Raw genomic sequence first — 269,712 nt, 5'->3', positions numbered from 1 at the left:
TGAATGAATGAATGTCTGTCGAAAGTATTGGCCTGCCCTTCATGAATAAATAAGGAATTCCTAGAAAATAGGAGAAGGAAATAACAGATGTACTATCACAAGAAAAGTACGGTAAGTACACACCATGAAATGTTGTTCTTTTTTCTAACACATGGACAGATCAAGATTTGATCTTCATTTAAACTGCATCTAAATACCTGTATATAAGGTGATTTAACTTCATGCCACATTTAAATGTTGTTTTATCATGCAAGCGTGTTCCTGTTCTCCCCTTTACACTCTTGATTATCTATGTAGACCTTAACAAAATGTCTTTATTCCCGTACTTGCACCACACTCTCGGCACTGTAGTTCAGTGCTTCACCTTCCCTTTTTACATTCTAGAACACCAAGCAACTTTGTAAGAGTACCACAACAGGCAAGAGGAAGAGTTAATACTTTTAACTAGCCAACCCGCGGCGTACCATACGCCGCATAATCAGGCCAGTTTTTTAATGATTTTTAAGCACAGGGAGAAAATTAACATTCGAAAAATCGGTAATGTAATAAATCAGCAAGAAAAAGCAACATTGTAACAAAGCACGGAACGAACCAACACACAGCGCCGTAACCGAAAACTCAGTTTTTAAAGACTGCTTACTTCATTGTGTTTTAACCTCAGTTGTAAAGGATTGTTTTAAGGATCCCATGAGATACCCCTCATATGGCGATTCACTTCCGCGAGAAACATGCCTCTATGAACATTTAACGTAGCTGGGAGGTGCCAGGAGTTGATGGGCGTAGCTCCTTCCTGCGTGCGCCATAGGTGTCTTACTTGTCGGCGGCTTAGTGAATCCACGCCCCTTCCGGCGTGCTTTCCATGGTTGTCTAGCCTTAGTGAATTACATATATAGATTATTACGTATTATAGGTAATGCACCCCATATGTTAAAGTACAGATGTGAGTGTTGTCAAATCATACAACCTTACATTACTACCGTAGAGCTATAGTTTGAGGCGGCACACAAACCTGTAGTGTCATTGATTTCTTTATGGTCCGCTCTTTTCAGGTCATCATATTACAAAATGGCAAAATCAAATAGTGCCTTTCATATCTTATCTATCATCATATTGCAAAATGACAATATCAAATAGTGCTTCATATCTATATGTCTATCATCATATTGCAAAATGACAATATCATATAGTGCCTTTCATATCTATCTATCTCATCATATTGCAAAATGACAAAATCTATCGATTGTAGAAATTAACATATTAATTAAAGCCACTTTGAGTCCAAAATAAGGAAGGAGAAAATGTGTCCATTGCACCTTTAATCATCTCATCAGAAAAAGCTTGAAGAGGAAGCATTCGTCACAGCAGTCTGTTACAGAAAGGTCAGAATAATAAGGGCAGAGGTCTATTGGATAAACAACTAAACTTACATAACCATGCTGATTAATACACACATCATCTGACATTTACTCTGATTTGGCTTACACACCCAGATAACTCAGTAAAAGTCTGTTTTACCATACTTAAATTCTTCATAGCTTTTAGATTTATTTATCACCCTTGACGTCTCTCTGTATGTGCCAACTGTCCTATCGTGTTGTTTACAGGACATCTGATCTCCTGTTGTATTTTGTGTATTACACCAACCTTCCTCCCAGTACATTTATTTAACCATTTCAGTAGCTCTCATCATAACATTTAAAACAAGTGCTTATATATTTCAATGTGCTATGCAAACCGAAACACTTAATTACTGTTACCTCCAAATTATTCTATCTATCTCTCATATATTCTGTCTATTGGGCCAACAGCTCTTATGAATATGGCCACTGAGAGAGGGGTCTTCTTAGGGTGGAGAATGGAGAGAATACAGAGGCCAATAGATTTTAGGTACAGGCCTCCAGAGCTCCACTCCATTGAAGAGATTGTCGCCTTACATTATACGTCAATGATACCCCTGGTTACACTGTGCTTAAGATTAGGGTTCCGGAGGATTTGTGCCACTCCTTTGAACACTTTCTTTGCCCCGAGACGGCACAGTTATAAAATGCGCTGTTGATCCCTAGGACAGCAACAAAAGAGAGAAAATAACTAAATAATCGGGAGCACGAGTGACCGACACTACTTTCCAACTAACCCCACAACAAGGACAGAGTATACCAACAGATACAGGGTGATAACTATATTAATAAACTTATTATTATAAACAAATAAGTCAGTTTCTTATTCAATACCCACACTGCAGAGAGTCCCTCCCCACTGATGGAGCACAAAACAAGACACTCCAATGAAAAACATACACAAAGAACAATTCTCATGAAGGATTAACTGAATAGAAAAGAAAGTTCCTTGCCTGTCCTTCCATAGAAATAGTTATATTTGATATTGCGAGGGGTCACGTCAAGCCATACCTCAATGCAGGGAAATTTCTTCATACAGGCTTGTGAGGGCCTCTCCCATGTAAAACTTGAAGCAGAAAAACGATTGATGTGCTATCCATGCATGAACCCAAGTTCACCTGATCCCTGCAGTAAGAAACAGAGTTTTCCCTGCAGTTTCACGGTTTTCCTCTGGTGATGTTCCTTGACTTTTTTCTTCCCTCTTCCCTGCCACTGTACCTTCACCCTTTTTGGTACGGTGTGAGCCTCCCCTGTTAGATTTTATTGGCCATCTGAGTCTGGTGCTCCTAATACCTGTTCAGTTTTTGACCTTCTGCAATGATGGAGAATGTACAACTCGACGATGACATCACCCAAACATGACAATTGTTAACAAGTTCTCTGACTCAAGTCAAGTAAACCAGAAAACTGGAGGTCTGCAGCCGGACACATCTCAGAGAGGCTTCTACCAGTTCTTCTCACACATCATGGACCAATGACGTGTTAAGGTACAGAATGGCACTCCTGACACAACATCCAATCCTAATCACGACTCTCTACTTCATACCAGTTCTTGTTTCAGTAAGTCCTTTTCCATCCAATTGGACTGCCCTTACATGGCCTTTTTGGGGTGATGGCTCATAGAATGCAACAAGGCGCCCTTGCAAAACTGGTTACAAGTAAATGGATGAAAGCCCCCAATCCCCGAAAATTACACTCCCAAACTAGTACTTAATAAGATTCTTATCTGTGATCACATTCTTAAAACTTTGTAGCATTTACATGCACTTTAAAAACACAGAAACACGGGATTCTGGTTAGAGAAACTGGCGAGTCGGTCTCTGGTTAACCGGGTTGACACAAGTAGATTTTGCCGCCAGTCACCCAGTTATGTGGCCATGTAAACCCTTAACCAGGTTACACTAACAGATTTCATAGCCTGGGCAGGTCTGTTAACCCTTAACCAGGTTACACTAACAGATTTCATAGCCTGGGCAGGTCTGTTAGCTTCACACACACATCCAACAGCCAAGGGTAGAAAACGGTGGAAGCGTCCACAATCCTGAGGCAAGTGCTCGGGCAATGGCATCTTCTCCTTATTTGAAATAATCTGTCTCAATATTTCAGAAATCTGTACATTTATGTTGAGGAGCTGAATGTACAGTGCTAGAATGAGCAGCACAATCTTGCGGACAGTGGTTGTGGGTAATGCGTTAAAAGTAATGAATTACGTAGTCATAACACGTAACCTGATGCAATACTTGCAGTATTTTACTGACGTAAAAGTACCTGCATTGTTATTCTCCCAGCAGCATAAGAAGATAAGAAGCAAACATGGTGGATGCTATGCCACTTTTTTGAGGGGCTCAGTCGCACAACCAACCAGAAAAGAGTGAGCAGCGTGCAATCCGGTAACAGGAACATATTGATAAAGTGCTGGTTTAGTTTTCATCTGGTTATTTGAGCAGCTGTTCAAAGCTGATCCTCCGACTAGGACGCTGGATATCTCTGGGTCCATGGTTCTTCAGGCTGATCCTCCAATTAGCTGTGATCTTGACTTTACTGACGATGCTGGGATCTTCACAGAGTCCATGGAGGAGGCTCTGATTGGGGCTTTCGAGAGACTGAGCGAGGAGTGTCTGGGCTTGCGAGTGTCGAGAATAAAAACCAAGATCGAGGCCTTTAATGACCTCTTGGGTACGGCCATCAGCAGTGTGTCTGTCTGCGGAGACACCTTGTTGAGAGGTTTGCTTACCTCGGCAGTGACATTCATGTCTCTGGTGACTCTTCCTATGAAGTCAGTAGACGGATTGCGAGAGCATTGGGCGGTCATGAGGTCGCTGGAAAGGGGTGTGTGGTGCTCCCGATATCAATGCACAAGGATGAAGGTCCATGTCTTTTGAGTCCTTTTGCTTCCTGTCTTGCTGTATGGATGCGATACATGGCCGCTATCTGAGACGAAGACTGGACTCCTTCAATACTGTGTCTCTTCAGAAGAATCCTTGGGTACCGTTGGTTTGACTTTGTATTGAATGAGCCGGTTGCTCATAGAGTCCCGAATGAGGCACTTTACCTGCATTGTGAGGGAGCATCAGTTGCGGTACTACAGCCATGTGGAGCAATTCCCAGAGGGTGATCCGGCTCGTAAGATCCTCATTGTTGATGGCCCGAGTGACTGGACCAGGCCAAGCGGACACCCCCGTAATAGCTGGTCATTTCCAGAGGGTGCGACTGGAATATATGTCTGCCTGTGGGGTTGCCAACCAGGATCCCGAGCTGTTTCATCGTGTGGTGGGTGCAGCAACGTGCTGTGCCAGTGCCTGCTCCCTAACCTGACCTGACCTGGCTATTTGCTTTCGATACGCTGAACCAGTAATAGCAGGTGATGCAGTGGCCTGTGTTCATAGTGCAAACCTTCAGGGGGATCAGGGCGAGGATGTAAAAAAAGGGGATTGATTTTATAATATAAAAGTCCTTCATGTACTGATTAAATATATATATATTTATAAAATGCAAGAAAACAATCACGTTTGCTGTTTTTTCTTGTCGGTTTTATGACGGTTCATATACTGGCTTGGAATTTGGTAACAAAAACTGGCCAGTGAAATGTGCCGTTTTTTCATGCAAATGATTGTTTCAATTCCAGAAATGTTTTATAATCCCTGGGTCATTGCTAGCATTGCGAAAATCACTTCCTCTTTATTACATTCAACCTTCCAAATTGTTGGACACCTAAATGCGTTTTTTGCTTTTCAGTGAGTGAGTGAGTACAGCAAGAAGTTGGTTTTAAGAACCATGGTTTGGGTTAGGGGGTCACACATCACGTGGTCATCACGCCGCTGACAGTCCTAGTCTGAAAGCACATACAACCCCTGGCAAAAATGGTGGAATCGCCACACTTGGAGGAGGTTCTCCCAGATCTTTTACTTTATAGCAAGCAAACAAATCACAGATATAATGCCTAACAATTCTTCTGTAATAGCTGGGCATTCTGGCTTTGTGAAATATGCCTCAAACAATTGAAATGATTTGAATTAATGGCTTATTTTTTTCCAGGTCAAGCAGAGGAAAAGAAATTATGGAATACCTTGATGTTGTGGAAAAAATTATGGAGTTGCCTTGTAATTTGAGTTTCTAAAACAAATATAGGCCCAACTATGGGCAGTTAATGAACTTGTGGACTTGACTAATTGAAAGGAAACGAGGGAGCTAGCAAATCGAAACAGTGGAATTCCTTCAACAAGGAAATCCAACACTTTGAGTGTGGCAAAAGATCGAGCAGCCATAGCATCTGCACTTCAGAAGAGGTTATCTACATCAAGCTAACTAAGCATGTTCAGGCCCAGCCAGTATCTTGGATGGGAGACCATCTAAGAAAAGCTTGGGTTGTTGCTGAAAGAGGTGTTGGTGAGGCCAGCAGGGGCCGCTTAAACCCAGTGCGGTGACGGGGAAAAAATGGCGCAGTCCTTTAGATGAGATGCAAAACCGAAGTTCCTGACTCTTTGTGGTCATAAAGGATCCTCGGACATCCTTCAAAAAGAGCAGGATATATTCTGATGTCCTGGATAAATTGCCCACCTAGTCATTCTGACCCCCTAATCATTCCCTGTCCCTTATTGGTTATCTGTCTTACCACCTAACAGGCTGAGCATATTAGCACAAAAATGGCTGCTGTTGCATCATCCAGGTGGATGCTCCACATTAGTGATGGTTAAAGTGGCACCACCATTTACAGAAGCGCTTTGAGTAGTGAGAAAAGTGCTAGGTAAAGAATTATTGTTCTTAAAAAATGGAGGCTGTCCCAAGTCAGCTGTGTCTAAAAGTTGGTGCAGATAGAAACAAAATGGGAAAGTGATGAAAGGAAAACAGGCAGGCAGATCAAGTAAGACGTCAAAGCAATACAACCTGCAAATAGGAAATGCACAGCAAAACGAATGGGGGAAATGGGAGATGATGTGTGTGACAGAACTGTAATACATCGGCTGCATGAAATGGGATTTAAATGCAGAAAAGTCAAATGAAAACTGGAGCTAACACCTAAACAGAAGAAAATGAGGTTAGGGTCAGAAAAATTGAAGCAGTGGAGAGTCGATGATTGGATCCCAACCTGCATCCAGTGTTTGAATGTCAGCCCCCAGCGACCTTCAATTAAGTAGCTAGCCTAGAAAAGTTGATGGATAATAATAAAAATGCTGTCCGGTCAGCTCTCCAGGTCACTAACCACTAATCTTTTGTCATGGTCAGAAGTACTGGTACCCTTCCATTAATTACCGTATATACTTGTGGATAAGTCGGCACTTAATTTTACAGTATAATTTCTGGTATTTTATAATGTCAGTTGTATAAGTCGAATGAGGAAAAATCATGCTATTGGTCAAAGAGATTATGATATGCTAACGCCCATCTGAGAGAGTAACCATGGAGCACATGGCCTTTTTTTTTTCTATGTGGGTACGTCAATGCGCGGTATCAGCGTGTGCTCCTAACCTCTCACTCTCCCTCTCTCTCTCTCTCTATATTGTGCCTACATGACCACACGGTAATACCCGAATTATTCTGAAGCAACGTTTGCACTGATTTGTGTTTTTTGTATCTCATGCCCTCATACACCTTTATCATAAGAGCATCCCTTATCTACGATGGAGCGTTCGATCAGAAGAAAATATGAAGCTGATTTTAAATTGAACGTCGTCGAAGTAGTGAAAGAAATTGGTAACTGCGCTGCTGCAACAAAATTTGATGTGTCTGAGAAACTGGTGTGAGACTGGAGGAGGCAAGAAGATGTAAAAAAATAAATAATTAAGTGTCGCATTTTTGAACGGGCATATAAGTCAAGGTCTGATTTTATGATCGATTTTTCGGGTTTCAAGTTATACGCGAGTATATTTGGTACAGCAGAATCCCAATTTACTATTCAATAAATTGAAGGACGTTAGGTGGCCTCTTTCAAGATTTTCAATGGCAGGCATTGCTCTAAGAACTGACAGTGGCAACCACAGAAGGCAGAAGACCAACTCCTGTCACAACCCCCTAGTGGGCATGCTGGCATCTGGACCAGACGGGCTCTGGAGTATCGCAAGACCTCATTACGATGAAGCTAAGGGGAATGAGAGGTGATTGTTCAATCCACTTGGATAGCGGTGTGATATTCTGAGTTGGCTCCACGCTCCCATTTGCCTCTGGGGAGCCTGTTGCACCAGAGTCGTCGACACTGCAACAGAGATGAGCCGCCAGCCAGATGCAAAAGTGAGTGAGTGCTTAATTTTTAATCAGTCCAAAAAAAAATAAAGTGATCAGATCAGGGCGTCAACTCTTCAATAAATAAATAATCCATAAAGACATTATGATGGTTAAAAGCAGTAATAAATATATTCCATTAAAAACAATGAAGTTAAAACAAATCAGAGAGGACAGTTCCTTTAGAGCAGTCTTGAGCCCCAATTCTCCCTTCTCCTCAGCGTATCCCGTATGGCATCAGGCAAATGAGGAGATGCCCAACTGACAGGTGCAGTCAATCACAATATCCAGGCTCGGGTCCCCATTACCAGGCCCTAGGCAACTGGGGGGTGGGGGGCGGAGAGGGTGTAGCACAGAACTCAGGGCCCTATACATAAGCAGTCTCTGTGGGCCCCTTACCTTCGAAAACAAACTTTTCATTTCAGGCTTTGAGACAACCCCCAAAAGTGGGCCCTGTTTAAACATTACTCTTCCCCACCCGACTATGACGCCCATGTGCCAAGCCGCACGCATCACATCTCCCGCTGCCTGTCCCTCATGGTAGACCGCGCATGTTTGGATGCTCCAACACCCTGGTGATTGCTCAGTAGCAGCGCCCTTTCTTCAGCCTCAGGCTCCTGCAGCCATGAAGCTCACAACTGACCACCTGCCTCTCGCTCCTTGCTATATGGGTGGTCTCTCTCTCTCTCTCTCTCTCTCTCTCTCTTCTCTTGAATTTTGAATTGAACTTTATTAATCGATGCTCAACAAATCATTTACAATATCGAAAATAAAGTAAAAAAAGAAAACTCCCACCTCACCCCAAAAAGAAAACAATACTTAATTAATAAGTCGCATAAGAAAAATCAATTCATTATCTACGTAAAAGTTTACAAAGTGCCTCATGAACACACCATTTTTTCCTCAAAAGAATTCACATTTGCATTCATTCTGTAGAATTTATATTCCAAACCCACCTTGGCTTTTACAAGTCCATTGAAAATTCTTATATCCCAACGTTTATTTGATTCACTTTCCGTTTTTTGGATTTATAAATGGCCAGCCTAGCCTGTCCAATGAGGAAGTTACCAATCTGACGTTTGTCTCAATTATTTTTATTTCCATTCTTCTTCTTCTTTCGGCTGCTCCCGTTAGGGGTTGCCACAGTGGATCATCTTCTTCTATATCTTTCTGTCCTCTGCATTTTGTTCTGTTACACCCATCACCTGCATGTCCTGTCTCACCACATCCCTAAACCTTCCCTTAGGTCTTCCTCTTTTCCTCTTCATTGGCAGCTCTATCCTTAACATCCTTCTCCCAATTTACCCAGCATCTCTCCACTGCACACGTCCAAACCAACGTAATCTTGCCTCTCTGACTTTGTCTCCCAACCGCCCAACTTGAGCTGACCCTCTAATGTCCTTATTTTTTAATCCTGTCCATCCTCGTCACACCCAATTCAAATCTTAGCATCTTTAACTCTGCCACCTCCAGCTCTGTCTCCTGCTTTCTGGTCATTGCCGCCGTCACCAACTCATATAATATAGCTGGTCTCACTACCGACCTATAGATCTTTTACTCTTGTCAATACTCGTTTGTCACAAATCACTCCTGACACTCTTCTCCACCCACTCCACCCTGCCTGCACTCTCTTCTTCACATCTTTTCCACAATCCCCATTACTCTGTACTGTTGATCACAAGTATTTAAACTCATCCACCTTCACCAGCTCTACTCCCTACAGCCTCACTATTGCACTAACCTCCCTCTCATTTACACACATATATTCTGTCTTATTCCTACTGACCTTCATTCCTCTCTCCTCTAAAGCATATCTCCACCTCTCCAGGGTCTCCTCAACCTGCTCCCTACTCTCACTACAGATCTCAATGTCATCAGCAAACATCATAGTCCACAGGGACTCCTGTCTAATCTTCTCCGTCGACCTTTCCATTACCATTACAAATATGAAATGGTGCAGAGCCGATCCCTGATGTAATCCCACCTCCACCTTAAATGCATCCGTCACTCCTACCACAGACCTCACCATGGTCACACTTCCCTCGTATATATCCTATACAACTCTTACGTACTTCTCTGCCACTCCCGACTTCTTCATACAATACCACAGCTCCTCTCGAGGCAGCCTGTCATTTGCTTTCTCCAGGTCCACAAAGACGCAATGCAACTCCTTCTGGCCTTCTCTAAGCTTGTCCATCAACATCCTCAGAGCAACCAACCAACATCACATCTGTGGTGCTCTTTCTTGGCATGAAACCATACTGCTACTCACTAATCATCACCTCACCTCTTAACCGAGCTTCCACTACTGTTTCCCGTAACTTCATGCTGTGGCTCGTTAATTTTATTCCCCTGTAGTTACTGCAGTCCTGCACATCCCCCTTATTCTTAAATATCGGCACCAGTACCCTTCTTCTCCACTCCTCAGGCATCCTCTCACTTTCCAAGATTCCATTAAACAGTCTGGTTAAAAACTCCACTGCCATCTCTCCTAAACACCTCCATGCTTCCACAAGTATGTCATCTGGACCAACGGCCCTTCCATTTTTCATCTTCTTCATATTTGTCCTTACTTCCTCATTGCTAATCCATTGCACTTCCTGATTCACTATCTCCACATCATCCAACCTCTTCTCTCTCTCGTTCTCTTCATTCATCAGCCTCTCAAAGTACTCTTTCCATCTGCTTAACACACTCTCCTCGCTTGTAAGTATGTTTCCATCTTTATCCTTTATCACCCTAACCTGCAGCACATCTTTCCCAGCTCGGTCCCTCTGTCTAGGCCAGTGGTGGGCAAAGTCAGTCCTGGACGGCCGCAGTGGCTGCAGGTTTTTGTTTCAACCCAGTTGCTTAATTAGGATGCAATGCTTGCCAATAATTTCATTTCATGGCTTGTTACAGCTTTAACTCTGCTATGTCAGATATTTCTCATATCCTAGATTTTCTTCCTCTTTCTAAGGATATCATCCAAATGATTTGAAGGCTAAAATGGATATAGTAATTCTCAGTCCTTTACTTTTTTCTCTTCACTTTCCTTCCAAGCATTTTATTAAACCCAATAGTGCACGATAAATACACACAGGTGTAAATGGTAACAAGTTAAATGGAGGAAAGCTGGTTTCTTTTGCCATTTGCATGTTATTGCTACTAAGGAGCAATTAAAAATTGAGACTACAGCTGTTTAAACTGTATAGCGAGTGAGACAACTAAAGTGAAGCAGAAGTGTTATTTGAGCAATAAGTGCTTCTTATTAGGCAATTGGTTTGGAACAAAAACCTGCAGCCACTGCGGCCCTCCAGGAATGACTTTGCCCACCCCTGGTCTAGCCCACCGGTCCTTTTCTCTCTCCTTAGTGTCCAACCTCTCTTACAACTCATCATACGCCTTTTCTTTAGCCTATGACACCTCTCTCTTCACCTTGTGCCTTATCTCCTTGTACTTTTGTCTACTTTCTGCATCTCTGACTATCCCACTTCCTCTGTGTACTCTCCTGTACTTCCCCATTCCACCACCAGGTTTCCTTTTCCTCCTTCCTCTGTCCAGATGTCACGCCAAGCACCTTTTTTGCTGTCACCCTTACTACTTCTTCTGTCGTTTTCCAGCTGTCTGGTAACTCTTCACTACCACCCAGTGCCTTTCTCATCTTCTCCCCAAACTCAACCTTGCAGTCTTCCTTTTTCAACTTCCACCATTTGATCCTTGGCTCTCCCCTCACTCTCTTCCTCTTCTTGATCTCCAATGTTATCCTACAGATCACCATCCTATGCTGTTTAACTACACTTTCCCCTGCCACCACTTTGCAGTCTTCAATCTCCTTCAGATCAACTTTTCTGCATAGGATTTTGTGTGCATTTTCCTCCACTCTTGTACATAACCCAGTGTTCCTCCCACTTCTTAAAATATGTATTCACCACAGCCCTATCAATCCTTTTGGCAAAATCCACTATCCTCTGACCTTCTTCATTCCTCTCCTTGACACCATACCTACACATCACCTCCTCATCTCCTCTGTTCCTTTCACCAACATGTCCATTGGAATCCGCTCCAATCACCACTCTCTGTCCCTTGGGTACACTGTTCATCACTTCATCCAACTCACTTCAAAAATCTTCTTTCTCATCCATCACACACCCAACTTGTGGGGCATATGCACTAACAACATTCATCATCACACCTCCAATTTCCAGCTTCATAATCATTACTCTGTCTGACAGTCTTTTCACCTCCAAAACACTCTTGACATACTGTCCCTTCAGAATAACCCCTACTCCATTTCTCCTCCCATCCACACCATGATAGAACAATTTGAATCCACCTCTGATCCACCTGGCCTTACTCCCCTTCCATTTAGTCTCTTGCACGCACAATATACCAACCTTCCTTCTCTCCATCATATCTGCTAACTCACAACATTCAAAGTTCCTACCCTCAGTTCCACTCTCTTTACTTTCCTCCTCTCCTCCTGCCTCCGGACACGTCTCCCCCCTCTTCTTCTTCTCCTTCTTCTTCAGCCAACAGTAGCCCAATTTCTGCCAGCACCCTGTTGGCTAACAGTACCGGTGGTGGTCATTGTTAACCCGGGGCTTGCCTGATCCGGTATGAAAATTTGTATTGTTGTCCGCATATTGATTTGGCAAAATTTTACACCGGATGCCCTTCCTAATGTAACCCTGCCCATTTATCTGGGTTTGGGACTGGCACGAAGAAACACACTGGTTTGTGCATCCCCTGTGGCTGGGTTGATTATTCTTATTTCCATCCATCCATTATCCAACCCGGTATATCCTAACTACAGGGTCACAGGGGTCTGCTGGAGCCAATCGCAGCCAACACAGGGCCTAAGGCAGAACACAAACCCTGGGCAGGGTGCCAGCCCACAGCAGTTTTTTTTATTTTCATTAACCCCATAAATAAATGCACAATCCTTAAAAGGCAAGTGTTAGGAAAGTTAAAAAAGCAGAGGTAAGGACATCTAAAAGAGGCCGAAGTCTAAAACAGAAGAGAAAACAGTGAAAAAACGGTCACACTCTCTCTCCACAGAAAGGACATTTCTCTGTGACTGAAGGATCAAGCAGTGAGACATAGGAATTAACTGCGATGATGCCATGCAGCACATGCCATTTCCTTTTGTTCAATGGTGGTCTATATAAGCTCTGCCAAGCTGGCCCCGGTGTCTCTGCACCTCCAAGCCTGCTCTGCCAGGGTGTCTCTGGTGTTGTGCCAGCACACATACTCTGTAGAGCTCTTTCCCCACAGCACTGTCTAATGAAGTCAGTCTAAGCTGTAGATGATGTACATACGTGACTTCAAAATCCTCAGGGTCCAAACCCGCTGGTGCCACAGTCACACCAAGAAAAATGTTCACTTTATCTCTCTCCCCATTCTCTTTACTTACCCACCATAATGCCAGTCTATTTTCTTCTCCCTCTCTCCTGAGCCACTTCTTCACAACTGAGGCAAAACACTGCATGTGTATGTGGCACAATCGGCCAAATACCCTAAGTAGCCTAAACGTGCCTGCACACACCCGCACCCGAGTTTATTTGAATAAAACTGCCTGATACTGCGGACCGTCTCTCACAAGGGGGCTTAGACTGAGTAGGAAATAACCCGGACAGCATTTTTGAAGGCAGAGTCATTATGGATCAAGTTGTTGATTGGCATCCATCCTACTCCTTCAGAACACTTCTGTTGGGGTCTGGCAGATTCACCAACGTGACCACTGTGGCAGAAGAGAGTGTCCCTGAAGCATAGCCTAAGCCGTTGCCCATGGGCATTGGCAGGAGGAGGTATCGCTGACAACACGGCCATGTGTTAAGGGCAGATGCCATTTGTAGAGGAATCCACCACAGTGAGCAGCAACATCCAGCTAAGCAGGCCATTGCTTTTGTGTCTCGGTCACAGTACCCAACATCAAGAATAATCGAAAGAGTTGCGCTCAATCCCTTAAATGGTAAATTAAGATGACATGCACTTCAGGTAAAAGTTCCTTTAAAGTTTTAGAGCAAACATATACTGTAAATATGATTGAACTCTTCAGCTCTCTCATTAACTGGTGCAGGTAACCCGTTTGAGGCTCTCAAGGAGCAGATGGCGCCACAGACTGAGCAAGCATCATGGCGGTTTGAGTGAGAGAAGCGAGGAAGCTGCCGTGTTCCTGTGGTTTATGGCTTCAGCTCGGTAAGCAGTTCAAGTTGTGGTATTGGCTGACCCAGAAAAAAACAAAGTTAATCGCTGACATTATGCCAAGTCATTTAATTGGATGCATTGTCTATACATGTGAACATGCTTATTAATTCAACAGGTGGCCGCTGGAGATGACGCTTTAATGATGTTTGTTTAATGTGTCGTGGACGCCAACACACTTGAGAGTATGTAGCGTCCTGTCCATTTATTTGCCCTCCACAAGAACAGCACATTTACATTTATTCACTTAACAGACACTTTTATCAAAAGAGGTCAACGTAATCGAGTGAGCATCAGTCTGGGGGGGACTGTCTGGAAACACGTGTGACAGGACAAGGTCACTGCCAGTGCTGGATTAACCATATAAGCAAAGTAAGCACATGCTTAGGGCATGAAGGGTAAAGGGGGCACCACAAAAAATTGTCATGGTCGAATTTATCACATAAATTATTAAATTAATTACATTTATAGCCATTTTCAAAATTTTATGAAAAATGAATAATGCCTCCCTGTACCGTTACTGTTTGCAGATGGCGCCTTACACCTGGTGCCATCTACGACAGGGAATTCCCGTTTCATGGTGATTTCCTTAAACACCATGTTATGTCAAAATATTGTGAAAATAATTTGATTCAAAACAATATGTTTTTATATTTTTAAATAATAGTTAATAGTTGATTAAAAATTACTAGCCAACCCGCAACGTACCATACACCGCATAATCAGGCCGGTTTTTTAATGATTTTTAAGCACAGGGAGAAAATTAACATTTGAAAAATTGGTAATGTAATAAATCAGCAAGAAAAGCAACATTCTAACCATGCACGGAACAAACCAACACACAATCGTCCGTGACTGAAAACTGGCGGACCGCCATCGCTCATGTGCCCACCTCCAACTCGTCACTTGAGTCGTTGTCGTCTTTGCACAGTCCAGATGCATCTGTGACTCACGTAGACTTTCCGTGTTCCTGCGGGAGCATCTAAGAAGACGCATGTTTGTCGCGGACGCAAATTGCTGTATGTAGCGTGTAAAACATTTTGCTATGGTGCACGCGGTCGTGCGTCATAACCAAAAACTCGGTTTTTAAAGACTGCTTACTTCATTGTATTTTAACCTCAGTTGTAAAGGATTGTTTCAAGGATCCCATGGGATACCCCTCGCAAACCGTTTTACACGCCGCATATGGCGATTCACCTCTGCGAGAAACATGCCTCTATGAACAGTCAACGTGGCTCTGAGGTGCCAGGAGTTGGTGGGCGTGACTCCTTCCTGCGTGCGCCATAAGTGTCTTACATGTCGGCGGCTTAGTGAATTATATATAGATAGCAAAATACCCGCGCTTTGCAGTGGCGAAGTACTGCCTTAAAATTTTTATTAAGAAGAAAATTAAACCTTTTTAATCTGAGGGAAAATATACCAATAATTATTTGTTAAGGATCTCTTTGTATACCATATTGTTAGTTCAGCCCTCCGGTTGTAATATGACCAAGCTGTGTGCTGAGCTTACTCTTGAGCATGTAACTTACAGTTGGCCATGTGAACAGTAATCTTGTTTCAAATCTCACAGCTTGGATTGCTGCTGTCATAATCGGTTTGAGTTTCATGGTTTGTTTCAATTACGACAGTATTTGCAGGATTTGTTGTGTTGAAGAGATATTCGGCATCTGTCAAGCGTTGTAAGCATACAACCGGTTTCATCAATAACTTCGCATCCAGCTTTTGAGAGTTTAAACATTCATAAACATCAAAGTGTCCACTACTGAAATCGTCACCTGTGAATCTAAGATGTTTAAGAGGCATTGGCGGTTGTCAAAAGGTGTAAAATATTTGGCCATTTCGGTTCACTTGAAAGCGACAACCAAACAATTCTGAGGCAGCCATCAACTCACATGCAGATCCATAGGTGAAGGGCTTAAGCATTTCACTCTTCTAGTGCTCCTGTGTAGAATAATTATCTCCTGTACCGTCATCAGTCCACACCTTGAACCTGTCCCAGTCATTCAATACATAAGACACAATGTTCCTCCGGACATCAAGAGTGAGCCTGATATGGCCGTGCAATATGTAACAAAGAGAATGGAAAAGGTAGGTGCCATCTCTGGGCATGGAAACCACTCAGTAAGTGACAGTTCTTTGATCGATGGTGATCACCTCGATAGACATGTTAATGGGGGTACGGTTGGAATGATAAAGGACATGGGTACCTGAACAATGTAAAGTAAGTCTAAAATACCTACACAATAACTATAATCGTAATAAACGAACAATAAAACAGTGAAGAAGCTGTGGATTAAATAAAAAGACTGTAGTTATCAGCAGGGAGACCTGAATCCCGTGGCGAAGCAAGGAAGGGAATGAAGAGACTGAAGCGATGGACGGTCTTATATAGGCAGGCAGCCAACAACGTGGGAGGCGTGGGGATGGGGGACCCAACGCCACCTCACACGGTGACGGAGCTGCAGGCTATGGACATATATACTATGTACGTAAGTAGGATTCAGTTAACGTTGGGAACCCGCATACCAAATTTCTTGATGATGGGCCCATAAGTAACAAAGACCATTGAAAAGTTCAATATGGCGGCTGACAGTGGCATCATACCACTGAAATAAGTACGTACATCGGTTTCGGTTAGCACAGGGAAGCCGCCTACCAAATTTCGTGAAGATGGGGCCATAAATAAGAAAGTTCAACATGGCGGACGTTGTCGACCGTTATGACCGTTACGTGTAGAATTTTGAAATGAAACCTGCTTAACTTTTGTAAGTAAGCTGTAAGGAATGAGCCTGCCAAATTTCAGCCTTCTACCTACACGGGAAGTTGGAGAATTAGTGATGAGTGAGTGAGTCAGTCAGTGAGGGCTTTGCCTTTTATTAGTATAGATTATCACATAATTGTTGTGTTTCGTGAATTATCTGTTATTTAACTTAAAATAAATTTCTAGTGCGTAGAAAGTGTTATTTTCTGTTTTAAGCAAAAGCAATTTATATATTTTTAACATTAATGGTCACAAACTGCTCAGCTGAGCGCTCATTTTCTCGGTTGAAATATATTAAAAATCCCCTCAGAACAACTATGTACCAAGGCAGACTGGATGCCTTATATCTATTATGTTATGTAAGATTGATTATGAAGATCTAATCAAAGAGTTTGCAAGGAAAAAAAGTAGGAAAAAATTATTAAGATAAAAATAAAATGAAGCATACAAAAATAAATATTATTTTCCTTCTTACTATAAGTATGTTTTGTTTAATTTTGAATTTTCGATAATAAAATAAAATTTTATTTTCTAGTTTGTTATTGTTTTAATATTTTGAATTACTAGTGTAAGGGGGCACCAAAATGACTTTGTGCTTAGGGCATCTAAGGGTCCTAATCCGGCCCTGGTCACGGCACTGACAAGTGAGGAACTCGGAACAAAATGCAAGCGACTTAACAATTCGGAGTTAGACAGAAATTCACCACACAAGCAAAACTTCAAATGCTTCTTAAACACGTTGAGGGAGTCCAAATTTTGAATGGAGGTCGGCAGCTCGTCCCACCAGTTAGGGTTACACCTACGCGGAGGTGACATCACCAGACCTGAGTGGTCAAGAAACAGCACAAGACCTCATTTTTTGAGGTTTAATAATCAAGCATCAAGGTCCGAAGCCCACGTTATACGATACGACACGAACAACGCCCAGAAATGGCGATGTGTTTAATCTGCATACATAAAAACGAGGAGCAGCTCCATAACAGTGGACTGCGTGTTGACAGTCTTCAATTAACATCCTGAACATCCATCCATTATCCACCCCGCTATATCCTAACTACAGGGCCACGGGGGTCTGCTGGAGCCAATCCCAGACAATACAGGGCGCAAGGTAGGGAACAAAACCCAGGCAGGGCGCCAGCCCACTGTAAACACCCTGAACAAAGGAAGTGATACTGGGTTTATTTGTTAAACTTTTTTTTTCTGATGAAATAACAACAATTATGAAATTATTTAGGGATCTTCGCCCATATGAAAAATTGTGCAATTGTTACTTAAAATGAGCTCACATTTCCACGAAAAACCTTATCTAGTCTCAGTCATCCTGCAGCAACTCTAACCGATTTTACAACGACAAGCGTTTGCCACATAATCAAGTCCATACTTCTGTAAATATGGAGGCAGAGGGTTAGGGTTACGGTTAGGGTTTGGGCTGCTTGCTGGAGGTGGTCTCTAAATGGAGGGACACACTGGTTGGCACTGCTGCCTCACAGCCACCCGGGTTCAAATCCCACTGGGTGTGTAGATTTTCCTACTAAATCCCTGGCTACTTACAGCACTTGGTGAATGTAAACTGGACTGATATCAGTTTCCATGTGTACAAAAGTATACCCCGGTGACCCTGTAGTTAGGATATAGCGGGTTGGATAATGGATGGATGGACAACAGTATACTTTGTTATGGACTGGCACGCTGATGGGCTTTGGACCCTGAACTGAATTTGGTGGGTGTGAAAATGAAAGATTCTGAAATGAATTACAGGCTGATGTGCTATGTGAGAGGATAGTAAAGGCTCGTTTAAATCCAGTGTTAGGAGGTACTGTGGACAACAGTAAAAGAAAAATTATCGAACACTTAACTGTAGCTGTGTTTACCCAAAGTTACCAATGTTCAGCAGCTCTAGTTTGCCAATGGGATTCGGCAAAGGCGTGATGAGATGAGATGAAATGATTCCACAGACAAAATATCCATCCATTATCCAACCCGCTATATCCTAACTACAGGGTCACGGGGGTCCACTGGAGCCAATCCCAGCCAGCACAGGGCGCAAGGCAGGAAACAAATGCCGGGCAAGGTGCCAGCCCACCGCAGGGCACAGACACTCGCACACCAAGCACACACCAGGGACAATTTTGGATCGCCAATGCACCTAACCTGCATGTCTCTGGACTGTTGGAGGAAACCTACGCAGACACAGGGAGAACATGCAAACTCCACGCAGGGAGGACCCGGAAAGCAAAACCGGGGACAAAATATCTTAGTTTTTAAAAGCTTTTGTAAAAATTCAAAAACAGTTCAGTTTCGATTTAAGTTCTCATTTCAGAAAAGTTCTGTTTAAAGCTTAAAATTCGTGTTTCATTTCTTTAAGTTTGCTTATACAGTTGAACCATTTCTAAACGTTATAAAATCATTTCTAAACAGTCAGAAAACTTTATGCTATCCCACTTCTATGCTGTAAATGGCTTTTTCAGTCCTGGCTCTAAAGAACAACTGACTCAATTAACACACTGGATCTTAGTTATAGCAAGAACGTTCTACCTCTTATTAATTTACAGGGGGTAAAAAGGCTCTACCATTGTCTATGACTATGAAAGAAAATGATCTCTCCGTTATACAAAAAAACCCTGCGACGAGACGAGACTTTTTCAAGAGATTTGTTCAAATCCTGCCCTCCTCTCAAGCGTATTCAAACCACGCCCAGGGCCCTCTCACCTCTCATTCGTGTGAATGCTTTTGACAGACACACTTCCTGCTCTCTCAGTTCTTAAATTATTTTACGTTTTCCTCATTTTAAGTTCCCAATTAAAGAAGACATATTATGTCCAAATCTTATTGAAGAATTTCATCCCAAAGGGTTATCAACAGAAGAAATGAATACACGGGCAATCCTAGCACCGAGAAACGATGAAGTCAAACGGATTAACGTGAAAATTGTCAATTGGTTACATGGCAAATTGGTTAAATGCGTTATCAATAGACTCTGCTGAAACAGTTGGTGGCGATTGTGTGGAAGATGAAAAAATCAACTTACAATATCATGAAGAATATCTACAACCGTTAACACCGTCAGGTCTTCCACCGCCCGAATTACTGTAGAAAGAAGGACGTATCCGAGAAAGGTAATGTAGTACATCTTCAGGGGGTAACATTAGACACCAAAGGAGATCTTGATATGCCATTCGTAATAAAACTTTTACAGTTTCTCGTTAAAATAGCTTTTGTAAAGACAATTAACAAATCACAGGGACAAACATTCGAAAAAGTCATTTTATTTATTAGAGAGGAAGAAACAAAATTCAATCACAGACAGTTATACGTTGTGTTGTCACGATGAAAGTCCAAACACAGAATCAAAATTCAATGCGATATTGACGAAAATTGAATTCCAAATATTGTTTTGACTGAAGTTTTACAGTAAAAGTGTAAGTTTAAAAAGTATTTGCGCATTAATTTCAAAGCCAAACCAAATGGAATTGTATTACGCAACAAATAACTCGAACGCAACATGAAACATAATTTTCTTTCAAATTATTATATTTTACTATGGTTAATTACTCACTGTGATGTAAAATAGTTAATTTTATTATGCATATGTAACAATTCCCATGAAAATAACAATCTGTTTAAATTCCCATACAGAACTGCAAAGTAGCTAGCGAGTAGCACAGGCACAGCAGGGGGGGGCAAAGCCCCTTAGTATTCTATTCAAATTAAACAAACATGAGTTTAACTTAAAGTATTAACTTTATAGGATTGGCTCTTGCACTTACAATTGTGTATACTCTTCCAAAAAAAGGAAGGGAACACTTAAATCACACATCAGATCTCAATGAACGAAATATTCACGTGGAAACTACTGAGTAATACCGTGTAACTCATCCATCCATCCATTATCCAACCCACTATATCCTAACTACAGGGTCATGGGGGTCTGCTGGTGCCAATCTCAGCCAACACAGGGTGCAAGGCAGGAAACAAACCCCGAGCAGGGCGCCAGCCCACCACAGGACACACACACACACACCAAGCACAATTTAGGATCGCCAGTGCACCCAACCTGTATGTCTTTGGACTGTGGGAGGAAACCCACGCAGACAAGGGGAGAACATGCAAACTCCACACAGGGAGGACCCGAGAAGCCAACCTGGGTCTCCTAACTGCGAGGCAGCAGGGCTACCACGGTGCTGCCCCCCATGTAATTCACTGAGAACAAAATGATGTAACAACGGTCAATGGAAACCAAAATCACCAACCCACTGAGGGCTGATTCAACATCACACTGAAAATCAAGGTCAAAACATCCCAGAGTTTCTCAGTTGGATTCAAGTTTGGGGAACATGTGGGCCAGTCAATGGTGTCAGTGTCTTTGTCATCCAGGACCTGCCTACCCACTCTGGCCACATGAGACTAGGTATTGTCCTTCACTAGGAGGAACCCAGGGCCCACTGCACCAGCATAAGGTCTGACAATGGCTCTGAGGATTTCAACAGCAGCCAGGGTACCATAGCCTAGCATAAGGAGGTCTTTGCAACCCTCCAAAGATATGCCTCACCAGACCATCACTGATGATGTGGCAGGCTGATAACGTTCACCATGGTGTCTACAAATTCATATCTGCCACATGTTCTCAGTGTGAACCTGCCCCAATACCAATAGTGGTATTCTCTGGAGAATGCCAATCGAGCTGTATGGTGTACAGATCCCACTAGAGAACATGGGGCCCTCCTGCCATGCTCATGAAGTCTGTTTGTGACAGTTTGGCCAGAAACATGCACACCAGTAGCCAACTGGAGGTCATTTTGTAGGGATCTGGCAGTGTTCCTTTTCCTCCTCATACAAAGGAGCAGATACCAGTCCTAATGCTGGGTTGATGTCCTTCCACGGCCCAATGCAGCTCTCCTCGTGGAATGGCCCATCTCCTGGTATCTCCTCCATGCACAGTAAAAACCTTCTTGCGACGGCACATATGGATGTGCCATCCTGGAGGAGCTGGACTACCTGTGCAAACTAAATTGGGTGAAGGTACCACCTCATGCTACCACGACACTAACGAAACACAAAACTAGAGAAGAACCAGTCAGGAAGGATAAGCCGAGAACAACTGTCTGTGGCCACCTTTCCCTTTGTGGTGTTGTCTTACTGTTGTCACTTTAATTGACACCAAAGCAGGTGAAGTTGATTCACAATCACTTATGTTTCCTAAATGAATATCCCTGAAGCTTCCTTGACTTTGTGTTAGACTGGGATGATTTTGTGTTTCCTTCATTTTTTAGAGCAATGTGCTTGACAGACAGGCAGACATTACTACCGAGATATGACTTGCATAGCATAAACATCCATCCCACTACATCCTAACTACAGGGTCACAGGGGTCTGCTGGAGCCAATCCCAGCCAACACAGGGTGCAAGGCAGCAAACAAACCCCGGGCAGGGCGCCAGCCCACCACAGATAGCATAAAGATATCAGTGACAATTTCATAACATGATAAATCATTTTACAAACATGTGAGTTTGTTTAATGGCAGATTCCAAATCTGACCTGTATGATCAGGGTTGAGAACGTTAACGGACACTTTCCTTTTATGTAAAATCTGTGACTGTATAATTTGTGGATTCTCTCATGAAGTTTAATGTTTAATCTTTGGTTTCTCGTGTAGATATGCAGAAAACACCATCCAGTCACATGAGTACCTTCCTGAACTCTTATCACCTCCATTCATTGTATGACTACAGAGCCATCGCCTACAGGACGTCCAGCCTCTGTCTGGCTAGGGATCAAAGCGAGCCGAGGGTCTTTCTTGGTACAACTGGTAAAAGGTTAGGAATCGACCCAAGACGGGCCACCATTGCACTGCAAGGCACGTTTTACACGCTCACTCTGTCAAAACCTCTCAAGGGACATGAAAGAGCAAACACTGTCAATAGTCTTCAGGACGTTTTTAGCAGATGTGGAAGGGCTGAAATTCCCTTCTTGACACAATAATGCAATGATGGGGATGAACTGAGCTGGACCACTCTTTGTTATTCACTAACTTGCCATTTTTTGTTCTGTATTAACCAGCACATTTCACACTTTGAGGTGAACAAAGGTAAAGTCATGTAGATAAGTTTGGTTTCAGCTAAGTGAGGTTTTATCATTTCCTTTCAATCAAACTTCCTTCACAACAATCTTTTAAGTCCTTCCTCCTTAACTCTGCTCAGGGAGGAGAGCAGCGGTTGAAAACTTTTACTCCAATTTCTGGTTTTACTTGGACCCCAATCTAAGTTACGCAGGGGGATTTCAGCCACGGGCAGCACGGTGGCGCAGTGGGTAGCGCTGCTGCCTGACAAATGGGAGACCCAGGTTCGCTTCCCGGGTCCTCCCTGCGTGGAGTTTGCATGTTCTCCCCGTGTCTGCGTTGGTTTCCTTCCACAGTCCAAAGACATGCAGTTTAGGTGCATTGGAGGTCCTAAATTGTGCTTGGTGTGTGTGCCCTGTTTGTTTCCTGCCTTGCACCCTGTGTTGGCTGGGATTGGCTCCAGCAGACCCCCGTGACCCTGTAGTTAGGATATAGTGGGTTGGATAATGGATGGATGGATTTCAGCCATACTGTTTGAATAAGAATACACTCCCGAGTATTTTCTGCATCCATCTAGTACAGGAGGGTGGCACGGTGGCACAGTGGTAGCACTGCTGCCTCACAGTTAGGAGACCCAGGTTGGCTTCTCGGATCCTCCCTGCGTGGAGTTTGCATGTTCTCCCCGTGTCTGCGTGGGTTTCCTCCGGGTACTCCAGTTTCCTCCAACAGTCCAAAGACATCCAGGTTGAGTGCATTGGTGATCCTAAATTGTCCCTGGTGTGTGTGCCCTGCGGTGGGCTGGTGCCCTGCCTGGGGTTTGTTTCCTGCCTTGCGCCCTGTGTTGGCTGGGATTGGTTCCAGCAACCACCCGAGACTCTGTAGTTAGGATATAGCGTGTTGGATAATGGATGGATCTAACACAGGGGGTCGCAACCTCTGGCCCTGGAGGAGCACCGTGGCTGTAGGTTTTCATTCTAACCCTTTTTTAATGAGTGCCCTGTTTGGGCTGCTAATTAACTTCGTGTGAATTCACTTAAATTGAATTGCTTTTTTTTTACCACACTTATTTTAACTTCACCTGCTTATTGTCTGGTACAAATCTTGTAATTGATATTTAACCCACTTCCTGTTGTCCAAATGACCTAACGATTTTTCACACTTACTCACTTCCGATGACAATACATGAATCAATAATCAGTTTCACTATTTGATCAATTAATCCATGTTAATTAAGAAATGAAATTTTCATATGAAGAATAGTTCAAGATTTCACCAATAGATGGTGCTAGTAACGGGAAGAAATATTTAAGGAAGTGTTAAAATATCCATCCATTATCCAACCCGCTATATCCTAACTACAGGGGTCTGCTAGAGCCAAGCCCAGCCAACACAGGACGTAAGGCAGGAAACAAACCTTGGGCAGGGCGCCAGCTTACTGCATGGCAAACACCAGGGACAATTTAGGATCACCAATGCACTCAACCTGGATGTCTTTGGACTGTGGGAGGAAACCCACGAAGACACAGGGAGAACATGCAAAATCCACGCAGGGAGGACCCGGAAAGCCAACCTGGGTCTCCTAATTGCGAGGCAGCAGCGCTACCCACTGCGCCACCGCCCAGTGTTAAAATATTGATTATAAATTTATACTAAAACAAACTCACTTTCTATGACATTTGTGCCAGATTAAGAAATTGCATCATTGGGGTTATTGTTAAATTTGAATAAACAGCAAAAAGTTGAAGTTACCTGAAGAATCTACAGCTATTTAGACCATTGTCGGACAACCGGTGCGCGCCGTGGAATTTTCTAGGGGCGCCGCGAAAACTTTTCTAAAATATTTAAAATTGCTAGTGTTTTTGAACTTTTGGTTGATTAAAAAGATATTTAAAAAATATATTTTATGTTGGAAAAACAGATAACGGAACACTTACGGAAATGAAGTCCAAGAAACGCGAGAGACTTCAAATAATCGACAAGGAAATGCGCGTCTGACTTTCGAAAACTGATCCTCGCGTCAATCTCATATGTGCAGAAAAACAATCTCAGCGTTCACATTAGTTAAATTTAAGTAAAATATCCTTTGATTCCTTTATTAATAAAATGTCTTTCAAACTTGTAAAATTAACTGTTTTTATTGGCGATTGTCCATAGATTGTGTCGTCACGACTTTATTTATGGGCAGTCCCTCAGGTGCGCCGCGAAAGAAAATTTTTGGACTTAGTGCGCCGCAACTCGAAAAAGGTTGCCTTTCACTGATTTAGACCTTCCGGTACAAATACTGAGGACCCCACTAATGAGGGCAAAAATACACTCGCTTCAATTGCACATGATGTATGCAAACACAACTGTTATTCGTAACACCACACTATTAGTTATATGGTGGTCACCTTCATCCAAGGCAACTTACAGCCATGTGAGATGATCCAATTTGCCTTTTTCCGCTCAGGTGAAGTGACTGCTCACCGTCAAACTGCTTCAGTTAGGCCTGAAGCCCAACGCCTTTAACTCTCCTCCACAAACTTGTTTCAGTCATACTCATGAAACATCCACTGCTGCCGCCCTTAATCATTCTTACCAAGAGGATGCAAATCTTAACACTTTATTAAAAACAAATGTCTGTGCTGTATTTTAATGTTAACCCTTGGCTGCTCTTTGGGCAGTTTTATAAATGAAGGAAGAGAAGGGTGATACCAGTCAGTCATTGTCCAACCTGCTATATCCTAACTATATGGTCACTTGGGGTCTGCTGGAGCCAATCCCAGGCAACACAGGGCGCAAGGCAGGAACAAACCCCAGACAGGGCGCACAGACACCAAGCACACACCAGGGACAATTTAGGATCGCCAATGCACCTAACCTGCATGTCTTTGGATGGGGAGAACAACATGCAAACTCCACGCAGGGATGACCTGAGAAGCGAACCCGTGTCTCCTAACTGCGAGGCAGCAGCGCTACCCACTGTGCCACCCTGTAGGGGTGATCAGATCATCAGATCATCTTGAAAGTTAGGGACAAATAAGGTACATCTATATTTCAAGCACATGATCTCACATTAAAATGGTACTTGTGTACTAAACGGACGGCCTGACAAAGGAAAACAGGAGTGTTTCGACAAATTCATAAAATATTTACTGGGATAAAAAAAAATACATAGAAATTTACAGAAATTGGAATATTTTATAAATTCATACATTCAATTGGAACTTATTATTAACATAACAGCACCAAATAGAAGAGAGGCGGCTGCCTAAGGTTTCTCCTACCCATTCTAGTGTCGGGCTCCGTGAGGGAGGTTTCAGTGCCGTCCGTTTAGTACACAAGTACCAAATGGATTTCCATTCAATTCTTTAATTGTCAATTGATACTATAAAAAAAAAATAATAAAAGCTTATGGATAGCAAAACTCCATTCTGGGGCTTCCCTCGTGTGGGGATTTCCACAGCCGTTAGTATTCATTCCTGCCACAATAATAATCGGAAGTTAAATTGTAGCTACTCTCTTTAACCTCAAGTTGCTGAAATCTAACTCATAAAGCAGTCCCCATGAATGTTTTACTAGTAAAGTCTACATTGTTAAGTCTTTATCAGCAATGACACCATATTGATCACTTGGTAATGTACAATCTGAAGGGCACAGCTTATGAATGACTGAGCAAAGTGGGGTAGGATCTTTACTCCCGACTGTGTATGCTAACACGATCAATACATCATTGACGGGTAAGCCTAGACTATTAAAACACGAACTTCACTGATCACTTGTCCACTTACTGGAACCAAGTATTCAGATGGACCACAAAAGCAGGGATTGCCAAACTCGGTCCTGGGGACCCTCTATGGTTGCAGGTTTTTGTTCCAACCAGTTTCTGTTTTTAATTGGGCTAATTAACCCTTTTCGCTGATGTTGACTTTTGTCAAAAGGAGGAGCAGACGACGGTAATCAACTGTAAACGGTGACAAAACCAGACATTATGATTTTAGTTGGACTCTCGTTGCGAGAAGGAAAGTTAGCATAGTTAGATAGAATAGCTTTATTGGTTTGACCGAGATTTGCTGCACTCGTGCGAGTAGCAAGGCGCAAACAACGTCAAATATGGCACTGACATCTCGCGAGAGACCAAAGCGGATGCGTAAAGCAAAATACTCGGTGGACGATGAACTGTGATTTTCATACAAGTGATCGAAAACGAATGTGAGGTTCCAGCTTCAGCTGATTGGTCCCCAGCTAGTGGTGGTATTGAAAATGTTTGCCAGCGAGGACTGCCACTTAACGATAAGAGGTAGAAACCAGATTATAATGCACTGCGACTGTGACCGCTGCTGCTGCCCCCCCAGCCACACGAAGACAGCCTGGCAGCAAGCCTGCCACACATTTTTGGCAAACTAGCAGCCACAGCATGCAGGAACATATGTGTTATGTTAATTTCTATGTGAAACCATTACTTTTCAGAAACTGTTTTTTGAAGAAAATATTCACCCGTCAAAGAGTTAAGTGAGCTGTTATTTCCCAAGTTCTGTGAACAATATAGAACTTAGAAAACAAGTTTGGTGTAAAAAAATAAAATGTACTAAGCAGTTGTATGGGGATAATGTACTTTGGTACTTGTGTACTAAAGAGTAACCCATTCTAATGGTGGGCTCCATGGAGAAGGCGCCCCGGTTGCTTAATTTTTAGATTTTAAATTATTAGACTAGCCTGCCCCAACTACAAATACTAACCTTGTAGTAGGGGTGGAGGGTAGTTACCTATAGGTTCCTAATGTTAATGTCCGAACGTTAAAAACAAAAGTCCGATTTGCGTCGCGATAATAGTAAAGGGTGCTGGCCATGCCTGATCTGTTTTTCTTTAACTATATTTTCATTCTCTTTTCAGACATTCTAATAGTTGAATCCATCTTACTATATAAAAGCGTTTAGGATTGTCCTTCCATCCCGTGCGTGGAAAGCGTAGCGGTATTCCACTTATCACAGACTTACTACTTGCAGCTTGCGGTAAGAAGCGACATGATGTGAGCAGAGTTCTGGTGCTCCCATCGTTCCCTTGCTTTTGTGCGCGATGCGCTGGGAAAATAGACAAAATTATATCTCTGGAAATAATGTTGATGGAGTACAAATGCCTCATCGCGTAGTAAATATCAGGGGGGTTCAAAAGGGCGACCTCAATATGGAAAAAACGTTTAAATTTCATCACAAAAATAACAGAAACTACGAGTATTAAAGTAATACCGCTCAAATGCAATATAACCAAATTGAGTTTGTATAAAATATCAAATTGATCGACATATTGAATTGCCTTAAGAAGTGGTCAACTTAAAAGACGGGTCAGCCTAGTTATTTACTAATTAGTGGGTCCAATGCTAAAATAGTTGCAGCCTTTCACGATTCAGTGTTTGCCTGGGGGTCTGCTCTGCTCGCTTTTAATTGTCATTATTGGGATACAATGAAAAGGGGGGAAACTGCACAGAGAGAGGGGAAAATATAATGAAAGCAACAAAAGTTAAGCATTTAAATCTATAGCAAAAATGGAAATATTTCTAAATGTCTTATGTATAAATCATGCTGCCATGCTTGCTTAATGTAGAAGAGAAAAAAACACCAGCTAATTCAGCGAGATCAGCGTGTTATCAGTTGTTGTCACCGATTATGAATCTGGTTAGAGCAAAAACCTGCAGCCACATTGGGTCCCCAGGACCGAGTTTAGGAATCCCTGCTCTCCCTCCCCCCTCCCCTCTTTAATTGTGATATGTTTTGTTAATCCCCCCCCCAGTAGAAACAGTCTTTCCACATTACCTAAGCCAATGTATGACTTAAACACACCAGTTATGACTTGGACTACTATGATCATACATAAAATTTACAGAGATCACAAAAATGAATTTTTTTTTTTTTTTAATCTGGACCTTGGGAAAACACATTGCTGGTCTTTGTCAAGATTATTCCCAACAAATAAGTTGAGTAAATTTATGTGCACTTTAATAACCCAGTTATTCACAGAAACCCGGTTTTAAAAATAAAATGCCTGCTAAACCCTTATTCCAGTTAGAGAAACTGGGATTTGCTCCCTGAGAAACCTGGTCAGCACACAAGAGAGTTCTCTGCAAGTAACCCTGTGACGTGGCCTTGTAAACTCTGAACACGTTGCCGTGAAGGACTGTGTAGTGTTTTGTGTGTAGGCTGCAGTGCGTCACCGGGCACATGCGTTTGCCTCACACCGACATCAAAATGCCATGGGTTCAAAAACAAATGTCCACAACGAGAAGTAATTAAAACACTTGCCTCATCTTTAAATGTTAACTTTCCTTTATCATATACTTTTTAATTCTCCTTTTACTGTGTAGTTTACTCCCTGAATTGTATCCAAATACTAAAGATTAGTGATGGAGCAGTACAGACCCTGGTGCTCATGACACTGAATACTAAACAGAAGGGGCTGCTTAAGTATAAAATGCATTGTTTCTTCTCCTGACAGAAACAACATGTCTGAATATTTCAGAAATTGCTAAATTTATGTAGATGAGCTGAATGTACAAGTGCTAAGCTTAGCAACATGCACTCAGGAGACAGAGGTTTCCAAATTTATGGCCATTCATGTTGAAGCCGTTTTAACACATTTATGCCTATCAGAGGAGAACTCCACCACAAAAAGTCTTGTGTACCTCAAAGGAGACTTTTAAGAAACCAGGTTTCTGGCTTAACTGAGTTAGTCACCTTTACATAGTTGTGTGTATCTAAATGCACTGTGCGTGATTCGGGCGACACTCTTTTCCTAAAAGACAAATCCATTCAATAACTACCAAAATGCACACTTATGCCATTTTTTTTTCTTTAAACATGCATATAGGAATGCAAATAAGCAGATGGCCAGTTTGAACCCCAGAATTGGCCGAAGTGACTCTTACACCATTGGAACTTTGAGCAAGACCCTTAACCTGTCATACCCAGGACAAAGCAATTACATTAACCTGCATCCAGTCTTGCATCCAGGTTCAACTTACTGGGAAAACGGGGGGGGGGTGATGGCAGGATTAGCACTCCGTCTTAAGTGTCACCCGCTGCACCCAGATCCCAATCCAAACGGTTGACAGTGTGGTGGGAGCGGCAAAGCGCCACATGCGCCCAAACTCTTTAATATGCAGATTATCGGTTAGGTTAATACTATCTCGCCTCCTATTAGCTGTGCCACAGTACAGCTACCAAACCAAGTTTGTAACTTGCCTTTACAAGAGTACCATAGCTGTAATTCTAAGGCACCCCAGTTAGAACAAGTTCGTTAATTTTGCACCACTGCTTGGCCCTAAAAATCCACAGCAGGAGTCAAGGGTTCAAAGGCAGTGCCAAAAAAAAAAAAAAAGTCATACATGTAAAGAATGAGACAGAGAGCAGTGTTTAACAAAAAAAACTTTTATTTCATGTCAAATTTTACCACCACGATTATTTGAACTTATTATACAAACCTGAAGGATGCGTCTAGCCAATTTCCAATAAAATAAGTAAAACAAAACACATGCCGGTCTCTCTTCTAATCGAGACTCACTCACGATTGGCCCAGACTGCGTGCGCCTGAAAGAGAGCACAGACGCCGTCATTCACCACTGAAGCCAAGACACTTATTTAAAATAAAAAAATGGAAAAAAAAAACAAAAAAAACGGATACGTACCCTCGTGGCTTTCAACTCTGCAATCAAGCCTACTTTCAGAGGCCAGCCTGAAAAAAAAAAAACGAAATCAGCAAGGCAGGATTAAAAAAAAAAAGATGACTCCGACACCACGAGGCAGCAAAGATTTGTCAGGCCATCAGAAGAAAATTGAACTTCAGCTTTTAATTCAGAAGTCTAACACGTTTTAACTTCATCACTTGCTGCTCAAACAATCCATACGTGAGCCACCAGGAATTAAAAAATAAAAAAATAAAAAAAAACTTACATTATGAGTTGTGCTTTACGTGTCTGGAATGCAGTCAGTAGGCCTCATGTCTGCTCAAATACACGCGTCCTCTGAAAAATAAAAAGTGTTGATGAGATGTCACGCTTTGAAATAATACAAAGACACTCTACTCGATATTATACCACTAGAGATCTATTAGTGTGTGTGTGTGTGTGTGTATATATATATACACACACATATATATATATATATATATATATATATATATATATATACACATACACTCACACACACACAGTATATGCCAAAACCCTAAGGACATCAAGGAGTCCACATGGTTGTACGATAGGCCACACAAATCAAACCCTGATAACATTCTAAATAAATATGAGCAATAAAACAAAAACTCACGTAAAATACAAGAAAAAACAGTTCATAATCAAACGAACCGAAAAAGTTACAGATTGCTGAGTCAAATCGTGAACAACACAATTCATCCACATGTACCGCACAGCCCAACACGCATACTGACTGGCCGTACAAGAGACCGTACAGCAGCAGGAGGGTTACCGTGACGTACTTCCGGAAAGGCGGAGCGCTCCGTCACCTCGCTTCCTCTCGTCTTATTGGAAGATTTGAAATATCCTCGCTTCGTTGTTTTTATTATTTATGAAAATATATACCGTACGATCCAATGAATGATTCTAACTTTAAATGTTCATTATAATTCATTTTGATGTTACTTTGCGTATTGTCATACTGTATAATCTAGCAAGCGATACTTTTCATAGTGTTTACTGCTGTGTGAGTCACAACGGACAAATTTACTGTGGAGAATCAAACTAAGAGCTGGAGAACTTAAAACTTAAGATGGGAAGAATGTAAGGGTATCCATCTGCGATCCTGAAGGACAGCACTGGCTGTAGGTTTTTAGTCTAACCCTTTTCTTAATTAGTGACCAGTTTGTGCTGCTAATTAACTTCTTTTGCATCCATTTTAATGGACTTGCAATTTCAGACTCGGACCCCTTAATTGTTTCTTTTTCCTTAATTAACAGCCAAACGATAATGACATACATAATAAGCCCAAACATGATCAGCAAACTGTGTCCATCATACAATAGCTGAAATAAAGAAAGATGAAGGTCTCAGGAATGTTGATCTGCTCGGGTCCCCAAAGCATTTTGACGATGTTCTTAGAAAAGAGAAAATCAAAAGTTTTGGAAATGTCTGCTGTGTGAGAATGAGAGCAGCAACAAGTTATGGAATTAAATAACGGGTTTATTTAACCACAAGAAGTGGCTTCTAACAAGGGAACTGGTTGGAGTGAAATGGGTCGAGTTTGACGCCCCAATTTAGCTGGTCATCTGTCAGCTCATGAACTGTTTGGATGACATTTAAAGCACAAAACACAATTCAAAGGAATGAGTCTTGAAAAACAAGGCAATTAAAATGAAGGGAAAAAAGTCAATTAACAGCGGAAATTTGTCACTGACTGAGAAAGTCACAGGAATGAAAACCTGCAGCCAATGTGGTCTTCTAGGATCAAAGTTGGACACCCTGTGCTATACTATGAAATTAAGAAAAATCAAATCTTAAAATAATGAAGTACAGGTGCTAGCGGGGTTTAAAAGGATCTTGGTTTAACTTTTTTTATTTTAAATTGAGCAGGAAAATATTTATTTTTGGATGTGTTTGCAGAAAGTTCTTCTGGTATCCTCTTGAACCTTTCTTTAAGATGACTACTGGTGTTAATATTTCATTAAAGGATAAAGAGTTTGTTCTTTTCTGACAGGAATGTGGAATTTAAGAAAAAAATATATAATAATAATAAATTATATAAATATAATATAAAACAATAATAAATATATATATTTTATACATATATATATATATATATAAAATATGTCTTCTTCTTCATCTTTTCCCACTTCTATGTGGAGTCGATGTTGTATACATTTAAGTTGGTATACCCTAAACGTTTTTATTATTTAAGGAAAATTTCACACTCAAAATTGTAAAAAGTCCAGTGGTTCAAGAAGATGCCTAACATTACATAATTTAAAGTTAAATTTGCACAATATGTTAAGTACATTAGAAGGAGTGAAGATGCTGAAAAAATAACAAAAACTATACACTATTGTAAAGCATTGAATCTCAATTTATTATAGCCTATGATACTAGGCTGACCCGCCTTTTAAGTTGACCACTTCTTAAGGCAATTCAATATGTCGATCAATTTCATATTTTATACAAACTCATTAATTTGGTTATATTGCATTTGAGCGGTATTACTTTAATACTCGTAGTTTCTATTATTTTTGTGATGAAATTTAAACGTTTTTTCTATATTGAGGTCGCCCTTTTGACCCCCCTGATATTTACTACGCGATGAGGCATTTGTACTCCATCAACATTAATTATTTCCAGAGACATAATTTTGTCTATTTTTCCAGCGCATCGCGCACAAAAGCAAGTGAACGATGGGAGCACCAGAACTCTGCTCACATCATGTCGCTTCTTACCGCAAGCTGCAAGTAGTAAGTCTGTGATAAGCCGAATACCGCTACGCTTTCCACTCACGGGACGGAAGGACAATCCTTAACGCTTTTATATAGTAAGAAAGAAGAAGATATAGCACAGTCAGAAGTAGAAAATCATCTTTTACCTGGAAAAACGAAACTACAAATCCCATCGTGCATTGCAAAATGGACGGGAGTATGTGAAACTCCGCGCCTGCGTAGCACTCACGGGACGGAAGGACAATCCCGACCGCTTTTATAAAGAAGGATACTATATTATATAATTTAATTTATTTTAAAATATTTGTGCATAACCTTTACAAAACACCCCTATGAGTAAATGTATACATGTTTGTTTTGTATTTCATGTATTAATGGGATTCTACAGACAATGTATGTTGGAATATATTATATCCGTAAAGATTTCGTTTAAAAAAAAAGGATAGATGAATTACTTCCAACTATCCAATAATGAGATGCCCAGAAGTACATCAGTGCCACATTGTTCTAGATGCACAAGGACTATTGATTTTTTTAAATAAATCTTTATTGATGTATTATACTGCCAATAAAGGTAATCTGTCAATATAATCAAACATCTTAATCATAATATTAAGAATCAAGTGTCACGTCCATAAAACTAGAACTAAGAACAAAGTCTGAATTAGTGCAAGTTGTCCTAATTTGAACGGTTCCTAAGAAATATAATGATTTACTTGTTGTGGTAGAAGTACATGACACATAAGAATAGTTTTATCAGATATTTGCCATATCAAAATATATGCTTCAGTTTAAATGTTTTAAAGTCTAAATAATCTTATTTGTAATAGAAATGTGTCATTTTTAACCCTCTGATAGAGGTGTGATCCCTAGTAAAGGACTGAAAATCAGAAATAACATCATATTTCTAATCACTGACCTTGAAGTAGTCTAAAACAACACTCCTCATGCTTGTGTGTGAAGTTTGCCGGTTACCTTCTAGGAGTGGTTCTTTAAGGGCTTGGACCACCAGTAAACAATCAAATATAAAAAAAAATGCACCCCTGCAAGAGAACCACCTCTGTCAACCCTCACAAACATATGCAGTTTTTAATATCTGGAAAAAATTTGGGATTAACTTGCTTAGAGATCTTTATATAGACAACGTCTTTGCATCCTATGAACAATAACATTCCAAATTTAACATTCCAGCTACATATTTCTTTCACTATCTTCAAATCAGGAACTTTGTTAAACAGAACCTTCCAGATTTTCCTCATCTTGCACCCTCATCCATGCTGGAAAAAATATTGCTCAATCTCAAGGATTTAGACTCCATCTCTACAATATATAAAATCATTTTACAATCCCTCCTTTTCAAAGATCCAAGAGGACACTGGGAAAATTAATATATCAGAAAAGGAGTGGAAAGTAGCAATGCAGATAATTCACTCGAGCTCCATATGTGCAAAGCATACAATTATACAACTTAAAATTATATATCGAGCACATCTGTCTCGACTAAAACTCTCCAAAATGCGACCTGTGAACGTTGCAACCAAGTCCCAGCCTCACTAGGTCACATGTTCTGGTCCTTCACCAAATTAACATCATTCTGGACAAAAATTTTTAAATTACCTTTCAGACAGTCTTGGACTCACAATCCCTCCTAACCCATTAACAGCTGTGTTTGGGGTTCTTCCAGAGGGTCTTAAGGTGGAGAAAGACAAACAAACTGTGATTGCATTCACTACACTGTTGGCACGCAGACTTATTCTGATAAACTGGAAGAACCCAAACTCTCCTCTTTTAAGTCAGTGGGAAACCGATGTGTTATATTATTTGAAATTGGAAAAAATCAAATACTCAGTTAGAGGATCTGTGCAGACTTTTCTCAAAACATGGCAGGATCTAATCAGCAATATTTTAAAATAAGTTTATAAAGCACATGAATTTATTAATTTAGGTATGTTTACAAGCCTTAAATTTTACGCCGTTTGGCTTGCTCTCTCTCTCAGGGGTGGGGATCGATCTGTTCTTAGCATGATTCTTTTTTTTGTAAAATCTTGATTGCTATGTATTGATTGTAATAAAATTAATAAAAATAATAAAAAAAATGTAATATTCATGATTAGCCACCTCAAAACAGCATCAAACGACGCTCTACATCTATATTACCGATCCCCATTTTTCTGAGAAACTTTGACCCCACACATTTCGATTAGGGGGTAAACCCCTGGGCTCAGTTGATGTGTCATGCACAGCTTCAAGTCCTTCTGATCATTTTTGCTGATCACATCTATTGTTTTACTTTTTATCATTAGGGTATCATTTCCTGCAAAAAATGTAAAACTAGAGAGTTTTTTAGGTCTAGATGACCAACAATAGGGCGAACGACTAAAAGCTCAACATGTGGCATAACTAGATATCAACATGACTCAAACAGTTTTTTATATGTTGTGAGCTTTCTTGTTCTGGACAGTCAGGAGATGGTGCTATCAGCAAATGATTTCAAAGCATTTATGAGTGCATTAAGGAAACTGAATTAAATTACAAAAACTTAGACATAAAATATAAATAAATTATATATTACACTACAATACAACTTCAGTGAATGCAGGCACAGAGTGCTGTAAACAAACTCTCAGGTAAAACAAAAGAATAGATTACACAAATTACTAAATACAGAATTAGTACACAAAGATAAAGATTTGTTAAAACACACAGAAAACAAAATACAAACTGATTAACATGAATGGAAACCAACAACATTGTTCATTTAATAAATGTATAGGGTTAAAAGAGCTGTTAAATATCCACTAAACCCATTTACTAACTAAAGTTGTAGAGCTGCGTCAGTTACACTTGTTCATCCCACTTTAAATCTTTCCCACCCCTTCATAAATTTTTCGTCGAGTCCGGCTGTTTTCACTTCTCTACCGAGCCAACATCCTTCAGTGAATTTCAACAGGTTTCACTCCCTCTGGCCAAAGAAACCTCACTATGGCACATCGTTCAACAGTGGAGCAAACCTGCAGTGGAGCCTCCATATTCCTTTGACTTTGGCTTCAGCTTGACTAACGGGAAAATAGTGCGCTGTGCATGTTCGAGTTACCCACAAGCCATCGGGAATGTGTTGTATTGGGTAAGCTTCTATCCATTGTAGTTACTATGTATTTTTTAAGTTGCCTTTAATTTTTGATTTACCCTCGTAGTTTATTTTACACATCCTCAAACAATTAAATTCAATCATTCAAATGCAGGGTTTTTATCCAGTTAATGATTTTTTTTTTATTTACCCTATATTAAAGCCTAAAATCCAATAAAATGGATCATGCTAAATTACAAAATTAAATAACTGACATTATGAAGCACTATATGCACGCTGTATAAAAGGCACATATGCTTGAACAAAGCAGCAGTTTTACGAAATGGTGCCTCCAGGCTTTTATGAAATAATTACTAGTACATATCCTGTAAATGCCTGAAAGCATTGATTCGCAAACCAGTGGCTGCTTGAAAGCTTCTATAATAAAAAGACTGAGTGGCTCTTAGGATAAAAATAAATAGCAACAGATCAATTTTCTCTAATCTGTTTAGTTTCTGGCCCCGGTCTCTGTTGAAAAGGTGCAATACTTACGTTAACAATCAGACAATTTTATGACAGCCAATCTGTGTTGGGAGTATGAATTACAGACCGAGTTTCAAATTACTTTTTCACTTTAATGTCTCTTTCAGCTCCAAAAAATCACAAGATTTTGGAAATTTTGGCCTGGTTTTCCAAGCTGGTCACATCACACAAACAACATTAATCAATGCTGTGCTTTATATTTTAACTGGCAAAATACCTGAGCTTCGCAACGGAGAAGTAGTGTGTTAAAGAAGTTATGAATAAGAAAAGGAAACATTTTAAAGATAACGTAACATGATTGTCAATGTAATTGTCATTGGCTTATTTTAGCATTGAGAGTGAATTTGATGATTGTAAAGAGTTTAATTTATGATTGTAAATGCTGTGTATGAGAAATGCACAGTTTTAGGATGTAAGGATCTCTTTGTAGACGACGTTAGCAGTTCTGCTGTCAGGCTGTAAAATGACCAAGCTGTCTGCTGAGCTTACTCTTGAGCATGCAACTTACAGTTGGCCATGTGAGAAGTAATCTTGTGTCAAGCCAATGCCGATCTTTTTTAGAGTCTGGCCCTGAGACTTATTTATTGTCATAACAAAGCTGACTCTTCCTGGAAATTGGAGGCGTTTGAATTGGAATTGAAGTTCAGAGGGAATGAGAGGGATGAAAGGAATAAATACAGTGTCCCCTGAGCCAGTTCCAGTGAAGACAGTTGCCTCAATGAGGTTCTTGTGCAGAGAACTGATCTGAAGCCTGGTGCCATTACAAAGTTTTGGCGGTTGTAAGTTTCGTAGTAAAGTGGTGGAGTAAACGATAAGGCAGGAGTCATCAGCAGGAAGACGTGAAGCAAGGCCAACAATAACAGACTTGAAGCGGTGGAGTAAAGAAGAAGGGAGCAGTGAGTACGACGAACAACTGAGGAAAGTAAAGAAGCGAGTGAAGAGGCACATGAGCGCTGGATTTCGTTAATGTATATAGGCAGGGGGCCAGCTACGTGGTAGGTGCGCGGACAGCAACCGTGTGGGGAAAAAGGAAGGGAGACCGCAGGTGGCCCTTGCTGGTCTCTGCTGTGAAATAAATCCTCTGTTCACAGAAATAAGGAATGAAACCACCAAAAGGAGAGGTCAGTTCTGAAAGTTCCTTATGGCAAAATGGTGAGAACTGCCAAAAAGAAGACGCTATTTTCAAAAGTTAGTTACGGGGCACGGTGCAAAATTAAACATACTTAATGTGTGTAAGTACAGTGTAAAGGATGAGCATGGGAAATCTGGGCTTCCTACATATATTAGAAGTCGAAGAAATAGTGAGGAGGGGTTTCCCCTATTTATATATAGAGTTTAGGGGGTACACCCGTTCCCCCCCCCCTTGGGTGTTGCAATAGGACATGAAACATACCTAACTTTTATAAATACACTGCAAGGAATGAGCAGGTGAAATTTCAGCTTCCCACCTATATGGAAAATGGGAGAATTAGTGATGAGTCAGTGGGGGCTTTGCCTTTTATATGTATAGATGTTTACTGATGGCAGAATGTGGATTGACTTCCAGATGTTGGGCTGTCTACTCTTATAGTGCTAAGTATTGGTGTATCACAGCTATAGGAACCAGCGTTTGATACCTCGCCTGGTCACTTCACCACTGTAGTCAACTTCTTTCTCCTAAAATTGACAGATATCCCTTTGCTTATTACAACGAGTGGGTTAGTCCTGAGTGCCAGATGGGAGAATGTGACGATTGTCATTGGATGGGCTGATCACGTGATGATGTCACTTGCATCATGTCCAGGAATAGCGTTGATCAGCTAAATTCACAGCAAATATGCTGTATTCTCCAGTCAACCTGTTTGGCAAGTATTTTCCTGTAAAGTCACCCTGCAGCCAGCTTAAACATTTCTTTTTTTTCCCCCATGATGCTTTGCAAGGTCAAAGTGACGTCACAGAGCTGTAGCAGCTGAGCACAGAACCTACACGTGTGTATACTGTCTTTTATAAATCCCGACATTTGTGTGGAAAATTGTGTACGTAAGATTTATAAATGAGGTCCCAGGACTGTGACTGTGTCTGACCTGGTCTGTTATAGCTGACTGCGCTACTCTTAACTCATTTACTATTATGCAACAAGACCTTAACAAACACTTCTTTGGGTCTTTGTAACACTTAAAGAGAATCACTAAAGTGTTTATTCATCTCTGCAGTGTGACCACCTAATAAAAATTCACTTTGGAGTGGTCTGAGATGCATTTCTCACGTTATTACATATTTAGTGGAAGACCTGTGAATCCTTTGTATTAACAAGTCATTTTACCAGCATGTCAATACTCCACACTGCACAGACATGAATAACCTACAGTATCTGCTAATGTTTGATAACTGTTATGAAGAAAAAAAGAAGCCTTTTTTAAAAGTCTTCCTACATACAAGTAAATGAGTAATAGATGCATTTTTGCAGTACATGAACTAAAGTGTTACCGAAAATGATAATACTCCAGAGTAATGTTTAATAGGCTCCTGCTCTCCTGGTTTCGACTTTAGCTTGCTTTCCTAACTTTGCTTTATCTGCTGATTCCAATATTAAAAACAACTACGGCCACCCAAGTGGGTCCATGGTCCTTAATATCGGCCATAAACTGTGCGATTTTTAGAAATAGTGGTCAAGTGTCTACTCTCACAGCATTATCAAGTCATATTTGCGTTCAAACTATGCAAGCCTGTTCTGTCCAATCGACATGCCATGGCATTGGCGCACAGGCTATAAGTGTCGCAAGTGCTGTGGAGGACAGACAGACATTCCCCAGCTATGTGACAAAATGACTTCTTCTGTAGGAATATATGGAATGGACCAGCAGAAGCTGGAGGCCAGGAGCAGTTCCAACCCCATACAACAGGTGGCAGTGGTCCCATTTTGGGCACCTGCAAGAGTACACAGGAGTCTATAAGTGTAGACCGTTAAAGGGTGTTGTTAAGGGAGGACCTCCCCAGTTACCACCTGACTCAGAAGTGCTAATATGCTATTCCCGGGTCTGGCTTAACAGGGGCCTGTCATCATAACTCAAGGAGTCAGAGTCAGGAGGCAGTGGGCGACACTCAACAGGTGGAGCAGAAAGAGAGAACGAAGATTCACTCATTTTTTAATTGTGGTTTTGTTGATTGGGCACTCTTGGTGAACTGTTGATTTAGTAAAATCCTTTATTTGAATCCGGGATTGTGTTAGTTGATATTGTGTCTGAGGTTTGGGGCTCAGTGGCACACCTTGTGGTTACAATTTACATGGCCCCGATGGATAGTTTTACCCATTCAAAAAAGCATGAAGGCCACAGGCTTCTCAAAATTACATTAACCACACTGTTCTCTGGAAGTACAGAGAAAAGCAAAAGGTGTAATTTGACACGTTGTAACGACCGACCCCTTACCCAAACCAGCCACTACACTACCAAGACTATTTCTTCGGACTATCCTGAAGACTCTCGAGATGATAACAAGCCGCACACCTTACAGATTGTTCTATTTTCCCAACACGATGAAATAACAAGCAAATAGTAGACAGATGTGTAAAACCAAATACGGATATATTGACAATGATAAATATAAATACACACGAAGATGGACGAATATTCAATAATATGTGCACACAAACCACCACTATCCCAATGACACCAGTGAATAAAGGTTCACCGACAAAAGCGCGATAGACATATGCGCCCCGACAAAACCGCGACGGACAAACGAGTGCCGACAAACCCGCTGACTGGTTTTCGACAAATGCGCGCCGACAAAATCACGAGAGAGGCCAAGAGAGTGGGACGCCCTTGCTGCAATTCTTCCTACATATGCAGGGCGTGATCTTAAGGACTATCTGCGTGCCGTGCTGATGTCATGCCGCGTCTCATAATATTGACTTCTAAAATAAACATTATTATATATGCTTTAAACTAGCAATTCATATTTAATGAAACTTTCGCGATTTTGTCGGCGCGTTTTAATCGGCGCTCTTTTGTCGCCGCTCATATGTCTATTGTGCAAATGTCGGGTCACAGTGAACAAATTATTAATTATACGAAAACGTAAATATTTACAAAACCCTCCCTTGCCCCAAAATAATAATTTCTCGGTGGCAGTCGTGATAATGATCCGGATCCTTAAGAAGCAAGTAATGGATTTGTACGATGAACGGAAATGAGTTGAAATATGGATGCGTAAATGATTATTTTTCTTCTTTTTTTCCCCTCTCTCCTCCTCCTCCTCTCTCTCTCTCTCTCCTCTCCTCTCCTCTCCTCTCTTTTGCCTTTCGCTCCTCTTGTTTTAAATACAGGATTTCCCGGATGTAACTGGTGGATTCAACAGGTAATTTCCGTCTTGGGGTTGCGGTCTCCCTTCATCATCCTTCCCCTTTTAACTTACGGGGACAGCATTTACTGATACACACATATAGTATAGCAAACGGGACAATGAAAACAAAAACGCACTCAGCACAGACAAAAAACAAATACTTATTATTATGTAGCCCCTCAACAATGTAGACAGTTGAGGTGCTGACAAATATCAGAGAGAGAATTGGAGGTACATAGTCTATGCAATTTACCGCTGTGTGTGTTTATTTTGGGTTCTTCCAGTAAAGGTTTCCCAAGATGCTTTCGTCATTGGCCCTTTAGTTGTATGTACAGTATGTTGCTATAAGATATTTAGATATTTGAAATCAAAAATGTGAAAATGAACATGAACGGCAATACCAAATTTACAATATTCTGTGGCCTATGCACACTGAAATCTGATGGTGACATCATTAAATCGGCTCATTAGAACACTCACACTGAAATTACTGACATGACAGCCCAGTCATAAGATGCAATCGGGCATCACATCCCCTCTCAAGCAGCAAGTGAAACAATGGGCGATGAAGCTGAAAAACAGGCCCACAGTCAGTGACTGCAAATCAGACTTAAAATCCTGACAGAATCCTGCACAAGGAAACAAAAAAGGGAACTTCTGTTTGATCTTCATCTGTTGCCCATAATGCAGAGAAAAATCCAAGTTTGTTTATCTGTTGGTTACTGAATGGTGGCATGGCAGTGAAGTGGTTAGCACTGCTGCCTTATGGATCTGACGTTCTGAGTTTGAATCCCACACCCATTTGTTATCTGCGTGGAATTTGCACCTTCTGCTCCTAACTGCATGGATTCTCCTCCCACATTCTCAAACACATTCAGGCAGCTCTGGATTGGGCCACACTTAGGTGAACCTTGTGATGGACTGACATCTTCTCCTTGTGCAAGGTGCTGCTGGGCATAGCTGTGGCCTCCCACAACCCTGAATTGGGTTATTGGGCTTGAGAGTGTTTTGTGTTTTGATCGGTTAGTTGCAACTAAAGTCATGTTGGCCTTGTCACACATGTGCATCAGTGGGATTACCTTCCGGGCTTGTCCGAGGTAAGCACTACCACCCCAGGACACCAGGGGGCACAATCACAGACTCTTCTGCCTCTTTTCTCAGCCACTACTCCCAGAAGACACCCATTGAGGGCTACTGCCCCTGCCCCATCTGACCCATAAGCTATAAAAGCATGGCGGCATCTACTTTGGGAGATGAGCCACCCCGCACTACTAAGCTCTTACCTTGAAGCCTGACCGCTCTCCAGAGCCTTTAAGCCACAGCCTTTGATTACATTTTGCTTTTATTTATTTACTGTGCCATCGAGCATTTGTTTGTTTGGGTCAATTTATTATTTTGAGTAAATGGGACAGGCCGGTTGGCACTCCAACATTTCATCTTACCCTTGACCGACAGTAGCTTTTAATATCAATATTTTTAAACATATTCTTCATGTGTATAAATGCTTTCTGGGTAGATTTAACAGTTTGTAAGATTAAATATGGTTTTACATAAAACAAAAATAAAAGATTTTACACCAAAATAATTTATTTAATATCACGCAAAAGCTTTTTGAATCTTTAAGGCCTGGTGGCCACTGTCAACAATAAGCCTCTGTCGTTCATAGCATTTTGAAAAGCCAAAGGATCGTTCAGACGAATCTGCTGGTGACCCTGTGAGCCGCCACCAGTCACCCCACTTAGTCCCAAAATTCTGGTAAGGTGGAATGGCATGTGCTGTAAGTATACAGTAAGATCATCTTTTTAAGGCGGAATGGCATGTAAGTATAAGATCATCTTTTTGGGAGCAGTTTGTTGACAGCTTTGCTGGCTTTCATTGAGATGTCTTTGCTGATTGTTTTGGCACGGCGGTGGGTAAGCTGGGATCAGTCTAAGGTTACAAGAGGCGTAGGTGCAAAAACATTGTACTGTATTTAGCACAACCACAGGGGTGGCTTCATCCACACTGGCAGCTCAGTGTGCTTAGTAATTTTCTTGCTTTATTGACACATGAATTGCTTACGGTACGCTGCATAACTTCCCCAAATGTGATAAATATACCTTCCGAGGAGCAGACGAGACACTGCAGCTGCTTACTGATGATTATCTTGACTGTGAGCAAAACAAAAAAGGAAGGGAGACTATTCTTAAAGGCCTCAGGATTTAAGATGGGCTTAGTAACACTAGTGGACCAGAGAAATCATTTAACATTTGCATGGGACACTAAATGTCTTTAGCACAGGCACTATAGAAGTTGATTTTTACATTTAAATGGCAATACTCAGTTGAAGTGGATAGCGGGTAATAGTTAGTGCTGTAGTTCCCAGCACCTTGAGATAACGCCCTGTGCCAGGTCACTGTCTGTATTGAGTAAGTGTGTCCAGCCCATGCCTGTCTGGGCTCTTCTCCATGTGCTGTGCCTTTTTACACCCACATGCTAAGGACATGTAGATCAGGTTAATTGGATGTGGGTGTGTGTAAGCGGTCCCTGTGATATTTTCAGGCGTAAATGTCATGAAGGACGGACATGGAGGGTCATTTCTTGCTTGGCCAGGATGCCATGATGGAAGAACGGCAGGAGTGGAGATGTAACCTGGCCAAAATACTTTACAATCTACATCCCAGTGGGGACTGGATAAGCATGATGTTGTAGGCAGTATGTTACCCAGTGTTCATTTCCTCCAGACTGGATCCAGTTAGAACTCCTGCAGGGTTGCATGAGACTTAGAGTACAGAGGAGCAGCCCTGACGGGGTCTTTGGATGATGCAAGAGGGAAGGACTGTCCTGGCTTCCGTATGGCCCAAATGTGCTCCAGATGACCACTGGTGGAATACCGGAAGCATTTACAGGTCCAGCTTAAAAGAAGCCAGGGCACAGTGGGCAAAACTCACTTGGAGGAAAGAAGGAGAGAAGAATTTGTTATTTGTATATATATGTGTGGGCGGCACGGTGGCGCAGTGGTAGCACTGCTGCCTCGCAGTTAGGAGACCCGGGTTCGCTTCCCGGGTCCTCCCTGCGTGGAGTTTGCATGTTCTCCCGTGTCTGCGTGGGTTTCCTCCGGGCACTCCGGTTTCCTCCCACAATCCAAAGACATGCGGGTTAGGTGGATTGGCGATTCTAAATTGGCCCTAGTGTGTGCTTGGTGTGTGGGTGTGCTTGTGTGTGTCCTGCGGTGGGTTGGCACCCTGCCCAGGATTGGTTCCTGCCTTGTGCCCTATGTTGGCTGGGATTGGCTCCGGCAGACCCCCGTGACCCTGTATTCGGATTCAGCGGGTTAGAAAATGGATGGATGGATATATATGTGTGTTGATTTGGTTGGTGCTCAATTGGAAAGGTGCTTATTGAGAAATAAAGTCCGTTGTTTAAGATTGGGGTTGTGCTGGATGCTATTGTGCATGTAGTTTGGGACTCAGTGGTGCCCCCTTGTGGTTACACATGGTAGGCTCTGAGTCTCTTAAAAATCTGAATTAGATTAGGCAGGATTGAGAATCTTATTTTATATTAATCCGTCAAACACTCAGGACTCGTACCATAAGTGGACTTCTCACTGAAGACTGCCAGCAAGACGAATGTCTGTGTGGAGTCTGCACATTTCCCGATGTCTGCATGTGTTTTCGCTCTCGTATCCTAAAGACATGCACGCTAGATTAATTGATGGCTCTAAACTGGTGAATGTTCATGGCGATAGACTTCCATCTGGTCCAGGGACTGCTCCTGCCTTCTAACCAAAGCTGCAAGGATAGATTAAGACTCCCTGAGATCCACCAATTCAGATACGGGGGAATGTTCAATGTACACTTAGGCTGTTTTGAGCTTGGCTGTGTATCTCATCCTGTGGCCCAAGGGTTAGAAATGCAGTTTCAGACTACTAGCCCCATGGCTATAGCATATTTTGTAGGCCCCAGCAAACATGCATGTCACTTTCTTGCTGCATGCAGATGTTACTTTCATCTTCACTGAAACACAATAACAGTTTCATTTATTTATTTTTTTTTCTCTGCTTCACACCTTTGAGAAACAGCAATTTGTCATGGAAAATCTCAACCTAGATTGCATCATGTCATTTCTTTGCAACCAGTCCACAAAATTTCCCAAACCTATAATAAACCTGAAAATACTATAATATAAGTTCTACAGAATACACTAACACATAAAGAACAAAACAGAAAACTAGCCAAGGGAATCAGTGTCCTTTACTGTTTTCCCGCCTCATTCATTACAGCTTTTTGATTGTGTAAAGGTGCTCATGAATGGTGCTTTAGCAAGGAAGGATCCAACAACACTGAAACACTGCAGTAAGAAAGCATATTAGATATAACTGCTGAAATCCCTCGTGTAACTGTGCTTCCATTCTTATGAACGCTCCACCACATCACACACTCCAATGACTGAGCTGTAACTTTGATGTTTTCCTAATACGGTATATACTCGCGTTTAAGTTCTACCGTGGATAATGTGGGACTTGATATTGCCATATAATTTCTGGCATTTTATAATGTCGATCATATAAGTCGAATGCGGAAAACTCATTCTATTGGTCCAGGAGATTATGATATGCTAACACACACCTGAGAGAGTAACCATGGAGCACACTGCTTTTTTTTTCTTCTCTGTTGTGCCTACATGACCACACGGTAATACCCGAACTATTCCAAAGCGACGTTTGCATTGTTTTGTGTTTTTTGTATCTCACACCCTCATACACCTTTATCATAAGAGTATCCCTTACATACGATGGAGCGTTCAATCAGAAGAAAATATGAAGCTGGTTTTCAATTAAACGTTGTTGAAACAGCGAAAGAAACTGGTAACTGCGCTGCTAGAAGAAATTTCAATGCATCTGTGAACCTGATGGGAAATTGGAAGAGGCAAGAAGATGTAAAAAAAAATAAAACAAAAATTAAGTGTCGCATTTTTGAACAGGCGTATAAGTCAGGGTCTGATTTTATGATCGATTTTTCGGGTTTCAAGACCTGACTTATACGTGAGTATATAAGGTCATTTAGAAATCTTCTCTTAAAAAAAAAATCAGCCTGCCGACTACGCCAAGTGTTTTATTGAGTAAAAATGTTCACGAAAGGTACTTTAACCTTTAAGGATATAGGAATCCAAGAAGGAGGTTCTTCTGACTTCTTCTGTTAGATTCCTTGTGCAGCCCTTGCAAAGGTAGCAATCTGGGGGGCCCAGAGATATAGGCATCCTGGCAGGAGTGCAGCTCTTGAAGTGGCTCTTGGCCTTTGCTAAGGCAGTTTGAAAATGTTAGCGATTCAGGTGTAAAGGACACAGGCGTCTCGACAAGAGTGTGGCTTGTGAATGGTGTCACTTCTGGACCTTGCTAAGTTATGGTAGCTGTCAGGGACGCCAGGGGCAACGACCCAGTTGGGACGCCTTGAGGGACTGGAGGAGGGTCTACGTGCGCCCTGGATCATGAGGGGGCCGCCTTCCTGGTTGATTTGGGGGCCACGGGCACAGAGCTTTGAAGCTCCACCCTGTAGGGGCCCGTGGTTGCCGCCAGGGGGTGTTCCCGTGCCTTGGGAGCCCTGGACCTCAGCACTTCCGCCACACCAGGAAGTGCTGGGGAAGAAGAGCAGGGACACCCGGAGTGCTTCCAGGGATGCAGCCGGCACTTCCGCCACACAGAGGCGTGTCGGCGGGTGATTGCCGGTACCCACCTGGAGCACATCCGGGTGATAATAAAAGGGGCCGCCTCCCTTCATTCAGCGTGAGAGTCGGGAACGGAGTGGACTGAGCCTACTGGAGGAGGCAAGGAGGCGGCCTGAAGTGCAGAAGGCATTGTTGTGGCCAGGACTTTGGGGACTTTTGGGGGTTTTGTGGTGCACTAAATACTATTGTAAATAAACGTGTTGTGGGTGACATGAACGTGTGTGTCCGCCTGTCTGTGTCCGGACCAGTTTCCACATAGCCTAACCTCAGTCATACTGAGCTATTATAGCTAAGGTAGCCAGCCTCGGCCATTTCTCTCTGTAATGAGAATGCGTGCTGACTGAATGCCAAGTAGGTAAGTATTGTGGGGTGTTACGTGTGAATTAAGGCTAATAATGTAGGCATTTCCAGTATAAATGTGTTCACCAGTGTAAAAATGAACTTTAGAGGTTGAAGTACCTTTTGTGAACCTTTTACACAAGAAAACCAGACTGCTTGGTTTTGAGTTTTAAAATGTACTCCTTTAAATATTTTAAACTATGTTGCTGTGTTTGGGTATTAAGCAATAACTCTTTTCTACAGTAAACTGGGCAGGATGTTGGGTAAAGAATGAGTGCTGCTGCTCCACAGCATCAGACTCTTGGCTACAAATCACAGCCCAATCATTCTTTGTGTGGCATTTTTTACATGTCCTCTGTCTGCATGAGTTTTTAGTTAAGGATTTCCATTTTCCTCCCACATCCCAAAGCCGCCCTATTTAAGTTAACTGCCACCTCTAAATTTGCCCTCTGTAGGGGTGTACATGAATGTGCCCCCTGTGATGGACTGGCACTCATAAAAGTTAGATCTACAGTAATATTGTGCCCAAACCTGCCTGGGATGACAATACACATTTAAAAATAAAAGTGGCTTAAATTAATGATAAAACACAAAATAATCAATGGCATAAATATTCATCCCCTTTAATATGACTCACCTGAAGCATCACCAGCCATCCAATCTATTTAAGAAGCCCCATAATTATTTAGTTACACAAATAGTTAATTAATAAATATGCATTTCAAATATAGGTGTAAAATGATTTTAATTTTTTTTTTTAATGCTGTAGAAATTAGAAAAGTTGATTTCCTTTGGACGGGCACCTACAGTAGTTGCTGAAGAAGAACTATAGCATGAACAATACCTATCAAAATACACTCACCGGCCACTTTATTAGGTACACCTGTTCAACTGCTTGTTAATGCGAAAATCTAATCAGCCAATCACAGGGCAGCAACTCAATACATTTCCTCCTGCAGACATTGTCAAAACGACCTGCTGAAGTTTATATCATCAGAATGGAACAGAAAAGTGACTTTGAACGAGGCATGGTTGTTGGTGCCAGACAGGCTGGTCTAAGTATTATAGAAACTGCTGATCTACTGGGATTTTCACACACAAACTTCTCTAGAGTTTACAGAGAATGGTCAGAGAAAGGGAAAATATCCAGTGAGCGACAGTTCTCTAGGCAAAAATGCCTTGTTGATGCCAGAGATCAGAGGAAAATGGCCAGACTGGTTCAGGCCGATAAGGAGTAAACAGTAACTCAAGTGACCACTCATTACAAACGAGGTATGTAGAAGAGCATCTCTGAACACACAACATATCGAACGTTGAGGCAGATGGGCTACAGCAACAGGAGACCACAAACAGTGCCACTCCTGTCAGCTAAGAACAGGCAACTGAGGCTACAATTCACATGGGATCACCAGAATTGGACAACAGAAGATTGGAATAAATGTTGCCTCGATTTCTGCTGCGACATTCGGATGGTAGGGTCAGAATTTGGCATCAACAACATGAAAGCATGGATCTATCTTGCCTTGTATTAATGGCTCAGGCTGGTGGTGGTGGTGTAATGGTGTGGGGGATATTTTCTTGGAACACTTTGGGCCCCTTAATACCAGCTGAGCATTGTTTAAATGCCACAGCCTACCTGAGTATTGTTGCTGACCATGTCCATCCTTTTATGACTGCAGTGTACTCATCTTCTGATGGTTCCTTCCAGCTTTATAATGTGTAATGTAACAAAGCTCAAATCATCTCAATCTGGTTTCTTGAACAAGACAATGAGCTCACTGGACTCAAATGGCCTCCACAGTCACCAGATCTCAATCCACAATGGATGTACAAACAACAAAACTGCAGTAACTGTGTGATGGTATCATGTCAATATGGACCAAAATCCATGAGGAATGTTGCCAGCACCTTGTTGAATCTGTGCCATGAAAAATGACAGCAGTTCTGAAGGTAAAAGGGTGTCCAGCCCAGTACTAGCGAGGTGTACCTAATAAAGTGGCCAGTAAGTAAGTGTAGAGGGCCAAAATTTCTCTAAAGCACAAAATAAATTTTTAGCCTATTTTCTGCCAGCCATAAATTTGCAAATATGCAACTGTGGACCGACTGTTTTAGATGCTGAAGACAACTAATACTAAATAACAGTCAATTTCATACATCTAGCATTAACAGTTCAAAAGTTATAAGTTATGGAACGTTGTTGTATTTCAGTAGCACTCACTTTTACAGTAAAATCAGGGCCACATCCCATTTTTAACAACAATATTTATTTATATTGCACGTTTTCATACAAATGGATGTATGGATACATTTAAAAGCCTCCATATCTCAGAAAAGAATGAAGATGAAAGATTAAAATTTTGCACACTACTTATAGAGTACAATGACATTTTATTTCAGTAGTTCTCTCTGAAGAAAATAGGAAATGGTCAGTTGTGATGATTTTCTAAAATCTATTTGATTTGACACGGGTTGTTTGTATATTGGCGGCATGGTGGTGCAGTGGGTAGCACTGCTGCCTCACAGATAGGAGACCTGGGTTCACTTCCCGGGTTCTTCCTGTGTCTGCGTGGGTTTCCTCCCACAGTCCAAAGACATGAAGGTTAGGTGCATTGGTGATTCTAAATTGTCCCGTGTGTGTGTGCCCTGTAGTGGGCTGGCGCCCTGCCTGGGGTTTGTTTCCTGCCTTGCGCCCTGTGTTGGCTGGGATTGGCTCCAGCAGATCCCTGTGACCCTGTAGTTAGGATATAGTGGGTTGGATAATGGATGGATGGATGTATATTAAACAAACAATTTTCTTAACTATGGGTTTCACCTGTTCTTTAACCAAGTCAACTTCTATCCCCCTCTCCATTTTTTAGCACTTCATTTGCAATTGTATCAGCTTGTTCATTTCCACATTCTTCACATGAGATGAGACCCAGCGAGACTGAATCTCTATTCCCAACATTACAAACTCATACAGAACAGAGTGTACTCCTATCAGTCAATCCTGCCAACAAGATCGAAATTATTTCAAGCTTTTTAACACCACTATAGAATCTGATCATACTATAACTGCCTTTTTTTAAAAGAAAAAATTACTTTGTTAACCCATTTAGTTCAATAATTATTAGAACCAATTCAGACGAATAAACTAGTAATCCTTCTAACAGTCTCTTTCCAAGGCTTACATTACAAGAAGGAACAAAGACTGCTGAACATACATGATTAGTTAATAGGTCCTTTGACCGCTCTGCATATATTTGCAAAAATGAATTATAATTTTGCCAAAAATACAGTACTCCAACACCCCTCATGAATATATACCCTTCCACCATATGTTTTCCTGCCATGTAGAAGTTGAAGATTAACAACCGGTTCGTGAAATTTCCATGATAGAGTTTCTGACCGTTAACAATTTTCTTCAATAGATTTAAATTTAAGGGGTGCTTGATTCCATGTGTTAACGATGAACACAACTCGTCGAAGCGGCCTAAAAGATTCGAACGCGTGGCGCACGCGCTGTGGCGTTGGAGGGAGGAGGTAACGTCAGGTATGACGTCAGATAATGAAACAGGAAGTTGTGGCGGCGAACCTTCCACACGGATGGAAGAAACGAGTGAAGTAGCGGATGGCGCTGGCGTCGTGTGAGAATCTGGGGTTGCGTTCCTAAACGCTTCCCAAACTGCACAGACAGGAGACATGGGCAGCAAGGGATGTATTATCTGGCGACTCCTTCTTGCAGTATGCTGCTGTGGCCTGCTTCGCATGGTGAGTAACCAGCTTGGCCGAACTGTAAACGTGTGCCGTCTTTTACACAATCTCCACGAGCGCCGGATGCCTTATGTTGGTTTTGTTTTCACCGTGTTCATTTTTTTTTTTTTTGCATCACTCGCTGTAAATAGGATTCCTTGAAAGCAGATATAGGAATCGTTATCACTCCGATCGGCGAGAGTAATGTCAAAGAGAAAGGGGATACCCTGGAAAAACACAGGGTTCAAAGAGCGAGTAGTAACTATGTAAATACTGAACAGTGTAATCAGTAGGCGCAGAAGAAGCACATGCTGGTCTCTCTTCCGGAAACTTGTCAAGTCGTGTGTTTGACTCTACTGCTGCCGAGACCTGATGAAATGCACAATCAGGTAAATAAACGGAAATGTTAAGCTTTCCTGGAGTGCGGAGTAGGGTGAGTTGTTTCTACAGTAAGCAAATTCTGAAGGGACTTAACTTCAAGAACTGCGGGACCTCACCTCTGTGAGAATCTGCTTTTTCGCGAGACCCTTCTTCTCTCCTGACACTTCATTATTGCGTTGCTTTATGGAGTTTGCTGTTTTTAAATACGACGACCCCCGTATGGTCATGTTATTAAGTTAATTATAAAGTAATGGATTTTGTGTAAAACTTGATTTAATTTATTATGCAAGTTTTAGCTTGGAGCTTTGATGCTTGATCAAGTAAACGGTACAGATCGTTTCAACCTTAATAATGTATATAGTGCCCATCCCCACAGCGTTTTGGCTCGTGGTGGTCCGTTTTGCCAGCTCAGATCTCCTCTCCTCCGTTTCCACACTGACCATCATGCTACTTAAGTGTGTATGTGTATCGTTTTAATTTTGCTCTTGGGTCACAGTAGGAAAGACAGCCGAGAGCTCTCTACCTGTTCGTTGTAACAAAGGCTTAATTCATTCCCATATTTTAGACCAGTGCGTCTCTAACTGTGTTTGATTTGAAACTTCTAGCAGCTGACAGTGATAGTTTGGCAGGATATGAGGACCTTGAGTTATTAGAAGGCTACAACCTGCTACCCTATAATCTCCTTTCTTTGTGGTGTCCCCTGTTTTCCACTCTGAGGTTCCCTCACCTTTTCCTGTAGGAAAGCACCCTTTAGTTTTTCTTTTTGCTAAGACCTGAGGTTAGTCTCTATACAAAAGTAAATCGATGCGTTTAAAGCCCTATTTGGAATGGGTTTAGCTTTACACCAGGGGGTACACAAGGCTGATTGCCACTCCCAAAGAATTTTTATGATAATTTTGTTTTCCTTTAATCTATTGGGAGGGGAAAGGGAGCTGTGAGCTTCTTTGTTTTGACTTAGGGGGGCTTGCAAGAAAATAGTTGGAGAAGTGCTGTTTTAGACAATGGGCAAACATAAGGATAAGTTTTGAGCTGACGAGAACCCATCCCAAGATTTGACAATCAGTCATCCCGAGAGGTGTAAGGTTTTGTGGAGAGTGAAATCTGCTTAAGACTATCTGGTGTCCCGTCCTTGAAATGTGAGGAGGGAGTGGACCGTTGATAAAGGGTTACTGCCAGATTTCTGCCCAATGTACTTTGTTTCTTCTGTCTCCTTAGAAGAGGTCTCCAGAAATGAAGTTGTAAGTAGGGGAGAGTGGAACAAATCGGACAACCTAAGAGGACAGTTTTCACCAGCTTTGGTGATCCCGTGTTAACCTTGATCCATGTTGAGCACATGTCCTTGAAAATTAAGGGATAAGTACGTCAGCTAATCTGTCCAAGGGATTCTGGGCATACAGTGGATTTAGCGCCACTTAAATGCATTTTCCCTGTTGTTCATTTTGAATATCTGTGAGGTACTTTGAATATGGGAAAAGCTCTCAAAACATAAAATGCATTATTATTGAATTGAAAGACTTGATTGTCATTGTAAAATAATTCCAACAAAATTACAAGATTATTATTATTATTATTAGTAGTAGTAGAAGTAGTATTAACACATTTCTGAAATGGAGAAGGTGATTTTACAGTTGTCTATCAATCCTTTCTAACTCCTGCTATTCATTTGAGGAGAGGTGGTACTCACTCAAGACTCAAACAGTTATGTTTGTTGGGTTATAATGTGGATGTAACACTCTGGTTAAAAGTAGATGTGAGGACAACATGGTTTAAAGGTAATATCAAGTAAAACTGTGGAACGTTTTGTATTGGATAAGTTGCTTTGGTTTTAGTCTTGGCTAAATCAAAGTTTGTAACATAGTACAAGAGAATAAAAGACTTGAATTGTAATGCAATTAGCTGAATGTAAGAGGTGTGCTGCTTGTGTCAGCTGAGGTGAGAATGTGCACATTTTGCCCTGTCGTATGGTGTGTTTGCCATCGTTACAAAGAAAGCCGAGTTCCTGCACTCCTGTATCCTGGTAACAACTTGAGTTTTTATCAGTGATGGTTTGCTATTTGTCAACCATCCATCCATCCATTTTCTAACCTGCTGAATCCGAACACAGGGTCACGGGGGACTGCTGGAGCCAATCCCAGCCAACACAGGAACCAATCCTGGGCAGGGTGCCAACCCACCGCAGGACACACACAAACACACCCACGGGCCAATTTAGAATCGCCAATCCACCTAACCTGCATGTCTTTGGATTGTGGGAGGAAACCGGAGTGCCCGGAGGAAACCCACGCAGACACGGGGAGAACATGCAAACTCCACGCAGGGAGGACCCGGGAAGCGAACCCGGGTCTCCTAACTGCGAGGCAGCAGCGCTACCACTGCGCCACTGTGCCGCCCTTATTTGTCAACCATCTTTTTTAAAATGCTATTTGAGAAATGTACATTTTCATTTCAGGTGTTTGACATTTTGATACTGTGGAGGTAAATGTATCAGAAATGTAAGGATGATCACACAAAAAGGAATGTAGATTCATAAGAACTGCTTTGAATTACTCAGATCTTGAAGAGTGCAGTATGAACTTTCCGATGTTTGCTATTTCATGCGATATCCTCACTGTTAATTCTGGCTTTGGAAGTTGTGAGGAATGCATTGTTTGTTTTTGGGATCAATCTTTTCATTTCTTTATCACTGAAATAAAACCTTTTGGCCTAAAAATGGTTGACTGAGCATTTGTTGGTATTCTTTATTATAATTTTACACTATCACCAAGTGGTTTACATTCTCTGATTTAGAACAAATTTATCTTTTTAATACTAGGGAGCTTTGCTTGTGACCCCGCCTGCGCTACGTGCCAGCCACTTTGTGTCTCTGCTGCTCGCGTATGTGGATTTCACTTTCACCAAACAACAAATCTATTAATTCTTGCGGATAGGCCTCTTCATTGGGAAGAAAGACTACTTTTCCCTCATGGCAACACGAATTAGATGATCTACAAGTCTCTGACTTAAAGTTTAAAGCCAAACAATATATTCGATCTCTCTTCGCTGTTCTGTCATTTCACCGAGTAATAATTTCCGTTTGTTTGTGCTAATGCGATCTTTACTATCAGTTTTTTGAGACTTTCAAATTTTAGTACTTTCATTATCTCTAACCAGCTCTGTATGTGTATCGCGTCAACGTTTTTGAATTCTTTACAACGTTCTCATTTGTCATCTATTCTTTGTCTTTTATTTCTGGCCTCGGGGTGGTTAAATCTCTTGGCACAAAGGCTCATCTCGCAGGATGTGAAAGTCTGTCTCTGAAAAAGTCACATCTCGTCCCAGGCTAAAAAGTCGCATCTCGTCCCAGGCTAAAAAGTCGCATCTCATCCCAGGATTTTTTTTTTTTTATGTAATAGAGAGAGATTTTTGTTATTTAATGTACTTTGTTAATCCTTGAAGTGAAATTGTCATTTTCACATGACCATTGGAGGTCAGAGTGCAGGGTCAGCCATGGCCCAGCATCCTGGAGCAATTTTCAGGTTAAGGGCCTGGCTCAAGAGCCCAACAGAGCAGGATCCTTTCTGGTAGTAATGGGATTGGAACCAGCAGCCTTCCAGATACCAGCAGAGGTGACAGTTAACTAACCTAATAGTAATCAAAATAAGTTGTCATCTCTAAAAACAAAAGCATCACCGCCTCCATATACCAAACATGTGACATGACAACAGACTGGCACCTCTTTACAAACGGGCAAGCTCCAGGAAAACCAAGAAAATAATCGCAAGCTCCCCAAAAATAAAAAGCACTGCTGACATTCTTCAGCTTGAGCAAATTAAATAAAAGATTTTATTACTAACAAAAAAGAAGAATCACTAATTTGGTTTCAAATGCAAACACTTGCAAGCCTTACCAACAAAAGCAGAACTGAAGGAACACTTTGGCTCACAATAGCAACTGCCTGGCGCCACCTTGGAAATAAAGAAGCACTATGGATATGCACTTCAGGTAAAAGACAAAAATACCATTAAGAGAGGAATAAGTAAAATAAAAAACAGTAAATTCAAATGTACACGTAATGAAAAGGACTGCTTGTTGTGTACGGGGGGTACAATGTCATTGCCTTTCTCCTCACTCAGTATCTATGCTTCTCTTCTGGAAGAAATGTATTGCAGAAATCTAAGAAATATTTTCAGAGAAAAGCCAAGCTTGCCTGAAGAAGGGGCCTGAGTTGCCTCGAAAGCTTGCATATTGTAATCTTTTTAGTTAGCCAATAAAAGGTGTCATTTTGCTTGGCTTTTCTCTCCATTCATAATGGCTAACACGGTACAACACCTTAGTACTACAGAAATTTTTTCCAAATTCTAAAAATTGCCAGCAAGAGATTTGTTATGTCAGTCACAGAAATACACAAAATGGTCAGAAAATTCACCACAGGTGCTGACCAAACATCATCTTTTCCAAACCGGCAGCCTGTTTCCCAGTGGCACAAATTTGAATGCGGCTAACTGAGAGATGTTAGTTTACATCAGAAACAAAATAAACAGACGTCTTCTTCTTCTTCAGAAATACCGAGGAATACACTTGAAACCCAAAAGGTAAACCCTTCAAAGCAAACAAAGACTTTTTCAAATAGGAAAATGTAGTCTTAAGTCAGAATAGAATTACAAAAAGTCACTCGGCAAGAAAACCCTATTCAGTCACCTGAGCCAAAGTACTAAGACGTAAACACGGTTTATACCAAGAGTTAGAGTCAAAACCAGAGTGTCGAACAGTAAAGTTTCTAGTTTCAAGCACTAGTTCACTGGGTAAATCTGTAGCCTGGAGAAAGGAGCTCGTAGTTGGTAGGCATACCCAAGCAACCGGGCAAGATCCTATAATAATTATGTTACCAGCAGCGACTTTCAAAATATTAATGTGATGCCAACCAAATTTAAAACAAGCAAAAAAAAAAATTCTCAAGCAAGGACATGAAATTGAAACTTGTACTATGAAAATAAAGCCTCAAAATGTTCAGTTTTCATGAAATAATTATTCAAAGCATAGCATTTTTTTTTTTAACTGACAGAAACAGATTTTTGCAGTTTTCAACAGAGGTCACTTTCTGCAAGAAAAAGGATCGTCCAGTTGTGAGAGCAGCAGACGCTTCTACGTGATTATGCGCCGTACTGGGATCGGCTATGGCAGATCACGACCTGTCCTCTCACAAAGTTTAACGTATGATCTCTGATCAGCAAATTTTGTCACCATTCAGAGTATGGAAATGTGATTGAAAGTGCTGTGAAGAAGATGAGATGCACACTCTTTAACATTTAAGACAAGAAATATTGTTGTAAATTACCAGTTTGTCTACTTTTATGAGAAAAATGAAGCAACATCTTAACAATTCAAACAGTAGCACCTTTGGTTTTGTTGGTAAATTAATAGGAAGATACAGACTATGCCTGCGGTGGGTTGGCACCCTTTCCCGGGATTGGTTCCTGCCTTGTGCCCTGTGTTGGCTGGGATTGGCTCCAGCAGACCCCCGTGACCCTGTATTCGGATTCAGCGGGTTAGAAAATGGATGGATGGATGGATACAGACTATGCATCCTTTTTTATTATAAATTGCTGTAGGTCACATTGCCAACATAACGTGCTGATTTGTCTGCACCTTAGTCTGACATGCAAGTAATATGTAACAATAAACGTATTCTTCTGAATGTAATTCATGTCATTGTCCTATTGATCAGCCCATACGAAAGCAGAATTTGATACATCCTACTTATTTGAGTAAGCTCAAGAGGAGTTATTTGAATTATATTACCTGCTGTTTCTCAAGGTTGGAAAAATATAAACACTAGGAGATTTCCAGCCGTAAGTCAAAGGGGAACGAGTTTCGGTATGGGATTGCTTGAGAGGTGTCCACATGTTTGTAGTTCCAATATGAATGCTATCTTTTATTTCCCTCCCCCTCAGCTTTCTGCGGATGCCAACTCGGTTACCCTGCCAGAAACTCTACTCTTCGTGTCCACGCTTGATGGCAGTCTGCATGCTGTTAGCAAGAGAACAGGATCAATTAATTGGACTTTGAAAGAAGGTGAGAAAAACTGAGCCCTCTGGGTCACACTTGCTGTTGCTGGAAAAGAGTCTGCTAAGTGCTATAACAAATCAGCAAACACGTGTGCATTTTGAGGAAGCGGTCTCGCTCTGCACCATACTGAAATACACATGTAGTGAAACTGAAATGGCCTCTCAGATAGCAGATGTTTATCTTAGTAGTTCAGAAGTGCTTTATCGGTATACTCAGGTTTGTATTCTTACCCCATTCTGTGTGCTCACGGAGACCAACACTAACACCGGCAGTAACCTTGAGACTTTATTTTTGTGAAATGTTCACTCTTAATAAAAACAGCATTGGCCCCTCTGATCTGTGAAATGACCTCTGGTTAATATGCATTAGTCAGTTAATGTCAAGATCAGCTGGCCAGTTTCCAATATAATGTACTTGATTGTAGCAGGGACATTGTGTACAGTTGTAGGAGTTCCTGAACACTTTTAAAGTTGTGGTGTGGTAAATGAGAACAAAGGAGGAGAGATGACATTTTTCATGCTTCACTTCCTTCTCTCTCTCTCTCTCTCTCTCTGTCTTCAATTTCAGATCCTGTCCTTCAAGTTCTAATGCACATGGCAGAGTAAGTGTTGTTTTGTTTTTATGTTTTCCTTTTGTTGGTTCATCTTTTTAATACAAAGTGGCTTCGTTTTTTTTTTGGTTGCTACTTGGTTGGAAGGAATCTTTTGTGTGTGTGTGCTAAGGGATATCTGGCTTTCCAGTGGAACATTTTCAATAAATGTTTTACCAGATTGTAGCTCCCCGTGGGAGAATTCAAACATGGCTTTGTTATCTAAATTTAATAGATTGTGTCTTGATCTTTAACCTTTTTTAAGTCTGACTACAAAAATGTTTGGTTATCATTCAAGTAGTGTTTTTTTTTTGTTGCATTATGTTTGTAGCAGTACAGTATTTGTAGAAGAACTCTTTAATGTGCTACTAATTTTCACAAAAAAATGAAAGCAGGTCAAGTCACAAATGAACAGTGATCTTGTGTTTCTCCCAAGATGCAATTGAACGGAACAAACTGGGAAGGGTTGTTGTGAGCTGGTAACTCCTACATGCTCAGTTTGGTTCATGGGCAGTTCTTTGGTAGATGAGATGTGGTGCCGAAGCAGAGGACATTTGGATAATTAGCAGTTGTGGGAGTGGATATGTGGTTCTGTGCTCAATTTTGTCATGTCTGGTTTCATAGTCCTACTGTTTTTTTCTCTGCCTTACCCATCTTATGGTACATTGTGTTTTCTCTTGTTTTTCATATTATAGACCAGCGTTTCTCCCTGACCCTCATGATGGCAGCCTTTACTCATTGGGAGGCAAGGATGATGAAGGACTGATGGTAATATGCTTGTGGGATCTGTTTCACTGTCATGCTCGCTCACCCCTGCAGCCTTATTTAGTTTATAGGGTCATTTTTCAATCTTAGCTACTTAATTTATTTCTATTCCATTTTATGCTGTTTACTCTAATCATTACCTCAGTACAGTCAATAAGTTTGTTGTATTCCTCTCCCATCTAGAAACTTCCTTTCACAATTCCTGAGTTGGTTCAGGCTTCACCGTGTAGGAGCTCTGATGGGATCTTGTATATGGGTGAGTGACTGTTACTCCCATTGGGTTGTGGAAATGTATAATTCAAACTTATTCATGGTTCCTCATGATTTTCTTCAGGAAAGAAACAAGACCTTTGGTACGTTGTGGATCTTCTGACTGGAGTGAAGCAGCACACGTTAACTTCTTCATCAGCTGAATCTTTGCATCCTTCCTCTTCTCTCCTATATCTTGGCCGAACAGGTAATTCAAATTTTTGTCCCAACAATATTTTCTTACTTTTTTGAGATCCTTTGGCTTGTATGAAATGTGGTGGACATTTTTTTTTTCTTCTTCTTTAGAATACACCATTACTATGTATGACACAAAGAGCAAAGAGCTACGTTGGAATGCCACATATTTTAATTATGCTTCCACAGTGCCAGACAAGGACAGCCAATACAGTAAGAGCTTGCAGCCTAACTATTTCAAGGTGCCATGATTTGGCTTCCACTCATGTTTCAACTCTCTCCCATTAGAAATGTCTCACTTTGTGTCAAACGAAGATGGCTTAGTAGTTACGGTTGACAGTGAGTCTGGTGATGTCCTGTGGATTCAGAACTATAATTCTCCGGTGGTGGCAATGTACATATGGCAACGAGAGGCACTAAGGAAAGTAAGCCACACCAATGTGGCTGTCGAGACCCTGCGGTACTTAAGCTTCCTCTCTGGCGATGCTGGACGCATCACTAAATGGAAATACCCTTTTCCAAAAGAGACTAAAGCTAAAAACAAGCTTATGTAGGTTTTACCATCTTTACCCATATGCATGTTTTAGACTGCTTGGTCAATTGTGCATACACTAATCTGTAAGAGACCACCTAAATCAAATTTTTTATATTCCAGGCCAACACTTTATGTAGGTAAATATTCAACAAGCCTCTATGCCTCCCCCTCCCTGGTTCATGATGGCATGACTGTAGTGGTAAGTAACAAAACATTGAATGCCCAGTTAATGTAGCTGGTGTGTAGAATAATTTTATATTTATTTGGCTTTGCAGCCTAGAGGTAGTGCTTTCCCACTACTTGAAGGACCAAAGACTGAAGGTGTGACGATAGGGGGCAGTGAGGAATGTTTTATTACCCCAAGTACTGATGTCAAGTATTCCCCCGCTGGTCTGAAGGAGAAAAGCAGGATTAACTACCTGAGGAACCACTGGCTGTTGATCGGTAAGAACCAAGATTTTTGTCTTGGCAAAATGAGGTGTGTTTTTGTACATGGTTTGGGCAGAAGGTGGAAACTATTTTGGTATTAGTTTATAACTTAGAATCGGGTTATTTTTCCTGACAGGTCACCATGAAACTCCTCCAGCTGCCAACAGTCAGATTCTTGATAAATTTCCAAACAGCATTCCAAGACACCCATTGAACATTATTCCAAGTAGCGCCGAGGTGTCATCAGACGAGGTAGGAAGCCTCATGGCCCATTTATCATGGGGAAGAAGGATGTGCTATCAACATTGTTGTTCTGAATAACTTATTTGTGACTTTTTTAAAGAGGCAAAAGAGTAATGAATGTCAGTGTTTTGTTGTTTTTTTGTTTGTTTGTTTTTTTTAAGCTTGCTTTAGTCTTTCCCCTCTTTCAAAGTTTCCCATTTCATTCATTAAAAGGAATCTGTAGGTTTTATAAGTAAGTGATGTCCTTTTTATTATTAAATTAAAAGATGATGACCGTATGGTGTGTACCATATGTACAAATAACATCATCACAGACTAAAGAATTTAGTGATAAAAGAAAATAAAGTGCTGGTATCAGAGGAAGTCATTAAAATAATACAATGCTTGTTCATTTATTTTCTAAATGTGCTTACAGGGTATCAGTGCTTATTTATTTATCTCTCTCTATCTATATCTATATCTATATCTATATATATAAGAACATTAGAACCATCTAGACGAGAACAGGCCATTCAGCCCAACAAAGCTCGCCAGTCCTATCCACTTATTTCTTCCAAGAAAACATCAAGTCGCGTTTTGAAAGTCCCTAACGTCTTACTGTCTACCACACTACTTGGTAGCTTATTCCATATATATATATATATATATATATATATATACATACACACACACACACGCTTGTCATTTCCTGGATCAGCCGAATCGCGCTGTGCTTTTGGATAAACACAAATATCAACTCTGTCTTTGATATCTCAGTCTTTCGAAACTATTATCGCTGACAGTGCATTGCATGTTGGTTTGTTATATACTAGCCAACCCGCGGCGTACCATATGCCGCATAATCAGGCCGGATTTTTAATGATTTTTAAGCACAGGGAGAAAATTAACATTTGAAAAATCGGTAATGTAATAAATCAGCAAGAAAAGCAACATTGTAACCATGCACGGAACGAACCAACACACAATCGTCCGTGACTGAAAACTGGCAGACCGCAATCGTGCCCTCTCTTGCCAGACGGAGGAATGGGGGTGCACGGCGCGGAGTGTGGAACGGGAGGAGAGGAGGAGGACGTCCATTCAGCTCCCTCCGTCATGCTAGTCTGCTGAATTCTCGTTCAGTATGTACTGCCCGCTCATGTGCCCACCTCCAACTCGTCACTTGAGTCGTTGGCTGCTTTTCTATATGTAATCCACCAAGACACCCGACCACGGTATTAGCAAGGTGGGAGGGGGGTGTGCACAAAGGGTAAGGACGTAACCAGTGGGAGCGTATGAGTCGCACTTAGTGGGAATTCCACGGTTTGCAGCCCGAATGGAGTTCAACGGCTTACCCACGCCTCTCTGCGCCGGGTCGACACACCCTCAATGTCATGCATAACTATTCATTGAATGCTAAACACTTCTGGAAAGACACGGTTGTCTAAAACGGGTTGGTGTGAGAATACAACAGCAAGCGAATGAAAAGATGGAACTCATGAGATAGCAAAATACAACACAATAGTGAACCCGCGGCATAACAAACGCAGCATAATTATTTATTGATGGTTCAACACTTCTGGAAAGACACAGTTGCCTAAAAAGGGAGGATTTGAGGATACAACAGAAAGTGAATGAAAAGATGGAACTCTGGAGAGAGCAACATATAATTGTCCGTGAGTGAAGAAGACGCATGTTTGTCGCGGATGCAAATTGCTGTATGTAGCGTGTAAAACAGTTTGCAATGGTGCACGCGGTCGTGCGTCGTAACCGAAAACTCGGTTTTTAAAGACTGCTTACTTCATTGTGTTTTAACCTCAGTTGTAAAGGATTGCTTTAAGGATGCCATGGGATACCCCTCGCAAACCGTTTTACACGCTACATATGGCGACTCACCTCCGTGAGAAACATGCCTCTATGAAAAGTCAAGGTGGCTCTGAGGTACATGAGGCCTCTACGACAGACGAATATAAACGACGCCGTTCTTTCTGTGTCGCTGTGCCTGAGTTGGTGGGCGTGGCTCTGCGAGTTGTCATTGTATACAATGGTCTTGGAGTTGGTGGCCGTGGCTCCTCCCTGCGTGCGCCATAGGTATCTTACTTGTCGACAGCTTAGTGAATCCACACCCATTTCGGCGTGCTTTCTATGGGTGTCTTGCCTTAGTGAATTATATATATAGATGCGAGTGTGATCTTTCAGATTCTTATAGAAATCTAAGAAAACTTGGATGGCAACATAAATTAGACAATCTACAAGTCTCCGACTTAAACTTTAAAGTCGAACATATCACCTATGTCCCATATATTTGATCTCTTTTCGCTGTTCTGTTATTTCACTGAGTAATAATTTTCATTTGTTTGTGCGAATGTGATCTTTACTATCAGTTTTTTGAGACTTTCGAATTTTAGTACTTTCGTTATCTCTAACCTGCTCTGCATGTGTATCACACCACCGTTTTTGAACCTCTTTACGACGTTCTACTTTGGCTTCTTTATGGTTAAATCTCTTGGCACAAAGTCTCGTCTTGCAGGACTTGAAATTATCTCTGAAAAAGTCTTGTTTCGTCCCAGGCTAAAATGTCTTGTCTCGTCCCAGAAATTTTTTATATAATATATATAAAAAAATATATGTGTGTGTGTGTGCAAACCATGGTCCGGGCCAAGGTGAGTGTGCTATTGTAAGGCACACACGCTTTAACAGGCCCATAATTAGAGTTGTAAGTTAACCTAACCTGGGCCTCTTTAGAAGAATTCCTGAGAATGTGCAGACTTCACACAGACAATAACTGGGTGTGATAAATTAAACTCTGGATGCTGGGACTGAGGGGGCAGTGGTGCTTTCTTTATGTAATGTAGGCAGTCATTAAATTAAGAACATTTCTTCAAAGCATTTTTGACAAATTTAGTTCTGTCCTTTAGAGCCACAAACTGTTTTTCAAAATATGTTTCTGATACTTCTCTTGTTCTAATAATACAACTAAAAGGTTTTTTTGTTTTTTTTTGTTTTTTTTAAACTGTAAGTTGTGTCTAGAATACACAGAATAAAAACTATCAGATGACAAACTCTTTTATTCTCCATGGAGCTCACTTTTCTGGTGTTACATTTTGGCCCCATGTAGCACTTGGTTAAAATGTTATTTAATCAGAATCTTACCCAAAAAGACTGAGTGCAGTAATCCAATCAAAAGTATTTGTTTAGGGGGTGTACACACTAGTGCAACCAGATTTTTTTCTATATTATTAACCTTTTATTCACTAAACAGTTTATGATTTGTTTTTACCCTCTTTGTATAGATTGCAATTTTGCAATAAAGGTGGAATAAGTTCTGACAGGATTTAGTCAGTCATTGTCCAACCCACTATATTCTAACTACAGGGTCACAGGGGTCTGCTGGAGCCAATCCCAGCCAACACAGGGCACAAGGCAGGAACCAATCCCACTAGGGGCAATTTTGGATCGTCAATGCACCTAACCTGTATGTCTTTGGACTGTGGGAGGAAACCCACGCAGACACGGGGAGAACATGCTAACTCCACGCAGGGAGGACCTGGGAATTATCTTTGTTTAATTTTTAAATTACACAAAAAATGATTTTTTTAGCAGGAGTGTGTGAACTTTTTATATCCACTGTATATCTTAAATCTGCAACACCATTCAATACAAACTTTAAAATAACAACAGATTTACTCCTCCCAAGAGATTCAAAAGAGCTTGCTTTCTGTTAATATACAAGTTGAAACTAAAGATGAAAAAAGAACCAGAAGTGAAAAACATACCCTTTTGCACCATGATGGTGAGATGTTGCTTTTTAATTGTCAGGAAATGCACAACAGTGCATGCAGTGATTATTTAATTTAATTAATCTGATTCAATCATACTAGTTATAGATTGACTACAGTTTGTTCTTTGAAGCCCAATGCAAATTGGAAATGATCAAATACTTGCCTCCTGTTACTACACTTCACCAGTAAGATGAAGACGGTAGTGGGGCTTAGTGTGTCTGTATTCATTGAGAAAGTATTGGCTGAAAAAATTACATCCTGCACATGAAATGAAGTGCTTTTGTGAATTTTATTAAAAAAATAAAAACTTTACTGCTCATTTTGCTTAGAAACTAAATATATATTACTGTAAAAATAAACCTTCCATCTATTCAACACAAGTAAGAATTGTGAAGATCCTTCATTGGTTTCAAAGAGGACAGACATGGTGACAAAAAGCCAGTTGTTCAAGGTTTAAGGGCTTTCGTACGCTGTGCAATTTTAGCCCAACCTGTGCTTCTGAGTGGTTTGTGAAATTGACAACCGTAAAGTCGTTAAATGGTCATATTGTCGCTAATCGTAAGGTATAAGATATTGACCTGCTCCAAGTGGATTATAGGCTCCTGATGGCTTTTTAACTTGTTAAAAAATTTTGGCCACTGTCTGTCAGGGAAGATCACGTGTGAAGGATCTTGCACGATGATTCTTTGGTTCAGTTCCCATTGTCCAAATTTGAAAGTGTGTTTAGAATTTAGTCTTACAGAGTTAGATGCGAAATGTTTGTAGATGTGTCAGAAGGAGTACAAATTGATCAAGCTGCGTCAGGAGAGCCATTCATTGTTCAAAGAAATAGTACTGTGGTATAGTGAAAAGCATCTGCATATTCCAGAAGGTACTGCATGTATGTACTCTTCTGCTACTTCTTCATCTGAATCCATTCCTGACAGTATTGGATAATCTTGAGTACTGTAAAGGTTTGCTATACAGTGTTGTGAGTTGGTCGAAAAGGCCTCCAAACATTTGTGATCCCACATACACTATGTGCTTTCTGTCTGCTTTCAAATGGCTATCTGTACAGATGTGTTGATAGTGGGAGAGGGCACCAAACTTACAATATTCCCATAGTGTGCACCTCCCCTAACATAAATAACAATGCCCTAGAAAATTCTTTGGTAATCAAGAAAGACAGAAGTCTGTTCGTTTAACTCTTGCCTGATGAATTTACAGCTCCTCTTCATTTGTAGACCCTTGAAAGAAATTACTGTACAGTCCCTGACAAAAGTCTTTTCGCTTCTCTATTTTGTAGAAACTCCTGCTATTAACCTGACTTTTAATTAATCAACTGGTGTTAGAAATAGCTCATATGAAAAGCTAAAGCCCTCCCAAATGATGTTTAATGCACTGAAATAAATTAGTTTCACTGAAAAAAGATTTATCATTTAATCAAGACAGAAAGGTCAAATTTGGGCAAGACAAAAGTTTTGTCGCCTATACAGAAAATGAACAACTTTACTGCAAATCCAAAAATATGTCAGCAAATTAAGTAGTGGTGCTGTGAGATCCAAATTTAATATCTTGTATGACTTCCATGAGCTTGAAGGACAGCATCCATGCGGTTTGGCAAGGATTCATACAATTTATTGATGAAGTCATCAGGAATAGCAAAGAAAACAGTCTTGCATGCCTCCCAGAGTTCATCAATATTCTTTGGTTTCGTCTTCCATGCTTCCTCTTTCATCCTACCCCACATATGCTCAATGATGTTCATGTCTGGTGACTGGGCTGGCCAATCCTGGAGCATCTTGATCTTCTTCGCTTTAAGGAACTTTGATGTGGAGATGGAAGTATGCGATGGAGCACCATCCTGCTGCAGAATTTGGCCTTTTTTATGGTTGGGAATATAAGAGGTAGCTAAGATTTCTTGGTATTTTAGACTATTGATGTTGCCTTCCACCCTGCAGATCCCTCGCATACCCCCATACTGGATGTAACCCCAGACCATGATTTTGCCTCCACCAAACTTCACTGTTTTCTGGGTAAATCTCAGCTCCATGCGGGTTCCAGTAGGTCTCCTGCAATATTTGCGGTGACTGTGGTGTAATTCAACAGAAGATTCATCTGAAAAATCCACCTTCTGCCACTTTTCCAGCGTCCATCCTTTTAGCAGGCTGTGGGCCTTGGCAAATGCCACACGGTTTTCAATTGTCTTTTGTTTAGTGCTGGCTTATGGGCACTGATTCGACCATGGAGGCCATTTCGAGACAGAATCCGACAAACTGTTCTGGTTGACACAGGGACTTCAGGTGACCAGGTCTCGTGGAGCTCTGCTGCAGTGGAAAATGGGCTGGCCTTGGATTTTCGAGCCAACAAACGGTCCTCTCAAGCAGTTGTCTTGCGGGGTCTTCCTGACCTGGGCTTGTCAAAAACGTCTCCAGTCTCTTCAAATCTTTTTTTTTATCCTCTGAACTTGACGCTGAGACACATTGAAGGTGTTTGCCACATCAGCAGTGGATTTGGTCTTCAGCCTCTTGATAATCAACACTTTAGTCTCAGGGTGAATCTTAGGCATGTTTGCAGAGGTCTAGTTGCAGTTGATGTGAAGGTCTAGTGTACTGGGGTTCTTTTTATACACACCTGAGACCTAATTGATCCATTATTAGTGACAGGTGAAGCTCATATGACAAGGCGACAACACTTATGTCTTGCCAAAAATTGACTCAATGGGCTTTACCAAGCTGTGAATATTAGAATACTTTTTGTCAGTTTCGTTTTGCACTGATGTACTAATGTTGAAAACTGGCACCTTATACTTCTCTGAAGTTAAATATTTTCAGGATGCTAACAAAGGGTCTAAACAGTTTGGAGAATTACTGTGTATATACACACATTTTAAGAGGAAGCATTCAGTAACCCATCTTCGCCAGCATTTCATTAGGCTAACATCTGTTGTGAAAGAAACAATGTTTAAATACTAAAGCATCAAAAGTCACCCTTTGTCAGAAAATATTTCAAGCTAGTGTGTTAAGTAGTATATTTATTTTAATTTAGCAGATTGTATATGAAGCAGACTGGCATGCACGATAGACATCAACTCTGGAGCATTGTGCTCCTTAATACTTTGTGTAGTTGGTTGTTTTCTATTTTTTCTGTATTGATGATTGTGAGTGTCTGGCTATGTATTTGTCTGAAGTGTCTGCACATAAATCAAATCTGGAGTTCTGTCAGTGTTTTGGAAACCAACCAACACACACACTTGATTTCACTGACTTTTGCGAAGCATAGCAATGAATATGTTCTTTGGGTAATGTGAAAGTATACTGAAAATTCTAATAAGCAATGGCTTTGCTCGCTACATATTTGTTATGTTATATAACTTTACGCTGTCTGTCTATTACCTGTCTGCAGCACAAGCAGAAAATGATGCTTGTTGTTTCCAAAGATACAGTGCTTATTTCAAATTGATTTGCAGATATTACACATCTGGATCATGTGCAAAGAGTGAAGAGGAATCAGATGAGGCCTATAGCTCTGTAAAGCCAAGAAAGTCTATGGGGATCAGAATGTAATGATGGAGTTAATGTAGCAGTCACTTTGAAGCACCCTTATGCTGTTGGCCCTGAGCCATGACAATACCTTGGAGGATAGCTGCTCTGTGTAAATGGCTCTATCTTTAGGAGTCTGAATCTGCTGTTTCTTTTTTATTACTACACACTGTATATTATTTATTTTTTTTTTTTTCAAAAACATTTTTACTCAGTAGTCCCAAAAATTAGAACTGTTAAGAGACTAGTGTATTTGTTGTATTGGTCAGATTGTGAGTTAGATTATAGTGTGTATCTGTCACGCTGTTCTCTGAACTGTGAAAATCTTCTTGCACACCAACAGTGTCCATTGCAGCCTGTGTATGCCAAGCACTGATGAATTCCTCCTTTTGTGCTTATGCCTATAAAGACATGCACTGTATTTATATATTTACGGTAAAAAAATCCTAGTCCACTTTGAGTTTAGTTTATGTGAATCCAACTTTGGCTCACTTTTTGTCAATCATGCCAAGCAAATGAGTTTTTGCAATTCTGATAATTTTTTTCATAAATGTTGTATGCAATAGCAGTGAAATATTTATTCCACTCATCATTAACCTGGGCGGCACGGTGGCGCAGTGGTAGCACTGCTGCCTCGCAGTTAGGAGACCCAGGTTCACTTCCTGGGTCCTCCCTGCGTGGAGTTTGCATGTTCTCCCCGTGTCTGCGTGGGTTTCCTCCGGGCGCTCCGGTTTCCTCCCACAATCCAAAGACATGCAGGTTAGGTGGATTGGCGATTCTACATTGTCCCTAGTGTGTGCTTGGTGTGTGGGTGTGTTTGTGTGTGTCCTGCGGTGGGTTGGCACCCTGCCCAGGATTGGTTCCTGCCTTGTGCCCTGTGTTGGCTGGGATTGGCTCCAGCAGACCCCCGTGACCCTATTCGGATTCAGCAGGTTAGAAAATGGATGGATGGATCATTAACCTGTAAACTTTAGCCAAAAATTGTGTAATTTAAGATCAGTAAGCCAAATGCCCATTGTCTTCAGTAATTCCCCATGAAGTCTAATTTGGACAAATACAAGACATTTTAACATACTTGCTTCATAGTGAAGGTACAGCGAATTTGAAAGTCAGCTTGGTAATGTCCAGCATGTAACAAAGCTATTATTTCTTTACTCCCCAAAACTCAACTCCTTCACTTTATTAAAACTGTGGCGTATCTAGAATTTTTTACAATATTAATGCAATGCTGTTTCATTCTAGTAGTTTTCTATATCTGCACACATTTCAATGAGCTTAGTCTATTTGAAAAATATAAGTTACGCATGTTGTAATGCATTGAGTGGCTTTTCCAGTATTGTCTGTGACTTACGTTACATTCTATAGTAGCCTTAGTGTTATGCTTACCCACCCAGAAAAACAAGGCAAAAACTCTTCCAACAGAAACGTGTAAAACCGTCAACCTAAATACAGCAGAAAAGGAATGTCTAGTGTGTCCTGCTGTACTGATGCAGATTTAGCACATGTCCTTTGTGTCACCAATGCACATCCTGACATTGCAGTCATTACAGTAGGAGTGTGTTTTATTTGCATACTTTTTCTTTTTGTTTTTCTGTTGTGTACACATGAGAAGGGTAGGATACCAGTGCCTTATCACTGCATTATCAAAGTGCCCCTTTTGTTATTGCAGGCTACCTCCGTGCAAGACATTTTTCCTGACGTGAACATTGACATTGCTAAATTGAGAACAGTGCTTAGGGGGCTAACGTCTTGTATGTCCTTGCATTTTATCGTAATTATATTGCCTTTTTGTCCCACAGCTACTGTTGTACCATGGTGAAGCTTTACAGCACCAGTCATATGGTGCTGTATAATGCATTACTGTCACTTTTCATGTTGACATCTGATGACCAATTGACATCATCATTGCTATCGCTTAATTTGCGCAACGGTTCAATTTCACTTCATTCTAAAATTGCCTTTATGGCTTTTTGGTTGCTATTTTTGGAGGCTCCACCCCACTCATGAATATTGATGAGATACCAAGAAGTGGCAGAAAGGTTTTTATTGCAGTATGTTATTTCATCCACTAGATGGCAGCAGAATACTGTCAACAATATAAAGCAGATCATTACACATCACCCTGAGCCCTACTCTGGTTTAACCGTAATTTTATAGAATTCTGGGGACAAATCACACTCAGGGTTACCACCAAGGAGGTTAAAAACATTTTGTACTGCTACATTGTAAAGCTTGTTGTTGTTCAGCATACCACAGTGACAATGTCATTTTTAATCATGTAGATATGTAATGCAATACTGCAACATATTTCTTCACGTGTTCAGACTATGTTTGTAGCAGTCACACAGTAATGATATTGAATAGAACTTCTTTTTAATAATTACCCAAGCAAATAGATAAATAAATATAATAGGCTGAGAAATAATTTCCTTTAGAACATTGCATTAAAAAACAAAAGTCATGCAGGTGGCTATTGAGGACCTTGTGTCAGATTAAAGAAAAGCTGTTGGATTGTTTAAATGGAATTCTTTCTCTTCCTCCTGCTTGCAGAGTCTCACAGATGTTGACCCAGAGGAAGATACCAATATTCCCACTGTACCTTACGTTGAAAAGCCTAGTCATCAGTATCAGAGACAGGAGGCACCAGTGGACTCCATGTTGAAGGACATGGCTACCATAATCTTCTGCACCTTTCTTCTGGCAGGCTGGGTGGCCTTTGTGGTCACATACCCAAAGGTAGAACTGCTGAGGAGAGCGCTGATGCATACTGCTTTATGTGCATTGGTAATCTTGAGCTATAGTGTATCTAATATGGCATGAAGCTTCTCACTTCTGCAGAATTTGTTGGAAGCATATGTCTAGAATGAAAGTTGACTTTAAGTATACTCCTTGTTTCCCTGAATAGAATATGCGTAGACAGCAGATAGAACACCAACAGTTCCAGAAACAGATGGAAGAGAAGATGCAGCTTCTGCAGAAACAGCAGCTACTTTTTCAGCCTTCCTTGGAGTTGCAGCAGGATGTAGAATTTATAGATGGTGGTCAGGTTCGCAGTGAAGGCTCGACTAATAGCAGTCCAGCTCCATCTCCCAGAGCATCCAATCACTCAAATCTATCTGTGTCAGAATTTGGCAGCTCTGCTACAGAGCAAGATGAAGCAGGTGAGCTAGCACTTCAGGCCTGACTATACCTTGATTGTCACTAGAAACACATGATGGAGTTCCTTCCATACTATTTTTCAGTTACAGTGCAATGCAACTTATTTTTTTAAAATGCTCTTCACGGAGGACCGATGCAGAATTCACATCAAACCTATTGCAAAAAGGCTTCCTTCGGGGATATAAAAATATATACCCCAAAGGTTTTTTCATTCCACCTTTACTTACCAATTCGTATTTACTTAGTGAGTCCATAATATGTACCACTTCTGTACAAACTGGTTTCTTGTACCTATAATTCTGTGTGTGTGTGTGTGTGTATGTTTTAAATACTGACTTGCATGGTGCAACACTAAGGCATAATCCAAATGTGTTTTTGTGTGCTTTTGAATTATGTCAAGTTAATAAGGAGGCCAAAATGTTTTTTGCTTGTGAAGTACTCATCACAATTTTCAGTATAAAACGGAGCTTAAGCCCCAGTTTTTTGTGGGATCCAACTTTTGTCATCTTAATTTTACTGTATACATTTTTTAAAAACGTTAAGCTAATTGATTTATCTTGTTTATAATTTGCTTTTAATCTTCCTGGTTGTAGCCTATTAATTCCTTTCTAATAAAATACCCCATCAAAATGTTTGCAGACTAAGGCTCAACAGAGAATATCACACAGTCTGATCCTAACAAAATGCTTTGCTGATTTTACTAATCATTTCTTGTTTCTTTTAAAAACTGGAACTACCCCTTTATTATACTTTTACTGTTTTTTTTTTTCTTCATCTTCTCTTTTATAGCCACTTTGATTGTTCTGTCTGTAATATTTCATGTTGCTTACATTTCTACACAGATGATGAGACGAGACTGGTTCGAGTAGGCAATCTCACATTTTGTCCAAAAAATGTTTTAGGCCATGGAGCCGAGGGAACCATTGTCTACCGGTAAACCAAACAAAACCTGACTTTTATCAATTAGAGGATCTAAAAACCCCTACCAACTACTACTTTCAAATCCTCTGTCAATTTTCAATCCACAGGGGCCGATTTGACAACAGAGCAGTTGCAGTGAAGAGGATTTTGCCTGAATGTTTTAGTTTTGCAGATCGGGAGGTGCAACTCCTCCGAGAATCAGATGAGCATCCAAATGTTATACGCTACTTCTGTACGGAGCGAGATCGTCAGTTCCAATATATTGCTATAGAGCTCTGCAGTGCCACTCTGCAGGAGGTAAGACCACCACTTAATGAAATTAAAATATATCTAGGAAGTATATTGCTGCTAAAAGAGTAGTTAAGGGCTAATTTAATAAACTGAGGACTTAAATATGAGGAGGGACCCAAAAAGTATTGGAATTGTTTTAAATAAAAAAAAATATAAAAACCCATTGTACAACTTACAGCATTTCAAATTTAGTCACCCCTTGAGATGCAATATACTTGTCTCAGTGTAAGTACTGGAAATGTTTCCATGAACGGATGAAGCACTTTATAACTGTGTTTAGTGACAGACCTCTGTAAATGTAGTACATTCTTAATTTACCAATTCATTGGTGTATTTTATTAAATATTATCTTTTTAAATGCTTTCAAAATTATTTTTAAATATTTGAACATCTCTACTATTAAAAAAGTCTTGTGTTTAATGGAATATTTTTAACACTACCTTATTGCCATATACATTTTAGAAATACATAAGCTATGAGTAAAATCTAGAAACGCATTTTGTAATGAACAAACACGTTTTATATCCACAGTGAGCTCTATTACAAGTTACTTTACCAGACAAACTAATAAATTACAAAGCAACACAAGATAACAGATTATTCCATATTTTTAAGTATTATGAACTCAAACTAAACTTTCACACCTTCTGTAATTCTGTTCAGGTTGTCTGTTTTTTTTCATTATTTGTATATGAAATCAGCAAATTTTGTAACTATTTTTAACATATAGCACATCAGCAGCACTGCAGCAGTGTGCAAACAATGGTTTGTAATTTGTGTGGCTTGTTTTTATTGTAAAGAGCAACAACAAAGGGTGAACACCAGAACATGGAGATTTGACTTTAAAAGTAAAATGTTTGTTAAGTTTAAACAAAAGAGAAAAAATAATTTTTAAACCTCTAAATAATTCATTGTTAAGTCACTGTAGAAATCTGGGGCAGTCCTTCCTCATGGAGAACAAAAAAGCACGTTCACCACTCTTCTCAGTGCTTTCATGTAAAGTCCCCTCCAAAGGTATTGGAGCAGCAAGGCCAATTAATGATCCAAAACACACTGCCACCTCAACTAAGGACATCTTTGGGTGGGTAGTGAAGAGGAATGTAAAGTTTTAGACTGGCCAAGTCAATCACCTGATCCTAACCCCATTGAACATGCATTTCACCCCCTGAAGAGAAGACTGAAAGAAGAAACCCCACAAAACAGACAACAACTAAAAGATGCTGTGGTAAAAGCCTGGAAAGGCAATGAAGAAACCAGAAATCTGGTGAAGTCTGTGGGTCGTAAGCTTGATGCAGTTATTGCGAGCAAGGGATATGCAGCCAAATATTAAGTACGTTTGACTGTAATTTTGTTGAAAACATTCTGTTTCCATACTTTTGCTCACTTTAAAAACTGGGTGGTTTGATACAAAATGTTCTATGTTCTGTGTTGTTTAACATATCTACATGCAAATGCCACGCTGAAACTTTGATCTCTCTTTTCATATTCAACTTTTGATCTCGCATACATATGTCTTCATTGCACAGCAAAAACAAATTAATTGGCCTTGCTATTCCAGTACTTTTGGGGGTGACTGTACATGGACCAAAGACATGATTAAATAGTCTGCTTCTCAAAAAATTTGATTCTTATATTTTACACTAGGGGGGCAAGCTCCCCCTGGCGCCTTTGGCACCCAACTCCCAGTTGCGGCTAGAATATTAGTAAAATCTGTAAATGTACAAAAGAAAAATGATTATTTATTGGAGTCAAAAATCACAAAATTCTTTAAATATGTAAAAGAAAAATTAATTTATTATTTAATGGAGTAAAAATCATGAAATGAGATTAAAATATTTACTCTCTTACCGATTGGAGTATTCCTGTTAAACTGAGGTCCACTTTGCTCGATGAGTATTTATAAGAGACTAAATAAACGATCCATTCATTTTAACTGACATTCTTATAGATAAAAAAAACATTTTTTAAAAAATGACTCATTTAGATAACAACAAAACCCTGTGACCCTGTAGTTAGGATATAGCGGGTTGGATAATGGATGGATGGATGGATGATCTATTGATTTGACACGGATTGTTTGTATATTGGTGGCGCAGTGTCTGCATGGGTTTCCTCCAACAGTCCAAAGACATGCAGGTTAGGTGCATTGGCGATTCTAAATTGTCCCTAGTGGGTGTGGGGGTGTGTGTGTGCACGCCCTGTGGTGAGCTGGCGCCCTGCCCAGAGTTTGTTTCCTGCCTTGCACCCTGTGTTGGCTGGGATTGGCTCCAGCAGATCCCCGTGAACCTGTAGTTAGGATATAGCGGGTTGGATAATGGATGGATGGATAGATAACTGGAAAAATCATGTGAAGACTAAAGTGGTATGTAATGAGTCATCGTAACTTGACCTTCAGCTACCTAAATCACCTTATGAATAGATAATTTTTTTTAAATAGTTTGTTCCTGTGAAAGAAAGTTTACTCGATCAAAAATAAAAACCACGACTTTCTTGACATTTTAGTTTATAATTTAAAAACGGAATAAGAATCTGAAAATCTAACAACATTACATTAAAGTTCAATAAATTCTGAAAAGAATGATACCAAACATATATATATATATATGTAGGTTTTAAAATAAGCCCGATTTAAAGGGTGACAAAAAAGTCACATAAAATCGTTGCACTTTTAGGTTTAGGATTTTATATATAGAGAGTAGATTTCAAAAATGAAAATAAATTAGATTAACACAGGTAGACACTTAATGTATAATATTTAATGCAAATTATAATACAATTGATAACACAAAACAAAATTCTCAAACTACATCTCCCATCATGCTGTACTAACTCTTACTGTTCTGCCACAAGTCAGTGAAACTAAAGAAATGAAAAACAGGAAACAACAAAAACAAATGTAATAAAACTGATAGTATAATGTAATAATGCTGGATTATGTGAATTTCCCCTTGGGATTAATAAAGTATCTATCTATCTATCTATCTATCTATCTATCTATCTATCTATCTATCACAAAAGTATATAGCTAATGTTTACTTTGAATTATAAAAGGGAATTCTTTATACAGAGAAACGAAACTTAAACACTGAAATTCAGTACATTTACACACCCTTGTCTTTCTATACTAAATGTCACTCTATATAAACATATTTATTGTACAGTGTTCCTGAAAGTATACGCATAAAAGTTCTGCTTTGTGAAGAGACTTGATTCTCAATCACATATTTACATGTTTCATGTCACAATAAAATATACCCATGAGAAACAACTTTAATAAAGTATAAAATAATCATAAGCTATTGAATTGAAAAATGGACCCCACAACATTTAAACTGTACTCTGTTTAAAAAAGGCCCCATTAAGGTAGAGCCACGTGGCGTGATACTCAGATAATTCCTGTAGGTTGTTTCCTTGTTACATCAATGACTACCACTAGAGGGCCACGTCTTCACAGAAAGGTAATAGAGAGAGAGGTTTGCTGTTGAATGCTTGCACTGCAGCTGTACCACACTAGGACTGACAGGTTAATACAGTTTTCCATCCATCCATCCATTTTCTAACCCGCTGAATCCGAATACAGGGTCACGGGGGGTCTGCTGGAGCCAATCCCAGCCAACACAGGGCACAAGGCAGGAACCAGTCCTGGGCAGGGTGCCAACCCACCGCAGGACACACACTTCAGTTGTACAAATGATTCATTGACTTTAATACAGAAACTGATTAATTGGTCATCTTAAAGTTAGGTGGTAGGCCTCCCATACTGAACTACATTTTGGTAGTATGTCTGTGAGAGTGTGTTAAATCTATTGCCCCTTCAAGAAAGAACTGGAGGGGCTAGAGTAGACGCAGAGGAGAATTTTGTGACAGGCCATTACAATATCTACATCAGCCTTGTCAATGCTTTACAAGGACATGGTACCCTCCACTGACAGCTGGATAAACTTTGGATCTTAGGCAGTCAGTTTGTAGAGGTGGGACTTCATTCACCATACAACCATCATGATGTCTGTAGTTCATCAGTAAGCATTGTTGAATGCCTCTTAAAAGGTGTTAGGCTTGACTAGTCTGGACTGCCCAATCTAGGACAGTCAAATAGAGCTTGCGTGAGGGGTGTGTGTGACTCCAAGGTAAGAAACCTAGCTGTGATGTTAATAACAATAGGGTTGTTACTTGTCTCCATTTGTAGACCCATTATTGCCCAATAAAGGTTTCTGCACTTTGGTTTTGAAATTTTCTGGGAACAACTGCTGAGAGTGTATGTTTGTTGTACCTTTTGGAATCGATACATTAAAGATTACATTTATGTAATTCTCAATATCTAGCCCCATATTTTTAAATGATATTTATCATCTTGTTTGTTTTCCCCAGAGTGGCCTTTTGTAGTCTCTTCAAGTGCTTGCTTTTAATCGATTGACCTATATTGGCAGCTTGTCACATATTTCAGCAATTTTTTTTTCACACTGGCAGTATGTGGAACAGCAGGAGTTTGATCGGTGTGGTTTGGAACCTATCGCTTTACTCCAGCAGACCACATCTGGACTGGCCTATTTACATTCACTTAATATTGGTAAGTATCATATATTTGCCAGGATATGTGAAGTGTTACCAACTGAGTTCTTAGGCACAAGTTGATTGTTTAGCTTTATTAAATAGCTGTTTTTCTTTTGATGACTTTAGAGCTTACCTCAGAATATCTTTTGCAGGTCTCAGGAATGACTCCCATTCCATTAAATCAGTGTTTTTCAACCTCTGTGCCGTGGCGCAGTTATGCACTGTGAGAGCTACCCAGGTGTGCCATGAAAATAAAAGTGTAGTACATCTGGGTGTGAACCTGAGATGAACAAGCTCCTTGGGTGGTCTAGACTTGTTTGAGAAGAACAGGGCTACGTAAAGAAGCTGGCATAAAAGCAGCTACATGATTGCCATGTTGCAGATGCAGCACTTAGAGCACTTCAGACGTGTCTCAATGCTGCTAGAGTCTATCTACCTGGGTGTGTGGTCGGCCAGCGAGTCTCACTCTGTGGCAGACGAGTAGAGCAGGCAGAGGGACAGAGCAGCTGCGAAATACCACCAGAGTGCCCACTAAGTGCCGAGTTTTCCTTTCTATCAGCTTCTCTGATAGTGCACACTTTTGGATAGTTGAGCAAGTGTTTGAGATATAATGTGTTTCTGGTTAGTAGAACAGTGGTGTGCCTTGGGATGTTTTTGGTTACAAAAAGTGTGCCACCCCAGAAAAAAAGGTTGGGAAACACTGCATTAAGTATTTTTACCTGTGAACAGTGGTAATGAATGTCTCCCCTTTAGTCCACAGAGACCTAAAGCCTCACAACATCCTCATTTCTATGCCTAATGCTCATGGTCGTGTGAAAGCCATGATCTCAGACTTTGGTCTTTGTAAGAAGTTGGCAGTGGGCAGACACAGTTTTAGCCGGCGATCTGGTGTTCCAGGTACAGAGGGCTGGATTGCACCAGAGGTATTAAGTGATGACTACAAAGAAAACCCGGTAAAGAGCACATCTTTATTAGCTTGTTCTCAGCTGTTTATTTTTATGTGCTAAAGATTTACTAATAGATTGCCATGTACTTGTTTTAGACCTGTGCAGTTGATATCTTTTCGGCTGGCTGTGTCTTCTACTATGTCATATCCAATGGAAGTCATCCATTTGGAAAATCCCTGCAGCGGCAAGCTAATATCCTACTAGGTGCATATAATCTAGAGTTCCTGAATTCCGAGAAGCATGGTGAGTGAACCGCTGTCACATAAGATGTTCCCACAAGTACAAGCTAGACACTCCAACTAATCATTTATTGTTTAATATCTGTTAGAGGATATCATTGCTGCTGATCTCATTCAAAAGATGATTAGCATGGACCCTCAGGAGCGACCAACTGCCCATGGCATTCTTTCTCATCCCTTTTTTTGGAGTTTGGAGAAACAGCTCCAGTTTTTCCAGGTTGGTGTTTTGAGTATATAATCGTTCATAGTTTTTACTTTGCCACAATTATTAAGAAACTTGCAAAACATTGTGTCAGACCACTGCTGCTCTGAAGTTATTTTTTATTTATTATTTAGGATGTGAGTGACCGCATTGAAAAAGAACCCCTAGATGGTTTGATAGTGAGGCAGCTGGAGAATGGAGGTCGAAAGGTGGTTAAACAGGACTGGAGAGCACAAATTACTGTGCCACTGCAGACAGGTGAGCTTTGAAATTCAGACAAAGTAAAAACGCCCAAGGGTAGTGACTACAGCCCTTTAAAAGGGTCCATGGTAAGCAGACCAGGGTTGGGATTCCAGGATAAATAGGAGAATAAAGGCTGTTAAGGGAAGGAATGAGCATGGCAAAAGCAGTGCGACGATTGGCTGGAAAAATTTTATGAACAACTAATATTTGGATAGGTTTATTTAGTTATAATTGAAGAAGTGAATAATATAATCCACTTAATCCAATTTGAGGTGGTGGCGACTACTACCAGTTCCAGAAGTGTTGGGCTGCAAAGCAAGGAACAGCCCTGCACGGAGCCTCAGTCTATCGCAGGGCCCATTCACACACTCGGATGGATGCAAATTAGAATTGTCACCTACCCCATAGACGTGCATGTCAGGATATGTAGAATGGAAACTAATGCAGACACCAAGAGAATGAGTAGTCTCCATACAGACTGAGCATGCAGTTTGAACCAAGTGTGGAAGATCAGCTTCAACACAGATAGACACAAGACAGACGGAAGTCCAAAAGCACACGTTTATTGTATTCATAGTCCCTTGCACAACACACATTGCCCAAACCAGCAACAATGCTCTGTCCTTTTCCTTTCTTTCTTCTCTTTTACTGCCGCCTCAACTCCTATCTCGCAAGCTGTGTCCTCTGCCTCCCAACTCCGGCTCCCTGAATGGAGTGAGGTGGCCTCTTTTATACTGCACCCAGAAGTGCTTCAGGTGCTCTCTGATCATCTTCTGGCAGCACTTCCAGGTGTGTTGGAAGTGGTGTAGACCAAGGCTCCAGAGCTCTCCACTCGCCCCCTGTCGGTGGCCCCAGCAGGTTTGAGCTTCCAAGCCGCAAACCAGGGGGGCTGCCCTCTCGTGTCCCAGGGGAGGGAGATACTGCTGTTGACATGTCCTCTCCTCAGAAGGGCGTCCCAACAGGGCAAGGACCCTGGCCTTATGTCACACAAGGATGCTACATTTGTGAAGCATTGAAAGAAGAGTATCATTCTTAAATATAATAATTTGGTCATTAATGGTCATTAACTGTTTTGTACAAAGTTTTTGAAATCCAGACAACAATCTATATGGTTGATTGTGAATCTCTTAGCTATTAATGTTTTGTTCTTGGAGGTACTTGTAACTAAGGAAAGAATAAATATAAGTAGTCTTGCATTATTCTGTTTGGTTTAATGCACTTCATCTGTGGTGGTCAATTTTGTCCCCTTATCCTGCAATACTTGTGTCAAAACAGTCCCCCAAACTGATGTTTGGTTGGTTGACAGCTTTTAAAGTGTCTTACAAAAGAGAAGTGAATAAATCTAAAAATAAATTTAGCTTCTTTTTTTTTTTCCTTCCCAGATCTTCGGAAGTTCAGATCTTATAAAGGGGGGTCAGTTCGAGATCTGCTGCGTGCCATGAGGAACAAGGTAGATATCTGCATAGCTTTGGATCTTTACTCTGCTGTAAAATTTCTCAATGATTATTTTGCTGATCCTTTCATGTGCTGTGCCATCTTTTACAGAGGCACCATTACAGAGAACTTCCTGTGGAGGTGCAAGAGTCCTTGGGCTCCATTCCAGACAACTTTGTCCGCTATTTCACATCACGGTTTCCTAACCTTTTACTGCACACTTACTGCGCTCTTCAGACATGCAGCCAGGAGCGCCTATTCCGACCCTACTATCCTGCTTCCAAGTGGCAGGAGTCAGACATCAGGGACTCTGTGTGAGTGGCCATTGCGCATCGCAATATCTAAGTGCCTTTCTGAAGGGCTGAAGTGGGTCTGGGACATTGCATCCCAATGTTTGTCCTGACTGTAGGAGGTAGCTGTGACAAGTTGTCACCATTTTTCATCCTCTACATGTATAACTACTCCGTCCAGCAGAGGACTTCAGGGAGTAAGCTGCCCAGGATGATGTATGATCAGAGACAATTAAGTGACTGATCTTTTATGCATTAAGTTGAAAATGTCCTTTTTAAACTTGCTCACCTCCTGGTACGTCACCACCTACGATTTTGGCATCTAGCATTAACTGATGGAGAGGTAGGTGTTGGGGTTCACTTAGGACATAAACGGTTTACTGGACTTGAACAGCTGTGTTTGTTTTTTCCCCCATTCTTTGTCATTATCAGCCTTTCTAAGCTTTTATTATTGGTGATGATCCAGAAACAAGTGGACCCTAATATGGTTTGGACTCGAGGCCACTGGTTGCCAACTTTGGAATTCTGTCACATTTCTGTGTTACTCTTGAGTGTTACTGCTGTATTTTCTCGTGACTTTCACAAGATTGCTCCAATCAAGCAATCCGCAAGCTTGGAAACAGCATTCAAATGTCTTGTGGGTACTGCAGAGCACCACTGGATTTTGTCTTTCTCCCTCCACATCTGTTGTCTTATGGATCTCCGTTACAAATGCTGTTTTGAGGCTCAGGTCTCCTGATAATGTACTCTGAATAGCCGAGATTGACATTGGCTGCCATGTCAGCCTTATGAAACTGGAGAGCAGCACAGCATTTGTCAAGGTTTTTTGTATGATTTCATTTGTGTTTAACTTATTTATTTAAGGTGAGATATCAAAAAGCCAGCTTTCCATTGTTAATTTTTTTTTTTAAATGGACAGGGTTACTTTTTAGACTTTTGTTTGAATTTGATTTCTTTCTCTATTGTGCAATCTGTACCATAAAATGCAAATGCCAAATGACTTTATAATGAAAATTGTTAGTTTGGTCTGCCTTCTGATCTTTGTGTCTCAATGTGGAAACTTTATTTTAATAATCATAATAACAGAATTATTTTCTATTTGCACTAATTATTGAAATCTTTAGAAAATGCATACTGCAATAAATTGTGTTCAATTAGTAATGCCTTTACTGTTAATCAGATAATATAGCTTCTCTTCTGAGAAAATGGTGTAGCCATATTACCTTCAGTATTATATTATAGATCAGCTCATGCACTTATTCAAACACTAATGTTGGCAAGTCAGAATGACCGTGAGTCAGATTGTGGGGTTATGAAATAAAAGTCGGGGGGACTTCAAGTTGGTGATAGAAATATTCTTTTCCACTTGATCAGCTCATAAGATTAGTGACACATGCAAGTGGTTAATGAAAGGAACTGTTAGGTCAGCAGTGTGAATGTCACAGTGCGCCGATTTATAGGTGTGCCATGGAAGTCGACGATAAGCAGTTGACCACATTGCAGGTGAAGAACTGGCAACATTTCGGTTTTTATCAGTTTTCGCTTTTATCCTAATCATGTTCAGAGAAGAATGAGGTAATTATTTCAGGGCTTTAGATCGAGTCTGTAGAGTGTTAGTAGTCTATAGATAAATAAATGAAATAAGGTCATCTACATTTCTGACAAGAATCCATCCCCAGGTGTCTGGCGCCACTCTCTGCGATGCATCCTGTGCTTTGCCCTCGGTATTCCTTACCTGTAAGACGCTGAAGATGACTGATGGAGATTTTAAAATACAAGGAAATGCAGCGGACACGCAGTAAATGACGGATGTTGAAATCGAACAGAGCCGCAGAGCAGCAGCCAGTCAGCCACGCTGTACTGCGCTGTCACCGCCTGTGCTTTTTTCAAATCGTCCTTGTCTCGCGAGATTCTAGAGCGGCCGGTTACTGCGACAACCTCTCCACTTGGCGTCCCCGGATTTTTTTGAACCGACCAATAACGTTGTATCTATATTTTCAGCGAACCAATGTGCTTCGAGTGGTGGTGGGCTTTAAAGCATTGGAGGCTTTGCGCCTCCTGTAGCAGACCGGCATTTCACTGCGAAGGCTTCACGTGCTATTGGTGAGGGCTGAATATGGCTTAAATGGAAAGGGAAGCTGGGATAAAATCAGAGGTGTCTCACGTTCGGCTCATTTTTTTTTTCTTTCAGTTGTAGGTTTGCTGGTGACTTTCTGTACGAACAATGTCTGCTGCCAACGAGAACAACTTTCGTCTGGGCCAATTCAAAAACAAAGGCAAAGACGCATCGGTGAGGCCTACATCTTTCACGTTTATGATTTATTAAAAAGAACAATGTGTGTGATAGTTGTTTGGGTTCGAGAGGATCACTGTGTGTGTAACTACCTTGAAATCTTCCGAAAAGGTTTTGAGTTAATTATCGTAAATGAGTTTTACCTTGGTAGACGGTCAGGGAGGGGTTCAGTGTAGGAAAACATGGCCGCGTTGAACCCTTGTTTTAAAAGGAAGAGAAGTGTCATGGTGCTCGATCCCAGAAAGATTATTACCTTCCACGTTATTCCAGATAGATCGTAATGAATTGTTAATCCAAGTATCTTGCTTTGTGAATTTCATAAAATGACAGCGGCGGTTGAGGGTAACATTGGATAAAAGGCACTTTCGTTTTCAAAAAACTTCACAGCTTGGTTTAAAAAAATCGAAACCGATTGATGTCTCGCATATTCTTATCTAAGGCTTTCAGGTAGCTTTTGATGAATTGGCTTCATGGAGTTTAAATGTACAGTACGAAGGTCATCGTGCCGCTTTCTGTAGAATATACACTTTAGACTGAACATTTCAGTGTTGATATCGGTGGCATCTTAAGTGCTGGTTGAGTCCTGAATGTTGCCTCTTGGCAGTGCGGCTCGTTTACGTCTATGACAATCGTGACAGATTTTGTGTATTGCACTGCAAGAAATACTAAAATTAAAAATTTGACGGGGCACGTTATTGTGAGGGAGTTTTCTGCGTTGTCTACCCCACGCAAGTCTAACGTTCATTTGTATATATCTTGAGTTCAGACATGTTTGCCTCTCCATGTTTACTATTTCCAAAAAAAAGGAAGGCTGAGAAATATTGAAACGGGTTCGGCACAATTTTCGGAATGTTATGACGGGCGAGTGAAAAGAGTAGGGGTACACATATACAGTATGTTGTATGCGGCCGTGAACGGCGCCTCCTTGCGTGGCATACACTGATTGTAAATCTGTAACTGAGGTGCGAAGATTTTGCATGAAGTTGAATGTCGTCTTGTGAACCCAGTTTTTAAAAGGTTACGGTGTACTGGTAGTGTGAATGACAGGATCATTGAGAGCTGTAAGAACATCAGAACATATCTGTAGACATTCGGCATGATGTCACTCGGTGCCATTAAACATTTCAAACTGGACCGTTAGCCGAGTTATTCATCAAGATTTACCCTGTCACTGTATAAAATACCTATAGTGCAAAAAGTTTTGAATAAGTAAGCTACGTTTCCTCTGACAGTTGATGAACATTGGGTTAGGTTGAATCATTTAAACTATTATGCTGTTAGTTGGTGAAATTTGAAAAATTGTATTTAAAAAATTATTTTAAGACAATTAAGTTCAACTGTTCTTTGTGTAGTGCCATGAATTAAGTGATTTCATACTATCTTTTCAAAGATTATATCCATGCAGACCACAAAAATTGATATTCTCCGCTTTACTAAAGCTTGCACCAGGCACTTGTGTATGCCTCAAAGGAAACAAACCCGTTACCAGTTTATTATATGGCTATTGTTTATGGATCTGATGCCTTTATTAAAATTTTCTTGGGTCCCAGTATGCTAACAATTTTCTTATTTGTGTGCTTGGTGTTTGTGTGCCTTGCGGTGGACTGGCACCCTGCCCAGGGTTTGTTTCCTGCCTTGCGCCCTGTGTTGGCTGGGATTGGCTCCAGCAGACCCCCCGCGACCCTGTAGTTGGGATATAGCGGGTTGGATAATTGATGGATGAAGCCCTCGGATTAAGATGTTTTAAGAACCTGTGCTGTAAGCAGTTGAAAAGTTGTAAAATGTTGCAGTATATGTATAAAGAAAATGCAACTTGCAGTTTTATTTTAAGCCATCCTGTATGCAGTGCCTAAAAGGTTGGAAAATTATTAGAGCTGTGGGAACAATTTTATTTTTTTGGTAAGGGTTGCTGCAGACTATAGCATGGTCCACATTGGCCTACATGCATGAGAGATGTTTTATGTTCTGTCAGTTTGTAGACTCTCTCTTGTCAAATGTCCAATAAAATTTTTCATTCCTGGTGTAGAGATAGTGACACTTCAGTAACTGCATGATGGTTTTTATCGTATCGTTGTCAAATGACCCTTTCAAATCATAAATGATTTAACAGTATAGTATGTAGACTTTTTAGTTTAGTTTTTTTCTTTAATACCGTGCAAGTAATGGGTAACAAAATGCAAACGCCTAACGAGTAAGCAAAATAGTCTTTCAGTCATAATCTTCCTGTCCGTAAGACATTGCAGATGATGATTTTTGTTGGCCAGTGCGTCTCAGCCTTCTGAATTCTATACACTGTGTACAAAGAGAGCCTGCAGCTAGTGATGACATCAGAGCACATGAGCAACCTGGACTTCGAGTGTGTGCCCTTCATATAAATGGGACCTGGTGTAAGCAAGACCAAGTCCCTAAAGAACTGCGCCTGCCAACAAGCTAGCGTACTCAACGGAATAGGAAAATGTATAGGACTGTGCTGATTTTGATTCTTACCAGGTTACTTATTTATTAAAAAAAAAAAATCAATAAAAGTGGGTTTATCTTGGAACTTGATTCATCAAAAAAAAAAATTTGGTAGACCTGGAATGGACTAAATCTGGTCTAGAGGCTACCGGCTCTCATGAGGAGGTTGATTTGTAAAGCTATGGACGGGGCAGTGCATATTATTTCTGTGCACATTCAAAATGGGTGTTCTCACCCTCGTATGCTTTACTACCAACTGAAATCTGGAATCTGCTGGCCATTTGTAAAGAACTGAAATCCCTCCCTCCCCTTTTTTCTTTCTCTCTCTCTCCCCCCCTTTTTTTTCCTCTCTTCCCCCCCTTTTTTTTCCTCTCTCCCATCTCGCAGATTCCCCCACCCCCCCTCCACTTTCCTCTTGTCTCCCGCCTCTCGTGCTTCCTGTTCAGTATTCTGCCTGTCCTGTTGCCACAGACCCATGTCAAGAGCAGTCGGGGAATGCTCTGTGTGTGCAACCTAGCAGTGGATGAGTGATATCATGGGTGATTAGTAATTAGGTTAAAGAGAAAAATTCCGCCTGCCATCAAGCAAATCCACACGTGGAGCAACTAGAAAATTTTGTATAGGAATATACTGAATTTGGTACTTTTTAGGTTACTAGTTAATACTAGTATTAGTGGTGTAAAGGCAGGAATATTTCTGTGAAAAATGCACCACCCAAAACAATTAATAAATTGAGTCCCCTGTAGGCCACAATGTTTTGAGCTAACCTGGACTTCACGCCATACTAACACTTTTGTTATCATCCCAGCAATGGAGCGCTTGTACTAGAGGTATGTTTCCAGTGGCCTGGAAATAAGTGTCCATTAATTCACAGGTCCTTTTTTTGGATCGTTTTAAATAATTGTCAAAAATGGACGTAACACAACTTGGACTGGTTGTTTTATACTTGAGGTATTTGTTTACTTTTGTTGTAATTGGCCCTTAGAAATTTCAGTTAATTTTTATATGAGAACAATGCAGCTTAAATAACTATAATATGTTGGGCAACTTTAAATTCTGCAGCAAGTGAAATATTTTCAGTGGCCCACCTAGAGAGGGTGTTTTTAATATAGACCCCCTAGAAATGCACAAGTTTTCTTCCTTTTTTTTGTCTGACCGTATTCTGCTTGATGCATCTCCTCACATCTAGTCTATTTAACCTTAGTTGAAAAGCTTATATAAACTTCAGCTTTTGTGAGTGTGCAGCATTTTTGCTTCACGTCTTGTTTACTGACGTATCATTTTTTCTTGTAGTTTTTAACCACAGAAAATTTGTGTGAAATGTTTCAATTGGGTAGCACAGTGTTGTTCACTCGCAGCTCCAGATTTGCTTAAAAATCTCGGCCTGAGTCACTAAGGAGTTTGGTAAAATCCACACGGACATAGCAAGAATGTTTAGAGTAGTCAGGTTTTGACCTGCATCCTAAAAGTTGGTCCTTTTGAGTTCTTGCATATAAATTGCACTTCAGCAGGAAATCTCTCAATGGATGATATTTCAAAAAGTTAACATTCTTGATTGTACAATCAGTTGTGTTGCAATATGTGCACAATTGCAGAGTACAATGAGCAGAAGATGCAATCAATTGGACAAGTTTAATTTATTTGAAACTAAATCTATTGGGTCAAATGAAGTAAAGTTAACTGGAGATTGTAATTTGGCCTTTTGTGCATTTTTGGGTGTGCAATGGACTGCCACCCTCACCAGGGCTGGCTCCTGGTTGTGGTGGGGTTTTCCCCCCATCCCCTTCACCCAATGCTACCAGAATAGTGTCTGGTCTGTCTCTCCCTAACCCCAGGCCTAATTTGATCTAAGCAAGTCCTGCTGATTTTGAGCATCACCCTAAGTACGCATCGTGTCGCCACCTTTTGTCAACTAGTGGTGTATCGCTCTAGCTGGGTGGTCCGTGTGTGTGTGTGTGTGTGTGTGTGTGTAATATATAAATATTGCAAAATTTTTAATTGTGGTATTAGCCTACTATTCTATGCAGACAACATTTATTGGTAATCTACATTTCTCGAATGTTTTGATATCCAATAACTTGGTTCTAGTTCTGGTGTTTACCAACATTGGTCACTGTGCAGGAAAATAGCATTTATCAGAAGAGTACTGTAGAAAGAAGAGACTTGAGGCATGGCAAGGTTTGGGGCTGCCACCCGTTTTAATCCGGTTTCCCAACTGCAAACGAAATTGATTCATTCAGAGTCAAGTTTACTCAACAGAGTCCAAAACAGAACTGCCTGCCAGAGCAAAGGCAGGAGGCTTTATAGGACGGAGGGCGGAAGTGAGGTCGTCCTCGGGGCCGGGACCGGAAATGATGTGTCCCGTTTCGAGGTGTCCGCTCCTGGTGGGATTTCCCGGGAGAGACCTGTAGAGAACTCCGAGTGTTGGCGTACCCGCACCCCACCAGGGGGCAGATGTATCATCAGTCCTCTCTAAGCCCTTCAGCTGCCTCCCATGCACACGTGTGTGACAGTACAAATCCGTGGGGAGGTTAGATCCCCTTATTGCTGATAAAGTCAATTCCAAACTGGGCAAAGTGGCAACACAATAGCTTGAAGAGAAAAAGAGGCTTAGCACTGCTAAACTTAAACCAATCCCTACAGCAAAAGAGCAATGCAGTGGCTCTTCCAAGAGTTAAGAAATGCTACAACCGCAAACCTGGAGCACTGACCAGTTTATTTTAATATCTGTATGTGAGGTTATTCCAGAATTGTAGTGCCCTATAGCTGAAGGTTCTACCTTCTAAAATACTTTTATCCTGTTCAAGCAGGCCAGCATCCTGACCACAATATATACTCTCTTGAGGATTTATAAACGCCTACTGTATATACTGAAGTTGACTGGGAATGAAACCATTCAGTTTTTATATGAGAAGGTGAAATGCATGATTGGTTTTAGCTCCTTTTATTTTCCTCTCTTAAAAAAAAAAAAAAAACTCCAACAAAAATGAAGGTTATGTGATAGTAATTTAATTACAAAATGCAGCAGTCATGACTAACTGTACAATGATTAATTTAGTTGTCAGTTATAATCCTCAAAATTAAAAGAAATAAACATTTGAAATACATCAGTCTGTGTATAATGAATGAATCTAATATACAAGTTTCACTTTTTGAATAGAATTACTGAAATAAATCAACTTTGTCATGATATTGTAATTTTACGACCAGCACCTGTAAATAAGAAACTGGTTAGGTATGTGGGTCAGCATGAGCTGCTGATGTTAAATTTGGCCTGCATTGCATGATCCTGTCGGAATTCTCTTTTAAACTTCAACAAATACAATTTATAATGCCTTATAACATGGCTCTACATAAAGACATTGCACTTTATTTTTTTCTTTAATGTCCAATTCATTTTATATAGCTTCTTTTGAAACCGCTGTTTTTCATTGTTGTAAAGCAATGTGTTTAAGCAAAGAAAAAGGAGTATCAAAAAAATCATGTACTACATGAGTAACATCCCCAGGCTCTTTAAAGCCACCAAGCTATGACCTGTTTATTTCTGGCAGTGCTTGTGTGTAGCGTTTCAGTTGAATATGTTAAAAATTGTACCAATTCCTGTGTAAATCTGATCAAGTCACTTAACCTGCAGGGGTAAGGTAACTGGACATAGAACTGGTCCATTTGTACAGTAAACTAGAGAAAGGTGACTAAATGCACATGCAGTAACTCAACATTGAATTAGAATTAGAACAATCTAGACGAGAACAGGCCATTCAGCCCAACAAAGCTAGGCTAAAGCATATTAAGTCCAATACCTTTTGGGTTCAAGGCTGTGAGGTCGACTGACGTTCATCAACAGGATCGTGAGCAATTAACCCTTTGGAAAATGAAGTGTCCCCATTTTATATACTGCAATTTGTGCATTAGTTTAATACCTCCACAAACTTCTAGAACAATTTTCCAAAAAAAAAAAAAAATCAATGCAGGATGAACTATGTAAGGTACAGTTTGACATGAATCGCCGGTTAGGTTTAGTACCTGTGGTGGGTTTTTTTTGTTTTAAATAAGCAAAGCACAAACCTTGGTGGCTGTGTTTTGCCAGAATGGGGGGTATACGTGTGATTTCATAAATTATTTGTATGGCTTAGTATTTACATTTTTAGGCTTTATTACCTTGTGTTTTATGTATTTAGGAGCTGAGAAGGAGGAGAATTGAAACAAATGTAGAACTGAGGAAAGCAAAGAAAGAGGAGCAGATATTCAAAAGGAGGAATGTGAGCAGCTTTGTGGATGCAACGTCCCCACTGCAAGAGAAGAATCAGAACCGTCCGGTACCGTTTACTTTTTAAAAATTGCATTAAGCCTAACCATTTAGATAAAAGGTGTAGAATGTTTTTTTTACCAAAAATGAAGCATTTTATAAAAATTCTTGGCTTTAAAGTGATGCACTTAAGTTTTTCACTGTCCTTATTTTGAGTATTCACAATGCACACCAAAGTTTGCTTGGTCCTCTAAGGCTGTGTACTTTACAGGGTGCAGGACACTGGACCGTGGAGGAGATTGTGAGTGGAGTAAATAGCAACAATTTAGAACTGCAGCTGCAGGCCACACAGGCTGCCAGGTATTTGCTCATACTTGCTGCCATTTCTGTAAAAACTGTGTTGTACTGCTCCTGTAATTGAGTGTTATGTGCTTGCAGGAAGCTGTTATCCCGAGAAAAACACCCCCCAATTGACAGCATCATCAATGTTGGCCTCATCCCCAAGTTCGTCTCCTTCTTGGGCCTATTTGACTGCAGTCCCATTCAGTTTGAGGCAGCCTGGGCTCTTACTAACATTGCATCGGGCAGCTCTGACCAGACTAGAGCAGTGGTGGACGGCGGTGCTATCCCAGCTTTCATTAGCCTGCTGTCTTCCCCTCAGGCCCACATTAGTGAGCAGGCTGTCTGGGCCTTGGGTAACATTGCAGGTGAGAAGGGAGCCATCCACCTTTTGGTCTGTAATCTCTTCATTTCTGCATTTTTATCCACAGCAATGTTGAAAATAAGGTGTATACAATTGATTGCTTTCAATTCAATTTCAGGAGATGGATCTTCTTACAGAGACCGAGTCATCAAACATGGTGCCATTGAGCCTCTCCTTGCTTTATTAGCTGTCCCAGAACTATCAGCCTTGTCGGTAGGTTCCTGCTAGTTCCAAAGTGGTCTATAGCAGGGTTTTTTTCCTCTCGCCCCCCGCCCCCCCACTTTTTCCGTAAATAAAAACATCATAGCTGTCCTGCTAAGCCCCGTTTTTCTTTCTACAGTCTGGTTATCTACGAAATATCACGTGGACACTCTCCAATTTGTGCCGCAATAAGAACCCTTCACCACCCCTGTCAGCAGTGCAACAGATCATTCCCACCTTGGTCCGCCTCCTACACCATGATGATCGTGAAGTTCTTGCAGACACTTGTTGGGCCATCTCTTACCTTACTGATGGCCCTAATGATCGGATTGATGTGGTTGTCCAGACTGGGGTTGTACCTCGCCTGGTGCAGCTGATGGGTTCTAGAGAGCTCTCCATAGTGGTAAGTGTTGGTGGTGAAACTCTTTGAGAACTAAAAATTCCAGTGGTGTGTTTTTTTTTTTGTTTTTTTTTTTTTAAACCCTATTTATCCTCTTCCACTTCCCTAGACTCCTTCACTAAGGTCTATTGGTAATATAGTCACTGGAACAGATGAGCAGACGCAGAGTGTGCTGGATGCAGGAGCTCTAGCTGTTTTTGCAACTCTGCTTCGCCATCCAAAAAGTAATATTCAAAAAGAGTCGGCATGGACTCTGTCCAATATTACAGCTGGAAATAGCATCCAGATTCAGGAGGTGATCAACAATGGCTTGGTGCCCCATCTTGTGGAAGTCCTCCAAAAGGTAATGTACCTTGGATAAGGTTTCTATTCATAAAACTGAATCTTTTGACTTGCACTACCTGTGTGACCGTACTGCTACTACAAGATTGTGTTTAATGGCTACCCATAAGTTCACAAACTCTCATATCAACTTTGTAATCTTCCTGGATATCTTGTTTAAATCGCTATCTCTCCTATTTAGAGTGACTACAAGACTCAGAAGGAGGCAGTATGGGCTGTAACTAATTACACCAGTGGTGGAACTGTGGAGCAGGTGGTGTATCTTGTGCAGGCTGGAGCTGTGGAGCCACTCTTGAGCCTTTTGTCCACAAAAGACAGCAAAACAATTTTGGTCATTTTGGATGCAATCTCCAATATCTTTTTGGTATGTAACGTGATGTGAAAGGTGTGGATATGTCATTTAATGTGACTAGACTAAGTTTCAATTCTGCTTAACAGGCTGCTGAGAAGATTGGTTGTGTGGACAAACTGTGCATCATGATTGAAGAGTGTGGTGGATTGGACAAGATTGAAGCTCTCCAGTCACATGACAATGAAGTAGTTTACAATGCTGCATTTAATATTATTGAGAAGTACTTCTCTGCAGAGGTAGGTAGTGGAATATCTCTATCTGTCCACCCAGCTGATAAATGCTTGATGCCTAAAAATGTAATGTCTTGAGTGCAACAGCATGTTTGATTTATTTTGGTAAAACAGTTTGGAGCGTGTTGCCCATTGCAGGTATTTTAACATGCAGGCAGTTGATTCCCCGCCTGTGTGAGAAACCATAAGCATGGTACTTGTGTAGTGGTCCAGTTATTAAATATATAATGGATCTTTCTGATGAGTGATTTTTTTTAGCAAACATGCTTCTACTATTTAATCTTCAGTTTAATTAAATGCTGTTTTATCCTGATTTTTCTTTCATAGGAAGAGGAGGACCAAAATGTGGTGCCAGACAGCACTGGAGACAGTTACGCCTTTCAGACAGCAGATGTTCCAGGCACTTTCAACTTCTAGTGGAGTCTGCTGTAATATCCTCTTGCAGTCCTGTCAGTCTTCATGTTTTGTCTGTCTTCATGTTTTGTTGGTCTTATTTTTCACTGTTGTATATAAAAAAAAAAATAATAAAGTATTTGGTGGTTTTGTTTTTTTGGATGAATATTTGACTTCTTCCCAAGAAACTAAAGGGGATCTTGAACACGGTGATACTGTTGGTGCAGTGAGTGTTCCAGAAAATCTGAATTAAGTTGTGACTGACCTGTTTTCTAGGCAGGGCCCTTAACCTCCATTTCATTATTTTTCACACTTCACCATCCTCATGGGTTGTTTTAACATTGTTGCTTTAGCTGCAGCAAGCGGTTGGCTGCCTTATACGATAAGTGAGTTTTTCTTTGATATTTGGGCTGCTGGATACTTAAGACCAAGTTCTAGTCTCTTTGCAGCTACTGTCCCATGCTTTTCAAGGTTAGATATATTTTTTTAATGTATTAGATTACTTGATTAGAATGAAATAATGGAGATTTTGAGGCAGCTGGGGTTCTGGAGGGTTGACAGAAGGTAAGAAGGTTGTTGACTTGCATTTCATAGGTCTAGTCCACTTTTGTGGTGGACAAAATGAGGATTTTTACTTGTAGGCACAGGACCAAAAGTTATGGAGACTGAGGCACTAATTTTCTAAATATTGGGAAAGTGCTGCTTGTTTCCTGTAGATATGGAATTTTATGTGGTAGGCTGGAAGGAATTAAGGTTAGGCTACAGCATATTGAGTTACTGCATGTGCATTTAGTCACCTTTCTCTAGTTTACTGTACAAATGGACCAGTTCTATGCCCAGTTACCTTACCCCTAAAAGGATGTACTGTATATGGCATAGAATATTAAAAAAAAAAAATTACTATAATCTCCTGAGCAGAAGTAGCCAGTTGAATTATGGGGAACGGTGATGGAAGCGATTCGCTTGGGGTAGATAGTCAGGGCTTCACTTACAGGAACTAAAATTGGCTTTCCTTCCAAAAAAAAAAAAAAAAGCTACAACGGCAAAGTAAAGCAGAAGTCCTGTAGGTGTTACTTTTTGTGCAGGGAGGAAATCTGGCTTTTTACAGAAGCAAAATTGTTATAACTTGGCAGTTCTATTCACAGTGAAGCATCATGCAAGTGGATTTCTGTTGTGATAAAGGAGCCTGTGTCAAGTTCTATTGAGTAATTTGTTAGTTGAAAGTTCTCTGTGTTAGTGTATCACAGAGAGAATGTGCAGCATTGTTCATAAAGGCACTCTTGTCTTCATTCTCTTCCCCCTCCAGGGGGGCAAATGTGTGCCTCGTGACTGAGCTGCTGCTGCGGTAGTTATCTGGCATCATAATGTGGGTCTTTTGATTGCCAGTCCCTCTACAATAGTCTGTCCTCCTCCTCTTCATTTCTTGGTATGATTTACTATCTTTTATGTACTAGAACATGGTATTCCCCTTGATTTCTTTCCCTTTTTTTCTATCCGTTTACCCCCCCAGCACAATTCTCATCAATTTGCCTCCTCTCAGTCCACATCCCATCCACTTCTCACTGTTTCAAGTGTTCTGCTTTTCACCAATCCTTTCCAGGACTTTTTCATTGGGTAATTTATCCTTCTTAGTAGCCATAGTTTAAATTCTTCTGTCCTGGTGCTTCCTGTCATTGCTATATGGTCGTGAGATGTAGATGCTAAGCAATGACCTGAAGACTGGACTACTTCAGTACTGTGTCTCTTCAGAGAATCATTGTGTACCACTGGTTTGACTTTGTGTCCTGAATGAGGCACATTACCTGTATTAAGGGGGCATAGGATACACCACTATATGGCCTTGTGGTGCGATTTCCACCAGTCTAGTTCTGCACGCAGGATCCTTATTGTTGATGACCAGGCCAAGGGACGTCCACATAAACCCTGCCTGTGGTACATAGATGGTCATTTCCGGAGGGTGTGACTGGGGTGATGAGGGTTTGCGCTGCTGAGATCCTGAGCTGCTTCATGGTATGGTGGTGTGGCAATGCACTGTACCAGCACATCTTCCCAAACCTGCCCTTTTAAATAGTTTGATATGGTTGGGCCTCTTGTGAATTGATGTTACCAGTCCAGTACACTATAGTGTTTAAAAAAACAAAAAAATAAGCTGGCCAACGCAGTGTTATACAAGATGGGAATGATTTCATTTCCTACATTAAAGGAACACAGTCTCGTAAAAGCCTGCTTTTATTTTTCTTCTGTTGTTCCTGTGTGTTATGAGACCAGTTGAGCCTGTTGTTGACGTGGACCCCCATGAATCTGTAGCAATGCACCACTTCCTCTCCTTTAATAGTGACTGGGTGTGGAGGCTCTTTGGTACAGTGAACGTCAATAACTAATGCTGTGTTTCATTTGAAGCGAGAAGTTAAAATTTTCAACCAGAACGTCCTCTTATGTCGGATTTCCAACACTGAAACTCTGGGCTGGTCTAGCAAGTCTAAGTTTGTTCATGTGATGGAGCAAGCAGATCAAAGATTTTCTTGGACACGTCTATATTGATTTTACTGGAATGTGATCCACTCAGGTGTGACGTTCCCAGGTCCAACATCTAAGGTAAACTGACTGCAGCACAAATCCTTGGTTTTACTGATACGTTTAGTTGCAGACAATTCCTTCTGCACCAATTATCAAAGTTCTCCACCTGACTCATATATTATAGATGCACCACATAAGTGCAGAATCATCAAGAGAATTTCTTCAAGTGTCATGAACTGGTGTAGTTATAGTCTGAGGTGTAAAGAGAAAAGGTGACAGGATTGTTCTTGGTCTCACAAACTCTGGTCTGTTCAAATTATCCAGGCAACTGGCAATCGAGTTCAATGTCCAATAAGGTATTCCAACAGCATATCTCTGAGCTTACCCCTAACAGGGATGGTATTGAAGGCACTAGAGAATTCAGAAAAACATACTTGTCACAGTGCTGCCAGCCTTGTCCAGCAGAGAATAAACCTCGTGGAGCCGATAGATTACTTAGATAATTGCACCCTCCTCTCCAATCTTGGTCCAGGTGGTCTACCATAAGTGGACTCGTATAATCCTTGACCAGCCTCTCAAAGGTCCTCATGATCTGAGACGTCAGTGCCACTGGTCTATAGTCATCAGGTGAAGAGGCGCCTGCCTTCTTTGGAACAGGAACAATGCAGGGAATTTCCAGCGCTTTTTGCACCCCTAGTGACAGACTGAGCAGAAACCAGACAATGCCACAATGCGGGTCAGCACTAGCCTTAAAAACTCGAAGACTGACACCATCTGATCCTGCAGCTTTTCCTGTGTGTAGTGTCCTCAGTTGTCTCCTCACTTTGTCATTAGTTATGGACTGCCCATGCTGCTGATCAGAATTGGACTCATCACTGGCCATTCCAGGTGTTGGGATGGTGGGAATCAATTAAATATTGCAGGGCGTTAGATTGTCCATATCCACTTCTAGTATTTGAGCCCTGGATCATTTGATTCCAGTAATTATGCCCAATCCATTGCCGACATCTTTCATGTTGTTCTAACCGAGTTTTTTTATTTTTTTTATTTTAGTTTTATGCACTTCCTTTACTTCACTCCATAGCAGAACCTAAGGGACCAACGTATCATAAAAAAGTATAAATGAAAAGTACGGAATATATTGCAATGAGTGAGTGACAAAGCTAATTAAAACAAAACGTAGCACGAACCTGCTGTCCAAAGTTGTGTTATTTCGTGTACTTTAAAGTTGCCGTCGAAACTGAGGCGCGTCCGTGATGCGAACTAGGATTAGACGTGCGCGTTCGCGCTTGATGACGGCAACAACGCGCCGGCCGAGTGGAGCCGAGAGTATTCGGGGAGTCACAAGAAAGCTGCAGTCCAGTGGAGAGTACAGAAGAGCAGCAGGCCCACTTCGATCCAGCTGTGGAGATTTAGCGAGTACTTCTCGATCGCAGTGGGATTGCTCGGGTCGTGTAAGCGCGCAGAGCGTCATGGTAATGCTATGCACATCCGGGCCACAGCGCGCTGACTCCATTATTGTTCAGCGACAGTGAAACTGGAGAGAGAGAGCTCGAGTGCGGGGGGCGGGGAGCGTCGCGCAGCCAAACAGGAGGACACTTTCGGAGGGCCGCCGCGAGCTGGACAGCCTCAAGGACATGTCTAACCCTGGTGTACGGAGAAATGGACCCGTGAAGCTGCGCTTGACAGGTAAACGTTACCGGGGAACTAGGGGTACGGAGTTAAACCGTCACCGCACGACCCCTTTGTGCCTAAAAGTGCTCTTGCTTGCTTGCCTGCCTGCTTAGCGTCCGGCGGCCCTACGTGCACGGGCGGGCACGCGCGCGCGCACACCTCAGTTTCGGACTGTTTGCGCAAGTGTGTGCGTGAGACGCTTCGAGTTTTTAGTCTGTGTGAGACTTTGAGCCAGTTTTGTGTAGGAGTCCTATTTGGAAGTGTTTCGGGGTATTTGGTGTGATTTGTGGTGTATACTAGTAACTTTGAAGAGTTATGATTAAGGGGTGGGGATCTGGTGTAGGTCGGTGTTTTTTTTTCCACATTTAGGGGACAGCTGTCTTGTATGCTTGTGACTTTCGGGAGTTTACGCGGATATTCGGTGTGTGCGGTTCAGATGACTCGAAAGTGTTTAAGTAGGCGAAAATCTGTACGTGTCCGTCAAAGTTCAAGGGGCTTGATATGATGGGGGCTATTTCGGGAGTGCGTGGCATGTTGGATGGTCTCCGTGTATACGTGTGGGAAAGGTGGCAGCTCTGTGACTTTTGTACATTTCCCGGAGTGTCCATTAGTGGTCTTGGTGTGCTTAATGGTTGCTGGGGACGCCTTGATCCCTCCCTCAGAATTCAGGTGTGAGGTGTGTTTCGTTCGGTATGTGTACCCCAAATGGTGGTCTTTTTGCCATAGTTATTTTTGGTGGTTTTTTTTGTGTGTATGAGCCGCATGGTGTTTAGATTAGAAAGATCATCCAGAGTTCAATATTTAGTCGAGCACTTTATTAAATCTGACGACTTTTGAAAAACATTCTTGTCATGTCAATTGCTCCCTTGTTAGAGGGGAGCTCTGTTTTGTAGTTCAGCCCTTCAGCTCACCAGACTACATACAATCAGAGTATTTGAAATTTCACTTCTCCCCCATCATGCCCTCTTCCCAAGTATTATTTGCCACCAGCCAGACATGTAGATTTTTCCATCCATCTGCTTGTGTGTTCTCTTTCAGCCTCTTTGTTTGTATGAACCCTAAGGAGAGTAGCTCAGTCACCCTATATGTTTCCACCCACACATGCTCATGAAGTTCCAGTGGACTTTGTGTGCTGCTAAGTGACCCGAGATGAGAGTCGCTGGAACACTGCCTCCATCTTTTTTAATTTTTAAATTGAAATACTTATTTCAAGGGGCGTAGAGTTGCCTGCTTGTAAGAGGTGAGCTGGCGAAATTTTTGGCATGCCTCTACACTTTGTGGTTTATTGAAGTCTGGCCTTTATGTTGTGGCGGAAACAGCTGGGTTGTAGCCGCCCTGGCGAGTTCAGACGAAGACAATTTCAAGAGGCTGACTTCTGCCTGACGTGAAAACCGTGGTCTGGTGTGGACAGTTTTCGGTTTTAGAAGAGTCACTTGTCCAGAACTTTTAACTTTTTAAGTTGAGAAGGGTTTTGGGGGGTGGTTTTGCTCTCCACTAGACCGGAAGGATGCAATTAGCTGCTGATATGAAGAAGAGTTTGACACACTGCATCCTGGATATTACAGGCTTTTGTGGTTCCTGTTGGCAGACACTTTTAGGACTTGTATACAAAGAAACATAAGTGAAGGGATTTTGATGGCTGGTGTGAATGCTGAAAAGCGGTGGATTAATTGTATGCTCGTTAAATCAGAGTTCTAGTCAGTGAATGATTAGTTACTGACACCACGAGAGGAGATTCTGTGGGTGGTGTTTGCAGTTTGTATCCATGAATACACTGTGTAATTAAAAATGATCCGCATTCTTACTGGTTTCCTTCACATACAATAATATGTTTTATTTATATAGTGCCTTTTCCATGCACTTCACAGAGTTTCACAAAGAAACGGCAGGTTTGTGTAACATGGTGTACAGATATTTTCTGAATAGAGCATTAAAACCGATAGATACAAGATATACAAAAGCATTAAACAGAATTAAAGACAATAAACCGGAGTAAATTGCTAAAAGAAAGCCTAGCAAACAATGCTGTGTGATATAACTCACACACACACACAAATTCTACTGTGCCTATGGACAGAGAGGAAGACTGAAAAGAGAAGGCAGAATGTCAGGTTAAGTTAGACACCTTCCTGAATGGAGGAGTTTTAAGCTGTTTAATAAAACAGTGAATGGAATCCGCCGATCTCATTAATTTCAGAAGGTCATTCTACAGTCTGGGCACTATATAGCTGAAGGTCCTGTCAGAGTGCAGGTTAGTGTGGGGCACAACAAGATGGTCAGAATCGGAGGACTTTAGTGGGCGAACAGGAGCAAAGTGATGGTGAGGGCCACTGATGTAGTCCTGTGTAAGGACATTTAAAGCTTTGTATGATGCTAGAATTTTATATTCAATCCTGGAGAACACAGGTAGCCAGTGGAAGAGAATTAGGATGTCCGTTATGCGTTCGCTGTTGCTGGTCCACGTTAGAACTCTTGCAGCAGATATGACCGCCACCCCTGCTCTTTACGCTCACATAGTTTCTGAAACCTCCTCTCTGTGGAGCTGAGTGACAAAATAGAAACGTAGTGGAAGTGTAATGAGGTGGGAAAGGAGATGTGTAGTTTAGTCACTTTGAGGGCTTAGCAGAAAACAGAGCTGGTGTTGGATTTGAATCTTGCTAATTTCTCTGGAATTCCGTGTCCTAGCAGGACTATCTAACCGTCTATGTGAGGAATGAGAAGTGAAACAAAATGACCCCTTTTATTGGCTAACTAGATTATAATATGCAAGCTTTCGGGGCGGCTCGGGCCCCTTACTCCAGGAAAGTTGGACTACCACTTGCCTGAAGGAGGTCTTGAGTTGCCTCGAAAGCTTACATATTGTATAATCTGTTAATTTCGTCAATAAAAGTTGTCATTTTGCTTCACTTCTCATTGCATCCATAATGGCTAACACGGTACATCACCCTACTACTACCGACTGTGTGGGAAATGCTTTTCTACACCTGATTCTCAGGGATTAGTGATGTTTGCAAAGAGGATTTGGGTTGCTGTGGTTTGGTTAAGATGTAAAATCCTACCAGTAAAACATATGGTGTGTTTTTCTTTGATTTTTTTTTTTTTTTAAGTGTGTTTAAATGCGATGAATAGTCCCAAGTAGATAGATACTTTATTAATCCCAAGGGGAAATTCACATACTCCAGCAGCAGCATACGGATACAAAACAATATTAAATTAAAGAGTGATAACAATGAAGGTATAACAGACAATAACTTTGTATAATGTTAACGTTAACCCCCCCCCGGGTGGAATTGAAGAGTCGCATAGTGTGGGGTCTCCTCAGTCTGTCAGCGGAGCAGGATGGTGACAGCAGTCTGTCTGTCGCTGAAGCTGCTCTTCTGTCTGGAGATGATACTGTTTACTGGATAAAGTGGATTCTCCATGACTGACAGAAGCCTGCTCAGCGCCCGTCGCTCTGCCACGGATGTCAAACTGTCCAGCTTTATTCCTACAATAGAGCCTGCCTTCCTCACAAGTTTGTCCAGGCGTGAGAAATCCTTCTTCTTTATGCTGCCTCCCCAGCACACCACCGCGTAGAAGAGGGCGCTCATCACAACCGTCTGGTAGAACATCCAAGACATAGCAAGAGTACATTCCAGTGTAATCCAGGTCCCTGATAATCAAGGCAATTATGGGGGGTATCCTTGTTTTGCTGCTTGCTGTTCCCCAGGCAGCTTGGTAGATTAAGGTGAGTTCTGAAATCCAAAACCTGACACCCCAGCGGATGACTATTGCTGTGCAGTGAGTGGCTCGGCTCTCTTGACAGTGGGCTTCTCTGTGAAGCTCAGTTTACATGAAGTTACTGTGATGACCAAGTGAGTTTCTCTCTGTATTTGGGGAAAGAAAACTACCTCTCCTACTGTTTGTTTATTTATTTTTATTTTATTAATTTTATTGTAATCATTCCATACAATTTGATCGATTTTTACAAAAAATAGGATTGAAAACAAGTTGACCCCCACCCCTAAGAGAGAGAGAGAGCATGGCCAACGGGGTAAAACTTAAGGCTTGTAAACATACCTAAATTGATGAGTTTAATAGGCCAATAGAGATGAATGGAGAAGAAAAAGAAATGCGGAGATAAAGCTTATTCTAAAATATTATTGATTAGATCCTGCTAGGTTTTGAAAAAATTCTGTACAGATCCTCTAACTGAATATTTGATTTTTTTTCCAATTTCAAATAGTATATAACATCAGTTACCCACTGACTTAAAAGAGGAGAGTTAGCATTCTTTCAGTTTAGGAGAATACGTCTGCGTGCCAATAGTGTAGTAAAGGAAATTACAGTCTGTTTGTCCTTCTCCACTGTAAGCCCATCTGGAAGAACACCACACACAGCTGTTAATGGGTTAGGAGGGATTGGGACTCCAATGCTGTCTGAAAAGCACTTTGGTCCAGTTTGGTCCAGAATGACGTTAATTTAGTGCAGGCCCAAAACATGTGACCCAGTGAGGCTGGAGCTTGATTGCAGCGTTTGCAGGTTGGATCTTGCCCTGGAAACATTTTGGACATTTTTAAGAGAGACAGATGTGCTCGATATATCATTTAGAGTTGTATAATTGTATGCTTTGTGCATATGGAGCGCAAGTGAATTCTCTGCATTGCTACCTTCCACTCCTTTTCTGATAGGTTGAGTGAGAGATCTTTTTCCCAGTGTCCTCTTGGATCTTTGAAAGGGAGGGATTGTAAAATAATTTTATATATTGCAGAGATGGTGTCTAAGTCCTTGAAACTTTTTCCAGCATGGACGAGGGTGCGAGATGAGGGAAAATCGGGCAGGTTCTGTTTAACAAAGTTCCTAATTTGAAAATAGTGAAAGAAATGTGTAGCTGGAAAGTTAAATTCTGAATGTAATCGGATGCAAAGATGTTGTCTGTGCAGTGAGTGGCTCGGCTCTCTTGACAGTGGGCTTCTCTTTGAAGCTCAGTTTACAAGAAGTTACTGTGATGACCAAATGAGTTAGTCTCTAGATTTGGGGGAAAAAAACGGCCTCTCCTACTGTTTAATGCAATTATTACATCTCTTCCCAAAGCATGCCTGATTGGACAAATGGGTCAACTCCTTTCTCTTGGAAACAACTGGGAATAAAATGCTGTTAACGAGCCTGTGCTGTACATGCATTGTCTCATTAAGAGGTGAATCCAAATGGTCATTTAGTAATGTAAAGGTCATTTTTTTAACTAATTTAAATTCTAATTTTAAGACGAATAGGGTCAGTGCAGTTGAAGGTAACGATGGTAAAGACGGGCCTGTCAGGCAGACATGATGGCGATACAGTTATGACTAACTATACAGAAAGAAAAATGTGCCAAAAGTGAGCAGCCGCTAAATATGGCCCATGAGCCTTTTGACAACCATCAACCCTTGGCAATGTGGGGGAGAGTGTGATGCAGAATTTGTCTCGTCAGAGTGGCTCATTCTGCAAGTCAGAATACTGAAAGAGGCTCCAGTAGGCTGCCTGCCTCGTCTAGGACGTGGCATTCTGTGTAGCCTTTTATATATGTGTGTGTGTGTGTGCGCTTGTTTCTTGAGTTTTCTTTTTGCTCGTACGCCTGTCTCCATCTATTTTTAACAGCTGTTTCCTGAGGAGGACAACATAGTGTTTGAAAGCAGACAAGCAGGTAATGAGAAATTATTGAGCTTAGCCACATGCCCAACTGAAATGCCACAGTGTAAAGTCGCAGTGTCCTCCACCCCATTGGGTTGAAAGAAGTATTTTCAGAGGGCCCTGTGTGTATTTGTACACCATGTGAATGGGGCGGGGGTATGGCGGCAGTTGAATAGGCGACACTTTTCGTGACATAAGAGAAATGGGATGTATGTATGTGGGTGAGGTGACTGCTGCGCCTGTCCATTTCCCGCAGATGAGTGGTCTGTTTACATTTCTGTAATATCAAATTTCTAGCAGGTTTCCTTGAACATGAAAAATATCAGTACTTCCTTTAAAGGAAATTTCTTGCCAGCAGAAAAGTCTGGAGGGGTGGGCAGTCCTGGAAGGCTTTGTTTGTTTGTTACTTCTAAAACTCTCCTCCCTGTTTGACCCTTCCCCTGTCGCTCCTGGCCCTGAATCAGGTACATTTGAGAAGCCCCTTGTGTGTGCATCTGTCGTTTTGGGCAGACAAGTGGACGACTAGGGCTTCCTCTGCTGATTCAGAAAGCATATTACTCTGTGCCCCCCTCCCACCACCGCCACCAGTGTTGCTGTCTGGACTGTCTGCTGTGGCGTCGCTCTGTGCTGCCGGCCAAGTCTGGAGCGCCTATGCCAGAGAAAGCGAAACTGTCGAGACCTGTTTACATTCCTGGAAGCGAAAGAGACCTCCTCACATATTGGATCTTCTTTAGTAAGAGCAGGGGTCTTCCCCAGAGTGTTGGGCAAGATTTGGAGTATTTTGTTTAGCTCTAATAGTTTGTGGCATTGCTTTGGAAAGGCAATTTATGGAAAGGAGTTGTAAATATGTCAGTTAGTGGCTGTTTGTTTTATGTACATTTAAGGATGTCCTGTGAAGTGAGCCCACTTTGTCAGGCCACGGCAAAAAAACAAAAAATGGTGTTCTTCAGGTGACTGATCCCTGCAAAATCAGTGTCCTGGCAGCTGCCGCCAGATAGGAAATGATTCATCGTCTTTGAATGGAATGAGATCTGTACTGGGATGATTTTAAAAATTCAAGTAGTTCTCTGTGTTGTAGAGTCTCTGAGGGCTGATCTTCCTTCTCTTTCTTACTAATCAGTCAACCGCTTTTTTCATTTATTAGCATAATTGTTATGGTGTTTTATAGGAACCAAAATATTCTCCACCTTTTTTCTTCTTTAAGCTTGACACAGACAATGTAAACTGCGTCCGTTATGTCAGAGGTGTTGTGAAGGGCATGTCCAAAGATGTTACAGCATAATGACCGCGTAATGGTTAAGCTGCTTATCCTGTGTATGCCTAAGGGACACCTGAAATTAGCCAGAGGTAAACAGGAACCTTAATTAAGCCATTTATTATTTATTAATCACATAAGCGTAATACAAACAAGTATATTGTATTCGGGTCAATGTTCTAATGTTCTAACAGATACCTTGACATTATAAATTCTGAATTTCCAGTGTAAACTCATGTATAGATAAAGCAAGCACAATGACTTTACATATAATTTGGCACATTTACTTTAATACTTTGTTGTTTTATAATTGTAAAACAGACTTTTGGATGAGCCAAAGATTAGCCTTGCCAGGTAACCCAAAATATTTTTTGGGTTTGATTCAAGTTCACCACTTAGTGCAGGTGAATAGCCTGCAAAAGTCCTTTGATTTCATATTGTGCATTAAAACTCCATCTGGCTTTATTTATGGTAGTTCATGCAGACCTGTGTAATAATATGCAACGGTCTTGGGCTACCAAACAACATCACTTTCTGTATAGTGCTGCCATTAGAATAAAAAGTAACGAGCATGTTTATCACAAGTGGGGCTCCCTTTGAATGTAAACCTGAAGATTTTCATCTTTGGTATACTGCTCTGTGTGTGTGTGTTAATATATATAGTAGTCCTGTGACTAATTCTTCCAAGCATTGTTTTTCCCAAGAGCTTTTAAACTTTTATTTTGACTCTGAAATTGCTTTTTTGCTCTTTACCCTCTTCAAATAATCCCACACCGCTTCCGTTGTATTCAAAGCTCTGAGGTGTTCTGTCTGCAGACTCCACTCCAAGTAAATATTGTGCTTGCAGTGTATGGGGTGAGGAGGGGGGTCATGATTGTCCTGAAGGTGTACAGTGTGATCAATCAAAATCTTTTTCTGTTCCTTAGTGGTCATCATTCCATCTATTTTGAGCAGATCCCCTAAAACAATTAACCCTCAGACCATGAGCTTCCACCAGATTGCTGCAGAAAGTCATCCGTGTCATTCACATCCACTCTTCTTCTGACATACCTGTGTATTTGTGAATCAAAAATGGCAAGTTTGTACTCCTCACTGCATTAGATGTTACTCCACTGGATGTCACTCCGTGCTTTGAGTTTTCTTGTATTGCAGTCTCTTCTTCTTCTTGCCTTTCTGCAAAAATGGCTTCTTTGCTGCAACACACCCTACAAGACAATTTCTTTTTTGATTTCTTTGTATGGACAGTGCAGTTTCCTTCTGTCCCATAGGTCAAGGTACCTTTTATGTACTGTGTATCAGGGGTGGGCAGCTTTTTAGATTTTCCTCAGCACATGGAGCTATCTGCTTGTCCTATGTCTTCACTTTCCTTTATGACAGCTTGAACGCTGCAACTTGACAATCTGGTTTGGTGTATTATTGCCTGTATGAAACTATATTTTTTGTTCATTTTAGATATCCCTTTAAGGCACAACAGTTATTTGTGGTTGCCATAAATGTACACATTTTTTTGATGCATTCATGTTTAAAGAGAAAAGCACCTACTGTGGATGCCATGTCTGTCTTTTAGTCTACAGTAGATTAAACAACTCAACTCCCGGTTGGCTAGTATTGTTGAAATTTGGCATGCATATCCTCCAAGGAAATATGTCCAGAAAAGCTCTGCTTTTGTTTATTAAATCTCGGAAAACATTGAGCTGTGCAAAGTTTGAAAGTTCAGAACTTCCCATTGAGATGAGTTTGTAAAATCGGCAATGCTTTTCAGAGAGTGAGAGAGAGAGGTCACTTCAAATTGTATATTTTGTATATTTTATTAATTTAGTTGTCCAACAGCTGTGAAACAGATCCCCAATAAAAGTCAATTGCAGGGAGAAGCAAGCATAAGCCACTTGTACATCATCTTTATTCTCTTGCTGTCTGAGGTAAGGTAAGAAAATTAAAATGCAAAGAATCGCTTATCTAGAAATTAATGTAAGAAGAAATTCACTTTTTGAGGGCTGAATATTTTTCTCCAAAAAACTGTTTTCTGAAAAGCGCACAAAGCAATAGTTTCACACCTAAATCAACCTAAAATGTATGTTGCTGCATGCTGTGGCTGCTGTTGGCGCCTGTTTGGTGTCTCTGGCAGCAGCGGCTGCACTGGGTCAGCTCAATGGTCAGCAGGAATGCGTACCAGGCTGGCTGTCTTCGCACATCCGGTAGTAGTCGTAGTGCGACACATTCTGGTTTGTACTTCTTGTCATCGTAAGTGGCGGTCCTCCCAAGAGAACTTTGTCAATAGGAACATCAGCTATACAAATGCGTTCAGCGCTACAATCGGTTGGTGACCAATCAGATGATGCCAGTACCTCTTTCATTTTCGATCTCCATCTCCAGATCGCTTGCATCAAAAATCGGAGTGTGACGCATCAGAGTCCTATTCAGCAGTGATATGCAAAATGTTATCCACAGAGTAATTTGCTTTGTATATTCACTTTGGTCTCTTGCTAGATGTCGATGCCATTTTAGAGGTTGTTTGCTTTTTGCTACTCATGAACACACAGGGAGTTGAGGTCAACAAAGCTAGCTTTCATTCTAGCAAAGAGAGTCGAACTAAATGTAATGTTGGGTTTTGTCACAGTTTACAGCTGATTACAGTCCACTACTCCTGAATTTCAGCTAAAGTCGACATCTGACCTGAAAGAGTTAATTATGTAAGAGTTGCTGTGTAAGTATAGCAAGAACAAATCTGTCCTCAGTATTTACCTTGCACTTAAAAAGAATCTCATAACTGCACATCATAATAATTCAGTGTTTGTCTAACACTGATCAGACTGCTGTCTATTGTATTCTGTAGTGCCAGCAATTTTACCTTCAGGCCCTTCATTCAAAAAGGTTACATTTAAGAAATGTACACAGACGCTCCATAGCCAACAGCCAATAGGACACTGATCTGGGACTTTGTACGTCATTATTTCTGCCACCACAAGTCTGTTTGGCCCACAGCTTTACCTATGTGATATTTTAAATGACTAAAATGGGGGCAAGTATTTAATGTAGTCTACTAATGCACATATTTGCATTCTGTTGTCACTGGTTTTTGTACAACATTCACAGCTACAAAAATATTTAATAATAATTTTGATAACTGACATTTCGAAGGAGCAAAATAAAAAATTTAAGGCTACTCCAACTTTTAAATCTGTTAACTAAAGCAGGCATCACCATACAGGACTTCTAGTCGGAGGGGATGTCAAACTTGATGGTTGCAGTTGCTGATCTCATTGCGTGAGATTGTCCGATTACATGACTGTGAATCACAAGGGATACCAAACTATACAACTCAATGATGACTTTCCATCAAAGGAACACAATTGCCAAGTATTGTGAGCAGACCCTTTTTCTAAGCACCAACAATATGCACCGTGGTTGCGCTGGTGCTGTATACAACTACTTTCCAGGTATAAGGTATGAGTTCAAATGGATTTTTTTTTTTTTTTCTTCTATTGTCATGGTATGTTAAACATCAGACATACAAAGGCTCTGTTCTGTTCGTGAGGTCCAAAACGTATGCTTGTCTGTTTTCTTTTCATTGCACTTTAAGCTGAGCATTACTTGTCTTGCATGTTGCATTAAGCACACACATGATAGCGAACAAGGATCTTTTCTATAGCAAACAGCATCCAAAATTCCTTACAGGTACATTTGGTGGCTGTGTTACAACTGTTTATAGATAGAGATATATAATTATTATTATTATTATTATTATTATTTTTATACAGTTGGAACTCCGACAGGTTAAATGACTCACTCACACAGAACTAACAGTTGGTAGAGACTAAACCAGTCACCTTGGAGTTTAGCCATACTGCACTCTCTAAACACCCAGCGGTTGGTACCTGGTATTGCTGTTATCTGCCGGCAGTGTAAAATTACAGCTGGAATCATAACTACATGCTTTGCAGCTAATATTGCAGTTGCCTGTTCAGTGTGTCAACATTCACCCCTCAATCAGAATTCCCTACTTCTAAATCAGTGTTGCCTATCTTCTAATTTATTTATAATTTAATGTTTATTTTACTTGAAAGCATTAATGAGTCCCCGTGTACATTAGATTGCATGTTTGCCAACTTTGAAACATTTTGTTTTTCTGTCTCTTACATATTTGCTTTATGCTCTGATTGTTTTGATTAAATGCTGCTGTAGAAGTGGTCATTTTCTAACTTTCTTAATCCAGACTAGGGTTTAGCTAGTGGTGATGGTTTGGAGCTTATCCCAGCCATCATAGGGTGCAAGGCAGGGATGAAGGAACAAATCCTGGACAGGGTTGCCAGTCTGTTGCAGGGAGAACACACACTCACACACAAATCACACATTAGGACCAATTTAGCATCACCAGTTAATTTAACCTGATGCCTTTGGGTGTCTTCAGGATACAGTATATATATATAATTCACTAAGGCAAGACACCCATGGAAAGCATGCCGGAAGGGGTGTGGATTCACTTAGCCGCCGACAGACACCTATGGCGCACTCAGGAAGGAGCCATGCCCACCAACTCCAAGACCATTGGATACGACGACAACTCGCAGAGCCACGCCCACCAACTTGGACGCGACAACACAGAAAAAACGGTGTCATTTTTCGTGTGTCGTAGAGGCCTCATGTACCTCCGAGCCACCTTGACTGTTCATAGAGGCATGTTTCTCGCAGAGGTGAGTCGCCATATGCAGCGTGTAAAACGGTTTGTGAGGGGTATCTCAAGGGATCCTTAAAACATTCCTTTACAACTGAGGTTAAAACACAATGAAGTGAGCAGTCTTTCAAAACCGAGTTTTCGGTTACGACGCACAACTGTGTGCACCATAGCAAACTGTTTTACACGCTACATACAGCGATTCGCTTCCGCGACAAACATGCGTCTTCTTAAATACTCCTGCACTTTGTACACACCCCCCTCCCACCCCGCTACAACCGTGGTCGGGTGTCTTGGTGGATTATGTATAGAAAGGCAGCCAAAACCGCACAGAGCAATGAAAAGTCTACGTGAGTCACAGGTGCATCTGGACTGTACAAAGACGACAATGACAACTCGCGTGACGAGTTGGAGGTGGGCACATGAGCAGGCAGTGCATACTGAACGAGAAATCAGCAGAATAGCTTGACGGAGGGAGCAGAATGGACGTCCTTCTCCTCTCCTCCTGTTCCACCCTGAGCGCCGCATGGACGATTGTGTGTTGGTTCGTTCCGTGCTTTGTTACAATGTTGCTTTTCTTGCTGATTTATTACATTACCGATTTTTCAAATGTTAATTTTCTCCCTGTGCTTAAAAATCATTAAAAAACCGGCCTGATTATGCGGCGTATGGTACGTCGCGGGTTGGCTAGTACTATATATTTGCATGGTGTATTAGCTAATTTGAAGCAGTCTCCCAGTTACAATTAAATAGACTACAGGTAATGCTAGTCTAGTTCATTTTCTAATTCCAGGTTATTAAACAAGTTCTGGTCTCCTTACTGCGAGGTAGTTGCGCTACCACTGCTCCACCATGCTGCCCTTGTACAGAGATACACGTGCTTTTCTTAAAATACTAGTAAGTTACTTAAAGCATTAGTTCTAGTCCATGATCATAGCTTTGCTAAGTCAGCCAGCCACTCTGTTGCACTATATGCTTCCAACAGTTCACCATGTTATACACAAGCAATGAACATTGTTGTGGAGTGCAAAAAATGTCTGGCAATTAATCCATCCATAACGACATCACATGTGGTCTGAGGACCTGTTCTAAGAATGGGATGTGTTGAACGAGGGAGTACATTTCTCACAGAGGAAGTATTGGGGTGTCATCTGGGTCTTCTCTTTTAATGTTTAAACAGTCCTTAACTGAAACAGAAGCTCAATGGCATGTTCAGTAAAGCTAATATTTATAAAAAAAAAAAACAAACAGGTTTACCAAAATTAAATTAAGTTTTGTTGATCTTTTTCTGTGGTACTTCCAACTTCGGGTAGGAGCTCCAGTCATCATTCCTGTCTCTCCTGAGTGAGACATGCCATGCCTGGAGCATTCCTCTCTTTTATAATGGAGGAACCGCAGTGGGCGGAGTCAGTTCCCTTCTCTGGGCAGTTTCTCAGCACTGTGGGAAAAAGTGAGATTGTTACCATCGGCGACCACTCCTCTCGTATCCCGCTTACTTCAGATGAGCCTGCAAGGCATACCTCAGACACACATGCGTGACACGGGGTAACTTGATCAAAATGGAATTCATGCCAGTGCCACCTCTGAACATAGAAAAGAGGAGAGACTTTGGAAGGGCCAGTTTAATGGCTGCTATGTTTATCAGAATGTAACATAATAAGTCCAAACCGCAGCTCCAGTGAGAATATGCCATAATAATGAGTCTTCTACTGTCATTTAAATACTGGGAATGGTGGAGCCTCTAATATTGGTAGGTAGACCATTTCATAATTAGGGCCCTGCAGCTATAGTAGTGTTATTTATCCTTTGAATTTTGAGCAGGGTTGTAACTTGAGCTTACAATGTATGTTTTAGAATATGGGCATTAATAAGCTTTGTAAGGTAAAGGTTGGGCTCTAAGCAATTTACAAATTTAAAGTCAAAAGGAAGGCTATAAAATTTACTTTAAGGTGATCTAGTGGAAAATGTGGTGATTTAACAATAGGAGTAATGTAGTCATACTGTTTAAGTACCATTGCTGCTTTGCTTTAAATTAACTGCATGGTAGTAGCTAAAGAGCCTAAATATAACGAACTACAAGTCAGTTTCTGATTGATATACATGAATGAACTAGTCTTTTGTAGATTGGTTTTTTAATGTTGCTGTATTTAGCTGGACTGGTGGTTCTAAATTGGCCCTAGTGTGTGCTTGGTGTGTGTGTGTGTGTGTGTGTGTGTGTGTGTGTGTGTTTGTGTGTGTCCTGCGGTGGGTTGGCACCCTGCCCAGGATTGGTTCCTGCTTTGTGCCCTGTGTTGACTGGGATTGGCTCCAGCAGACCCCCGTGACCCTGTGTTCGGATTCAGCGGGTTGGAAAATAGATGGATGGATGTATGCTGGAGACAAGTGTCAAAGTAAGAGGAATTGAGGCTAAATCAGTCAAACAGTAACATAAAAAACAACTTTTCACTAAAGCTCAGTAACATTATATCTCTGCAACATAATTTAAAAAGCAGTTTGGTGCCGGTTATATTCTTGGCCTTTTCTTTTTTGGCTAAAGGCAGTAAATACTGTGCTACAGACTTGAGATGCCATGATACCAAAGATTTTGTAGTCAATACCAATGAACTTTCCTGATATTTCATACGTATTCAACACCACAGCAAAAAAATCATTTTCATTTGAATGAAAGTACCTCCATTATTCAAGTGAACAATTGTGCACCTTTTCTGTAATACAATATAAAATGTATCCATTTTGATCTTAACAGAAAATTCAAAATACTGGTATGGTAGTACTGTAGTTACTCTGCTATCATTTTAAGGAAAACTAGTATTGACATTGATAAATATGAAATTACAATGCAAACCTTGAATTTAATGTTGAATTCCCTCTGAGCAACAAGTTTCTGTGTGTTATTACTGTTGGGGAAATTTCCGCACAGGATTTATGAACAAATCAAATCGTCATAGACAGCTTGATTTATCTTACCATGTACAATTTTATTCTGATATTCTCTCTCCAAAATACTGTCAATACTAAAAATTGAAAAAAAAAATGTATTGAATTGGTGAATTCCAAGATAATTCAGGATAGTTTCATTTAAACAAACTCTTTAAAGCCGTTTTAATAGGTTGGGAGTATGGACCCAAGTGTAGCCATGTAACGGGTGACACCTCAGCACCATAAATAATTTGAGTGGATAGAACAGTGTGAGGTTTTCCTGCCATCAACCCCCAATTTATTTTTCCCCTGTAAGTTGGAGGTCCTGCTTACAGGGCTGGATGGATGCAAGTTAACGTCACAGCCAAGACAGAGCAATTGTAGGTTAAGGGCTTTGCTCGAGGGCCCAGAGGAGTGGAATCGCTTGTGGCATTGCTGGCACAGATCCCTAGCCTCGGAGCCACCACACCGTTTTAGTAACATCATACATTTAAAATCTGGTTTGTCAGAAAATTCCTGTTAGGCTTCCAACGTGCTATTTTAAGATTTATATATGTATCATTAGCTGGATGTTAAAAATGACTAAACAATAATATTTAATGAATAAATTCAAATTTCACAAGTTCCTGCTGCTTTAATAGTCCAAAACTGTCCCTTTGATACATTTGTCTCAACTTTAAGGCTTCCTGTGTAAAAGTCATTCTTGTCCGTTTTACGTGAATCCATTATTCAAGAACTCTTTGTTGTTCTGTTTTCGGAGTGTCGTATATGAACGATCAGACTTGCTTAATAATCTGGAATTAGAAAATGAACTGGACTGGTATTACCTGTAGTCTGTTTAATTGTAACTTGGAGTCTGCTTTAAATTAGCTAATGCACCATTCAAATATATGGTATACTGTATATGCTTTCTCTGAGTTTATCACATTTTAGGGATTATAATAATAAAAATGAATTTGCTTTCAAATACTAAATGACTGATGCACATTTTGCATTTTCAGATTTGTATTATGTCTTTTTTTTGTCTGTATTGCTATAACTGTGTATCTCTGCAATATGTTTTGGTGCACTTTAAAGCACTAAATTAATTTTATTTTGATATTAACAAATTAAACGGCTCATTTAATTTTTGGTGCAGATAAGCCAAGTAGCTGCTTCATTTAAAGCTTAGCCTTGACCTTTACTTGCTACAACTGTCGTTAGCCCTGCCGGTGGTTCCATCTCCTCCCACAGTCCTATATGCGTAGTTATGTATGCGTGCTGAGTTTTCCCCTGCAACCTTGAAATCTATATGCTGGTTAGAAAATGAATGGACACTCAGATGGATATCTGTAGACGTACAATCATTGAATGAATGCAAAGCCTCATTCTTTATCTGGATTGTGTGGAATATGTTATTAAAAGGCGGTTATCAGTTCTTGTGACATCCCTATTACAAACTAGTTCACCTGTAAAGTATTGGTGTGATTTTTTTTTTTTTATAAAGAAAATTAAGTATGCATATGACGTTTTACTAAGCAAGACATTTATTAAGTATGCCTAACTGTTTTCAACCTATAATGTAATTGTTTCATTGTTAGTGGTTGTGTGTTACTTATTTGGTAATAAGTTTATTGTTATGTATATGGCCAAATTGATATCAGAATGAGGTTTTGTGTATATTGTGTTAAAGCATGGTTAATTTTTCATGTACAATACTTTTGTTATAGCACATAATTCATCATTATTATTTTTAGCTACTACTGATATTGTCAGAATTTTCAATTATACAATGATATTGCTTTCCAACTAATCCTAGTTGATCATCTTCAGAGGCAATGCACATGCCTGTTATTTGGTTGTATTTCCATGTGCTCTCTGATTACTGTAGATGTCTGAAATATTTTATAACTAGCGACTGGGAGGCCGAACAAATCGGGCTACAAATTCAATGTTTGTGAAATCCATACTTTCTGTGCAAAGAATTCTTTGTTTTTCTAAGTCCTTGAAATGATTTTGTTATCACAGCACTGATTTGTGCTTAACATAGACCTTTTCGGCCGGCGTAATGAAGAGCTTCCTGTTTAAACGGGGCTGCGAGACGCACCTCATTTGATTTTTTCCGGCAAACAAATTTTCAAAACAAACTGTATTTTACGACTCTAATCAGAGTCGGATTAATAATTATGTTGGCGTGGTAATTTTTAGATCTGAGATCGGCTAAAATTTAAACAATAATCGTTGTTAATACCCAGCCGTCATTACTCAGTTTGTCAATAGATGTCAGAAGGACGGATGTTAAAACCGAACTGCTCAAAGATAGATTTTGACATACCAAGCAAATGGAGATACGTTCTAAATTACTTACGGTTCCGGAGCTGTCAAAGGGTTTAAGTCAGTCGACGATGTTAGTCCTGGAAAGTACGCCCCACCAAAGCAACGTTCCAAAATCTAACCAAACTTACTGTTTTCTGCTCGAACCAACACCGACTTACTATACTCAGCCATCCAGCAGCGTCACTGAAGCATTCGAACATTCTTAGCCAATCCTGCAATACTGCGTCCGCGTTTGCCACGTTATGTTCTAACAGAGGCAGAGTTCCATTGCATGGTTCTAACTTGTATTGAGTCGAGGTATTGACGCGAACACCATACATATGGATAGTATCAAATTATATATAAGGATACCTGGACCACACAAATCATCCACTTGGCAAGAGGGGCAGTTACTTGGATACACAGAAAATGCTGCTGAACTTCATATGTGTATTATAGGAGGCAGCACCTGTAGCGGTATCCTCAAATATTTCTACCTTATTCTCAACAACAGCAACTTGGCATGTGATATAAAAAATGGCACATAGTTTGTGGCATTTTATTCTTTATTCATGGTTTAGTAGTTAAAAAGACATTATTTTGTAAATATTAAAGTGTGGTGTTTTACTTATGGACATGAAAATATTTTAAACATCTGACCAGAAAATGTTAATCAAACTTTAAATTTTATCCATCCATCCATTTTCCCACTGAATCCGAACACAGGCTCACGGGGGTCTGCGCTGCTGCCTCGCAGTTAGGAGACCCGGGTTCGCTTCCTGGGTCCTCCCTGCGTGGAGTTTGCATGTTCTCCCCGTGTCTGCGTGGGTTTCCTCCCACAGTCCAAAGACATGTAGGTTAGGTGGATTGGTGATTCTAAATTGGCCCTAGTGTGTGCTTGGTGTGTGTGTGTGTGTTTGTGTGTGTCCTGCGGTGGGTTGGTTTCCTGCCTTGTGCCCTGTGTTGAAAACTTTAAATTTTAATTAGGGCGTAATATAATCGAGATAGTAGGCTTCTACCTCAACAAAAATACTGCTGTCAAATTAGGAACATAAAAGAACTTGAGACAACTGAAGCCTTCATAACTTTTAAAAGCTAGATGAGATAACTCAAATAGTCAGACCCACATTCCTGCTGGTAGCCATTTATCAGTCTATGCATTCTTAGTCTAAAAAAACAAGAATGTTGACTTTCTCTGTTTTCAAACCTGAACGTTGAGAAGTAACAATCTGCCCTGCTATACTGAAGGTAGCTGGACAAATGCACAGATACTTTCATGCTAGTTTGGCCATCAGAGGGAATTGTCTTGCATTGTTTCACCACCAAATAAGAGGGTCCTCTTTGCAACAAATTACTAATTTTGTGCATAGTGACTCATTGTGCCTTTAATTCTTTCATCTGCTGTTAGTGATGCCCAATGAAACCGGTTCCTTTAATTTTCAAGGAAGACTGCCAAGAGATTTTTGTTTTTCTGTGGAGGTATGCTGGTTTATGTTTGTCTTCATTTTCGACACTGGTCCTCTGTCTGCTGACTTCTGCTCTATTTTATCCTGAGCTTCTTGGAATTTGTTTTTGGTCGCCACAGTAGTGGAGATCCAAAAATGTGTCAATGCACATGATGTTGTTGTCTCACATTGGCTTAAGTCTTGTTAAGAACACCAGCTTTAATGTCTTGGGTTAATGTGGTGTTCCCCCACTTTGGCAGCAGGAATGTCATCTTTAAGTAGCTGCAGCATGGCTACTAAGAAAGAAACAATTACACAAACATCGGTTAACTCGTCAACGAGCTTCCACAGATTCGAATTCACGAATATCTTGCCATGTGAGAGCAACTGCCCTCCTATCATCAGTTAAGACGCTTGATAGCAGGTGCCCGTTCTCAGATATGCTCCACCATCTTGTTTCAAGCCCATCGAGTAACACAATCCTGCATCAGAGACGCCTAGTCTCTAGATTAATATAATTTTCTTTAAGTGTAGGCAGAATACATAACAACTTCAGTCTTACCCAAATAAAATTGTAGAAACTTTTTCAGCCAGCAGAATGTAGAATTGAATATTATACTGTATGTATAAAAGCACACCTTAATTAAGTAAAAATGTGTATTACAAAGTTAACCGTAGCTTTAGGCTAAGTATCCTATTTAAGTAGGGACTAATGTTGCAGTGCCCTTTAACAGGTGAGAAATATAAAACCATACTGACTCTTAACGTTGTAAATTTACTGGTGAAACCCTAACATTTTTTAACAGCAGTAATCAAAAACTATTTACAAGCCGCCTGTTATAACCATGGAAGACATCTTAGCTTAGTTGTCTTTGCTCATAAATTTGTCACCATTACTCCACCAAAACTGAACAGCCGTGTGCCGATTTCCAGCTTGGCGTTCCTTTCTCTCCATCAGCCTTGTTCTCCACCACATGTCACTCGGAGGGTTCCTTGTTTGGCGACACTTTGACTGCAGCTTCCAATTGAGGTCTATGACATGAGCGATGATCGACATGAACACTGGAGCATGTGTCCATCGTTGGAGAAACAAATTTCACCTTCCTGTTAACTGCTTCCACCTCTGAATGAAGTACTTGCTTCTTGAAATGTCATAATGTTGACCAATTGTATTACGCATATCCTTAAAAGAGGCTTTCTCCACTGTGTGCAAACAAACCATTTCTTTTGAAATGTACCTTCTTATTGCACTTGTGCATGCTTTCCATCTTTAATTCGCACAGTTTGTATTTGGTGCTTTTTGCAAATGCATCAGTAGTAATTTGTTGTAACTGTGTCTGAGTTTTAAACCGCTCGGTGAAACTTCTGAACATAGGGCACGCACCCCATGTTAGCCTGCCTTTGTGGATTCAGCTGGATGATGTACTCTGAGATGGAGGTGCAGATTTGTTGTGTTGCTAGGTTTTATTGTTGATTCTTTTTGGCAAGTGCAACAAGTGACTTTGTTTAAATTTGCTGCCTCTATTTTTTTTGTCTGGCTTAACATTAAAAAAAATAAAAACTGCCAAATAGCTGCACTACTTTCATTCTTTGCAAACAAATCAGCCATCTTTCAATTGGTGGCTAGTGGTGGCTTGTTCCTAGTGAGCCTCATTCATGTTACCTAGATCTGGAAACTCCCCATACCCCCCAATCTGTGCAAATAAAATATTTTTCCTTTCAGGTGATGACTGGAAAAATGCTGGAGTGTAAGGTTGGAAATATAATGATGATATTGCCATATTTGCAAGTCTACCATTCACATGAGCACATGCTGCAGAAAGCGTGTAATCCAGGGAGTTGACTGATATTGTAAAATTAGAAATGGCATACAGATAGATGATGGTTTTAGACTCTTTCAAAAATATAAAGATTTGTATTGATAAAAAGTGCAAGGTAGTGATCAGTTCAGATTTATTGTCGTGTACAGAGTCCAGTGAAATTCTTATTTACATACTTGACCAATAACTCAGTTCACCATCACTCTCTGGCGGTGCGAATCTGTCTCTCTGTAGGTTATGTAAGATATAACAACTCAGAATATAATGTAAAAAAGTCCCTGCTTCCATGGTCCATGTTCTAATGTATAGGCTAAATTGAATATTGGGTGTTGCGATTTGGAAGTCACATTATGTAGTAGGTTGGGAGCATGTGCTGATATAGCGGAAATCAACTAATTGTACAACCGTAGTCGCAGTCTATGTGGAACTGGCACTTTTTTGCATCTCTTATGATTAAATGATATGAATACATGAACATAAGCGTGTCCTGCATGAGATTAACTCTCCATCCAGTGTAGGTTTCTGCTTTGTGTCGTATCCTGTCAAGATAGGCCCTGATTGTTTTTCATGAGGCCTGATTCACAACCTGACTGAGCACAGAGACTTGCGTTAACACGGGTGCTTTGATTGAATTATGCATGTTGATGTGCATTTAACACACGTGAAATGAACTTGGGTTCATGTGTGTTTGTGTGTTTGTTCTGCATTTGGCTAGCTTTCATTGATGCAAACGGCGGCCAAACCAGTAGTTCTGTCTGTGTTGCAGCATTTTTTTTTTTTTTCTTCTTTCTTTTCTTTACTTATAGCGTTGAGTTTCTTAACTTTTTTTTTTGTCTACTATGTGTGCAGTTCTTTTAAGTATATATACTATGGATGGAGATCTTACAATGCAAGTGAGCAGCACGAAGTATACTTCAGTTTCCCTCGGGATCAATAAAGTACCTGCCTACGTACTGTGGAGATGTTTTCTGTCCTAGGCAGACATTTTAGTGATCCATGAAAATGTGTGGTGTTGTGTACTGTTTTCATAGTGGAAAAATGGTTAATGGGGGGCACTTCGGCTTCTAAGGTTATTTTTATCTTGGTGGATAAGGTAATAATAGAAGCTTGTATACATTATTAGCCTTTATTTACATGTGTATTCTGTAATACATCTGCTTAACATTCACCTATCACAGACAATGTGCACTGCACGTCATGCTAGATAGCACTTTATTCTTACAGAGAGGTCTCATAACACATAACAATGGCCAAAGCTGGCTAATTCTGCTTCTGTACCAGGCTAAACTTCAGAATACCTTAGCAAAGGCCAAAAGCTGCCTCAAGGGCTGGTCTCCTTTTGGGGCTCACCGATATGGTGCTCTGCATCCAGAAAACTACCTTTTGAAAGGGCTGCACAGATATTCTAATGGAAGCAAAGGGTTATGGGTATGGCTGTCCACACTCCGATTGCTCACCCTGAACAAATGTAACCTAAATGAATACAGTTGGTTATATTAACACTTACCAGTAATGTCAGTAAACCAACAAGACAACTTCAACTAATACTTCCTGGCATTGAAGATAACTTTTTGTAAAAATGCTTTTTAAAGTTCTTTCCTTTTATAAGGTGCCTTTGACAATATAGAAGATGTTGCATCACTTGGACAACTTGTACAACTTTTTTTAAACCGTGAAACATGTTAACCTTAAAGTGTTAGTAATGATACTTTTCTTGCATTTTCTTTTACATCTGCATATTCCCCCAGAACTCTTAAAACACTTGTTGTCCCATGATTTACTGCTCTTGGGTCTCATTTGAATCATTGGCTGTTGTGCTCTAATAGAACAATTAATACTGTAAAAACAAAAAATATAAACAAACCTGCTTACTGAGAGAGTTATTAAAAATAAAGTAAGCAGAAACCAAAACAAGTTTCTATATATTTACAAAGTAATGAAAATAAAAGAAAAAGATGTATAATTCAACTCTGAATTTTAATAATACAACAACAATTTTTATGGAAAAACAATTTTTATAGGAAAAAAGTATTATGCATAAGATAACTTCTCAAACCCATTCAAATAGGATATCTTTTGGCTTCTCCCGTTTCGAGTTGCTACAGCGGATCATCTTTTTCCATATTTTCCTATTCTCTGCATCTTGCTCTGTTACACCCATCACCTGCAAAAAAAGAAGTGCACAATATTCAATCGACATCTGTTGATTCCCAAAAGCTAGGTATGTGCCCACTATAAATATCCCCTGCATAATAAAACAAAAATTGCACACTCAGAGAATTGAAGTTTTGCAACTGCCAGTGGATCATAACAAAAATACAAAGTGAATCTGTGAAAACTGAACAAGATTGAACATTAAGATCTATACAAAGTCAGTACAACCAAGAACAAACAATAGAGAAAGTGGAAAAAATAGAAAACTTAAAAACACAGAAAATTAGAAAACTATGTGAGTCAACTGAATATAACATGCACCCTAGATAGGCATTGCACGAGAAGAAACTGAACAAAGTGTCACTGGATTCATCACTTATGTATATGATGTGAGATGTAAATCAGGCCGACTCAGTAAACTGGTGTGTTTATTTTTCACTTTTACATTTGGAATTGTTCTATTCTGATTCTGCTTGTGCTGTGTATTGTACCTATAGTCATGTCTTTAGAATGGAAAAATGCCTTTAGTTATTCTAGGGGGCTTAGCCTCCTGCACACTTCACTCACCAGCCCCACCAAATCCCCAAACCCCCAGCCTGCGCTACGCACCAGCCACTTCGCATCTCTGTTGCTTACGTATGTGGATTTCACTTTCACCAAACAACAAATCTTTTAATTTTCATGGATACGCCTTTTTATTAGGAAGAAACACTACCTTTCCCTGATGGCAACAGAGACAATCTACAAGTCTTCGACTTAAAGTTTAAATCTGAACAATATATTTGATCTCTTTTCACTGTTCCGTTATTTCACCGAGTAATAATTTGTTTGCGCTAATGCGATCTTTGCTATCATTTTTTTTGAGACTTTCGAATTTTAGTACTTTCGTTATCTCTAACCTTCTCTGCATGTGTATCACGCCAACGTTTTTGAATTCTTTACGATGTTCTACTTTGTCATCTACTCTTTGTCTTTTATTTCTGGTCCCTGGGCGTGGTTAAATCTCGTCTCGTGGGATGTGAAAGTATCTCTCTGAAAAAGTCACGCCTCGTCCCAGGCTAAAAAGTCTCGCCTTGTCCCACGGTTTATTATAATAGAGAGCCATTACGTCAAATTAAATAAATATTGGGAAGTGACCCTTAGAGTCTGACGACGTGGCATCCAGAAGTATAATAATTCTAAGCTTGATGAGTATTCTAAACAATTATGTCTATTGAAGTTAATAGTTTTTTTTTCCCTCCCCCCCAGACCCCCCTCCCACCAAGATTATTGTATCAATCAATGTATCCCTATCCTGTATTCAAAAAGGGCCCACTCTTTTGAAGGATAACTCTGAAATTTTATCTCGGTGGTGCTCTGTACTTAATAAATGACTTAATGTTGTTATTAATTGAAACTTTAAATAATGACATGTCCAATTTACAAATCAATTTACGAGTCAAATTGATGGTTTACCCCAAGAATATTCGAATGCCTTAAACAGTTGTATATATAGTATAATTCAGTATTGGAAGATTGCAAGAAATGTGTTGTCTCTCTTGAATCTGATCTTACAAACAAAAAAAATGTAATATAGCTACATGGGGTTATGCTGAGGGTTTTGTGAATAAATGGCTTGCTCTGGCTACACTTCAACAGCATTGTCAGTCTAGAAAATATTTGTATTCTTCACCTGATTATTCTGCTTCTTTTTCATCTTCTTCGCTTTCTGCTACTGAATATAATGTAGATCACACAATAATGGGCTCTTTTTTTAGACCAATGTACCTTCAGGTCATGCAGACCTTATCGAGCGCCGACCATTCATCACTTTGAAAGTCACACGAGGAAGAAACAGGTCAGATTCCGATAATTAACATCTCTTCTAAGACTGTTACCAAGTGTCAGATTTCAATTTTGTCTAAGTGTCTCTCGTTTGTACTTTTAAATATCTACCATTTAATACTTGTGTTGAATTGTTTAAGCTATTTAGGAAAATCTGCCTTTTTTTATTATAAAAGATTACGGTACTATGCAATATATTGGACCTTCCTTAAAATCTACAATTATGTCTCCTTGTCCTGTGAATTCAGAAATTGATACATTTTACTGTTTTGTTATTAGAGATGTAGATAATATGGAAAGTATCAAACACAAACCATTTACTAATATCTCCAGAGATGAATGGAATGCACAAAATTAATTGAAAAATTATTCCAGTATCATGATATTGCCAGCTGACAAGGGGGGCTGCAATTGTTGTTAAGGATACAACCCACTATGTACAGGCGGGTCTTGGACAATTAAATGATACCTCATGTTACCAGCTACTTAAGAGAAATCCTACTTCTCATATTGCCTTTCTGATTAATTTCTGTGATTAATCAATTCATGTTGTCGAGTACAATTACAGAGAAAGATGCAAAATTTATATCCTTGTGTCCCCGTTTTTTTTTTTTTTTTTAAATCTGTTTATAAAAATACATAATCCGCCAGATCACCCGATAGTTTCTGCCGTAAATTCTCTTTTACAACTGTTAACTCAGTTCATTGACTTTTTATATTTCACTCTTTGTACCAAAGTAATGTTTCTGTATCAGAGATTCTGCATATTTCATGTGGCTTCTAGAGGACACTGAGAATGAGGATGGCCTAATTATGGCCACTTATGGCATTACTTTATACTAATATTCTCCAGGATGATGCTCTACACATGATTCAAACTACTTTATTACAATTTGTATTTGATTAATTTTCATTGTACAACTTTCGCATATTGCTTTAGGTTGGAGTATTTTTGCATTTAATAATCATTTTTATCGTCCACACAAAAGAGTTGCTATTGGGGCTGCCTTTACCTCTAGTACAGCTAATCAATATGTCGCAGCCTTTAAAAAAAAAAAAAAATTCATTTATTCTTTGAAAAATCTTCTCATTGATCATTTAATAATTTGGCTTTGTTACATTGATAGTTTTTTTATGTTTCTTTAACTATATTAACAACTTTAATGCACTTAATTACCGTGTTACATGTGTGTCAGAAAGTTCTTTGTCAGGTTGTATTGCGACTTCTAATGCCAGAATATTAGAAACACTTGTAGAACTTTTCTTGCATGTTTCCGGGTAAAAGTTCAGGCTTTGCACATCATCCGTTCCTTTGTTTACTTGCTGCACGTTGTGAGAATAGTTTGTCCTTTTCTCCTGTCACTTGAGCCATTAATGCTGTGCATCCTTGTGGAAATTAAGTATTATAGATAATTTGATATAAAGAGGTTAAAATGTTTGTTAAACTTACACGTGCACAGTATTTAAAATGTGTACTTGTACGGAACGTTGTGACTTAGTGTATGTATTTAATTTTGTTTACAGACCACAGCAACAGGAATTAAAGTACTTTGAGTTCAGATTGCGTTTGAAATGAATCCTTACCTCGATATTTGGAAATGGGAGTTTTCAAGCAGTTGTACCACTGTGGAGTTAATAGCGGCACCTCCCGTGGCCAGACATCTGATCGTGTCTACTGTCGTTTGGACTTTATCTCGCCTGCATTTCTTACACCAGCCTGTCGTACTGAGGCCAGCTCTCGTTTTTAATGTGTATTATTTTTAGATATGAATATATATTTCTCAAAAAATTAAAGGAACACTTGTTAATCAGAGTATAGCATTAAGTCAGTGAAACTTCTGGGCTATTGATCTGGCCAGTTAAGTAGCAGAGGGGGTTGTTAACCAGTTTCGGCTGCTTTGGTGCCCTAGAAGGGCAACAATGAGATGACCCCCAAAACAGGAATGGTTTAACAGGAGGAAGCCACTGAGATTTTACCCTCCATCTTTTTTTTTTTTTTTTTTAAACTAGTTTTTTATTTAGCTATAGTCCGTGTCACTACTGGTAGCTTGAGGCGATACCTGGACCCTACAGAGGTTGTACAAATAGTCCAACTTCTCCAGGATGGCACATCAATACGTGCCATTGCCAGAACGTTTGCTGTGTCTCCCCAGCACAGTCTCAAGGGCATGGAGGAGATTCCAGGAGACAGACCGTTACTCTAGGAGTGCTGGACAGGGCTGTAGAAGGTCCTTATCCCATCAGTAGGACCACTATCTGCTCCTTTGGGCAAGGAGGAACAGGATGAGCACTGCCAGAGCCCTACAAAATGACATCCAGCAGGCTGGCCACTGGTGTGACTGTCTCTGACTAAACAATCAGGAACAGACTTCATGAGGGTGGCCTGAGGGCCAACGTCCTCTAGTGGGCCCTGTGCTCTCTGCCCGGTACCGTGTCACTTGATTGGCATTTACAATCGATTACCAGAATTAGCAGGTAATTAGATTTGGAAAATTGATGACCACTAGTTTCCTACGTTGAAAGTTTTGATTTTGTATGCTGATTAAATGTCACAAATCTGATTTAAAAGATTTAAAATTAAAAGAAAAATGTGACAAAGTTTTAAAATCTGATTTGAAAAGTGTGTTGTTACAAAGGCTACTTCAAAGAGCTTTTGTAAATGAGATGTTATAATCTGAAAGAATTCTGAATAATCATAATATTTACTAATATGGTACTAATTTCATAACGTTAGAATTTTGATTTTATCACTAATTTTTTTTTTTTTTTTTTTTTGGTTACCAAGCAGAAAATATTGGTGAATAAATTGGGTACATGCACATGGGAAGATAATTCAGGAAGACCATGATAATTATTATCCTTCTCTTCATAAAATTCCCCTTCAGTACTTAAGAGAGAAAATACCCAGCCTCAGCCCCTAATACACACTGTGTAAATAGAACAGCTTCTGGGAAATGTGTCTGTTATTTTCCGCAATATAAAGCTTGGCATCTATTTTCTTTAACAGTTTTTATTGATCAAAGAGGCTGAGTTACAATTATGAAATGTGGTCAAAATTCTCATTTCTAGTGTTGACCTACAATGTTATGGTGGAATTTTAATCTTCAGCAGATCTGGCCTATTTAGCTTTGTTGTTAAATTCCCTGGGCTTTCACAGTTAGGAATTCTGATATCCTAAACTATGTAATTGTCTGCTATTAACATTTTATTTTCTACATCAATAGACTTTCTGTTAAGTATTAAGCACCTATTTTGTGTCTGAGATGGATGCCAGAGTGAAAGTTTCTTGTTAGTAGCAGCATTATCATGTCTATAGAATACAGTGAAATTCTTTCATGCATGTCCAACCAACATGCAACATGTTGATACTCTTTGGCACCATTATAAATAAAAATGTATTAAAATGCATAATGTGATGTTATTTAATACTCTTCTGGTGTACACCTTTTTCTTGTTTTTTATAGCACTAGGGTGTTGTACCATGTTAGCCGGTTTTATACTAATTGTTCAGTTATGCTCCGAGTTCAAGTAAACCTGCTTTGAGTTGGGTGAACATGAATGCCTTTTAGACCCTGTATGACTGCAGCTCACTCCCTATATGACAAAAACTGATGGTGCTGGTGATTTTGGTCACACTTTAATTACAAGGTGGCTACAAAGGCTTGAGGGTGAATCTGAAATACGCACAAGTCTGCCAGTCCAGGTTTCTGTTTGTCCTGACGCTATCTGATCCTCAATGCTTGCATATCTTCCCCCAACTCTTAGTGTGGCATGAAAAATAGTCTGTAATGCAAGTAAATGAAATATGGTTAAAAGTATTGTCACAAGACATAAATAAAATGCACACACATTTGGAAAGTCACGCCATGTCATTTCTGTTTACTTTTAAATTTATAATCCATACTGCATCCCAAAATGGGCATCCGTCACGTAAAAGGCATCAAAACTACACATTCTACAGAAAAGCTGACTTGCTGAAAGATGGAACTCCCTCCAGAAATGCTTTTGTTTTGCTGATCCTAACACGAAGACGCAGACGTCTGCTGATGAAGTGATGATCTGTCGATATGGATGCAGAGCTCGGAACTGCACGCATAAAAACCCTTCAAGCATAAGAAGTCATGGCTTGCTTAGTGAGTGCAAGTCTTAAAAAAAAAAGGCAGAGGGAGCCCAAACTAAAAACACTGTGCTGCTACAGGTCTAATGCTGATGATTATTCAGATTTTAGGTTACTACCAAGGTCTGAACTTCATCTCTGTTGAGTGATCTTAATTTTGAAAATGGATCGCTATTCTCAAACGCCATGATGCCAACTTTGCACTTGTCAGGACTGACATCTGTACACACAGTAGTCAACTCAGTGTGCTTTTTTTAGTCAATACTTTGTGCAAAGCAGCCCACATAAAATAATGCCAACATACAGTAGCATTATACTGTATTTCAACCCACTTCATTCAGTTGCTTACTATGGCTTTCGTGCCCATCCTGGAAACATCAGGCACCTTTCAGCAACTAGTCTGGACGAGGTGTGAATCCATTGTAGTGACTACACACCAAAACGGTCCCACAGAGAGAGAAAGAGAGAGGTTAGGAGCAGGCGCTGATACAGTGCATTGCCGCACCTACCACACGACAAACCAACTGAGGATCCAGATTAGGACCCGAGTGCAGCCATGCAACAGGTGACACCTCAGCACCACACTTAGAATTGACAATTAACCTAATTTGAGTACCTTTGGGGGATGTCAAATCAGTTATTGTCAGGTATACTCAGTACATTGAAATTCCTACTTTCATATGTCCTCGGAACAGGTTACAATAAAACAGTATCAGCAATAGACAAACAAACAAACAAACACAAATACCCTGCATGTTCTATATAACTGTCCCTAAATCCATTGGAGTTTAGTGCCAATGGTACTTAAAAATTGTCAAAAGGTGAAGGTGAGGAAAACATCTGGGTAGGATGGCTGATGTCTTTGACTGTTTGCCATTCTAAAGCAGTGAATGTTCTGGGAGGTAAACTGAAATATTTTGGTAGATATTAAATTTGGGGTGTGGTTTTTTTTTTTTTGTTTTTTTTTTAAACGCACAAACACATATACTGTTAATATAATGCCTTTAACATGAAAAATTCTAGGATTACATACAGGACGCAATTTCCTGTGATCAGTAGCACATACCGCCTATTTATGGAGGAATATTTCGGACAAAATTAAATAAATGCGTAAATTAATAAAAGTACTGTGAAATGTGAGCATAAATAAATATGTCATGAAATGAGAGCATAAATAAATAAATGTGTCACGAAATATGTTTTTCGTTGCTTATTTATTTTATTTTGTCCGTAACATTCCTGCAAACCGTCATGAAATACGACTTGAAATAAAACTGTCACTTTCACTCGTCAGAGTTGAGAGGGTGGGCTCTAACACGCCCTCTAGTTACTGATTGGTGAATCGATAGCACAAGAATTAATTAGAAAAATGCTTACTACTGCCGATGAAATGGATTCTGCCGAAGATATTACGTATTTCAGAGAGAGAATTGAAGATTTATCGGAAGAAATTACAATGTTGGCGGCCCTTTTAGACTTCGATATAGATGAAACTGTTTTTGAAATTATTGAAGAGCAGGTGGAACGGACTCTACTACACTCCAGTTCAGGTGACACAGTTCCCTGCTCTGGACGTCCATCCTTTGACATTCCAGCTGAGTCAATAGAACACCTTCTGTTATGCGGTTTAAAAGTACAACAGATTGCAGATCTGTATGGTGTATCGGAGAAGACGATCACAAGGCGAATGAGCCAGTTTGATATACGGTAAGCTACAACGGCTGTATTAGTTTAGGTACTTTGACATGGAATGCCCAAAGCAGCGTCAACTAATATTTTGAACTGAGTATTTGACCCTTGTTTTACGAGTATAAGGTCAGGTGCATATTCGCCGCTACTTTTTCAAACAACTCTTCAGCTCTGATCAGTGGCAAAGTTGTTTGAAAATTCGTCTGTAATTTCTTCCGATAAATCTTCAATTCTCTCTCTGAAATACGTAATATCTTCGGCAGAATCCATTTCATCGGCAGTAGTAAGTATTTTTCTAATTAATTCTTGTGCTATCGATTCACCAATCAGTAATTAGAGGGCGTGTTAGAGCCCACCCTCTCAACTTTGACGAGTGAAAGTGACAGTTTTATTTCAAGTCGTATTTTATGACGGTTTGCAGGAATGTTACGGACAAAATGAAATAAAAAAATAAGCAACAAAAAACATATTTCGTGACACATTTATTTATTTATGCTCTCATTTCATGACATTTATTTAGGCTCTCATTTCATGACACATTTATTTATTAATGCTCACATTTCACAGTACTTTAATTTTGTCCGAAATATTCCTCCATACATATTATGCAAGAGGGCAGCAAAAAATGCCAATTTTTAATAATTTGCATGCAAACATAGTTTTAAATAACCTCAAAGCAGGGTTTAAATATTTTACATATTACTACTGTAATTTAGTGCATACTTAATGAAGACAGTAGCAAACTGGTACTACCTGCCCCCCCTTTTTTGTTTTTCGGAGTAAAATGAAGACAATGCCTTCAGTCCACCTAACCCAAAACCTGGTAGCGTTTAACATTTGAAAAAGACAATTCATTAATCATGTCCTATTCCTAAACACTTGTGGCTGTCCCAGATCTTCATATTTTGCATTTTTCTCTTCTTGGAGACCAGGGTTAATCCTAGACTCCATAGAATGTCGCATGGGTCAAGAGAGCAGCAGCAAAGCAGTATTGCTTTAAATGAACTACTGCTCAGCTCCGTAAAGCAGCTATACAGACCGAACATGCATACAGTGCTTTGAAATGTATGTCAGAAATTCAGAAAATGTGAGTAGGGCAGCTGGAGGATGTTGTTTTTTCCTTCTAAACTTCCCAAGCTGTTCCAGTCACGTGACAATCTTCCATTGCGGACAAGCGCTCAACTGCCTCAGTGAGGCCCTGTTTTGGACTTCAGCCAAGGAGAGTGACTGCTGTGAAATGGGAGGCAGACTAGCTGTGACAAGAGGGACGCAATAAAGCTAGAAATGGCAAAAGTTGACGCACCATAGGGAGGCTGATGAATTGCTTTCTGATCCTGGCCTTGCAACTGTACTCCTGCTTCCTTCATTTCCCTCTGCCTCTCCCTCCATTTTCAGTGCTGTACAGATATGCCAAACGACCCCAAACATACGTAAATACTGGAAATTGTTGAGCCATATGATTTAGTTTTTATGTATTTACAGATGGAACGCAGGATTTGACAAATGCCTCTGGCAGTTTTTTTCTGTTATAGGAAAATATGTATTCTGTGATAGATGGCACAAGAAATCGGTAAAGATCATGATAGAGCAAATTACTTTCACATTAGTAAAGACTCTGGAGGTGACTTGGCAGAAGGCATTACTAATTTATACAGTACTTGGGCATTTTCTTTCATTCTATGGCTTGTTTATTACTGACTCCTCCACACAATGTCTAGATTTCTAATCCCCAGAAATATCTAGAGAAGCCCCCTAGTGGTATTCAGTAACACTGTCAATTATTCTTTTTTTTCTTTTTTTTTTCCCCCCATCAACCATGTTTCAGAAGCTGTGAGTATCACTAAACAGGTGGTATGATGGGGTAAGAGGGGTGCATCTAGTAAGCTGTGCTGTGTTTTCTATAAAATCTGCATTTCAATACATTCTTGGTTATCACAACACTGGAAAGTGGAGACTTGTTGCATATTGGACAGACACACAAATGCAGTAAAAACTGTGTTGTTGTCCTTACACATGAAAACACTGCTATTACAGAAAATACATTTTGCCAAAAAATTCAGCTTTACCTAGCATTTTACTTTCATCATGCTGTGATCGCTCAGAAGTGTTTTTCTGTATCGCTGTGCTTTCTTTTTAAAGCGCATGCATGTAGCAGTCAGTGACTGACTGTTCTGTTGATTACTCTGAGAATTTCCACACAAATTGTAAAAGTGATCAAAGCATGTAAATATGCAGTAGTAACTCTGCCTTGTAAAATGACAAAAAATATATACTGAAAGTGTTGTTTGGAAAACGGTGGTGTGTGTAGTTTAAACGCCGTACACCATATATACGCAATAAAGTAAGAAACCACTGGAGAAGGGGGTAGAAAAGAAGGGAAAGAGGATGGCAGAATACGTGACGCAGCTGTAACAAGGGATCATTTGTAATCTTGGAATACAATGTAGAAAGGCCACGTGTTTTATTTCTAAAGTTTGAACCTCACAGCAGGCGATTGTGTGGTATTGTGGGATCATTGCAGTTTTCTTTTTTTTTCCCCCAGTAGTTTGAATAAACCATAAAATGTTGTTGGCCCCACTAAATTTAAAATTTGGTTGCATTTCTTTAGCTGCCATTTTATAAACTGGTCAGAGGATGAGCTAATGACGACAGTTCCTCTCTAGCAATTTCGGTTGTATTGCAACATGACTACACCTTTTAACTGTTGTTGGTTAACTGATGATATCTGAGAAGTCTAATTTTTGTTTTAATTGCAGTGTTTTAGTTTAGAAATGTTAAACCTTATGTTTTACTTTCAGAAATGTACCTGAGAAATCTTGATATTTTAACAAAGATGGTCATTTTATGTGCTTAATTGTTTGTGTTTTAAATTTTAATGAACAAACACAGATGCAGCAAGCATTGACTTACCTTAAAGTTTAGTGTTTATATTCTTGTAAGCTTCTACAAAACATTTTTTCAGTCAAGGTGGTTGCACCTTTGGCCGTCAAATAGATTTGTTAATTTGGGTCAGTTATAGGCTGTTAAATTCAGGAAAAATGACTCCATTTTCATACTTTGTTTTATACCTATCTAATCGTGTGTTCTACAATGCTGTTCTATACATTCAAGGAATTTAATTGTTTAGAAAGATGAATGGTGAGTCAAGACAAAGAATTAGTGTGGGGAAATAGGTGGTGTACTTGACGAGAAGCAGACTAAGGGCGGGTTTACACTTCACACACAAAACGAGCACACATGATGGCTGCCACACGTTCCAAGTGGTCATTTGACGTGTCCTCTGAGCACATCCTCAGACATTAACGCAACGCGTGCAGGAGTTGCAGTACCAGCAAAAAATCGGGGGGCACAATGTGTTCTCTGCTTACTATCAATATATGACAGCAAGCCGCTTTACAGATCCTTCAGGGTCAGTGTGTGTGCATCGATGTTTGGTGAATGGTTCAATATGGTGAAGCAAGTCATCAAACTTAAACGCTGACATCCAGATGTATTTGTATTGGTTTTCTTAGTCTGTTTCTCACATAGGCAATAGAAGCACCACATATTACCCATTGTAATGACACAATACATTTTAAAGGTTTCACCTACCGTCGTCTTTTTGGCACGATCACAACAGTGTCAGAATGTATTTGAGCCACAGAGAAAAACAAATCGGGACACAAAGAAAGGAAAATTTCAACCTGCCATTAAAGCAGAACGTCATTAGCGTCGTATTAAAACTGACTCGGTTGTTAATCACCACATGCTTCTGAGGCTTCCTCCTGCTCTGAAAGCCACACATTAAATTTATGATATTCCAGCTCTCGTTGAGAATCCTTATATTTTATACTTGATATCACTTTTATGATGAAATGTGATGTTACATTTTACAGAAGTCATTAACTTCATTTAAATAATTAATACTGTTAATTACACATGTGGGGGCGGCATGTTGGAGGAGTGGTAGCGCTGCTGCCTCGCAGTTGGGAGTCATGTCCATGGTGTTCCCTACCTGGAGTTTGCATGTTTTCCTGGTGGGCTTCCACAGTGTCCTCCAGTTTCCTTCCAAGGACTTGCAGGTTTGAGGATTTGGCAATGCTAAAATGTCACTGTGTGTATGTGTGTGCTTGTATTCATCTTGCGATGAGCTGATGCCCCTTCCAGGGATTGCTGCTACCTCACGCCTGATGCTTTCTGTAATGGGCAAGTCCCTGGATTGCTGGATGTAATCATTAAAAATCCGTCCTTTTCTGAGAAAATGTGGCAAGGTGTCCTAGGAATTTAATGGATATTTCGGGCAATTCACAACACAGCGAAGCCGACCGTTGTCTTTTCACTGTGATGATACTCACACTGCCACGTGATGGAATCCTCCAGATGTACATAAATTACACTCGCAAGTATAGCAGTGTCTGTAGGTGTCGTGTAAAGTATACACCCGGTCTAAGGTGGTATGGGCTTGTGGACTGTAATGCAGAGGATGAGTGGGTTAAATGGTGCACTGAGGTGGAGGAGTTGAGACCAAAGAACGTATGGTTGGAGGTGACATATGAAGGATGTTCAGGACCATGGAGAGTGGAAGAAAAAAGTGTGTGTCAATCAAATCTTGATAATCCTGGAAAATGTCTTCAGTGAAGATGATGATCATTGACGGCCCTTTTCAGCCTGAAGACATTGCCACTGTCTAAGAGCAAATATTTATTTGCTTATATTGCAATGAAGGCCAGGTTCATACTTGGTACTTTCTGCTGGACACCCACCCTAACCTGAGTCTGAACCCTTATTATTGATTTTCCAGTATTACATTTTACCAAGAATATATCCCATGTAAATTATTGAGCTAAAGAGAATTTATAGCCCAGTCAAAGGGCGTCGTTGTCTGTCGTAGAGACTACACGACTTCTCAGTGCTTAGTTACAGCGTGTTGTTTGTACCGCAATTGCCAGGAAAGCAAACTAGTGGGCTTCTAATAAACAAACAAAGTATCATCCGAACAGTATATGGTAATGCAGCCCTGAAAGTCCTCTCAAAATAACACACATTCTCCTTCTCAACCCAAAATACAACTTGGCTGGTTTAGTTAACATACTTGTGAGGTTCAGCTGTGAGTTCTGGAGCTTGTTCCCAAGCATGGTATCTCACATGCAGTAAATACACACAAGCTGAATGGGCACTTTATATGAGAGTTTATGTGAGTGTGTGTGTGTATAAAAATGTTTTGTGGTACAAGAGTGTCCACGAAAGGCACTTTAACCTCTAAGGTTCTTGTCATATTGGTGGACAAGGCAATACTAGAAATGCCTAAACTGTCAGCCTTGATCCGGCAATATTTTTATTTTAGCTTTTACTCCTCACAGAAGATTTTAATTACAGAAATGTCAGTTTTCCCATATGAGGTCTGTGCCAACAGGTTAAGAGCCATTATCTAAATAAATCTAAAAAACACACTACAATAAAATATACAAAGTTATATTTAGCATACTGTAAAATCGCAATTTCTAACAGGATTATAATGTAATCTAATATACATATAATAATTGTATATGAAATGTGCCCAAATCTGAAAAACCTTGAAACTGCCAAAACAATTTTCTAGTCATGAGAAACTCCTGGAAATATTTTAATAAAAATGAAGAAAACAAAACAAATGAAGCACCTGGTATACCAGATACAAAAAAATAAATGCATAAAAGCTATCTGTTTCTATAAAGGGTATCCTTCTCTTGACTGACAGCTACCGTGCTACCTAAAAGTGCCAGTGAATGTGTGGGTATTTTTCAGGTAGGGGGAGTTTTTGGCCTGTCTTCCTTTGTTTGGTCATTCTGTCGGGTTGTGACAGACACATCGGACGGGGAAGCCTCTCTTCTGTTTGTACGGTTCAAAAACCTCTGCTTTCCTTCTTGCCTTGTGTCCACATTGCATGCATTGTATTTCCCGCCGAGCACTGATTATTTGACAACTGTCTCTCTCACACACACACACACACACACACACACACACACACACACACACGAGTCTACTTCTAGTCCTACTCCTACTCCTGACTAGTGACAAAATGTCTTGGCGAGTAGTTGAGTACTGAGACTGAATTGCTAAGGATGTCGCCCTCTGTGAGTAGTGGTCATGGTTATGCTCTGTGACTGTCCATTACACGCTAAGGTACTGCAAATGAACACTTCAACTGAATATCGCTGGAAATATCATGTAGTGTAATGCGGGCTTTAGGCAGATTTGTGTTTCTGAAAAAAGGCCCCAGTGTGAACGCGAGTGTGCCCAGTGCTACCAGGATAGGCTGCACTACTCCACTGCCCTTTGGATTAGACGTGTTGTGGGATGTCATGCTATTTAGAACATTAGAACACTCTAGACGAGAACAGGCCATTCAGCCCAACAAAGCTCGCCAGTCCTATCCACTTGTTTCCTCCAAGAAAACATCAAGTCGAGTTTTGAAAGTCCCTAAGTGTCTACCACACTACTTAGTAGCTTATTCCAAGTGTCTATTGTTCTTTGTGTAAAGAAAAACTTCCTAATGTTTGTGCGAAATTTGCTCTTAACATGTTTCCAACTGTGTCCCCGTGTTCTTGATGAGCTCATTTTAAAATACAAGTCTCGATCCACTGTACTAATTCCCTTCATAATTTTAAACACTTCAGTCATGTCACCTCTTAATCTTCTTTTGCTTATTGTCTATTCTTTTAACTCGATCTAATTTTAAAAAAAATATCATCAAATGTACATTTTGATTATTGATTGGAATTAAATTAGAGATACGAGGGGCAGTCAAAAAGTTCCTGGAATTTCATACTTTTTTATTGCAGTCATCAGGTGTGAAAGGTATTACACTGCCACCTCACTCCACGAAACTCTACCCATTTATAGGGTAAACTGATTAATGTAAGGACCTCTAATTCTTTGGTTTTCCATCAGCTTGATTTTATGTCGGCCCTGCCAATTGATAATTGAACTAGGCCCTTTACTGTCAGAGTGAAGTTGTAGGCAGATGGTTTGCAAAGATACTGTATTTATATGGTGATGAAAAATAATTTCTCAGAATCTCTGTGTATCACAGCTGTTGATGTCTACAGTATAAGCCTTTTGTTTCTTTGCTCAGAGGACCCAGTAAACCACAGTCAGTTGTAAAGTGGTGACTTTTGGGACAGGAGGCGGTCTTTTCAGGGGTGGCCATCCTGATAAAGTCTTTTCAAGAACAAAATGTAAAATTTTCTATGCAGTCTTAAATATTCCTGGATATCTGTAAGGCTCTCCCTCATGCCTCAGCTAACCTCAGAAACACACTGGGTGGAATTCGGAAGCATGGCAGAGCTGCAGTGCAGAAAACGCTGCTCGGGTCTGACAAAGTGTGTTTAAATAATTGTGAAAACTGTGAAACTTTTTAAAGAGTTGGAACCCCATCACATCCAGGGAAAAGCTAATGCCACAATCAACACATCATACCAGTGGTTAAGCATGTTGTTGGTACTGTCATATTTTGGAAATGCCTTTTAATATGATGTAGCAAGACCTGAAATAAACAGTGTGACATGTGAGTCAGTGTCTTGCATCCCAAAGATGAGATGGAATCTCAGTACTTTAGCAAAACCTGCTTTATTGAGCTTGAAACAGGAACAGCATGGTCATTTATTGGGAGTTAGATAGGAAAACATACAAACTGAAGGATTTAACTCGGGGTCACACTGCAAGCTTCATTATAGCTTTGGTTGTTGCTGTCTGTTTACTTAGACCCTTTTATTGATGCTTAGGAGCGGAGGAGCAGCCTGTAGGTGGAAACGTCTGACTGAGTTGTCTTCTCTTTGGCAGTTGTTTCTTTCTGTCCTCCTAGTCTTGGCAGTCATGATGTCTCTCTGGCAGTGCCTTTTAAAATCCTTTGAATTTATAGGGTCTTGCTGACTTCCTTGTGTAAGGTATTGCATCAGTCTAAGATTGGGACAAATAAGTTTGTGGCCTGGTTGATTAAGTTACTTTTGGCTAGACATGAAACATGTTAATCTTAAAACCCCAAATCCTCCATTTCAGATATTCTTGTAAGCATACGCACACTGCTCAATGTATCTAAGCTTAAATCCATACATTATAATAAACAATGACATTTTTTAAGAACTTATACTTTTTTCCCTGAATTCCTGTCTTGTCTGTTTTGCATGCACCCAAGAATTGTATCTACTTCCAAAATTTGACAGTCTTGGAAAGTGACCTCATGAATATTAATGAGCTCATTTGTACCTGCCTGCCCTTTCAATTACAGAATATTTCCCACATGAGCTCTGAGCCTGCAACTTAAGTCATTATGTAAATAATTCGAAGATTAAAACAGACTGAAGTTAAACATACCGATTTAAATGTTGCAAGTCATATTTAGCATACTGTAAAAGCACAATTTTCCAACAGCATTACATATTTTCAAAAGTGCTTCTCTTCAGAAAGCGTAGAGATCCTGACCTGAAAATACTACACCGCAACAAGATTTCAGATGCTAATTGAAATTTCAGGATTTTTTTTTTAACCAAACTCTGAAATTACTCTCCATTCAGTCAATTGAAGCAAAGGTGGTGTCAAACACCATAAAGCCATTTTATCTCTTGTTAGGCTTAAGCCTGGACAAACTTGTTAAGAAGGCAGGTTCTATTGTAGGAGTAAAGCTGGACAGTTTAACATCTGTGGCAGAGCGACGGGCACTAAGCAAACTCCTGTCAGTCATGAAGAATCCACTGCATCCACTGAACAGCGTCATCTCCAGACAGAGGAGCAGCTTCAGTGACAGACTTTTGTCACCGTCCTGCTCCCTGACAGACTGAGGAGATCGTTTCTACCCCACACTATGCGACTCTTCAATTCCACCCAGGGGAGTAAATGCTAACATCACTCAAAGTTATTGTCTGCTTTTACATGCATTTTTATTACTCTTTAATTTAATATTGTTTTTTTTTTTTGTATCCATATACTGCTGCTGGATTATGTGAATTTCCCCTTGGGATTAATAAAGTATTCTATCTATCTAGACTTGTAGGCAGAGCGGTCTTTGCCCAGTTCTTCTCAAGATATGGTTGAATCAGTTGTTTGTATGAAGCAGTCCAGATGCATTATGATGTCAGTATAGCATTACCGGTAGATAACATTCTTCAGCTCCCTTAATCCAGTTCATGGTTAGAGGTGTGGTGGAGCCTGTCCCAGTAACATCTGGTGTCTTCTTACAGGAATCATTTTATTGTTAGGGCCCACTCATTTTAAAGTGCCTTTTAAGCTATAATATCCAGAGTACCTGAAGAAAGCCACATGCAGATGTGGACAAAACATGCAAATCCCACACAGGTAACAGTCCGGGAGATTGGAGTGTGAGGCAGGAAGTCTGACTACTGTGCAGCTCCAGCATCACCACACTGTTTAATTAGGGCTAGTTTGATGTTCTCCCGCCCGGCTTAAGAGGCAGAATTAAGCCGATGTTGCATTACTTCTACTCATAGGGAATTTCAAACTTGTCTCCATCAAGAATATTATATTAAACAACTGGAAACTCTGAAGATGTCAACTTACATGACTTTATGATGATTTTCCAACGGATTCTTTTGCAGCTGAACTAGATTCTTTTTGTGACGCCCAAAATCACGTTGCCTGACAGAGCCGGTGCTGTGTGAATACTTTTCAGGTATGGCAACTTCAGCCATAACCTTGGCCCTTTTTACCTTTCTGCTGTGGTACAAAAGACATGAGACGGATGACCTGTGTTCCTTATTGTTCATAACTCCATTTTATGTAAGCACTCACTGGTTGTCAGCACTCACTTTGACACAAGCCCACTCCTATGACTTAAGACCGAAATGATTTGCAGTGGATGTTAAATTACACTACTAGCCATCACAAGAATGTGCTAATAATTCATTACATTTATATAGCGCTTTCCTCGGTACTCAAAGCGCTATCCACACAGGGAGGAACTGGGAAGCGACCCCACAATCTTCCACAGTCTCCAATACTGCAAAACAGCAGCACTACCACTGCGTCACCTGTGCTATGACTGCCCTCAATGAGCTAAGATTGTGTGAAAGAAGTCCATGGCTAAAAATCACTGGAAAAGTTGTGTAACAATGCTTGGCATTTAGTCTGCTCATGAGTTTATAAATGCATGCATGGTAACTTTAGAAATGTGCCCGGAAAAAAACCATGGATGACATTATTTGGCAGTGGTCAAAAACTAGTGGTGTGTGGACTTTCACTTTGGATTTCTTGTGTTTATACACAGATGTAAACAGGGCTGTTAATCCCTGAGGTCCTTTTGGCTGTGATTTGCAGCGTGTAGAGTCTGGAATATACGAGGTGTGGCAGAAAAGTAATGAGACTGATTTTTTATTTACCAAAGTTTTTATTTTTTTCAAACATCAATGTTATCCCTTCAGAGTAGTTCCTTGGGCAGCTACACACGATGGAGACGCGTTCCCACTGTTGGTAGCAGCTGGAAGTCTTCAACGGTATGGTCTTCAGCATGTCCGTTACACTCTTTTGGATGTTTTCTAAAGTCTCGAAATGACGTCCTTTGAGGACATCTTTCAGTTTAGGAAAAAGGAAAAAGTCACACGGACTGCGGTCAGGTGAATAAGGGGGCTGGGGAACCACAGGAATGCCTTTTGAGGTCAAAAATTCTGTTATGGAGAGGGCAGTTTTTCGGCACCATTTTGGCACAGACCTTTCGCATGTGCAAATGTTCAGTCAAAATTTGATGAACGGTAAATCTGTTCAAATTTAATTGTTCACTCAACATTCTTAATGTTAAACGACGGTCTGATCTCACAAGAGTGTTCACACATTCGATGTTTTCATTGGTTTTCGAAGTTGAAGGCCTCCCTGAACGGTGTTCATCTTCAACGTGTTTTCTGCCTTCCAAAAATGATTTGTGCCAGCGAAAAACTTGAGCTCGGGATAAAGAATGTTCCCCATAGGCCCGTTTTAACTTTTCAAACGTCACACTTGCCGTTTAATGGCACAACGTTGCTCCAAATTCCGCTGTTCCATTTTGCCTGACGCACAACCAAAACACAACTTTGCTAATAGCAGTCACAAAAATCACGTAGTTAACTGAAGGAGTTGAAACTCGCACTGAGCTATGGGAGGGTACTGATACACGTGCTCTATCAAGGACAACAGCGCAGCGTTGCCAGATCGCTTGCAGTGTTGCCAGTCTCATTACTTTTCTGCCACACCTCGTAAATGGTAATGTTAGCACTGGGCGTTCGGAGTATTGGGAATCTTGCCTGTTTGCATGGTTCCTTCAAGACACTGTACGTGAACTTGGCATTTCTATAATCCAGAGCATCATTTTGGCTTTTCTCAGACTGGCTAAAGTAAACCTCCATGTGATGCACACATTAAATGCTGTCGCCTTGGTGCATATTCTGTTACTTCACATTTCATTTCTGTTTGGGTACCATTTAAGGAAAGAAATAAAGCAATTCAAGGGAACACATCTTTAAAAAACAAGTCAACTAAAATTAATTTAAAAGAATTTAATTAGCAGCAAAAACATGTCACTAATTAAGATAAGTTTTAGAATGAAAACCTGTAGCTACTGCGGCCCTCCAGAACCAGAGGTGGGGGACCCCTGCTGGACTGATTTGTATAAAATTGAAATAATATCAAGGAAAATGAAAAAATGGGTAAGGATAAACGTTTAGCATTTAGAGAAGGACAAACCAGTGTCCCTCCTTTTCCAAACTTGTGTCCCTATGTCAGCTTTCTGTTGTTTTTGCGGCAGTCATCAGTTCATCTCCAAGTGAATGTGCTGTGGTGCAAACAGCTCATGCATTTGAGTCCGTGGAGTGGACTGTCCTGTGGAGCTTGGCTCCATTGTATTTCGCTTGAACAGTCAAGAGAAGACCATTGTTTAAAGTGGAAGCACACAATGGCTTGCTTCTGTGGCTCATCAGCAGTGAGATGTTTAAGTCGGACCTGCCGAGTTTTGCACGAAAAGGAGTCGAGACTGTCAGTAAGCAAATAAGAGACACCGGGGAACTCTGTAATGCTGTGCTGAACCAGAGACCTGCTGTATCTGCATGAAGAAGACCGAGCCCCAGTTGGAGGAGCCTGGCATTGCCAGCTGAACGTGACTTGTAGTTTGGATACTATGGTGTGATTTTATTTACCAGAAGAAACTGACAGATTCTTTTTTATGAGTAAAAATAAAATACCTAAAACATAAAACTTCAGCATGTTGAGGCAAAACACAGAAAACGAAAATGGAAAACCTTTTAAAGTAAATTTCCTTTGTAAACCTTTCTGTCCTGCCCGTTTCATTCTAGGTATTTTGCAAGCCAGGTCCATGATGCTACATCATAAAGACAATCCTAACAAAATACCGTGTTTTCTGTGCAGAAAAATTCACGTGCAACAGTGGCAAAGACTCGCATCAGCGGGAGAAATTATAACGATGGAAATCGCTCTTGACCTTCAACAGTTCAGAGAAATGGATTCCAGCCGCAAGCCTGCGTGTTTTCAAAGAATTTGCTGCTTCTGCTTAGGATGAGGAGCTCGCATCTGTTAAACGCAAAGTGGAGACACCCTAGCATAGCCATTCTGATGCTCCAGTATGTGGGGGGCCTCGAGGTGCTGAATGTGCTGCCTAATGCCGCTTATGCTGTGCATTAAAGTGAATTCTTTGTGCAGGTTTTTCTTGTTAATTGGTGGTATCCCAGTGTTTCTTGTTTCTGTCATAATTAATACTTAGCAATTTAAAATCTATTGATTTTGAAGATTGTAAATTTATGTGGATTTTAATCTCAAACGAGACTGTAATGTTGGTTTTGTAGAAAAGGCCATATACAGTGCATGATCTGTGTTCGGCTGATAATCTCGTGTCTGTAATTTTTAAATGGTCACATCTATATCCAAATATATATATATTTAAATGTTATTGATTTTACTGAAATCTCACAACGTTCCATACACACAGATCAATTTTACAAGAATAGGATTGAAAACAAATCAACTCCCACCCCTGAGAAAGAGAGCATGAGCAGCAGAATAAAATTTAAACCTAGTAAAAATAAGTAAATAGATAAATTAATAAGTGAATATAGATGATTGGAGAAGAAAAAAAGGAATAGGGAGAGAATCTGCTTCCTCAGTGCTTTAAAAGCTTAATCTAAAATGTTATTGATTAGATCCTGCCAGGTTTTGAAAAATTTCTGCGCAGATCCTCTAAGTGAGAATTTGATTTTTTCCAATTTCAAATAATATAAAACATCAGTTACCTACTGACTTAAAAGATGAGAGTTAGGATTCTTCCAGTTGAGCGAAATAAGTCTACGTGCCAATAGTGTAGTGAAGGCAATCACAGTTTGTTTTTCCATCTCCACTTTAAGCCCCTCTGTGAACCCACCAAACACAGCTGTTAGTGGATTAGGAGGGATTGTGACACCAAGGCTGTCTGAAAGACATTTAAAGATTTTGGTCCAGAATGATGTTCATTTGGTGCAGGCCCAAAACATGTGGCGCAGTGAGGCTGGGACTTGATTGCAGCGCTCGCAGGTTGAATCTCACCCTGACAACATTTTGGACAATTTTAAGTGAGACAGATGTGCTCAATATATAATTTTTGAATTGAATAATTGTATGTTTTGTGCATATGGAGCTCGAGTGAATTCTCTGCATTGCTACCCTCCACTCCTTTTTCGGAGGTGCTGAGTGAGAGATCCTTTTTCCAGTGTCCTCTTGAATCTTTGAAAGTAAGGGACTGTAAAATGGTTCTATATATTGCAGAGATGCTGTCTAAGTCCTTGAAACTGATCAATATTTTTTCCAGCATAGAGGGAGTTGAGGAAAATCGGGCAGGTTCTGTTTAACAAAGTTTCTAATTTGAAGATAGTGAAAGAAATGTGTTGCTGGAAAGTAAAATTTAGAATATAATTGTTCGTAGGATACAAAGACATTGTCTATACAGGGGGTCCTCGGGTTACAACGTTTCGACATACAACGTTTTGAGTTTACAACGCTCACTCCCATCAAAACTTAAAAAAATTGAGAAATGAGAAGGAATAAAGGTAAGGATTTTTTTACACTAATTTTTTCTGTTACTACAGTACAGTGTACAGTACAGTATATTTATGTCCTTTTTCTGAGGCTTAGATTTTGTGTTTTTATGTTCTAGATTATGATTTTGCAAATGTGTTAGGATAGGTAAGTTACTTAGGGTAGAGTGTTTCGACTTACACCAAAATTCGGGTTACATCACTGTTGTAGGAATGGAACTGTGTCGTAACCCAAGGACCCCCTGTATAAAGATCTCTAAGTGATTTAATCCCAAATGTTTTCCAGATATTAAACTGCATATGTTTACGAGGGTTGAAAAAGGTGGTTCTCGTGCAGAATTGCCACAGATTAAAGATTCTTCATCTTAAAATGCATCCTACATTGGTTCCATATTCTGAGTGAGTGAAGCACAATTGGGTTGTTAGTATATTGGCGATAATTTGCATTTATTGGGGCGTAAAGCAAGGAATGTAAAGAGGAACTGCGGGATTTTATTTCTATTGTCGACCAAGCCTGTGTATGTTCATCTATTTGTGTTGTATGTTTTGCTGCCCATTAGTAAAACTGAAAGTTAGGTAGGGCCATGCCACCTTCTGCCTTAGGTCTTTGTAGGGTCGCACTTTGGATATGTGGATGTTTTGAATTCCAAATAAATGTGCTTATGGTTGAATCTAATTTCTTATATATCCAAATATTAAATGCATTTATTACAGTTTTATCTTTAAATTTTATAAAATTCCACACAGCCTTACATTACTCTGGACCCTTACAGGATTAAACTTGCCGCCTTTATTTAAGCGTGATCGCATTTAAGTTTCAGAAAAGACTTCTTAGTATTTTTGTTTGACAGCATCTGTTGCTCACAATGAAACAGACACTTTTCTGTGAGGTAGAGCAGCTGTACCTGCTTTATAGGCTCTGGGGCTGCAGCTAATGTGATGAGGCAGTGGCCTTTGTACGGCTGGATGTGCAGTTCAGATGAAAGCAGAGTTTATAGGGCCAACAAGGAGCTGTGCATTGATGAGCAAGAAGTCTCCATGTTTCTCATGCGGTGACCTCCATTTGAATCGAGTCGGCACATGCTGTAATAAGCAGCGCATGGACACAAAATGTCTATTTACACTGCAGGTATCTGGTGTGTTCAGTTACACTTACTTATTGCCTTGTTGAATCGTAGCTACAAAGTGAAATAAGCAGTTAGGACTGTATACAGGGTTGTTGATCAATCGTGAACAAGGTTATTTGGGGGTGCCATACACCCACTAACATTTGGCCGTTCACAAATATGAAACATCTGTATCTCAATTATTGGTTATAGATGAAGATCTATCGTTTGTTTTGTTTAGAAAAATCCAGAGATTGAATCCTCACCAAGTCTGTCTGGTTTGAGCAGTGCGTCTTAAACTATGGATTACAGATATGTCTGTGATGGGTCGCCACATGATTGTGTAGTAAAACTAGCAGAGTTCATCCAAGTGTGAATTCTGTATTGAATGATATGCCATCCACTATTTAGCGTACTATTTAATATAACGGTATGTGAAACAATGCTCTTGGCACATCACTGAGACCTTTTGTTTCCGTGGTGTTTCTCGCCTCCCATCTCACAAACCTACTCAACAATCTGACAATCTGACAGCAAAACTTCGTATAAGAAAAAGAGGGAGAAGGGAAGGATAATCTTGTGAGGTGAAAGGACCACGGCACTAGTTTGAAATGTCAAAATGAAAATAATCGAAGAAGCATGAGGGTGTGACAGCTTTCAGGGTGTTATGAAGGGCAAGTGTGTGTTTATTTAGAGTGTTGAGAGTGGCCATGAACAGCTTACTCTGTGCTTCATCCCGCGTTCACAGCCATCGAATGCCAGTCTGGATCAGAGGTGTGCTGAAGATTTTACAATAAGTTTAATGGGCCTCAGCCAGGATCAGTTCTTTCTCATCGTCACACTAGTTAAATGTGGTCTGATAAATGTCCATCAACTGGTAATGTGAGGGGTGTGTTGATTGGGCCAGTAAACTGTAAGAACACGAGAAAATATGAAAAGGCTGAGATGAGCAATAGGCATTTGGCATGACGTCAGTTGGTAGAGTTCAACATTTCAAACTGAACTGTTCCACGAATTATTCTGCAAGATTTATGCTTCACCTGCATAAAATACCAATAGTGCATACATTTTTTAGGAATCTTTTATTCCATTCTGGTAAGTGTTAAATGAAAACTGGGGCATGTTAAAGTGTCTGCGAACTAACTTAGGAAAATGTATTCTTAAAGGCAGAGCTCATTTGAGAAATGTTATCTCTCTATTACTAAAAAAAAAAAAAAATCCTAAAGAGAAACAGTAGGGCGATGATACGTGATCTTCACGTTAAGATCATGGAAGACGCTTAAAAGACCCGCGAGACTAGAGAGATTGACCCAGGTCCGTCTCGCAATGACGTAAAACATGAGATTCTTGCAAGACACACCCTACTTACAAATGAATAAGAGCACGGGCAGCAACACACTCAGTCGGGTTTTGGCGTTGGGCACACACAGATCCAGGGCTCTCAGCGCATATAAAGCGTATAAGTACAATACGTTATAAATGAAACGTAGACGGCAAAGCGGAGAAGAGAGACTCAAAAGCGTTGGAGAGAAAAAAGAAAGAATAATCTAGGTGCAAATTCACAAAATAAGGAAAGTAATTATCAGCCCGGAACAAGTAGAATTGGGGAAAAAAAAAAGCACATCCAATCCGGACGTTGGCGCTATACACATGCAGAGCAGGTTAGAGATTATGAAAGCAGTGGAATTCGAAAGGCTCAAAAAAAAAAAAAACGGTGTGATACACATGTGGAGAAAGTTAAAGAATATGAAAGTAGGAAAATTAGAAAGTATAAAAAAAAAAGAAAGTAAAGATCGCAGTAGCGCAAACGAACAGAAATTATTACCCAGTGTCATTGAGAAAAAAAAGCAGGATAAAGCGAGGTCAGAAATAAAAGACAAAGTAGAAAACGTCATAAAAACGTTCAAAAAACAAAGGGGCCAAACACATGCAGAGCAGGTTAGAGATAATGAAAACTGGAATTCAAAATACTCCAAAAAAAAAAAAAGTAGGCACGAAACGCATACCGAGCAAGATACAGAATACGAAAGCAGAAAAAAAACGACAGTATCAAAACAAAGAAAGTAAACAGAAATTATTACACAGAGATATAACGAAAAGGCGAATAGAGATTGAATATAGACATACGTGATGTGTCAGAAATATGTAAATATATTTAAGGCTTTGAAGTTTAAGTCAAGAGAATTTCAAACACGTGGTTTACCTCACATGCATTTATTGGATACTTTGGGGTTTTTGATTAACCGTTGATGATGTCGATCGTTCTGTCTGTGCTGAAATTCCAAACCAAGAAACCAATCCTGAATGATGGTACAGAGTCATTAAACACGTCTCACTGGCCTCATTTAAAAGATTCAGCACGTTGGGACTCCAAAGATTCCAAATATTGTTTTTACAGAAGTTCTGAAATAAAAGTGAAACTAATGAAATAGCAACAATTCAAAGAAAAAAAATCTTAAAAGTGTGTCTCTGGAAAACCAAAGACGTGGGGTGGTAAGAAAAGCCCCCTAGTTTTTTATATAAAAAAAAAAAACAACAGTAATTTAAGATGTGGTAAGTAAAGCGGTATTGATTATGTCATTTTTAACTACTTCATTCCGTAACTAGCAGCATGAGTCAGGCAATTTATGTTTTCAAAAATCCTCATAAGCACCATTAGCATAGGAAAGGTGCTGTATAAGTCAAATGTATTATTATATGCTGATTCTACACCTAGAATATCAACTTCTTGGCTTTACCGAATCGTAGTAATTTAGTGACAGCAGTGGTATACCTCAGCAGTGTCTTTCTGTTGTAATAACTGTTTGAGGTTCAAGTCCATGGTGCTCACTGTGTGATCTTTGCATGCTCTCCCCATGTGTGCGTGGGCTCCGCCCACAGTTCAGAAACATGCTGTCTGATTGGACTGGTGATGTCAAATTGGCGCTCGTGTGTGCGTCTGTGTGTTCACCCTGTGACGGGCTGCTGACCAGCCCAGGTGGTGTTCCTGTCTTGCTTCCTGGGATTGGCTTGTGCTGCCCAATGACCCAGCTCAGGATAAGTGGGTTTTGAAAATGGATGTGTTTTGTTTCCCACTTTTCTGTTTTAGTAATTCATGTGAAAAAATTTGTGACTGAAAACCAAACCATTTATTTCCTTTTTCACTTTTACTATATGGTCCCTGTTACTTTTCTATGTACAACTCCACTGTCATTTTGATTATTATATTACTCTTGGGGGTCCCAGTACAGTACAGTACAGTACAGTACAGTACAGTACCAGTTTTCTATTTTGGTTTCTTAGATTACAAAGTTTAAGAATTCCTGGTTTTGGAGTATTTTATAAAAACCTCACACATCACCTTTGAATTGGTGCATTTTCATGATATCTTGTGTTTTGTTTTTTTTTTTCTTGTTAACTTTAGTGAATGATGGCAGAGAAAAAACATCACAGATACATACAGTGATGTGTTATGAATATAATGAAATTTTAATTTTTTTGAGTAAATTTTTGTATTCTGAATTAATTATATTGAATGACCCAAACTGAAAAATGAAGCTTTGTGCAGTACGATAATATGCTTATTTCTGCTTGACAAACATCACAGCTTGAATATTTTTACATTTTCTATAATATGCTAATATTGGTCATCAAGTTTTGTAATGTTGGATATTTTTGGGGAGACCCAAGTCATCCTCTAAGGCTGTGCTTTGTCAGCCCTGGCCTTGGCAGACGTAAGTGGATGGTGGTCCAAATGTTGAAATCTCAGACTTCTTCTCATCTATCTAATAGGTTTCTTTTTTCAGTACATAAATGGAGAAATTATGTGGTGTTTCGCAAGTTTTTTGTTTTTTTTTTAATCTTCAGGAGTTTTGTACTTTCTTTTTATTTTTTGGCCAGCTTCCTTCAATACTTTTTGCTTGTCATGTCCAGCACTTTTAAATTCCATTATCTCTTCTCTTGCAGTTCTCTGTGCAAAAAACCTTGTGAAGAAAGACTTTTTTCGTAAGTATGAATCATTCACAGAATTACTTTTTGAAAAAAAAAATAAAGTGCATAGCTTTGGTCTGTTAATGGAAGTGCACACGTGACTATCTGTCCGCCTCGTTTGTCTCGTTTTCCCACAGGCCTCCCTGACCCCTTTGCTAAAGTGGTAGTTGACGGCTCAGGACAATGCCATTCGACGGACACTGTCAGGAATACGCTTGATCCCAAGTGGAACCAGCATTACGACTTGTGAGATTATGCTGCTTTTGTTGCATATCTGGGACATAGACAACAATATCCTGAACATGTAGCGCAGCAGATCAGGAATATGAGAATCATGAGTGCATGATTTTGTAAGGTTAATGGTTGGGTTACATCATAGAACAAATACCTTTAGGCGCTCTGTTCTGTACAGGACTGCTCTCAGACATTTCTAAAGTCTCTCCAAACTACCTGTTAGATGAACCTCTAGATGTAATGTTAGAAAGGGAAAAGAAAAATCTCAGAGTGAATCATGAATGTAAAAAAAGTTCTTGTTATTCCATTTTGCATTAGCAGAGAAATACTTTTCTGGCCTTGTTACAGTCCTATATTCATTTGTTCACTATTTTTTGCCAGTAGTGAGTCAGTTAACATCCACCATGTTTCTTTGGTTTTTCCCCCCTCCAGGTACATAGGAAAGTCTGATTCAATAACAATAAGTGTCTGGAATCACAAAAAGATCCACAAGAAGCAAGGGGCTGGCTTCCTAGGCTGTGTGCGGCTACTGTCTAATGCCATTAACCGCCTAAAGGACACTGGCTGTAAGTGTATTCAGAGTGTATTCCCTGGTGGTGGGCTTCCTGCCATCTTTGGCAATAGTAGCAGGCATTTGATGTCTCGTTGCTTTTGCTTAACCGTACTGGCTGAAGCGCATTCTTCATAGCAGATGTCCTCTGTAATGCCCTTCCATTACAGCACAGCATCTTCTAGCTGCCTTTATTTGCTTTTCTTCCATGATTGTAAACATTTCGGTTTTTTCAAACCACAATCTTTTATGTGGAATAGCTGACTGTTTGTTGTTTTTTTTTTTTTTCCCTCCCAGACCAAAGGCTTGACCTAAACAAACTAGGTCCAAATGACAATGACACAGTTAGGGGACAGATTGTAGGTAAGTGCACAACTGGTATGTTGCTGTTTATGTCCTCTTGTTGCACAGTGGATCACCTACCTGTTTATTTTATGTGAACCTCTAGTGAGTCTTCAGTCACGGGACAGGATTGGTACTGGTGGTCCTGTAGTTGATTGCAGTCGTCTCTTTGACAACGATCTTCCTGATGGGTAAGGCAACGAAAGATATAAATGACTGGCCAGTGCATTACAGAGTGATCTGTGAAATATGTATTTGTGCACATGTGTAATATTTCTTCTTTTTTAGCGAGTGATATTAGATTAGCATGCAAGATTCTTGGGGAAACGTGGCACAAAAATAAATGGTTTTATTTTTACAAAATGTAAAAAGAAAAAGGTGTGTTTTATACTATCTATTGCTACCTAAAAATCTACATCACATTTACGGTACCCTGATAATACCTGGGACAAAGACACATTTTTCCTTGATTTCCACCTCTGCTCTACAGTTTAAAATTATAAATCAAACAATTCAGAGAAGATTAAAGTGCACATTGCAGACTTTCACATTTCAGTCACAGCAAGTAGAAGTGACAACACTTTGTCTACACGGTCCTCCCATTTCAAGACACCATAATGTTTAAGGACAATTGGCATTAGTGATGGGTCGTTCTTGAACGATTTGTTCGTTTTGAACGAATCTTTAATGTGACTCAGGAAAAACGAGTCGTCTCGTGGGAGTGATTCGTTCAGTCGCGCATGCGCAACTTCCTATAGTTTCTGTGTTGTAATTATTGATTCACCTGTTTCGAGTCTTCGGGTTTTTCAAGTCGTTCATTCATCACGTGACAGCCCCATAAGCTTAACCTATGCAGTCTGAGCCGGAAAGAGAATTGATTAGTTCATCTCTCGAGTCTTCGGGTTTGAGTCGTTCGTTCATCACGTGACAGCCCCATAAGCTTAACCAACTCAGTCTGAGCCGGAAAGAGAATTGATTGGTTCATCTCTCGAGTCTTTGGGTTCAAGTCGTTCGTTCATCACGTGACAGCCCCATAAGCTTAACCTATGCAGTCTGAGCCGGAAAGAGAATTGATTAGTTCATTCCTCGAGTCTTTCGAGTCATTCGTTCTTTTGTCACGTGACCACTTACCGGTGTTCTGACGATTTGTCCTACTTTTTCCAAAGTATCCTACCGTAGTTGATTGTAAGTCGTAACATTAAACTTATAACGTTATACCTTGTCATCATTTAACATGTTGTATTTAGAAGTCGTCTATCAAATTTATGGAAATGTTAACATTTCTCAATTTATATTATATTTGCATCATTTAATGCCCGAAAGAGAGACAGCCTGATGCAAAGATTTCACAAGACGGTCATTACTCGTGCATGGATACAATGGCCTGTACAAGATTAAAAGTCACACATGCAAAATATACAACTTATAAAATGTTGACAATAAATACCTATGCAGTAAACTGTAATAAATGCATTAATGTAGTAAGGCTAAGTTGCGTAATTTTGGTCTGCGCATGCGTAGTATCAGTGAGTAGATCATTTCGATGGGTAGGATGTTTCGTTAGAACACCGGCTCAGTACCTCAGTCAAATACTAACGTAAAATTCCATTTGTTATATGTTGGATCATATTTAGAAATTATCATAAAATTACATAAGAGGCAAGGTGAGCGAATCATAGACTAAAGACCCAAGTAAACAATGAATTAATATTTTCTGTTTCTTATAGCATTATAGTTTTGTCTTGTTTGTAGTGTGATCAACATTTGTGTAAGCAGTAGATGTGTTAGGGAGGTAACAGGTAACATTATAATTATATTTTGCTAAAATGAACGAAATGACTCGAAAAAAGATTCGTTAGTTTTGCTGAACGAGACTCGAAGTCCGAGTCGGTAAAATGATCGGAACTTCCCATCACTAATTGGCATGACAGGTATTTGTGATTCCTCAGGTGGGCTTCAATGCTTCATAAGAGACCTCAAGTTGCTTCTGCCCTTTGGAATCTGTAGTTGCCATTGTTCAACATGAAGACGAGCTGTGCCAATTAAAGTCAAAAGTCATTATTAGGCTGAAAAACATGAATAAAACCATTGAAGACATCAGTAAAACCTTAGGATGAACTAAATCAACTGTCTGGAATGTCGTTAAAAGAAGGAACACACTGGTGAGCTCAGTAATCACAAAGGGTCTGTTAGGCCAAGGAAGACCTCCACTGCTGGTGACAGATGAATCCTCGCTACAGTAAAGAAAAATCCCAAACGCATGTCAGACAGATCAGTCACAGTCTTCAGGGGGCCGATGTGGACGTGTCAGAGACGACTATCGGCTGAAGACTTCATGAACAGAAACACAGAGGCCGCACTGAAAAACGCAAACCATTAGCTAGCCACAAAAATGGGATGGCCAGATTACAGTTTGTAAAAAAACAACTTAAAAGAATTCTGGGAAGAGGTCTTGTGGACAGATGAGACAAAGATGAACCTGCATCAGAGTCATGGCAGGTGCAAAGTGTGGAGACGAGAAGGAACTGCCAAAGATCCAAAGCAAACCACCTCATCTGTTAAATATGATGGTGGGGGCATTATGGCTTGGGCATGCCACAGTGACTGGCAAACTTCTCTTCATTGATGGTGGAACTGCTGACGGCAGTAGCATACTCAGTTCTGAGATGTGTAGAAACATCTGATTTGCTCAGGTTCCAGTAAATGCCTACAAATCCTTGAATGACACGTCATCCGAGAAAAAGATAATGAACCAAACACACTGCTGTCGAGCGAAAAAATGGAAAATTCTTGAATGGCCAACCCAGTCAGCCAATTTCAATCTAATTGAGCAGGCCTTCCATATGCTGAAGGGAACACTTAAGGGGGAAAAAGACCCCGAAACAAGAAGCTGAAGATGGCTGCATCAGGGGCTTGGCAGAGCATCACCAGAGAAGACCCTCAGCACCTGGTGGTGTCTGTGAATTGCAGACTTCAAACAGTCATTGCACACGAGGGATATGCGACAAAGTCCTAAATATGATGGCTTTAACAGAGACCTACCATTGCTGGGTCCTTAATATTGTGGTGCCCTGAAATGGGGGGACCATTTGTGTGACCAAGATATATGCAAATCCTCTTAAGTGAAAGTGTGCAATGCGCACTTTATCATGTCCGAATGGTTTGAATTGTACATTTTAAACTGTAGAGCAGAGGGCTAAATCAAGGACAAACATCTCTTTGTCCCAAACATTATGGAGAGCACCGTATATCATCAAGAAAGGCTTACCTTGATTTATTTCAAGCACACTAAGACAAACTGCTTTGTGTTGTCTTTGTAATCTCCGGAGTTTCATCAGAATGATTCTGATACCTGAAAATTGCCACTTTAGCTTTGTAGATTATTCCAATAGTCATAAAATCAAAACACGAGGACCAAGTAAAGCTTAATTTAAGACAAGTTTTTGGCTGTTTCATTTAAACTGCGCATCCTTTTCTGTTTCACGTGTGGCCGCATTGCAGTTGGGAGGAGCGCAGAACAGCTTCGGGACGAATCCAATACCTGAACCACATTACCAGGACAACTCAGTGGGAGAGACCAACGCGGTAAGTTCAGGATTTTTGAGACTGAAAGTAGCAGTCTAACACCTAACCTCTGCTGAACTGGACGTGCTTCGTTCATGTGGGTAGGAATGAGCCCTGTGTTGGTGCCTCATCAGGGGTTGGCTGCTGCCAGGACAGGCTGTGGCTCTGATAACGAATGGATTTTTTTTCTCCCCGTCTTCTGTTTTAAAGGATTGTTTCGACTTTTTGGCAGTTCCAGATTTGAACTATCTGGGTGCTATGAGGTCAGCCATTGCTTAGAATGTATTCTGCTCAATCATACGTTGACATCTTCCTCTGATCCTTTGTAGACCAGCATCTGAATATTCCAGTCCCGTGCGACCACTGAGCTGCATAGTGGATGAGAACACACCAATAATGGGGACAAATGGTGCTACAAGTGGACAGAGCAGTGACCCCCGTATCCAGGAAAGAAGAGTCCGCTCTCAGAGGCACAGGAACTACATGAGCAGAACACACCTGCACACGCCACCAGATCTTCCTGAAGGCTATGGTGAGTGGGGAGGATGGTCTTGGCTCAGTCCGTGCCACCATCTTGGCCTGTTTTCTTGACTCACCCTTCCTAACTTTTACAGAGCAAAGAACGACACAGCAAGGACAAGTCTACTTCCTTCACACGCAGACCGGTGTGAGCACATGGCACGATCCCCGTGTTCCAAGGTAACTGTTTCACCTTTTTGGTTTCACGTGTGCCCACTTTCCAGTTGGGAGGAGCACACAGCGTCTCCAGGGTGAATCCAATACCTAAAACATTACCAGGACAACTCAGTGGGTGAGACCACTGTAGGGCTGTGATGTATTGAAATAGAATAATGTGCATATTCTGTGCCATTTAGTCCTTATGTTTTTTATTATTATTATTATGAAATATCTGGCAACTGTCTCCCTTTGTGCTTTTCCTCAGGGATCTTAGCAACGTAAACTGTGAGGAGCTTGGTCCTCTTCCTCCAGGGTGGGAGATCCGTAACACAGCCACTGGACGAGTCTACTTTGTGGATCACAACAACCGGACCACACAGTTCACAGACCCCCGACTCTCTGCAAATTTGCATTTGGTTCTGAAGTAAGTTGGAGATGTGAAGGGTATGAACCTGACATTCACGTGCCCTTCTGTTAAGACTTCTGTTGTTCTTTGAATAACATTTAAGAGTTCAGTACATCCAAAGTTTTCCAGTTTTGGAAAGTCCCTCTCGGCCTGAGAGAAACATCACCCGTCTGTCTGTTTTTCTTTCTCATTAAGGTGTAGTAGCCAAATGAAACTTTGAAATATTTGTTTCTCTTTCGGGTCATCACTGCTGATGGACTTTTCTTAGGTTTTGCTTAGAAAATGTTGTCAGTAAAAACTTCCTAAGAAGATGAGATGGGTTTATTTGGGTGACTGACTGTTATTGACCAAATACTTCTACCTCAGATATACTCATCAAATGTCTTCCTGTTTTGTGATTTAGTCGGCAGAACCAGTTAAAGGACCAGCAGCACCCTCACCAGCTTGTAGTATCTCCTAGTGAGTTGCCTGAGGAGGCCGAGTGCTTAACTGTGCCCAAATACAAGAGAGATCTTGTACAGAAGCTCAAGATCCTTCGTCAGGAGCTTTCCCAGCAACAGCCGCAAGCAGGGCATTGTCGTATCGAGGTGTCACGAGAAGAGATCTTTGAGGTAAATGCCACAGGAGAGGGTTCATTTATTGAACAGTACAATGAACGCTAATAATGCAGGAGTAGTAAGAGCTTCTGTAAACAGCCAAATTCCCCACCTGGGGATAAATAAAGTTCCATCTATATATCTATCTGTCTAATATAGTGCCTTTCACCTCCATCCATCCATCTATATTCACCAATACAGAATCCTAAAAGCGTGGATCCCATCCCAGAATGGGATGCCAATCCATATCAGTGCATCAATGGGTATAGAACACAATCTTGTCCATGACAAGTTTTTAATTTTAATATTATACAACTTTAAGTTAATATGCTGTATAATAATCTTTTACAATTTATTAAAAGTGTAATATATATGAAGCCATAACAGAGTGAATTATTAAACATAAGGGAAAGTATTGAGTGTAACTCAAGGGTTAACTAAATGCATCTTAAAGCTGAAAGCACTTGAAGTCTCGCCTCATCTTAGAGAAGCTACTGATGCAAGTTTACAAGGTTAAAATGAGGTAAATGAGTAACAAGCACCCCTCCAGAAAGTGGGGATAAACTGATGATAGAGGTGATAATGTTCTACATATTAAGGGCCAAGTTATACTTCACGTTCAGAACATGTACGCATATGGCTGCCACACATTCCCAATGTTCTTTTCATGCATCCTCTGAGCTCGTTGTCAGAAATTTAACGTGACGAGTGCGTGAGCTGCAGTAGCTGCAGAAATTTGGTTGGTGTTTGGTATGTGATGTCAGCACCTTTATTTACTATCAACATGTGACCGCAAGTCACATTACAGTTGCAACAGAATCAATGTGCGTGCTTTGATGTTTGATGGGTGGTTCAATACGGTGAAGCAAATCATCATCAAACTTAAATGCTGATATGTGAATGTCATTACGGTGCTTTTCTTCATCCATTTCTTGCATAGGCATTACAAGCGTCTTATATTCCCAATCATAATGACGCAATACATTTAAAGGTCTCACTTACCGTCTTCGGTGTCGCTGTTGACGTCTTTTTTTTTTTTTATTGTACAGTTTCAGAATACAAAGGATTTTTATGTTTAACGTTTTCTTCCCTCAATTCACGACACAGCAAAACTGGACGTTGTCTTCTCACTGTGATGATTTATGTGCAAGTATAGCCGATACCCTGCTTGCGTAACAGTAGCGGCCACAAGCACACGCATCGTGTAGCGTTAAGTACATCTCCGGCCTAACAGATGGTGTGATGTGATTAGAAGAAAGTATAAAAGCAGATGAATTGTTGAACCCATTGCTCACTCTGTGGACTGAGACATTTGTGCATAACTCTGTGCAAATAAAGAAATGTTCGTTATTCCCATCTGGGCTTCGTGACTGCCTTCTTTGAAGATGGAGAAAAGTTTTTTTTTTGTTTTCCACAACTGTGAGGAAGGTCTCTACGTGAATATGGGGAGAGAAAACAAACTCCACAGAAAAGGCATCCCACCCAGAAATGTAACTATGCGGTGGTCGTTGTATTATCGTGGAGTTAGTGGAACTTACCAAGTTTATGGGTTGGCCTACTTTTACACCCTAAGCTCAATGCACACACAGACTGTATCTATTTAAAGGAGCACTCAACCCAAAAATGTATTTTAATTCTACTGTGACCCCTTGTAGCTTTAGTGATAAGTAAAATGTACGATGTTAAGTGCTCACAGAGAATGGAAAAACTCTTTGATACAATGGCTGTCTATGGAGACCCAACACTGGACCATATAGTCAGTCAGTCAGTCAGTCAGTGTCCAACTCGCTATATCTGAACACAGGGTCACGGTGGGGTCTGCTAGAGCCAATCCCAGCCAGCACAGGGCACAAAGCAAGAACAAATCCCAGGCAGGGTGCCAGCCCACCACAGCTGGACCATAGTAAACCATATTAAAAGGTTCATCTCGCAGTAACATAATCTACACGTCAAGTCCTTCAGTCGTATTCTCACAATGGCAAAACGCATACATTTTTTTTTTTTTTTGCCCAAATATTGTTACGTAAATACTTTTGTAAAATCAGAAAAGTGCATAATCAGAAAGCACATTCGTATGGGAACAAACTTTTGAATGTCCCTCTGACGTCTTCTGTTAATCCCTCCAGGAGTCGTACAGGCAGGTAATGAAAATGAGGCCCAAGGACTTGTGGAAGCGGTTAATGGTCAAGTTCCGTGGAGAGGAAGGCCTTGATTATGGAGGGGTAGCCAGGTAAGAAGAGCGATGTGCTGCACTTTGGGGTCTTGTATCGGACTGTGCCATCTCCTAACCTACTCATTTCTTTTTTTCTTTTCCCCCTCTTGCCTCAGAGAGTGGCTCTATCTGCTGTCCCATGAGATGCTCAACCCCTATTACGGACTGTTCCAGTATTCCCGGGATGACATCTACACCCTGCAGATCAATCCCGACTCGGCTGTTAACCCAGTAAGCTGCCTAGCAGTTGTTTGACCCCCACAACCCCCCCAATGATCACATGCAGACTTTGAATTCACTCCTGCTTTTTCTCCCTCACTACAGGAACATCTGTCCTACTTCCATTTTGTGGGTCGGATTATGGGCATGGCAGTGTTTCATGGACACTACATTGATGGCGGTTTTACGCTTCCTTTCTATAAGCAGTTACTGGGGAAACCAATCACACTGGACGACATGGAGTCTGTTGATCCTGACCTGCATAACAGCCTTGTCTGGATCTTGTATGTATATTCAAATAAACGAGGCTGATCACGTGAGAAGCAAGTGGCCGCTTGGCTGCCCTTGAAAGCTTCTAATGCGCTTGACATGTATGTTTGTGATGTGCTCTAAGATTTACTGCTCAGGTCACCCTAATGACAGTTTGCTGTTCTTTTTGTCAGAGACAATGACATCACAGGCGTCCTGGATCACACCTTCTGTGTGGAACACAATGCTTACGGGGAAATTGTCCAGCACGAGCTTAAACCAAGTGGCAAGAGCATCCCAGTCAGCGAGGACAATAAGAAGGAATATGTCCGGTGAGGCCCTTCTTTCAATGTGTTCACATCACTGAGCTGAGCCAAAGGCTCTCGTACTTAACTTGGGTCTTCTGGTTGTCCGGTAGGTTATATGTGAACTGGAGGTTCCTGCGGGGGATTGAGGCCCAATTCTTAGCGCTGCAGAAGGGCTTCAATGAAGTCATTCCTCAGCACCTTTTGAAGTCCTTTGACGAGAAGGAGTTAGAGGTGAGTATTGTGGCAGTGTCTGCCCGACGGCATCTCTGTACCCTTCAAGCTTCACATCCATGCCCTTTTTTTGTGTTTAGCTCATCATCTGTGGTCTTGGGAAGATTGACATCAATGACTGGAAGTCAAACACACGCTTGAAGCACTGCACCCCAGACAGCAATATCGTCAAGTGGTTCTGGAAGGCGGTGGAGACCTATGATGAGGAGAGGAGGGCACGTCTGCTGCAGTTTGTGACCGGGTCATCCAGGGTGCCTCTGCAGGGTTTCAAGGCACTACAGGGTGGGTTTCCTTGTTGTCCAATTCATCACACATGCCTGTGGTCACTGGGAGCTAGAGAGGCTGTTTCTCAACTAGTGTTTTATGTTCCTCTTTGCTTAGGTGCTGCAGGCCCAAGACTGTTTACAATTCATCAAATTGATGCCAGCAGCAATAATCTGCCCAAGGCCCATACCTGGTAAGGTTTTTTTTTGGTTCTTTATTTTGCCTTATACAATTTCTCGTATTAGGAATTTGTTCGTTTTCGCATACCCCTTGGGGTCAGAGCGCAGGGTCATTGTTTCCTTTAGGGGGCGATATAGCTCCCTAATTGGAATAAATTCTTTTATAATTGCGGCGTCTTAAGTAACCGAAAAATATAGAGATAAGGCGATACCTCTCCCATAGTGATACGGCGGTAAAAATCACATAAGAGAAATTAACTTCGCTTTCTTTACTGACGATTTACGTGGCATTACAAACGGAGGAAGCCATAGCATGACAATACCAAGGTGGGGGCTTGATGTATACAGTCTGCCATTTTCCGTTGCTGCGCTGAAAGGATTTTCGGGACGAATGACGATATCACTCATTTGTCCATCGGCTTCGAGGTGCTTGGCTGCTGTCCAAGTATTGATATACTGTCTTCTCCACATGAAGGCCCTTCCTTGGTTTCCAAACAAGGAAAGGAAAGGATTCCATTTCATCTCTAACATACAGGAATAGTACAATGCCTATTTTCGCAGTTGTCCCCTTTACTGCTGACTAGCAGTTCCTAAATGCTGACAGCCCCTGTGTGCTAACTTTGGCCTGCACATGTGAGTGAATTTATAAAATAATTTCTTGTACAGAGCACAGTGACATTAAACTTACATTCTTGTTACAGTCCGCCATTGTACAGCAACCCTGGAGCAATTGAAGGTTAAGGGCTTTGCTCAAGGGCCCAGCAGAGTAGGATCTCTTTTCGCAGTGATGGGAATTCGAACCGGCAACCTTCTGGATACCAGCACAGATCCTTAGCTTCAGAGCCACCACTCCGCCTCCGTCATGGCACTATAATAAAGAAATGTTGTGGTGCTAAGTAGGAGCAACAGTAATAGTCATTTTGTGTAGGTTTACCAGGTTGGTAGATGGCAGACTAAGGGTCCTGCGTCGGTCCAGTTTTCAAGGATCGCATCCAATTTATTAAACCACATTTGAATTCGGAGTTCATTGAAATGGCAGCCACCAGTTTTAAGAACTGCGACTCAAACTGCACCTGCAACAGTTCAGGGTTATGAATGTGCCCAGCATTGGACATTTGTACATTTGTAATGTATTTAGGTACAAAGCAGCAGACGCTGCCAATCATCCTGATTCTGCAAACCCTCTAAACTCTGAATTTGTCAAAGCTACATGTCAAAAAATGACATTTTAGACTGTTCAGTAATGTTCAGTATGTCATTATCTAACCCACTTATTCCTGCCTAGGGTTGTGGGGGGTGTTGGAGCCCATCCCAGCTAGCCAGTCCATTGCAGGGCAAATACACCCACCCAACCCAACCACACACCTTGGGGCCAATCTAGCATCACCAGTTCAGTTAACCTGCCTGCCTTTGGACTGTGAGAGGAAACCTGCTCAGACACAAGGAGAACATGCAAACTCCACGCAGGAAGGACCCGGGACACGACCCCTGGTCCCCTTACCGCGAGGCAGCAGTCATACCACTGCTCCACCGTGCTACTCGTTCAGTAATGTGACATGGGCATAACATGTAAGTAACGAGGTATGTAACACAAACACGCATGTGCAAGGCCATAAACCTATAATTGCGATTGTATAGAGACAATTCTAATAGAAGTGCTTTGGGCTTGAGAAAGGCACTATAGAAGTCCATCCATCCTCTTCCGCTTATCCGAGGTCGGGTCGCAGGGGCAGCAGCTTGAGCAGGGATGCCCAGACTTCTCTCTCCCCGCCCACTTCTTCTAGCTCTTCCAGGGGAATCCGAGGCGTTCCCAGTTGAAACACACCCTCCGGTCCCCCTTCTTAAAGAGGGGGGACCACCTCCCCAGTCTGCCAATCCAGAGGCACTGTCCCCGATGTCCATGCGATGTTGCAGAGGCGTGTCAACCAAGACAGTCCTACAACATCCAGAGCCTTGAGGAACTCCAGGCGTATCTCATCCACCCCCAGGGCTCTGCCACCAAGGAGTTTTTTGACCACCTCGGTGACCTCAGTCCCAGAGATGGGGGAGCCCACCTCCGAGTCCCCAGCCTGTGCTTCCTCATTGGATGGCATGTTAGTGGGATTGAGGAGGTCTTCAAAGTACTCCCCCCACCGACCCACAATGTCCCAAGTTGAGGTCCGCGGCGCACTATCCCCACCTTATACGGTGCTGACACTGCACTGCTTCCCCCTCCTGAGACGCTGGACGGTGGACCAGAATCTCCCCGAAGCCGTCCGAAAGTCGTTCTCCATGGCCTCCCCAAACTCCTCCCGTGCCCGAAGTTTTGCTTCAGCAAACACCGAAGCTGCATTCTACTTGGCCTGCCAGTACCTATTAGCTGCCTCCAGAGTCCCACAGGACAAAAGGGTCCAGTAGGACTCCTCCTTCAGCTAGACGGCATCCCTCACCGCTGGTGTCCACCAACGAGTTCGGGGATTGCTGCCACGACAGGCACCGACGACCTTACAGGTCCGGTCAGCCGCCTCAACAATAGAGGCATGGAGCATGACCCATTCGGACTCCCACCTCCCTCAGCACGTGAAGTTCTGCTGGAGGTGTGAGTTGAAACTACTTCTGACGGGATTCTGCCAGACGTTCCCAGCAGACCCTCTCAACACGTTTGGGCCAACCAAGCCTGACTGGCATCCTCCCCCACCATCAAAGCCTACTCACTACCAGGTGGTGATCAGTTGACAGCTCTGCCCCTCTCTTCACCCAAGTGTCTAAGACATGTGGCCGCAAGTCCGACGACCCGACCATAAAGTCGATCATCGAACTGAGGCTTAGGGTGTCCTGGTGCCAAGTGCACATATGAGCACCCCTGTGCTTGAAGATGGTGTTCGTTATGAACAATCCGTGGCGAACACAGAAGTCCAATAAGAAAACACTGCTCGGGTTCAGATCGGGAGACCATTTCTCCCAATCCACGCCCTTCCAGGTTTCACGGTCATTGCCCAAGTGAGCATTGAAGTCTCCCAGCAGTACGAGGGAGTCCCCAGAAGGTACATTCTCTAGCACCCCCTTCAGGGACTCCAAAAAGGGTGGGTACTCCAAACTGCTGTTCGGCGCATACGCACAAACAACAGTTAGGAACCTGAAGGCGAAGGTAGGCTACCCTCTCATCCACTGGGGTAAACCCCCAGTGAACAGGCTCCAAGTCGGGGGGCAATAAGTATGCCCACACCTGCTCGGCGCCTCTCACCGGGGACAACTCCAGAGTGGTAGAGAGTCCAGTCCCTCTCAAGGAGATTGGTTCCAGAGTCCAAGCTTTGCGTCAAGATGAGTCCGACTGTATCTAGCCTGATCCTCTCGACCTCGCGCACTAGCTCAGGCTCCTTCCCCTTTAGAGAGGTGACATTTCAAGTCCCAAGATCCAGCTTCTGTAGCTGAGGATCGGACTGCCAAGGTCCCCGCCATCGGCCACCACCCAACTCACACTGCACCCGACCTCCTTGGCCCCTCCTATGGGTGGTAAGTAAATATATATAATCATTACTAATATATGGCCCTCCATATTGTTTATCCTTGGTTAATGTCACAAGCCTAGGTGTTGCTGTAAAGGCTGATTTTTACTTCAGCACATCGCCCATGTTACGCGGTCGAATGCAGTTTATACTTCTGCATCCAGTCGCTCTGCAGGCACCTGCTTGAATCCTGGCCGGCAATGTTTGCAGCACACAAGAAACGTGCATGACCCACTACCATGCAGGCAGTTTGTACCCTCCAAGATCAGTGCTCCTCTTGCTGCACATTTTTTCCACTTTTTCATACATTCGCCGACTTCCAAACCGATGCTAGCTGATGCCACCATCTGATTGTCATTGTTGTGTTCTCATGAGGTATCGTATGAATGTGTAGATTTTTTTAACTTCTTCAAGAATGTTTACTTTAAAATAGCTGAAGGGCGAATGGAAACACACTTCATGAATTACGTAGTTACCAACCTGGTGTCGTAGGAGTCTCTGCCGGGTTAGGATTAGGGTTAGTGGGAGCTCTGAGGCTAAGGATTGGCGCCAGTATCCAGAAGGTTGTCGGTTTGAATCCCTGTTACTGCTGAAAGAGATCCTACTCTGCTGGGCCCTCAACCTGCAAGTGCACCAGGGGTGCTGTACAATGGATGACCCCAAGGGGTATGCGAATACTAATTCCTAATACAAGAAATTGTATAAGGTGAAATAAAGAACAAAACAAGACCTCGTGCTATACCATACAGTAGCAATGGCGTAGGCTCGACACAGAAGCGTTGATCAGTCTTCATGCATAGAAGCCAAATGGTGGACAAGTGCCCTCTTGACTTACTGTTACATATGCTGAACTCCCTCCACCCCAACTGCACTCTCCAGACTGTGCTTTACCCGCAACTTGGTTCCTCTGTGAAGCCTCCGTACGCTCTGGAGAATTCTCACTCCAAATGAGTGACGTCAGCCCTTCTCTTACACTTCATGACCGACCTGTCACTACTGTATATGAACTCCATTACCACCCAAATTGTTTTTTTTATTTAACCTTCCCACCCCATTCAGACTTTACTTAAGTTTTCCTAGTTTTTACTTTCTCGTATACGAAGTATAGGGAAATTATTGGAATCGTCCAAAAATTCAGTTTTGATGAATCCCGACGTTTTAGACCTCCCTAAATCCAAAAATACCATTTTTGGAATTGCATCTGTGTCTGTGTGTGTAAACACGATAACTTGAGTACGCTTTCACTTAGCTCAGCCAAATTTTGTATACAAGTACTAAGCACAAAACGTAGACTTCTATCAAGTTTTGGGCTTTTCCACTAACCGGACGTGGTACTTTACCTTTTATTCATGCAGCTGCAGAGTCCGAGTTATTCAACTTGGATTTTCATAATAATTGTTCAATATATTATTAATTTGATTTGTTGTTGATGGTTCTTTAATTCACATAATATAAAAATCTAATCTTTATCTTGCGATTTACTCCTCAAATATCCATCCCAATATCTGAGTGTACAAGAAAGTCGAGGGGAGAGCACTCCCGATTGTTATCTTGTCCTTCAGGTTCCAAAGTTATTAGTCGTTTGGTTTGAGATTCTTTTGGTGAGTTACATGATCACTGACATCAGACCAGATAATGCGTTACAAGTTGTAGTCTATGCTTTTATTAGTTTATCCGTATCTAAACCCTGCTTATCCAGACAGCAGTGAGTCAAAGACGACCACCAAGTTTGGAATGTGCGCCAAATTATGGTAGGCAGTAAGAAAATATATAAAAGCTTGATGCGTCTGTCATCAGTTTTATTGCTGCTGAAACTTTGTGTTTCAATCTGTTTTGGGGTGGCACGGTGGTCACCGCTGCCGCTTTACAGATCCAGTGGACCGGTGTGCAAATTGGTCCTGATGTGGTCTACGTGGAGTTTACGCTGTCCGCCTGGACACACCGGTTTTTAACTCTGCCATCTCCTGACGTTCAGTTGTAAATGTACTCCTTGTCGTTGATCGTGTCGCCCGAGAGCGTCGACATACTGCACGTCAAGTTAGAATTCCACCCGACTATTAGGACGCTACTGTAAACCTGAACTTTGAGCCCAGTGTTGGGTCCTTGTCCTCTTTTTTGTGTGCCACTTTTAAATTCACCCAGGTGTCTATTATGTGGCTGTCACAAACCTGGATACTTTGGCACTTTTTGCACGCAAATGTCATTTTAGAATTTTGTTTTCTCTATGAATAATGACACAGAATATCAGTATATAAATATATCCAACTTATAGTGACTCCTATATCAAAGGAATTCCCCACCAAGTATTTTTTGTAACTTACCCTGTGTAGTTTGTAATGATTTCATGCAGAATGCAAATAAAAAAAAGTTTCTGAAACAATACAAGTCAATGGTGGCCAGCGTTGGACAAAAGCAAAAAAATTCAAATTGTCCATACAAACAAATTGTGCTGCGTAATCCACACATCAAATCATCCAGTCGTACGCTCACAAAGTCCTAAACTCCTGTTCATTTTAATATTTGAGTAAAATTACTACTTTTGGAAAACACTTGTGAAAGACCGTGAAGCGCCCGCAGACACAAAAAAGTCTCCCTTTGCTTGTGTCATATAATCCTGCAAAACACACACGTTTATTAATATTTTAACAAAAAACACCAGCCTTTTGCACGCTGAGTAACGTGATTTTTTTTTTTAAATATTGTTTGCAGTTGTCTCTATTAAAACATATCTTTGGTAGCTCTGTTCTGCATTAAAACACAAGATTACAATTTTTTCTTTAATGTTATCTAATATTCTCCTGTTAAGGCAGAAGGCGCCAGGAGCAGTGACTGACTGACTGGCCTTCCTATTGGGTGGTAGGGTGCAGGAGTCGTGTGTGGCTCCACCCAGAATTGGCCCCGCTCTGCTTGCTTTCCTATTGGGAGGCAGGGTGCAGGAGTCGTGTGTGGCTCCGCCCAGAATTGACCCCCACTTTAGTGTTGGAGAGACGGGAGAAACCCAGCATCTCCCATCATTTCATTAGATGGTTTTGACCCAAATTGATTCTAAAATTACCCCAAAATGTCCACTTTTCCCAAGCTGACGCAGGACTCTATGGCAGACTTGCCAATCCTTTAGTGTGTGAAGTTCACCCTTATGCCATCTACCTCCACTTTTATTACAGTGCCTGCTTGTTTTTCTAGCACTTTTCCTTAATTGTTTTTTCCTTTTCTTTTCCAGCTTTAATCGTATCGACATTCCTCCCTATGAGAGTTATGAGAAGTTATATGAGAAGCTCCTCACGGCCATTGAAGAGACGTGTGGGTTTGCAGTTGAGTGAGCAGCTCTCACTTCTCACCTAGGACTTCCTGCTGTCTGCCTTTGGGCTGAGAAATTGCCCACAGCTGTTACCTGAACCCTCCGTGCTGACAGAAGCTCCACCCAGACCACTGCTGTCGATGTAGTCCGAGTTCTGGTGTGATGGCCTATACAAGGCCAGGACACTTCAGGGAAATAAAGCTGCTGTCATTGCTACCTGTAGACACTCCAGTAACTTGCCAGATGGACACACAGTAGATGGGGGTGCCTTCAAGTTCTTCTCCAACCATTCCTTTGCAGGCACAAAACAAAGGTGGTGCTGGAAGTCTGCTGGGCTTTTTTTTTTTTTTCCCTTTTCCCCAACCCCCAAACCTCCCCCCAAAGCCATCATCCTCTTCCTCGCCTTACAGGAGCAACAGGCACATCTTTCCAAGCTTGTCGGCAGCTTGGCGTTTTCATTTTATTTGAAAAGTGTACATTTGCAGAAGTCCTGTTAATGGTGCTTTGTACAGAAGTGGCCTGAGTGGACGTGGTCATCACTGGTTGGGTGGGCAAGCGATTAATCTTCCTAACATTTTTTGCACATCTACGGACTGGAGTTACTTAGAGGGCAACTCTCATCCAGTTACCAAATAGTTTTACAGACTGACTTTCCCCTTTGTACACATCCAGCCAGCTGTAACACTAACGGCAGCGCACTGGCACGGGGGCCATTTCACACGACAACTTCTGGCTCTTCCTTTTGTTTATTTTTATTTTATTTTATTTTTTTTTCCTTCTCTCTGTATTTATTTGTGTGTTTCGCTGTCCACATTCCCACTCTTGTTTACTCTTATGTACCAGATGCATCAGATGAGCAATAAACTGTTTGCACCTTCACCGTGTCTACACGTCTTTAATGTCATTATTAGCTGCGCCACACGATTTAATAAATAAGTTAAAACCCTGATTATATTAAGACATTAGAAAGGTAAGTGATTAGTTTACATCATTGTCAGCATCAAGGCAGGTGGCCTGCACTGTACTGGAAAGAAGCCATGTGCAATCGCTGCCTCAGCCGCTCTGCCTCCAATTTGCGGAAGTAGTCATCCTCGTCGTTCTGGACGATGACGCGCTGCAGCTGATCAATTTCCTCTTTCATCTTATCCCGCAGCTCCTTCTTCATTTTTTGAAGCGCCTGTAACCAAAGTCAGGCAATACGATGATTAGCTAGTGAAGAACAGTGAGCTGTTACAGAGACCCTCGCTGGCACCACACTCACCTTCTCCTGGGCTTTCCTTCGCACCTGGATGTCCTCACGCTCCTGGGCCAGCATTTCAGCCATAAGAGAAAACTGCAAGAAAAGGAACATTAGGACAGGATGATGAGTGCCTTGTCTCAGCCCACCACCAATAATAAGAATAATGGTCCAGCTTTGAGCTACAGCTCATACACACCTGGCTCTTGTAGTAGTTCTCCATCGACTCCATCTGATCTTGGTGGTGTCTCCACTGCTCGTCACGTTGCTGCTTGGCATTGGAACGCAACTCCAGTAGCTGTTGCTTCTGCACTTTTAAGCCCTCCTCGAACAAGTTCTTGAATATCTATGGTTGGGTTTGAGAACAGAAAAAGTTAAAAGTTCAAAAATGGCACTTACCCCTAAAAGGCCCCAGTGTGCCATCACTTACTCTCTCTTCATGTGTCCTCGCGCGCAGCATTTTGGCACGCAGCCGTACGTGGTAATCATTGTAGTATTTCCTTGCCCGTGCGACCTCCTGCCTGTGATCCCTCATTTGTCTTTTGGCCATCTTCTGCTCTTGGATTCGCTGTTTAAAATCTTTCTGTAATACATAGAAGATCAAAAGGTCAGAATGCCATCTTCTCAAAAAAATTTAAAACATGTAGGCCATATGTTTCTTACCTTGTTGCTTTAACAAGCTAAAAACAACATCACAATATGTTAACATTTACATATGTAACAATAACGGAAAGAACACGGGGGATTTGAAATTTGTGACTTGTTGCCGGTTTACTAGCACGTTCACCTAAGAATTTCACTTTGTTCATTAGACTGGCCATACATAGCAATAGATGCAGCAGGATCTGGTTAGCTTGCGTTTCCCACATCATTCAACAAGTAAATCTGTCACATACACTGATAAATTCAAAGCTTAAGGACACTGACTGTCTTGTAACAGCAGCACATAAAAAGATGTCGACTATCTGATAACGGCACACGTCAGCTTACAGGTCTGATTTATCCCTGACCTTGACATTAAAAACACATAATCAAGATGTTGAATGCAGATCTGGGCAGATGGAAACACCCGAGTGATTTTGATAAGCAAATTAAGTATTTGAACCATACACATTAATATTTAGTACAGCCAAAACCGCTTCAAGGCACGAACTCTACAAGATCTGAGGGTATCCGGTGGTATCTGGCGCCAGGGCAAGAGCAGCAGCTTCTCCTCAAAACTCATCTTGTTCCAACAAAGCCCCCAGATGCTTGACTGGATTGATGTCTGGTAAGTCTGAACACCACCTTCAACTCTTATGTTCCTCAAACCATTCCTGAGCAATGTGGTAGGGTGCATTAACAATCAGGGAATACAATGGCCAGGAAGAGCTGTACCTGATCTGCAATGATGTTCAGGTGGGTGGGACACAGCAATGCATGGACCTTTGGTTTTGCAGCAGAACACTCCCTCTACTTTTTTTTCTCCTGTCTACATACAGTGCATTGTGGTGCCATCTCTTCCCTAAGCTGGCAATGCAGAATGGAAAATGGAACCACCACCCTTTTCCCATTAATCCAAAGTCCAGCCTTGATGGATGTGTGCCCATTGTAGGCACTTTTGACAGTGGACTGGGGTTAGCATGGGCACACCAAATGGCTTTCAGTTACACAGTCCCAAATGCAGCAGGGTGTCTTGGCAGACATTACTCCTGTAACCATAACTCAAATTATCTGTGATTTGTACCCATCAGTAGGTTCTTAGCAGATGGGACGGGCAGCCTTTGGTGACATTGTGTCAATGAAACTTGACAGCCCAGCCCAAGCCCAAGCCCCTGTCCCCAGTCATGCTTTTTCTCCTCTTCCGAGTCTGGTGATAGGCACTCACCACAACTGAGCATGAGCACACCACAAGCCCTGCCATTTCTCAAATGTTCAACTTACCCATAGTGATTGGGCCCTTATCAAAGTCACTTTGGTACCTGCAAACATCTTCTGCATTCAATACCTTCACCATGGGTATCTAATGTCAACTTGATGTCCATGCTATCCGACTTTGATATACACCATTGTTATGAAAAGGGCAGCACCATTCGCTGCACGGAGTAGTCATGACATTTGCACAGGTCAGTGTCCATATCTTTAGAAAATATTGATACATTTCAAGCGAACTGAATACTTTTGCAAGGCACTTTGTGTATACAATGAACATAACAGGTGTGCCAAAATTTCAAAACATGAACATGGCTGATTTTTCATATATATTAAGTTTGTGTGTTTTTTAAAAAAAAAATGGGGGGGACACACGTGAAACTTCAAGACAGTCCGGCTGGTTGCGATTCAAACATGGCTTCAGAGGCCTGAGAGATGGCAGCTGCACTCACCATAGTGGCATCAGGCTGCATCTAGTGGATCATCTCTTAAAATGCCAAGGCTTTAAGTTGGATTCTGTTGACCAGAAGGTAAATAAATGTAAAGGAGCACAAGGCATTGAGATTCAAGGGCTGTTCCTCAATTTGTTTTACAGTATAATGTACTTTGTCAAGACCACCATACATCTGCAGACTGGTGTGCTGTTAAATGTTGCCAAATGCACATCTGGACAAAGGAGAAGATGTACGAGTAGTGGCGGTGGCCTCGGCAGGTAGTTTGGAAAGATTTTTTTTTTCTTGCTACAGGATATGAAGTCATAGGTTATTGTGAATAAAGTTACCTAAAAAAATATACATTGGAGACAATCCACCCTGAACAAGTTTAACCTACAAGAACTCTTGCTGGGCTGGAGCCCCTCTTCTTCACCCTCAATCCATTTAGCTGTCCCAGACCCAATTTACAATAAGGATGTCGACATACTCACCAGCCTCTGATTGTGCTCCCTTTCTTTTCGGATAATTGCTGCCAGAAGATCATGTTTTCGTTGTGCATCATCCACCTACCAGGAAACAGGACATGCCATTAGGTCATTTAAAGGGTGGGCTCGGTTCTCATGAATGCCATACAAACGAACAAGCAAAAATAATCTAAGGATGTGCCAGGTCCTTATACCTCATTGATGAGCTTAACTCTGCTCCTGTAGTCATTGGTAGGGCTTGAGAGCTGCTCTATCTGCCTGAACTGCTGTTGCCACATCCTTTTTAGTGTTGGGTGAGACACTTGAAGATGAGGGAACTCCTCTAGCAGCAGTGGGAGAAGATTGTGGTCTTTGATCTTCACTGATTGAAATACAAAGGTGTACCTGTGCGTTATAAGTCGGTTGGAAAATAACAGACTATTCTCTACATTTCAAGAACTTACTGGGGACAGGTTTCTTGGCTTGGACTGGCTGCTTTGCGGAGAGTTGCTTACATGGTCTGTTCAAGTCCTTTCTTTGCTTCACTTTCTGGTCCTACAGGAAACATACATCTGAATCATTCCTCATAAGACAGATGTAGCAGTTGATCCCCATGCTACAGGAGGACCTTTGCTCGCTGGACAACATCTCAGAGGGGTGCGTTAGGTTGAGGGGTTTCTAACCTTGCCTTTTCTCCTCTTGTTTTCATCTTGCCCTAGCACATCTTCAAATTCTGAGTATAGGCTGCGACACGCACGGGGTGGTGATGGGGAGAGGGAGCGGGTTCGTGCCAGTTTACTAGTCTCTGGTGCTGCAGATTAAAAGACAGATTAGTGTAAACATTTAGCAGTGTGCCACGTATAAAACACACACACAGCCCATGACTTACCAGAGCCCCACTTCCTCTGTTTGCACTCCATGGCGCTGTCACTGTGGTGAGATAACAAATCCTCATCTGCTACACCAGTTGGCTTAGATTTTCCCTCTAGTGCCACCTTCAGCATCTGTGGTTAAACAAAACGCTGTTAGACCCGAGATCTAACTGGCAAGTCAACAATATCCTCCAACTATCCCACTCACCAGATCCAGCTCCTCTAGTCTGCGTGAAAGCTTCTCAGACATCTCTTGAAGTTCTCTTTCGGCTCGCCTGTTCATGGCACGCCTCCGTGACAATGGTTCGTCTTGAAAAGAGGATGTCAGGTCTCTGTCCAATCAATAAATGGCACAATGAAACATTACGATAGCAACAAAGAGACCACTGGCCACCTTTTGGACAATGACGTACATTGGAGATTTCTCATCAGAGTCTGCCGGGTCATCTTCCTGCCACCCGTCGTAACTCCTGGTGTCACGGCTTAAACTCATCAGTCGAACTTCGGGTTGTGAGCGAAAGGCCACTCTTTTGAAGGCACTATGAGGACAACTCTGAAAAGAAAACAGCATGTGGTATACATGAGCTGGCTGGAATACCAAGCATGACAATGCCTGCATTCTCATTTGAAACTGCACCTTGTGACATTAAGATACCCTCCAAAGTTCTAGCTAGAAGGATTGAGAAAGTGCTTCCTATTGTAATATCACAAAACCAAACCAGATTTATTAAAGGTAAACACTAAGCTTTTAATCTTTGATGCTTAATATATTCATCTAACACCCCAAAGATCTTACTTTCTTTGTTCCAAACCCAAATTTGTACAATGTGGTGAAGAGGTAGTCCCATTCAACCATGTCAAATGCTTTTTCTGCATCCAAACATATGTGCATTGATCAGACTACCCTATACCAGTCCAGATGCCTCAGTTTGTATTAACATTATTATTTCGGACTACTTCAAACTAGAACATGATACTCAGCCAATGGCTTAATGGTGAATACAAAGAGCAGTGGTTGTTTACTTTCAAACTACAGAGATAAAAGAGGATTTTCAGAGAAGGTCTTGAACAGAAAATATCATTATATGCAGATGATATGGTACTGTACATATCTGACCAAGAAAATTCTGTGCCAGCAGTCCTAAACGCACTAGCAGACTCAAAATTAACTTGAATAAAAACATGCTTTTTCCAGTGAATTCTCTAGCACACAATACTAGACTGGACACCTTCCCATTTCTCTTAGTAGGTCAGTTTAAATATCTAGGGGTAAATGCCACAAGTAAATCTAAAGCTCTTTTTCAACAAATGTTTAATTTTTTTTTTCAATGCAGACCGCCAACAAGATGTGAACAGATGGTCTACCCTCCATCTCACATTAGCAGGTAGAATCAACACTGCTAAGATGAACATCCTTCCCAAGCTTCTTTTTCTATTTCAAACCATCCCCATATACATTAACAAATCTTTTTTTTTTTTTTTTAAATAAATCCATTTATTTGAAACATCCACGTATCCAGAGGACAACTCTACAACGACCAAAAGCAGAAGGGGGCATGGCACTACCTAACTTTCAAATTTTATTACTGAGCGGCAAATATACAGGCCATAACAGACCTGGACAGCGACACAAATTGATGAATAGACACAAGCCTGGTCTGCTATAGAATTAAAATCTTGCAGTCCTTTTTATATTCCCTACTCTGTGCCTCGGTAAATACAAATTATTCTCAATACACTAGTAATCCAATTGCTCTTCAATCACTCGGATTATGGAACCAATGTAGGAAGCACTTTAAGACAGTGACGCTCTTACCTGTTGCACATCTACATGACAACCTTTCTTTTCCACCCTCTCAGACATACACAGTAATTAATGCTTGGAAAAAAGGGTAGGATTAAAACATTGTACATCGATAATCTTTTTGCATCGTATGAGCAATGAAGCTTCAAATTTAACTTCTCGTCAACACAATTTTTCGACTACTTTCAAGCTAGAAAATTTGCTTAATGGAACCTGCCCAAATTTTGCTCACCTTCCACCTACAGTATTTCTATTCCAGAAGAAATACTGATCAGTCTTGAAGACTCAGCTAGCATCTCCACAATTTATAAAAACATTTTAAAGCAGCTTCCTTTCAAAGATCCCAGGGCACAATGGGGAAAGGATCTTTCACTTAACATTTCAGAAAAGTAGTTGAAGGCAGCCATGCACAAAATTCTCTCTAGCTCCATATGTGGAAAGAATTCAATTACTAAACTTTTAATCGAGAAAAATGTGCTCGATAGAAGATTCTAACTATCCAAAATGTTTCCAGGGCAAGAGTTAACCTATAAATGTTGCAATCTAGCTCCAGCCTCACTGAGCCACATGTTTTGGGCATAAACCAAATACTGTATATACTCGCGCATAAGTCAGGTCTTGAAACCCGAAAAATTGATCATAAAAATCAGACACCGACTTATACGCCCAAAAATGAGACGCTTAATTTTTTTGTAACATCTTCTTGCCTCCTCCAATTTCCCATCAGTTTCTCAGCCGCATCAAAGTCTGTTGCAGCAGCACAGTTACCCATTTCTTTCGCTACTTCAACGACGTTTAATTTAAAACCAGCTTAATATTCTTCTGCTCGAACGCTCCATCGTAGATTAGGGATGCTCTTACAATAAAGGTGTATGAGATACAAAAAAACACAAATCAGTGCAAATGTCACTTCAGAATAGTTGGGGTATTGAGAGAGAGAGAGAGAGAGAGATTAGGAGTACACGCTGACGCACCGCATCGCCACACCCACATACAAAAACAGGCTGTGTGTTCCATGGTTACTCTCTCAGGTGGGTGTTAGCATATCATAATCTCTTGGACCAATATTGTGAGTTTTCCACATTTGACTTATATGACTGACATTATAAAATACCAGAAATTATACGTTAAAATCAACTCCCGACTTATCTGTGGAAGAACTTATCCGCAAGTATATATGGCAAGTATCACTTTGAACAAACATCTCTAAATGCCTTTCAGACAGCCTGTGTGTCACAATTACTCCTAACCCGTTAACAGTTGTGTTTGGTGGACTCCCAGATGGGCTTAAAGTAGAGAAGGACAAACAAATTGTAATTGCCTTTACCTCATTACTAGCATGTAGACTTATCTTGCTCAGCTGGAAGAATCCCAACCCACCACTTTTAAGTCCGAGGGTAACTGATGTCCTATACTATCTGTGATTATTAAAAATCTAATTCTCACTGAGGGGATCTGTTCAAACTTTTTTTTAAAAAAATATGATTGGATCTAATCAGTAACATTTAGAATAAGATTCTATATTAGGGAAAAGGATAATCTTCATTCCTTGCTGCTCCAAAGATTTGCTTTGTTGATTGGCTTTCTTCTCCTTCATTTTTGGGGGAGGTGAAATTTGGTTTTGTTAAGTTTGATTTGATTATATGGATTGTTATTTGCTTTTACTTTGATTAAAATTGATAAAATAAAAAAAAAATAAAAAATGAAACCACACCTTTACTGGCGGACTAGCATCCTGCTCCTTAAACTGGCTTCTTTTTGTCTCCTCATGAGCTGAAAACAGGACAGTAAAGAGCTGTAATGAGTAAAATGTTCTAAAGAAGGAGGACTTACTTACTTAAACATGGAGATAACTAGGAGGAAGGCAAACTTTAGATGATGGAAAAATCAGCAGATGCTCATGTGCAATATGGAATTGTTGATTCGCTCACAATTAAAATAAATAAAATGGACTACCTGGAAAAGGAGCTGAAGGGCCCTCATTGGCATATACTGGAGGAGACAAGGATCTTTGCATTTCAGGAATCTTATGAAATAAGAAATAAAAAAAAAAAAAGAGGAGTTTAGATACTTACAGGAAAATCTAATAGTCTGGCATTAGATGTGTCTAGTCCAATTGAAAGAGGTGTCCATTGGCTATCATGCAGCAATTTTTCTTTGCAGTATAAAAAGCCCCCTTGCTTAATTGGGTAGCTACTGCTGTTAAACTAAGACCATGCCATACAAATATTTCTTACAGTTTGATCCGGTAAAGTGCTCCTGTGCTCATACAAGAAGGCCGAATTGGTCTGCTTTGGTCCTCGTAACATATGGTCCGCCAAAGGCTCTGCTCTGGTTTGGGTAGGCTGGTATGGAGGTTGCAAAGGTATGGCCTGACAAACTGGCCTTTCCACATGCTTGACTCTGGACTGTGTAGTGCTACAGGACTCCAGCTGGTTAGATGAGACCATGCCATCCACTGTTCAAGAAAAGACATGTAATAAAAATTAACTGATCTCTTGCATAAGAGGCACACATAGATTAAAGGTGCAGCTGTACTGCAGTATGCCATTAAATAGGTAACTTAACCTGGCTACTGGGCTCCAAACACAGACAAGTTACCCGTAAACTGGCACACTGGACTACAATAGCACCTTTATGTATGCCACGAAACGGGTGGCTTAACTGTTTTTTGAGCCCTATTGCCAGGTTATATCAGAAAGTCGTCTTCTCCCCCAACTCCCCAGGCAAATCTACTGAAGAAAACACATGCATCTGCATCTCACCTCGTGCCTTTACAGCACCCAAGCCAGAAGTAGAGGGCCTGTTCTCATCATCATTCTCCTCCATCCATGTGCCCACTCTGGGGCAAGGTGTCACTCCAAGGCTTCTGTTTACTCTAGCTAAAAGGAAATGAGAGAAGGAGAACCAGTAAAAAAACTCAGATGGAGTGTTTTAGTCATTTAGTTCAACACCAGAGGATGTGAAGAGCGCACTAGTGTGTCAGGCCGCCCAATACTTGTTTAAAAAATTAAGTATTCCCCATGGATAAGCAAACTATGCTGCATTAAAATGAAGCGAGTACTACATGTCCCAGTAGTTAAAAGTGCACAATAAAATACTTGTGTTAGAAAGCAGCCCACAATAAGAGTATGTGACACACCTTCACACCACATACTGGGCCAATGATAAGTTGAACTAGTCTTATTCCCCACTCCCCCATGTCAATATTTACAAGCCACTGCAATAGAGCTCAGATAGGTTGGTTTCAAGGGCATATGACCCACAGCATATGTTAAGTTGATTTGTGTGCCATTTTTAATAGTGATAGAATACCTTTCTTGATGTGCAACAACAGCATTTCACCACAAAGCACACATTCTGTTTCTCTTCTTGGTACTCAAATGTGGCACTCGGTGCCACAGCCCACCTGCCAAGTTGTTTTGCCTGCCTTATTAAAGTCATCCCTGATGGAGGATCACAGGAATTGTGGGGTAGAGGGGTCCTTTCCTTTCATCGAATTGGCTGGCCAAGCAATATTTCAGCTGTGGAATGGCCAAATGGGGGAGGCAGCTTGATGGATGAGGTCTCCAGGACTCTAACCAAATCCAAATCACATTATGTGATATCATCTACTGTTAAATTCTGCTCCGTACTTGTAAAATTTTTATTTTTATACCAATTTGAGGATTTGTTCTGATCTGTGTATTGACACCCTTCTTTTTGACACGCACTGCAAGCCCAACCTACCTGGAAAGGGGTCTCTTTTTGAACTGCCTTTCCCTAGGTTTCTTCCATTTTTTCCCTACAAGGGTTTTCTTTTGGGAGTTTTTCCTTGTCTTCTTAGAGAGTCAAGGCTGGGGGGCTGTCAAGAGGCAGGGCCTGTTAAAGCCTATTGTAGCACTTCTTGTGTGATTTTGGGCTATACAAAAAAAAAATGGTATTGTATTTTCATGAGATAAATTAAGATGCAGCAAAACTTCAGAATTGTGGCTTTGTTTAAAAAAAAAAAAAACTGTCCTCTCATAAAATTTGTGGAAAAACACTGTTGAGCCAAAACATTATGCCCACTCTCATATGAAATGAATGACATTGACGCTCTTGTATCAATGGCACATGCAAAGGTCACGGATATATTATTAGATGGTAAGCTGACATTACAGACTTGTGGTCAACATGAATGACTAGTAGTAGACCTGAATGTGGAGGGGACACTGGCGCACGCATGTTGTTGCCGCTCCTCCATGTTATCAATACTTTTCGTTAAAATTGTGTTAAGTTTACATTTTTTGCAATTATTCACTTTCTTTTTATAGTATGTATAGTTCATGGATGCAAGTGACTTGAACTGGTGTTGATTTGAATTTACCTTGATAAGGGCCAGACAACTGGGTTAGAACATTTCTGAAACGGTGCTCACAGTTAGCTGTGGTTGGTGCCTACTGAGAGTGTTCGGGGTGGGGGGTTTGGGAGGAGCTGGGGGGGGCTATTGACTGGGTGTTAGACGTCCAAGACTCATTGATGCAAGAGGTCAGCAAAGGCTATCACATCTGGTAAGAACCAAATGAATGGCTACTGTGCCACTAATCACAGAAAACTTTAACAAAGGTTATGGGAGTATTTTGTCATGACACATAGCGCATCAAACTCTGCTGTGGATGGGGATGTAGAGCTGCAGACCAGTCAGAGTGCTCATGCTAATCTCTGTTCACTACAGAAAATGCCTACAATAGGCACAGAGGCAGAACTGGACCTTGGATTAATAAAAGAAGGTCATCTGGTCTGACGAATCCTATTTTCTGTTGCATCATGTGGACAGCGTGCGTACATCATCTATCTGGGAAAGAAATGGCATCAGGATCTAGTATAGAAAGACGACAAGCCAGTGCAGGAGTGCGATTCTTTGGCCAGTGTTCTACTAGGACACCCTGGGTCCGGAAATACATGTGGAAATTTACTTGATGCATACCTCCTACCTGAACAGACCAAGTAATGGTATCTTTCAGCAGGATAATGCACTCTGTATTGTATGTCAAATGAGTATCTCCTTAGAATTCCAAGAACAAAACTGGTGAGTGAGGCGTTTGGCCTTCTGCTGCTATGCACCTAAAATCTGGAATAGCCTGCCAATAGGAATTCACCAGGCTGATACAGTAGAGCACTTTAAAACACTGCTGAAAGCACATTACTTTAACAAGGCCTTTTTATAACTTCAATTTAACTTAATTTAACTTAATCCTGATACTCTATATGTTCAATTCATCATAATAACTATTCATGGTGGCTCTAAAATCCGTACTGACCCCTACTCTCTCTTCTGTTTCTTTTTCCGGTTTCTTTGTGGTGGTGGCCTGCGCCACCCCCACCTACTCAAAGCTTCATGATGCTCCAACAATGATGGATGGATTAAAAGGCAGAAGTCTACGTGACCATCATCATCATTAAGCCCTTCCGTGAGAACCCTAAATCCAAAGAGGACTGTTTCATTTATGTTAGGTAGAATGCCCAGAGGGGAACTGGGCGTTCTCATGGTCTGCAATCCCTACAGATTTTATTTTTTCTCCAGCCGTCTGGAGTTTTTTTGTTTTTTCTGTCCCCCCTGGCCATTGAACCTTACTCTTATTCGATGTTACTTAATGTTGATTTATTTTGTTTTCTTATTGTGTCTTTTATTTTTCTATTCTTTATTATGTAAAGCACTTTGAGCTACTGTTTGTATGAAAATGTGTTATATAAATAAATGTTGTTGTTGTTGTTGTTGTATGTGAATAGTCTGAGGACTATAATGATGAGTTGAAGTTTCTGCACTGGCCTCCAACTTCCCCAGATCTCAATCCAATCGAGCAACCGTGGGATGTGTTGGAACAATAAGTCCAGTTTGTGAGTAATCCGTGTTCTATAAACAAATGCTGCCACTTTATTTTATACACATTTAATGTGCTACAAAGCCATCTGAGTTACCTTTAGTGGTCAAAGTCCACATCATTTCTACAGTAGCTAAATGTGCCATCTGGCTAAATTCCAGTGTTTCACACTGAGAGGATTACATTCTAAAACTGCAATTAGTGTTTTAGAAATTAGAATACTCATAACACAGTGGATCCCATGTTCAACGCTGGGAGTCAGTCCCCTGTGGCTGCAGGCTTTCATCCCACCCAGCTTCTGTTTTTACTTTACTCCCACCTTTATCAAGCAAGCTATAAATTCAAGTTTGGTTATTTTGTCATCGGTCTAGAAATGGACATGCTAAATATATCTAGAATTAATCAAGAATTTGAGAGTTAAATGGGTAAGAAATCATTCTATTTGCATTTTAATATTTTGCTCTTTTTAAATGTTAAGGTTATTTATGCTATTATTTTCTAATAAGCACAGACTTGAGTAACAGTGAAATAGCTGTTCTTTATCATTCTGTATGGTCTGTACTGGTGTTCGCTCAACTCATCATTAATTATCAGTGGTCAAATACAATTAAAGAGAGCAAACCGAATTAAGCACTTAATGGCAGAGGAAAAAAATACAATTTCTTATAAATGTAAATCTTGTACCACCAACCAAAGATTACAGCCATCAATCATATTGAACTCATACTGGGCCAATTTAAAGTTGCCAGTCCACCCAACTACAAATGTTTAGATAGCATTTTGAATTTTTCCACAAACACAGGGAACACCTGCAAACTGCATAAAAGACACCTCACAAGGAAAATGAATCTGAAGCCAATCATTATGAAAAATTTAGAACAGCTACAGAACCAGCATGACAATGGTATACGTCCTAAGTTATTACTTTGATGGTATTACAGGTTTTTAATCTTTAGATCTAAATGAACAGAAAACGTTTATATGCATTGCTGATACATGCACTTGAAGGGACATTCCTGAATCGCCCCAAACTGACAACTATCACCAGTAAAATGTTCCGATCAACAACTAGTACCATAATATACAGTATGCTACAAATCAATACATGGCAGACACGATCAATCAGGATTTTAATAATAATATTTGTGACCTGGTCTAATAAACTGCTAGCAAAAGGGAAAAGAAAAAACAAAACAAGCAAACACAGACACACACAGAGTAGTAGGACTGTCGTGTGTGCAGAGTACAGTGAAATCTTTACTAGCGTGTTCAACCACCACGCAACACATGACCTTAAGTAACATCAGCTTTGCTTAGTTAATAATTAAATACAAAATTGTGGTGTTTAGAATATTTTTTTTGAGTACAAGAGCACAATATGTCTGAAGAGGGAAAAAAAATGCACATTAAAGCTCAACCATGAACATTCTTTATACCTTTTTTTTTCTCCTCAATGGATAAATTCACATCCTTTAGTATGACATTAAAAATATGACACGACTTACTGCACTCGGCATGTCAAGGGGTTGTTGGGTTGAGTCCAATTGTAGATTTTTGATCATAATTTATAGCAGGATCAAACTGCTAGAAAATGGAATCTAAAAATCTACAAAACTAGTGAGAGTGTGGACACAAAGTCATTTGAGCAACATATGGAATTAACATCAAATTTCTTACTAACTACATTCAAGTTGAGTTTGTTTTACCTACCTGCTCTCAGAGTCTCAGACTAATTTTTGTAGTACAATGTTTATTTATTTTTTTTTTTTCAGGAAATTTTGGAATTAAATCACTTTTATTCCAAAGTGGAGGACATTCAGAACATGCTGGTAAAATAAGGACGAAGCCTTACTGATGACAGTGTGTAAATGATATAGTACATTTTATACATAAAATACATAGTAATATTAAAAATAAAACTTATAAATACAGTCACACACACATTTCCCTAAATGCTGTACAAATCACAAGTGCAGAATGTCTTGCTCAGGTTCAAGAAGTAATTCAGTGGTTTTAAGTGAACTCACAAACCTCTTGTTTATAATAGGATGTCCTAGCCAGTAGGAACGTTTAAAGAACCGTTTTGTCATGCATGTACAAATCAGTTTCTTTTATAATGCTTAGCAACATTATTCATATTTGCCTTCAGTCTTCATCCTTCTAACCTTTATCATCAAAGCTCACCATATGGCTTTGCCATTTTACTCATATATGCAACAAACATTGCAAATCATAGGATTTTGGAATGTGGCTGTAGCCAAAGCACCTGGAAAGAGCAAATTAAAGCTTCTAATTCCACTGGATTGGCAGTACACTAGGGGTAAGTGCGGGCCTTTTCCAGATTACCGGTCATTTACTCTGCTAAACATGGAAATGTTTCCTAGAATTTGTGCTCCTCTACTAGGTGAGATAGAGACATTTTAAATTTTCTCTGGTCGTGAAGTTCACTGTTGAAGAAGTGTGCTATCAGATGAGAAAGTACAGTCTTCAAACTGCATTGGTGGTGGTCCTTATACCCATCCTTTGGCAAAAGTGAAATATATACATACTTACATATTAAGGCCCTTTCACGTTACAGTATACATTTTTGCCACAGTTTTTAATGGCAGGCTTTGTTTACATTATCTTAGAAAGTTGGGAGCAGATGCTGTGCGATCCCGTAACAAGATGTATAGTCCAACATCCTCAGTGACGCAGTTCAACTAGTCTGCAACTCACCCTGACAGTATCCAAATTACATGGGTGGGCTTGTATTTTTGTGTAAAAACTGACAACAAATGAGCATTTATCAGGAAGTACAATATACATAACACATCTACAAGGAATAAGGAAAGCAAGTATTTTGGACCTTGCAAATCTTTTTAACCCTTGCACACATATAGCCTGCTTATATGACTTATGACACATTTAAACAGGATTGATTTTTTCAGGGCAAGATACAGCCTGGTTAGACCTAGTCACTAGGTATGTCCAACTACACATCTAATTTCTATGATGGTGTACCATGACTGCTTCTGATTTGCCAAGATTACGTAAATGAAGTCAGTAACTGAAAAATCGCTGGAAAAGTCTTGTAATATGAAATGGACTTCTTTTAAAACCATAGTGTGTACATTATCTTCATTTTAAGTCATGTTTCATTCTATGCTGATAAACGTTTGTCCATGTTTTGAATGAGCACACTCCCTCATATTATTTACATATTAAAGTTATAGGGAGATTGGTAACTACATAAACAGAAACTGTTTAAATATTTTTTGAATGTCCGTGCAACTAAGATGTAATTTAGATATATATTAAAGTAAAAGACAGAGTGTATCCAATTTGTCCTTACTTGAACTAAAAATGTATTTAATCTTTCATTTCTGTACTTCCCATCATTTCTCACTCTGCCTTAACATTAAGGACACTCATTCAAGGATTCTTGTCAAAAGGGTAAAGACAAACAAAAAACCCTTGAAATTAAAAGGTTTTGTACTTTATATTGCCTCTATTTTGATTGGCAAAACAATTTGTGCACCTTATACAGTAGGTGTAGTTGGTGGTGGGGAGGAGGAATGGAGTGGCGGTTTGAGTTTGGTAGATCTGGGTTTGTAGACTGTACAAAACATATTTTACAACAGTAAACTGATCTGACTGATCACAGGACTTTCTCATCCCAAACTGGAATTAATTCCTGGCTACACCTTCAATTGATTCCCTAACTTCAATAGACCAAAAAAAAAAAAAAATATATTATATATATATATATATATATATATATATATATATATATATATATATATATATATATATATATATATATATATATATATATATATATATATATATATATATATATATATATATATATATATATATATATATATATATATATATATATATATATATATATATATATATATATATATATATATATATATATATATAGCTCAAAAGAATTAAAGGAACACTTCAATCTAATCAGAGTATAGCATAAAGTCAATGAAACTTATGGGATATTAATCTGGTCAGTTAAGTAGCAGAGGGGGTTGTTAATCAGTTTCAGCTGCTGTGGTGTTAATGAAATTAACAACAGATGCACTAGAGGGGCAACAATGAGATGACCCCCAAAACAGGAATGGTTTAACAGGTGGAGGCCACTAACATTTTTCTGACTGTTTCTTCACTAGTTTTGCATTTGGCTACAGTCAGTGTCACTACTGGTAGCATGAGGCGATACCTGGACCCTAAAGAGGTTGCACAGGTAGTCCAACTTCTCCAGGATGGCACATCAATACGTGTCATTGCCAGAAGGTTTGCTGTGTCTCCTGCACAGTCTCAAGGGCATGGAGGAGATTCTAGGAGACAAGCAGTTACTCTAGGAGAGCTGGAGAGGGCCATAGAAGGTCCATAACCCATCAGCAGGACCAGTATCTGCTCCTTTGGGCAAGGAGGAACAGGATGAGCACTGCCAGAGCCCTACAAAATGACCTCCAGCAGGCCACTGGTGTGAATGTCTCTGACCAAACAACCAGAAAGACTTCATGAGGGTGACCCAAGGGCCCCATGTCCTCTAATAGGCCCTGAGCTCACTGCCCAGCAGCATGCAGCTCGATTGGCATTCGCCATAGAATACCAGAATTGGCAGATGCACCACTGGTGCCCTGTGCTTTTTACAGATGAGAGCAGGTTCACCCTGAGCACGTGACAGAAGTGAAAGGGTCTGGAGAAGCCATGGAGAACATTATGCTGCCTGTAACATCATTCAGCATGAGCAGTTTGGTGGTGGGTTAATGATTGTCTGGGGAGGCATATCCATGGAGGGTCACACTGACCGCTACAGGCTTGACAAAGGCACCTTGGCTGCCATTAGGTATCAGGATGAAATCCTTGGACCCATTGTCAGACCCTATGCTGGTACAGTGGCTCCTGGTGCACGACAATTCCTGGCCTCATGTGGTGAGAGTATGCAGGCAGTTCCTGGAGGATGAAGGAATTGATACCATTGACTGGCCACCACACTTTCCTGACCTAAATCCAATAGAACACCTCTGGAACATTATGTTTTGGTCCATCCAATGCCACCAGGTTGCACCTCAGACTGTCCAGGAGCTCAGTGATGCCCTGGTCCAGATCTGGGAGGAGATCCCCCACAACACAATCTGTCATCTCATTAGAAGCATGCACCGATGTTGTCAGGCATGTATACAAGAACACAGGGGCCATACAAAGTGCTGCGTACAATTTTGAGTTGCTGCAATTTAATTTTGGCAAAATGGACTAGCCTGCCACATAATTTTTTCACTCTGATTTTTGGGGCGTCTTTGAATTCAGGGCTCTGTAGTTTGATCATTTTCATCAAACAATGTGGCATCCTTTCGTTCCTAACACATTACCCAGTCTATATCAGTATAGATATCCAGGAGGATTTCTTTTTCCCATTGAGATCTGATGTGTTTTCAAAGTGTTCCTTTAATTTTTTGAGCAGTGTTTTATATATATATTAATTATATATATATATAGAAAAAACTGTAGTTTCATGTTTCTAACAGTAAAATCTACCATATGCAATGTAACTGTATGACTGTGCCCTCATAATAACAGATTTAAGTTGCCCAATAATGTAAAGAGATGTGGCAGGATGGAAAACTTACCAGCAGTGTCACCTAGTTTAATCAGCTCAACGGTGGAGTCTGATCCATCCTCATCTGAACATTGCAAAGGGGAGCTAGAGAAATGGGAGAGGTTTCATCAACAAGCATGGCAAGTAAGATGCGACAAGAAATGGGAACAGGTGAAAACACAGACATTCACACCCTCTGAACATGATTGAGGCAGAAGAGTGGTGCAAATCTGCACTTCAATCTCTGGGCTGACTTGTAAAATGTGCAATAAAGAAGCAGAAGAGCAACATCCACAGCCCCTTCAGATCACATGCCAAAAAAGAAAATGAAGTACACAATGTGCTTCCAGGTATAGAGCCCAGACCCCTGCCATTACTCTGAATGGTTTAGTCAACTCAGAACCCACAAAGCCATTAATTTTGCAAATTGAGATTTGGGTCCTACTTTGAGAGGGTTGGTCCTTTTGTTTGTAGCTCTCCTTGCACTTCTTTTTCCTCTGGGGGTTTATTCCTATTGTGTTCTTTCTCCTTTCTCTCCCCCTCTGCAAAAGAACACCACCATCAAGCTATGCTTTCATGTGTAAAAAGCAGATCATTTTATAACAATTGGCATTGGCTTTCCTTTCTCCAATTAAGAAAGTCTGCCTAGGGCACCCTTTTCAAGGCCAACTCACCTTCTTCTTCAGAGGAAGCATCACTGATCTCCTCTGTTAAGTACTCCAGCAAGCCATCAAATATCTCCAGCAAGTTCCTAATAGACTCTTTGTCTCCCCGAACAATGTTCTCTCCTAAAATAGATACAACTGCATCAGACATGTCTTTTTTGGTATTTCTAGCCCTAGTTAATTTTAGGCTATTTCCACAAAAAGTAAATCTGTATATCACTTAGCAACTTCTTTGCAGCACATCCCTTGTTCTAGGACTGCCATTGTGCAATTCAAAAAGTTAACTGTGAATAAGCAGCATAGTGCCACAGTGGTTAGTGTTGTCCTCATAAAGACTTAGCATCCTGGCTTCAAATCTTGTGCTTGGTCCTTGTTCGAGTATAGTTTGCCCATCTTCTCAGTGTCTGCATGGTCCAAAAGCCTACAAGTGATTCTAAGTGTATGAACCCTATGATAGGCTGGCATCCTCCCAGAGATGTTTCCAGTATTGTCCATAGTGCTATGTAGTCATTCGACTATGACGCTAAATTGAATTAATTGTTAAAAGTGAATGCTTTCTTTATAACATTAAATCTGTACTTTTCATTTAGTGATTTGTTAAAGCTCAGTTAAAACTCGTGATATTTACTTGATTCAAATCAAAAAGAGAGGTGGACCGGCACTTGAATTAACTAATTTGGGTTATTGGTAATATGAAAAAGGTTTCACAAGTTGTGTCCTTGAAAATAGAGGTGCTTTACAGTGAATCACTAGTTGTTTCACTGTGCATTTATGAAGGCAGAAACCACACTACCTTTGGTACATTTCTGTTCAGTTACGTTTAAAACAGCTAAAGAGGGGAAACCAGTAATTCCTTCTTTTTCAATTAAACAAAACTGATAACATCAGCAGTGCAAGTAAAATTCACAAAGTATACTGATGAATATAAATATCTAAAATTAGAAGCAACACAACGTCTCCTCTTTCACTTTTTTCACTGTGGTAAAAATACTGTATGCTGTACTTAAGGAGCTAATAGAATAGAGTGGATGCACACAAACTTCACAAATACCTTTGCAATATTATTACAAACTTATTTTACAAACCTCTCATGCATGTATCTAAAAATGCTGAAGAGAAAATGGGAAAAACAAAGACAGATATACAGGAACCCTATTCAAAAAGACATTAGAGAGTGCTAACACTAGGGTTAAATGTAGCCAATTGAGCAATTGGAGTTGGGGGTAACAGACAGACTTCAAATACAACATATTGTGACAAAGACGTTTAACCAAATCATGCATCAAACCACTGATTCATTTTGAAAGTGATTTAGAACAAATCAGAAATAATCATAGAGTGAGGCAGTTTACGGACTACACTTGATTCTTTGTTGCATTGGGCTGAAATTGCAGTTAAGCAAGCCTTTAAATAGTAGTCCCAATAAAAATTTCTCTGCACAGCCCTGCTTGAAGCGAATGTTACTGTGTTTGTCAATATTGCCACTGGTCAGTTTTATGGAAGGAGTAAGTATCTATGCATAAAACAGAAGTATTTGACATAGAAATTAAACTTCCACATACAGTATGACAACAATAAACTCAAGTTCTGAGATCTGTTAGCACTTTCTAGATTAATGCACACAAGAAACAGTATTAACTGAAGCAAGAAGAAAAAATTACCTGTGATGTGTGATAAACTGATCTGCAGGTAGTCCAGTGCAAGGGAGTCAATCACAGACTGCACATTGTGGGAATCATCTTCCTGGCTTCTAGGAACAGCAATGTAATCTGTATAGAGGCAAAAGAGACAAAACAGTTTATGTACCTTGAACACATAATAAATTTGACAAGCTAGCAAAAGGTGTGGGAGGATACAAATATAAAAAGGTAGGATTTATATATATATATATATATATATATATAAAAAATTTTAAAAAAAAGACAGGATCGACAAACTATAAATCAAAACACTTTGGGGTAAAATGATCTGGGTTTGGAACCACATAGCAGAGTGGACTTAAACATTCGGTCTTTTCTCATTAAAATACATCTAACAGTCTGGCATAGCTCACAAAATTATATTGATTCATTTATTCGTCCGTCCGTCCGTCCGTCCGTAGTCTATCCGGCTTATCCAGGTCAGGGTCACTTGGTAATTGGAGACTATTCCACTAAAGCAGGAACAATTCCAGAACAGGGCACCAGCTCATTGAAACGGTTGTTTTTGTGTGTGTGTGTGTTTGATCATACTACAGGCCAATTTAGCAACATCAATCCACTCAACCTGCAAGTCTGGGTTGTGGGTGGAAACCAAAGCACACAAAACAAACCCATACAACCTCCATGTACAGAGCATCTGGGACTTGAACCTCGGTTTCCTCATTGCATAAAATCTTACTTTTACCAGCTCAGTCAAAGTAGCAGTTGTATAGTCACTACGTCAAACGCAGATGCTTCCTGGCTAAATATTTTAGTTAATGCCAACAAAAACTAGGATAAGAGACTATGTTTTCTTTACCAATAATAAATGTATTTATGTAGCACGTTTCATATATTGAATGCAGCTCAGTGTGCTCTATGCAAAAAATAAATAAAATGTTAAAGTCACACAAATGAAAAAAGCAGCAATACAGTGTACCAGTCAGAAGCTTTGATTCACTTAATCCATCGATAATTACATAATGTGATGTATGCTTTAAATTGCACTAAGGCATTTCACTGAGGAAATAATGTCAACTTCAAGCTTTACAAGTAAATAATAAAAATATCATATAATATGAAAAACATCCAATAAAGACACTTTGAAAACTAAGATATATAAAGCTCAATCTAGTCAATTATAATCTTGTCTGAGCTATAGTTCACCATTAAGCAACTAAATTACTGAAGGTACAACTGATCTCTTATAACTGTTTTCTTGTGGGGATTTTAAATTGTTATCATACTTACATAATGTAATTTATTGTGGAGAGAATAAAAAGGAGCATTAAACGCTTGGTCAAACATTTTTAGCACCTGATCTGCAGCATTAGTTCCAGAGATGCTTAAACAACCACAGTGACTCAGCTTGCTACTTTGCTTCCTCGCAAAAGGATACAACGTTCATAAAACACAACCACGGACAGTGAATTATTAAAAGTAAAAAAGTGTTTGTTGAAAGTACTGTACCACTTAATGGTAAAATTCAAACTAGATGTAGAGGTAAAAATAATTCTGCAAAATTGGAAGGCAATTAGAGACACTTAAAAAGTAGAGACGGTTGGCCCAAGAAATAGTGGAATATGAAACTAAATCTATGCGTCATTTTAAAAAAAAAAAAAAGTAGAATCTTTTTTAAATAGTTAATGCCTTAAGAGTCATTAAATGTTGCAGCAAAGAAATGGGTGATTATCTTTGATTTAAAAATGGCAATCATGAAATGTTTAAATATATATATTTGCTCTGCTTTGTGAGAATTCAAAGGTTTTGTCTCCTCATTGAAATGCATTTTAATGTACAGTTGTGGATCAGAGTGAAAACTAGGTTTATGTAATCTCTGTCATTATACACTTCAGTATGTAATTGCTCCAACACAGTTAACTTGTGCCTTAATGTTGATAAAAATGCTCCATCGTCAAGCTACAGAAAATGAAAACATTTACGAAGACATAAAAAAAGATCCTGAGGATCAAAAGGACCAGAATGTCTACAAGCACATCAATGGTAACTAACTAACTATTGAATGCCTATTTAAAGTGCACTGATGTGCATACAAATATGGAAATCACTGTGCAAGGTACAGTGTATGAGGAAACAAAACAACATCTATATGCATGTTGTATTTGTTCCCTCATACACAATTCACACACACTTACATGCTGTTATGTAGTCCCATCCCTCCAAATGAGTCACACTTCGTTAATTAGTATTACTTTTACTAACACAGTATGTAAAACTAATACAGTATGTGTTTTCACTCACATTTACCAAATTAGCCAATACATAAGCATAGAAAACTACATTAATACCACTGCATTCTCTGTGCTTTCTCCTCCCATTCATAGGATGACCTGCATGACAGGACTGTACTCGTTCCCCCTCTTCACCTCACTGCCTAATGACACCTAGGCCATTTCACTTAAGGGCTCAGAACTCACCAGTTGTCCTTTCATATGTGGATGACTAAACGTGTAAACAGAATGTTGTAATGATGTACTGCCTGTGGGCACTGAATGTTGTCACTTCCGTTAACAAATATCTAATTATGTTTGTATTACATCAACATCAAGCTATTTTGTTCAGACAGACGATCCTTACAGATGATAGTTACAGTATTTTTTAAAGAACCTTCAAGAAATACATAATTATTATAAACCACTAAACAAACAAATTGCAAAAAAAAAAACAACACTTCTGACTTGGCTAAAAGTCACAGTGAATCATTAGAGCAGAATTATCAGAGAATGTCTGGCAAGTGACATAAGCTTGTGTTAGATTTTATAGCCCAAGCTGTACAGGGTGAAGAGAAAAAGAGGACAGGACTGTTCCTTGTGGTGCTCCATATCAAAGACTCAGCTCTTGAGCCCACAAACCAATCTACTGGATAGATGGTCCATTATCCAGGACATCATTGGGTCATACATCTACATATCCTGGAGAAATAAAAAAAAAAACATAACCCTGATAGTGCTGCCACATTTGTCCACATAGGAATAAGCTTTGTGGACCAGATAGATAAGCGCATCTTCTACTCCAATCTTCGTTCAATAGGCAACCTGCAGTAGGTCCAAGTAACCTTACACAACAGGACATACAGTATACAGCTGAAGACCAGCCTCTTGAAGGTCTACATGATCTGGGATTTAACAGCCATTGAGTTGTAGATATTAAAGAGAAGCCTGCCTTATTTTGAACAATACAGATTTTTTTCTACTCTAGCAGCACTTTCTGGAGCCTTAGTGACAGACTGAACAGTTAAAAGAAAGTTGGTCAGCACAGGACTTAAGCATTTGAGGAAAAACTCCATCTATTCCCACCTGTTCTTCTCACTTGGTCACCAGTTATGGACAGACCATACTTGTAGTCTGAAGTGGTCATTCACTGGTCAAACCACTCTAGTAATTATTCCCAGTCCATTCCAAACAGGTTTCATGTTATTCTGAGTATGTCTGTTTTCTAATATAGATTTGTAAGCTTCCTTCTCTTTGCTCAGCTTTTTCTTTATATCCTTTAGAGTCTCTTGTCACCAGATTTAAAAGCTCTCATCTTCTCATTCAGGAGACTTGGTAATGCAGGTTGTGTTGTTTGGACTTTTGCAAATGATTTTTGAGAGTACAAGAGTGTCAACACAGAAGTTAATATAGTCTGTGACACTTAATTTCCTAGTCCACCCTTTGGACACTGTCATTTAGAGCTATTTAATCCTCCAGTGTATATTTCCAATATTTAAGAAGATGACAGATGTGACACTTGCGCTTCAGCCAACAATGACAAAAGGATCAACATTAAAAAAAAAATGCAAATAATTGCATTCTTACCTTAACTGATAATAGAAAATATACCCGGAAGAACCAGTTTTTTTTTAAATCTACTGATCACTTACCAGGGACCGGTTCTCCTAAAATTGCTTCATAGAGTGCAACAAATACACTAGCACTGCAATCTCGGATGGTTCTCAACTTCAGATTTATGCAACATTTGCTCAGTAGGTTGTTGGCCATTTGCAGCCATTCTGAAGGAGCTGTGGAAAGTAACATAATTTATTCAACCTATTATTTATAACTAATGCTCAATTAAATATAAATAATAAACGATTCTTATTTAATTTTAATTATTTATTAATAAACAAAAAGAACAATGTCTAAATATAGCCAAGGAAGATTAAAGAACATCACAGTTACACTTAGTCATTTATACAGAGGTGATTGAGGCACCAATAAAGAGAAAAGTAAGCAAGAGTAACAGGAAAAATCAGGACAGAATGAAATTTTTAAAGTATTAATATAAGAAGCCAGTCTTAACCAGTGGTTCTCTAATAGGCAATTTACAAAATAGCCACATTAATGGTATCTTGATTCCAAAGCAGGACAAATATTAAAGCAAATGTCTTCATTTTTGATCTTACTTGTAAATCTACAAGTTAAAAAAGAAAAAATAATTTTAAGATAAATTTCATTTTTTGTTTTCTCCTGTGGTGTGATGCAACAATTGTTATAATACAAGGGGGACACGGTAACCAAATGTTAAACTTTCAAAATGAAAAAGTTGAATTATGTTAGTAGACAATAACATAGCCTATTTATTACTGCATCACACATATCCCATGATCAGAAAAATGTTGTTAAGCCAATGTCACAATCATAGGGAATTTGGCATTTAAATATGAAATGCAATTCAGTGTCTCAAAGCAATTGAACACATCCTCTATATTTGAAAATTGCAGAAGAATAACTGTAAAATGATACACCATGTAACATCTGGGTCAATTACATTTTTTTAGACTTGAAAAACTAATGGCATGATAATTTAACATGCACACACTGGTCAAATAACTTATTGCATGTATTGAAAAATTGATACTTGGCACAGTAATAATAAAGAACAGGGTTTCAAAGTTGCTTATCAAGTACCAAACAAGGACTGGAAAGATGCAAAAAAGGTGGGAAATTTAAATTGCACTTAAAGAACATGTTGACTTGTGCAAAAAATGTACATTAGAAAAGAAAGCAATAATGCAATTTTATGATACAAGTGTTGCATTCTACTATTGAAAGAATAAAAAAAAAAAAAAAAGATGTTTAAAACTCAGTCATTTTGCTGTGAAGATAATACATATATCGATCATAACAAATCAATTAAAAAGGTTATAAGGGGGGGCTCAGTTCTATAACAGCTCATAATGTGGGACATGTATATACAGGAAAAGCTTAAACTATTAAAGCATATTTGTGAGGCAAAATCTATTGTGTGCACAATATATATATATATATATATATATATATATATATATATATATATATAAAATATTGTGCACACAATAGATTTTGCCTCACAAATACGCTTTAATATATAAAATCCTAAGCCTAAAAGTGCAACGTTTTTATGCGACTTTTTGGTCATGCTTAAAATCAGCCTTATTTTAAAACCTACATATATATGTTTGGTATCATTCTTTCCAGAATTTCTCGAACTTTAATGTGATGTTATTAGATTTTCAGATTCTCATTCAGTTTTTAAATTATAAACTAAAATATCAAGAAAGTCATGGTTTTTATTTTTGATTGAGTAAACGCTTATTCAGTTAGCACAGAACAGTGCTAGAAAAAATCCAAATAACTACTGATGCATTTACATAAGACGGTAGAGTATCAGCATCCTTGATATCCATCCATCAATCCATTTTCAAACCCGCTGAATCCTAACTACAGGGTCACGGGGGTCTGCTGGAGCCAATCCCAGCCAACACAGGGCCCAAGGCAGGAACCAATCCTGGGCAGGGTGCCAACCCACCGCAGGACACACACAAACACCAAGCACACACTAGGGCCATACTGAACTATTTAATTGCCTTAAGCTACTACAAACAGAATCTATAGACATCCGACTTAAAATAATGTTACAAGTGACTTTAACTCATAATCAGTACTAAAGTATGAAAGATGGACAAGAAATAACCTGCATATTTTGAATTAGTTATTTCTTCACATAGCCATCTGTAATTATATATTTTATGAGATGAAGCTTTGTTGAATCTGGAAATTATAGACCTTCACTCAATATTATTTTGAATATATTACACGATAAGCTACAAGTGGCTGAGCACCTTATATTCACCTAAATATTATGTTCTTTTCTTTATGTATAATACACCACCATGGCTGTTCGCTTGTCTGTCCAGGATTTTAAATCACCTGTAGCTTGCATACCGTTTGACTTATTGACCTGAAATTTGGTACACAAACACTACATGATGTCTACTATCCGCTTTCGGGGTGATGATTAACATCAATGTTATTCCTCTTTTTAATTTTTATTTATATATTTTTTTTATTGCAGAATCAACCCTTGGCAGCAGCCAGCAGGGCTGCCATGCGGTACATGTGTACAGGTGCCGTTCTTATCCCTACCACCTTCGCCATCACTTCCCCTACCTCTTTATATCTTAAATCATTCTTGAGGCAGACTGAACACCCAAGTGCCAGCTTAAATGAAAAATTAAGGAAAAGGTACTAAGTAACTGCAACACAAACACTGACTTAATCACTTTTAACGCAAAAAGATGCCGATGAAAGAAGAAAAGAAGCGGGCCGTTAGGGTTTGAGAAAAGAAGTGCTGCTTAGGAAGCAGCAAGCACATCAACTACTGAGTAAATGAATGCTAAACATACAGAGAAAGAGGATCAAAAATATGAATGCTCAAGTCTATTGTATTCACTGCATGTTATTGTACTGGTAGATTCATAATTGCATACCTGCAAAAGGAAACCACAAATAAAACAGGATCACATCAGCATCTTGTCTGCATTGATGCTTACAAGATGGCAATATAAAGAGAACCAAACTCTAGTTTTAGTTCAGTTTTACAGTGCACCCTTAGCTCTTACAGTTAAATGCTTGGCAAAAAAGAATTGCAAATGTACCTACACTTTTTAAAATAAAGGGGTCAAAGCAGTTCTTCAGAGTAATACAACAGGGCAGAAGTATTTACTCATGGTCTAGGAGAGCCTCAGTGGCTACAGGTTTTTGTTACCACCAGTTTCTTATTTAACTGGACAGTCCTTCCTGGTGATGAAAATTGGTGTTTAACAATATAGATTTTGCTACTTTTTATTCATACAAGAAAAATATCACATTGTAGAGGTTCTTTTTCTGCACCAGAACAGGTTTGCACTTCACAGTCTTTCCCTTTTCTCTCTCATTTCTTTTCAAACATTTTAATAACACAGGTACTTTATGATACATTGTCATGGTAAATTCTTTGTCATTGACATTTCATTATTAAGCAGCGGCTGGTTAAGGAAACAATTGAAAACATAATGCAGATGTTTAAAACTAAATTAATAATTGACAGATTATAACAAGTGAGTTAACCAAAATTAAGTCAAATAAATATTTATTTCTATATTTCTAACTAAGAAAATGGTTGAAGTGAAAACCTGCAGGCCTCTAAGACTGTAATTAAGGACCCCTGCTCTACAATGCAAGTAAAATTTGTCTAGGGTGAATGAAAGCACTAACAAGCCATATAAAACTAAGCTTCATCATCAGCAAGGACTCTCTTCTAATTAGGAAGATGGTTTTGAACGAAATCCCTACAGCCGATCAAGGACTGTGGTTCCCCCCCAAAAAAAAAAATAAATCTGCATCTCAGAAACAACCTTTATTTATTTAGATCCGTAACAATTTCCATAAATAGCCATGGACAGACGTTATATTTGTGAAATGGCAATGGTTTCCCAATTTAAAGGGCTCTCTCTCTATACAATAACAGCCTAAATTCAGGTTATCTTGATCTGTCAGTATCCTGCTAGTTAGCATAATAGGCATTCAAGATTTCTGTTTTTTCTGTATATTAGGAAACTTTTCAAAGCCAAAAGATTCAACTTCATACACAAAGAACTCTTTTCAAAATTAAATGGTCCTTTGTCAAAGTATGGCTCTAAAAGGAAACACACAACCCAGTAAAACGCAATTGAAGAATCACAATGTGAAAGAAAAAAGGATAAAAACTAGCTATATTACTCACACATATATACCTGTACATACATATAAACATACACACAGTATATATCCATAGCCATGCAAATAATATAAAAGGTAAAATTATTACGAGATATGCTGTCTCTAAAGCATATTTATTGTAAAGAAAATAAATTACTAACTTATTTTCTTTAAACTTAACTCAGCTAGCACTGACATCCTACATATAAAATTGTTTTGTAAGTACTGAAGATGCTAGATATTATCTCAACAGTTTACATACTTTAATATAAAAAATCTAAACATTAACTTTAGAAATGTTAGCCTTTGAAATGTTTAGGCATGGTAGGATGGCATTAACAATGCACCCAACACTGAATGTACTAAAAAAATAATCAAGCTGGAAGCCACAGGGTTATGCTCATGTAACTTTTTGTTTTTATGGCTAGGTGGCGCCATATAATACAAGCGCTTGTTAAAGTGAAACTACAAGAAAAGAAAATCGAGACAACTCTTAAATACCACAGCCCAGGTGACACGATTGGCTTTGTGAGAGGTGGCGGAAGAGCTTTGTTTTAGTGTCGACCAGGTAAATATAAACGACACAGGCTGTATTCCAGCTTTTCTGGTAATTCGGTTTGCCGTGGAAAAAATGTTTCAGAAGCATAGAAATAGGACGATAACAGAAATCATAAACAGCATGTACAGTGTTTTAAAAAAAATACGAGGCATCAAATTCTTCTACAACAAGCAGCGGACAAGCATAGCAAATAAATACATTCACATCAAATCTCCGAGCACTCCTGAGGTGGCGAGTAGGTGCTGAACTGATCCTTGTGTAAGGGATACAAGCTACGAGGGACCACAGTGGACAATACTTCGCTTCACCGAGTAGAACATTCACCTGTACTGGAAATAGGGTGCATGCTGTTACTTGTGTTAATAAACGGTGTGCGTCTCCTAGTTAAAAAAGTTCAAACAAAAACAAAAACGGCTCCACTTCTTCCTAGTGTCATAGAAAGCAGGAACTACATGGATCACCGCTTCCTCCTTTTCCATAAACCAATATCACTTCATTGACCCTGTGAAGGAAGGTGTCCTCCCATTACTCCCATCCCTATTTGTATGTTACACTCCATTTGAAGCCTCGGTTCTGCTGAATTACTGACCCGGTTACTATATGCCTTTAGTGATGCTTTTTGTTCAACCGTCTCCTCACACAGAGTGTTTGAGGTTGTCAGAGACACCCGCACACGTAGACACCAGTTTACTGCACTCCAGAATTTACCTCTCTCTTTCTGGGTCCCCATACTGTCGGTCCGGTCCGTTCAAGTCAGAACAGGTAAGCTCGAATCAGTTGAAGCTCGTCTCCGGGCTTCGGACATTTAAACCGACCAATTCCTTCCATTGGCTGCCGAGTTCGAGTGGCGTATCCCGGATATAACGTCACAGCTCCTTTCGCAGACCACTCACAACCCGTCGTTTAACAATAGAAGCAAGCCAAACAAACACTAATCGAGTTGCATTTTCCTAAAAAGAAGAGCGTTTCTTGGTGCGTTTCAGACAGGCGTGCAGTGGTTTTTGTATGTGGTTACTCCAATAAGTAGGTGTAAACCTGTCCTTTCATTTAGCTGCGCATTTCTGCGCAGACAAAGCAGCATCTCGTCTACACGGTAACCGTCATGTCTGCAGTGACGTCGACTGTTGGCGGGCCTTGCGGCGGGGAGGGGAAGGGAAGGGGCGGGGTTTGAGAGGGTTGTGCAACGCGCCCAGGAGCCAAAGGTAGGCAAGCGCAGTGCCATCTCTTAACTTAAACTGGTCTGAGGTTCACGTCACTACTAGTGGCATCGGAAAAAGTGATTCGTTGGGCTGTACCGGAAGCGTCATCATATGACAAAAAAAAAAACAAGGTGATTACACAATATTTATTAAAAAATGAAATTCTCGTTCATTTCTAAACTTACTGTTTTGCATTTAACTATTTAATTGCTTAGCACACGCTACTGATTTGTCCAATTTAAAGTAAAGAGCTCCGAACAAAACACACGCCACTTGCAATTCCAGGTAACAAAAACGAAATAATATCAATTTGGCGGAAATTCACCAAACAGCACTCTTCAAATGATTCGTAAACACATTGAGGAGGTCAGACTTTTGACTGGAAGTGACGTTCCACCCACCAGGAGCTACACATCAAAAGAGTTTGGACCGAGATTTGATTCCACGCAGAGGTGATTTCTCCCGACGCCTTTCATCAGCAGACCTGAGTGGTCAAGAAGAAGCATAGGACGTCACAAGTGTTTAATATAGGGTCAGACCCACTGGCCTCTCTGTAGGAAAGTATCAAGGATTTGAACTTTAACACGCTGCTACAGGAGGCCAATGTAGGAATTTGAAAAGGGCAGTGATGTGTGCCCGCCTCGGCTGATTTAAAACTGGCTGTGCTGCTGCACTTTGAATAGTCTGTAGCGGCAAGCCGGTACTCCTGTCAGCAGAGAGTTGTAGTAGTTAAGATATGACAGGACCAAAGCCTGAACCAGGAGTTGTGCTGCATACTCTGTCAGATACAATCTGATCTTCAGGGACCACGTTGCTATGGTCTCTCATTGATTCCCACCACATAGCTGCATACTGACTTGGTGGGTGTTAGTGATAACTCGATAATGGGGCCTAGTGAAGAGGAGTAGATAGAACAGAGAAGAGGGCCTGGCACCAGTCCACGGGTCACCCCTGACTGGATTACAGGTTGGTAGCTCTAACCTATTGACAACAGTAAGTAGATATGTCTTAGTGGACTAGCCCTTTTTGAAGTCTGACTGATTAGGATCAAGTGATCTGTTATGTAGAAGAAAGGAAAAGACTTGGTTGGAGACAGCACATTCCAGTGTTTTGGATAGAAAGAGGAGAGATGCTGGTCTCCTACTTGAGCTGGATCAAGAGTGGGCTTATTGAGGAGAGGAATTATTAGGGTCTATTTGAACAATGTAGGAAGTACTTGTGCTAAGTGAGGTGTTGACAATGTTTGCAATTGCAGAAATACAAAAGGGAAAGATAGCCTGAAGAAAATGTAAGGAGATCGAGTCAAGTGTACACTGGACATGTAGTTAGGTGGCTAAAAAACATATGTGTGGAGAGAGGAGAGAAACATGAGAATGTTTTATGATATGGTGAAAGAAAGGTTTAAAATGGGTTAAAAAGTTCGAATGTCCAGGTTCAACAATAACAGATGACGGAGAGCTACATTTAGAAATACAGTAAACCATAGAATACAATCAGGTTGGAAAAATTGGGGAAAGGTATAAGGAGTATTATGTAACCAATGCAGTTAAAGGTGTATGAAAGGAAAGAGGATGCTACAAAAATTAGGATATTGAGATGGATATGTGGAGTATCAAAGACTGAGTAGATTAGATAGACTTTATTAATCCCTAATGAAAATTTAGATGCATACAGCAGCAGAAACATAAAAAGATATGTCCAGAAATTATATCATTAGAGACACGGGTGTTGTTGGTTGAGGGGGTTCCAGGGCTTTAATTCCTGATCTCAGGTGTCCAACCCCTGATCTTCAAGAGCCCCCCACCCACCTGTCCCATGATCTTAGGTGTCCATTCCCAGATCTTCTAGAACCAAGCCCCTCCTTTCTCTCATTCTCCAATCTGACATATACATTCTGAAATCTGTGAGGGACTCCCTGTCTCTTTTCCATCTAACATACTTGTAGGAATATAGACATTATTATAGGGGGAGCTAAGCCCTTAACAAATAAGTGCTAAAGCTAGCAACACCTCATGTCAGATATAGTTGAAGTTGGGGAAATCTAAAAGAAAATACAGTAAAAAAAGGTTAACATAGAATGGACATATCATCAGGAGTGAGGTAAACAATGTGGGTAGAAGAATCAAGAATACAGATGTGTTGAGACAGAGGAGAACAGGACAATCAAAGTAAATGTGGATGGACTGTTTGGGGAAATCTAAAAGAAAATACAGTAAAAAAAGATTAAAATTGTTTACCCCTCTACTCATGATATGTCCATTCAATGTGGGTAGAAGAATCAAGAATACAGATGTGTTTGCATGTAATCAAGATAAAGTGCCTATCTGAAGACACTATTCTCTCAGTTTAGCCTGTTGATCACTTGGATGTTTTGTTCACTGTGTATGTTTCTTTATCTGCATGGTATCTGTCTCGGCTTTATATGTGTCACCTAGGTTATTTGGTCCATGATAGAAGTAGTCCCAGCTAAAAGCCTTTTGATTGGTCTGAACTGTACCTGTAATGTAAGTAATGTACAAAAAATACTCTGATTTTCTTCAGTGACTCCCTGCTATCAGTGAGACTGTGTTCAAAGAGTTTAAGTGACAGCTGGTCAATATGGTAAATGTACCACTGCTGCCTCAGAGAGTAGTGCTTCAGGGATTATGCATCTCTCCATTTAGATAAAGGTAGAATTTCTAGGCTGTGTTTCACAGTGGTTGACTTAGTCCAGTTGTTGATGTTTTTCATGACAGCTGTGAAGCTTCAGAATGTGTTTTGCACATCAATCCATCTTCCTAACCTGTTTATCCAGGGCAAGGCAGCAGGTCACCTGGAGTCTAGCCCAGCAAAAATCAAGCAAAATGCCAGACTAAGTAGATACATAGATAGATAGATACTTTATTAATCCCAAGGGGAAATTCACATACTCCAGCAGCAACATACTGATAAAAAAACAATATTAAATTAAAGAGTGATAAAAATGCAGGTAAAACAGACAATAACTTTGTATAATGTTAACGTTTACCCCCCGGGTGGAATTGAAGAGTCGCTTAGTGTGGGGGAGGAACAATCTCCTCAGTCTGTCTGTGGAGCAGGACGGTGGTAGCAGTCTGTCACTGAATCTGCTCCTCTGTCTGGAGATGATCCTGTTCAGAGGATGCAGTGGATTCTTCATGATTGACAGGAGCCTGCTCAGCACCCATCGCTCTGCCACGGATGTCAAACTGTCCAGCTCCTTACCTACAACAGAGCCTGCCTTCCTCACCAGTTTGTCCAGGCGTGAGGTGTCCTTCTTCTTTATGCTGCCTCCCCAGCACACCACCGCGTAGAAGAGGGCACTCACCACAACCATCTGATAGAACATCTGCAGCATCTTATTGCAGATTTTGAAGGACACCAATCTTCTAAGGAAGTATAGTCGGCTCTGTCCTCTCTTGCACAGAGCATCAGTATTGGCAGTCCAGTCCGATTTATCATCCAGCTGCACTCCCAGGTATTTATAGATCTGTACCCTTTGCACACAGTCACCTCTGATAATCACAGGGTCCAGGAAGGGCCTGGGTCTCCTAAAATCCACCACCAGCTCCTTGGTTTTGCTGGTGTTAAGGTGTAAGTGGTTTGAGTCGCACCATTTAACAAAGTCTTTGATTAGGTTCCTGTACTCCTCCTCCTACCCACTCCTGATGCAGCCCACGAAAGCAGTGTTGTCAGTGAAGATTTGCACGTGGCAAGACTCCGAGTTGTATTGGAAGTCCAATGTATATAGGCTGAACAGGACCGGAGAAAGTACAGTCCCCTGCGGCGCTCCTGTGTTGCTGACCACAATGTCAGACCTGCAGTTCCTGAGACGCACATACTGAGGTCTGTCTGTAAGATAGTCCACGATCCATCCATGTCACCAGGTATGAATCTACTCCCATCTCTTTCGGCTTGTCCCTAAGGAGCAGAGGTTGGTATATTTAATGAATCTTGATAACACTTTCATAAACAAACCATGGAACCATGTTTTGCCTAGGTTTGTATGGGGTTTCTTCTCATAGCCCAAAGACTTGCATTTTTTTGCTTAATTTAGTCATCCTAACTGGCCTGTATGAGTGAATGTGGGAGTTTGTGAGCTGTGGCTCTCCTGTTAGGGCAGGTTCTATCCTTGCACCCATTATCTCCAAGAAACAGCTTCTCTGAATTCCCAGTTTTATGTGTCCATGACCTCTCTGTTGTACAGTAGAATGGTTTCAGTGGCATCAATGATGAGATGAAGATTCAGTTGTACTTTGGAATTCTGAGGGGCTAAACCAAATTTTGATGTTATTTCAGGCATTTAGATCCTTGAATAACTGAAGAGACTGATTTTAACAATAATTGCAAGTGGGCAACTTATTAATTCTTCAGTCTCTCTGTGACTGAGAAATAAAATATTTTGTTGGCTGAGTGACGCTGTTCTCATCTGGGAATCCTTTTGCTGCCACTTCTCATACTGGATGAGGTCTTCTAGCATTTCACTTGGAGTGTAATTGGTACACTTTGAGTAATTATTTCCTGCCACTGGTATCAATTTTTTCTTACACTTGCACTTTGATGAGCTCACCAGTCACCAGCGCAGGTTCCTTTCTTAGTGAAGAGGCCCAATGTGGACCATTCATTATCATGCCTTTGTGTATATTTATTATCAGAGGTTGCCAAACACAAGTTAAAAGATTGTAACCATTCTCTCACCAACTCTTGTATCAAAACTTGACCACACACTGAAAATTCTCTGCTGTTGAATTTTCTCCATGTCCATATGACAGAAACTGAACTGCAGTCTTGTCAGTTTTGGAAATACAGTTTATTTAAACTAGAGCTGATGTTTCATAGTAATATAATTAATTCTATTTAATTTGCCACTTTAGTGGTTATAGGGTGGTCCAGATCTAATTATGCAATTTTCATTACGCTGTAACTTATTAAGTTTATTACATAAAAAAATCACCCGAAGAATCCCGGGCCATCGAGAAGTGTGTGAACTGACGTCATGAAGAATCGTCTTTGCGCCGAAGTGGAATCGTCCCCGCATAAATCAAAGTCATCCGGATGATCTGGATCTGCATAATTAGTTCTGGACCACCCTGTATAATAAAATTATTTATGATGCTGGATCCTTTTCTCGATTTTTGGTACATTCCTTAGATTATGACCTGTGTGATGTAGAATCATCTGACTATTATTATTATTATTATTATGTTTTGGTTGTATGATTTTGCTGTTTAGGCATATATACATTTGTTATAATGTAGTAACACTCAAATTGAATTTGACATCTCCAATGCATTCATAATCTGTACGTGATAATAATGACCCTATAAAAATCTATCATTTACCCTCAAAAGTTGTGTGTGCTTTCAGTGGAATCATATCTAACTGAATAGCTGATACCGTAGATTGGATTTTGTGTCTATAAATGTGCATCACATCAGCAGCCTGATGTCATATTAGCGAGAAGTCGTATGCCTATAATTTGGAACACTGTAATGACTTTCCAGTAACTTTAGCAAATAATGTTTTAGTTACTTGATCGGTTACGTATGTTTTCAACCTCAAAGTTAAAAAGAGAGAGGAAAAAAAAATAACACCCTCACGCATGCGCATTGTTTCTCCGCCTCACTCTGGTTATGTCAGCAATGACGTAATGCTTCCTGTTTCTATAAAACTCCAAGTTGCAGCGAGAGGAACCGGCATTTTCATCACATTTACGGGTGTCGTGTAGTGGCAGCAGGACTCATCCCAAAGGGGCTACTCGCACAGTACAGTTTAAGAGAATACTATTTATTTTGTTTACTCCTTTTGTTCTGTAATTTAATAGAAAAAAAATGCCCGGATTTTCGGATAGAGATCGTGGAAGAGACCGCAGGTAAGTAATTAAGTAAATGCCGTGTGAGCGTTAAAAATCGCCCGAGGGCCGCTATCGTTGTGGCGTTTCTGCCGTGGTAGTTGCTGGTTACTGGCAGAACCGAGTTTCCTTCTATTGCTAAGTGAATGAGTTATCTATCGTTGTTTGCCAGCTTTGGTTAATAAAATGTATATACATTCGTTGTTTTGATTTCAAATTTGTACTTAAATAAGTGAAATATAAAAGTAAGCGCTCTGGCTTATCTTCACACTCGCACCTTATAATGGTTGCCTTTACAAAATGCCGGCCGGCTTCTTTGTTCTGATGCTTGCCAGACTGCAAAATGGCAGCTCGCATCTCCGGATAACGTGACGCAGCTCGGAAGCAGACAGGAGGGGGAGGGAGTGTGGCGATTAGCGCAAAATGTGGGTGGCACTAAAATGCCTGAGTTTGGAAACCGGTGTAGTGCGATGGACGGGGACCGTGTAATGGAACCCGTTGCTAAAATATCGCGTTTTTTTCCTTGCAGCTTTGGTGGTGGGCCCCGTTTTGGTGGTAGTAGAGGTGGGCCTACTCAAGGCAAGAAGTTTGGCAACCCCGGAGAACGACTCCGTAAGAAACATTGGAACTTGGATGAGCTGCCGAAATTTGAAAAGAATTTCTACCAGGAGCATCCTGATGTGGCTCGAAGGACACCGGTGAGTTTTTAGGCTTCTCTATTGAGAGTGGGCCTGTTGTACAGTGTACAATAACCTTCACCAAAATGTGATTTCACCTGGTACTAAAGTGGCTGGATGTATTCCAAAATATTGGGCCCTGTGAAACGACCATGTATTAAAACTTAGAACAAGCCCCCTGTCTTCTACTTTTAAAAGCCTTTTGTGTTTTCCTTTCTTAGCAAGAGGTAGAGCAATTCAGAAGAAGCAAAGAAGTTACAGTGAGAAGCAGAGATTGTCCAAACCCAATAGTGAAGTTCCATGAAGCAAGTTTCCCATGTAAGTGTTGACATTAAGGAGACCCGTTATTAGTTTTTACCGATAATATTCAGAATTAAGATTTTTTTTTTTTGATCCAGCATGTACAAATACATGGTAATAGAACCACCCACATATGAGATACCATCTGACTTGATGTGTAGTTGTGCAAGATATTAAATGTTGGGTACTCATTTTTAAAATTCTACCTTCAAAGTATAACTGTAGGTCTCGAAGCCAGTTCATTGTGTATGTAAATCCTTTTGCAAGTAATTTAGTCCTCCTGTGAACCTTTTTAAAAGGTGAAAATGACTGGTTTCTATTAAAATACATAAATCTAGACTTTAGAAGTGTAGGGCAGTAAATTCCTTAATTTCTTTTGAAAATCCTTTATCAGGATGTCTTAAACTAATTCAGTGTTTTTTTTTTTTTCTTTTTTCTCCATTTAGCATATGTGATGGATGTAATTTCGAAGCAGAACTTCTCTGATCCCACACCCATTCAATCACAAGGCTGGCCTGTAGCACTTAGTGGTAGAGACATGGTGGGAATTGCACAAACAGGATCCGGAAAAACCCTTGCGGTAACTTAACATAACTTGACTTGTATATGCCTAACTTTTTGTGTGTTTTTTTTTTTGTAAGACTGAGATATTAAATGGTTTTTTCCTTCCTCTTCTAGTACTTGCTGCCAGCTATTGTGCATATTAACCATCAGCCCTACCTGAGCCATGGTGATGGACCAATTGTAAGATATTTTTTTTTTCCCCCTTTTGTTGTTGAGCATAACCTTGTGTTAGCTTTTTGCTCTTATTGTGAGGCGTCTACATTTTTTTTTTTCTCTCCATCCACAGTGCTTGGTTCTTGCTCCTACACGTGAACTTGCACAACAAGTGCAGCAGGTGGCTGCTGAATATGGACGAGCGTCCCGATTGAAGTCCACATGTATATATGGGGGTGCCCCGAAAGGTCCACAGATACGTGACCTGGAGAGAGGTAATTTTTTATTGATAACTTGTGTTTAGTTGCTTTGGATTGGATGTGCCATTAATTGCTATCTGTTAATCTCTAGGAGTGGAAATCTGTATTGCAACACCTGGCCGTTTGATAGATTTCTTGGAAGCTGGAAAGACAAATTTGCGACGATGCACTTACCTTGTTTTGGATGAAGCAGACAGAATGCTAGATATGGGGTTTGAACCACAGATCAGAAAGATTGTAGAGCAGATTAGGGTATGTACAGAACCTGAATCTTGCATTTACAAATATTGAAGTTCATTTGTCTGTTTCCTTCATGCTGTTTCAATGTTGCCTTTACAGCCTGATCGGCAAACCCTCATGTGGAGTGCTACATGGCCTAAGGAAGTAAGACAGCTGGCTGAAGATTTCCTGAAGGAGTATATTCAGATCAATATTGGTGCTTTACAGCTGAGTGCTAACCATAACATTCTGCAGATTGTGGATGTGTGCAATGATGGAGAAAAAGATGACAAGTATGTATCTTGAGCAATCTGTTTTTGTCAATACTTGTAGCAGAGGTTTTTTGGTTACTTGGCTAAAGGCTGGCCTTCAACATTTCACTTTGAAATAGATTGCTTCGATTATTAGAAGAAATAATGAGTGAGAAGGAAAACAAGACCATTATTTTTGTTGAGACCAAGAGACGTTGTGATGACCTAACAAGACGAATGAGAAGAGATGGGTGAGTGAGTTAAAAGGTATTTGTGTAGACTGATGGTGGCTATGGTGAGGTAACTTTTTTTTTTTTTGCATTTTAGTTGGCCAGCAATGGGTATTCATGGTGATAAGAGCCAGCAGGAACGTGATTGGGTTCTCAATGGTAAGTAGTGCACACTTGTGCTTTTTTTACCATGTGCTCTTGACAAAAGGTCAATGCTCATAGGTGGCTTTTTTGTTTTTTTTTTTGTAGAGTTCAAGTTTGGTAAAGCTCCAATCCTCATTGCCACAGATGTTGCTTCCAGAGGTTTAGGTTAGTAATTATGGTGATAAAGAACTTTTTTTTTCCTAGAAGTTTGTAAGCTTTTCTTAAAGAAAGTGAATTGCTTTCTTTAACTTATGTGCATTCTCTTGAGTTTCTCTCACCTAAGGTGCAGTCTTTGTGGCAGGGCCTAGGCATGACAGTCCCAGGACTCAAGAGGGGGATGGAGGACTTTTGGAAGTTGTCGACTGGCTGCCACCCAGTCACGTAGAGAGGTGAAAGCAGAACTCTGCCCTGTGTGCCAGTAGTCTTCAAAGGGCAGTGGCCATTCTAAAATCCTGCTCTTGCCCGTGGATCTCATGCAGTATTTTTTTTTTTTTTTCCTGAACCCTGATGCATTTCAGACTTGGTAAAACTTTTTTGTGTTTTCTGCTGTTACATACTCTGCATGTTCTGTGTTGGAGTAATTGTAAGCGTGGAAACCTTTTTTTTTTTTTAAATTGCCAAAGTTACGTGCGAAAGGATTTGTAACAGTTATAAAATTTCTCATGAAGTAGGAGGTTCTTTTTTTCCTTCTGCACATCTAGAATTGGAGTACTGGCACATGTGTAGGGTTAGCATTTGGGGGTGTCTAGTGAGTCTTAGCTGGTTCTAAATTTCTCAATTCAGTTCCTCCCTCGCCTGCATTTGTTAAGTCATGTCGAGACCTGCCAAATGAGACACTTTCTCAAGTGAATACGAGCTGCTTGGAAGATCTTGCCCAGATGAAGTTTTGAGGGAAGGTGGTAGTTCTGTGGCATATAGCTTAGTTTTGTCTTGGGCAAGATGAGCAGTGTGGCCTTTATAGCAAGCTTCTGATGAATGTGTAAGGAAGGGGCCTTCAATGATTTACAGCTGGTAAGGTCCTATATTGGCACATGAAGAGGCTACAGAGTGCATAGCGGCCCTACTGCGTAGAAGCACCTGGATGTCACTTGACAATTTGTGGGGAGTTCGCTGACGGGAATGGACTAGTGAATGCATACTCCTTGATGGTAAGACTTGCACCATTGGAGTTTGGAATTTAGGGTGGCTGGGGTTGGCTGGTTGGGACAAGTGGAGTGTGCATCGTTTATCTCTTCCCACAGTAGTATTCCCAAGGAATCGATAGTCTGTATTTTAACATTCTTCTTTGCAGACCTAACCTCTCTCAGTAAGCCCTTATTTTGCTAACTTGTGTTTTTGGTCTGGCTGTTGTGGTGTGCAAATTTTCATGCACTCCTGTTTGCCACACTGCAACACTTTACAGATGTGGAAGATGTGAAATTTGTCATCAATTATGATTACCCTAATTCTTCTGAGGACTATATTCATCGCATTGGACGAACTGCCCGAAGTAGCAAAACGGGCACTGCATATACCTTCTTTACTCCTGGGAACATGAAACAGGCAAACGACCTCATATCTGTGCTTCGTGAAGCCAACCAAGCAATCAACCCTAAGCTCATGCAGATGGTTGAAGACAGAGGAGGTAAGTTTTGGTCCTCTGGTCTGAACTGAATTACAGAATTGTCTGAAATGTCATTGTGTACATGTGTATTCATGAGATTTTTTTCCTTTCCTCCTATAGGTCGTTCCAGGGGTAGAGGTGGATTTAAAGATGACCGTCGTGATAGATATTCTAGTGGCAGGAGAGATTTTGGAGGCTATAGGGACCGGGATAATGACCGTGGCTTTGGCGCAAAGAAGGTCTTTGGTAATAAGGCACAGAATGGTGGCTACGCTGGAGGTTATGATGGTGCCAATGGTTATGCCAATGGGTACACAAACAATGGACAAGCAAACTATCCTGTTGCAAACCAAGCCATGCAGTATGGTAACCAGAACTTTCAGAATGCACAGTTTACACCTAATGGGCAGGCAGCTGTGCAAAATGGCATGAGCCATCAACCGTTTCCTTTTACTCCACAGAACCCTCCCCAGCAGCCACAACAAATGGTGAATTACGCCATAGCTCCAGCATATTCCCAATGAATTTAACTTTTTTCTTTTTTTTTTTTGGGGGAGTCGAGGTCCAACCTTATCCAGAATTTACCACATTTTTGTATAACAGGGTCAGACTTATTTAACATGTCAGAAGTAAACTTAAACAGACTGCAGTGCAGCAGTACACTTGTTGCACTTTTTTCTTACTATTTAATTTGTTACTTTAAATTCCTTTATCTTAAAGGTTTTTGTACTGTAAAACTTCATTTAAAGTGTAAATGTTGAAAGTGGTATGTCAAATCTTATTGGAAGGCAGTGCATGGCCTGATCAATAAAGGAACAAAAGAATTGAGTTTTCCTTTTTTTATGATGGGCGGGGATTGTGTGGTGAGCCAATAAAGGCCAGTGATTTAACCCTTTTTAATTTTAAAGTATGACTTGACAAGATAAATGTTAAACTTGCTAGTAAATACTGGAGTTGAGTGTCATGGTGTTTGGAGGCGAATGTGGTGCAGTTTCAACTGGATATAGATCTCCCTCATCAATATCTCTCTAGCAGGTACAAAAAATTGCTTTAGTGTGCATTGATGTCTTCAGGGTTCTGTATCCATCCAAATGATGCGATAGTGCATGAGCAGCAGACTACAGCCAAAAGTATGCCCATTTGAAACTTTGTGCATATTTAAACAGGTGAACACAACAAGAGCTAAAGTTAATGCTGGATTTTATACAACGAAAATGTGCCTTTTCAGTCTAATGGGCTACTCGCTTTCACAAGGTGGTAGAAATTTTCTTACAAGTGTTTTGGCATAAATGCACATCTTTCTGACATTGATCATTGCTCCATATGACATTCCTTCAGTTGCAAGGTAATTGTGAATTTTCTTGCCATGTACTACCATTTTTAACCCCAGAAAAATCTTGTTTGGATTCAAATGAGGGGTTTAGGTCACTTAATATAACCCTCTGGTTTCGTTTTCCTGTGTCTTGAGATCATTTGTGTTAACATCCCGTCATTCTACTTAAACACTGATAAAATGTAGAACTCTTGACTGCAAGCTGTCAATTACTGTAACATACAGCACTTCTCTGTACCCATGGAGTCCTGGAGATTTTTATTCCAGTTTGCTGTTTAGAAGTGGTGGTGCAACTAGGTATTTAACAGTATTGTGCATTTGTGCCAAAACCATTTCCACCAGCATCCTTAGCTGGTATGTGGTTTTCCTGCCGAAATTCTGTAGTTGGTTTGCGCCAAACACTTGTTTGGAATCCTCTCTCTGGAGCAGGGTTATCAAAACTGGGCCACTGGCTGCAGGTTTTCATTCTAACCTCTTTCCTCATCAGTGATTAGTTTTCACTGCAGATTCTTTTCATTTTAATAGCTGCCACAGTTTAAGGATTCAGTTATAATTTTCTTCAATTGACAGCAAATGAGATGTGAAATGAGCCAACAAATGACCAGCTAAACTGGGATTTCAAACTCCCAACAAATCTCTTCATGAGATGCTGACTCTTGCTGTTAAGATGATTTAATTCCATTACTTGTTGCTGCTGTCTTTCTGCCATAACAGAAGTTTCCAAAACTGTTACATTTTATTTATTTTTTTAAATCTCTAAGAACATTGTCAATGTTTTGGTGACCTGTAAGATTAGAGACCATCACATTTCTCTATTTTCAGATATAGGGTGATGGGCACAGGTGAGCTGGTCATGTGTTGGCTTTTTTTGTCATTCTTTGGCTGCTAATTAAGGAAAAAGATCACTAAGGGGAATGAGTCGAGTTTATTAAAATGGAGGCAAAAGAAGAAAATATGCAGCAAAAAGATGGTTTGAATGAAAACCTGTGGCCCTCCAGGACCAGAGTTTGACACCTGTGCTCTAGAGTGTTAGATTGTAGATGCATGTGCTTTGATACCAACTGTTGCAAGCATCACCTGTAGATTCCACAATGAAATTTTGGGGTTCTTTAAGCCCCCTTTAACAATTTTTAGACTGAATTTAGAGTGTCAGTCCTATGAAAATTAGCAATTGTTTGAAATCTTGTCAGTTGTGGAAGATTTTCCTTACAGCAGAATGATAGATCTAAGCTTCACGTTTGTAAATCCTTTGCCAAACTTGAGTGCTTTTGAGAGCTCTCTTGATCTTGACACCAAACGCCTCAAAGAGAACTGATCTCAGTAGTGTAAATGCAATAGCCAACTGCATACACCCAAAGAAGTCTACAATCATTGGCACCAAACTTTAAATTTCGAAAATAAATACATCTTGTCTGTTTTATGTGGTGTTTGTTCAAGTATGTCACTTTTATCTGTAGGCACTTTTTGTCTGCCCATCTAAAGTTAGGATGAAACTCTCGCAGTGCAGCCAGATTGGGAAATCTGGTGAAGTCCTGCGTTTGTGGTAATTTGCCTTCAGTTTCTGATATACACATTATATAGTCACGAGTAAAGCCTGGGTAATAACTTCAAGGTCAACCTTTAATAAAAATAGATAAGATATTACGGCCCTACTTGCCACATCATGTCAAGGACCATGACTAAGGCGTTAATCATATAACTTTGTACTGCAGTTTTTTATGAGTGAGAACCTTCGGTAAAGTCTTCTCGTTGTTGCTTGTTTTACTGCAAGTAACGCTAATTTTGGTCAGCAATATATTAAAGGCCTGGCAATTGCCTCGGTGTTGTATTATCTATCAACAGAGCTCACGGACGGACGACGAACGTGATTTGCTATGCAATCGCTAATCTTGATTGGTGGATGCTAAGAACGGGAGAGCTGATTGGGTATAATAAAACCGGATGCCCTGCGTCAACTAAGCGCTCACGAAGTACACTGTTCCCGCTGTAACATCAAGCATTGCTTGTGTTCTCGCACTGCATTGTTGAGTGGTGTTTAATGTGGAGGCTCGTTGAGTTTGCCGCTGGCTTTTTATTTTATAGTTTAGTGGGTTACTTCGCTTTGGCTGTCCATGCTGCAGCGCGCTTTGACGTGTTCGGCGGTTCCAGTGCTCTGCAATCATTTTGATAGGCAAGTCTCTGCGGAAAGCCCGCCTCGGCGATGCAGGCAGAACGTATTTCACAGGTTATCTGAAAAGTTCTAATAATATGATTTGAAAAAGTCATTAAAGGTTTTCAAGTTGCAAGAACATGTAACTGTAATAGCGAAGCGAAGTTTCTTTAATATTCTAGCAGTTTAAGAGAAAATGTTCCTTGCTTTTTTAATTCAACCTGAATAAGTTGAAACAGCTTTAAAAATGAGAGGGGAGAAACTTGCGTATTTAGTTAAAACACGTAGATAAGCGGGACAGTCCGGACCAGTGTTTCTTAAATTATGGGTCGCTGACATGTCCGTGTAGTAAAACAGCCGCGTTTAGCCACGTGCGAATTTTCTGTCGAAGTGTCCCACCAAGACCTGCAGTTTATTATGGCAGCATGTGAAACAACGCCGTTGACGCGTCTGTTTCACGAAAATGTAATAAATATCCCCCATCTCACAACCTATTAATCAGTCTGAGAAGGTCGACAGCGAAGAAAAGGAGGGAATGACAGGCAAGCTTGTGTAGGGAAAGTACCGCGGCGCCAGTTTGAAATTTCGAAATTAACGGATGCAGGATAATGCGACGATTGACCGGATGCTATGAAGAGGGAATGAATTGGGGAGATATATACAGGGTGGTCCAGATCTAATTATGCAACTCTTAATGCAATGCAGGAAAACAATACAATTTCGGATGATTCGCGCTGCCAGTCCGGTCAAACATTTCGTTGATTTGGGAGATCGTGTTCCTATGCACTGCAGGCGGTCCAAATTCCTCCAACATCCTGCGTTGCACGTTGTTATAGCGTAATGAAAATTGCATAATTAGATCTGGACCACCATAGAGAGAGGGGGGAGAGAGAGAGAGAGACTGACTGATTGACTGACTGACTGAGTGTGGGCCGTGGCAGTGTGATATGCGAAGGGCAGCGTGTGCATCTTGTACAACTGACAATGTCTTATTGCATGTATGCTGTTATGACATATATTGAGTCTACGGTAAATCTGTAAGAGAGGTGCAAAGAAGATTGTAAGTGGACATATTTTAAAATATTATGAATTCTTTTTTCAAAGCGGTTATATAAACGTCTATCCATTGGTTAGTATGGAGCTCATGTTTGTTATACCACTAAGAAAACCAGAAATTATGAAAAGGTTGCGACAAGCTGTAGGTATTTACCACCATGTCAGTCGGGGGAGTTAAACATTTCAAAACTGGTCTACTGGCCGAATTATACTGCAAGATTTATCATATAACACCAAATCTATATATATCTATATACATTTTTTTTATTTGGTTAACTGAATTGTTTAATGGAAAGCAGGGTATCTTGTATTTTTGTTTCTAAACGAGATCGAAAATAGTTTATTTTTTTATTGGTGGGATTCATTTGCAAAATGTGATGTAAAAAGTATTATTTAACACAAGCTGCATCAATGAATTTCTAAACTACTTTCTTCCTTATCCGGCACAATAAGTCAAGCGACTAAAGTAAGGGACTTTTTCATACTTTTCTTAAGAATCCTCATATCCTCAAACTAAATCTTACACTAAGCATTTATGCTGGCAGTGATACGCCTCAGGATTCTATTTCTGTTTTGAATGATTATAATTGTTTTAGGTTCAAGTCTCAGGTATAACCTTTGTGGAGTTTAAACTGTGGGAGGAAACGCATGCAAATGGGGAGAACATGCAAAGACATGAGGGCTGGGTGAATAGGTGATGCTAAATTGGCCTGTGTGTGTTTTTTCGCCCTGCCAAGGACTGCACCCTGTCCAGGGGTTGTTTCTGCCTTGCGCCCTTTGTTTGCTGGGATAGGCTTTTGCTGTTCCATGGCCCAGTTCAGGATAAGTGGGTTTGAAAAATTGATAGCTTGAGTATTCTTTTAATCATATCTTTGTTTACCAACTTTTTCTTTTAGCCATCCATCCATTGTCCAACCCACTATAAATATGCTTGAAAAGTAACAATTTGTTTATAATATGATTATTGAAATTTGTCTCTTTATGACCTATTCTTGGGTCCCGATGGTATTATATGGTATATTATTGATTCTCTAATTTAGCTCCTCAGATTCAAAAGTTAAAAAAGAAAAATAAAACCCTGAACTAGTTGTTGCCATTGTGGTGCTAATCAGTTAAAGGGTGAGCCTATGTTAATATCTCTCTATTTAAATAAAAAAAAAAATCCTGGAAGGCTTGGAAGAAGACGATATGTGATCTTCTTGGAACATTATTTGACATCCTGCGAGAGACACTTTAATGTCATGCGAGACAAGGCAGTGTGGCAAAAGGACAGCTGCTGTTCCGGCATTTAAATGATCGACGCACAGTGCGAAAAGCCCTTAGTATATAATATAATGAACACAGAGTGGGCTTATTGTCTGTTACATTGTAGGTTATAGTACTTTTTGTGTACAATTAATATATGCTATTAAAAATCACACAAGTAACTTAATGATTTTAAGTAAATAATATGTTTTAGCCGCTTTGCTGTTTTTTGACCTTAGGATTCTTTTTATTGATATATTAATAATAAGCCATAAACTCCCCATGATGTAGAATCCCTTTTTATATTTTCCCAAGAGACAATGTAACTTTAATTTGTTATCAAAATCAATATGACTACTTTGCCTATCCAAAAAAAATCACATTTCAGAAATGTGTACAAGTTTACAAAATTAAAGAAACAGCAGAGCAGCAAGCAACCTCTGACCATAATACTTTTGAGTGGGCACTGCTGTAAAATAGATGATTATGATTTTTTTTGCAGAACGAACATAACTCTTGTTAGCCTTGCAAAGGTGGCTAAGGATTTCGAAATACATTTCTTTTCCCCAACAAAGCCAAGGAAATCAATGTGGGACAATCCACATATTACTTAACAGTTATAGCACTCATAACAGAATAACTGGAGTGCAAGGAAATAAAAAAGAATACCTTCAGCTGCTCCAGCAACCACTATTTGTTCAATCAACAAAAACATTTCTTTTTTAGCTGTTCTGAACTATATATGCATTTTTTTCTCCTGGCAGGCAATAGGCAGCTCATGCCTGCACTCCTGGGTGCTAGAACTTTTGTCTTGGGCCCACCAGATGTGGCTGCTTTTCTAATTGTTTTTTTTTCTTTCTTTTTTTTATCTGCCAGTGGTTTTATCGTGTAGCCAGTAAGTGCTCTCCTCATGACACGGCTACCCAGCTGTGTCAGGAGATGCCAGCCCTCTGTCCTTCTGCCTGGGTTGTTGCAAGCCCAGCCTGTTAGCAGTTATGCCTGGACTCAAGAACTGACTAAGCTTTGCCAGCAAAGACACTTCATCATGGAGGATGACTCGGGCTATGGGCCACTCGGGACAGAGCTGAGGAACAATCTAGCTGAATTGTGGTGGAGGTCAGTTGTCAGTTTAAGGGAGCAAGTATTTGGGATCAACACGTTGCACCAGCAGAGACCAGCAGCAGCTGCCACTAGTACTCCGATTGGTTTAATAGACAAGAATGCCTTGCACACCATCCTCCATGATTCACAGCTTAACAAGGAAGAGATGGCCAAATCCATAGAGAGTTTACTGCACAATCAGATTGGTCTTCGTACAAGCTTGTTGCAAGGTACAGTATGAGCACATCAAGAAGACAAACAGTTTACATTATAATTAATGTCATCAAAATCCTCTTCACACAAGCTTATTGCTAAGGTGCAGATGTATTTAGTTTTCCTTTTTTTATTTTTATTTTTTGTATAGGGGCTTTGGAACATTATGTTCCCTCACTGGCCTTGCTAAACAGGAAGTTACCTTTTGGACTGGCAGAGATGGGCACATGCTACAGACCTATTCATGCTCAAGAGCCTAATGGCAACGTCAAGTAGGTAACTTCTGTTAGGAAGCTAAATGGCTTAAGTGCAGTTGATGCACAAAATGAGACGGACGTTCAAAAAAGTTCTGCACTTTTATATTTTCGAAGAAAACGGGAGGAGTAGTAATTGGGCATTAAAAAGTTGGTACGATGCCTGGAAAATTGCATCGCAAAGGAAGGTGACTGTAGAAAAGTGATGTAATTTGTTTTTGAAATTCTGAATTGAAAGAGTTAAAAAAAAAAAGTGCAGAAACATTTTGAAAGTTCCTTGTATTTTTGCTTTATTAAATAACTATATTGAATGTGTTTCCTTGTACAATTATTCAGTTTGAAATTTAGTTGTTCAGATAAAGCCATCTATAGGTCATGGTATAAGGTGTCACAGACTCTTAAGCTTCAGCATATACTAGAGTTGTCTGCAACCCTCCATCATATGCGGATGTTAGCTGTCAGCTTATTGTTTTGGCCTTTGTGTTCGCTCAAAGTGTCAAGGCTTATACTAAATGTGAACCTTTTGGCTGTCCCCTTTAGGACAGGGGAGAGCTTCATGGCATCACTGGTGTGGTTCTGCTCTCCTCGGACATCAGCGCAGTGGCTTGAATACTGGCTGCGTCAAAGAATGCTGTGGTGGAGAAAGGTAATTGTAAAATCTTTCAGATGAGGAACAGTCAATTTCAACGCTGTTTATCCAGTTAAGGGTAGCATTTAATTCAAGATGGAGACCATGAAGTAAGGAAGCTCTTTCACTTAAAATTGATTGTTAAAAGGGAAGCTGACCTTTTTGTAACATCAATAGGGTTACACAAGGTTCAATTTCAAGTTACTCCACTCTGGTTTTATGTCTGTTGTTGTGATAGCCTGTAAATTGACCATTTTCAACATTTTTCTCAAATTATTTGAATTGTTTTATGTGGGTGATAAGTGGTTAGCACTGCAATCTCATATCCTCAATTTACTTCTGTCAAATGACAATGTACATAATACCTGTGTCCAGTTCGCACATTCTCCCAGTGCTCATTTTTTTCTAGGTGTTCAGTTTTGTCCGTCTTACAAAAGTTTGCACATTTGACTTATTGGCAATACTGAATTGCCCTTGTGTTTGTGAATGTGGGTGTGTGACTAAGTGTGTTCTGTGATGGTGTCTTGACAAGACCTCACTCCATCCCTCTGAAGCCCAGTATTGGATTACGTGGAGCCTTAAAATTGATTTTTTTTTTCTTTCAATTCTGAAATCTGATGAATTCCATTATATCAATATGGAATTGTTGCCCAGTAGTGACAATGGTTGCCTTTTCACCTTGCCTTCTGTAATCATGATAGAGAACAGCTGAAGCAGATAAGGTAGACTTACTTGGGCAAGAAGAAAAAAATAATTTCACCATTGAGAATTTTCAGAAAAAAATGTAAATGATGATAAAAAAAAAATCAAGTACCAAATGTAAAAATTATTTATTGTTTTGAAATGGGCCTTGGAAAGTGTCAAAATAATGGGATATAAGAAAAAGCATGGAGTACCTCTTAAAGGCTGAATAAGTGTGGATCCTGGTAAAGGTGTGCAGAGATCTTGTGTGCTTTTCAGTAACTACAATGATATCCAGTAACCATTTTCAGTAGTGTTGAGGGATGGGGATTGATCACACTTCTTTGTCCTTCAAGCATTACCTGGGTACCATATGTACAGTTATGATGCAGCAACAAGTACAAAAAAAAGCATGCTTCTTACTTGGCTATGGACTGACAAGCCATTGCAGGGTTGGTTGTCACCTTATGTTTAATAGGCACAGGATTTCCACAGTCCTAAACTAGGCTGAGGGGTGACCCTGTGTTTATATGTGCGACTGTATCCTTTTATAGGTTGATACCACATCTGGGTTCCTGCCTTGTACCTAATGCTACCAAGGTAAACAGACTCTTGTGTCCCTGTACTGAATATGCTGGACAGGAAAAATATGAATGAATATCTCTTGTTACACACACAATTTGAAATGCATTTAATACAGAATAGTAGTTTTAAGTGGAAATACAGTAAAAACTTGATTGTAACTTGTTAAACTACAAAAATGTCTGGTTATTCAGCCTAATATTATTGTGTATTGTTATGTGGTGCCTTCAATCTTTGCTTCTTTGATTTCCTGACCCTTTAAAAAGGAATGGACTGCCTGGTGACATAGCTCAGGCTATCTTTCTTTTTTTTCATATTTTCACATGAAGCAGTTCTACTTCAAACTGTTGATGTCTGTATGGTGTGCTATTGTTGGTTTATTTCAGACATCCTACAAAGATAATACACAAATAATCACAATAATTGAACACATATATTTGACATTATGAGGCACCATTATTAGAAATTGATATGAAGAGAATAGTACTCTAAGCGGCACTTTTCCAAGTTTTCATTTTTCTTGAATAAAGTTGTACTGCATGAATTGTAACAAATACATTTGTAAATGATTTTAAAGGACTCTGGTTGTCTGATGAAGTAGCAATAAGGTTTTGCATTGTAACAGACATTGCTATAGATTTTTTTTTGTTTGTTTTTTTGTGTTTATTCATAGTTTGCTGTCAGCCCATCAGATTTTAGCAGCAGTGAATTACAAAATGCAGATGGAAACCGAGAAGTCAGAATCCAGTATAACTTCTCAGGAGGAACAGAGACCCTAGAAACACTCTGCAGTCTAGGAGATGAGGTGCTTGTGAGCCGGTGTGTGGGGAGCAAGGCCAAGCTGCAGGTATGGCTTTAGGAAGGATTTTTGGTGAAAGCCTTTAGTTTTTGCTTGTAGATTTCTACCATTAATTCATGTGTATATTTGTTTCTCAGTGCCGTGAAGGGAGGAAAGCAGTAATACCGCATGTGCTGTCTATAAGCAGCTGTTTGGACACTGGTGTGAGAGCTTATCTGCATAACTCCTTCCAGGAGATGGGCAGTGTACACACCAAACGAAGACTGTTGCAGAGAAAGGTGTCTGATTTATACATTTTGGGTGGGACTTTATTTATTTATTTTTTTTTAAATAATCCTGTTCATGGAATATGGTGGCTATTTTGAAAGTCACTCAAAATGGCATTTGCAATAACGCAAAGTTACAAACTATAGCTTTATTGGATTTTCTATCATTTTCTGCTGATATGTTCCATAATCTAGCTTTTTTTAATTCATGTACTAGGTGCTAAAGCTTCATCCCAGTTTAACTCCAGTAAAGGTGGCTTTGGATATGGGGAGGGGCCCCACTAATGAACTTCGACAGGTAGGACACTTTTTGAAAATTATTTTCAATGTAAGTAGTAAGAACAATGTGACAGGAAGAGAAGAGCTAACAGGATGGTGGTGTTTTTGAAATACAGGCCTGTTTCTAGCCTCTGCCAAGCGAGACATTTGTGCTCATGTAAATGACTGCGTCACTTTATTACATAGGTTTGTGAAGGGTTACTTCAAGAACTGCTGGAGCGAGCAATTTCAGTGTGGCCTGGCTACCTAGAAACTGCATCCATCTCCATGGAGCAGCAGCTTGTAAGGTACTTGCTCAGTTTCATTTTTGAATGGTGTCTCCTGAGTTTGGAGTTTTGATGTATGGTATTGAGGCAAGATTGACATGATGCAATGCACTGGGGGTGTGATGTGTCTTAAACAGCATCTCCATTTTTTTTGCAGGTATGATGAGATGGGTGTACTGTTTACCATCATGGTCAATGATGTTACCTTAGAGAATGGAATTGCCCAGCTCAGAAATCGTGACACCAGTATCAGGGAAATGATGCACATTTCTGAAATCAGTAGTTTCCTCACCAAGTACATCACTGCAGAACGGAGAATGTGAAGCAGTTGCAGTCACTAAAGCCATGCGAGACAACAGTGTTGTATTTTTAAATACCAATATAAGTCCACCTTCTCTGATAACGCCATTGTTGGAGGATCAGATTTGGAAATGGCTATTTTCTTAATTATCTTTCATCTACGACTATAGTGCAGTGAAAAAATGTTCAGTTGGCATACAATTGCACTGGTTATATCAACATTACAAAGAATGACTTCCAACTTTATTTTTTTAATAAAATAATTTCCCTGAGTGTTTAAACCTTATTATTTATGAGCAGCAGGTGTGCTTTGAAGGTTTTTGGAAATTGACCACCTGCAGATACCCATGTGGAACAAAAGAATATTCTAATTATTTAATGATTCTTGCAATCCTGCCTTTCTTTATGTTAGTCATCACTATTGATGGGCAGCTAAATAATTGTTTTACTTGGGCAAGCCACTTCAGGTGCTGCTGTGGTTGTCTCTGACATTCCTCTAAAATGTCTCAAGTAAAATGTTTTTTTGAACTCCTGTGTTTCCTTAACAGGCTAAGAAGTTATGGTAAGTTCAGATCCTTTCAAATGTTTGTACTCTTCTCAGTATGTACTGGGTGTTCAAGTTATCGTAACTAACCATGTGGAGAAATATTTGGTTCTGTTTTGAGGCCTTTCAGTGATCATGAGCTTCTAACTTCTTGTAGAAAGAATCAAGCAAACCCCTTACAGTAAACTTATTTTGGGCGCTTGTACTTTTAAATTTATTTGATTAGTACAGGGAAGCTCATGATCTTATAAGTGAGGGTGGAGGTGGGGGTTGAGTGGAGAAATAAAATGCTTTGTTTAAGGATGTAGCTTCCCCTTTAACATTACAATCTGGTATAATATAAAAAAAAAGATGACTGCAGAGCAAACAAGACCCTAGGAGATTTGCACTGCAGCATTTAGGAAAGGTGCTCCCCACTTATCACGTAATTCACAACTGACTGTCATTCTCATCTGCAAGTCACTTCAGTGTGTGGTGGAGATAACACTCTGAGGCGGCCAAAATGACAACATCATCTGCAAATGGCTGAGGTGCAACTCCTAAATAGCCAACGTGGAGACTCTGCAAGCCCCAGTTGTAGCTTGATATTCTGTGAAGAGCAAAGAGTTGGTCTTAACAGTTGGCCCATATTTGTTCCTCCCACATATGACGCCTAGTTTTCAGATGGCATGTCCATTTTAGTGCCTAAGCATAGGCTGTCCTTGGGAGGCTGAGGTGTGTGATCTCTCTGTAATTGGAACACACTGTCTTGTCCCTTTCTTTTAAATGGTTTATCAAACTGCCCCAGCTTTCCATGCATTAATGAAGTAAAGTATTGATTTGGTCACTACCTCATCTGCTGTGTTTTGGCCTGCTTTTTTGGTCAAATTAAATTGTTCAGTTTACTTTTTGCAGTGCGCCCTTTACTGGGTACAGGCTTGGAGTGCTGTGACAAATTCACAAGTAAAATGCAAGTTATATAATGCAAACACATGAGGCTGTGGATTAGGTTAAAAACATAAATAAGCAATTTTAAACTGATTAACATAAATGGATCCAAACACTGTATGTCTATTAATTTTATCCTTCGTATATGTTGTCTATGAAAAAGAGGAAAAAAAAACATTGCCACAGACAGTTATAACATAAAGTCAGACACAGTAACATTTCTAAAGAGCTCACCAACTAGTCGCCCACTGTCTCCTTGGCATTTTACAGTATTATATAACTTAGTGCTGGCAGTCTAATATGAAGACAGAATGCTTTTATCCTTGGATTCCAAAGCTCCCTCAATGTCTGGTATCTTTCCTAGTGGCAGGAGTAATAGTTCTGCAGCAGGATACCAAGAAGAGAAGGTCAGTAACAGTTCATAATTATTGTAATCCTTACACATTTGTACAAATGACTGAAAAAGCAAAAAGAACAGTTAATCAGCATGTTGAATTGGAGGATGCTAGATTACAACGACGAGTCTTCATCTTTGGATTTAATGGATGAGGCTGAAAGGCCACCTTTTATTCAATGTAGCATATCATTCCATAGCTTTAGGGTACTGTATTTGATAGTGCAGCCTTCTACTGTTTTATTCATCCATATCTCCACTTAAAAAAAAAACTCGCACTGTTCCATTCGAAGTAGTGTGGTGCAGAGGTGTCGCCCATTGCACAGCTGCGCTCGGTTCCTAATTTGGGATGCCGAGGTGGTTTGTTGTGTGGTGGGTGCGGCAATGTGCTGTGTCAGTGTATGCTTCCTCTAGTAGATCAGTATCTTGTGAAGATGATATTTGCTGTGTCTTGTATGTAATTATAAGTTCAGATAGTTCAGTATGTAATGCCTCAGTCATTTAAAGCTTTATATGTAAGAAGAAGGATTTTGACATTGGTTCTAAACTGGACGCCAGAGTAGAGACATGAGGGCAGGAGTTCTGTGGCCCTCCTTTCTAGTTTTTGTAATTCTTGGGCCAGGAGCTTGAATAAATAGAAAGCTACACATCGAACAGTTTGAACAGACCATTAACATACTGTAGTAGTCAATTATGCCAGAAATAAATGCATGAAGTGAACTTCTCAACGTCCTCCATATTTAGAAACTGGCTTAATGTTTCTAATATTTTTAAACTTGGGGGAAAAAAAACAGGTTTTAGATAATGTTGCAGTCTGTTTTTAAAAGACAGACAAAGCTGGAGACCCATCTGTTATTACATAGAAGACCACTTCCATTAAATTAGCAGTTTCTATTACTATACTGTCTAGCAATGGATCCATAGATAGCTGCCATAACTGTTACAGACTTGTTCTTGACCTCAGCCCTTTACAGGTTCCAGCACTATTAAGATAATGAATGGGGTCTATACTTAACAAAAGGCAGGACCTCCCTTGCTGCTTGTTCCCTGTGGCGTCGCCTGACTTCATAAGGTGTCACTTCACTTAGAAACCAAGTACTCTTTGGAAGAGGCAGATCAAAAACTAATTTTGCTTTTGCTTCAAGTGACCACCAGTGACTGCTGGAACAATGTTAGTTGTATGAGTAAGTTTACATTACAGCATTTGCCAAGTATGTAAAAATATTTAGTGATAAAGGCATTTTTTTTAATGTAAATTTCATTATCTCATTCTGAGTTGTTGTTATGCTATAAGTGTTAATGAAAGTGTAATTTTGTTTTCATCATATTTAGTTGTCATGCTGAGTTGTTGTTTTCATATAATTTTATTTTATTTTTTTTTTAATAGAAGTCACTCTGCCAACTAACCCCACTCGTCTCCATGTTTATACTATAAGTAAAGGACTAACTTGCCTATCACTTCCATTATTTATGTATTCATAAATTACAAAACCAGCTGCCCATAAACATCAAACAATAATTTCTACAGTACCTTTGACAGAACACACCATGATTGGGAATTCTGTTACTTTAAAATGTACTTTTGTACGCAAAGTACTAAAATAAAAGATGCTGTGGCTTTGTGGATCAGAGTCTTCACACAGCTAGACGTTGTGTGCTGGTACTGTGCAAACAGGAAAGAGTAATAATCCATTTATGAGTTAGGTGCTAATATATTTTAGATATGAACATTTGAGTGGGAAAGACTGCCTTGAAGCTGATTTAATTTTTTTTTGCAAGAAATCAAACAAATACAGACCACAGCTTTCTGTTTGCATACCCCAATATTTTAATCTATATTTTTCAACCATAATACAGTATAAATGAGTGTCAGTTTCTGACAGCTTTGTAGTCTGAAACCAAGTGCCCTTGTATAGAGTAATAAATCCCTGAATAAGTGTCTCAATAGAAACCCTTACAATTCTGTGTCTGATGTTGCTTGGGGTCTTGGGGGCTGAAGCCTATCCTGGCAGCACTGTGCAACTCTCTAACCCTGGAGAGAACTTCGGTCCATCACAAGACACTTTCATGTTTGAGTACCTGGAGAAAAAAAAACATGGAAAAATATGTAAACTACAGACTTTGAACACTAGATTATTGATTTGTGAAGCAACAGCAGTGAACACTACAATTGGTGAAAAGGACTTTCAATTTTGTTTTACCATTAAGACAGTTGGTGTCCTAAGCTTTGACCAGCAGAGGGTGCTACTAGATGAGCCTTACAAGTGCCTGAGATTATTAGGAAAGGGACAAAGAAAACTTTACATTATTAGCAATGCTTCCCTAAGGGCATTGGAGAAAAACATGGACTTCTGTTGTATTATTTATAGACCGATCCTGGCTATTGTTGCAGTATGTTTATGTCAGGTGTCTTCAACTCTGGTCCTAGAGTGCTACTGTCGCTACAGGTTTTTATTCCAACTCTTTTCTTAATTAGTGACCAGTGTTTGCTGCTAATTAACTTTTCCTCTTTTTAATTGCTTTATTTTTTTTAAGATGTGGTCCTTTGAATTGCTTCATTTGTTTCTTAAACTGTATCCAAACAGAAATGAGATGAGAAGTGAACCAACAGATGACCAGCTTAGTCGGGGCCTCAGACACCAACAAATTTCTTGTTGTTAATTAAACCCATTGTTGCTCCTCTCATTCTGCCACAGCAAACATTTCCAAAACTGCTGATTTTCTTTTTCTTAAGAATAACATCAAATTTCTTTGTTCACCTGAGCAGATTAACGTTTTTAGACGTTCACCTTTCTTTAATTTCAGATGGACACAGGTTGCTGGCCATGTGTTGGCTCATTTTGTATCTCATTATTGTTTGGCTGCTAATTAAGGAAAAAAAGAAGTAATTAATGGGATCTGAGCCTTAAATAGCAAGTCAATTAAAATTAAGGCAAAAGAGTTAATAAGCAGCAAGAACTGGTCACTAATTAAGAAAAGGGTTACAATGAAAACCTGCAGCCACAATAGCACTCCAGTATCGGGATTGGGGACCCCTGGCTTATGTGGATATTGCTTTCCCCTTTCTGTGATAGTTTAGGGTTGGAAGTGAAGGACTGCGACAGAGTTCGAGGCATAAGCTCCCAGTTCTTCTACATGTTATTTGGATCCTTGGAAGTAGAACTTTAGAAGGTTAGAAAAAATTGGTGATAAGCAGCCATTCAGCCCAACAAGCTTGCCAATCTTGTTTGCCTAATGCTTTAAAATTATCATTAAAAGTCCCTAGTGTACCATTCTGAACCTCACAACTTGATCATCTATTCCATGTGTCTGTGGTTCTCTGTGTGAAGAAAAGCTTTGTAAGGTTTTTGCAAAATCCGCCCTTAACATGTTTACACTGGTGTGTATTAACTCCTTTTATAATACAGTATTAAAAAATAATTCACCTCTCAATCTCCATTTGTGTCAACTGAAAAGCTTCAATTCTTTGAACCTTTTCTCCCAGCCCATACCTCGTATCCCCAGAATCGGCCTGGTCCATGGTCTTCTGTACTTTCTCCAGCATTGTGATGTCTTTATTTTGCACGTTGGGCTAGTCATGAGGGATTTCAAGGACGTTACATACAGTTGCTCAATCACAAACTCCCTTGACTTGTACTCCACACATTTAGGCTTCGTAATTTAGCATCCCATTAGCTTTCTTGATCATGTCTGCACACCATTTAGATAATAAAAGTGATACATCCTCTATGGATCCTAGCTCCAACTTATAGTGTGTTTTCAAGTTTCAAGCCCCCAATTGTATTCAGATCTAATATTTTACTTCCAACTTGTAGTACTTTACATTTACTTTCTTTAAACTTTACTCTGTCATAAATCTGCTAATGTCAGCATTCTGTGCAGATCCCTCTACAATGATTTGGACGACTCAACATGAGCTGCCCTTCCACCTACTTTGGTATCATCTGCAAACTTAAGCTTCTTTTTTTATTCCTTTATCCTGATTCTTTATGCAGCCCCTCGGAACTGATCCCTGCAAAATACCAATTAAAATGGATGGATGGATAATTCTGAAAATATTCCTCTCACCTTAACTGCTTTTTTCTGATGTTTCAACCAGATTTGCTAAAAACCTATCCACCCTTCCAAAGAGGTCCTCCACACATCACATGAGATACTCAGTTCCTTGAGCAAACCAGAGTTTCAATCCTTCTCATGACTAACTCTCCTGTCCATCCATCCATTTTCTGAACCCACTTCACCCAAAGCTGGGTCACAGGGAAGCTGGAGCCAGTCCCAGCAAGCACAGGGTGCAAGGCACTATTACTACTTCTCTTTTCCTGGGGACTGGATTTGATGTGACCCATCGGGGCTCCTTACCCCTACATACTCTTCATGTAGCAAGACTACGGAAGGCATGCTTCACAACTAGAGTATATAACTCCATATTTCTATTGAACTTGAATTTTTCAACTTTATTGCCAGGCAACAAATGCATAATATTCTTACAATATTCTGCATATTGATACCAATCATGAAGAAAATTACAGATCACAGATAGACAGATACATTCCTTTATTGTCATTGCACAAAGTACAACAACGTTAATTGGCAATCTTATTGGCACATTTACACATTAAAAGAACAATGAACTATGTATGTATATGTACATATACACACACACACATACAGTGCATCCGTAAAGTATTCACAGCGCATCACTTTTTCCACATTTTGTTATGTTACAGCCTTATTCCAAAATGGATTAAATTCATTTTTTTCCTCAGAATTCTACACACAACACCTCATAATGAAAATGTGAAAAAACTTTACTTGAGGTTTTTGCAAATTTATTAAAAATAAAAAAACTGAGAAATCACATGTACATAAGTATTCACAGCCTTTGCTCAATACTTTGTTGATGCACCTTTGGCAGCAATTCCAGCCTCAAGCCTTTTTGAATATGATGCCACAAGCTTGGCACACCTATCCTTGGCCAGTTTTGCCCATTCCTCTTTGCAGCACCTCTCAAACTCCATCAGGTTGGATGGGAAGCGTCGGTGCACAGCCATTTTAAGATCTCTCCAGAGATGTTCAATCGGATTCAACTCTGTGCCACTCAAGGACATTCACAGAGTTGTCCTGAAGCCACTCCTTTGATATCTTGGCTGTGTGCTTAGGGTTGTTGTCCTGCTGAAAGATCAACCGTCGCCCCAGTCTGAGGTCAAGAGCACTCTGGAGCAGGTTTTCATCCAGGATGTCTCTGTACATTGCTGCAGTCATCTTTCCCTTTATCCTGACTAGTCTCCCAGTTCCTGCCGCTGAAAAACATCCCCACAGCATGATGCTGCCACCACCATGCTTCACTGTAGGGATGGTATTGGCCTGGTGATGAGCGGTGCCTGGTTTCCTCCAAACGTGACACCTGGCATTCACACCAAAGAGTTCAATCTTTGTCTCATCAGACCAGAGAATTTTGTTTTTCATGGTCTGAGAGTCCTTCAGGTGCATTTTGGCAAACTCCAGGTGGGCTGCCATGTGCCTTTTACTAAGGAGTGGCTTCCGTCTGGCCACTCTACCATACAGGCCCGATTGGTGGATTGCTGCAGAGATGGTTGTCTTTCTGGAAGGTTCTCCTCTCTGCACAGAGGACCTCTGGAGCTCTGACAGAGTGACCTTCGGGTTCTTGGTCACCTCCCTGACTAAGGCCCTTCTCCCCCCGATCGCTCAGTTTAGATGGCCGGTCAGCTCTAGGAAGAGTCCTGGTGGTTTCGAACTACTTCCACTTATGGATGGAGGCCACTGTGCTCATTGGGACCTTCAAAGCAGCAGAAATTTTTCTGTAACCTTCCCCAGATTTGTGCCTCAAGACAATCCTGTCTCAGAGGTTGACAGACATTTCCTTTGACTTCATGCTTGGTTTGTGCTTTGACATGAACTGTCAGCTGTGGGACCTTATATTGAAAGGTGTGTGCCTTTCCAAATCATGTCCAATGAACTGAATTTACCACAGGTGGACTTCAATTAAGCTGCAGAAACATCTCAAGGATGATCAGGGGAAACAGGATGCACCTGAGCTCAGTTTTGAACTTCATGGCAAAGGCTGTGAATACTTATGTACATGTGCTTTCTCATTTTTTTTATTTTTAATAAATTTGCAAAAATCTCAAGTAAACTTTTTCACGTTGTCATTATGGGGTGTTGTGTGTACAATTCTGAGGAAAAAAATGAATTTAATCCATTTTGGAATAAGGTTGTAACATAACAAAATGTGGAAAAAGTGATGCGCTGTGAATACTTTCTGCATGCACTGTACATGCATGTACACCCAATTAAACATAGCCACCTCCGGTTATTGTGTTTCAGTGATAAAAAAATCACCTTTGATCAAAACAGATTATTGTTGGTTCTTTTTCTGTTGTTCAGTTTGTGTATATCTCTGGGATAAAAACTGTTCAAAAATCTGTTCGTTTTTGCTATAATAGACCTACAGTGTCGGCCTGAGGGCAGCAGTTCAAACAGATGATGTCCTTGGTGACATCATGTTGAACATCTACTTAAATAATAAAGCAGTTCAGAACACAAACACTTTCCGTATTTGGTAAGTAATATCTGAGTTTTAGTGCTTTATGGGATACTAATATGAGCAGTCATTCTGTTCACAAGTGCCATCGTGTCTATTTTTTTTTCTCCCATCATGATGGCTTCTTGGAACAGGCAAATATCCAGACCGACCATAAAGGACTTGCTTCATTCACTCTCAGTTTGCTACCAATAAACTTGGTACGTCTGAATGTTGCCCCTCAATATAAATTGCCATGACAAGTATGTTCTATTATTCCTTGGGTAAGGAAGACAGAAGTTTCAAGGTAAGGTTGTTATACTCACTAATCAATGTTGCTAAAAAGTGGGAATATGTTGATTAGCATATCCATCCATCCATTTTCTGCTGCTTATCCAGGTCATGAGGGCAGCAGTCTAAGCAAAGATGCCCAGACCTCCCTTTTTCTCCACCACCTCCTCCGGGGACATACCAAGGGTTTCCCAGGTCAGCTAAGAGACATAATCTCTGCATGGTGTCCTGGGTCTTCCCCGAGGTCGCCTCCCAAAACACCTCCACAGGGAGTTGTACAGGAGGCATCCTAATCAGATTCCCAATCCATCTCAACCAACTCTTTTCAATGTGGAGAAGCAGTGGCTCTACTTTAAGCTTCTCCTGAATATCTGCAGTCTTCACATCCTATTTCCAAGGCTGAGCCCAGACACCCTGCAAACAGAAACTCATTTATGTCGCTTGTGTCTATGATGTAGTTCTTTCGGTCACTACCCACAGCTCATGGCCATAGGTGAGGTGATTAGCATATGTAAGTAACATTTTCACTATACTCTGTACGCATGACCCTACAGTATATACATCTATACACCTCAGAGTTATCAGAGTCACTGTCCAGGTCTGCAAATGTTTGGATAACTCCAACTCTGGGACTGAGGCTCTGGAGAGTGTGCACTCTAGCTTTGCACTTGTCTTCAGTTCTAGTTCCCAGCTGGGACATAAAAGCTGTTTCTTGTGCTATCAGGACTGAGCTTGGAGACAGGAAGTGAGGGATTCACATCTAGTGGAAGGATGATAGCCACCCCAATGTATCCGCCACTTGTACTGGGAGGCCCACTGGGTTAAAAAAGCTTTATTGTTTCCAATGTTTTACCACCTACGAGCTCATTTGGTTGTGGAGATGGCTTCCGAACACCAGCCTAGCGTTCACTATAGCTCTTTACTGAAAAGCAGTGGAACCTGAAAATTGCCAATGAAAACATAACGGATAAAATGAAAAAGCATCAAATAGATGCTGACAAATATGAAAATACCGTTAATATTATGGAGAGCATATTGCATGTTTAATTGGTATGCCAAATTTCAGAAAACTCAGTGCACTTTTACTTTGACAAAATTACTATCTAATGACAGCTGATGAATGACAGCATTATAATGAACAGTACAAAACAAATACGGGACAAGCACTATTTTCTGTAATGGACTAGTGAACCATGCAGACTTCCTGTTCTATGCATTTTTCCATCTTTGTCGTTCTTGCATTCTGTATTGTATACATGACACTCAGCAGATGGCGCTGGTCTTCTTCTTTTACTTCATCTTGGAATTATGGTGTTCCTCATCACGTCATTGGCATCTGCAACAGACTTGATGCTAAGCATCTGGCATCTGTCTTGTGCTCAGTTTTGTCAGAATAGATCCCAGTTCCCAATAATCTTGTCACGGAAAATAATGTTACATAAAATGAATGGCTGATTAAACTACGAAGACACACTTTGGTGGGAATTGCTCAATTGCTGATATCAACACAAAATGTACCAATTAAATATTTAGGAGTTCTGTATATTTGGGTGAACTGGACACAGTGAATCCAGAAGAATTGAAGGGACGAGCAAGTATTATTTTCAGCAACAGGAAACATTATGAAAAACATATGGGGAAAGTAAAATGTCACTGAAGACTTTAAATGAGTAAAGGACTAGTAGAAAGAAGCAGATAACTCACTAAGGCCACTGAGCACACAACAATTTTGGGGAGTACAGAAGAGGTAAGGGGAAAAAGTAAAATGATACTGGGTTCAACAGATATTAGCTAGTGCACTTTCTCAGTGTTTGACCTGTCTGTTGTATTTACTACTATCACTAGCCCTGCATAGATCTGGAAAGAACATCTTGTTCTCGCATCTTTTATAGGAGTTTGTTTGTGCAGTGATGATGTCACTACTAGGCACAGAATTAAGAAGACTTGTTTCTAAATACTATATAACTATTATTTTATCACTAGTAAACAATGCAGACCTCCTGTCCCGTGTATTCCTCATTCTTCATCGTTCTTGCATTCTGTATCCCATATATGACACTCAACAGATGGTGCTTGTCTTCTTCTTTTTCTTCATCTTCCTATTATGGTGTCCTCATCATGTCATTGGCATCTGCAACATGCTTAATGCTAAACAGATGTCGCTGGTCTTTTTTTTCCTTTCTGCCATGTCACTTCATAGATTTCTTACAGCAAAGTGATCAGCAAATGAAGTGCAGGTCAGTCTGATGAGGTTACTGCTACCACAAATTTGTTGAATTATAAGTAGGTATTCAGGTTGTAAGCTCTCGATCGAGACCAAGATCAAGGTTCTAGACAGTAGTTTGTGTGTAAACAAGTGATAAATGGACAGATCATAACATTTTATATTGTAGATGCCATAATGGATGGACAGGGAATCTCAACTGGGATGAAGATAAACATCTTACCTGACTAGGAGGCCATAACAGAAGGATAGCATTAATGAAGATATGCAGTTCTAACCTCAGTCGGGAACAAAGTCTAATGGAGGGATTGGGGGAGTTTGTCTACCAAAGACAATCTATTCCTTAGTATGATAGGTGGCAGTGCTTCTTTGGCATGAGCCCAGATTGGGCACCAGCCGTGTTGCGTGGGAGCTGTAGTTCTCAAGAGCAGCTCTGTTGGGTTCCCTGGGTCTGCCAGATTGCACTACATGCACAAGACCTGCCTGTTTTGGAAAGCTACCCCACGACCTGGATATGCTTCTGCTATATAATGGTATGGTACTAGAAATATTCCTGGATCCAACATAACTCAACATGACTCAGAGTCAGGAGGAGGTGGACGACCCTCACCTGGAATATTAGAAGGAGATGGAAAGGTACTGAGCATTGATTGTATTTGGTTGTACCTAGGAAGAGGGTAATGTCTTTCTAATAAGAACTTTTATTTAAACTTGGAACAGTGTCAGGTCTGGTTGAGTCTGGGATTTGGGGCTCAACAGGGACCACTTCTGGTCACTATATATATATATATATATATATATATATATATATATATATATATATATATATATATAAAATAGAGAGAGAGAGAGAGACTAGTTGTACTACATGTTTAAGATAGGTTGATATCTAAGTAATCAATGTAGAACTCGGCGTTAACATTGCAACACATTTGTCTTTGTTATATGCCATTTGGTATTAGATTCATAAAATCAGTGTTAATGTTTGTGATGCAGCATGAATTGCAATGACTAATGCAATGATTTTATTACTAAAAATGTTTGTGATGAGCCGTCTCAGACACTTAACCTTTTATTAAGGTGGACAGATAAACAATTGGGCACCATTGAGAGTTAAATATTACAGTTAAGGTAAAAAAAAAAAGTGTTACACCCTGCTTGTGACTTACACAAGGGAGTGTTCAGTGACATAAAGCCTGCAGCTCTCCTGATTTTAAAGTGTCTTTTTCAGCAATATGATGTACAATTAAGCTCCAACACAATTAGTCACTGGTTTGTCATCAGCAAGGATTAGACGTACATGGTAAGTAAGGGATTGGCTCCAGTTTCCCTGCAACCCTGCTCTGAACTTGAACTGTACTTATTGCTAAACAACATTTTTTCCAGGAGTTTCTCTGGAAGTTACACCACCCATACACGTAACAAGGTAGATACAGATAAACAACACATTATACAATACATGACACCATCACAACATTAAATTAGTGTAGCAATATAATAAATATAATATAATAAACGTTGATGTGAAGCAAATCATTGATATTGGTCTATCAGACCATTTTCTTTTACTATTTAATATAGAACTATTGATAGAAAACATTCATTAGAAGCATATTGTTAAAAAACGCTTCTTTGATTCATCAGCAGCTTTAAAACTTATAGTGCTAACTATAATAGTGAGAATAATGTAAATAGTAAGGTGGAAAAATGTAATACTAAGGTGAGAGCTGCAGTTGACATAGTTGCACCTGAAAAGACAGTTAAAAAATCTTCTAGCATTGTTATACCATGGAAGACCCAAAGAGTGTCTGATTTAAAAAGAACATGCCGCAGAGCTGAGTGTCAATGGAGAAAAACTAAACTTACTATCCACTATGAGATATTGAAGGTTAAAATAACAGAATACAATAACACGGTCCGTCTTGAGTGCTATTTCTCTAGAATTATAAATAACGATGCTAGTTATCCCAGAATCTTATTCTCTACGATTGATCGTCTGCTAAACTCAGGTAATTTAAAGGAATGCCTCCAAAATACTTCCAATTAAACTTGTGAGGCTATTGCTGTATTTTTCAATCAAAAAATTAATGATATTAGAAACAATATAGTATATCTCCCCAACACTGTGGATCCTCCTAAGCCCTAGTACTACGTTATAAACAAATTAAATTTTTTCACCAGGATAGATTTACCTGATTTATATAAAATAATTTCTAAACTGAGACCCTCCACCTGCATCCTTGATCCAATACCATTACGTTTTTTCAAAGAAGTATCAGGCATGCTAATTGATCATATTCTTGACATAGTAAATTCGTCATTAAATACGGGGGCCTTCCCAGACTGTCTTAAGACTGCTGTAGTTAAACCCCTACTCAAGAAAAATAATCTTGACCCCTCTGCTTTTGAAGATTTTAGACCCATTTCTAACCTGCCTTTCTTAAGTAAAATTCTAGAGAAGGCAGTCATTATGCAGTTAAATGACCATCTCAATAAACATGCTATTCTTGATACATTTCAGTCAGGTTTTAGAACAAATCACAGCACAGAAACTGCACTTGTTAAAGTAGTAAATGACTTGCATGTAATTGCAGACAGAGGGCGTCTATCTGTTCTCATCCTCTTAGATCTGAGTGCCGCATTTGACACCATTGCTCACAACATTCTTAGAAATCGCCTTAGTCAATGGGTGGGCCTCTCTGGCAGGGTCTTAAATTGGTTTGAATCCTACCTGGCAGGTAGAAAATTCTTTGTTAGTTGTGGTAATTACAACTCAAAGACACATGATATCCTATATAGTATTCCACAAGGCTCTATCCTGGGTCCACTGCTCTTTTCAATCTACATGCTTCTTTTAGGTCAGATTATCTTTGAGGCACAACGTGAGTTACCACAGCTATGCTAATGACACACAGCTGTATTTATCAATAGCACCTGATGACCCCAACGCTGTTGTTTCACTAACACAATGTCTTACTTGTGTTTCTAATTGGATAAATAGTAATTTTCTCAAGCTAAATAAAGAGAAAACAGAAATTTTAGTGATCGGCAATAATGGATATAATGAGGTTATTAGAAATAAATTTGATGCATTAGGATTAAAAGTCAAGATGGAGGTAAATAACTTAGGGGTAACTGTTGACTGTAACCTGAATTATAAATCGTATATTAATCAGATGACTAGGACAGCATTTTTTCACTTAAGAAATATAGCAAAAGTTAGACCTCTTATATCATTAAAAGATGCTGAGAAATTAGTTCATGCTTTTGTTTTCAGCCAACCAGATTACTGTAACGCACTCCTCTCAGGACTACCAAAAAAGACATAAATCTTTTGCAATGAGTGCAGAATGCAGCTGCCAGAATACTAACTGGGAAAAGAAAATCCGAGCACATTTCTCCAGTTTTGATGTCACTACACTGGTCACCTGTGTCATTCAGAATTGACTTTAAAATCCTGCTTATGGTTTACAGAGCCTTAAATAATCGCGCTCCATCTTATATATTGGAGTGTCTGACACCTTATATTCCAAATCGTAACCTTAGATCCTCAAATGAGTGTCTGCTTAGAATTCCAAGAGCAAAACTTAAAAGAAGCGGCGAGGCGGCCTTCTGCTGCTATGTACTTAAATCTGGAATAGCTGACCAATAGAAATTCACCAGGCTAATACAGTGGAGCACTTTAAAACACTGCTGAAAACACATTACTTTAACATGGCTTTCTGATAATGTCACTTTAATTTAATCCTGATGTTCTGTATATTCAATTTATTATCATAACTATTCATGGTGGCTCTAAAATCCGTACTGAACCCTACTCTCTCTTCTGTTTCTTTTTCCAGTTTTCTGTGGTGGTGACCTGCGCCACCACCACCTAATCAAAGCACCATGATGTTCCTACATTGATGGAGTAAAAGCCAGAAGTCTACATGACCATCATCATCTAGTCCTTCCAAGAGAACCCTAAATACAAAGAGGACTGTTCATTTATGTTAGGTAGAATGCCCAGAGGGGGCTGGGCAGTCTTGTGGCCTGGAACCCCTGCAGATTTTATTTTTTCTCTCCAGCCATCTGCAGTTTTTTTTTTTTTTCTGTCCTACCTGGCCATCGGACCTTACTCTTATTCTATGTTAATTAGTGTTGTCTTATTTTAATTTTGACTTTGTCTTTTATTTCTCTTTTCTTCTTCATGTAAAGCACTTTGAGCTACATTATTTATATGAAAATGTGCTATATAAATAAATGTTGTTGTTGTTGTAATGAAAAATATACAATTACTCAAAACACAAGTATATGCAAAATGTAGAATTAAACTTCCACCCTGTAATATATTAAGTCCTATACAAAATGAACATAATTTATATTGAATAAAGGAGTGCAGAAATGAGTAAAGAGGGAGATGAAGCAGAGACTGTCTAACCAGAGTGACTGCAGTAGGAAAAACAACTCTTTCTATGTCTAGTAGGTCTAGTAGCCCAGGTGAGTGTAGTCTTTGATTATATTTCCAGCACATTTCTTAACCCGTGATGTATGTATACAGGACCTCACTGGAGTCCAGTTTCAGACTTATAGTCTTTTTTTGCTTTTCCAATAACATGCTGCCCCTACAGTTAATATTTAAGCTGAGGAGATGCATTAACATACCAGACCGTTACGGGGAAAGCAAGGATGCTTTCAATGATGGCTCTATAAAACTGTATCAGAACTGATTGGCACAGGTTAAACTTTTTGAGTTGGCAGAGGAAAAAAAACATACATTTTTAATAAGACCAGTTATATTTTCATCCCAGTTCAAATTATGTCAGGATATACAGTAAGGGTTTAGAAAATGGATGGATGGATGATGGTAAGCTTCGTGCAGCCTTCAGACTTTAATGGGGATAAGGTTTCACAGAAATTAATTACAGATTGATAAATACTACTTTGTTTATGTTGTTTTGTTTTCCACTATTTATGTCTGAGTAATAACTTTATAAACATTTATCAAACTGTGTAAATTAATTACAGTTATTATTATAAGCACTGCCACATTGATGTTGTTTTTTCTTCCATCATCTATCTCCCTTTGAGTAACATCTTCAATGTTAAAATTATACTGAAAAAATGTTTACAGAGGGATGTTTACTTCATGCATCCGATTTAAGCTTGCTTGCTTGCTTAACTTAAAGAATGTGAAAACAAATCATGCTTGCTAACATTAATTTGCTTTCTCTAGTTATACTGACAAAAATTTCTCAGATGTTCTATTAACACAATTAGTTGATGTTGAAACAAGACCATTAAATATTTTGTATTAACAGAACAGTAATCAGCCTCAGAGACTGTTGTAATGACTCACCTATTTTATATTAACCTTACTTAAAATGAACACTTTTTAAATCTGCAAAACCTAATATTCCAGTTTTCCAGATACATAGTTGAATTAATATGACATAATTTAAAATAAATGTGTTTTATGTATGACTTTCCTATTTTTGTCTTTTGTTGGATTGTAGTCCAAATGACAACAACGAACTACTGTGAATTTCCCCTTGGGATTAATAAAGTATCTATCTATCTATCTATCTATCTATCTATCTATCTATCTATCTATCTATCTATCTATCTATCTATCTATTCTGCCAACTATACTAAAATGAAAGTATATCTATCTATCTATCTATCTATCTATCTATCTATCTATCTATCTATCTATCTATCTAAAGAAATAAAGACTTTTTGGGAGTTGTTCTTTTTTTCCCCGAATGTCGTCAGTTTTTGTGTGGTTGTTGAAGTTAATTTATGACACCTTTCTGATACACTGGTAAACCTGTCACATACCCTACATCACAAAAGCACCTTTTCATTTCTTCCAATACAAATTTTGTAATTAACATTTAAAATTTAACATCAGAGTAATTCATGTGCTGTGCTCTTGAGGTTTGGAATAATGAAATACGAGTGTCTTTGACATGTAAGAAACTGTTTTCCTGCTACGATGTAATCTGTATATAAATTTTGAATAGTAATTTTTTGTTCAGGTTTGAATTTTGAAATCGAATATATTTAAAAAGGTGTGTTTTGTTATTCTTTATAGTTAGTGTTGGTATATTATAAATTCTTAAATTTTCTTAAATTTTTTTTGGTACTACTGAATGAATATGAGTGAATTAACCATTTTTATCATGTTAAAATAAAAGACCTTAAATATATTTAGTAAATAGCGTTTACTTAATTATTTAGGTGGAAAAACGTGACATTAAATTAATTCGATCTCAAAGTGTATGCTTTTTGAGTGACTTGCAGTTACTTAACAAACTGTAGTAAACTTTACGGAAAATAGATGGCCCGATTTCACTAAACATCAACTGGCAATACAACACAGTTATAAATTAGTGGGTTTACATAAAAAAAAAACATTCGCGCAACCAACTACCTTAACAAAATTAATTAATTTCAAAAAGCCATTTTTTCATAGGATGCAATTCAATCTTTCAGGTTTCTATGTGTCATATGAAACGGGCGGAGCCAGGAATTAATTTCAGGGGAGGATGAGAAACAACATGAATCATAATGTTGCTATGAACAATCATATGGATTTCTTATAAAATATATTTTCGAGGTGTTGAAAAACAAAATCTCCCCGACTATGCCTATGGAAATGTTATAGTGAAGAAGTTTGTTCTTCTCGGGCGCATCTAACCTGGCCAAATTAATTCTACACTACTAGGGGGATTTTCATAAAATCATTGCCTAACCGATTGCATATTTACCACACCACTACTCCGATCTAGGGTTTTAAATGTCTTAGCTTCAGTCTTGGAGGAAAGCGGTCGCCGCACGACGTTACGCTGGTGACGCAGCATACACGTCGATGGCGAGCGACGCTGGTTTCCCAATATTCTTTGCGCACGCAGTCACAAAATGGCTGCAGAGAAAGATAGTAAAGCGGCAAGTGGCATGGAGGAGAATAAGGAAAACAAGAAACCCGATGAAGGTCTGAGTTTAGAGAGTATCCTTTTTGAATTGAGGGGTTGAGCTACTTCCGGGCTGAAAGGGAATAAGGGCAAAAAAGTTAACGACAGTGGTCCGGGACCCCACTCTGTTTAAGGGGTACGTGGCACTGGAGGGGAAAACGAAAGGTGGCCCATTAACGGTTAAGAACGAATAAGAGAGGTGTATGTTAGTAGGTTTCCGTACTATAGCATTGGTTTAATTAAATATTTGGCAGAAAATGTTAGATTTCTTGGTTCTGTGCGTTTGGAAACACTTGTGTATTGTAGACTGCTGTCACAGGCTTAATGAATGAAATGATTTTGGACAAGCTTAACATGGCGAAGGTGAGCGAATAGTGTGGGCAATTCCAAAAAGAAAAGTGTCTTCTGAAAATCTGTAGCCCGTACTTGGAATACTGAATTCTGTCAGCGGGACTTGAATCGGGCACTAATAATTCTGCTTAAAAAAATAAATACCGAGGTGCAATAAAGAACAGATAAGCATATGATTTAATAAATTACATTTTACCGCCAGTCAGCATACTTTAGAATAATTTGTCTCTATGATAGAGCCATACACATAACAATAGTAATGTAAAGGGTACAGAAAACACTCACTGGGTAAATTATTACGTGCACACCTGTTTATTATCTAATCAGCCGATTATGTGGCAGCAATGCATACAGTTCTGCAGCTATGGGTCATGAGATTCAGTTAATGTTCAAACACCAGAAATGGGAAAATGTAATCTGATTGTTGGTTCTAGTTGGGCTGGTTTGAATATTTCTGTAACTACTGGGAATTTCACAAACGGGAGATTACTCAGAATGCTTCATAACAAACAAAAACATCCAGCGAGCCACAGCTTTGCAGATGGGAGAGGAGAAAGTGTTTGAGCTGACAGGAAAGCTACAACAAGTTTCAATAACTGCTGCTTTTGTGAGTAGAAAGCATCTTGGAATGCCCAACATGTCAAACCTTGAGGCGGATGGGCTGCAACAGCAGAAGGCCATGTTGGGTTTCACTTCTGTCTGCCAAGAACAGAAAGCCGTGGCTGCAGTGGACACAGGCGTCAAAAATGAACAGTCGCTTGAATCTTGATTTCTCTCAAGGCACACAGAATTTGGCACCAACATCATGAATTAGTCAGTGGACCCAACCTGCCTTTTTTCAGCATTCCAGGCTGGTGGCACTGTAGCTGTGTAAAGAATGTTTTCTTGGCACGTTTTGGGTCCATTAATACCAATTAGTCATCGTTTGAATGCCACAGCCTATCTGTGTATTGTTGATGACCATGTGCATTTCCTCATTGCCACAAATTACCCATGTACTAGTGGCTACTTTCAGCATGATAATGCACCGTGTCATAAAGAAAAAGTCATCTTAGAGTGGTTTTGTGAACATGACGATTAATGCAGTGTCCTTCAATGGCAGTCTGATCTGAACACCTTTGGGATATGTTAGAATGGTAGATTTGCACTATGAATGTGCAGCTGACAAATCTGCAAAAATTGCATGATACAGTTGTGTCAACATAGATCGGAAGCTCAAAGCAATGTTTCCAACATTTTGTGGAATCTATGCCATTATGAATCAAGGGGCTGTTCTAAAAGAAAAAGGAGACCCAACATGGTATTAGTATATTGGTCCCCAGAATTCTCTCAATGAGTTTGTGCCTCATCACCACAACTTATACAGATGCAGTGATTGGTAATATAGTGCACATTAAAATATGCAAAAGTATTGTGGATATATGTAAAATTGTACTGGTACTTCATATATGTTTGTAAGTAAAACTGGATGGATGGGTGCTGGTACTTGAAAATCTCATAATGCCATGTAATTCAAAAATTATGAATGCATAAAGTAAAAGCAGGAGGAAAGAAAATATTAACGTACCGAATGGTTCTTACTTTAAAAATAGCAAGTAGCCTACATGGAAATAGGTTTAGATGGCATTATTAACTGCTAATAATGGTCCATGGGTTATTGAAAGTTTGGACGTAGGTGTTGCGTGTTAATGGAGTAGAAATGTCAGTATTAAAATGCAGCTAATAAATTATGAGAATTCACTTCTGGGTTGAACATAATTATTAAAATTCCTAAAAGAACAAACAGGAATTTCTGTCAAATCTGAATAGGCATTCACTTTGCATTGTGCATGTGACGTTGTAATAATTCTGATCTACGAAAGGGAAACTGTTGGTATTAAGAGCTTAGTATACGAGTACCAGGGATTTGCTTACTCATTTCAGAGCTATTCAAAAATTAGTGATATAGTGTCTGACCACTTAATATCGTCTTGGTTGGGACACTAGCAGAGCAGTTTTGAATTACTTGACATCTGTTAAATCTCTATAATGTTATCAGAGGTGGACTTTATCAAACTACATTACAAAGAAAATAATATACAGGATGGGGCATAAAAGATCCCCCACATTTTGAAGGGGTGTAAGAAAAATGAATGAAGCAATCAAAAAAAGTATATATTTCTGAAAAGTACATAAAAAACAATGTGTTTTAAAAATCATATTGGAGAAATGGCGTCCGTCATCGGCAATACATTGCGGAAGACGTCCCCCCCCACGGATGTCCTCCAATCACTCTCCGGGTCATTTCAGGCGGAATGACATTGATTTCCTGTCTGATCCTTTCCTTCAAATCCTCAAGAGATCGAGGATGACGTTTGAAAACCTTTTCCTTTAGATATCCCCAAAGGAAAAAGTCACATAGGTTTAAATCTGGTGACTGTGCCGGCCATCCCTTAAAGAGACCAAATGCCCAACACTCTGAATGAACGTCGTGCTGTGTTGAGCTGTGGCTCCATCCTGTTGAAACCACACATGTTCTGTCCTAGATCTTCCAGGTGATTTTTCTTTTCAGTGTGGACCCAGTTGCCCAAAGTTTAGAAATCCATAGCAAAATCGTTTTCTGATCTGGTACATATACGTTTCAACTGTGCGCAAAGTGTATATGGAACTCTCTGTGTGTTGCTATCACAGAACAGTTGTTCTCATAATATGCTTGAATGACAAAGCCCCGATGTTCACCAATCCAACTCATGATGGGTACTAAAAACGGTAGAGCCTAACCTACGGAATAAGACCCACCCCTCCTCTCTACCCCCACTACAGTCTGCACAGTTCTCCCTCGAAATGTGGATAATCTTTATGCCCCACCTTGTACATCCTAGAAAAATCAGATAAAAATGTTGTTGCTCTTGTGCATATTAAACAAAAATGACGTGAATTGGTGAAAGAGCAGATCTTGATATGCTACTGACTTGGTCAGCTTAACTAATCTATTTAAACAGGCTGACTTTAAAAAGCCTGTCAACCTGATGGACAGGCATTACTTCTTGGCATTTAATATAATTCTTAAAGCTTAACTTTTTTTGTTGCTAAAGTATTATATCTGAAACTTTTTCCAAAGGTTTAGTAATTGCTTGTGCTAATTACTTTTGAGATGTGTCATGCTGTATTGGCTTGTATTAAATCCGTAACACCGTTTTTGTATCATACTGAATTATGAAGAATTATGGGGAAATAATTTGAACTGATTCTGGAGATGAGGTATGGAGGATGCGGTTATATAGACAGAGCCATTATGAGAGAGAGCGCGCAAACAGAGTGCTGGACAGCATATGGTGGGGAGAGGGAAAAGTGAGTTGGTTTTAGTTGGTAGAGTGAACAGGGCTGTGATTTTTGAATGTTGACATGAGCTTGGCTTTGGTCCAGAGGTCACAGTCGTCTAACAGATAGCAGAAGATCATTGATTAATTGGCTGAACATTTCCTAAGCATGCTTCTCCAGTTTTGCAGATCATCAAGGAGTCCCAGCAGCAACATGGTCTTCGCCATGGAGATTATCAGAGATATAGGTATGTATGCACTGATGCCATGATTGGCTCTTTTCTGGCAAAGTCTGTGTCCACAATATCTTTAACAGTGGTTGTCCTTTTGATTTTAGGGGCTATTGTTCCAGACGTCTCCGGCGACTTCGCAAGACCTTGGGTTTCAAGATGGGAAACCGTTACAAATTCACTGGCAAGAAAATAACTGTTGACATGCTGACTGATAACAGGTACTATTTAATTCTGGAATTTAATAACTTTGTACTGAAAAAAGATATGCATCATCTTTTTAATGTAATAGTACAATAATTATAGCATTAGTCTATCACAATCTGAATATGCTTATTCTAAAGGAACATTAAAGAATTATTGCCATATTTTGAAATAATTTTGGTGTATCCTGTGAGAGAATTAGATATTTTCTACTTTCCCACAGTTCCTTAGAATCATTGAAGGGTAGATTCTTTAAATGTTTTTATATATTACTAGGGGCTTCACCCCCTGCTCGCTTCGCCAATCCCCATGTTTGGTTTTCCAGATACACACTTTTAAGATTTTTTTTTTCTTTGAATTGTTATTTCATTAGTTTCACTTTTATTTCAGAACTTCTTTAAAAACAATATTTGGAATCTTTCAAGTCCCAACATGCTGAGTCTTTTAAACGAGGTCCGTGAGACATGTGTTTAATGACTTTGTACCATAATTCAGGATAGGTTTCTCTGAAATTTCAGCACAGACAAAACAATCTACATCATCAGCAGTTAATTTTTTTTTTGCAAAGTAACCAATAAATGCATATGAGGTAAACCTTGTGTTTGAAATTCTCTGACTTAAACTTCAAAGCTTTACAATATTTACATACTTATGACATATCACCTGTGTCCATATATTCGATCTCTATTTGCCTTTTCGTTATTTCTCTGAGTAATAATTTCTCTTTGTTTGCGCTAATGCGATGTTTACTTTCTTTGTTTTGACACTTTCGTTTTTTTCTGCTTACATATTCTGTATCTTGCTCTGCATGTGTTTCGCGCTTACGTTTTTTTTTGAGTCTTGAATTCCGCTGTTTTCATTATCTATAACCTGCTCTGCATGTGTTTGGCCCACTTGTTTTTTAACCTCTTTATAATGTTTTACCTTGTTTTGTACTCTTTGTCTTTTATTTCTGATCTCGCTTTGTCCTGCTATTTTTTCAGTTACACCTGGTCCGTGATGATTATTTTCCCTTTTTCCGAGTAATTTCCTTTTGTTTGTGCTATTGCGATCTTTACTATTTTTTTTTGATACTATAGCGACCTCCGCATCCGGCTCGAAAAGATGAGTAAAAAAAAAAAAAAAACCTGACAGATTTAGTAAAGTCTCACACAAGTTTTACTTAATCAAGAAAAAGAAAGCCAACTTCGTAACTCCAGACACAACCTTCTAGCACCCTCTCCTAAATCAATACCCCACTGTCAGTCTTCCGTGCTGTACTCCGCCCTCCCTCAATCGAACCTAACGGTCACTCAAAAAAAAAAAGGCTTCGACCTGGCTGGGATGTTACTTTTGAATTTTACTGCTTTCATATTCTTTACCTTTCTCTGCATTTTTTTGAGCCTTTCGAATTCCACAGCTTTAATAATCTCTAACCTGCCTTGCATGTGTATAGCGCCAACGTTTTTGAACATCATTATGAAGTTCTGCTTTGTCTTTTAATTCTTAGCCCGATTGGACATGCTTTTTTCAGTTCCACTTGTTCCAGGCTGATTATTACTTTCCTTATTTTCTGAATTTGCACCTAGATTATTCTTTTTTGCATTTTTTTCTCGCCTAAGCTTTTGAGTCTTTTTTCCGCACTGCTCTTTCTTCTTTGCTTACTCGTCAACGTTTTATCTGTAATGTTTTGTCCTTATACGCTTTATATGCACTGAGAGCCCTGGATCTGTGTGTGCTCAAAGTGACCGTTAGGTTCGATTGAGGGAGGGTTGAGTACTGCACGGAAGACTGACAGCGGGGTATTGATTGATACGGTTAGCGGGGGGTAGGAGTGGGTGCTAGAAGGTTGTGTTTGGGGTTACGAAGTTGGCTTTCTTTTTCTAGATTAAGTAAAACTTTTGTGAGACCTTACTACATCTGTCAGTTTTTTTTTTTTTTGTTTTTTTTACTTCTCTTTTCGAGCCTTAACAACAACTCAGTGTTTTGCTGCCCATGGTCTTATTTGAAATTGGTTGTAAGTAGGGCGTGTCTTGCAAGAATCTAATGTTCTATGTCCCTGTGTTTTAAAAAGCTTTGCTGTATCGACACTAGTCTAGATGAAGTGTTATTATGAACCTATATGTCAAGATGAGTGAATATCTCCTTTAAGCACATTAGATAATGTTCCAAAACTGCATGAATTTTAAGTCCGTAGTACTTTTTGGCGTTTTGTTGGTGCTTTAAATGTTTCAGTACAGACGTATGATGGCAGATTAATCATAGTTGTATGGAATCCCCTATACTGATGCAGATTTTTGTGTTAAATTAACTCAATGCTGGTTAGATTTTTTAAAAACAAGATTGCACATTACATCACAAATTTACTTTGTCTCTGAAGTAATCTCTTTTAAACATTCCTCAGCTCTTCTGGAAAAAGTGAGAACTAATCTTAAAATCAAAAAATTGTGAAAGCAAGCATTTCATCTTCTTATTCATTCATGGAATCTAAATTATTTTTGCGTGGGAGCTCATGGTAGCTGGCTTAAAAATATTGGTCTTTGTTTGAAAAATGTATATGAATAATGAAAAATTTATTTTCAACAGATGTGTATTGTTGACATTGATAATATTAAAAAATAATTTCAGTCCTGGTTTGAGCTATACTGTAGTTCTTTTTCTATCTGTTAACACATAATATACTAAGTAGTAGTCTGTCATGATTATGAGGCGTTTTATCAATAATATATTCTTTTTTACACTTTAGAAGTAAATGAATATAAAAAACTAGCCATGTGCGCCCAACTACGTTGCACGTGTTAAAGTTGTCTGTGAAGGGCTCCCTGTTTAAACGCGGCTGCCAGTCATGAACTGGGCCCTTCGTCGCACAGCGTTATGATTTTTTTATAAGGGAAACAAAATTTAAAAAGAAAACCCTTGGATATTGATTCGATAGGAATGGCCCACTCGGAATCACTATCCGAATCGTAATTATGTGGTGGTGTAGGAGCATTTCTGTTTATGTCCGTTCACAGTCCATCTTGTTTTCACAACGCTGTCGTTTCCTCTCACAATGTCTTCTCAACCTTTCTCCAATCTCGCAGGTTGCTTTGTGGCAATCCAAAGAGTAAGGCAATATACACGGAGCAATGGTTATTAAAGGGGGACACATAGGTATCCAGGCTCTTTAAAGCATAAATAGAGATCACTTCACTGACACGTGAGCATGTACAACTGCGAGACGTGCAGCACTCGCTGGCTATAACGTAACAATAATAATTTGCGGAACATGCTGTTACGTTGTCATTCATTTTACCCACTGTCTTTCTTTCTTTCATATGTTACGTAGGCGCATACCTTTTATCTTCGGCAGTCTCGTTTTCTAACCAGGCCTCAGGAGCTAATCAGCGTAACACTGTCCACCATCCCTTTCGTTATTCCGGCACATTGTTGACATCCGTGAGTAACACCAACGTACTAAACTGGAAGGTTGTCTACACTGGATGCCCGTGACCTTCGATCCCTCAGGCGGCACTGCATTAAAAACCAACATCATTCTGTGAAGGATATTACCACGTGGGCTCAGGAATACTTCAGAAAACCATTGTCAGTTAACACAGTTTGTCGCTACATCTACAAGTGCAAGTTAAAACTCTACCATGCAAAGCGAAAGCCATATATCAACAACACCCAGAAATGCCGCTGGCTTCTCTGGGCCTGAGCTCATCTAAGATGGACTGACGCAAAGTGGAAAAGTGTGCTGTGCTCTGATGAGTCCACATTTCAAATTGTTTTTGGAAATCATGTATGTCGTGTCCTCCGGGCAAAGAGGAAAAGGACCATCTGGATTGTTATCAGCGCAAAGTTTAAAAGCCAGCATCTGTGATGGTATGGGGATTTGTTAGTGCCCATGGCTTGGGTAACTTGCACATCTATGAAGGCACCATTAATGCTGAAGGGTACATACAGGTTTTGGAGCAACATATGCTGCCATCCAAGCAACGTCTTTTTCAGGGATGTCCCTGCTTATTTCAGCAGGACAATGTGAAGCCACATTCTGCATGTGTTACAACAGCGTGGCTTCGTAGTAAACGAGTGCGGGTACTAAACTGGCCTGCCTGTAGTCCAGACCTGTATCCCATTGAAAATGTGTGGCGCATTATGAAGTGCAAAATATGACAGCGGAGACCCCGGACTGTTGAGCAACTGAAGCTGTACATCAAGCAAGAATGGGAAAGAATTCCACCTACACAGCTTCAACAATTAGTGTCCTCAGTTCCCAAACGCTTATTGAGTGTTGTTAAAAGGAAAGGTGAGAACACCGTGGTAAACATGCCCCTGTCCCAGCTTTTTTGGAACGTGTTGCAGGCATGAAATTCAAACTGAGTGAAGATTTGCAAAACAACAATAAAGTGTATCAGTTTGAACATTCGATATCTTGTCTTTGTAGTGTATCCAATTGAATATAAGTTGAAAAGGATTTGTAAATCATTGTATTCTGTTTTTATGTTTTACACAACGTCCCAACTTCATTGGAATTGGGGTTGTATAAGCAATATATTATACTTTATATTTTAAAATGACATATGAAATGGTATCTAAGTGAACTAAATACAACTTAATATATTTTTGAGCTGGTGTAATAAAGTGTAAAACCGACAAATCTCCACTGTTAATCAGCTTCACTAAACTGATTCTCATTGGTTAATTTGTATATAAAAAGCTCCGCATCTGCCTGTGCGTTACCTGCAAAAATGTAAATCTGTTGGACTTTAGCCAGAGAGTAGGTGTGAATTGATAAGAGTTTGCACAGTAAAGCAGAATACCATGCCTTTACCGTAGTGCATAATAATGTCTGTAAATGGGCATTTGGTCAGTGCTAGAGATAAGTTGATAGTAATCACTCCTAAGAGTGCTTTAAAGATTGCCCCTCACATTTTTATTATATAGTTGTGCTTGGAGGCACACACGTGAGATTTTGGGGAGTGAATGAAAACCCCTAAATGCTAGAGGGCTTGTGCATATTCACTTGAGTCTGTGTGTTAAAGAAACACACATCTTGTCTTCTCCATAGCCTGCAGGAAAATTTGAAATTGTCAAAGGTTTACTCCCCTGCACCCAAAAATTAATTCCTGTTAGGTTTCTTTGGAAATCACACGTGAAGGTACAATATTTGTATCTTAGTAGACAATTAAACTCTGGGACATGAAACATAGATGAGGGAGTGCAAGCTATGCAAAATGTAGGTTGCCCACGGGACATACCACTTACTGTGTGAATACTTAGGTCCATGAAATTTCAGTCAGTGACCCTCACAACCCTTTTGAAGAATGCCTGATCGTGTATTTCTCAGTGTGTTGTAAAAGAAGTGCCATACAAACATATGGTGATCAGGTATTGTTTTCAAACAACTCCCCCTGAGGTTACTTGCATATTGTCAGGTTACTTACTTGTTTGTTTTTTTCCTCTGGTTTCTATGGGGCCCAATGATGAGGCAAAACATTATTTACTTTTGTAAATGACCAAAAATTAAGAGGTAAATGTGCAATAAAATCTGACTAAAACGAGCATTATTGTGCTACATTTCTATTACTTTGTCCACCTACTGTAATATAAAAACAGAAATACCATATACAAATGGAGGTTTAACCTGCTAGAATTAAAATTACAAATTTAGCTTAAAAGTGTATCCTATCAGTGTGAACATAGACTCGCTGTCTCTTAGAATTGGTTTTCTTACATTTACATTAGCACCTTTTTTATGCACGAGGAGAGCTGGCAATTTTTCAGGGATTATACAAGGTTGTGAGTTTGTGGTATGCCTAGTTGATTATAGACATTGTTTAAAAATCTTTCTTGTACCTTCTTGTGGTAGTCTCTGAAGAGGACTATTGATTTCCTCTTGTAATTAAGGATGGATGGATGGGCAACTGAATGATCTCATGGATTTACACTGATATAGAAAGCGTTACTAACTTGGATCTCTAAAATTGTTTATACCAGTTGTGTATATAGAGACACTTTTAAAATATTGTTGCATTCTTATGATGTCCATGTCTTCAAACTGTGTGAAACAGATTGTCCATTTGAGTGATTGGGTTAATTAAGTGACAATCTTTTTCAGGTATCTGCTGTTGGTGCTGATGGATGCGGAGCGTGCTTGGAGTTATGCTATGCAGCTGAAGCAAGAGGCCAACACTGAGCCCCGAAAACGCTTCCACCTGCTGTCACGCTTGAGAAAAGCTGTTAAGCATGGTGAGGAACTGGAGCGCTTGTGTGAGAGTCAGCGTGTGGATGCCAAAACTAAGCTGGAGGCTCAGGTTGGTATCAAACTTGTTAGTCATTATTGTATGGTGGCTGGATGATATTTGATTACTCTTTTTTTTTTTTTTATAATATATACAGTATAACGTGTTTGGGTTTTGGCCTCGCATTCTATACAATACTATCAGGAATGATGACTTTTTTTTTTTTTTCTCTTTCACAATTTATGTTGCAACCTTGGAGAAGGGTATCACTGCAGCCAGGAGCCAAATGTTGAGTAGAAGGAATTACAGTTTTGAGTAGGAGGGGGTTTTCCACCTAAATGGCTTCTTATCTGATTGGTGGTGGTTTTTTTTTTTGTTTCTGTTGCCAAAGTGCCAATGTGACAGGAGTGAAGAATTGCATAAGAGTTGAAACAACTGCATCAACACCACAAATCAATCATGACGCAAATAATTCTATTTTATGAGTTCAAGTGACTTTATTGCCATACTAAATCAATACTACTCTATACTAATTGATTCATTAAATAATAGATTGCATAATTTGAGATTTGTAGACTAATGATAACAACTGACAATAAGACACAATTGTAACAGATGTATAAGTATGGTATATCATTCGGATCATCCACTAGAAGCAGGTCTGAGGGGAGGGGGACAGCACAGAGTTCAGTCCAGACTGCCAAAGGGTAGACGCTGTTGCAGAGCCTGGCAGAAGTGCTTTGAATGTTCCAATACCTTCTGCCAGATGTATGTAGGTCAAAGAGACTGTGGGAAGGATGTGAGCGATCCTTCACAATGCTACGGGCTTTGCGAGTACACCTCTTGATAGAAATGTCTTCAGTGGAGGGTAGAGAGGTCCCAGTGATCTTTTCTGCTGTGTACATTATCCGGTATATGACCTTGCAATCAGAGACACTGCAGTCCCCAAACCAGAAAGAAGGGGTTTATGTAAATCTGCTTTCACAAGATAAGGTTTGCCATAACTTGCATCTCTCAATCTTTTTTGGTATACTCAACTTTATTGTCCAGTTTAATTGGAATTCTCCACACTGGTGTTTGTAAAATTCAATCTTGGGGTGTGGTGTAATTTAAAGGTCTTGGTGTGGGTCTTAGGCTGGATGTTTTTGGTCTAGGCCTGTGTTTTACGAACACTCTTCTTGCTGTGTACTCTATCAGTTCTGTTTAAATTGTATATTTTCCCCCCAATATGTGTAGCATAAGTTGTGAAAACTTCAGAGAATTCATGACAAACATTTGTTGACAGCTTCATGTGTGACAAATTTTTATTTTGAAAACTTACTTGATTTGATCCCACCCGCCAAGTATGTCCCTATCCACTTGTCAGTGCTCCTCATACTCGACATTCGGCTCCTGATACATACTTGCAGTTGCAGCCTTATGCGAAAATCTTTTTTTTTTTTAACCACCTCAAGCAACACTCAAAACTCCAGAATGATAAAGCAAAAACAGAGTTTTAGACGTTTGTGCAAATTTATTAAAAATAAACTGAAATTTGATTCCAGGATTCAGGAGCCGTGAGGCTGCAGCACTAACCCCTACATCTCCGTGTCACTAACGCTAAGTTTCTTACTGAAATGTACCCCTTTAGACAAACTACTGATTGTGCCATCACCTGTAGACCCAGAATATGAAGCAACAATAAAGCAACAAAATCGAAGAAATTTTCTTGCTTAAATTCGATAATAAATGAAGGAATACATAAGACACGTTTGTAAAATGTTATCACTTATTTATTACCCTTTTTGATTTGTTTCTGGATGCATGATCATTATTTTATGCTTGGCTTAGATTAAAAAAAAAGGGAGATGATGAGATATGACTGAAAATATCAGTACAACATTAGTCATAGTGTTCAGCCTTACATTTAGGTATACAATGTGTGCGGGATAGTAATCCTAGTTGGGGAACGCAAAGGACCTTGATCTTGCACCCTCTATCCAATTTGACATTTCATACAGTGAAGAGATTATACTTTTTAAAAGTGTACTAACCATGCGCATAGTATCTCTGAAGTACTTCTTCTTCTTGTTTGGTATGTGTTGTCTTTATCTGTCATATTAGCCCTGGCCTCAGATAATGTTGTTTTTCTACAGTTAGCCTAAATTAATACCTTATGCTTAACCAGAGTATCCTTATGCTGTTGGTGTGTGTAAATATTATAGTACCTGCATATTCTAGCCTTTTAATTCGAGAACTTCTATATGTGCACTATTATAGTCGTTAGCAATTACTTGCATCTTGTCATTTTGTTGAACACATCTAATCCAATACAGAGTCACTGAGACTGGCAGCATTAAACACAATGCAGAAAACAACCATGAAAAGGAATGCTATCTGTTGCAGGGTGCACTCCTGTAAACACTGGACTGATTTATCATTGCAGTGTCACCAGTTAAAGGCATTGATTGTCTAGGGAGGAGAACAGCTGGTGTTGGCCAAAACCATCTTTTATTTCCCAAAGCTGTTCTTTCACTCAGACTAGAGATTACATTTTGTGCAACCTTATGTACTTTAGAAATCAAAGAAGAGAGTGGCCTCCATTACTAACATTTTAGAATGGTTTTGGTCAATTTGTGGAATTTCCTTTAAAGTTGGTGACTAGCTGACTGACTCCCTCATATTACTTTCTGACAGGCATACACATCTTACCTAACTGGGATGCTACAATTTGAGATGCAAGAATGGAAATCTGCCATGGAGGCCTTCAATAAGTGCAAGTAAGTATGCAGAATTCCCCAAGATCCTCTGACATTTAGCGTGCCACTTATCGATGGGTGTTCTCTATATACAGTGCATCCAAAAAGTATTCACAGTGCATCACATTTTCCACATTTTGTTATGTTACAACCTTATTCCAAAATGGATTAAATTCATTTTTTTCCTCAGAATTTTACACACAACACCCCATAATGGCAACGTGAAAAAAGTTTACTTGAGGTTTTTGCAAATTTATTAAAAATAAAAAAAACTGAGAAATCACATGTACATAAGTATTTACAGCCTTTGCTCAGTACTTTGTCGATGCACCTTTTGGCAGCAATTACAGCCTCAAGTCTTTTTGAATATGATGCCACAAGCTTGGCACACCTATCCTTGGCCAGTTTCGCCCATTCCTCTTTGCAGCACCTCTCAAGCACCATCAGGTTGGATGGGAAGCGTCGGTGCACAGCCATTTTAAGATCTCTCCAGAGATTTTCAATCAGATTCAAGTCTGGGCTCTGGATGGGCCACTCAAGGACATTCACAGAGTTGTCCTGAAGCCACTCCTTTGATATCTTGGCTGTGTGCTTAGGGTCGTTGTCCTGCTGAAAGATGAACCGTCACCCCAGTCTGAGGTCAAGAGCACTCTGGAGCAGGTTTTCATCCAGGATGTCTCTGTACATTGCTGCACTCATCTTTCCCTTTATCCTGACTAGTCTCCCAGTTCCTGCCGCTGAAAAACATCCCCGCAGCATGATGCTGCCACCACCATACTTCACTGTAGGGATGGTATTGGTCTGGTGATGAGCGGTGCCTGGTTTCCTCCAAACGTGTTGCCTGGCATTCACACCAAAGAGTTTAATCTTTGTCTCATCAGACCAGAGAATTTTGTTTCTCATGGTCTGAGAGTCCTTCAGGTGCCTTTTGGCAAACTACAGGCGGGCTGCCATGTGCCTTTTACTAAGGAGTGGCTTCCGTCTGGCCACTCTACCATACAGGCCTGATTGGTGGATTGCTGCAGAGATGATTGTCCTTCTGGAAGGTTCTCATCTGTCCACAGAGGACCTCTGGAGCTCTGACAGAGTGACCATCTGGTTCTTGGTCTCCTCCTTGACTAAGGCCCTTCTCCCCCGATCGCTCAGTTTAGATGGCCAGCAAGCTCTAGAAAGAGTCCTGGTGGTTTCGAACTTCTTCCACTGACGGATAATGGAGGCCACTGTGCTCGTTGGGACCTTCAAAGCAGCAGAAATTTTTCTGTAACCTTCCCCAGATTTGTGCCTTGAGACAATCCTGTCTCGGAGGTCTACAGACAATTCCTTTGACTTCATGCTTGGTTTTTTCTCTGACATGAACTGTCAACTGTGGGACCTTCTATAGACAGGTGTGTGCCTTTCTAAATCATGTCCAATCAACTGAATTTACCACAGGTGGACTCCAATTAAGCTGCAGAAACATCTCAAGGATGATCAGGGGAAACAGGATGCACCTGAGCTCAATTTTGAGCTTCATGACAAAGTTTGTGAATACTTATGTACATGTGCTTTCTCAATTTTTTTATTTTTAATAAATTTGCAAAAATCTCAAACTTTTTTCATGCTGTCATAATGGGGTGTTGTGTGTAGAATTCTGAGAAAAAAAATTAATTTAATCCATTTTGGAATAAGGCTGTAACATAACAAAATGTGGAAAAAGTGATGCGCTGTGAATACTTTCCGGATGCACTATATATTCTTGTTTTTATACAAATGGTTTAAACCTGGATATCAGCTTTTCAAGTTCGCTCAGCAGAAGTATGGCACAGAGATGGTATTGCATTATATAATGAAGCATAGGTAGGCCTTTGCTTTGTGGATGATTAAATCTCAGAAATGCAACTAGTGTCATTTTGCTTTTTTCGCAGAGAAAATAGGATTTCTCATCCTTGGGACATAGGTATTAGCTAAACATACAAGCTTTAATGAACTGAACTGTCTGCTTTCGTTTGTCAAATTACTTATTTTAAGCTGTATTTGAGGCATGCTTTCAAGATTTGTTAATTATGTTGGTATTGATAACCTGCTTCATACAAATAGGGTTGTCCACAGTACTAAAATTTCAAACTTCAATACAATACTAAGTATTGAAATTCAGTACCATTTTTGATATCTAATCAATTTACTTAAATGCATTTGATTGAGTTACTTTATATAATTTAATTCTTTATGCATTAAATCTTTACACTGATGAAAACAAATACAGTGGTACCTCAGTATACGTCCTTAATCCGTTCCAGATCCTTTGACTTATACCAAACGAATTTTTCCCATATGAAATAAAGGGAAAATGATTAATCTGTTCCCATGAAAAAAAATCCTGTTGTTATTGGCATATTATACATTGATGGGATTGTATAAAATAATTTAAACACTGCTTAATACTAAAATACATAAATACAAAAGCAATTGAATGAAATAAATGAAAATTTAACTTCACTTTTTAATAACGTCTTTGTTTTTCACAATCGTAGATACTGTCATTCTCGGCATACGGTATGCAGCAGCCAAGTCCGCATGCCACCTTCATACTTTTCAACAATCAATTCAAATTTACGCGATAAAACACAAAATCACGTGAAAATTCACAGAGAGTTTTAGCGCGTACTGATGCTCGTGGGCAGTCGTTGCTTTATCTCGAGAGAGGTAAACAAGGGTAGCGCGCGGGTTGTTCACTGAATGCTAGCAACTGGCGTACTGACGCTCATGGGCAGTCGTGGCTTTTTCTCGAGAGCAGTAAATAAGGGTAGCGCACTGTGTTCTAACAAGCGAGTTGTATTCCAAACAAAGGTCGTATACCAAGCAAAAGTTTTCAAGTCCAAACAGGACGTATACCAAGATGGACTTATTCCAAGAGGATGTATACCAAGGTACCACTGTAATTGAAATTCTAGTCATTAAATGCACAAACTTTTAAGTAGTGCAATCATTTGTAAAACCTAAGAGTAAAGCTATGTGAACAATAAAAGTTAACACGTTTTAATTTTGGTCAACAGTTTTTTCACATTCCTCAAATTACTATCATAGCTATACTGAGCAATGCTTTTCATGATGCATCTCTAAGGAAAATGCAAAACCTTGCTGCATTCATGCAGATCCTCTCAACCAGCCAAATCAAATCAACTTTCACTTAGTCACCACCCCACAATTCAGTTTCTACTGTAATATACAAAATATGCGAGCATGCATAGGAGTAATGCCAATGTTTATGCAATCAAGCACTGAAAAGTTTTAGCATGTTGAATTATATAGTAAATGTTTATAATATAATTTTTCAAAAAAAAATTATAAATGATTAAACTGCACATAAAAAAGTAATGCACTATAGTAGCACTCTTCACAGCCAGGGTTTAAAAGTCAAGGGTGTGGCAGAGCCATTGTGCTAAAGAGTGTTTCCCTGAGTGAACAGCGAAGAATAAAACTGACTCACAGGTAAAAATAATGGCATACCTCAGCTTTAATTAGGGCCCTATGGAATCTTTTTTATTTTTTCACAGATTCAGTTTTATTTTTTTGATTTATGGTTTTCACCATTTTATTTTTCCTTGATTCTGATTTTTTTTTTTATTTATTACTGTAAGTAGCAACAGCTACAACAAAACAAACCGATAATGAAATGGCACTTTACATTCCTTTTTAATGAAACAGCATACTAGCACAACTGAACCTTAATTTGCAGTTCCATTCATCAGGCAGGAGCCCAGATGCTCCACGATGCTGTATGCTGAGACTGCATTAGGACAGCCCTCCAGAATTGTAAGAGCTGTTACTAGTTTGATGCATCCTTCTGAGATGAAGGTTAACTTCACTTTTAGGGTCTAGGATATTTATTACAGCCTGAGTTGATGTGTTCTTGGCCAGAAAGAACTTTGTAGGTGTGAATATGTTCAGTGAGGCACCATACTGATTCGAACCGGCTGTTCCACCTGGTGTTTCCTGCCTTGAGGGTTCCTGGCAGGCTTCTTGAAGATGGCAGATTTTAACCACACTAAAGTATTTATAGTGCTGCCAGGTCTCTTCCACCAAACTGATGACATTAAACAAAGCAGGTTGAATGTACACGGTTAGGCATAGCCCCTTTTAAAACGTACTGGTATGCTTTCAGAGAGTATGATACATTATCTGTAACCACTGCTAAAATGTCATTAAGATTCAGCTGGTTGTTGTGAAGGAACTGAAGTGCTGCCTGTGAAAAGGTGGAAAAGTTGCAGCTCTCCATAAAGATAACATCTGTCAAAATGTAATGGTCTTCAGTACCTGTAATTTTAATGATATAAATTATTTATAATGACTCTTAAACCTTAAATGTTTACAGATTCAAAATGTGCATCATTACATCTGTAGCTTCATGTACTGCATATTAAAATAATTAAATACAAAGCAAAAGAAAGAGACCCGCTTTTAAGGGCTTTTTGCATCTATGGAGAAGTCTGCTCTTTCGCCCAGGTTTGTAGGTGGTGAGTTTATAACGGAAGAGTCAAATGTGGACCTTGCGTGCCTCATCACCGCGAGGCAAAACATTTATTAAATCCCTACACATCAACAACAACAACAACATTTATTTATATAGCACATTTTCATACATACAGTAGCTCAAAGTGCTTTACATATTAAAGAATAGAAAAATGAAAGACATAATTATAAAAAATAAATCAACATTAACATCGAAAAAGAGTAAGGTTCAATGGCCAGGGGGGACAGAAAAAACAAAAAAACTCCAGTCGGCTGGAAAAAAAATAAAATCTGTATTAATTCCAGACCATGATACCGCCCAGTCCACTCTGGGCATTCTACCTAACATAAATGAAACAGTCCTCTTTGGATTTAGGATTCTCACGGAAGGGCTTGATGATGATGATGGTCACGTAGACTTCTTCCTTTTAATCCGTCCATCATTGTTGGAGCATCATGAAGCTTTGAGTAGGTGGAGGTGGCGCAGGCCACCACCACAAAGAAACCGGAAAAAGAAACAGAAAAGAGAGTAGGGGTCAGTACCGGTTTTAGAGCCACCATGAATAGTTATTTTGAGGAAATTGAACATATAGAGTATCAGGATTAAGTTAAATTAAGATTAAAATGAAGTTATAAAAAGGCCATGTTAAAGTAGTGTAACACATCATTGTTAATTTTTAAAAGGGAACCCGTTAACAACCAGTGCCATTCACTAATAAAATTTTTCTACGGGAAAGACTGTTAGTACCGGCTAAATATAATTTCATTTTCGATTAGAACTGCCTACATAAAAGAATTACCATACACCCAAATGTTTACTCCCCTATTACTTTGTTGAGAACTATGTGGTCTCGGCTATCTGTGGTTTCATCAACTACAACATAAATTGTACTGCCATGAATCTTTCGAAGAACGGTGTCCATATGTTGTTCAAAAACATGGGGCAAATGAGTTTGACAACGACTGCTCATTTTTTGGCAGCGTGCCTCCTTGATTACAGTGCTTAATAAAGAAAGGGTGCATCTTCATCATTTTTTCGGTTGGTATGTCTGACTCACATGGCCACAAAGTCCTCCACAAACTGGTGTCTGGCATCTGACGATTTTGTTGTTTCCTCTGTTGTTACCTGAAAGCAAACACTTTTTGATCTTAATTTCTCCTTGTTCTTGAGATGGGTTTTAGATTTGACGTGGTCATTTCAATTATCTTTTTGTGGCCAGTCATTGGTATGCTAGCAAAACTTGCAGAAAAGTTGTCTAGGTTCTTAAAAGTTGCCGGGATATTGTTGTGGCCTTAATTTTGCATTTAAGCTTGTGTTTTAGTTTTTTCAACATAATTAGGGTATCTGATATTGCCCGCTTCGATATATTTCTGTCTCCATGCAGCTAGCTAATTCACGTTCCTTTAACGAGAAAACAAACAGAAACACACGCACAAACAGAGAGGCATGACTGAATTTCTACAAAGAATTGCGTTTGCTTGAAAACCAACCATTTAATGCATTAATTCTGTGATTCTGTCTGTGTTTTCTGCATCGTGGAAATGATAGGGCCCTATTTAATGCATTAAACATCTAACTGACTACAAAACAATTTTAACCTATTGAAAGAAATAAACATCACATCCCTACTTCAAATGCAACAGTTTACAGGCTTTTTTTAAATTCAGAAATAAGATACAAATTTTTAGTATTGACTTGCAATGTTGGTCATTTACGTTTTTGGCTAAATTAGTTGTGTTTGCCCCTTTAGTTGGTATTGTGTGGTAACAGTTCTTTGTTGTATCTTGTGGTTTTCCATCCTCATTTGGCACAACGCTGAAGTAGTTTCCAGACACCACACAGCTGCCCTTTTTACCAGTTAAGCCATGGGTGTTGAACCCAGTCCTGGAGGGCCGCAGTGGCTGCAGGTTTTCATTCTAACCATCTTTTTCATTAGTGACCAGGTTTTGCTGCTAATTAACTTCTTTTGCCTCAATTTTAATTAACTTGGCTCAGTCCCCTTTCTTGTTTCGTTTTTTTCCTTAATTAGCAGCCAAATAATAATGAGAAACAAAACAAGCTGCCACATGACCAGCTCACCTGTGCCCATCACAGGATATCTGAAATTAAAGAAAGGTGAAGGTCTCAGTAAGGCTAATCTCTCAGGTCACCAAAACATTTTGACGGTGCTATGGCAGAATGAGAGCAGCAGCAAGCCATGGAATTAAATAATGAATAATTAACAGCAAGAATCGGCTTCTTATTAAGAAAGTGATTGGAGTGAAATTGGTTGGAGTTTGCAGCCCCAATTTAGCTGTTCATCTGTTGGCTTGTTTCATGTCTATTTGGCTGTCATTTAATGAAGAAAAGAATCAATTGAGAGAACTGAATCTTTAAAAACAGAGCTAGTAAAATGAAGGGAAAAATAAGTTAATTAGCAGTAAAAACTGGTCACTGATTAGGAAAAGGGTTAGAATGAAAACCTGCAGCCACTTCGGCCCTCCAGGCCTGGAGTTCGACACCCTGAGTTAAGCGATCAGATGACGACACTGGTGCTAGGGAAGTTGGCATCTTATTTACACCAGTAAGGGCATGGGAATGAGGCTACATCTCTAGCCATGCCCATTGGTATAGCCTACAATGCTCAATTGTCAAAAGCCTGAGATAACTGGTAGTGCCTTTGAAATATAGTCTATAGAATCAATGCCATGACAAATGAGTATGAAAAATAAAATTATTACGTTACAATTGATATTTTTATAAACCTAATGCAAACTATCCTTGAAGTTTACCAGTAAATTCTCAAGATTAGTGCATGATAAGTAAAGCTGGTTCAAAGATTTTCAGTTTATTGCTCAGTAATTTTTTTGACTGGTGTATGTGAGAGTAAAGCCTAAAACCTTAAGTTCTCCTTTATATTGCACTAATGTTTATGCAAGTGAACTGATCATAGGAAGCTCAGATGCTTTAACAAAAATGTTCTTGCTCAGATGTTTAGCAGAACGTTTTCTTAGGTTAACCCTTTTTTTTATTTTATTTATTAATTACATCAAAAGAAGACAGGCAGTATGATGCAGGAGTATTGGTGGTAAAGTGATCTTCTTTGAGAGTTGGTGTTCTTTATAAATGCACAGCATATATTTATACCACTTCTTCTGGGCTATTAAAAGGGTCTAGCTGAATGTGTAAATCTGAGGACATTGGTTTGGGCTCTGGTAAATGCTGCTTAGCTGGGGTAGTAAAACTAGTTATTGGAACATCCCATGATGGTTTTCTAATTATAAATGTGATAGAAACCCAGACTAAGCACATAATATGATTGCCCCTTTCTGTTTTTAGGACAATCTATGAGAAGCTGGCAAGTGCCTTTACAGAGGAGCAGGCTTCCTTGTATAGGCAACGTGTAGAAGAGATCTCTCCAAACATTCGCTACTGTGCCTATAACATTGGTAAGAGTGATCTAATCACTTGGAGCATCATTGACATTTTTTTATCAGTCTGTCTTTTACACCCATTTTATTCTGGTCAGGATTTGCAGTAAGGGTAATGTATACGAAGAGAAGCCATTTCTGTCAGGGAATTGGTCCATCATGGGGCTTGTGTTCATTGGATTAATAATACATTACACAATGAGCATCATCTGGGAATGCCATAGGTTAATTAGTAAGTATTGGGCAACAACAATAATAATAATGAAGTAGCTTAAAATGTAATACATGTACATGAAAATCTAATATACAAAGGTCAATATGTGCTTGTCTGGTATACATATTTACACCATTTAATTTTAGAAAATTTTGCACAGATTCCCCATTTGTTAAAGGGAGCACCATAGGCTATGTTTTGTTGGTGCCCTCGGGTGCAGCACTTGGTATCACCGCTACTCTTAAGATGAAAAATTGTGACATAATAAGTTTGGAATTGTTGCAACATCCTGTAAAGAATAAAAGTCAAAGAACCAGACATGACAAGGAGGACCTTGACTTTTGAGGACATCAATACAGTATTTACTGAAAAGTCATCATTAAAATATTGCAATCTTGATTTTCGTTGTGCAGTTGGCAATTTCTAACTCCCCTGCAGCATGTTGGTCAGTTGCTGTGAATGCTGTCCACCTCAGGAACTGCTTACCTCAGCACTGGCCTTGTGCTCAAGAGCCCACAGACACACCACTGCCCCAATACACATTTCTGGGCTGAAAACTTGTTAGTGTCAATGCCTACACTTAGAGATATTTATGCAAAATATTTTCTGTCTGTTCATTTTGTAGGTGATCAGAATGCTATCAATGATTTGAAGCAGATGAGGCTGAGTGCTGTAGGAAGTGTGGGCATTGCAGAAAAACTTGAGGTCTGTTTGGTGCTGCCAGATACTTGGTAGGAATTCAAGGCTCCTTTCTCCATCATTACAGAAAATAAAATGATTTCTCTAAACTGTATCTGGCAGATGCTGATTGCGCAGACTCGTGCAAAGCAGGCTGCCACTATGAGTGAGGTGGAGTGGAGAGGCCGCACCATTCCAGTCAAGATTGATAAAGTGAGGATCTTCCTTTTGGGTCTCAATGACAATGAAGCTGCCATTGCTGAGGTAAGATGTATCCAAACTGATGCTGGTGCAAAGTGTTGGAATTTGGGTTCTGAGTGGTGTCTAAGTTACCTTGTCCTGGTTTTTTAAAATTGTGTAATGAATTTTAATGTGATATGTGTTTACCTAAGCTAGTGGTGCTATGATTCTAGTTTCTGTTCCTGTCTGGCCTTTCATTAAAATTATATGACACTGTTGTGCATGTGTGGTGTGGTCCTTTCAGATCTTTTACCTCAGTTAGTCCTATAGATCCCATAAAGTGTCCGGTTAAGTGGGCGCAGTTGCATGCATGCATGCATGCCAGTCTTCCACACCCACCTGCAATAGCCTTGTCACTATATGGATGACAGTCCTGGCATGGAATTCTGCCCCTCCCACTTGGGCTACGCAGACCGGTTGCCCTAGTGTATGAGCAGGGCGTTGTTGCATGCCACACCTGTTTCTTGCAACCATAGAGTGGCAGCCTTCTCTCTGAGTAATGTCAATAACCAGTGATAGAATCCAATCCAAACTCGTTGGGTGGGATTCCTTTTATGTGTCTGGTGGGCCTCGGTGCACTTAAAGAAAAATGTGTGGAATGTGTGTGACTGCCTAGTGAGCAGCTTCAATTTCTGAGCTTTTCACCCACTGTGGTTACCATGCAGCATAGCCCTAACTGTCTGCCTACTGGCAGAGATTCCCATGACTCCCCCCACCCCCCAAACACTATTCATATTGCGCAGGGTTGCTGGAGGCCATTAAGAACCTGAACTTGCAACATGATTGTGACCCCGTCTTGATTCTTGACTGATTAGCAGAGTAGAACAAAGACTATGAATGAACCTGATTGTTTTTTGTCTAACAGGCTGCCAACGAGGAGACCAAGGAGCGCCTGTATGAGTCTCTGCTTAGCGAATGCAGAGACACCATCCAGACTGTACGCGAAGAGCTGAAGGCAGAATCGGTGTGTAATGAAATGGACAATGCTTATATATGCTGCTGTGTCCTGGGGTGGTGCCATGTCCATAGAGAATAATGGCATGCTGCTGACTTCTCCACTGACCCATAATCTTCATTTTTGGCTTACAGAAACTGCGAGAGAGGGCATCTGACAGTGACACAGGGAAGGTGTCTAACTTGCAGTACCTGCATAGGTATGTTTTAACTTTTTACACTGTGCCACAACAGCCATGAGAAAGTGGAGTCCACATCTTTTTTTTTTTTTTTTGTCTTATCTGTAGCTATCTGACCTACATCAAGCTGGGGACTGTTGTTAAACGCTACGAGAGCATGGCAAGGGTGCTGCAACCCAAACTGCAGGAGCCACAGCAGGATGAAAATAAACGAGGCCCTCGGCCCCAGGACTTAATCCGCCTCTATGACATCATACTGCAGGTATGTCCAAACGTATTGTGGTACAGTGCCTTGGAAAGGTAATTGGTGCCCTTGAAGGTCATTAATATTCTCTGCATTTCAAAGATACATAAGCATATTCATCCAATAATTATTTTTATTAGCAACCTAACAATGATAAGTTTGTTTTTAAAGCCAAATTAAATAAATTGTCAAAAGCATGCAGCGTTTTTTAAAATGTGGGCCCATGGTGTTGCTGGCAATGTGTAAGGCGGGATCAAGCCCGGGTAAAACGCGTGCCGATAGAAAGCTCTCAGTCCAAAAGTTTGTTTTAAAGTATTTAGTGCAAATTCAAAGCAAATAATCCACACAAGAATAAAGAAGAAAGTTTTGTTACACACGTAGAATAAAAGGTCAAAAATTAGAAAAAATGCATCTTCTCTAAACTTAGCTTTTCTTATCAAACTTTGGTCGTTTCTATACTTAAAGATGCTTTACATCTTCAGTACGCTTTAAACATATGGCACTGCACATTGCCTTGTTACTTGACACGTAAGGCATGGTTTAAAACCATGTGACAAGGCAGGTCACTAATGTATAGTCAGAGAGGCTAGAAATAATTGGAATATACCAATTCTATTCAACTTATGGGGATTGTAGGAACCTCCCATAGACTATGCACTAATATTTAGGCAAACATTTATATAACTTAAATAACTAGCAAATGGCTCTTACACATGGAATAAGTTGTTTGATTTGAAAATTCTAGGAGCTGAAAGTGATAGTTTTGAGGGATATGAAGACCTTGGGTTTCAAGAAGGCTAGAACAAGCTACCCTTTTTTTCTTCTCTCTGATTCTCACTTTTTTTGTGGAGAAAAGTGTCTTTTAGTTTTTCAGTTTGCTAAAATTTGAGCTGAGCCTCAGAACAAAAGTGAGTCAGTGTGTTTAAAGCCCTATTCGGACAGGATTGGTTTTACACCAGGAGGTACCCAAGGGCCGATTGTCACTCCAAAGAACATTTTTATTAAAATTTTGTTTTTCTTTATGATTAATTTACTTGGAGGGGAAGGGGGACTCCATGAGGTTCTTTGTTTTGGTTTATGGGACCTTCGAAAATACAGTAGTTTGAGAAGCACCAGTCAAAAGTATTTAAAAGCACTTCTTGTTTGGGAGTATTTAAACCCTACACATCAGTGTTTTCGTAGGACCTCCCTTTGCCACAATAACAGCCTTAAGTCTGAGCCAGCTTTGCACAGCAGTGAGATTGTCCCATTTTTCTTGGCTGATTTCCTACAGATGGTACCTCTAGACTGCAGTTTTCAAAGAGTGCCATAGAATCTCAGTGGTGTTGAGATCAAGACCTTGTAGGCCATTGTAAGACAGTATTCATTTGTTTGTTCAGTCATTTATTTGTTTTTGAGCTACTCCATTGTCACCTTGGCCTTGTGCTTGTGACCATTCTCTTGCTTTAAGATGAACCTTCTCCCAAGGGTGAGTTTCTCAGCTGACTACAGCAGGGTCTTTTCCAGTATTTGCCTATATTTTGTTTAATGTATGGTTGGTGTTTTTTTTTAAGGCATGGACAGTACTGAGCCATATATAGCACTTAGACATTTGGCCAAAAAGCTCTTAACTTGGTCTCATCAGACCACAAAACGTTTTCTCATATTGTAGCTGGGTCCCACTTGGGTGTTGTGGTGACCTCCAAATGTACATTTTATGGATGATGACATAATGGCTTCTTTCTTGCAAACCCTCTCAAATAGGCTGCTCTTATGGAGAGCTTTTAATGTTATAAAAATATACACATGTACCCCAATTTGACAGCTGACTTCTGTAATTCCTTCAAAAGTGATGGCTGGCAGCCTTGATAATGGTCTGTGTTGCTTAGGAACAAATTTTTGATAGTTGGCCTTCTTTACACAGCGACTACGTGGTGTGATACTCCAACTTCCTGAAGAGAGAGATTTTTGATTAAGTTTTTCTCAAATTATTTGTATCACTTTGTTTCTCACTTCTGTAGTCTGCTCTTTGGGCTTCATTTTTGCAGTGGGATTACAGCCTGGCTAATGACCTCTACAATGAATGATTTTTATATCAAGAAAATTATACTTTTATTCTAATTTCTCACTGGTAGAAAATACTCATTTACATCCATATGAGAGGCAGATGTGTCTAGTTTGGGAACACTTTGCAACATTTAGAGGATTTGAATATTTGTGCAAGCAGCATTTTCTAGTTCTTGTTTTTTAGCAATCTAAATTTGATAGATTATTTATTAAAACGCTTACGTTGTCACAGATATTCCTCCAGTAAGTACTTATATATACTCGGCAAAAAAAGAAACGTCCTCTGACTTTCAACTGTTTTTACTTTCAGTAAACTTAATGTGTAAAATATTTGTATGAACACTAAAAGAGTCAACACCATAAGACATAAACTAAAAATGTTTCACAGTGTGTCCATGAATGAAGGGAGGCTCAAAATCAAAAGTACCAGTCAGTATCTGGTGTGGCCACCAGCTGCTTGCAGTGCATCTCCTCCTCATGGACTGGACCAGATTTGTCAGTTCTTACTGTGAGATGTTACCCCACTCTTCCACCAAGGCACCTGCAAGTTTCTGGACATTTCTGGGGGGAATGGCCCTAGCCATCGATCCAAATCGATCCCGCTCCAGGGTACAGGCCTCGGTGTAACGCTCATTCCTTCGACGATAAACACGAATCCGTCCATCACCCCTGGTGAGACAAAACCGTGACTCATCAGTGAAGAGCACTTTTTGCCACTCCTGTCTGGTCCAGTGAAGGTGGGTTTGTGCCCATAGGCGGCGTTGTTGCTGGTGATGTCTGGTAAGGACCTGCCTTACAACAGGCCTACAAGCCCTCAGTCCAGCCTCTCTCAGCCTATTGCGGACAGTCTGAGCACTGATGGAGGGATTGCGTGTTCCTGGTGTGACTCGGGCAGTAGTTGTGGCCATCCTGTACCGGTCACGCAGGTGTGATCGTACCGATCCTGTGCAGGTGTTGTTACACGTGGTCTTCTACTGCGAGAATGATCAGCTGTCCTTCCTGTCTCCCTGTAGCGCTGTCTTAGGCGTCTCACAGTGCGGACATGGCAATTTATTGCCCTAGCCACATCAGCAGTCCTCATGCCTCCCTGCAGCATGACTAATGCACATTCACGCAGATGAGCAGGGACCCTGGGCATCTTTCTTTGGGTGTTTTTCACAGTCGGTAGACAAGTCTCTTTAGTGTCCTGCGTTTTAGAACTGTGACCTTAAATGCCTACTTTCTGTAAGCTGTTAAGGTCTTAATGACCATTCCACAGGTGCATGTTAATTAATTGATTATGGTTAATTGAACATGCATGGAAAACATTGTTTAAACCCTTTACAATGAAGATCTGTAAAGTTATTTGGATTTTTAAAACATTATTGTTGAAATACACAGTCCTGAAAAGGGACGCTTTTTTTGCTGAGTGTATATATATATATATATATATATATATATATATATATCTCTCTTGAAATCCAGACAATGGTGATGACTTTCAAGGGGACTGAACTCTTTTGCAAGGCACTGTCCTTTTCCTCACATTTGAATTGTGTTCTTTTTATCAGAGCCTTGCTGAGTTGCCGCAGCTCTTGGGAGTGGAGGATGATCAAAATTTTCAGAAAGAAGTATCACTCAAAATTCTGGTGTACAAGGCTTGTCGGTAAGTTATTCTGAGCAGCAGCCTGGTCTTAGATGGTTGTTGTGATAATATAAGGGGCAGTGGTGACCAGGTAAATGTAACCAACACAAGGCGGTGTTGTTCTCTAGGTGCTTTTTCATTGCTCAGTCCTATGTAATGGTGAAAAAGTGGAGTGAAGCACTGGTTTTGTATGAGCGAGTTCTAAAGTATGCCCAGGAAGTTCAGGCCTCCGCTTCAGGCAACACTCTCAAGGTAAATCCTTTTTCCCTTGCTTCATTTTCTATCCAGTCTGGTTCCAGATGTCTGCTACTTTTGAAAATATTGCCTTCTCATTTCTTTTTCTTCCCTTCCTGCTCCAGATTTCTTTCACTTTTTAAAACATGGTTCACTCACTTCCTTTTCTATTGTCCTTGGTCAAGATCTCCGGCTCTGTCTTTTTTATATTTCTCTTCTGTTTTTGTATCTGTAGGACCTTCCAGATGTACAGGAGCTCATATCTAAAGTGAATGCCGAGAAATACTCTTTACAAGCTGCTGCCATTCTGGGTGAGAATTTGTTGAAAATCGCAAGTTTGATAGTCATGATTACCTTCTAATGACTTATTTAGCTCTGAAGGCTTTCTATACAAATTGTAATGTTTTATTTTTCCCCACAATATGATGTTTGATGTGTGTGTGTGTTTTTTTTTTTTTAAAATATAAAGACACTGATGATGCTGCTGAGGTGCCGTTGCTGACACAGGTTAAAGACACAAAGGTAAAGTCCTGTTCTTGGCATTGTCTTAGCTTGGGGTCTTAGAAGGGTTATGTTTACCTGAGTCAACATTACTTCTCACTTCCCTACAGCCCCTGTGTGACCGTCTGGATGTGTTCCGCCTGGACCCCACCCTCCTCGGGAAACAACCTAATCTTGTGCCATTTCCACCAGACTTTCAGCCTGTTCCCTGTAAGCCGCTCTTTTTTGATCTGGCCTTGAATCATGTCACCTTTCCACCACTTGATGACAAGGTGGAACAAAAAGGAAAGGGTGGAGTAACTGGCTTCATCAAGGGCTTCTTTGGCTTTGGAAGCTAAAATCCCAGTGGCCTTTGACCTCCAAGGATGATAGAGCAGCTCTTGTGCACTGGAACACTTATTTCTTTGGACTGAGTGCAGTGCTGATTCTTTTCCTTTCCCGTTTTTGCCATCATGAATTACCAGACATGGAAAATTAAACCACATTTAACCTTTATAGTAGTTTGGACCAGAAGCTTACATTTGTGTACATATCCTGCCCTTGGAGCTGCTGTGTGTTTGATTGAAATTCACTGTCCAGTTAACCTCAAAACGGTTCACTTAACCATTTCTAATGATGAAGAGAGTGAGAAACAAATGGCTCTGTGAGATGTTTCCAATGCATTCCTTTGTAAGGACCTCTCAGAATGGTGGCCAGAAAGTTTTGTCTCCATATCCAGATCGCTGTATTTGCCCTGATCTTTATCCAGTTTCCCGCCCTCTGTTGTAATCACAATGCAATAAGTTGTCACTTTTTAAAAAGGGGAGTGAAAGTATGATGGGTATGGGTTTAAAGTTCAGGACATTTGATCTCTGGGTGGGTCGAGGAAAACTCTCTTTTGACGCTAAATAAATTAATTTAACTGTACTGTAATGCTTATTTCTGTAATAACTTCAGAGATGTGTGTGTGGTATTTGGTGATATAAAACTAACTTTGTGAGTGTGGTTATGTGCATTATTGAGCGCGTAGATGGAATGAAGCAGAGGCAGTTGCTGTCTTGAACCCAATGTTATTACTCTCTTGACCAAGAATTTTGGATTACATGAATACAAGACAGTTACACTAAAAAGAAATAGTACCTGAAATGGCTTGCCAGGTTAGTCATTGGATAGATGGTAGGTTTGGTTACATTTGAAATTTGTTTAAATTGAAATTAATAGGAATCATTCCCATCAATGCCACCACACCGAATGACTTGATTTGTTCAGTGCAGCTACCAGCCCTAGCATCTGCTAAATCTTTCATTTGTATGTTTATGATCCAGTTTTGTAATGATTAAGTAATGCTGTGATACTATAGTTAATATGGATTGTTAAAGTTTGTATTGTCAGAATTAAGGATGAAACAAGAATCTGATACTTTGGTAGCTAAACCGATAGAAAAGTTCTGAAAACCCAATGATACTAGCTTTTCTATAGTATCTGTACTGAGTCCTGAGTGAAAGTCAGTACTACACTCAACACGTGACTGTAAATGGATGTCACAGTAATGCCTGAAGAAAATGTGAGTAAAAACTACGAATAAAAAGGGCTCACAGTGGTGACAGTGATGAATACAGCACTGCATCCACACAGGTCAAGAGAAGGAAAACCACTGAAATTGAATTTCACCACCTGATGGCAGGATTTGGGGAGTCATGCTTATGTAAATAAAAAAAAAAATAATATTTGACCCTTTAGCCCATTATGGAGCTAGTTCAGAAATAGCTTTGGGCGTGCTTTTAAAAGAGTGAGGTTATGTGACCGATCAGGTGCGAGTTTTAATTGCTGATTTTGCTGTGTTCCGAAGTTGTTGGAGGCGACAAAATCATGGCAAGGTGAATTTCTTTTTAATACCATGTCTTGCACAGGCCCTAAAAAGGAACCGTGTATTTGCATTCCTTCTCTGCTTGGATTAAAACACATTTACAGTTTTCCATTTACACAGACCTCCATTTTGAAACCAGTTTATATAATACAGTACAGAGTCACTGGGACTGTGCAAAATGGAAGTACTAACAGCAGATGCAGCAAGTAAATATCAAGACAAGTTTCAGGCAAAGTGGCTATTGGGCTTGTGTGCAATGCTGATAAAATGAGCTGCTCCATTGGTTCATATCAAAATAATAAAAATGTATTTAGTGCTTCAAAGCACAGCGATTCTGTCAGTTAGCTGGATGTGCGAAACGGCATGCTTAGCTTTGCAAAGTACAAGCATGCAAACTCTTAAATTTGCATTATTTTTCGGTATTGAAGCCAAGTTAATGTTCAGGAGTATAACCCCAAAAATGTCACAGAAAGCAGTGAAAGCACATATGTCATATCTTTGAAAGGTTTATTGACAAATGTAATGCAGTCTAGCAGTTCATGTTCTAATTCTGGGTTAGTATGCACACTCGGCTACAGCAAAGTCGTTTCGGTCTTATGAGATACTTTAGAAACAGCACAACAAAGGGCGTACAGGAGTTCTGAAACAATCCATTCATGTTGAAACAATAAGTTTGATTTCACACAGGAATTTAAAGTTTGGATAAATATTAAAAAAAAAAAAAGAGGGAAGGATTTAGAAAATGAAATCACCAAAAAATTCATTTGACTCCGTTAAATGTAACTTTTTTTTTTTAACCGGTTAACGATGCAAAAAATAAATCTTAGAAATCATACAACAGCAAATGTTCCAAACCCTAACAGGGGAGTTCACTTTTTGAAGCATCTTGTTACAAAAACAAGATCTTGTTAAAATAGCCTAAATTATCTTGAAATTCACCAGATCAAAAGTAGATTAGATAGAACTTTTATTTGTCCCTGGGGTAAATTGGGCTTTTTGCAAAAGCTCTTTCCATAAATAAATAAATGCATAAATGGTGTCAAATAAATGAGTCAAAGACATTATAAAGGTTTGGGGCAGCCACCCGTATATTGTTTTTCCCAGCTGCAAAAGGGTTTTCTGAATCGCATACACGATGTGCATATCACAGAGTCCACAACAGAACTGGCTATAGTAGCCTAAGATGGAGACTTTGAAGGTCTTGAGAGGAACTGATGTCATCAAAGGGGCCAGAACCAGAAGTGACGTCATCAAAGGGGCCGTCTTCGGAAATGATGTCTTCAGAGGCGCCGGAACCTTGCAGGATTTCTCGGGAAAGGTATGTAAGGAACTGAGAAAGAGAGTCCGCGCACTCCGCCGCCCCCTGGTTGGATGTTTTATTACAATTACTTGAGCCCTTTAGCTGCCTCCTACTCGCACACGTGTGTGACAAGGGGTAGATAAATAACTAAGTGAACTAGCAAGCAAATTAATATATATGCACTTCTCTACACTCCACTCTTGAAACTTCTCTCCAGCTTTGATGAAGAAAATGGATATCTTTATAGGATACGTGCATCTGTCTGCACTTATTTCGTCAGCAGTGGTCTCAGCCACTGCTCTCAGAACCTGATTGTGGTGCCACCAGCAACGACTTCTGGGCAGCTACTGAGCAGATGTTCCTACGATCCTCATCCCTAGCACAGCTGACATGATGTGGTGCTGCTCCTCCTTCAGGTATGGAGGGTTGCGGTGCATGGTAGAATGTTGTAAAAAGCTTGAGTTAAGGATCTGGACTTGGTGAAAGAACTTTTAATAAAAATCCATTGACTGGGGTTTCTGTTTTTGCGGTGATATCAAGTATCAGGAAATTTTGTTGGAATTGGTACCAACTCTGATACTGTGACTTCCCTAGTCACCATAGTTGTGTAGGTCGGTACTGTCAGTCACTGTTCATGCATTTTTCTAAGTGGGAGGAGGTAAAGAGACATTTTACAGGATAGTTCACAAAGATATTTCTCATAGACCATTATTTTATTTCTTCTGGATTATAACACTAGAAAGCACCATGTTAGTGTTCCAGATGTTCTGTTTACAAAATAGTGAAGATCTTTGAATGTCTGTAAAGAAGTAAACAACATAAAGAGCATCTTTCCAATTAAAAAAACACAAGATAGATCTTCAGCCTAGTGCTTGGTGAAGGTGCGCATGATCAATGACATGTGTAGGTTAAACCAAAGTGACGAACTAAAACAAATAGCTGTGGGGAGGGCATAAAACTGGACAAGGGGCAACCAGACTGAAGAGGCGAGTTTGAGGTAAATGTGTAGCTTTGACCTGCAAAAGTGAGCATAGTGACAACACACAAGGTGGTCGTCTTGCATCATCATCAAAGGCCCTCCCAAACAGAAGTATCGTAGCAGATGTTCCCCTGATGTGCCCTCTGAGCTGCTCGGCAGATGCACAAACTAACGGGCAAAGTTGACTGTCCAGGAACAAAGAGGCCAGCCACAGAAACTGAGGGCAGCAAATGAGGAATACATCAGGCTTACTTGCTTTCAAAATCAGAAATTGTCTAGAGCTGCTATCAGCTCAGAACAGACAGAATCCACTGGGACATCATCTACAGTCTGGGAACGTCTTCTCAGAAGTGATCTTTACATAAGAATTAAAAAAGCCAAATGACTTGCCTACACATGAAAATGAAAGGACTGGGGTGCAAAAAAAATGGCAGCAGGCGCTGTGGACTGGCAATTCCATCCATCCATCCATCCTCTTCCGCTTATCCGAGGTCGGGTCGCGGGGGCAGCAGCTTAAGCAGAGAGGCCCAGACTTCCCTCTCTGAGTTGGGTGGTGGCCGAAGGCGGGGACCTTGGTGGACTGGCAATTCATAATTTGAAATGTTCAGCTCTAGCTGGGACTGGGCTGCAGAACAGTACATGGATGAATGTCTGTTGGTAACAGTGAAATATGGTGGAGGTTCACTGCAGGTTTGGGGCTACATTTTTACAAACCTGAGACGTACTGTCAAATTATTATCCATCATGCAACGCCACTTGGGAGGCGTCTGATTGGTCCTAGTTTCATTCTGCAGTATAACGATGACCCCAGACACACATAGCCAACATCTGAATCTGCAGCATAAACAGATGGTGTGCCCCCCCCCAAAGAGCCCTTATCTCATCATCACTGAGCCACTCTGTAGTGGAAATGTGGCAAGTTCTCCAAGAGGCTTAGGACAGTCGACCTTGCAAGGACATTCAGAAAGTGCATGACAGTGGACCAAAGACAAGGTGAAAGGGTGATCACACAAAACACTGATTTGATTTGTTTTTATCTGTTTACTACACTTTCTTGGAAGTTTATTGATTCATAAAAAAATGTTCATGGTGTAAGAGTTCCTGCTTACTTCATTTTTTTTTTCCACAAGTGTCCCAGACTTTTGCACAGTACTGGATATTGGACCAGAATTGGTTTAATGTTAGTCCAGATGGACAGAAACTAATTTTGAATATTTATTTTCCTAACTTTCACTATCATTGCGCATTGTGAGGTTTGCAGTGGTTGACATGCTGAGCTAGACTGACTAAGCCACTATGTCCTTGGCAACCTCTTCCATCAACTCCAGGGGAATTCCCAGGCCTCTACCAGTGTGTCTTCCCTCAAAGGACCATAACTGGTAGCCTCCAGAGCCGTACTAAGTACAGTACAGCACAGTACATGTCCCGACTACCTCAGCTGGCTCATTCTGATCTGAAAAAGCAGCATTTCCTTTTCAAAGTACTTTCATATTGCTTTGCTCCTCAACCTAATTATGAAAAGAGAGATGAGAAAACCTTACAGGAACCTCATTTTGGATGCCATTATTTTTGTATTTTTTTTTTTTTTTATACTTTTTTGGTCGCACCGGATAAAATCCTCATCCTCATAATCTGGTTGAGCAGAGTCCACAAAAAACACACGGATGTGCCATGAGGGTTTACCATTACCAAGGTAAAGGGTGAAGTATGAAATACCAGTTGTGTGCCAGGCAAGTGTGAGATGAATACTGTCATGCTAGGCTTTAGATGGTAAGGAGGGTTTTGGGACGTGCAACCTAATTGACTTGACCGAGGAGGACCTGGAGCTTGTGTAGGCTGTTGAAAAATACACTCTAGAAATAGTTGAACTACACACAGCACGGCGTTTGAACCAGACTTCTTCATCAAGGGTGGCTTCTTTCCTGTTCTGAAGGTGCCCCTACAGGAGAGGGTTTGGGACTACCCATGAGCCCCTACAGAAGAGTATGCTGTATACTTGAGTTTTACGTTTTCTACAAAAAAAAGACATAGTGGCACTCAAACCTGTGTAGAGGAGTGCAACCTCGGGTATCAATGGATTTACAGACCTGTCCTTGTGTCAAATGTTTTAGAGAATTCAAACCGTTTAGTCTCAAGCAGGGTTGATTGGGGGGGACTGCGTGGGGACCTAATCCAGGTCTTTAGAAAAGCTAAATTCTTTGAATTTAACAGTGAATCACATACTTGAGGACAGCGGTAGAAATTAAGGGGAAGTCAGGTATCCCTGCTTTACATCAAGAGTTGTGGGAATCTGGAGCTGAGACATGGAGTTGAAGCAGAGACTTGGACGACCTTTAAGAAGATTTTGGACAAGATACTATGAAGCTTAGCTATTGGCTAAACAAACGGGCTCGATGATTTTTATCATCTTAAGTCGTTTCTCGGATTTCTAATGTCCTTAGTGGATGAAAGGGTCACCTAAATACTCTTATAAGAGGAAAACAGTTGACTATCTATGCGTATGTATTGAACAACTGTTCAGAATATTTCCATTTATTAGACAAATTTAGTTCTGGGAAACTACCCTCTACCACACTGTGGTCCTTTTGGGGGCTTTAATCACATGGAGAAAGACTGAGAAATATGTAGTGATGTGATTGGGAGGAATGACCGGGACAGAATATGAGTAATGAATTGTTACTGGCTTAATGGATTGGTGTTGGGTTTGAACAGTCGATGACTATCTTCAAACACGAGGCTGGTCCTAAGTGCATCGGGTAGCAGAGAACCTTGGGACAGAGGTTTTGAACAGACTTTATAGCTCATCTAGGCACTGGACAGTCAAGTAAAGAGAGGCGCTGAGCTGTCAACTGATTACCACTTCACATTACCATTTGGTGGTGAGCTGACAGAGAAATGGAGTGCACATCAGATAGACCTGGGAGTGGGTAGTGAAAGTATGCAGGGAATGTTTAGAGGATCGCTGATTTCTGGAACGTCTAAAAGAACTTCTTGGGCATTGCAGTAGAGGTCAGAGATGTGAGTCTGGATGGACTGCGCTTAAGTCATCAGCTGTGGAAGCAGCTGCAAGGACTTGTCTTCAGAAGAGTGCTGTGGTGCCACTCAGAGTTGAAGGGACGGGTCTCTCGAAAGAATGGGGAAGAATCCCTCGTGAGCAACTTTGAAAAGAAAATTAAAGAATTAAGGCTGTTACTGCAGCAAAAGTTTCCTCGACAAAATAAATGTGTAGGCCTTGAATGCTTGTGCAGTAGTAACTCTGGAGTTTTTCTTCTTCAGTTAAATATCTACAGAAAATGGTTTATTTTAACTTTGGTAATTTACTGTTACAGCATAAGAGATCACCATTAAAGATGCTGAATGGATAAATATGTATACAAATCTTTTGTCATGCAGAAAAACATGCTGACTTTCGTGGGGATTGAATACTTTGGCATGTTATTGTATCAATCTACCTATTATACAGTGCCTTCCATTATCTATCTATCTATCTATCTATCTATCTATCTATCTATCTATCTATCTATCTGTCTGTATGTCTGTCTTCACCCTTTTACCACGGTGGTACCTTGCCCAGTTTTATTTCTACCTCCACATGATGTTATCGATCGTGAGCACCTTAATCGAGCACTGGGCTCGAGGCCCACCAAGATCTCATGTTGTTTTTAACTATGAAGTGCTCTATTTCTATGTTACTTTCTTTCTTTAATTACATTCAAGTATCTTATTACATTGGGTTTTTCAAGAAGAATGCTAGAACTGTAAGATATACTCTTTTCTATTGGTACACTAATCCAGAAGACATAAAGTAACAATCCAAGTCAAGTATTTTGGTAAACTATCTACAGTGCCTACCTAAGACTTTTGCACAGCACTGCACATTGATCAGGAGACACCTTTTTGTCATTTTTTGTTTTCTAGAAATGTGAGGTTCGGCGTGGGCCTACACAACCTGTTATGGTGAGGTTGTGCAATCCCAGGTGGAAAGCTGCCAGTTGACAGAAGAGTTAAAATGATAACAAGTTTACCTGACAAGTGACGAAGTCTGTCTTGTAGGATGGGATCTGTGACTCAGGTAGGGCACTTGGTTTTGGGAACTGTTTGATGTGCTGCTTCTCAGTCAACTGTGTTGGCTTTGGACACTCTGCCATTGAGTTCTGTTTCCTTTGTGCATTGTGTTGTCTCATATGGGGGAATCTTTTGGACAAAATTAAATAAATAAGTAAATGCACAAATAAAAGGATGGCGAAATGTGACAAGAAATAAAGAAAAAGTGCATGAATCGTGAGCGTAAATAAGTAAATGTGTAGCATGTTTTTTGTTGCTTATGTATTTATGCAACATACCTCCAAACATCCATCATCCACCCCGCTATATCCTAACTACAGGGTCACGGGGGTCTGCTGGAGCCAATCCCAGCCAACACAGGGCGCAAGGCAGGAAACAAACCCTGGACAGGGCGCCAGCTCACCACAGGGCATGCACACACTAGGAACAATTTAAAATCGCCAATCCACCTAACCTGCATGTCTTTGGACTGTGGGAGGAAACCGGAGTACCCGGAGGGTACCCACACAGACACGGGGAGAACATGCAAACTCCACGCAGGGAGAACCCAGGAAGTGAACCTGGGTCTCCTAACTGCGAGGCAGCAGCGCTACCCACTGCGCCACCGTGGCGCCTACCTCCAAACATTACATTAAAAATGCCCTGAATTTAAAACTGTCGCTTTCACTCATTAGAGCTGAGAGGGCGGGCTCTAACGAGTGCAGCATTTTGATTGGTGAATCGACAGGCCACTGGACATCAGCCTCCGGCCATCAGATGCCACATTTACAGCAGAGACTTCAGATGCAGACTCCTACTGGTGAATTTGGAGTTTATAGAATTAAAGTAGCTGCTTCGCAAAGGAATACATTTGTCCTTGCCCGTGTCGTTGATGAGCACAGCCACAGCTTTGAGGATTTTGCCAAGTCAGTTAAAGCGTGTCAATGCCACTCAGCAGACGATTCACCGATTAAAACAGAGCACTTACCAGAGCCCACCTTCCCAGCTTTAACGGGTGAAAGTGACAGTTTTAAACTCAAGCCACCTTTGTGTTGTGTTTGGAGGAATATTACAGACAAAATTAAAGAAATTAATAAGCCACAAAAAACATTTATTTATTTACGCTCACATTTCAATGGCCTTTTTCTTTATTTATTTGTCAGATTTCACAGTCCATTTATTTATTTATATATGTATGTCACAGTCTTATACAGCCACCTGTTTGATGCTTTATGATTCAAACTCTTCATGCTGACATTGTGAGGATCACCCACCACAGTTGGCAGTTGTTACAAATAAAATTCATTAAGCACTGCGTGCTTGGGAAAAGCATTTTAGGATTGTCATTACTTGAGATCATAATGGCATAATGGTTTATCTCTCTCTTAACTTCCTTAACCCGCCCAGAAGTAAGAAGTCTGAATATTTTTATGGGACTGCATTGTTTTCCCTTTTTGTTCTGCTTCACTCGCATTTCTTTTTAGGCCTTATATTCCTACTGTATATTCTTTCTGGGTTCGCTTCCCGGGTCCTCCCTGCGTGGAGTTTGCATGTTCTCCCCGTGTCTGTGTGGGTACCCTCCGGGTACTCCGGTTTCCTCCCACAGTCCAAAGACATGCAGGTTAGGTGGATTGGCGATTTTAAATTGTCCCTAGTGTGTGCTTGGTGTGTGCGTGCGTGTGTCCTGTGGTGGGCTGGCGCCCTGCCCGGGGTATGTTTCCCGCCTTGTGCCCTATGTTGGCTGGGATTGGCTCCAGCAGACCCCCGTGACCCTGTAGTTAGGATATAGCGGGTTTGGATAATGGATGGATATCCTTTCTTTAAATGTTAGACTTAAGGGCAGAGTTTCATTTTTGTCTTGCCACATTTAATTAGACTTTGCCTTCATAAAGCAATCCGCAGCTCTGAGATGCTGTGCCTTTTCAGTCGGCCCTCCACAATGACGTTTCAGAGAGCACTCAGTACTGAAGACATGTAATGACGTTGAAAACAACAACTGGTGGCAGTCAGGTAAAGAGGGGCCTGCCATAGTGTTATTATACCCACTCAGAAGTTACTTTACATCTTGAAAAAGGTGATGAAATGTACTGCTTTTAAAATCCTAAATGTTTATTAAAGTACTGATACTTATAGTTCCATGCAAATGTTTGGACACGCCTGGCCAAGTTATACATTTTGTTAAATTTTGGAATTTAAAACTGTAAATCTCGACACAAAACAAGCCGAAACAAAGCCATTTTAATGAAAATATGTATTTACAGTTGAAAAACTGAAATTATGTAAAAAATAAAAAAAAAGGAAATGTGGCATTTGTGACAGTCTGGCTGCCCTTTAGGTTGTGAGTTCTCAGCATTTGTTAGGCCACCATTAGTCTGATCTGGCTTAGTTTGATACACTACTGGTCAAAACCCCTTGGTTTTATGGAAATATAGACAGTTTAATGTGTACATCTGACACAGCCTGGAGGTCTCTTTTGGGTCATTGAAACCCCTGACCTACTAGACGCACACCAGAAGGTACTGCAAATTGCTGTGGTAACCCTTGTGATTCCGAATGCCAGCCACTCTGTGCAAGTCACCAACAAAAGAACCCTAGACATTACACTTTCTCCTCCATGTTTGACAGTTGCTGTCACACCCTGAGGAACCATCCTGTCACCAACTCGACTGCGTACAAACACCATGGGTGACGAACCAAAGATTTCAAATTTTGATTCATCAGTCCATAAGATTTTCCTTCCAGTCTGCGGTAGTCCACTGTATTTCCAGCCCTATTTTGTCCTTTAAGGAATGGCTTTCTTACTGTCATTCACCCTGTCAAACCTGCAGCACAGTAGAAACCTGCACCATTAAGCTGTGCTTGAAGCTGTTGTGCTGTGAGGCAGGC

At 40.1% G+C, this 269,712-nt stretch overlaps 7 protein-coding genes, 2 long non-coding RNA genes and 1 other non-coding gene across 15 annotated transcripts; 6 read left to right on the top strand and 4 right to left on the bottom strand.

Annotated features, from left to right (window-relative positions):
* Positions 1 to 29,817: 29,817 nt before the first annotated feature.
* LOC120518250 lies at positions 29,818 to 29,950 on the bottom strand. The gene has a single exon (XR_005631216.1). It is a non-coding gene; the product is annotated as a small nucleolar RNA SNORA76 (small nucleolar RNA).
* Positions 29,951 to 29,995: 45 nt separating this feature from the next.
* LOC120517537 lies at positions 29,996 to 31,041 on the bottom strand. The gene is made up of 4 exons (XR_005631047.1): positions 30,911 to 31,041; positions 30,539 to 30,609; positions 30,274 to 30,320; positions 29,996 to 30,175 (listed from the first exon to the last, which is right to left on the bottom strand). It is a non-coding gene; the product is annotated as an uncharacterized LOC120517537 (long non-coding RNA).
* A 19,499-nt stretch (positions 31,042 to 50,540) lies between these two features.
* LOC120518030 (serine/threonine-protein kinase/endoribonuclease IRE1-like) lies at positions 50,541 to 80,875 on the top strand. Of its 2 annotated transcripts, none has more exons than XM_039740582.1 (22): positions 50,541 to 50,745; positions 57,039 to 57,159; positions 57,721 to 57,754; positions 58,438 to 58,510; positions 58,691 to 58,763; positions 58,842 to 58,964; positions 59,063 to 59,164; positions 59,240 to 59,501; positions 59,607 to 59,685; positions 59,762 to 59,930; positions 60,052 to 60,167; positions 69,988 to 70,173; positions 70,343 to 70,598; positions 71,439 to 71,529; positions 71,625 to 71,814; positions 76,276 to 76,375; positions 77,113 to 77,312; positions 77,402 to 77,549; positions 77,635 to 77,762; positions 77,882 to 78,005; positions 79,373 to 79,440; positions 79,536 to 80,875. In XM_039740582.1, exons 1-22 carry the CDS (start codon positions 50,677 to 50,679, stop codon positions 79,740 to 79,742), a joined length of 2,919 nt encoding a protein of 972 aa, XP_039596516.1. In that variant the 5' UTR covers positions 50,541 to 50,676; the 3' UTR covers positions 79,743 to 80,875. The 2 variants fall into 2 exon arrangements, with proteins under 2 accessions (XP_039596516.1, XP_039596515.1); XM_039740581.1 differs by having other exon boundaries at positions 69,988 to 70,221.
* An 836-nt stretch (positions 80,876 to 81,711) lies between these two features.
* Positions 81,712 to 91,485, top strand: kpna2 (karyopherin alpha 2 (RAG cohort 1, importin alpha 1)). The gene is made up of 11 exons (XM_039740586.1): positions 81,712 to 81,817; positions 81,906 to 82,004; positions 88,643 to 88,780; positions 88,982 to 89,070; positions 89,149 to 89,417; positions 89,532 to 89,626; positions 89,754 to 90,017; positions 90,124 to 90,357; positions 90,538 to 90,720; positions 90,795 to 90,944; positions 91,266 to 91,485. Exons 2-11 carry the CDS (start codon positions 81,939 to 81,941, stop codon positions 91,353 to 91,355), a joined length of 1,578 nt encoding a protein of 525 aa, XP_039596520.1. The 5' UTR covers positions 81,712 to 81,817; positions 81,906 to 81,938; the 3' UTR covers positions 91,356 to 91,485.
* On the bottom strand, positions 91,361 to 95,150 carry LOC120518034. Its single transcript, XR_005631163.1, has 2 exons — positions 95,039 to 95,150; positions 91,361 to 94,938 (listed from the first exon to the last, which is right to left on the bottom strand). It is a non-coding gene; the product is annotated as an uncharacterized LOC120518034 (long non-coding RNA).
* Positions 95,151 to 95,222: 72 nt separating this feature from the next.
* smurf2 (SMAD specific E3 ubiquitin protein ligase 2) lies at positions 95,223 to 162,145 on the top strand. Its single transcript, XM_039740585.1, has 19 exons — positions 95,223 to 95,537; positions 144,428 to 144,466; positions 144,589 to 144,697; positions 145,118 to 145,251; positions 145,533 to 145,598; positions 145,684 to 145,768; positions 149,079 to 149,162; positions 149,471 to 149,673; positions 149,756 to 149,840; positions 150,085 to 150,243; positions 150,629 to 150,836; positions 152,948 to 153,051; positions 153,150 to 153,264; positions 153,358 to 153,536; positions 153,696 to 153,833; positions 153,920 to 154,040; positions 154,121 to 154,322; positions 154,422 to 154,497; positions 161,189 to 162,145. The coding sequence occupies exons 1-19, from the start codon at positions 95,486 to 95,488 to the stop codon at positions 161,286 to 161,288; spliced, it is 2,259 nt and encodes a 752-aa protein (XP_039596519.1). The 5' UTR covers positions 95,223 to 95,485; the 3' UTR covers positions 161,289 to 162,145.
* Positions 162,146 to 191,457, bottom strand: LOC120518031 (centrosomal protein of 95 kDa-like). 2 transcript variants are annotated; one of them, XM_039740584.1, is made up of 22 exons: positions 191,048 to 191,457; positions 188,704 to 188,841; positions 185,664 to 185,801; positions 181,763 to 181,870; positions 180,111 to 180,224; positions 179,882 to 179,978; positions 179,468 to 179,541; positions 170,754 to 170,870; positions 170,226 to 170,446; positions 169,945 to 170,014; positions 169,703 to 169,761; positions 166,598 to 166,737; positions 166,393 to 166,516; positions 166,202 to 166,316; positions 165,996 to 166,123; positions 165,777 to 165,867; positions 165,528 to 165,694; positions 165,340 to 165,414; positions 162,934 to 163,086; positions 162,703 to 162,849; positions 162,528 to 162,599; positions 162,146 to 162,443 (listed from the first exon to the last, which is right to left on the bottom strand). In XM_039740584.1, exons 3-22 carry the CDS (start codon positions 185,779 to 185,781, stop codon positions 162,267 to 162,269), a joined length of 2,367 nt encoding a protein of 788 aa, XP_039596518.1. In that variant the 5' UTR covers positions 185,782 to 185,801; positions 188,704 to 188,841; positions 191,048 to 191,457; the 3' UTR covers positions 162,146 to 162,266. The 2 variants fall into 2 exon arrangements, with proteins under 2 accessions (XP_039596518.1, XP_039596517.1); XM_039740583.1 differs by lacking the exon at positions 188,704 to 188,841.
* Positions 191,458 to 197,219: 5,762 nt separating this feature from the next.
* Positions 197,220 to 202,611, top strand: ddx5 (DEAD (Asp-Glu-Ala-Asp) box helicase 5). The gene is made up of 13 exons (XM_039739280.1): positions 197,220 to 197,407; positions 197,916 to 198,084; positions 198,285 to 198,381; positions 198,810 to 198,943; positions 199,042 to 199,107; positions 199,214 to 199,355; positions 199,432 to 199,592; positions 199,680 to 199,852; positions 199,951 to 200,061; positions 200,138 to 200,199; positions 200,290 to 200,349; positions 201,587 to 201,808; positions 201,908 to 202,611. The coding sequence occupies exons 1-13, from the start codon at positions 197,367 to 197,369 to the stop codon at positions 202,309 to 202,311; spliced, it is 1,842 nt and encodes a 613-aa protein (XP_039595214.1). The 5' UTR covers positions 197,220 to 197,366; the 3' UTR covers positions 202,312 to 202,611.
* Positions 202,612 to 205,086: 2,475 nt separating this feature from the next.
* On the top strand, positions 205,087 to 215,076 carry polg2 (polymerase (DNA directed), gamma 2, accessory subunit). 4 transcript variants are annotated; one of them, XM_039739932.1, is made up of 9 exons: positions 205,087 to 206,329; positions 208,447 to 208,901; positions 209,036 to 209,156; positions 209,679 to 209,784; positions 211,703 to 211,876; positions 211,966 to 212,106; positions 212,312 to 212,392; positions 212,560 to 212,660; positions 212,797 to 215,076. In XM_039739932.1, exons 2-9 carry the CDS (start codon positions 208,481 to 208,483, stop codon positions 212,960 to 212,962), a joined length of 1,311 nt encoding a protein of 436 aa, XP_039595866.1. In that variant the 5' UTR covers positions 205,087 to 206,329; positions 208,447 to 208,480; the 3' UTR covers positions 212,963 to 215,076. The 4 variants fall into 4 exon arrangements, with proteins under 4 accessions (XP_039595866.1, XP_039595865.1, XP_039595867.1 ...); XM_039739931.1 differs by having other exon boundaries at positions 205,087 to 205,290; positions 212,797 to 213,212; XM_039739933.1 differs by having other exon boundaries at positions 205,087 to 205,344; positions 212,797 to 213,212.
* Positions 215,077 to 230,705: 15,629 nt separating this feature from the next.
* Positions 230,706 to 259,641, top strand: srp68 (signal recognition particle 68). Its single transcript, XM_039739604.1, has 16 exons — positions 230,706 to 230,851; positions 234,648 to 234,714; positions 234,804 to 234,917; positions 240,983 to 241,178; positions 243,783 to 243,865; positions 251,652 to 251,761; positions 252,583 to 252,662; positions 252,759 to 252,899; positions 253,741 to 253,839; positions 253,965 to 254,029; positions 254,117 to 254,270; positions 257,849 to 257,943; positions 258,051 to 258,174; positions 258,392 to 258,467; positions 258,626 to 258,678; positions 258,768 to 259,641. The coding sequence occupies exons 1-16, from the start codon at positions 230,764 to 230,766 to the stop codon at positions 258,993 to 258,995; spliced, it is 1,773 nt and encodes a 590-aa protein (XP_039595538.1). The 5' UTR covers positions 230,706 to 230,763; the 3' UTR covers positions 258,996 to 259,641.
* The last annotated feature ends 10,071 nt before the right edge of the window (positions 259,642 to 269,712 follow it).

Source organism: Polypterus senegalus, chromosome 17, assembly GCF_016835505.1.
Source record: "Polypterus senegalus isolate Bchr_013 chromosome 17, ASM1683550v1, whole genome shotgun sequence".
In the NCBI taxonomy this organism is placed as follows: Eukaryota; Metazoa; Chordata; class Cladistia; order Polypteriformes; family Polypteridae; genus Polypterus; species Polypterus senegalus.
The sequence above is the reverse complement of the archived record's forward strand: the minus strand, read 5'-3'. Positions and strand labels throughout refer to the sequence as shown.

Excerpts from the sequence above, each read along its gene's own strand:
- srp68 (XM_039739604.1), top strand. The coding sequence starts at position 230,764 with ATGGCTGCAGAGAAAGATAGTAAAGCGGCAAGTGGCATGGAGGAGAAT. Across the intron at positions 241,179-243,782 it reads AAACTAAGCTGGAGGCTCAG|GCATACACATCTTACCTAAC; the intron begins GTTGGTATCAAA and ends ACTTTCTGACAG. Across the intron at positions 254,030-254,116 it reads AACTTGCAGTACCTGCATAG|CTATCTGACCTACATCAAGC; the intron begins GTATGTTTTAAC and ends TCTTATCTGTAG.
- LOC120518031 (XM_039740583.1), bottom strand. The coding sequence starts at position 191,069 with ATGGGGACCCAGAAAGAGAGAG. Across the intron at positions 179,542-179,881 it reads AAAGGACCAACCCTCTCAAA|CTCCCCTTTGCAATGTTCAG; the intron begins GTAGGACCCAAA and ends CCATTTCTCTAG. Across the intron at positions 166,317-166,392 it reads GACTAGAGGAGCTGGATCTG|ATGCTGAAGGTGGCACTAGA; the intron begins GTGAGTGGGATA and ends GTTTAACCACAG.
- smurf2 (XM_039740585.1), top strand. The coding sequence starts at position 95,486 with ATGTCTAACCCTGGTGTACGGAGAAATGGACCCGTGAAGCTGCGCTTG. Across the intron at positions 145,599-145,683 it reads AGTTAGGGGACAGATTGTAG|TGAGTCTTCAGTCACGGGAC; the intron begins GTAAGTGCACAA and ends GTGAACCTCTAG. Across the intron at positions 153,834-153,919 it reads AATAAGAAGGAATATGTCCG|GTTATATGTGAACTGGAGGT; the intron begins GTGAGGCCCTTC and ends GTTGTCCGGTAG.
- LOC120518030 (XM_039740581.1), top strand. The coding sequence starts at position 50,677 with ATGGGCAGCAAGGGATGTATTATCTGGCGACTCCTTCTTGCAGTATGC. Across the intron at positions 60,168-69,987 it reads CCGAGGTGTCATCAGACGAG|AGTCTCACAGATGTTGACCC; the intron begins GTAGGAAGCCTC and ends TCCTGCTTGCAG. Across the intron at positions 70,599-71,438 it reads TACAGAGCAAGATGAAGCAG|ATGATGAGACGAGACTGGTT; the intron begins GTGAGCTAGCAC and ends ATTTCTACACAG.
- ddx5 (XM_039739280.1), top strand. The coding sequence starts at position 197,367 with ATGCCCGGATTTTCGGATAGAGATCGTGGAAGAGACCGCAG. Across the intron at positions 198,382-198,809 it reads CCATGAAGCAAGTTTCCCAT|CATATGTGATGGATGTAATT; the intron begins GTAAGTGTTGAC and ends TTCTCCATTTAG. Across the intron at positions 198,944-199,041 it reads GATCCGGAAAAACCCTTGCG|TACTTGCTGCCAGCTATTGT; the intron begins GTAACTTAACAT and ends TTCCTCTTCTAG.
- polg2 (XM_039739932.1), top strand. The coding sequence starts at position 208,481 with ATGACACGGCTACCCAGCTGTGTCAGGAGATGCCAGCCCTCTGTCCTT. Across the intron at positions 209,157-209,678 it reads GAGCCTAATGGCAACGTCAA|GACAGGGGAGAGCTTCATGG; the intron begins GTAGGTAACTTC and ends TGTCCCCTTTAG. Across the intron at positions 209,785-211,702 it reads GAATGCTGTGGTGGAGAAAG|TTTGCTGTCAGCCCATCAGA; the intron begins GTAATTGTAAAA and ends GTTTATTCATAG.
- kpna2 (XM_039740586.1), top strand. The coding sequence starts at position 81,939 with ATGTCTGCTGCCAACGAGAACAACTTTCGTCTGGGCCAATTCAAAAAC. Across the intron at positions 90,721-90,794 it reads CAATCTCCAATATCTTTTTG|GCTGCTGAGAAGATTGGTTG; the intron begins GTATGTAACGTG and ends TCTGCTTAACAG. Across the intron at positions 90,945-91,265 it reads AGAAGTACTTCTCTGCAGAG|GAAGAGGAGGACCAAAATGT; the intron begins GTAGGTAGTGGA and ends TTTCTTTCATAG.